The sequence below is a fragment of the Tauraco erythrolophus genome, chromosome 1 (assembly GCF_009769465.1).
Source record: "Tauraco erythrolophus isolate bTauEry1 chromosome 1, bTauEry1.pri, whole genome shotgun sequence".
Taxonomy (NCBI): domain Eukaryota; kingdom Metazoa; phylum Chordata; class Aves; order Musophagiformes; family Musophagidae; genus Tauraco; species Tauraco erythrolophus.
In genome coordinates this window covers 11,115,027-11,403,384 of record NC_141465.1, presented here as the reverse complement: position 1 = coordinate 11,403,384, position 288,358 = coordinate 11,115,027, and the positions used below count along the sequence as shown (strand labels likewise).

Below are 288,358 nucleotides of genomic sequence, written 5' to 3'. Positions count from 1 at the left end.
TGCCCAGTGTTTTAAGTGCAATGGTAGGAAGACTACCTAAAAATAGGCCCTACACAAGCCACGTGCAGGGAGACCACAAAGGAGTCCTGTCGAACGACATGGGAAATCCCATCCATAGAACGCACACACACAAAACACATTATCAATCGAGCTGTGAGTCAGTTCAATTCAATTCAAGTGCTTCTGAGCAGAGGAATCCTTCAAGCCCACAAGTATAAAGCTTTGAAGCAAAAACTACAAATGAAAGATAGAGCAACAAAACAGCTAATAGCTCTGTGGTCCCACCAATAAGCATGAACTCATACAACTTTTTTATTAAAAAAACAAACACCAACACAAAGAACAGTGTAGTTCTGAGTCTTTGCTATGAGCAAAAAGCAATTTTCCACCATTTGGCTAAAGCAGGAGAAAAGTCAAAATGGATAAATTTGACTTTCTACACCACTGGGCTCCAATAAATTCTTACCTCCCCCATCAACAGTTTTTATAGGTGTTTGAAGGAAGAGGGGGAATGAAGGCCATGAAACCAATAGGAGGGAGGAAAAGGTTACCAGAACTTGCAGACTGTAAGGAGAACTTGCTTAGTAGTTTATTTTCAGGTTGATAAGATTAGCTTCCAGTTACTAAAACAGAAAAATAAAGAAGGAACCCTCCCCTCACCCAAAAAAAAAAAAGGCTACTCTTGTTGAGGGAAAGAGGGGTGGGGTTTTGCTGCCTGAGCTCTTTGCAAGTGAATTAGACCAAGCAGGCATTGAACCCATCAGAAGGTCAGAAGGATACCCAGCCCTGGCCTTTGAGTGAAGCACTAACAGCCCACAGCGACTCCAGCTTTCTCCTGAAGGCAACACTGCCTGACCCTAGATTTTAGCAGAAGGCAGTTCTGTGGTTAACATTTTCAAGTGAATCTGATTTTGATTGTTGGGCTTTGTTGTTGTTGTTGTGTTGGGGTTTTTTTCATGGTGTTTTTTTCGTTTAAGAGTCCTTTGTCAAAAATCATTACGCTTTCTTTTCTGACTGGCTACATGCCTCAGCATCTACCTGTCTCTAATTCCCTCTCTCCACCTCCCCTTACAAAGGAAGGAGTTTTTTTCTCTGTATTACTATGGCAACGCCTTGGTACTGGAATTAGAATCCCTTGCTTTAAGTGCTGGGCAAACAAGTGTTTCCCCAGAGTCTCTCAGCAGAGCCAGTCCACAGAAAGTTGTTATAGTGGGAAAGTTACGCCAGCAGCCGGACTTCAGACTGTAATTATGTCTGACTTATTGCTTTATCAGGCCCCTCTCCAACTAAGGAACAGGATTTAAGTGTCCTATTTGAAAAGTTCTCTCCTCCAAACACCTGGAAACATGGATTGCAGTCAGGCAGAATAAAGCGTAGCAGAGCAATGGAAGAGAAGAGCGAAATGTCTGGAGAAGTGGAAAGTTCTCAGCCACACCAAATTCACTCTGACATCTGGGCATGTGGAGAAGACATAAGGAGCCAGTTAGTTTGCTTGCTCTTCCTGCAATTTTGTGAATTTAAAGGGTGGGGATAATATAGATCATTAGAGTAAGAGTCCTTATGGGGTACAATGCCTCTGAGAAGCTGCCTAAAGGGAATGTTTTTCCGCCTGAAGAGACAGGTAGGAAAGCTTAAAAGTGAGCTAAAACTAATGTTGGCTGATGTGGCAGCTGCCTTCACCCCTCCCTCAGCTGCACACCAACAGGAATTTTCCATCTGTAAGAGGACCAATTCTCTGCCCCAAGCCTTTCTGTCCAAGTGTCAGCAGATGCATCTGTAAAAGGAGGAAAAGAGAAAGAAAAGGAAGCGGGGGAGGAAGGGAGGAGAAAAGGGAGTCTGAGACAGCAGCAGCCACTATTATTCTTCCTGTGGTTCCGCACTGGCGGAGCAGCTGACGTGTCTGCACCCTACCACGGCTGAACCAGTCATGCCTACGGCTGCTTCAATGCTGACGGACTGTTGCCCGTTGGCACTGGTTAGATCAGTGCCTCCCTTGTGCCAATTAAGATCACCACAATACTAATTTATGCAAAGATGAGCCCATCTTTCCTGTACTTGTAGCTCTGTACTAACACCTGTTGGGTCTTGCAGTCTGTATGAACGGGGGCTCTGCAGGGCAAAGATTAACTTAACAGCATCTAGCACAGTGCATTATGTGGCCATTAGCACCACCAAATACCAGAGAAGTAGATCATACTTGGTTTTCTGCACAGACTTACTGTCTTTTGCTTGAGGCAAAAGAGAGGCTGATCCCCCTGCTCAACCACATCAGGAGACCCCAGCGATTTTTATTTTAACAGCCTGCAGCCTAAATAAAGCTCTTGCAGGCAGCCTTGATCCCACTGAACTCGGAGAGGGCTTTCAGAGGACTATCATCGTATTCAAGGACAGAGCGAAGTCAGCTGTACGTTACAATATTCAGGAGGCAGAGGGTATATTCTTTCCCTCCTCCTCAAGCAAACCTACTGCTTGTCCTCAGAGCAGTCAGCCTCTGGAAATGGCTAAATTTTCTCAAAACTGACATAGTCCTGGGCTGATTCAAGAGTAGATGTTTTCTCCAGGAAAAATACAATATAATCACAGAATCACAGAATGTTAGGGATTGGAAGGGACCTCAAAGGATCATCTAGTCCAATCCCCCTGCCAGAGCAGGACCACCTAGATCAGATCACACAAGAACGCGTCCAGGCGGGTTTGGAACATCTCCAGAGAAGGAGACTTTACAACCTCTCTGGGCAGCCTGGTCCAGTGTTCTGTTACCCTTACTGGGAAGAAGTTCTTCCTCATGTTTAAGCGGAACCTCCTATGTTCCAGCTTATATCCATTTCCCCTTGTCCTGTCATTGGATGCCACTGAGAAGAGCCTGGCTCCATCCTCATGACAGTCACCCTTTACATATTTATAAACACTAATGAGGTCCCCCCTCAGCCTCCTCTTCTCCAAGCTAAAGAGACCCAGCTCCCTCAGCCTTTCCTCATAAGGGAGATGCTCCATAATACATGGCAACAGCTTTTCTATGCAAACTAACAGCTCTTTCCACTCCCTGAGATTTCTCTCAAGGATCCTCCAGTCAATCGAGATTAAAATCAGCTTGACTGTTCACAATGCAAGAAGTCAAACAGGACACACCACCCATCTGTCCAGCTGCATGCCAGCCCACTGTTCATTTCACCAGACCCCTTCCAAACATGGCACAGCCCATCCTTTGTAGCACACAGAACATACGGGTGCTCTTTAACACAATCCTCCACAATAAGTCCTCTTACAGAAAGCAGAAGGAGGAATTCCCTGTATTTAGATGCAATCTGCTTCAGTCATCTTGCTGTAAAGCTGTTCCAATATTGCCAAAACCCAAACACTCAAGTCAGCCTGCTGGAGTTGTTAAGTCATGACTTTGGCATTCTTACTTTCCTTTTAGCTTTTGAATGCCGGGGGATGGCAGAAACTTTTTTCTCTGGTTTCCCTTTGGACTGGAATATCAGTTTCTGAAAGAAGATGAAAGATTCCCAGATTATAACAACAGTTTGGAGACCTGAGGCTTCATGCAAACCACTACAAAAAAAAATCTTAAGACCTGACACAATATTGCTGCTTCATACGGTTAAATGGTGCTTAACAATGCCTATGTTAGCCTTCAGCAGAGACACTGGTAACTTCCACAAGGACACATTCATGAAGAGTGCAAAGGCCTTACTCTTCTAGGCACGTAGACTTCTTTTTTCAGAGGTGTTTGGTTGGTTTTAAGTTTTTTCAGAAGCAGGAGAGAAAAATAAATGGAAAACTGTAGACGTCAAGTTTTGCTGCTGTAAGAACTGAAGTCAGTGCATTCTTTCTAGATACTTCTTCTCAATTACATGATCATTACTAAGTTGCCTTAGTTCTTAGAACAATTCCGAGCACCTTCTTTATTTGTTCTAGGGAGATGAAAAAGCCCAACTCGAATCTGCTGAGAATGAGCCTGCCTTGCATTTATCACCACCATGATGCAAGCAGGAGTTTACAGTGAATATCTTCCACTCCAGCTCAGAGGCAAGCTGTGTCTGCTCTGCTGACAAGGCAAAACAAGACTGTACATTCAACTTAATGTTTTTCTATCCAACGCATGGTAGCAGGTAAACTATACATTCAGTGAATTGTGTCATTTCATCAGGAGTAATGTTTTATGCATCTGTGGTTTGGACTATTCTCATTTTAGTGACATAACCCAGAGAGAAAATAGAAATGGACAGGGGATTAACTGTGAGTAAGAAGGGAAGGGAGAGTATGTATCAGTTTCCTAACATGAGGAAAAAGGAAATTGGCACTACAACGTGGAAGTGTGAAGATATTGAACAGAATTTTGGTCAGAATTGGGAAGAGAAAACAAGGAGTGTGGCTTCTGGGGTTCACAGATCCACTGGTATAAAGGAATTCTAGGGAAACATGCTATGGCAAAAGCAGGGACACAGAGGCCCTCACATGTTGAAAATGATGGGGACAACAGTCTCCCAAATAGAGATAAACAAGGGGTACTAGCAAGAGTTTGACAGACATGTATCCTGGACAAGGGTTAAAATACTGTCCCCCTTCTGTGCTACCACCATGACAGCTTGAGGTATCAAGTAATTGTTAGAATTGATTGTCCCTAAAACTGTTGAGGGTGGTACATAGAGATATTGTAGGTGAAAACAAACAGCAAAGACAAACCCCTAGCACATAAGGGACACTTGGTTTGGAAAGCAGCAACAGGGGGCATAGCTACTTTTAATGTTATTTAGGACCTATAATTAATGCCTGTTGATCCTGTGCTGAAAGAAGCCAGCTCCTGGAAGAAAGAGGAATTCCACACTCTAAGTAATTTAATTGTTGTTAGGCATCAAATTCTGTGGTATCGATCACATCCTTAACTGCAAATTAAAGTAATGACTACTGAGCAGCTCTGTCAGAGTCTCAGGTGGCAGATAAAAGGAAAGAGTAAAGGTCCGTTTCTGTTAGCCTTGATGTAGCATGTGTGTGACATTCCACTGATGCACGTGGCGTGTGGTGATAAAACAATGTGCAATAATGGAAAATGAGTCTATGAAACAGCTCAGAAAAGCAGTGTCCCAAGATAACCCAAGATGAAGACAAGGGTCTGAGGAAGCCACACTTTGTGGTACATTCACGTGATCCAACTGCCCTTCTCTGAAATTCTAAATAGTCAAGAGCAGAAGCTTACGTTTAAAGGAAAGTTGTAGGGTATGTGAGTGACAGATCATTTCACCATCTGATTGAGGAGAGAGCAGAGCTTGGTGTTTCTCCAAATTCCCTCTCTCCTCTCTGACAGCTTCCATTTCATTTATTAAAGTCTGTTTTTTCATATATATCTTCTCGGCGTATCAATGACGTACACGTGAGTCTCAGCTGGGCTTGGGGAGCATGGGCCAGCAGAAGTTGCTGCATACATTCATACAACTGGAAGGGCTTCCATTCGAACCCAATTTCTGCAAGAGCAGTCTGTTGGCTGTTCTAGCGCACACACATGGCTCATGCTGCTTTTTCAGCCATGATTTGCCTACAGCCTGTTGTATGACATTGGATAGCCTCTCTTTTCAGGAGTGATCTCCAGAGATTTACTAGGTTTAAGACCACATTGCATAACCAATATAGGATGGAGAAGACAGCACAAAGATGTGAATCCGGGTTTGACTACATAAACTATAGGACTTGCAGCAAAACTTGATGCTATTGATCACTTAACTTTTTTGATGGGATCATAAAATTCTGAATACATAGATACTTATTATAATATATATCAGAGACATATAAATGATTGGGACTGTTTGAAAATAGGTCATCTGGGTCTCTAATTCCAATACTAATGTAGAAATTAAAAAGAGGAAAGCCAGTTCACCTTGAAGAAACTCTAGAGACTTTCTGTAGCTGTTTTGTCCTCAGTTTCAAATCACAGTTCACCCTATCACTTCTAGAGAGTTCTTAAGTGCCTTGTAAATCCTACTGCAAATACAAGAGTACTGCAGTTCAATTTCTATAAAAACTCACCAAATTTCCAAATCTTAAACCAAGTTACATCCATTACCTGGCTCTCTTCCCATCATTCTGTTCATCTTCAAATTCTTCATGGCAAGAATTCCTCCTCACCCAAGTCATTTATAGAAAGGCAACCACTAGGGAAGCAGCTGTATATTCCATTGTCAAAGCCACAGATGAGTTGAATAGTTTCACCAGAGACAGTGTGGTGCAGTATAAGGCAAGGACCAGACAGGAAATCAGGACACTTCAGCTCAGTTCTCAGCTCTGCTATTGATTCGCTAAGATCCTGGGGCATGCAATTCCTTATCTGTGTGTTCCTGCTTTCCCCCATCTCTAAGGCTTCTCTATTTATTCATATTCACCTTTGTACAGTGCTTTCAGAGCTGTAGAGGTACAAAATACTATTAATCTAGAAAGCACAGGGGAAAAAACAGAAACAGGCCCCTCTGTCATTTTAGTGAAAGTCAAAGTCAAAGCTCTTTTGAATCCCAAGAGAAAATACTGTATCTTTCTGATTTAAATTTACTTCTGCAGTCTTCATGACAATAAAGCTAAGTATTCACTGTGTGCCTCGGCTTTTTGGCAGGCCAGGGCCTTTGTTTATAAAGACTGGCCAGTAAAAATGTATAATAAATGTATATATAAAATTAGACTACTCTTTTTCTGTGCTAGAAGCATATCTTGACCTGGAGAGGGGTTTTCTTTTGCCCTAAACAGTTACTTCACTTATTTCCCCAAATTATGAAGAATTCCCCTGTGGAAAACAGCTTCCCTTCCCCTATTTCCCTTACAAAGACAGGCTGAGAGAGTTGGGGTTGTTCAGCCTAGAGAAGAGAAGGCTCCGAGGTGATCTTATTGCAGCCTTCCAGTACCTGAAGGAGGTCTACAGGAAAGCTGGAGAGGGACTTTTTACAAGGGCGTGTAGTGATAGGACAAGGGGAAATGGCTTTAAACTGAAAGAGGGGAGATTTAGATTAGATATAAGGAAGAAATTCTTCCCTCTGAGGGTGGAGAGACACTAGAACAGGTTGCCCAGAGGAGTTGTGGATGCCCCATCCCCGGAAGTCTTCAAGGCCAGGCTGGATGAGGCTTGGAGCAACCTGCTCTAGTGGAAGGTGTCCCTGTCCATAGCAGGGGGTTGTAACTAGATGATCTTTGAGGTCCCTTCCAATCAAACCATTCTATGATTCTATGAAATTAAAGCATAGCCTGTTTCTCTTTCTGCTGAAGTTCTTGTTTGTTACAAAAGTGCATGCAGCATGTAAGAAAGTCTCAGCTCACAATCTAGACAACTGAAGTAGGATGGGAAGAAAGCCGGAGGGAAGCAGTAACTTGCCTTTAGTAATGATTAACTCTTCCCCATCAGTCCTCTCCGTAGGCATGATCAGAGAGAAAATTCCTGCTTCAGTCAAGATATTAAAAATACAGAATCTGCAATTACTTGACTGAATTCAATATGGATATAAGATGACTTTGTTTCCCCCAGGAAAAGCATTTTTTGATTTTATTTACTGTAAACAGGAAAAACCTTAAAAGAGGACATCATGATTAAACACATAGACAGTTTACAAATCCTTTGAGTTGTTGTGCTCTGTGTTCACTAAGTAAATCTTGGGATTCAGTCCAGTTATTTTGCAGCTCTCTGCAATACTTTGCAATTGCTTCTCAGTCACAGCCTTACTGCTAGACTGTGGAGAATATCAAGCAAGACTGGAAGGCACACAGCAGCATCAGCATGCTTTCTCCTCAAGGGGAGCATGTGGCATATTGCACAGTCATACTCATTCAGACCTGCAGCACACAGGGAACAGTTGGCAAAGATGATCTCTGTACATTACTGACAGTTCTGATACATGCCTACGGTCCCACTTATATCACAGCTGATGTAGGTCCAAAACCAGGAAAGTCAGCAAGGATTTCACAAAGTTGAATTAGTCTTAGATTACGACAGTATCTTTTGGAAGACTGGGGGGGGGGGGGGGGGGGGGGGGGGGGGGGGAAATAACACTTGAACAAAGAAAAAGGCTCTTGGTTGAGTTATTGCTTTAGTCCTAACTTTCCTAGTGATAGCAGCTTTCAATTGTAAGATCAGCCCAAGGATTGACAGAACAGGCTGTAGCCCAGGTTCATAAACTTGTGGACTGAGACGCAGTCATGCTTCCATGGCTTTTACTTACATAAAACACCAAACTTGTGGCTGCTGTCCCACCAAGAACAGTCTGCGTGTGTGGCAATAGAAACTGCTGGGGGAAAGAGCTTTTCTCTCTCCAGCACCGCTTAATAGCTTGACCATACCACCCTCAAGGCAAAAGCAACAAGCCTTCCTCCCTGTTCCAGCTCTTCTATTTCTTGCTTGCTATTCCTTTCTATTGCAAGAGAAGCTCTGTCTTTATGGCAGTAAAAATAAATGTTGCTTATACGTCTGAAAGCTTTAAACCATCTGTTAATACCTTTGTGAATTATAGAGAATGATGGCATTCTGCCTTGAATGTTGTCGAAAGAAGAACATACCACAGAGGTGGAACAAGGTCACTCACAAACTTCATAAGCCAGGGAAAAATTCTAACCCTTTGGAGACCGAAATATGTAACACTATAAAAGGAATCAAGTAAATGGAGAATATGCTGATAGGTTCTCTCTTTCACATCAAAAAAAGTACAAGCCTCCGAATGCTTTGTTGCTGCAGTACAATACGGATGACATTGCTGTCTCACTTCTACAGTGAAAAGGCAATGAGAAAGCTAAAGATTTGACTGTCTGAAACTAGTCAAAGAGTTTATGGGGAATAAGGTGAAGACCATTCAATCCATCTAGAGTTTGTTGAAAAACAGAAAAAAAAACTGTCTTCCTTAAAGTAGGGAGCTAAAACTTGCTACTTTCTGAGCCAAGAGACAGAGTGGTAATCCTGATTCAATCACAGATTCATCAATGCAAAGTCTAAAGCCTGCAAAAGCTTATGATGTATTTCAGCAACTGAGGTGGTCAGTTAATAGGTGAGCTGGTCAGTTAATAGGCATCAAGATACCAGCAATATGCAGAAACGTCAGACACATCACAGGCTGAATTATCCTTCACTCTGTGCAATCACATCACTAAGATGATCTAGTACTTATATAAATGAAAGCCCAATGTGTCAGAGAAGGACTTAAAATAAAACATGGTGTGCTCTTATTTTGTACTACCTTTGATCCGATACTTTACTTTTCTTCTGGCCATCTGGACACAATGAAGAAAACTGAGAAGAAATCGGAGCATTAATGACAGAAGAAAAGTTGGTGATGCCAGATGAAATTTAGCAGATTCGTCCCAGTCAATTAAAAAGGTTCTCTTGCTCTTTACAAGCTATTAAAATGCTGTATTTTGCCACCAGGAGTGAGTGAGAGCAGTAAACTACTTCATCAGTACTTAGCACATGCATCATTCATTAAAAACATAACAGCAAAAAGTGCCACTATTTCATAGAAAAGAATAGAGCATTAAGAAACCTTCTTACAAGCAAAAAAGAACTCCACCAGTATCCACCAACCATCACATCTTAGGCAATTCAGTACATACATACACTTATCCAGGATCAAGTCTCAAAAGCATGAGTCATCCTCTTTCCCAAAAAGCACACATGGACATCTATGATGGAAATAAACCAGTGCACCAGACAGCCTTCTCCTGGCACCCTTCAAAACAAACTATTGTGACTCTACTGAAAATAAATATTCATATGGAATAGTAGCCTCTCTCGAAAGGCAACCTTCACCCTTCGCGTATTTCTAATAGCAAGGACTACAGAACAACTCTTCCACACTGAAGTTACGGTTTTCCTGTAGCTGCCATCTTCATGCTGCATAGTGCCTGTAGTCCTTTTCTCCAACTACTGAATGCTTTAAACCACATGTTTAAATGACTTGCTGAAACAAGGCCAGGGAGAATAAGTAATTACGATTCTCTTCTTCCCTCCCATTTTGCCACTGTACTATTAACATGTAATTAGGAGTCTAATTTTTAGTTAGGTGTTTAAAAAAAACCCTGAAGCAAAGAGTTTTAAATTATTAATGAGCCATTTTTTAAAAGGCAAACCGAAATAAGTGTACCCTCTTCTTCACATATTTAATGATCATAATGGTTTAACACATCATTCTTCAATTACTAAGGGCAGGTTTGCAGAGAAAGGCAGTATTTTCTCTAATTAGAGTTACTAAATTTCCCTCATAGCCATGATGGTCTACAGTCATGAAAACTAACTTCAACAAGTGTCAGGCTTGAACTGCACAGAGGAGGATATTTCCCAAGTGCAGGAAGGTATCACTATGCCTGTACAGGTGGTTTTTTCACTGTTGGTGCCAGAGATGCTTCTTGTTAGAAAGATCATGTTATCAAATACTTAATTGTTAAGGCACTTATTAATCACAAATGTGATAGAGAAACAGGTCTACCACAAAATACATTCACACAACCATAAGAGGCCATTGCTTGTTTGACATCCTGTAATCAGTCTGGCAGCTAACTCCTCTTTAGATTCCAGTAACAACAGGGAATTTCATCAAGAGAGTCTCTACAAAGTCAGCTGAAGTCTGCTCAGCAGGACTGGGCTCACTAAGGACAATGATCCATGAAGCACAAAATATTTCAGCCTGTGAGCACAAGACAGGGTTGTGGGCTGCAGTACTTCATATGCTCAGAAGGTTCGCTATTTGCTTAAAGTACATGACCCTTCTTTCTCCCAATCCATCTAAACCTGTGCAAGTCTTCTTGCAAAGACCCGCCAGATTGGGTGAGGTTAATGTCCTCACTTCTTCATGAGGACACCACTGGCAGATACACAGCAGATACCAGTTTTCGTTAACAGGAGTTACAGGCCGTTTAACAAAATGTCTAATAGCACCCTTGTAATGTATTTTCTGTAAGTTTTCAGGCTGAGACTGGTACACAGCTGAATCCACACCTAGAGCTTGTTCTGCACCATGACACCATACTCAAAAATACCTAGAAGATAAAACAGAAAGTCTCTGTTTTTCCACCATGTCTTCAGATTTGTATTTAGAGAGCATCTAGGGTACCAAACTTCTAATTTTACTGAAACATCAGCTTTCACATAAAAAGTGAGATCTTAGCAACAAGAAAAGGAAAACTTCAAAGCCTGCCTTTGGCTGAACTGATGCAACAGTGTCAGCATGTATGGGGTACAGGCAGGTGTATGCTGCTGCTGACAGACAAACCAGAGCTGTGATAACCCTGGAAATGGAAGCATGAATAAAACACAGTGTACACATCCAAACTGGTTAGACAGATCCACCTCTGGTCCAGATATTGGCAGTCACATGACACTAAGCCCATCTTAACAGATGAAACTTGCAATGCTGCTTTCGGACCATAACGGGTAACTATATACAGCACAGTATTGCATGGACTTATTAGATTGGATGTCCTCTATCTTGAATAATACGCTATGCCTCCTTTTACAGCAGCTGCATGACTTCTGGCAGTCTTCATACAATATCTTGGCCCCTTGCATGAGTTCTGCAAGGTGATTATTTCCATATCCACTTCTCCGAGGTCCCTGACAATACATTCCTGTGAGCTTCTCTGAGCACAGCAGTAAGAAAATGGAAAATAGTATCTGTTCCTACCCAGAAAAACTATTGGAACTTACTGAAAAATAGATATTAACATAAAGAACCTTACTAAGACAACAGGAAGATCCCTCTGTAAACAGCTATTCCAAGCTCAGAGAAGATCTTTGCCATCGAAGCAGGGTCATGAACATTTTTATCAGGAGCAGCCTATGGGACCAGATGAGCATAAATCAGCCTGATCTTGTCACCATCTGGGATGCAGTATGTATAATTGCAGCTGTTAGGGTATTTTCTGATTTTATTGTAACTCTTACAGACAGCAACATGCTTCTTCAAGCGTTCCCTTCACTTAATGTTGCCCTATAGACCAAAAAGGCTTTGCTAACAATCTCACAGCTGTTTGTGTTCTTAGAAGAAACAAACCAAACTTCTTCACTCAAGAAAATTCAAGAATTAATTGTTAAGGTAGCATGTTATGCCACAAAATTTATGAGGAAACCACACATTAGAGTTCCCAAAGCAATATAAAAAGTAATTTCAAAAAGGTTTATTAGCCAATATGTACACTTCATTATGGGAACTGATTCTGAAACCATCTTTGGAGTACACACCACAAGGTTCCACAGGGGCGTATCCTAAAGTACAGGACTATTCAATGCTTTCCTTAATAAACTGGCTGATGAAAAAGGCACTAAGGTTATTAATTTTGCAGGTACATCAAGATGGAAGTGATTGCAAGCATGCTGGAGGATACAAATAGAATTCAAAGTGATCCTGGAAAAAAGCGAGAGAGAGGTCTGAGAAAAGGAGAATGCAATTCAACAAGTAAAACGCAGGTTGGCATGCTGAGGCAGAGAAAATCAACTAGACAAACGCCAAGTAGGAATACATGGGTAAAAAGGGCACTGATGTAAGTTTCTGAGCTCCAGATGGCTCAGAACTCCTAACACCCCCTTCCATGATGCCATAAACTGGCAGAAACAAACCAAACCTCAAAATAAGCCAGGCAGGGTAGATCCCTACCTGTTCAATTACACTTTAAAGCATAGGTTGTCAACATGATCAGGCATGTGAAATCCCTTAAATCACAGCCTTTAGTTGGGAAACATTCAGAGATTAAAATAGGATTGTTCTTGGTTTCTTCAGAAATACAGCACAAAGCCTGCCTCTTTCAGAAGCCTTCGCCTACTGATCAAGGCTTCAAAGAGCAATTAATCTCTAATCCCCACAGATATGCCATAAGGAAAGAGAAAATTCTAAGCTATGTAGCAGGAATAAGCAAACGATGGCCAGCACAGACAAATTCTCTTCTGGATCTGGACCTACTAAGATAGCTAAGCATGTGATAAAAAGATGAGGTGCTACTTATGGACAGTGTTTTTTCACTTTTTTCTTCCAACTGTGTTTAAAATAAATTAAAAATACTACAGTTTTGCTTCTTCACTTTCTGTATTAAAGAAATGTACCAAAAGTAAAGCAACCTGACTTGCATACTGATTTATTCTGTATGGTGACACAATTCCAGCAAAGAACTGGGATTTCTAGTAAACAGGAATTAAGGATGGAGCGATGATCTATTCATCTCATTGTGTGGGTGTTTGAGATCAGCACCAGATGTCATCTCTTTCCCCTGCTCCCCTACCTCAGCACCACATAACATACTAAAGACTAACTTAAGCCCTCCCTCTCTCCCTGCTTGCTCCTGGAAAAACAGCTCATTCCACAAGCACGTCCTAAATCTTGTTCTTGGAAAGATGAGCTGGTAAAATATTAAGCATTAATCAGTAGACATTTTAATTCTCTCTCTTGCTCTCCTCTTATTTACAGCTACCATGGATTTACAAGGGGACTCTAAGGCACACTGCCCCGGCACTGCAGCAGCGCCCAATCTGGCTCATGCAGTGAAGAATGGCTGGGATGGTGTGTGCCCCCAGCTCAGGTCCAGACCCACCCTCCTCCTCCTCCATTATTATTATAGTAGCAGCCTGTTGTCTTTACTTTCAATTCACTTTACTGTAAAACATCTTCAGCAACCCTATTTCTTTTTCTTTTCCCCTTATGTAAATACTAGGAAGTAAAGTCACTAATTTTTCAGAAGTCTGGATTTCAAAATCACACTTATCACCTCCTCACAAAGAATTATTTTTCCTGTAATCAGTGCCAAGCAATTGCTAGGCACATTAGTACAGAAGCTTATTGGGATTCATATGTGAAAGTAATGCAATGTTTAATAATTTAGAGAACACTGTCATCTCTGTAAATGTTTCCTGAAATCCCTGATTATTAACATTTATGTTGTTGCAATTAACAATGAGCATTCTTGAGGGTTTTGCTGACATAAATATGACCTGTTTAAGAAAATTACTCCCCAACAGCACATATTTCAGTGGTGGTTTTTTGTCCTACAGATGTTTTATCTTGGCACCGGTCAACCACTCACCATTTTCTGCCAGCTTCAGTGATCCAGAGCATCTGCTCTCAGTTTTTGGCACAGGCACAAACATATAACACTAAATTCACTGGGAATCACAAAACTGTGTTTCCAGCTTTGAAAGGTTAGTCTAGTCAAATAGTAAAAGGTATGATGCAAGCTAGCTATTTGACTTTTACCAATTTTAATACTACAAAGTAGGGAGGGAAAAGCTGATTTTTCCAGAACGCTGATGCTTAATGACATCATAGACATCACTAGAAATTCTTTAAGAGTCTCAGCTCTTCTTTCCTTTCAAGTCCCTAGCACAATTTTAACAGAGGAACATTCAGGCACAATATTCAGACACATAGGAGCATCTAAAATATTATTGATACATCGAGAGAAACAGCAAGAAACGGCTATGGATGACAAATAAATCTGTTGGAAAATGGACATTATCTGTATTCCACTGACTAGCACATGCAAAGAAACATGAACATCAGCTGGACCTTCAACTCTCAAGAAATAATAAAATTTACCTCTAATCAGATAAATTCTGGCAGCTTACACTAGGCAAGAAACTGGTACCTAAAGTAAATTCATAGCAACGCAACTCTTAGTCACCCAAACATGGAACTGAGATCATTAAAAGGCCTACACGCTTTCTAAATGTTATGCTAACAAGTCAACAGTTTGTTTTTTTTTAATTTTATAAGAAACAAACAAAAAATGCAGCTTTGTTTGTAGAAACAGCAAAAGTGTAGCTACAAATACGAACTAGAACACTTAAGAAGAGAAACCATCTTTTTCAAGCTCTTCCCTGGTCTGTCAGTTCACAGAGTTAACATCCAACCTGCTGTCAATTATTAAGGCCAGACTGCGTTCTGAAGAAAGCCAGGAACTTGTTAAACAAATGAAACTAAGGATGGATTTAACAGATGAACTCTAGCACATCATGCTGTTGCAGTTTATAACCTTATCGCAGTCAGCAGCCCACCCATCCTTGGAGGGCCAACAGGGAGGAACAGATGCATGCATCTCAATGGTTTCATTTCGTGCTTCGGCATCTTGGGCTGAACTCCCCGTCGGTGTTTTTAAGTTGTGAGTCGTGCACAAGGACATTATGCTAAACATACTGTGGGGGTGATAGCCTCTAGCAAAGGGGTGGTGTAAGCACCTGAAGGTAAAGCTGACCTCTTCCAGAGCCCAACATTAAAGCTCTAACACAACTTCAGCTTCTGTAACAGTTCACGATTTTGCAGTCTACCCAGCAGTCCACTCCAGTTTTTCCAGAAATCCATACAAAAAAATCTCACTGGATTCAAGTGAAACAGGAGCAAGCCACCAGCCTCTGACATAATCATCACAGGAGAGGTTTACAGCCACAGAAAGTAAATGAGATTTTGCCTCACTGCTGATCTATCCTCTCCTTGCTTGTCCTGCTGCCACCCTGCATGCTTAGCATGAATAAGTCATTACGGGAAACTTCCACACAAATTTAACTAATTAAATAAGAAACCTGTCACTTCAAACTTCAGCTGTGTCTCAGGTATTGCTACATTCTCCAATAAATATGATTGGGTATTATTGATCAGAGAATAACGAATTAGTACCATTAATGCACATCATATGTAAGTATTGCTTTAAGATTTTTATCTCTCACAGCTAAAACCAGCAGTTTAACTGCTACAGTCACTGAATTTCCCAAGAAAGCTCTTAAAGATAATGCTTTCCTGAATATTTAAATACGTGCCTTCCACTGCAGCTCAACGCATTGGGCTATAAGAATTTAGTATTTCAACACTGTTTGAGACTCAGCTTTGTCAGAAACCAATTTGGAATTGCATACACCACAGTAACACTGTACTCCAGGAACCACGTCGTTCTAATTCCATCAGTCATTACGCTCATTCAGCAACGTGCACTTCCTAGGTGGCCGCTGCAGAGCTTGGTGCTGGGATCCAAGTAACTGTGATACAGTTTAATAATGCAATGTATCCTGCTGCTTATGCACCCAGCTTGATGTTCAAAATACAAGCAAGTGTGTAGAGGAGAAATGGGCAAAGCAGCTCGGGTAAAACACAGAAATAACTCTGGGTTGTGCGTTTGGCCTTACAGAGCAACCAAACCTTAGAGGTTCAAGTACATTTTGTTGACAATTTCTGCCCCAGCATTCATGGCTTACTTTCATGCATCTCTATACCTGCTAAGTCAAGTGGCAGAAGGAAATGAAATCTCCAAATGAGAGGATCTGCACATATGAGATTACATTCTGGTTGCCACTCAGCCTGCTTTGTTTTTTCCAGTGGTTCTGCACTTTTTACCCAAGCTGGTACATTTGTTACGTCAGAAGCTGCAATATCTACCTTAAAATTCCAAGAGACCACGACTAAGGCTTTTACTGCAGCACTTTATTTTAAAAAGAGAGCCTAAACACAGGAGCCTAGCTGCACAAAGATTTAGTCTTCAGAAGAAGAGTTAACAATACAGTCATCATGTTTCTGTTACAGAGGAAGCAAGTTCACATAAAATGAGTGTGTGTATCTTGACGCACTATACAAACAATGTTACACTCGCTTGTTAGTCACATTTGTAAGATTTCTTGTGTTAGTAGAGGAAATCATGAAATCATGGCTTGCCAAAACCAGATATTTCCAAAAGGTCTCTCCTCCCAAGTCCTAGACGCATATGGACACACACACTCAGAATTGAGCAATTCATCCAGTGATGTTTCTCATTAATTTGATCTTTAAAATGGCTCATGAGAAAAAAGTACTGGCACAGAATGCAAGGGTCACAGCTGTGAGGAATATCCTGAAACTCATGATAAATTCATAGGCTATATTCATAACCTGATGATGGGAAGTAAAACAACCCTTTTAAGGAATGGGATAGAAGACAAGAGTCACATGTACTCTGTGTGCGTATATATATTTCTAGAAATGTTTTAAAATAAAAAGTGAGAAACTAACAAAAACGCTAAGGCAATTACATTACACCATTGTAATGTTTGTGTATGTAAAGGGTTATTGAAAAGCAGACAACAGTGAAACTAATGAAGAATTGATGTAATTGGTGGGAGGCTCCAGTCAGCAATGGTTTACACCAGCTGAGAATCCAATCTGTTGTCCTTTCAATTTTGGAATCAAAGAAACCTACTAGAGTATTGATTAAGACCCTCAAGATTTACCACACAGGCACTAGTGCTGTAATTGAATGCATGAATCCAAAGTCTTGTGCCTACTCAAACTACAGTGATACAGCTAGAGGTGCAATTAATTGTAAATTATTGCTTTTGTCCTATGAGAAATCCCAAGATTATTTTTTTTTTTAAATGAAATGGAATGTAAACGTGAAATACTGGTAAAAGAAAAAGCAAAAATTCAGAATATTTCTGAAAATGCATAAATAAAAATATTCTAATATTTCAATATTGACTAAAACAATCTCCTCAAATCAAACAGAAAAAGTTTGTTTCGAACTAACTTAACACAACATTTTCTCCACTAGACCCACTCCAGTAAGTCTGGAAATTGTAGTTTGACGTTACTTGCCCATTCCTTCTGTCTGACTCCATGCCACTAGACAACACTATATGGGGCTTCGGTGTATACATGAAAGGACAAATGGGGTCAGGACAAAGGTAGGACACAATGCCTCATGGATATTGTAGTTCAGAGAGAAAGCCCAAACCAGGAGGTCAGCAAGACTTTCAAGGTAAGAAAATTCTATGTGCTAAAGACAGCTCTAACACTCTCTTAATCTGGAGACCAGTTTGGTACCACACTCTGCTTTTCTGCGATTCATGAAGCCAAATGTTCAGGCTTTAGCTAGACCAAGATAGTTCTTTTCAGTTTTCATAGCACAAAATTAGAGAAAGTGATTGCTAAATATTTCTCCAGCTGCAAATTTTCATTATACAAAAGCTGTCAGAAATTTTCCAGCCAGCTATAAATTGAAGTTAGAGTATTTAATCCAACAATAACTTAAAAATACCGTAGTGTAAATGAAGAAGAATCCATAAAAATCTAACGTTCTGTCGTTTCAAATTGTCCTTTTATTCTAAAGGCAACAGTTGTAAGCATATAAAAGTTTAAATTGTAATTAATGTTGCAAGAAATACAGTCAATTTCGTAGCTCATCTAAACTTTATCAGATCTTTTACAGTGAGTTAATGGGCTGTTAGTGAATCTCTTCAACATGAACTTGATCATAAAAGCGATGCTCTTCACGAGATCTGAAGCTACTCAAGCTTATTCTAACTAACATAAGATCTGGCTGAAGTTTCTGCCATGCAAAACCCTTTACAGTTCACTGTGGTTCATGTTGTTTTAAATGGAGTGACTGAAGACTAGGAAAGGGAGAACACAAACCAAGTTTTATTTATAAATCTGCACGAGTCCACTCATCACAGGACTGGGATATTTGGGGTTCATTCTCACTGTCTCTGGCCTTGGGCCAATCACTTCATTTCTTTGGACTTCCAGAATTCCTCTCCATCCCCATTGATGTATCTCATCCACTTTAAGCTCTACAGATCAGGGATATGACCAGTAGTCAGGATGCGATTGTATGACATTTAAAAGCTCCTGCAACGTTTTATATTCCTGACTCTTTGCATTTGGCTTTCCTCCACAGCAATCTCATCTGATCACGCTCCACCTTCACTCAATACCAATTGATACCAATTTTCAGTAAACTGGTATACTAACTGGGATGTCTACTGAAACAATCAAGAATTTAACTGTTGTCTAAAGGGATCATAGCTCCCATTTTCTCTCTCATTGCACATTGCAACTCCCAATGTACCATTTATATAATATATATAAAATGGGATAATAATGGTATAATAATAATAATATATGTAAAATAGATGTATAATAATAGTATAATGGGATGTGTCCCCAACTTAAATGTGAAAGCCATCTGGGTTATTCATATCCACGAACTGTTTTTTCTTCTCCTTAACAGTTGCCTTGCAAAAAGAGGGACACTGAACTTAATCAGGGTGTCAAAATACTGTTGTAATGTTACATATAACCAGTGCTGCAAATTCTCACTCCCATTTTCCTGACCCATCCACAGTATTCCTCCAGAAATTAGTAAGCTTGAGTTGTTGTTCCTGCATGTGTTTGTAGTGATGGCAATCACGATTCATTTAGCAGCAGTTTCTTGAGCTGTATGAAGATTAAACCATTATTCAGAAAACAAAAACGGATGACCAATAACAAGCATTTCAATAATGATCTCAATTCCCACTATGAATAGCTCAATCAAAGTGTTTGCGTAAAGTGTTGGTTGTACACTTCCAAATTACTAATATTTTTGAAGCTATACCAAAACACGGAGTCAAATCTGCTGTATCATTTGCAGTTAAAAGCTTGATTTAAATTTTACTTTTTGTAAATAAAAAGCTCAATATTTCAGCTCTTGAATAAAGAGTTCCACTGTGGAAAAGAGTATGTTAAGAGGTACAGATTTCAGAGAAAATTGAGTATAGGTCTTCAACAGAGAAACAGTATGGAGAAAAAACAATACAAGATTAAATAGGGCAATATAAGTTTTCTATATGATCTGATGCTGATTGAAAAGAGCAGAAAAAATCCACCTTACAGGGCACATTTTTTTCTTTTTGATCTCAGATGGAACAAATCTATTTGATTTAATTATGTGACTGAAAGGTTGCTATCTTGAAGTATTTGGTTTATAGCCCAAATTCCCAAGCCTCTAACAGATTTGTGAAGTATTATCAACCTTGGCTACAGTTTCTATCCATTCATTAGTTTGTTTGCCATGGTAATTTGTATGCAGCTACTAAGAAAAAGCACTAGATACTCTTGAAGTGGCATCCAGACAAAAACAGAGGTCAGAAATTATTGGTAAATATGAAGGCTGTGCATAAAGCACCACTATCAGAGAAGGTATGAAGTGATAGAAAAACACCCATATACAACATTCATCAAGGCAGCACCCTTAAAAGGACAAAGAAAGTAATTCATCTTGGTAAGAACATGAAGTGAGAAGAATGGAAAATAAATATCCATAAACTAAACTGTGATTACAAAATCTGGACCTTGGAAAATATCTTGTTTGAGAAATAAAGTACATCGAAGCATGACTTCTGCTAAAATCTAGAATCAAAATTTACAAATCAGTCATATAAATCAGACCATTTTTATTAATAAAACAGATATTTACATCCAAAGTATAAAGTATTGAGTTTCAAACCATCTGTATGACAGTAATGCTATTTATAAATCAGGTACATGAACTATCCATTATGTCCTACACTTATAAATCAGTCACATTCACAAAGCAGTCGCCTGACTGGAAAATAATTTTCTTGATTAATAAATCAGGTGCCACCAGACACATAAATTACTGATATGAATCGTAAATCTTTTGACCACTAGGCACATTTCATAAATCAGAAACTCAGTACATACCAAGTGTTCGCAAATGCTCAATTATGAGCAATTTAGCAAACCAATACCAACACAGAATCCCCTAACACACACACAAAAAACTGTAAAAGCAGAGACAAGATTTGCTTGTTTGTTTGTTGGGGTTTTTTTTTAAAGCTAAAGCTTCACTGTATCCCCAGTTCCATTCACCACCGTGTAATATGTTAGGAGCTTGTTTACTCAAAACTAGAAAACAATTTAATGCTTTGAGGGTTGGTGAATGAAAGGAGGCAGAGAAGGAAGGGAAATACTAAGAAAAGTTCTTGTTCCTGCTTTTTTTATACTTCACACAAAAATGGAAAGTCAAAATCTCTACTATCTCATTCTAAAACCTCTTGTGGATATATTTTGCCTTTGCCCCCCTTCCTCTGAACTGCTGTATTAAATACATTTTCAACTTTTTTTAATTGCCATTATGAACATGTTATATCACTACAATTGGTCATTTAGCAACTGCGTTTATTTCAGTAAGTATTTAAAATAAGGTGAATAAATTTCTCTAAGGTAAGGGGAGGATGTGGTATGGTAAATTGTACTTTTATGAGGTTTTCTCAGCATAAAGGTGAAAAATAGTTCTTAAATTGAGAAGGGGCTCTGTTACACCACATCCATTTAGCAGAATGCAGCCTCTGTTGGGTCCAAGTGATTTCTAAATAGTTAATAAATATGGCTGTGTTGGTGAGTGTATAAACATTTGCAACAAGACAGAATAATAAAACCAAGTGAATACTATATTTGACATATGACAGAAATAAGTAAAATTGTCATTTGAAGTTGTCAGTTTGAAGTTTACCATAGCAATTCACACAATTTAGAAGAGAATTCCAACAGAAAAGAGATTTCTGTAAGTCTAAATGCTGTGTTCTAAAAACTGAAATAAAATTTCTAATGAAAAAGAATCAGGAAGAAATAGATATTACATTATTTAGAAAAAAAATAGTTTCAGGGAAATATTATACTTTGGTTGACTTGAAACTACTTTCTTGCAACCCAGTTTGGCCATTAGACTGGATAACCTATTCATACAGGCTCATTATCATACTGATATCCTTCAGGTGAAAGGCATGCATGTTGGTATAGTACTCAACTAAGTAAACCAGAGTTACTATGGGCTAGAGGTATAGCCAACGATCAGATTTTACATCTTTAGCATTTACTGCTGCAAGAATGAATTCATGTCTTGGGGACAATTAAATGGAGATGTTCCTACAGGTGTCACCTCTGCAAAAGAGTATGAAGCAACTTCTGTTGCCTATAGCATGCCATCTGTAGGTAGCAGAATGCAGGCATAGAATAACCTGGCACTAAATTCAGACAGCGAGAGAACAGGTAGGTAACAGAATAGATGGGAAACAGATATCTGAGAATAAAGGTTCACAGAAAAGCTGCCCATTAAGAACAACCAGTGCGTTTACCTGTACACGGAATTTCTCAGATTCAAGGAAACATCTGTATATCATGGAACAGAAGAGCTATTTCACAGCAGGCTGCACCAAAGTCAACTGCAGACATAACCAGGTACCAGCTGGCAGTAATAATAGTTAGTAATTAACTAATGCATTTCTCTGAAGCGCACAAGAGTAACAGTTGAGGTTATGCATAGAGTTTTAGCTGTTATTATAATGGCCTGGGAAGAAGTCTTTTCCATGCTAATAGTCAAGATTAGGACTAGTGGAAGCTTTTGTTCACATTATAGACAAAATTGCATTTTACTTGTCAAAGATAAGAAAAGCCACGACCCTACTCTGCACTCAGCTCTGCCAGCCAGGAGGGAGGCAGGAGATCATAACCAGCAGGTAGAAACCGGCCAATGCTTTCCCTCAGATTTCTTTCCTGACCAGCAACACTGAAACATCAAATAGTTTCAGCAGGGTAGAGTGCAGAAGCACAGTGAGGACAGAGGCACAGAAAGTATACAGTATCTATACCTATGCTGGTGTCAAAAAATAGAAAAAAAAATTCAGTTTTAATCTGTTGCCCTGCATCTCTGAAGGAGTGAGTTTGTTTGAGCTCAGTGTCATTAGCCATACAGCGAAAGGGCACCTGCCTTGAGGAACAATTTTGCTGTGACTGTAAAATTGAATCATCTCACCCTCAGGGGTAAGGACAAACCTTGCTAACACCCTCATTCTTGAGGACAAAAGAAAAAAATTAAGAAGTTATTCTTATGGTACTCTTGCTTAAGGCTATGATTTTACTGGAGCCATAAGTTGGCTGTCATAAGTACCTATCTACTTTGTCTATGTCTAAAAGCCCAGAATCACTTGAATCGAGCTCTTTATGTGTTTGTTTTTTGGTGGTTGTTTTGTTTATCTCCCCCCACTCCGGCCCCAGACTCTACTATAACCATGGCACAATCAGAACAGAAACAAATTAAATTATTGTTGTCTGCTTAAAGAAAAATCTTTTTTGCAGCCTATTGACTCCCCTCCTTTCTCTCTTAAAATCTTCAGTTTTATGGAATCTCTTTTCCCTGAGGAAACTAGGGAGTTAGCAAGTGAACATTTTTCAAAATCAAAAATGTTAAATTAACTGTTTTGATAACATTCACATATACAAATTATAATAGCTATTAGAGAAAGTCCAACAAAACAAAGACACAGCAGTGCAAGAGGCAACTGGCACAAATTGAAATACAAAATAAATTACATGTGAACGAAAGAAGAAACCTTTTTTTACTGTGAGGGTGATCAAACACTGGCACAGGTTGCCCAGAGAGGCCGTGCAGCCTCCAGCCATTCAAAACCCAGATATTCAAAACCCAGCTGGACAACCTGGTCTGACTGACCCTGCTTGAGCAGGGGGAAGGAAGAATTTTTATTTATTTATTTTTTAAAAAAAATCTGACAATATGAGGCAAACCCTCATTAGCACGTGAATGGGTTTAAGGCTGATTCAACATTAATTTGAGTACTTTCCTATGCTACCTATTTGCTCATAGTCCAACATCAGTAACATTCTCTCAACAATTTTGCATTAGTTTGTCCAGGTATCTGTACAGAAGAGTATATATTAATTGATTAATATTTTTGGAAGAATACATGACAAGTCAAAAATTTGGCTTCTGTGGGTTCAGGTTCAGCTAGAATATTTGATTACGATGAACTTGGCATTGTGTAATAAACTTTTGTCTAATAGAGGCACACGCTCAGGAAAGATTAAGAGGGTCCAACGCTTGCCACTGGCTCTAGACAGATGTTTAAGACTACATGACAGTTTTGGAGGACAATACACCTTAGTCCTAAACCAAACACCTTTGCGATTTATAACACGTTCAACTTGTTCTAGACAGGATGTAAGTTTATGCCAAATATATAATTGCAGCTACATTTGCTTACATAGGTGTTGCAGTTCTGATTCATTATTGCAAAGTATTCTGCAGTACCTTGAGTACAAATTCTAAGGAACTAAGAAAGCTAAGAAATATAAATACTAAGAAACAATTCTCTCCTGGTTAAGCAGATCACAGAAACACTACCTCTGAGCAACCGACATTCCCTGCCTCAACAGGCATATTGCCATTGCCTCTTCTAAGCTGGTCTAGTCTTATCCAGGCACAAAAGCCATTTCTTTCTTCAACACTTTGAAGCTTTTGTTCATACTCTGCTAATAAGAGAGGAATGGATTCTGAGACCTGAGGAAGAATGATCTTTAAAGATTTTCTGTATAGACAGTTGACTCTTAACAGGGACAAAAGTACTGGGAGATGGTCTATGACCCTCCCAACTTCCCCCTGGGAAGTGGGTTGAACTTACCGAATCTTCAGCATTGCAGATCAAACATAAAGCATCTCCCACTGCTGCTCTCCAACAGGCAAGAAACAGCATCCCATTACAGGCCACCTGAGAAGCTGCCCACAAATTCAACAGTTACAGCCAAGCCAGAAACCTTGACCTAAAGGCCACAGCTCAAAAGATCTCAGCTGTGAGAAATGTGCCAGTCTGTTGCCATGGTGTTTCTTGTTAAGTGCCATTCAAAACTGGTCCACAGTAAGTCCATAGGCCAAACTTTACCCTGCCATGTTGAGAGTCTCAGCACCTACCACAGATTAGAGCTCCATTTTGAGCTCTAAGTATAGAAAGCTCAAGAGGAACATCCACTTAAAGAATTATTCTTTCCCCCTAAGAGTCAGCACACAGCTACTGCATTTCTTAAACTCCATGCCCCTCCACTTCAAATAAAAGTTATTGAAACTTAATGGTTCACCAGGAAACTGCGTGGTTTGCCTGCACAGAAATTATTTTCACCATTGTGAAAAAGTCTACAATATTGACAGATGAAAAGTATTGAAATAAGTGTTATTTTACCATTATTCTGAAATTTGATGCCAGCAATTGTTTCAAGAACCACCTTAAAAGACAGTCTCTGACAAAATATGGGAAAACACACATTAAAAAATATGAAAGTTTTGAAAGCTTGGAAGTTTACTTGAGGAACTATGAAGCAAAACTAAGACAGACAGAAGACTACCTATTCTCCAAACCCAACAATGTCCTAACAGAAAACACTACAGGTAGCTGTCCCTGAAAAGGCACAAGCAATCAACTCTAGGAACATTAACGACATTAGCCTATCAGTCATCAGCCCATCACTGTGAAAGACTGACCTTCTGACCAAGAGAACATAGGATTGGACACGGTTTGAGGGCATTTCAGCATTCACCTGGGAGAAGCAAGCTCTGTACAACTGTTGTGACGTGCAAATGTCCATCACCACAGCCTCTGACCAGGAAGAAGCACTGCTGTATCCTGAGATCCCAGAAGCAGTGTGCTTATACTACACATTTCTCCCAAGTCTTCTATTATTTCAAAGCAATTACTTTCTAATCACTCTCAGATGCTTTCAGAGTGGAATGTCTATTCAAGTCAAAACTCACTTTTGTATCTTCCCACTAGCAGCCCAGTAAGGTGGAGCATACAACAGTGACTTGAAGAAATCAGGAGACAACGGAAAAATACTACTGATTGGATTTAGAGATAATTGAGCAACAGCATCATTACTCCCAAACAGGATATCAGGTCAGAAATCCAAATCAGACAGTGAGCCACGAAGAACTGCTGCTAGAACAAGCAGCAGAGCTGGCTTCGAAGATTACAGAACCAAGCAGCAGGGTCCCCATGGCTCCTGGTCACAATGTCTTTAATTAGACAGACTGTAATATATGCAGTGGACAGCATCTGTATGTGGGGTCATACGAATGTACTGGCCAGATTTTTACTACTATTATACCACTTATTCCTAGGAGAAAGATGTCCTAAGGCTTACAAATTATAATCTTAAAAACACTGTTATACTTCTCCAAGTTCAGTTCTGTCAATGGATGAAGAGGGCAAAGATTCCAACTTAGAACAGTTGTCTTGATTATCAAACTAATTGACAATTCTTCTACTACTAAACATGTTGGTATCTGTTCATTAATCCCCAGAAATAGCACGCTTTTTAACTAAAGAAAGTTAACAGCCTAATAAAAACGTTGAAGTATTGACTAAATTTAGTAAACGACCACACTACAGTAAGTTTTGCATGTATACAAGTTGATAATAGGACAATCTTGTACAAACAGATGTGCGTTCTGGACTCCCACTAAAAGATCAAAGCAGACAGAGAACTAAAAGCTGAAAGTTGCACTTCTAAGAAAACCGATTTCACTACTCCACATTCTAGAAGCAGCTACCACATCTATTCCAAACACCTCTGGCAGTGACCACTGTCAGCTTTCCCTATCAGTGCTGTTAAAGAGGGGCAATTATTCTCTATGTTCTTCAAATATAGCCTATACTTACCTATTAATTGTTCCTATACCCTTTGAAACAACTGCTCCTTGACCTCTTTGTGGGATACCTCGAACAGTTAAAGCTTGATTTTGCTCCAACAAAGCCATCAGAAGGTTTGCTATTGAATTTAAGAGGAGAAGAAACAAGGCTTTAGGAGATTTCCAAAGGCACAAATGGCAGCAAGATATCCACACCACCTGTAGCCTTTGGGAGCATCATACATACTTGCTTCTTTTGATCATCTTCTCTTCCAACTGGACTGTGCCTAAATCCACTTTATCTTCCTTAATCCCATATCCTTTGTTTCCTAAAGCTATTCTACAATTCTGATGTCTTTCACCATTTTTACTTTGATCCTTAAATTTTCCACACTGGACATACACCAGTTATAGCAAATTAAGGCCATTAAGCTAAAGGAGGTTCAAACCAACGAGGTGCTGTTAAAGCTCAGGCTGATGCTTTTGAATTTTAAAATCAATGCAGAACAATCATGCATATTGAATACTTCACACAAATCTATAGCAGCTGTATAAAATTTTTAAAACCCTGAATTAATGGCCTGATAAAACTCGTTTGTTCATTTAAGTAACATTGGAGTTGCAGGATGATTTACTGAACATGCAGGTTTTTAAAGGACATAAAACATTGTGCAGAATGATTCAGCAATTTCAGTAAGAATCATTCATGGTCAGTGTTGGAAACCCTGCCAAGCAATTTGTGCTTCCTTTTTATGATTTAGAAGTGGTGGATGTTTCTTGGAACTAATAATGGGATATATATTTTCACCTCTTCTTCGCTAGTTCAAACCCCTCTTAGGTCATTAATAAGGCAGGGGGGAATAATAGTCTGAGCTATCTTTTGATGAGCTGTAAGGCTTTAAAATTATTAGTCAATTAATTCTCACAATAAACCTAAAGAGATTTGGTAACCATTATCATCCTTTACCTAATGAAAACAGAGAAAGTAGAAGGACTTATCAAAGGTCACACATTAACTGAGCAAGAGTACAAGATCTAACCACATCTTTGACAGACCAAAGATCCAACAGTCATTTCCAGGTATTAATCCATTCCCTCCTGAATTCAACAGGAACCTTGACATTACATCCAAACCAAAGTGCTAATTGTCAACCACAGGGCTAGAAAAGGACTCGGTTCATCTATTCTAATTACTCAAAGTCAAGAAACACTTGAGGCCCCATATCATCAGTGACATGAACTGTGTCACACTCACGTAAGCTTGCAGTGAAGTTACAGTCTGAATCTGAGCTTTTTGAATCCATGTGTTCTATTAAAAAAAGCTAAAGCTTTAGACAAGACAAAAGGAACGGTATTAGGCTCCATTAAAAATTGCATTGAGTACATGGTGGAAGTAGGAGAGTATGTTCAGTAGGCAAAACATACCTAATGTTAATAGAATTTTGGACTGAATAGCCTGGTAAACAAATACACTCCCACTGTTACCGCAAAAATACTGTGGGAACTTTGGTAAGCACAACTGGAAGGATTCTGGTTCACACTTCATACAAAGACAATTTGTCATCAGCCAGAATTTCTTTAGCAGACAAAAAAAAAATCCAGTGAACTGATACAACTTTCAGAAAGGCAGGATCTTCTCATTAAGTGAGACAATGGTGATGTTCCATAGAAAAATGGTACTTCCGATGTGTTCACAATAATTTAAGTGTTTGTTCAGATTCATTCTAGGCTGCAGATGAAGTTCCAGGGTTTTTTTTGTTTGTTTAAAGTATTCAAATTTCAAATACTCACAGAATTTGGTATCTCTGCTTTAGATAAAAATCAATTCTAAAACAAACAAACAAAAAATAGCCACAAGCTTTTGAAGTTTTTTTGTCCTTAGGAACAAATTTTTGTAAACCTACTCAAATTCAAAATGACTAGAATCAGCAAAACTCTCAAGAGAATCTTCCTGAACCTCTCTCACAAGCTGAGCACCTCAAAATACAACAAAAAGGTTTGAAGATTAGGTTTTATTAGAACAATATATTCAAAACGTTTTATGGAAATAGTTGTAAAAACTCAGTAAGAAATATTGTAACCAAATATGCCTGTCTGCTGGCAGGAAGGATCCTTTTTTCAGGTGTGCTCCCTTTCCAACAATCAGTTAATCGCTTCTCTATGCTGCAGCAAACTGTACAGAGTCCACTTGGGTAGTCTGTGAAAAATATCTTTTTTTTTTTAAACCTCTGAGGCCTGATTTTTACTCCCCTTGCTGTTACTCCACCAGCCTGCCTGCTCCTGATGCCAACTCCAAGCTGGGCATACACGTGTGAGACAGGCACACCACACCTCGCTGCTTTCTTTGTCTTTCCCTCTCCTACCCTAAAGGTACATTTCTTCCCCTAAAGAGGCTTGCTGGACCCTAGGGAAGGAGACATCTCCCTTCCTTACAGAGTATCCCACCTGATCCCAGCCGAATAGCTACAGCAAAGCAAATAAGGGGCCTCACACATAACCTCCCTACTGTGTTGCCCAGCAGTGTTGGTTTTTTTTTTTAAAGGAAACATGGCTTAGCAGCACATGACCCCTGGCAAAAAAAGCCTACACTACCTGCCACAGTGGGAAACAAAGGCTTCAATCCTATAAGTCGTTTCTACTGGACATCCCTTTACTTTGCCATAGACTTGGGTCAGGCTTCACACAGTGGTCACGGTGTGTATCTTATGCAAACCACAGCCAGGTTAGCGCAAGGTAGTTAAAGATAAAACATAACTGGTTTTTAAACAGAAATTTTTCTACAGAATCCAACACCTCTGACTACAGGCTTGAGAGCATTTTCTGCCTACCAGAGAAACACAGAGGAATCCCTCCAGCAACAGGCACCCAAGGAAGTATCGGAGAGCTGAAGCAGTTGTAAAGCTGCACCCAAGGGTGGTGAGCAGGCAAGAAGCTACTGAGAGCAAACTCTGCCTCCTTTCCGTGGATTATTGAACCAAAATTAGGTTGCCATACCTCCCAGCAGAAGGAGACTAAGCCTGCAAAGTAAAGAGCTTGAATCACCCAAAAGCTGTATCTCCCTCAGGTATGAGAGGGGCCTCAGGAAATTTTTGTTATAACCGCCTGTTTTAGAGCAGGAGATACCAATGGGAGGTGTGGCTGGAGTCACATTTAGGCCACCAGCTGGGAAGGAACAATTTCTGCAGTGGAAGGAAAGCAGAGGTGGTTTCACTATTCCAGAATATAGGTAGTGGACAAAGGTGTGAGCTGAGCAGCATGCTACCAATTTCTTGAAAATTAGCTTGTAGTAATATACAAAAAAAAAGGGTCAGATTCAAATGGCTTTATTCACATCTGATAAGAGATTCTATATCCCGAATATTTGCAGGATAGTGAGGGAAAGCACCACAGAAAGTACTATGGAGGCATTCACACTGTTCCTTACAGTCCTTTGTAACTGAGTAAGCAGGAAACATTTTTGTGTGTGTGCTCTTAAAAAACACATTCTCTTCTCCCACCACTGTAACTTGAAGAAAAACAGTCCTAGCATTTATGCAGCCATGTCTTATCCACAGGTTTTTGAGTACGTTATGGAAAAGTAGATACGTATCATTACCAGACTATTGCCACATTATGAATCAAGTTTAAATATAATAGCAGCCTGGTTGCCAAACCACATTTGGTTTATCCAGTGTATTTGGATAATGCTGAGTTCAAATGATCAGCAGTCAAGAGAAGAGGGAATTATAGAGACTGTTTATAAATGGAGGTTTGGATAACTGGGAGTTTACTGTATGTAACCATATATTTGCCACACAGTGTTACTAAATATACAAGTCCACTCTATTACATAGTAGCTCCATAAAACCAGATGTGGAGAGGATAGGTGTCCCTCAGACTTGAAGACGTGTCTTGCCCTTCCAGCCGATCACATTTACCAAAACAGCAATTGGCAAGAATCTACCACAAATCAATAGCCAGATGAGTCAATAACAAGGAAAACCAACTTTGCATTAACAAACTTGCTGTTAAGGATGCCATTGCTTAGAGCCAAAGTATTGGTGACAGTGTTAGAGGCACAAAGGAAAAGCACAGAAGTTTTCCCATGACAGGAGGCGTACACTGTTCAGTTTCCTCTTTTTGCCTTAGACCTATAGGAGGTTTCAAATAGGAAAATGTACAGGAAGGGAATGTAAGAATAGATCATATTTGTGAGAGGTGGAAGATGCGAAGCTGAAATCCTGTGGCAGAAGAGGGAACCAAATACGAGTGTCCTAAATTTATTAGTACGTACTCTCGCTTATCCAAAGCCTATTCCAAAACATGGATATTAGCATTACTATTTCCAGATGTTTTTTAAAAAAAACAAACCAGTGAGCCCTGCTCGAACACAGGAAGAGTCCCACAGTCAAAGGGATGCAGCAGACGAGGAGAGTTATATTTTGATACTTGTCTTTGCAGACAATGTTTTCACGGGCTCATACAGAAGAGGTTTGGCTCCCTTACCACTTCCTCCCCACCCCGCCACCCCCCACCCTCCATAGATGCAGAAATGTCTCCGTCTACATGTGGCCAAGCACATAAAACCCAGCAGTATGGGCTAGCTGCCCAAGTAACCATTTCCTACCTCCTATAAGGAAAACGATACACACCAGAAAGTCTCAGGGACTAGACCCGAGCCAAGCATCACCAGTTTGAGCTTGCTGACCAAAACATTAGCATGAGTTAATACCAACATGTCAAGTGCATGCCATCGACAGTTCTTAGTCCATGACATGCACATAATATACTTGTATTTAAAAAAACAACTGATAAAGTACTTAACATTTGCAAAATTATTTTATTGCCCACTGTGTTATACATTGTCTTAACTTTTAAAGTCTTCTCTCACTATCTTCAAAGAGCCTATAATGAGAAGTTCTATCTTGTAGCTACCAGCTAAATTAAAAATATCTGTGATACAGGTAGGATGTTTCTGACAGGGTGCGGATTTTTAATCTCTTTTCTTCAAAGTGGTTGCAATGCTGTCAAATGTGCAAACTCTATTCACAGTCCATCTACAGGCAGACATCAGGACTCAGCTATCAACAGAAAGATTAGGACATTTCTTGATCCTTGAAAGTATGGAAAATCCATCAATTAGTTGTACTTATAATTTTACATTCAAATGCTATAATTCAGTATCAGTTTTACAAGACAGCAGGGCATAAGCAATCCAGGAGGTGGAAACCCAGAACTAGACACAGCACTCCAGCTGTGGTCTCACCAGGGCTAGGCAGAGGGAAAGGATCACCTCCTTCAACCTGCTGGTGACACTCTTTCTAATCATCAGGCCATGATGCTGTTGGCCATTGCCACCAAGGCACACTGCTGGCTCACTTTCACCTTGGTGTCCACCAGGATCCTCAGGTCTTTTTCTGCAAAGCTTCTGTCCAGTCAGTTGACGCCCCAGCATGTACTGGTACATGGGTTATTTCTCCCAAGGTCTGAAACTTTGCATATCCTTTTGTTGAACTTCACGAGGTTCCTCTCTGCCCTCTTCCCAGCCTGTCAAGGTCTCTCTGAACAGAAGCACAATTATCTGTCAACCACTACTCCCAGTTTTGTATCATCTGCAGACTTTGAGGGTACACTGCCCCATTATCCACATGATTAACGAAGATATTAAACAGTACTGGCTCCGGTATTTACCTCTGGGGTACACCACTATTGACTAGTCTCCATATTTATGTCCCGATCACAACCCTTTGAGCCTAACAATTCAACCAGTTTTCAATCTACCTCACTATTCACTTATCCAGTCAGTTTGTTTATGAGGATGTTTTGTGAAACAGTGTTGAAAGTCTTACTAAAGTTGAGAAAAAACATCCACTGACCATCTACTTGCATCCACTAGGTCAGTCATTTTGTACAGAAGGCTATCATACAATTCATGCGTAACTTCTCTTTCACAAATCCATTCTGACTACTCCAGTCTCCTTATTCTCATTATGTTTGGAAGTGGTTTCCAGATTTATTTGCTCCATCACCTTCCCAGGGATCAAGGTAAAGTTGACTGATCTGTAGTTTCCCAGATCTTCCTTCCTGCCCTTCTTGAAGACCGAAGCAACATTTGCCCTCTTCCAGTCCTCAGGAACCTTGCCCTATCAGCACAACCTTCCAAAGATCAAAAGTGGCCACACAATGACTTCAGTCATCTTCCTCAGCATGACTGAGTGCATCTCATCAAGCCCCATGTATTTGTGCATGACCAGTTTGTTTAAAAATCCCCTAATCTGATCCTCATCCACCAAGGTAAGCCTTCCTTTCCTCTAGTTTTTCCCTCTGATCTCAGGGGCCTGGGATTTGTGAAGACAAGTCTCACCAGTAAAGATCAAAGCAAAGAAGACGTTGAGCATATCAGTCTTTCCCATGCCATTTGTCATCAGGTCCTCTTCCCCATTCAGCACTGGGCTCACATTTTTCTTGGTCTTCCCTGTGCTGCTGATATACCTGTAGGAAGCCCTCCTTGTTACTCTTAAGGTCCCTTCCCAGATTCAATTCCAGGTGGGCTTTGAGATTCCTAACCCTGTTCCTGCACATTTGGTCTCTATACTCCTCCTGGGTCACCTGATCTCCTTGTACCTTGTGTACACTTCTGGTTTATGTCTAATTTCATCAGAATATCATTGTTCATCCCTGCAGGCCTCCTACCACCTCTGCTTCAATTCCTGCATGTTGGGATGGATTATCATAGAATCCTAGAATGGTTAGGGTTGGAAGGGACCAACCTAGTTCCAACCCCCCTGCCATGGGCAGGGAAACCCTCCACTACACCAGGTTGCTCAAAGCCTCATCTAGCCTGGCCTTGAACACTTCCAGGGACGGGGCATCTGCCACTTCTCCAGGCAACCTGTTTCAGTGCCTCACCACTCTCAGTGTAAAAAACTTCTTCCTTAGATCTAATCTAAATCTCCCCTCTTTCAGTGTAAAGTCATTGCCCCTTGTCCTATAACAGTATACCCTTGTAAAAAGTCCAGCTTTCTTGTAGACCTCCTTCAGGTACTGGAAGACTGCTATAAGATCACCCCAGAGCCTTCTCTACTCCAGGCTGAACAAGTCCACCTCTCTCAGCCTGTCTTCATAGGAGAGGTGCTCCAGCCCTCGGATTATCTTCGTGGCCCTCCTCTGGACTTGCTCCAACAGCTCCATGTCCTTCTTATGTTGGGGACTCCAGAGCTGAATGCAGTACTCCAAGTGGGGGGATTATTCTTGAGCTTGGAGGAAGAGATCCTTAAAAACACAACAAAACCCAAGCAGCTCGTTTGGACTGTATCTCACAGAATTCTTCCAAGGAGACTCCTAAACAGGCTAAAATCTGCTCTTCTGAAGTCCAGAGCTTGTAATCCTGCTATTTGCCTTGTTTCTTTTTCCTAGGATCTTGAATTCTGGTATCCCATGGTCAGTGCAGCCAAGGTTGCACCTACCTTCGTATTCCTGGAAATTCTTCCCTATTAGTAAGTATTAAGCCCAGCAGAGTGCCTGCCTTTGTCAGGTCCTTCACCACCTGTGTCAGGAAGTTATCATCAATGCACTCCAGAAGCCTTCTGAATTACTTCTGCCCTTCTGCATGAATCTTTCAGCAGATAACAGACTGGTTAAAGTTACCATAAAGACTAAGGCCTGAAAACATGGAGCTTGTTTCAGTTGTCTGAAGGCGGCCTCCTCTATTATTTCTTCCAACCTCCAGACTGTTTTTGCCCAGATGAAAAATGCAGACATTTCCATTGCCAGGCAAACAGGGCAGTATTCAGTATTGAAAAGACTATTTGCTTTACATCTGCAGCACCTTTTATCCGTGGTTCACAGAACACCCTCCACGCCTTACATAAAACAGACATTTCCAAGGATTACTATTCACGCTCTAGGCAGAGCACAGAGTGGAACTTGTTACCTCCTGGTATATTGGGTACAAACTGTGAGGGGTTTTTTTTGTGGATTCCTGGTGGGAGGCAGCTATTAAACTAGCCTAGCTGATGAATCACCTTTGAATGAATATAGCACTCGAAACATGAAAATGATTTTCAGACACGAAAAATTAACTATGCATCAGGTATGTAAAATGTCTCTCCCATCTCACCTGTCACTCTCACTTTCGTTTTTAAGCAGCAGAAGTTGTCCCACTGTGGGTGGGGAAAAACAACTGAATAAAGACTATATCAGATTTCTCATAATGAATCTTTGCTTAAGTTATGGGTACAGACATACTCATAGATTTTTGGAAAATTTATAGTAGTCAGCCTTTATGAGCACCCCAAGACACCTGTTGCTTTGGAGCAGCTGAGACACTGACTGTCACAGTCTTCTGACAGCTGAATAGATGTAGGGCTGTGTCACTGTCACTCTTTCTTCCTCTGGCTTTAGTTGTATTTCACTTCTGAAGCAGTTAGTCATTTGGGCTAAAAAGAAGCAACAAGACAAGGAAGTCGGGAGGCCATGAAGAATAAGGATTGATGCATTGCCCACAGAAACCAGTAAGCCCACCTTCCTCCACTCACCATCTTGTTAGTTCCCCCTAGCCTTCTAAGGCATTCATCTTTGATACAAAAGTTTTGGAAGGCTTTGATGCAACCTCTGCTATAGGTACTTGTTTCTATCTCTTCTCATCCTTTCTCTCTCTCCTTCCTCCTGCTCTAAGGTACAATGCATTCACTTTCTGTTTCTATCTTGGTCCTGTTTTGACAGGAGAGCCTGTAGGACAACCACCACCTCTGAATACCTTGAAGCCTTCTTGTTCAGACAGTTTCCTGTGAGCAGGACCCTTAGTTCAAGACCTCTTCAGAATCAAAGATGGTTAGATTTGATACCAAGCCATGCACAGCCTAGAAGACTGAATGTCATCTGCAAATCATTACTTTAATAAAGAGATTCAAATTAGGTTTTTTTTCACTTGGGTATCTCAGAGGAAATACTTTTCACAGTTCTGCTGCCTGCTTTTTTCACTTGATCAGAATGTAAAACTGGTTCTCTAATTCACATATCATCTAGTCAGGTTCTACTCTTTGTTGCACTTTTTCAGCTCACAAGGTCTCCCTTGTGTCCCACCACTAGACACTGACAATTCCAGAAGTATTATCTAATTGCATAGGCGCTGCCATGAAAAACTTCAGTGGTGCATGAAGCCAGTAAGCAACGATTACTTTTGCCTAGCAGTGCCAATATCAAAAGTATTACAGCAAAGAGAATAAAGTTTTTCATTTTCCAAAGTTATAACTCTGAAAGAGCAAAGGCAGCAGAATGCTTCCCCCAACTGCTCCCCCTCCTTACAGATCTGTTGCAGCAAAACTGAATATTAAGCCCCTTGGCTGTTACATAGTTTAGATATTCTCTCTTCTTACTGCTGAGAGCAGAGAGATACTCTGAAAGAAAAGTCTGGTTTCTTGGCAAAAGTTATGATTGCTCATAAGATTCCAGGCAACTTGCCATTCTAGAACTTTTCAGAATTCTTTATCTTGTACTAGCTGTTCAGTTGCATCCTGTGTCACGTATGTACACACTAACAGCTATAAATAACAGCATGAATTTTAATGTCCCGACATCTAAAGTTTGCCTGTTACATGCATTTAAGGCACCTAATGACTTGGCGACTAACTACAGGAATTGCATTTTTTTAAAGTCTCAGCTTGTGACAGTCAGGATTTTGACAGAAGTGTCTATGGATAATACACCAAGAGAATTGGCCAGAGGCCAACAACAGGCATCAACTGTGAGTTTCTGTAATCTTGATTTCTAGCATAATCGCAAGTCCATACTCTTCCATGGAAGAGGGGAAAAAAAAAATAATTAAAGCTTTACCAAGTTGCAGAAAAATCCAGAGCTGTTTTCTGCCACAGTGCTGTAGGCCTGGATTTAGACCCATAGATACATTGACTTAATGTACTGCTTCATTTATGCCAAGAGGAGCGTTGCCATATCTTCTGTGTCGTGCATTAGGTCCAAATTAAGATAGAACAACTTACAGAGCAGATGTGGGCCGATTTCAAAATTTATGAGTATTTGACAGTGGTAACTAGTTGCATTATTTTCTTGTGCTTTGCTTAGTTAGGAGAAGATCGTAGCAACAGAGACCTCCAAAGGAGATGCAAGTGTGGCAGGGCAGACGTGTTATATGTACAGTGACACGACATAGGCTTGCAGTTTCAAAATAGGTCTCGGTTTTGAGTAACTGAGCAAAGCATGTGCTGAGCACAACCTCCCTCAGAGGGCAATTTGTCTCCAAATTCCCCAAATGGCATATTTATCTTCCTTCTTTCCCCCAGGCTTTCTCTATCTACCTCTTCTTCTCTGCTGTTGCATCAATTTCATTTTCTTTCCTTCCTCACCCTGTCATAAGCCTTGGTAAGAGCTCTGCCAGAGCTCTTATAACAGTATGCAAATGAGACAGCAGGGTCAGGAACAGTAGTAGCTCCTCATAAAGCTTTGGACATATCCAGTATTTCTCTCTTCAACATATAGAGTGAGAAAATTACAATGGTCTGGTACTGAAACTCTTTGTCGATTATGTCAGTGCAATCATCCCACTAGCCCAGTGCTGCATGAGGGGAATGACAGCACTCCCCACCTCCGATTACTTTTTCCATTCCAGTTATCGTTGTCAAAACTGCTAATGTCCAACTTTAAGCAGCACAAAAGTGATATCCTTACATCCAGTATCGCCACTGTTCTGCCCAGAGCCAATTTGGGGCCCCTTCCCTTTCTCCTACTTTCTTGAATACAAGGCTGATGGAAGAAGAAAATAAAATTTGACTCTTGATTATTTCAACAAAAATAGAAAAACCCAAACAAAATCTCTATATGAGATTCCCAAGCGTAGTGAGTCCATTTCTCTTACATCAAGTTTTCCTATACACTAACTCCAATGAGAGTCCAAACAACAACAAAAAAATTACTCTCATCACCTTCTCTTAGGGGAGCACTGTTAATATGGAGAATAGCAATTCCAGGCACAAGACAGTTACCATGTGATAAAGAACCATCCCTGTTTCTGTTTATGACCAATTTCATGGCTACCATAGCCTCCTCCTTCTGGCCTAAGACTTCCAAGTGAGTTTTGTTTGTTTGTTTTGTTGAGTTTGTTGTGGGTTTTTTGTTTGAGTTGGGTTTTTGTTTGTTTGGGTTTTGTATTGGGGTTTTTTTGTTGTTGTTTTGGGGTTTTTTGTTTGGTTGGTTTTTGTTGTGTTTTTTACAAGAAGCAATTCAAAAGGTACAGATCCTGAAGCTAATGATGGAAGAGCTTGTTTCCATTCTGGCTCCTCTGCACAACCCAGGGCATTACACATACTTCCCAACTACTTTAAAAGAGAAGGACCTAGTCTGGCAGCTCTGATGCGCTACTTCCCGCACTATTACGCTTCTATTGAGCGGCACGCAATCAGAAAAAGAGCAGTTCCAAGCAGACACGTGGCATCAAAAGCCACACAGCTTAGCTGGAAATTACATGTGGCTTTGGGGATGGGGGGTGGGGAGAGGATTAAAAAAAATAATAAATCACTCAATGAGTACATTGATGTAGACAAGGGTTATCACAGTTTTTTCTTTCTGCTGCATATATATCTTCTTACTGCCTAACCTGCTTCAGCTTGTTTCTTCCTTGAGGCTTTCATGTCACCATCTCTCAAGACTTCTGTTGCTTAAAGCTGAATTACCACAGGGACTACTCAACAGGAACCAAACCTCAAAGCCCTGTAATGAGCTAGTTGCAGCTGTTACTAAATCCACCATCTTTGTTGCTCCTCCTCCTCCACTCCTCACTTTGCCATAGTAAAAAAAAGAAAAAAAATCAGATTCTGTATGGTATGAAGTGCTTTACTGCAGCATGTTCAGTTAAGAGAATCAAAGAGAGCAACAGCCAGTGGCGCTACAAAGAAATAAAACTGTCAAGTCAAGGAAGGAAATATAGACTTATCAAAAAGATTTCTGAATCTTTTTGAAGAGATTCTTTTTCCATCTTCTACTCATGCTGCCTCAGGCACCTCACTGGAGTGTAAAGATGGAACCAAAAGCTCAACCCACTCTGACTGTCAAAAGCAAACACAACATCATCCTTACCACCTAAAGTTCTTCCCTTTATAAAGGAAGACAGAAAAGGCATAAAGAACAAACATGTTTGGAGTTTTGTGGGGTCTTTTTTGCTTAAATAGCTGCATTATGGTCAGACGGAAATCATGAATAATTTACTCTTTATTCCAAATCTTAGCATTAAAACCACTAATAAACAGATGACCATTTAATTTTATCCAGTTAAGACCACTTGTTTCTTATTTGACACTAAGAGGGCCAAATTTTGCTCTCTGATACACCAGTGAGAACGCATGATACGTTACTCCATTGACAGGTACACTTAATTTGCAACTGCACAAAGTATGAAGTTTGACCATATATCTTTAAGAATCTCTTCAACATTAGGAAACCAAAAGAAAAATATTTAAAATACGGCTGGCTTCCTGAAAAAGATTACAGAGTCTATAGTGTTGCTTCTAAAAGGACATTAACAAAAGACACATTTAATGCTATGCTTTCGGTTTTGAGCAGTTAGAACACAATTATTACACAATGTATGGTGCCTTTGTTCCACTCCTACCTGTATAAACTATTCATTAAAAGGCCTCAGGCAAGATGCTCATCATCTGATCCAATTTGTTCTAAAAGCAGTACAGACTCTTCCCATTGGCTTTAGTAGAGACAGCTTGGGCTTTTTTCCTCTTCTGCCTTCAGCTTATAGATCAATAAAATAGGAAAATGCATGTGCAAACTGCAAAATAAAGGGCTAGGTAAAATCACCAGTGATCATTATAGCTACATGTAGTATTTGTACATTGCTTTGAAAATGATAAAGGAGAGAGGCATTTGCACAGCAGTGTTACTAACTCACTAATTTCAGGTGTTTATAATTTGTGATTGCACACGTGTTCATAAAAGCAGAACAGATCCCTGCTGATCCTGCAGATTTACTACAGGTAATGGAAGCCCATAGCCTCCTCTTACTTTTTCATTTCAGGTAGGCAGAAGACAGGGTGGAAGATCTGTATTGCTTTTATGTCCTAACAGTGATATTACTTTAAAGAGCATAATCTGTTTTGATACTTTATTGTTTAAACAGGTGGAAGATGGACAGGAGAAAAGGAATCAAAACCCAGAGTCAATCCTTCCAAGTGTTAAGAGTTGGATAATGCTAAAATTCAACTACTAGTGTCTCTGTTTTGTAGGAACTCCAGGAAAGGACTTGAAATTGGATCTTCTAGCTGTTTTGGTTTTACCAAGGCAGTCCAAAACAGGCAGATCAGGAAAGGGCTATAGGCGATTAGAGATTAACAAATACCTGAAAAGTACACGAGCATTCATTCAAACAAAAATCATTACTTGTGTCACCTGCAATCGTTCAGGGGCATTTCTCAGGAGCTTATCAGCCAGTAGTATCTGTTTCAAAGTTTGGATCAGCATTAGATACATCCAAGAAATGGACGGCTAAGGGTGGCAGTGTCACCCATTGCTTCGTTGTGAGATCTATGCCACAGCAGGAGGTGCCAATACCTCCTCGAGTAGTAAATCTATGTCTGATTTGCTGACCTTGTATGCTGCCTATACTACTCCACACTATAAATTTGAATGATTTTTTTCTTTACTTTTTTTTTTTTGACTAGCTATGTGCAAGTCTTGAGCTCTGTCCCAAACCTTTGTGGCCTTCCACCTAAAGATGACTTCCCTAAGAAAGAGCAAGAGCCCTCATAGCCCACACAAGCCCAGCCCCGGTATTCTCCTTGGAAGTGAGCCTTGCTGATTTGAAACCGCAGGCTGAGAAGTGAATTGACAGTTGGAGAAGTGGAAGACAGGTTTCACCAAAAATAAGCAAACACTACATAAATTCTTAGCTCTTGGTGGCAAGTGGGAGAGAGAGAGAGAGAAGGAGGACAAGGAACTGCTTGAGAGAGCCCAGCGAAGGGCCACAAAGATGACAAAGGGAGTGGAGCATCTCCCTTATGAGGAAAGGCTGAGGGAGCTGGGTCTCTTTAGCTTGGAGAAGAGACTGAGGGGGGACCTCATTAATGTTTATAAACATGTAAAGGGTGACTGTCATGAGGATGGAGCCAGGCTCTTCTCAGTGGCATCCAATGATAGGACAAGGGGAAATGGATATAAGCTGGAACATAGGAGGTTCCACTTAAACATGAGGAAGAACTTCTTCCCAGTAAGGGTAACAGAACACTGGAACAGGCTGCCCAGAGAGGTTGTGGAGTCTCCTTCCCTGGAGATGTTCCAAACCCGCCTGGACGCGTTCTTGTGTGATCTGATCTAGGTGGTCCTGCTCTGGCAGGGAGATTGGACTAGAAGATCCTTTGAGGTCCCTTCCAATCCCTGACATTCTGTGATGAAAACAATGACTAAACCCCCCCAGGATAAATCTACACTAGAATTGGCAGGCAGTTTTAAGAGGGTGTTCTCTTACAGTACAAAGTCCTAACACAGTACAGACTTGATTTCCAATAGAAACTATAGGTGTTATCATAACATGACTCATAAGAGCAAGCAGGGCAAAAGTTTGAAAGATACTGAATGAATTTGTGATGGAAGGAATAAGTATCAGGTTACACTGGATTTTCTACTCTTTATTAGAAGTAACAATATTCAGCAAATCTTTACCAAATCACACAGCTAAACTGAATATTTTACTATATTTACAAATAAAGCAGAAGGAATTCTGGGCTCTCTGGAGGAAAGCTTGAAATCATGAATGTAACAGGAAAAAAAAGGCAGCCAAGAGCCACCGGTTTTTGCGTAGTTAATATCTTAATCTAGGTTTTGTGAATTTATGAAGTTATAATTACTGCAGAGTTTAAAGCAGTGATCTATCCTATATACTTAATACAGAACACAGTGGGGCTTTTGTGTTATTTTCATTAAAATAAGTGAAATTGTGTGAGAATGTAGTGTTTGTAACTTCTGTTTTCACAGTATGTAGATCAAAAGATTACTAGAAGTTATAGTTTCAAGATGATGACTTTAAAGACATTAATTTCAGTTTTTAATACATCAGCTGGTCAACCGCTTTTAGAAACAGTTTTAATTTGGACAGCATGCACCGATTAAGAAAACCAGTTTGATATCATTTCCAAGACTGTGGATGGACACGTATTTGCTTATACAAGCCATTTCAAACCTGAACAATTGAGGTTAAATTTTGGCATAGCCATGTCTTCCTTGAAGTCCAAGAGTTTTACCACTGACTTTCCCAGTGGCAAGCTTAGAGGAATACCAAATGATTTTTGCAAATCCTCTCCTGCATTCAGAAAACTACACTATTGGTATTCAGATGTGAATCTGTCCAAAGCTCAAGGTGATTTGATTCCCATGGTTATTCATCGCTATCTTTCATGAGGCTGACCACAGGAGAAGGAAACCGTGGAAGAGCTCTGTCAAGGAAATAAAGCAGAGACTACACCTTGGGAATGATATTGTCATTTCATGAACACTTGTGTCACAAGATGTTCCTTCAGAATATATTTCCGTGCAGCAGACATGAGACCGAAGAGAAAAAACAGGCACCTTAAGCGTTCGTTAGTAGAACCAGCTGCTATTTCGTGAAAGCCAGCCGAAACAATAGTAGTATGAGTAACAACCTCCCAGCCCTCTGCAATATGAACACAGACACGCAAAAATAATGTCTCCTTGAGTTCTATACCAAGCCCACCCATTTGTATCAAGCGCTAGGTAACCGTTCAATTTTAAAGCGGATGAGGGAATTTCCTATGCAAGAATAATCTCCAGTCAGACACTCACAAACTCCCCACAAATCAGTTACTAGCTCTAAATGACAGCTGATGTTCCAGGCTGAAAATTAATGGGGGAATGAGAAACCAAAAGAAAATCATTACAAATGCCACCTAATTAGTCTAGAAATTATGGTTTCACCTGGTATTTCTGGTGAAACCACCATCAGGCCTGCACACTTTGAGCCCGTTGGTCCAAATATAGTTTATGACTGAGACTAGAAGCATGTCTCAACACCAAAGACAAAATACAGTAAACAGTTTTACATTCCTGGGAGGGGAAAAGTCTCATCAGGAAAAAATATGCAACCATATTTCCGACATCCTTTTTTTTTTATAATTGGAAAGCTGTTTTGCTGAGCTGTGTATTCAGTTGTGGGTTTTTTGTTTTGCCTTTCCCCCATCCCTCCTTTCCTTTTCTTTAAAGAACAGCAAAAAAGCTTATTAGAGACAATCTTGTTGCCTGGTATTTAAAGCCACAAAACGTGCTTTTAGATTACAACATAACACTACAGACCACCACCACTACCAGTTTCAAAGGCAAAGATTGCCAAATCTGAATTTTAACAAGTTGGGAACAAGATCATATGGAAAGCACCATCTACATCTCCGGAATAGTAGTTTTTGACAGAACAGCAATGGTGGGAAGTAGAAGCTGCCGGGGGTATTTTTAAAGGATAGTTGATGTACCTATCACAGTCTTAAGCAGTTGCTTCTATTCAGCTGCCTCAGGCACAACCCTTGTAAGTGCCCAGGAACAGGTTCCAAATTCTGTTCCTGCCACTAGCTGTAATTATATGAACATATCACCTCACTACGGCTACTTACTGTTTCGAAATACGTGACATCCTAGGACTAACGCACCTATGTACTGGAATTCCAGAACAGCATACTACAGAGTGTACGACTGGTCTGCAACTCCGCTTGAATTTACTATTGCCAGTTTTTCCAGGCTAAAGAAAAAGTGTTCTAAAGGATGCATGTGCTAATTTATTCCCTCTGCTTAGGACCTCAGATGTACTTCTGCTGCAATCAATCACACCAAAGACAACAAATGAAAATAGGTTGTAGCTGGTGCTCAACATAACAAGCAGCTACTTATTTTAACACACACATTGTTAGGGAGGATGATTATTCCCATATTGCAGACATGGAAACTAAACTCCATGCTCAACACATTGTGTAGATGATAACAACAGAAGCAAATGCACACTCCCAGAATCTACACAAGTATGTAGTTATCCCTTGAGCTTGGATTGCCCTAGCAGCATTAGCCTTGGGCAACCAGGAAAAGCTTCTGACTACAGTTTCATTCGTGCATACATTGCTACCAAGTCATTTATGAAATATTAATTTGCACTGATACTACAAGCTCTTTTTGTTTTTCTTTGCAAAGAAGCAAAAGGCATCCCCTTAAATGGCATCTTTCTACCAAGACTCTTTCCTCTCCTTCTGTCTCATCCAAGCCAGGACTCTTAGGACAAGGCTTATCAAGAACAGTAAATCTTAGCTAAGGCCACACACATACAGACTCACAGGAAGTTGTTACTGAAGTAAATCCCAAACAAAATAAAATTAAACAAAATACAAGAACAAATTCTTTTCTGCTTGCAAGGATTTGCATATACACAATAATTCCTAAGCATTACTTTAGAAATTAACCACAAATTCTTTATGCATGAGCACTCCTTGAGGCTGAATACTCTACGAAGTAAAGGAAATTAAAAAGGAAACCCTTCAATGACTTGAATATACATTGACACAATAGTTCGAGATGAACATGGAAGACTCCAATTATTACCCTTAAAATTACGTTAATCAAGCAATATTAACGTTAACCAATATGCATTTTCACAGTCTGATATAATAAAACCACTATGTTTTTCCCCCGAAGTCTATACTCACTCATACAGAGACAAATCCTTTCCTTTTTTTGAACCCCTTGGAAATGAGTAATTTTTAGGTCACTACGGTTACTATCTTTAGATTTTTGGGCTTTTTTAATGGCAACATTTTTTTAAAATGTTACACAAATGCAAAGCAACATAAACATAGCCTGGATCTTCCATCAACACTAAAGTTAAGCAGCTAGCTACAAATTATCTAGGGTTCCAGAAGCATCAACTCTCACAGCTCAAACTGCAGTTGGTGAGATTCTTGCTTGCATTTAAAATATTTAAGCATGTTGAATCTCCCCTACTCCTAAATCTTTGAAAACAGCTTATAAAGACAATGAAACCAGTTTGATGACTAATTAAATAATGATTGTGATCTGAGAAGTTCACAGTGATAAATATCTGATACATACTAAGAAGGAAACACTCTAGCATGCTCTCTTCTACATTCTACTAAAAAAATTTAAAAATACCAAAAACATCAACAATAGTGACTTTTTTCCTTCCAGCACTAATTATTTTTTGTCAAAATTCTGAAATAAATTTTTGAAAATAAACTCAACATTTGTCTCTTAAAATTGACATATTCCGGAATTAGCAAGTGACATGAAATCTGATAAAGCAGCATTTAAATCCTAGATACTTTAAGAATGAAGATGTTCTAAGATAAAAACCTTAAAAATGGCACATCTCTCATCACAATCCAAGGTATCACTTCAAATGGCCACTTTTTTTTTGTCCACACGTTCTAAACATTCTTTATCATTCCAAATAAGAATATTTTATAATCATCAAAACCAAAAAGGAAAAGGGAAAATTCTATTTATTATTGCTGCAAAAAAATCAGTACTTTGTAAGTCTGAACCAGTGGATACAAACAAAGAGCAAGATAGAGAAAGCAAAAATACATCAAATATTTTTTCTTCAACAGGGCAACTAGTTCAAAGACATTTTAAAATCACTTAACCACTGAGTTCAGAAAACTCAAAGAACATGAGAAAAATTCAGCACTTTGTATATTGTTGAATTTGCTCTATATTTTTCCCCACTAACTTTAGCTTCCTTCCCCCAATCCAGCTGTTATTTGCCTTCCCAATCCCCACAATAATTTAGCTGCACAAGTTGATAGGTATGTCTTACATAAATAAGAAGGTATTACTTTAAAAATGCATTCAAGCTCAAGGACAGGTCCAAATATTTGGTTGATGCACAAGGAAAAATTTGAACTCACTTTAAGGTATGCTTTTCACACAAACTGTTGTTAAATCTTCACAAACACTTAACAGTGTTCTTCTGGATTGAGCCTACCCACATGTGCTTGAGTTTGCTTCAGAGGTTAAAAAAAAAAAAAAAGGAGTGCAGAATAAATCTAAATAATTTCATTGAAAATAGGTAAGGTGAATGAAGCCTGTACTTCTCAACAACTGTAGAATACAGGACTACTTACTTATCAGCTTCCAAACTTTGGTCACTTTCAACAAGCTCTCAGTTTATACAGTGAAGTGGCACCACCAGGGTCTTGCTGCATTTGAAAGACACCAACATTTCATGCATAACCTAGCTATCTCATGTAGTCTCTAAAAGTATTTCACAAGTTACAGAAAGAATGAGGAAAGGGTAAACCCCTAGAGAGTACCAAGTCCATTTCACTATAGCAGGAAAGAAACCCACAACATAAGTAACTTGAGCCTCAAATGCCACCGGTGTTAACAATCCCCATGTTCTCATGTTTCTTATATAGCTTCCTACATGGCAAAGGTCAGATGACCCAGTCCCAGCTGATTTCATTTCACAAGGGTGGAGCCAAGAGACCTTGTGGAATAGGCTCATCTACTTGGCTTCAACGTATTCAAGGTTGATGGACTGCTTTTTGTCAGCAATAGAAAAAAACTGAGAAGGGGCATAGTCGTTAGAGTTGACCTAACTAATTAGCTCCAAAAGGTACACAGGAGTCATGCTTCCGTTAGTCGTTCTATGAGGAAAACTTGCATTGAGCCTGAACTTTGTCTATGGTGAATAATCCACCTTAAATGCAAAATTGTCATCATGGATTCTTCTCTGTCTAGTAAGAAGGGATAAAGAAGATAGCAACCAGAAATACTTTTCTTGACACTAGTGCTATTTGGATTTGCTTTTCTGCGATCTCAGCTCTGAGACTTGGAATATTTTTGGCATTCATATACTGTAGAACTAGAGATTTAAAGAAAAATTAACAGGAACAATTGTGAAGTTATTAGGAAAAGCATTTCACTTAAGTTAGTAATAAGAAAAATTTCTAAAAGATCAAATAGCTACTCTGTGGAAATGGGATACCAGTCTATTTACATAAATTACTAAGCTTGATCACAGGGTAAATTTAACTGAGGAAAACTCTTCTTCTGATGCGTGGAGTATATTACAGAATCATAGAATGGTTTGGGTTAGAAGGGACCTTAAAGATCATCTAGTTACAACTCCCCTGCCATGGGCAGGGACACCTTCAAGTAGATCAAGTTGCTCAAAGCTCCATCCAACCTGACCTTGAACACTTTCAGGGATGGGGCATCTACTTCTCTGGGTAATCTGTTCCAGTGCTTCACCACCCTCAGAGCGAAGAATTTCTTCCTTACATCTAATCGAAATCTGCCCTCGTTCAGTGTAAAGCCATTTCCCCTTGTTCTATCACTACATGCCCTTGTAAAAAGTCCCTCTCCAGCTTTCCTGTAGGCCCCCTTTAGGTACTGGAAGGTTGCTACAAGATCTCCCCGGAGCTGTCTCTTCTCCAGGCTGAACAACCCCAACTCTCTCAGCTTCTCTTCACAGGAGAGGTGCTCCAGCCCTCAGATCATCTTTGTGGCTCTCCTCTGGACCTGCTCCAATAGCTCCATATCCTTCTTATGTTGGGGGCCCCAGAGCTGAATGCAGTATTCCAGGTGGGGTCCCATGAGAGCAGAGTAGAAGGGCAGAATCACCTCCCTCGACCTGCTGGCCACGCTTCTTTGCTTCTTTTGATGCAGCCCAGGACACGGTTGGCTTTCTGGGCTGCCAGCACACATTGCCGGCTCATGTTGAGCTTCTCACCAAGTAATACCCCTAAGACCTTTTCCTCAGGGCTGCTCTCAATCCATTCTTCATCCAGCTTGTACTTGTGCTTGGGATTGCCCCGACCCACGTGCAGGACCTTGCACTTGGCCTTGTTGAACTTCATGAGGTTCGCACAGACCCACCTCTCAAACCGGTCAAGGTCCCCCAGATGGCATCCCTTCCCTCCAGAGTGTCAACCACACCACACAGCTTGGTGTCATCAGCAAACTTGCTGAGGGTGCGCTCGATCCCACTGTCCATGTCGCCGACAAGGATGTTAAACAGCACTGGCCCCAGCACTGACCCCTGAGGAACACTACTCCTCATCAAACATATTAAACTCCACTTAGCTGCTGAAGTAACCAAAAAGACAGAGAGTAGTTTGATTATGACTTCACCAGAATTACATCAACAATAGATGAACCATGGGGTGATCTATACCTCCAAACTGTAAAATTTGGTTATATGGTCTGCACTAATGAGCCTTAGTTTGGATTTTCTCCCAAGAGAATTATTAATATTTGCATGAGTTTGACAAGCACAGTTTATTTCCATCTCTCATATTGCTTCTGGACTATTTCAATTATAAGAGACGACGGGAATGCATGGCTAGGAGGAGAGACTTTAAGAAATTCTCTAGTTTGCTCCCTCTGAAAGCCTTCCTCTCTGCCTTCTGGCCAGAACATTTAGGACACCTTTGCTGTTATTCTGTCACATTACTTAGAACAGTTTGCATAGTAATTACTTTGCCTTTGTACCTTGCCTAGCACGTACCTTCCAGAACAGCAACCCAGACCAAAAGGGGCAGTAAGACTGCATCTGACTAGTTCTCTGTTTCCTGCAGCAGCCCCAGATGAAAGTCATTATTTAGGCCATAGCAGTGGCCTCTGTTGTTGCATGACCTCTCCCAATGCTAGAAGAGCAAAGCTGCGCTGCTTGTAACAAGCTGGTGGAGTAAGTACACAAATGTGCTGTATGAAAAGAGATGGTTTCTGTGATAGAAAAATGCTATGAAAAAGTAAAATTTTTTGTAATTTTTCTTTTTCTGGGAAGACTGTCAACGGATTTAGAAATGGCATAAGGGTCTAGAGCTGACTTGAATTTGTAAAGCTTTTGTATAACGATGAACAAAAGGCATCTGCAGTTTCATTCTCCTTAGTGATTTAACGACTACTTGGCGAATGAACATAATACTTTTTTTTAAGCTTCTTGGCTTTTGTCTTTAATGTAGTTAGCCAAAAAGTGAACAGCTCTGCAAAGAAAAAGCAGGTAGCTTTGATTTTGTCAAGAGAGAACCAACTTTTTGAGTAAGCCTTACATAAACCACAGATATACTAGCTTATTCTTTTCCTAAGAGGCCCAGTGTTGCCAATGGTGTCTGCTTCTTAAAGTTGTGCCACTTGCAGAAAACTTAGTAGCATTCTGCTCCAGAGCAAAACAACTACTTTACCTAAGTTTCCTCCATATAGTCATTAGTAAAAGGATTTTAGTGAGCAAGCATTACTGTTTGTGACAAAACTAACATTAATCCTGCCTAACAGAGAAATATTTCTTCTTCCTTTCCAGTAATCTCAATCTTAGCCACATGTTGAAAAGTTAAAAAAATCCATTCCTCTGTGTTTTTGCTGAACTCCTCTACCTCGTGTGTATTTAGAAAGGATATACCAAATCCTTTTAGTTTTAATGACACAGATTCAAAAACAAATTTTCCCTGTAATGCTGTGATGATCTTGCTATAGAGATATTCTACTAACACAGCTTTCCATACTGAATAATGAAGTTTGGTAGATTAAAGTACAAAATGCTTTATACTGCTTTTAACATACTGTATGCTAATTGATTTCTAGAAAGTTTCGTATTTTTCTACCACCCAATCAAACTGCATGGTGAACTACACAATTTGAGGTTTGAATATCTCTTCTTTGACTACTCTTCTTGCTGCATAAACACACTGAGTTTATGTTCCATAATCATCACCTGTCTCAGCACTTCTATTAATTTTTTATTGGCAGGAAAAATAAATTTAACCTGGAGATTAACAGGGAGGTGCGCAGGAGACAATGAATCCTAAAAGCTAAATTTAGATTTGAATTTGAATATCTAAAAATAGATATGAATGTCAAATTTTGATCTTCTAGTGTTCCCCTTGAAAAGTTAATATAGCAGTTTCTATTCCATATCCGCAGTAACAGAACTTAAACTTGTTTGGTACATTTAGTAGCTTCCATTATGAACTGTTCTGATTTAAATTTCTAAATGTATGAATTTAAATATTTTCTCATTCCTTTCTGAAATCTGCTTAACATTTTTTATTACTATTTTGTGTTAATGACTGTCAATGCTACTTTTCCTGATCTGCAACTGCTTACCTTACATCAGCATTCCCAACCAAATTCCCCTACTGTGTGCTACCATAAACCTTAGCTCTTTGGTGTTTAAAGGCAAAGGTGAGCATCTATGTCCAGATTCTCAGTGGTATCTGTGCATCGACTTCCAAGGGAGTTAGGTGAATGAACATAGCTGGCAAATTGTATCAGGGACCTTGCAAAATCTGACCCTACGACCTCTGACTACAGGATTTATTTATGTTGCATATAAACTATATGCATATAAACTCCTGGGTCCTGATCTACTCATCATTCAGGTCCAAGAGCTTGGCTAAAGGTTATGGTTTTTATTTAGACACGTGCATCTATTTCTGTTTTGTCGGCTCATGAGAAGATTGGCTGGTTTCGGGGAGCTTGTATGCACCTGGCTCTTAGACTGCAATCGAAATGTTTATTGTTCATCTAGATCTGGAAGTTGAGGTGGTCGGATTCTCCAAGTTCAGATAGTCTCAAATTACGCTGGCCCAATTGATTTTTGTGCTCCTCACATTAGCTGTTCTTTCACCTTCTCTTCTGATGCAAGGACATGCATTTCTTTCACATTTCTTCATTGGCAAATAAGACAGAAAAAATTAAAGACCCTTTCTTCAAGTCAGTAAGCCTCCTGCCTTCAGTTTCAGTGAAAAATTCAGACCCCAACAAGTGGAGGTAAGCAGCATTCCTTCTGTATAATATAATCTCATTTCTCTTTTGAAGCTTTACAAGGAAGTAATAACAAAAGCAAAGGCATAAAACATAGAACCTGAGGCATAGGCTACTTTTGAGCCTGCAGCATACAATAGGTATGAAATTATCATTTCAAACAAGTATAATACACATAATTTGAAATGTTCCAGTATGCTCTCCATATCCAATTGCCCAAAATACCTTGCAATTTGCCAAAGGCCAAAAACGTGTGACCTTCATTTTAAGACTGTATGGCAAAAAAGGAGGAGAAAAAAAAAAAAAAACACCCAACAGTAAGAGAAGGAACTTTTCTATTACTGAAGTTTCACAAATCTGCAGTTCCTTCTGGTGTCCATAGGTATTGTAACAAAAGAAGATGCTGCCGTAGGTAGACCGGAACTGGTCTTCTAGTCCAGGCTGGAAGACATTCCACTCACTGAAGTACAGCAGAGCGCACAAAGTCCTGTAGGAAACAGCCAGGAAAATACATATTCACAAGTTAATTTGACATGTTAGCATTATTTATCTGTCTGGTCTTGTGTTCAGTAATCTGTTTTAGGAGGAACACATAATGCAATAAACGGTTGGTTGGATGACTGGCAACACAATTTGAAAAGTTTGAGCAGTTTGTATAGAATCAAGATCTAGAACAGTACATTCTCCCCAGAGAAGACATAGAAACTACCTGTTGCTTCTCGGGTTTACAGATATTATTTTTTTTCACCTTAAAAAGTTAATATCAGCTGGTTTAGTATATTTTATATGCATATATCAACATTTTCCTCTCCAGTTCCCAAGTGGGAGTGCACCATGTTTCATTAGAGCCTTAGATCAGAGCACTGATTCTAACAATTGGTTCTTACTGCAAATTTCCAGAGCAAACAGAAGCAAACCAGGCCCGTCTGCTTGGGATGAGATGCTGGTAACACACACATGTAAATGAAAAAAAATAAACCAGTAGGAACGTTTCTAGATAACTCTCATTGTCCAAAAGCTCCAAATTGGTTGAATCCTTAAAAGCAACTGAGTTAATGTAAACTCAGGTTGCATCACTGGAATTGAAGTAGTGACACAGACTTGCATAATTCCAGAGCCTCAGTCATGGTTTATATTGGCACTGACTCTAACTTTGCAAGCGTGAAAGAGAGAAGCATATCTTTCTACTTGTTTTTGGCTCAGAGCAATGAATGTCACTGAAAGGAATTTTTCCTCTTGGCTGTTACTCCTGTATGGCAGTACGCCAGCACAAAGCAAAAGCCTTGGAAATCATTGTGTACGCCTTTGTGGGTGTGCATGAGTTATGCTAACACAGGCTACACACAAGGCAGCTGTAGGTAGATGTTTCCTTGCTGTGTTCACAGCGAGGAGTAGGAAGAGAGATTTTATAACACAAGAATTTATCTTACATTATTCCTTAATATACATTTTTTCTTTTTTGATCTTCCAAATGATCAAATCTTTCTTGGCTGCTAGGCCTTCACAGGTACAGAAGCACAAACTCGAATCCAGCCTAGCTGTATAGGGCAGTTCTGTCCGTCTCAAAAAGAGCTTTCTGAAAACCTGGCAGACATTGGAAAGGAAGGGATATTGTATTATTAAGAAGTTACATCTAGCTTGATTTTGCTATTTTTCTGTTTGTTTCAGTGAAAGCCGTAATGCCTTTTTTTATCCTAATTTCAAGAACAGCTCCTGTATATGCAGCCTTTCTGTGTAACACAGGGCTCAGGAAAAAACACTGGTCATAATGGTTTGCATCCCTCGCTCCAGTTAGCAGTAAAATATACAGCCAGATAGGGCTTTCACAGTCCAGCCATACTGAGGACAACTGTGAACTCCTTCACTAGCTCTAATTTGGATAATTCAGTTGCCAACTACACCAGAACTTCAAATGTTGAAACCTGAAGGTAGTATGGATGCACCTTAACATCAGCAGATTTCATTACTGTAGGAAAAAAAAAAAAAAAGTAAAAAAAGAGAAAAAAAAAGAAAGAAAAGAAAAAAAAAGAAAGAAAAAAAGAAAAAAAAAAGGTTAGTTCTTCCTGCACCAAAATTTGGGGATGATTAGTACCTTGGTCCACGCACCTACCTGGCTGTCTAAGAATATCATTTCACCCTCTCTCTAGGATTGCAAAATTTCCATTGCTTCTCATAAAAATAGCCCTGAAATCACTGAGGGGAAAAGCCATAGCTTACACTTTTTCCTGTAAATTCCCACTTCAGCTCCTTTTATTCTTTATGAGTCATCATCACTTATTACTTCAGTTGCCCTACAGCTCCTGGAACTCACACAAAAAACTTCCCAAAGTTACGCTTAGGTCATTTGCTGATATCATAGACACTTTAACAACCACTTCAAGCAGCAATTTGCTGGACTCAATGTGTGTATCAAATAAAAACATTTACTGCTGAACTTAGGAAAAAAAATATGTTGTTTAAATTAAAAGCGATGTTTTCTATTAGGTCATTTCACCAAATGCGTAATATTTAGTAGCAACCAGACTACAAATGAAAGGCAAGACAAAATGGCTCATGGCACTAGTGTGGCCTTCATTTTACTTATATCATCAAGAGGATAATTGACTGGAGCATCCACAGTCTGCAACAGTTTAAGTGCTTGGCACCATTCACCCCTGTGATGACAAATAGGATCCCGGTATCATTTTAGGGGAGTGCAGTCACTCTCAAAACATGACAGCCTGTGGCACAATACTGAATAATGAAAGTCTTCAGACCAGGTAGCACTGAACTCAGCTGATAAGGGAGGAGAGCAAGTCTCATTAGATAATTGCGTAACATGTCTGGCCACAAGGATCCCCCAGGCTCCTTCAAGAAAGGAAATTCAAGTTTAAGCCTGAAGCATCTGTTTTTAGAGACAGGCTGGGAACTAGTTCTTTTTAACCCAGAGTCCACTTTAACAACTTTAAAGCTAGAGAAACGGTTGACTGCTCTGTTGAATCACATGCCAGGAGGAAAAACACTTGTTCATGTTAAAATAAAAATTATGTAAAAAAGTAAGTAAAAACCAACAAACTTTATAATGTCTCCTCTTAACAGAGAGAGGGAAGGACAGCAGGAGACTGCAGATATATAAAAGGGCAAGCCAGCTTCCAAACATACATTGCATTGCTACAAAGCTACTTTCTTTAGGGCATTCTCGTCAATGCCCCCTGTTCTGCAAACCACCATAAACGAGACACAGAGCTATAAAACACATAAGTCGTTGTTCAGCGTGTTTCTGCAGGCTTTGAACTTCATGAGCCAGCCATGCTGAGATTGGAGTTTGAGACCCAAACTGTGGTTTAGGATATGTTGTGCACCACAGAATTTCTGCCCCATGAGATACCTTGTTTAGGAAATACGGGCTCTGTGGCCACCTGACTTTTAAAGTCTCTTAAGTTCCCATCTCAACATCTCTGTTGGATTCAATGTCTTGGTTTCAGAACGGGCAGTCCTAGGCAGCCTCAAACACTCAACTATCACAGAGTTTTGGTCAAGGGAGGCTGCCATTTTAAATAATCAGTTGCAAGAATGAATGTGTTTCTGTTGTTGGAGTGTTTAGAAGACATACTTCCGAGGTGTTTCTTTGCTGTTGTGACAGTTAAGGAGCTTCTTTTAAAAGTTAATTCAGGAGCTCCTGAGGTAATAGCCTGAATCACCACAGCTGGACCTTTGAGCACAGGTAAATACATCAGGCATTACAGTACATAGGATAAAATTAAGTGAGCTGACAATGCTGTTCCTTGTGTAGCAGGCAGGAATCTACTTTTTTTCCCAAAAATCACACAGGATTCTCTACCCTGAGAAAGTGTGTTATAATAAGAGTTCTACTAGGCAAGGAAGAATGCTTCATAGGTTGCTATTTCCTTCTTCTTTCTACACAAACTAATAGCCAGGGTTTCTGACAATTCATTAGTATTCCTTGCAACGGACAGTATGACAGGGTCTTGGTCAGACTTCTAAATGGGGAAAACCAGAACTATGGAGTCACTGTCCAGCAAAGGATGATTCAGGGGGATTTTTATATATATAGTGTATATATATATTTATTTTTTTTAAAACCCTTTGAGTTTAGGGCAAAGAAGAAATATTACAAGGGTGGAGAGAGAGAAGAAAGGCCTTCAGAACGTCCCTAAAATGAAATATGGTTGCTGGGTTGTTGGCTAAAGAGCTGCTGTATTATAGGTTGGAATGGCATTTGTGTAATCAAAACCTTTAATCTATTTTTTTTTTATTACACTGATGGAATTAATTCAGATGGAAAACTGTAATTATCAAGACATTTTTATTAGTGATACTGGTTGAGGTATATTCTTAAAACAAAGTAAGTAAAATTGAAAAATTGAGCACTGAATTAGAACTGAAGAGGCAGTCTAACATAAAATGTATCTACACAGTTTTACTATAGTAAATAACTATTCATAATCAAGTGATGATGTAAGTCACTAAGTTCTTTCTCTAATTAAAACCTAATACAGCTCAGAAACCAACCTTTGAAGCTCCATCCCAGCTTGACTGTTTTGTTTTACAGAGGTGGTGATAAAATACTCCTGCTGTTTGACTTGTTTTCTGTTCTGTTACAGATGTGGTTTGCTCTGTAAATTTTCAGATCAGGAGCGGTCTAACTTCCCTCTGTACACAGAAGTGCCGTGGAAAAAGAATAAACTTGAATGTTCCGGGAGACAGAAAGAACAGTCCCCACTAGCAAAAACTTGTTGCTCAACAAGAAAGAACTCATGCCCTTATATGGTGCTGCAAGTAACTACTTTTTCAAGAAGGTAAAGCTTTTAAAATTGCCAAGATACACACTCATTCTCATGGCTAGAAGCTCTGTCTGGAAAAAAACAAAAATCCAGGCCCAGAGTACTAATAGCATTGTTGCTTCCTGTTCCCGTAAACGTTAAGGAGGAACTAAAACATAATCATTCACAAAAAAAGGAATAGAAGTATGCACCACATGGGAATTAGCCACGTTGCAGGACAATTCCAAACCCTTAAAAGTTTCAGAAGTTACGCAGCTGTCTACATAAATGGAAATTTTATTTTATATGTTCAGAATGAATCACTAAGAGCTGGAATAGACACAGGGTTACTTATAATACACTAGTATGGATTATAATGAAAGGGCTCAAGAGGGAACAGGATTACTGTAAACCCGTAATTTCTCTTGTCTTCACCGGTTATTCTTCAGGAGCTCTTAAAAGCATAAACACTGGTCAAATGTGTTCAATTACATTCTTTTATTAAATAAATTAAATGTTCACATAGTATCATAAGCATATATATCACTTCATTACCTATTTAGGACCAGATTCTGACTAAAATCTTGCACTTAAGTAACAGTGGAATAATATGGCCTAAAGTGAATAAAAATATGCCAATATCTATACAAATGTTTAAACGTCTCCCAGCCTTAGAGAGCTTACAGCCAAAGTGACTGCACATTTACTGACTGCAAAGGAGTTAAAGTGCTGATAGGCAGGTACTCAGTGACTTTATGTTGTCTCTTCACTCACAAGTACTACAGACTGGTATGGTGCACATTTTTTAGATGGATTAATCTACTTTGAACTTCTTTGTTACAATTCGGAAAACTAAATTTATAAGCCTAACTCTCCCCCCCCATTTGAGAGAAATAGGCACCTAACCTAACTGTCAAAATTAAGTATCAAATTACCTCCCTACACAGCCACCACCAATTATATTCCAATAAAATTAGCTTTTAGCTAAGCACATCAATATTGGCATACAAAGCATTTCTACCCACAGGTCACGAGCTCCAATCTGTGTAAGTCTGAAAGAAAAAGCTGCTGTATGTAAAAGTGGTGGACAGTGTTCAGTTTCGAGTGAGTGGTGGTTGCTATGACAATGCTGCCACAACATTTTGTATAACCTTAGAAAGGAGTTCAAGGATTGAATAAATACCAAGACCAAGTTCTCCACTTTCCCAAGTAAGTGGTCCCCAAAGGTCGAGGAGAAGTTTTACTTGTGGAACAGTGTCAAGAAAACACAACTGCAGCTGTCTGTTATATCTGCTCTGTGAATAATCAGAGGTTGAATTTCAGCATCTAAGTCTGTCAGCAGCATTAAAAATTATACTGCAGTAAAACAAAAAGCAGCCCTTTGTAAGCAGCTTCACGAAGAGCGCCAGAGAGTGGACACAGACCTTAAAATGCCTTGATGTTTGTCTTGTTAGCTTAAGAAGGACATGCATTGATGCTTCAAGTTCCCATTTTCTTTGTGTGAGCACATAAGAAACACAAGTTCCCTCCTGCTGTCATTTTGATACCAACTACAGAATTCAAAAAACAAAGAGGGGGAGGGAGGAAAGGAAGGTTTGCAGCTAATTCTATCCTTGGATACAAACACGTACTTCTCTTCCTGCTTAAATTTGGAAGGAAGTCCTTTTATACACAGCATGCTTCCTTACAGCACTCCTGAAGAAGAGACAAAGAGACATTTTTATTGGAAAAGGATCAGTTATGTTTTCCAGGTCATATGATGCTTAAGGTGACACTGTAGCAGTAAGTAGTCCTTGAAAGAAGCAAGGAGTTTAGCAATAGAAATGACTGCTGCAATGTTGTAGTTGGATTGGGTTTGGTGGTACAGGCTGCAAAGCTCCTTCCCTCACCTCTCAGCCATACAGAGACAAACGTCCTTTGTTTTACTGGACGACCAGGAGAAGCTGGCAACACTGACTCCACTGTAAATCACACTGACATATAAATCTTTTAACAGGAACTATCTAGCAAAGAGCTAAAACTATGCTCACCACATGTTCCCAATTTTCTTGTTTCCTCTAGATGTCAATCCTGCAAACACATCGATGATTACCTGCATGTAAATGACCAAAGCTGGGCTCATGCACATAGAGTGTATCGTATAAAATTGTTTTATAAGGTTAGCTTGTAACACCCACTCATGACTTACCATAAGTAACCTCACAGAAAGGACTTGATAGGGGCTCCTAACTCCTACTTGTAAAGGGAACTTGCGGCCTCAAAAGTTTAAGTCACTCTTGAAAACCAACCACAGCCATCTTTCAAAATATGAGTCAAGATCTTCATGAAGCCATGCTGCCAGAGGCTGATGAAATTCTTTAGCACATGAAAGCACAATGACTGCAATGTTTATTAGGGGTACAGAGCACATATCTGGTTAAAGAAACCATAAGATTTCCACAGTTGTCAGAGATTTTAAGGTTTTCGGAGTCTGCAAAACACCACGTATATGTAATTTCTATATATTTTTAAAAATCAGCTACATTTACTTTCAGTGTATTACTGTTGCCACTTTCTGTCATTCAAGATCAGGAGTCATTCACCTTCAGCAAGTCTCAGATTTCCAAATGCAATAAAATTAAGAGCTTTTAAGTACTTGCCTGCTAAGTTGTACATACCGATCCTGAAAATGATGCATTCATGTTGGAATACTTTCTGGCAGGCAGGAGTTTGACCCAAATACTTGGTGGCCCAATTCATAGAGAAAACAAGGAACAAGTTAATTCCAAAAGCATATAAGTAAGTAATAGAAATCAAAATGCAAGCAAAAAAAAAAAACATTCTTGGGCTTTGAAAGTATGCTTTGAACCACTGGTAGAATAAAAACATGTTCTTGTTCAGCTGCAACCATTTCCTGCTTCTGAAAGGAATTCCTCCATCCATTAATGGTCTATGTAATGTAAGCATCCCAGATCTGGAGCCCATTCGAAAGCAGACTGGCCAGTTTTTGATGGCAGTCAAACACTTTTATCTGAGGTGCTTACCAAAAGTGTAAGTTACGGTGGCAAACGTCCCAAAAAGAGGAAGAGAGAGAATGGACTATCCATTCCACTCCTGCTGCTGGTTGATGCGGACTCTTAACCAATTTAAGAGAGGGTATGAGCTTAGGTGTAGAGACAGTCTGTTAATAATACACATGGCAATAACACAGAAAATAAACTATTACAAATCACTTGCCAAAGCAAAATAATCTGTTAAATTAATATATTTATGAATACTCAAGTAAAATGTATTCTTTAATACAACGTACCTCCTTAGAACCATGTTCATGGTTTATGCTGCGCTTGCCACAATTCTTCTTGCAAACTAGTTACTCGTCTGACAGAAAAAGTTTTTTGGAAGAGTTTATAGATTACAATTATTTGTTACTAGTGAAACCTCATGTCAGTTGCTTTCAGTATTTCCACCTACACTTGGAGATTCAGTATGTTAGACTTCAAATTAACGGCAACATAGTGGAAATGAGAAGGAAAAAACCCCCACAAGATAAAAAGAATGTAATGACTACTCTGTTCCTTCCCCTGAGTTTAGTTCTGTTTCACACTTTTTGGGTAGCTGTCCTAGGATATTTTTAAGGTTTATGGCAAAGAAACCCCAACCCAAACACTTTCAACTACTTGCAAGACTAGGTGCTTAAGAAAAGATTTTCTGCAAATGCTAGCAGCTTCTTGGGTGTAAATGTCCACTTTCATCACAGAAGATAACTGGAGGATGGCCAGCATTATTTAAAGCAAATTCCAAAAAAAATGCATGCACACACATAAAAAAAACCCCAAACTTAGGTCCCACATCCTAAAAGAGGTGAATACACAAAAATCTGGTAGAGAACTTAAACGAAATAAAGATCAAAATTCTGTCCCAAGATGGAAAGACAGCAAAACATATGTATATCTATAACAGACTCCTGACCGATGCGTTTTTCTTGCTGCAGTGCAAAGATAATTCACTGAAAGCCTGTTACCATTAGCAAAAGTGCTGATCTTCTGTTAGTAATCAGATTAAGAGGCTGCTCCTTTGAAAGCTTTCATGAAATGTAATGTAGACGTGACACACATCCACTGACAGAGTGGGTACTTGTAGACATGGCATTGCATTATAGAAGCTACTTTTGCCCTGGGATTCATAATGGCTAACTCTTTTGGTCTTTTTACCTTAAGAACTTGGTAGCTTTGGCCTATTTCTCTTGAGCCTCTTCAGCGTGGGTTATTCATGTGTGGATTGTGTTTACTTACTGCGAGATTTCCCGCACGCTGATGATGCCAATTAAGTAAAGGAACTAGCAACTGCTCAGGAAGGCAAGCCTTTGAAAGAGAGAAGTCCTGAATGAATACTGAATCCAGGCAGACCATCTGTCATCCTAGCAGAACATCCCAAAGGACTGTTTGCTGAACAATGCCAAACTTTTCGACAAACTTCTAAGAGGTAAGTGTTTACAAAGAAAAACGGTTGCAGCTTTTATTACTAAATGCTTGCAGAGATACTCCAACTGCTGATAAAGGAAAAGAGCCGTTCCATATACTGAATTCACAAACTTAAACAGGACGTTTTTGTATGCAAAAAGTTAATGCGCAGTGAAACGGCCATACAGTGTGAAAACACTGGGTTGTGGGGTGAAGGGGAAATAATGACTGCTTACCAAATAACGAATAAGCTGTTTAAAACGAAAAATTTGCCATGGATGTACTCTCTTAATCTGCATTTTGAACAACAGCCAAATCCAGACTCGATACTGAAACAGGATCAGAGTTGTTTCAGATCAGCCAGGGCCAAGTTCTTAGACTGTCATTACTCGATTTTAGGTTAGATGATAAGATTAATGATTTTTTTTTTTTAAGCTTTCTGCTCTCTTAATTTGACTCAAAATCAGACCCATAAGATACGCCTCTTTTAGCTCTGGTTTCATCTCAAATTTATATTTCTGTGTATAGCTTAGAATCCAAACCATGCTGAACTTTAAGGAACTGAAACTTGTATAGGGTTCTCTGATTCTGTCTCTCTATTCTCCTAAAGCAAAAGGCACTTAGCATTTTAACACCCTTACTTCTTGTTCCAGTATTCCCCAGCTTGAAGCGGGTTGTGCTTAATAAAAGGAACGCAAGGACAACTTCTGCACAAGGTTTGTTAGTTATGTTACATATGTCACAATTTATTGTGAAGTATTTTTTAATGCAAATTTAAATCTCTAAGAAGTTTCAGCAGCTGTACTTTTGAACATTTAGTCTGACTGTCATTGTTCAAATAAAACCATCTTTGTCATATTTCCTTCTTGTAAGAAGAACAATTGCAGGACTGGAATAAAAACCGGCAAAGAAAAACTATTAACGGTGGATGTTCCTGCTACTGTTGCTTAGGGGCTGTCCCCGTCACATTTGAATAAGCCTTCTAAAAGTTGATGATTGCTTTTTTGTAGCAAAGGAAGTGATCGAATTAACCACAGACCATTTGTTTCTCCTGTTGTTAACTCATTTCATTTCTTACTGATGTCTAAATATATTGTAGGATGGGGTTTTTTTTGACTTGTTAGAGGTTATTGCCTGCATGTCTAAGTAGGTATTGTACCACTGCAATTATCTATGCAAAGACATAATTTTTCTTCCTAATTTATCTTTTATTTCAGACACTCAACTTCAAACGTCTTGGCAAAACAGGTAATTCAGCACTTTCATCAGATCCTTCAGAGGAACCAAGGCAGACAACCAAAAGCGAAGCAGCAAAATAAATGAATTATGTTTGAAAAAAATAAGCTGAAAGAGTAGGTACTTTTAAGAGGAGGTTAAAAATCAATAGCAAATTACGTTTTGGAAACTAAAAGTGTAACACAACGGCAGAGGTTCAGTTGACAGCACAACTGCCTGTGAAACAAGAGGAAACAAAGCTACTTTAAATAAATCACATAGCTATCCTTCAGAGAAGCAGCTTGTATAAGAGCCTCTACGGCGTTTAAGAAACATCATGACCTTTGATTTTCTTCAGTCCAGTTCCTGTTGATGCAGATTATGTCTCGGTTACTTATCATTTCAGAGAAAAAGAAAAGTCCCTTTATGATTCTTTAGTGTCTACCCAAATTTTGTGCTCAAGCACAGAGGAGCAGAGTACTTTTCTGACTGTTTGCACTCTTTTCAGAATAGATGGGCTGGAAGAGGACAGTAAGAGACAGCTTAATTTCACTTCTGCTGCCTGTTCAGATTAAGTGAGACAATGCAGAGGTTGAGAACAGCAATAAAGGTTACAGTTGAAATAAGAGGCAAATTACTACTACCAGGCAACCGGAAGGAAACGAGGAATTCTGACTCACAGGTGTGTCTGAGTCAGTGTTTCTCGTGACGACAGCTGGGAGAGGTGGTAAAATTATGCATTTCCCTTTGCTTGGGCTATGATTTCAAAACACAGCCAGTCATGAACAGACATCAGCATTACAATGTCTCTCCCCCAACTGCAGCAGGAAGACTTGGAAGCACCAGGATTGCATTCCAAATACTTTAAAAATGTGTAGGATAATAGAACAAACAACCTTTCTTCCTCCAAGCCCTACATTTACTATTTAAAAATCAGTGGAAAGAAAATTTGATGTTAATATGAACAACAACCCCTGGTTATAGTTTCCAGTCATAAACAGTCCCATCCCATTTTCACTGCTTTTGCATCTCTAATGACTTCCCAATTACTGCCTCACACCAACTTTGCTCTTAAATTCTAAATTTCAATCACAAGAGCAAGTATGCTTCTTCCACAGAGATAATTACTACCTGCATGCAGTGGCAGTCCTCTCTGAAGGAAACCACCTATACATTTGGAAAGCTTGTTGAACTGAGTCATTTCCACTTCTGGTATGCGCTACTGATAGTACGGCCTTATTTTCTGGCTATAGATTAAAAAAAAAAAGTGGATTTTTAAATATTACTGTGAGGATTCTTGTAGTCTTTTGTAGAGGACAGGATTGCAAGAAACTACACCTTCCTCTCAGAAGCTGAAGACTAACAAAAAGGTTCTTGTTGAACCATAAAAGCCAGGTGATTACAATCCTTATACCCCATTTCCTCACACACAGAGTTAAATTGTTTCCATTAAGAGAGATGCTCTGCATTTTAATAGTCAGATCCTTCTGAAAAATTAAGAAACTGTTTCTTGTTACTAATGACCTCCACTTAGTTCAAATGTGATCCAGAACTATTATAAATATTCAAAAGCTTTTACAGCTTCTAGAGCCTGGCATGAGGGAAAAAAAAGTTTTGGGCCATTCATTATAAAGGATTTCTGCCATCAAAGGGGCATAAGTCCATCTTGAGTATCAGATTCTTTCAGGTCATTTGGGATCTACCTTTGATTGACAAGTAGCCAAGGACACTCGCAATATTTAGTGACTATCAAGCAGAGTAACTTTGACCTTCTCTTTTTCCTCCATACGACAATGTACGAGACAACTTAAGTATTGTCATGCATTCTCAAGGTAGAGAACTGCCTCTTAAAAGTTACTGGAGCTGCTTCCTAAAGGGAAAACCACCTTTTTTTTTTTTTTTTTAAATAATGAATTGTTTGCTGCTTGCTCATTCTTTTTTTTTTTTTTTGAAGGCGAATCATATGAACGCACAGGAAATGCATCTGGAGCAAACAAAGAGAAAAGATCTGCTCCTGGAACTGGGCCCGATGCCAAAACAAAGACTCAGAACTTGAACCAAGGATCTGAGAACAAAGCAGGAGCAGAGATGTCCAGTAACTCTAGTATTATGTGCTCACACTATAAGGAAAAGCACTTCATTCTTAGAAGTAATGCTACTTTCATTCTGAAGAATAATAGTTAAGCAGAATTCTCAAAATCACTTTTGACCTGCTATATGTCATATAGTCTGATCGAAAAAAGATTTAAGAGACACATGAACCATCTGACTGCATACAGCAAGACATTAAATAAGGATACCACAAAAGTCATGCCGAAACTACTGTGGAAAAGAACTCTATGGACAAGAAAGCAGCAAATGGTGATGAGCTGAGCTTTACCAGTAACTATTAGTGATTTATTACAAAGCAGCTGCATTGGGTCATTTAAACTACTTTTTTTTTCTTTTTTTTTTTCCCCTTCATTGCTAGCAGTCTGTTACTACTTGGAAAGAGACTCTCAGTTCTACTTGCCTGCTTGGCATTTAGCACCATTCTCCACCCACACAGCCTACTCAAAATGGCACCCACACTAGAAATTTTACACTTTTCAACTTCTATTTTCCATTTGTATCAAATTCCACAACATTCCAGCTGCAATTCCAGAAGTCAGCTAAGCTTGTTGTCTTCATGTCTGCTCAGCTGTTCACACTAATTCTTCTTTCTCTTCTCTCGCACTCCTGTTGAGCAAGGTGGGCAGTTTAAACTCTAGCATACCCCACGTAGGTTAGAAGTTAAACAGATTGCATCCAACACAAAATATCTGAAGGAGCAAATAGAGCAAAAAGAAACGAAAACATGAATGTTGGCTAGTTCCTGCATTCGGCTTTTACTGAAGTTGAGATCTCATGAGGTAAGTGTCCCAAAGCATTTCAAAATGTTCACAGCTCTGGAAAAAACACTGCAGAATTCCTCTAATTTGGCAATGAACTTTATCCTCATCTATAGGTGTTCTAAAATAAAAGATAACTGAAATCAAAGATAGCAGGTGAGTTGGTGCACACACTGCAAGAAAAAGCTGTTCTATTCCTGCCTCGACTGGCAGAGACAATGCTGCTGAACCACAGAACTGAGCATCTCTCTCATTCCTCACACACTGTCTGCCTGTATTTGGCGCTGGCTCCCATTGGGAATAACGTCTCCCACCAGTATCTCCCACGAGCATCCAGTTGAAAACACATCCATTCAGTAACCAATCCAGGGGCTGCTTCTCACTGCACAGAAGTCAGCGGCCCACACACCTGCCTTTGTTACAGAGCAGCAGTGTGGTGCACAGTAACTTAGGAAAGAAACCTCCTGGAAGCCCAGAGGGAAGGCAGAAAAGGCTCTCTTGGAAGTGGACTTTGTCACAGCTCCGTGAATAGAAGGCACTAATGTTTTTCAAAAGCGTAGGAAGACTAGCAGTAGGATGGTAAGTACCCGGGCTTACTACATTTTCATTACCAGCTATGGTTTGTTCAAAGATCCATCACCTGTAAAATAAATGGGTGAATTTTGAAACAAGCAAAGAAGCTTTGTTCCCGGAAATACTGAACTCATGCTGGCTGGTGAAGGACTGCGAAAAGTTTTAGAGGAACAGTTCCCCGGAGCATTTCTCAGTGGACAAGGCTGCGTTGGCCTTGAAGCGGTACACAATGCAGAACTACAGACACAGATGTGACAGCCCTTTTCTGTTGCTGGTTTGCAAAAAGTCATAAGGTTACAACCAAACCGTCCAGTGAAAGCAGCAAGTAAGAATACACAAGACAAGCACCTCGGCTCAGGCAACCAATTTACAAGCTCTTTCAAAGTCATGCAGCCCGGAAAAGGAGACAGACCTATCTGAAGAGAGCTTAGAAACAGCAGGACTGCACTATCCGTTTCTACTAACAACCACGTGTTAACATGGCTACATTATATGATTTTCAATAGGCCTTGCCTTCAACGGGAAGGTAACCAGTTTCTAACTTTGTTTTCTGGACTCCAACAGATATTTCGCTGTGACAGTTTGCATTCAGATTTACAGCATTTCTTTCCAATGCCTATGTGCCTACAAAACAGGCTCGTCGCCCAGAAAGCGGTACATCCAGCCTCACGCAATAACAAGGAACCATCTCATCACAATCCACAGTGCCCATGCTCTGTTATCCATTCCAGCAGACTTTTATGATTCTAGATATTTCTGTATGATAAACCACCTCAGCTCTGCACACTCAATTGTATGAAAATATCTTCCACAAAGGTGAAAGAGGCCTTTCAGTGCCTCTGAAACTGAAGCACTTGCACTAGGAAATAATACAAGTATATGCCCGCTTAAAAGACCCATGTATTTTAGAAACTCTGACTAAGCACAAAAGGGAAGAAGTTCAGTGTTGGGCATTAAGAATGTTCCCAGGATGTTACAGTAAACATCTTTTGTTTAGAGAGAGCTAAACCCAGAGAGCTCAGCGCTTCTGGCTGTGGCTGACTGGGGAGATCAGGGAGGCTAGGCAGGAAGACGACAGAGAGAGCAGAAGTAAAATCTTATCCAGAACATTTCTCCAGGAAACATCAGTAGGAACCTGGCAGGGAGTATTTTGACTCTCTAATCTGTTTTTTGTCAGATTGTTTTTTGACTCTCTAATTTCTTTTTGTCACCTTTGAAAAACAAGGAATAATAGGAGCTCAATATGGTACATAACTTTCTTTTCTTAGATGTCCTTCCAAGCTTCCTAGTTGCCATTACACAAGGTTAAGGGAAGAGAGTTCATGAATCTGTGTGGGCAGCAGGAGCTAAGATTACAACCAAACTACTGTATTTGTTTTTTTGTGATACACACAATGTCACTACCACACTGCAAGCAAAGGCCTCTGGGGAGCTGAGAAGAAAAGGCCATAGAGGAAAAAAGAACAAACAGTGACAGAAACAAAGGGCAGACCTTTCTTCTACGCCTTTTCCAATACTTCGAAATGGATTTAGAATTTTATTGAAGATCTCTTCTAATAGTTTAATTCTTTATTGGTGAGTCTAACAGATTTTTTTTTTCCCTCAAAACAAACAGTAAGAAGATCCATTATTTAAAAAAAAAAAAAGTTCTTTTTGATATGCAATTATTTTCTCCTTGTCCCTTGGATAGCTGCATAAAACAGGTTTTACTAAAATAATGTGCAAGACAAACTAAGAAAGCTGGTGGAAACACGACAGAGACTCAAGATCATTGTTAATTGTGCAGTTTAAAGGCATATGTGAAAATCAGATGCCACTTTGACTGAACAATGTATTTTCTGATCTGTGTAAACATTAGGCATGATCCTGTAAACAGTGAAGTTATTATGGAGAAGACTGGGCAAATATAGGAATACAGCACCCTCAGGATACAGGTAAACCTCCTCACCTTAAAAACAAAATGTAAAACTCTGTGTAGTGATGATTTCCATTCTTTCATGACTTGTATATTTGTAAAACAGGTTTACTCATCCCTCAGTATTTCAAAAGGTTTCAACGATTTGATGTTAAGTCTGATAAGTAAGGGGTTTTTCAAATTTAATTTTAATGGTGAATTCATAGACTCAAATTCTCCCAGTCATAGTGCCAGTACAATGCAGAGCAAGGCAAGAATGTAGGGCACTGCCACTATGAGTTTTTATAAATACACAGCTTTCATGTCATGGTTTAAGTTATTTTCTCTCTACTGTAAATTATCACACTACTAGTCATGGTTGGCCTAGACTTTTCGCCCACTAATTTATTTCATTTTTCTCCCCCATTCACCCTTTCCCAATAACTATGTCAGCCATGGCTATTTAAAAAGACTGTTTCTTTCCATCATAACAGCTGTTCATGGAGAAGATGAAGCTGACTCATTTGGCTGTATGGGCAAGTTTTAACTCAAAAAGAGAAAAAAACTCAAAGAAATTGAACCAGTTTTATTTTTGGGCAGCCCCCCAGTGTCCACTTTAAAAAAAGTCTTTTGAGAGTTACAACCAAGCAGTCAAGATTTAAAATTGCATTTAAGCAAGCTCATTTGTGAAAAAACTCTGAAACCAAACACATCCACTCCTCAGGATAAAGTTCCGTCTGTAGGAATAAGACTTTAGACGTTGCCCAAGTTTGTTTTCCTAGTCCTCACATGCATATATACATGCACACATATATGTTTATAGACAGAGATCCCAAACAATGGAGAATTTCCTGTAGAAGTCACACATATTTTGCAAACGCACGTTTTTACATTTATGCTGCTAACCACTCCTGAAAAGCCACAGTGAAAATTCAGCCTCATTTTAGCAAAGCGCTTGGACATACTTGAAAAATGAGAGAATGAATGCAGCACTAAACAGAGAATGTGATTAAGCACAACTGAAGACATAAATCCGCAAAAGCAAATAAACTCTACAGTTCAGAAGATGAACTGGAGAGCTACATTTTACATTTTGGGTTTAACCATGACAGTCCCACTGATGTCAATTTACTCTAATTTTACATGTCTCCTGAAAAAGGTTCAATATATTTTAAAAATACTGTATTACCATTACATTGTAAGACCACTATTCAAAAAACTAAAAAAAGCTTTGAGAACACGTAAAATTGAATATCTCAGAGTACACAGTGCTTAAACGCTTCATGAAACAGTTAAATATTAGTCACACTTGGTGCCAATGCTTTTCCAGCTGATCCTACAAGCTTGTCATTCTGAAAATACCATCAGCTGAGTAAAAACCAAATCTCCACCTGATGTTACTCATACAGGTTCATCCTATGAACCTATAGTAATTTCACTAAAACAAATAGTCCTGCATTTTTCTGCTGTTTGCTTGGGCTAATCTGACATCATTATTTCCAAGATCATATTAAAATTCCAGTAAAATACAATAAAATTGTGCAAGTAAGATACAAATGAGGCTTCACCCAGCTGCATTTGTGGGTACACCACTTCAAAGAAGAGCTGCAACTGCAGCAAATCTGTAACATTCTAAATTATTGCCAAAGTTCTGACTAATTCTTATCCTACTCCTTATTCACAAGCAGCTTATAAAGAGTATTTTAACATTTGAAATTTTGGCTGGCAGGTCCAATCTGGAAAAAAAAACAATCTTAAGGCATTTTTTTTTGTTCTACTCGGTGGGTGAAGGAGTACGTTCAAATTTTCACAAAGAATATCAATTTTTTTTAGCTCAAAACTCACTTCCCAGGCATTACCTTCAGTATTCAGTCAAGTTTCGCTATTTCAGCAAACAAGCATTCTTTCAAAGTAAACTGTGACTTCTCTAATGCCAGACAGATAAGCCTGTCAAAGTGAAAATGCAGAAAGCTTGAGTGAGCACCAGTGCACAGTATTTTGTAAAAGAAGCTGAACTATGAACTCACTGACAGGTAAGACATGCAAGTAATGGGGAATAGATCAAGCACTAGTCATGTAAACAGTGAAGAAGATCCCACATTTCTTTCTGTTAGAAATAAATATCTTAGTAAATTATCCCCTTAGTAAATACAGTTTTAGCTGTGGTACCTACCAGGAAGAGTTCAGAAACTCGGGAAAACGTGGTAAAAAACTGCATTTGATTTAAACATATGGAGCCTTCCACAACATTTGGCTTCCACACCATTGCTGCTATCAGCACAATGCTGAGCTGTAATGAACTATTCACCTACACCATTACAAGGAACAGGCACTCGATACAAACACTGTTCCCGTTTGTTTGAAGACAACTCTACTCATTTAGGCTGGCTGAGGAAGGGGCCCCGCAACTCATCCAAAACGGTGAACGCTTGGAAGCACTTTTGTTGGAATTACATCCAAAGGCGATGTTTGTATGATAATGCCAGTGCAACCAAGCCATTTAACTGGAGCCACAGGCCTGTATTTTTAAATAGATTTCAACCTCAACTTACTGCTTACAGCATCTCTGCTCTGACTGCTCTCTATGACTGTTTTGCCTCTTCATCAATTCCTTTCTTCCTCCTTCAGAGACCATTGGTACAACTGCATGTAAAGATACTACAGCCTTCTGCTAGTTCTGCCTTTACACAGTAGCACAACAGGACCTGGAATTAAACACATTTTCCATGTTTATGTAATCACTGCATTCCTTGAAGATTTTTAAAATGTTTTATTTGCGGTCCAAACTGTCTCATTCCAAGTATCCTTCCAGAACTTTAGTCGTTTAGCATTCATCCATAATATATTCTGCAAATTTTCCCCATTTATCCTAAGGAGACTTCCAAGTAGTTTATGTGCTCTATTTCTGCTTTTTGGCTCAACTTACTACACTCTTCATAGGCTTCACTGCCCAGTAATCATGTTTAATAGATTAAAATCCAACTGGCATAATTTAGTCAAGTGGAAGGAAAAAATAAAGAAAGCCAATGAGTCAAGGGAAACAAGTTCACAAGTCAGTATTTTCAGACTTGGCCAAAGGAAAAAAAAGTGATGCATGTTATAATTTTTTTCCTTTTACAAAGTGTTTCACATTTTTTAAATATTTCAACTGGCATGCACTCTGTCACACGCACCCCAGTAGCTACCATGTTCTGCTTTCTAGAAGTGCAGATCTGCCTGGTTTCCATGAAAGTAACAAGAACCTATAATCTCAGTGCCAGTAAGTTAAAACAGATATTCTACATGGGCAGGAGATATGGCAGATGTACAGGAACAGAGACTCAGCTGAACTAAGCCAAGGTAACTCTGTGGACTTTATTATGTCATGAGGCTGTGCAAGGTTACAAAATTGGGTTGAAAAGCTTTGTAGTAAAGTCTCACTGAATTTAAGAGAATTGAATTTAAGAGAACAGAATGTGCCTTTACTCAGGGTATACAAAGTGAATTACTCCTGCCATTACACTGATTTAGCTGAACACAGGGTTATGAAGAAGAAAGGTAGTAAGAATTCTCATTTGTCTCTAGAAGTTGTGTTGAGACAAAAAAGGGACAAAATTACTACACTGAGCTTCTGTATGTCACCAAATAGAGAAAGCTCTCTATTTATTTTTCTATTTTAAAGTGTTCATGTCCTTCAGAAGATCATAGAATCATAGAATTTTTAAAGATGTCTTTAAAAGTTCTCTTTTGGAAGTTCTGAGCCAAGCTTCAATCAATCCTTCCAGTATATGGACTTCGTCCCCTGGAAGCTACACAGTTTCTTCAACTGTATTAGACAGCAAAGTCAGACACCTAAGGAGCAAGTGCATCGTATCCACATGAACAGAACGGGAAGAGTCTTGCTGAGGCTGAGTATTGACCCAGTCCCATTAGCACTGTCTCACACAAACAGAGCAACTGAGCCCTCCCCAGCCATGTTGCCATTTATCAGTTATAGCCTTGGGGTAGAAAGAACAATCCAAAAGCACATTGGCAGAAGTCCAACCCCAATTTACATAGCACAGAAGAACTGAGGAGTTAATGAGCCCATTTCACTCCCTGACAAAATTTAAGTATGCTGCATGTGGAAAATAAATGGCCTGAGTCATGTCTTTATGGCAAAAGTGGAGTGTTTCCTCCTGCAGAACAACTTCGGACAAACAGGCAGATGAAAACATCCAAAGTTTTTAGAATTAGCAAGTAACTCTGCACCTCAATGCACCTTTGAAAAGAAAAACCTTCATATTCAGTAAGTTTTCAGAAATCACCAAACATCTGCTTTTATAAGATCATCCTGCTTTTGCAAGGATTCACGAATAGGCATCTAAACAGATCAGTATTTACTTTCAAAATTCTGGATAAACTGCCTGTATGTAAAAGAAAAATACACGAAAAAAGTTTCCAAGACATAGGACCTTCCTACTTCCTCCAACCTTTCTTTGTAGGCTTGGACAAAGACATCAAACATTAAAAACTGAGTTGCTGATATACCCTTCTACCAAGACTGAGTTACGCACAACACGCTCTCCAAGTTGCTAACACATAAGAAAATTAAAAATATTACTTATGAAAATCTGTAGCATTTAGCCTATCCTCCTTTCATAAAGAAAGAAGTGCAAAAATAATTCAAACTTCAAAACTAGGGACAATCTCGGAAATATGATGAAGACTGCTTTTTATTCATATCTACATAGAAAAACTGAAGAGGAATTTTCACTTATATGTGACAGATTTTTTGCTGAGTTCCAACCATGTATTGTACCTAGTGCCAAAATTATACAGCTCTTCAGAGACACAAGGCTTTAATCATGAATACTTTATTCCTTAAAAAGTGAGCACTGGGACACAGTCTGGCTAATTTGTGTCAGAGCAGGACAAAGCCTATGAGAAGCTGTCACCGAGCATGGATGACTGCTGGCTAGGCAGAGAAATTGTCCTAGATTATTTGTTCATCTTCATCTCTGATGAAGTAAGAGTTTTAGAAGAAGTAAACTACATCAGAAGAAAATTTTGGTTATGCCCTGTAGTGCTACGCTGTTTAATATAAAAGTTGTAAAATACCAGATACTTGAAAAAACCCAAGAATAACAGAGAGAGGAAAATATCAGCACAACAGATTTATAAGCTAGTATAATGGGTTTTGCATTTACCAGCAAGGGACTGGTAACTGAACAAAGTAAACCACTGGGAAATAGACCAGCGAGGGGGAAAGGAAGGAATAAAAATCACATTCTCAGTAACTAAAGCCACTTTTGTGTTGTTTGATACAAGGGTGACAATGTTCTACTGGACACTTTCTGACTGCTTAGACAATGGGGGCATCCATGTAGAACTGGATACATTGAAAACTAGACAGGAAAATGACAGAAATTCAGCAAAAAAGGTTAATTCAAGCTTCACTTCATTATTAGTTATACTTTGACCTCTTTATATTTCATTTGACACAACATGCCTTAATCTGAAACTTAAGGGAAACAAGCATTATACTCTCCCATACAACAGAATTAACAGAATAATGAAAAAGCACATTTCGATGCAGTGTTCACTGTTGATCAAAATATGACTACTTAATGCATTAAAACGAACGTTCCAGGCAAAAATCACTTATTCCTCTCCCCAGAAGTCTGATTCGCTATTTTCATTTTCCTTTTTTTAAAAAAAGAGTATTCTTGTAATGAAGTAGAAAAATACAACCAATTGCATTATGTAAAATGACTGACTGATGCAAAAATCTTGTAAACTCAGTCTGAGAATACCTGAATGCTCTGAAGCAATCACCAAATAATTACAAATACCAAATGCATTCAGTTTGTGTTTGCAAATGACCCATGCAAAACGTCAAATATTACTCGCTCCTATTAAAACAGGGACCTGCCTTACAAAACATATGGTCTACTTTCAGTTTGGAAAAAATAACTTGTTTTAAATGAAGGTAAGTAAGGGAAAAAAAAAATCCAACATGTTTACTACACCAGTCAAAGACAAAAGGTTCCTGTCTTTGCTCACAAACAAAATACTGGTAGAGCTTGAAGCGTACAGGAAACACAAGATACACCACAAATTCACAGGCAAGGAGTCAAGCAGATCATAGCACAAAAAGTTATCTTCTTTTACAACGATGGCCAGAACATTAGAAGCTACAATAGTGGCACAGAAGAAGAAATTTAAGCAAATAAATCATAATGCTTAAGTTATGCTTTCCTAGCACTGCATGATTCCCCTGCTTCACTGTAAGACACTATTTTACTAAACTGAAAACATTGCTGCTTGCTGCAGAAAAGTCTATACAACAGTGTCTCATTCAAATGTTTCAATTAAAGCTGCTAGTAATACAGTTCAAATCTCCACTAACTCAGGTTATTTCCATTTGCAGAAGCACAGAGGAAGTCTTTCCTACGCTAAAACGTGTTCAATTGGCTTATTTCCTGTCCAAGTACAACTCCTCTGGAGAAACATGGAATGGAAAGTTGCTAGGCACATATTTTACAACCACTTACCACAATTTGAAAATCTTAGAAATTCTGGTGAAAGCAGAGATATTTGAATGGAAAAGAAGAAAAGCTCCTAATTCTGAAGTCAAACAAGAAATCCCAGTTGTATTTGGGCAGGATATTAAATAGGATGTTGGAGTTAAATCTTGGTGCTGTTGTATTATCAGACCGAGATTGCGAAGAACTAAGATCACTAAGGCACCCAGCAGGAATGGTGGGGTGGTGAGGAGAAGACACTGGTATTGATTATTTTTACGCTATCGCACAGATGGAGTAAATTCAAGAGGTAGTGCTAAACTGATCGGACTTAGTTAAAGCCTTTGCACCTGCTCTGGCAGATGGATGCAATTAATAACAGAAAAGAAGCAGAAGAACCCAAGTAAAATTGCTCCCTAAGGGTTAGGTTGTTTTAAAATTAAGCTGACACGCTTTTTAATACAATATATTAAGGCAGGGACGTGTTTTGAAGTGGACTGTCTCATTTACAGCAAACGAACTCATTAGCAAGGTGTGCAGACAAACACAGGCCTGGCCCCACAACTAGTTTTCACACTCATTCTGCAAACAGATAACATTTTCTAATCGCTCATAGTCAAACAAATTGTTCTGCTGCATTTTACACGGGAAGCGCTATCAGACTCCAGTTGATTTCCTCCTAGTGCCAATGAAAGATGCGAAAACGCAAGCCTGAGAGCCTTAGTAAAACTCTTGCCAACGTACTTCCAATGTGCCCTTTAAGGAGTTCACTGCTTAAGAAGCCAGTTGCAAGCAAATTTGATGATCTGAAGCCCAACCAAAATTAACACCGATGGAAGGCCCCATTTTACAGTGTGTGTGCGCGCACGGTGAGGGTATTTCTACACACAAACATGCTCCAGCTATATGTGTGTACATTACTACAGCCACCACGACCTGGGCGCGTGACCATCTGTGGTGTTAAACTACCAGGATACTCCCGAGTCCTTTTGGCCCGTGTCAGCTGGTGTTTTCCCAAACAAATCGCAGGGAGGTTCAGGCTTAGCACAGGTCAGGGATCACTCCCTGGATGTAGGCACTTTGGGTGTGAGGGTATGAGGAGTGTGGTGGTGGTGGTGGTGCAATTCCAGTAAGACCAGTGGCAACTAGCCCTGTTATGCCGTGCTGCGTGGCCGCAGGGCCTGAGAAGAGCGCCTGGCCCGTTTTATTTACGGGTACAGACAGAGCCAAATTGAGCTTGTCTTTCCAAATCAGGGATAGAAAAAGGATTTAAATCCTCAGCAGAGAGAACTAATGCAGCAACACTGTATTATCATCGTACTGCAGCAATGATGGATCTCTACAGTGCACAGAAACTTTGAAAAGCAGGGGAGGAAGTGCGTGTGTTGTGTTTTGGGTTTTTTTTTTTTGTTTGGTTTTTACAGTACTTTAACAAGAAAGAGGGTTAAACTGTTACGTTATTCATATTTCATATGTGAAAATCTTTTTTTCATTTCTAGAAAACAGAAATAAAATTAAACGAAAAAAAGGTAGGCTTGAGAACTCAATGGCCATGAAAGACATAATCTAAGTCGACGGAGGGAAAATAATTACAGGTAGCTGAATTAACTGGATAATCATCTAACAACAAACTGCCATTGCTATCACCAATTTTCCCTAAGTAATTACCCACTAAAGCAGGAAGGGCATCTATTATACCAACTTAAATTATCATAGGAGAATTTTGAGAGCCACAGGTTTTGCTTTCTGTCTCCGAGTTTGCTATAATAAAACAGGTAAATATGTTGCAACCTACTTTAAAATTTACCCACAACGGTGGCTTGCAGTTTAACAATCCCCAAAATCATAAATAAATGGCTTTTTTTTTTTTTTTTGGTAGATACAAAGAGCCTGGCATCCTTGAGAGCACTGCAAAATAAAAACATAAAAGGATATTCCATATGCTCCACTTTAATATTCTTAATAGCTATTATAGGTGACTATATAAGATTTGGATACTGGGAGCCAGGGTATGCATAAGACATCATACATTTCTAGAGTGGGCTAACAAAAATGTACTTTTAAGAAAATAGTCCTGGAACTTCAAGGCATCTGTTGTTACAATAGTTATCGTTCATCTTTTTTCGTTAGTTTGTTTGGGTTGTGGTGTGGGGTTTTTTGTTTTGTTTTTTGGTTGGTTGGTTTTGGTTTGTCTGGTGTTTTTACAGAACAGGCAGACGCAGGGGACCAAAACAACAGTGGGTTCTAGTGGCCCTTAGAGCCTCAGCTTCCTTGCAAAGAGAGACCAGCTGCTTTCTGCTGGGGAACCACACACTGCAAAGAGCATGAGCTAGTCAGAGCTCAGCTATTAAACTGCTGCCTGACAGTGCACTGCAGAATGCTGCACCCCTATGAAGAGCTGCATTTTCATAATATTGTACATATTTGGTCAAAACACCAAGAGATTACCTTGAAAGTTTAAGGATGCCGGTATAGCCAGGGCATTGTGTAGCAATTAGCAAGAAGTCACTTCATATTCAACTTCTGAAATAGCTGACTTAAGCTTTTACAAGCATTGCTGCCATATCACGTAACTCAGCATACTGTGTACTGTATTAACCTTTAAAAAATTATACCATACATGAGGGCAATACCTTACCTTATTTACACAGCTGTAAATAAAACCTACATCTGACCTTTTCATTGTTCCTATGTTTCAGAGCAAAAACTCACTTGTACCACAGCAAAAAACCCACACAATTTAAAAAAGCTTCCAAACCACATACATTGACTGACTGCAGAAAATCAATAATAGTTAGTGAACAAAGAAAACCAAAACAAAACATCTCTCTTGCTTCCAGCTGCTGTCAATGGCTCTTTGATGGAATTCATTCAAGAGCAGCAACATAAAGTTTCATTCACAAGGGCTGTCTAACAACTCCAGAGGCATAAGAGCCACCAGCAAGGCAAAAAAACCCAACAACAACCAAACAAAAAAACCCACCCAACAAACCCCAAACCAGTTAACAGATAGGAAAATACTGCAATGGATAAATGTAACTGTTAGTTTAATTTTAACCTCTTGTATCTCTGTTCTTCCCCTGTCTACCAAGCAGCTGGGCTTTTCAAAAAGTCACATGATTTTGCCTTTCAGTAAAACGCTTCAATCTAAAATCCTTACCTTACAAAGGGATTTGAGAGCTGAAAACAAGGCTTCTTTCATACTGTCTTGATTCCTTTATCATATCCTGACTCACAGCCACCTTCACTCCATCCTTTTCATTACAGGATTTCACCAAATCCTCACAGCCATCATCCAGATATCATTACATGACTGGTTAGTACCTTAACTAGGTTGAGGATCAGTCTCACATAACGTGGAATTTTCAAAATTTGTCCCCTTATTTCTATTCTGTAGTGTCTTCATACAGTGGTTAAACCACAAGCAGCAGATCCAAATTGTCACGTTCTTTAGTGTAACAACAAATAAAATAAATACTTAGTCAGAGAGCTCATGGGTAAGAGAGATCTATGGAGGCATTTTAATTCTAGGCACATAACTTGGGGGCCTTAGTTAGACAGCAAACTCACATATGCACCTCACATATAGCCCAAACAGAAAGGTGCTCTTTCCCACAGAGAATCAAAGTATCTGATTTAGATTCATAGATTCATAGATTTCTAGGTTGGAAAAGACCTTAGAGATCATCCAGTCCAACCATCCCTAATCTCCCATTAAACCATATCCTCAAGTAGATCATCGACCCTATTCTTAAACACATCCAGGGATGGGGACTCAACCACCTCCCTGGGCAGCCTATTCCAGTGGCTGACAACCCTTTCAGAGAAGAAGTACTTCCTAACATCCAACCTGAATCTGCCCTGACTAAGCTTATACCCATTTCCTCTTGTTCTATCACCCAACACCAATATAAAGAGCCCTTCCCCCACCTCCCCACCATCTTTTCTCAAGTATTTGTAGGCTGTAATCAGGTCTCCCCTCAGCCTCCTCTTCTCCAGGCTAAACAGCCCCAACTTCCTCAGCCGCTCCTCATAAGTTTTATTTTCCAGCCCCTTGACCAGTTTAGTCGCCCTTCTTTGGACTCGCTCCAGGAGCTCAATATCTCTCTTAAAGCGAGGGGCCCAAAACTGGACACAATATTCCAGGTGCGGCCTCACCAGTGCCGAGTACAGTGGCAGGATCACTTCCCTGCTCCTGCTGGTCACACTATTCTTGATACACGCCAGTATCCCATTGGCCTTTTTGGCCACCTGGGCACACTGCTGGCTCATATCAAGCCGGTAGTCAACCAACACCCCCAGGTCCTTCTCCGCCAGGCAGCTCTCCAGCCACTCTTCCCCGAGCCTGTAGCGATGCTTGGGGTTTTTATACCCCAAGTGAAGGACTCTGCACTTGGCCTTATTAAAGCTCATGCCATTGGCCTCAGCCCAACGATCCAGTCTGTTCAAATCCCTCTGAAGGGCCTCCCTACCCTCAAGCAGATCGACACATTAGGTATCTGCTCTGAACCACCTTGTGGTCTCTCAATGGACCTAAACACGGCAGACTAGCTTCTTAATTCAGGCTGTTAGCTGGAAGTTGGGCAGTGGGAATACCCTCTCACATTTCCCTCTGGAAGGCTATGTTAACACACTGACTGGCGCTGGTGGCCATCAGAACATGCCAGGTGGCCAGCACCTTCAGCCACCAGCCTTTCAAGGGCCTTTTATCCTTACACACCTCATAGATTCATTGGGCAAGATAAGTCCTTATGTTCTCCACTGCTAACAAGCACTTGCCTCCAACTTCAAACACATGGCAGCTGCTTGCTGCTCCTCCTCCTCTCTCAGCCTTACCTTTCAGCTGTCTTCTATCAAACAGTCCTTTCGCTGTGCGTGCTTGAAACCACAAAGGCCATGCTGTCTCTTCTGGGCCTTTCATAGGATAGCATGCAAGAGCTTGACCCATCTTTAACACCCTTGATAATGAAGCCATAGGTATCTTTCACCTGCTTCTCCCAGCTAGGTTGCTTCCAGTGTATGTTCACATGACCTTCTGAGGACTGTGATTCCCAGAATACCTGCACATACTGTACAACACAGGCAATGAATAAAGGCTGCTTGAAAACCACTCACTTTCCTCACAGAGCTGGCTAGTCTCTCAATAACACAACGTACGTACAGAGGGGTGCAAGGAACCAAGCTGCTCGCTCCTGCTGGCTCTGCACTCAGGTGAACTGCACCACACCATGACTCAGCCCCAGACAGCTAAGTACAACTCACAGATCATAGCTCTTGGCAGTGCGTGGAATATGAAGAGAGTGACATAACAACAATGAAAATAAAACAATTGGGAAAAAGAACCAAAGATTTAAGAAATTCAGAAAAAAAAAGTCAGATCCTCTGCTTTATCCACAACTGAACAACAGAGAGCAAAAGAGCAAGCAGTCACCTAATTTTATGCAAGCTGAGCTCCAAACGAAAAAAAAAAAGGATAGGGAAATACGCTAGAGAAGAGTTTTAAACTAACATTTAAAACAACACAGGAAAGACAATAATTTACAGCGCCTACAGAGAGATGAGAAGCTTCCAACTCACTTAAGGCAAGTACCTGCCAATTTGTATTTTAAAGCTATAGAGGAAAAACGACCTTTGAAGAAGACATTATTGATATGATTTTATTGTTGTATGTGTGCCCAGAGGAGTAACTTGATACATTTTAAATCAACAAGAAGATACCTGCACTAAAAATACCTATTAATGACAATATAAATAAGAGAGACACTGAAACACTCTACAACTTTTCCTATTGTTTTTCCTGACTCCTATTAAAAGTGAAAAATCAGAAAAATTAGGAAAAAAATCAAGAAAAATGGCAAATGATTTAAAAAAAACCTTTACAAAGGGAACTACTACAGAAAACACACTTGCTGATATTCAAAAACCAAAAACTTAGAAACACTTCTCTAATACAATTGTTTTCAGAAAACAGCCTAATACTTTTAAAGTATTGTACTTTGTTTCCTTGTACGATAATTAATTATAAGATTAACATTTGCAAAGCATTAACCACTCCCTGGAATGTCTTCAAAAGAATCTAAGTCGAACACCTTGTATCCTATGCAGGTAAGCCTCTTTCCTCTCCAGCATTCATGGGTAATAGACAAATTTGAGACGGAAACCTTCCCTAAAATAAAAGTTTAACATAAGTTGAATTTTAGTTACCATATCACCACAGAAAGTGCTCATATCAAAATAAACATATGTAAAGGAGCATTTTTAACTGGAAAATGTTTATATATTCCCTCACCACCTTTCAGAGCAGCAGCGTGAGCCTCAAAGGCCACATCACCTTGTGCAGCTCTCCCGCCCACTTCCAACATGGAAAATCTCAGCACTCGCTGAACAAAAACCTCCCCCGTTTCAAAAAACAAGAAATCAGACATACAGAAGGAAAGCAAGTTCCTGGTTTTTGCGGCCACAAAAAACCCAACAAGCTCTCAAAAGCACGAAGGGGAAGCATGAAGACCCAACACACAACAAGAGGTCAACAAGGACTCCTGATTTTTAACGCGCACCAAGCGCTCCTGCAGGCAGGGGCACCGCCGCTCCGCCAAAGGAGGAGGGAGGGAGGGAGGGAGGGAGGGAGGGAGGGAGGGAACGCTGCCACCGCCCCTCGCCGTAACTTCAGCCCCTGGACACCCTACAGCCAGCGACGACCCCAGGGCAGCCTCAACACCGGTCACCGCCCTCAGCCCCCAAGAGGCCCCAAACTTCCCCCTCAGACCCCCAGCAGGCGGGGAAGCGTGAGGAGGCGGGACCGGAAGCTCCACCCCCCCCCTCCGCCCTCCACCACTGGTCAGTTCTCCAATCACTCTCAGCCCTGCCGGCCCCCCTCCTTCCCGCCCCCTCCCCATGGCTGAAGCCCGCTCCCAGCCGCCACTCCGCCCCGCCCCCAGCTCCACGCTGATTTGCTGGCGGAGGCGTCAAGTAAACACAGCTTCCTCTTCTGATTGGCTGCTCCGAGGCGGTGGGTCCCGCCTGCGAGACGGGGGCTCGGTTCCCCGGCGCTGCCGCCCGCCTCTCGGGGCGCATGCGCGGGGCTGTGTTGTGCCGGGGAGGGGTGGGCATGTTGCGAGGAGAGGAGCGGCCGTCAGAGCGCCGTGGGGAGGGGGCGGGAGAAGGAGCGGGGCCGCTGCCGCCGGGGAGCCGGGCTGACTTTCTGGGAGTGAGGGGAGACCACAGCCTGCCGGGGGCTGCGAGCGGTGCCGCATACAGACCTGTGCGTGTGAAAATCTCTCTCTTTTTCTCGCATGTGCCTGTAGGACTCTCTGTCCACACACGCGCGCACATACCCACCCACCGAGCGGGCTGGGCGGTGGTGCGGGCAGGGTGATGCGGGCGGCGGGGCAGCAGCTCCGTACACTTCCCTGCGGGGCAGCGGCCGGCCGGCCGCCCGCCACCCGCCGCGGGAGCGGCAGCGCCGCAGGGCAGAGCGCTGCAGGGCGGCCGGCGAGTGCGCGGAGTCGGCGCCGCGCTCGGCCGGGACGGGGCGCGGGGCGGCGCGGGATGCGCTCCGCCTGCCTCCCGCGGCAGCGAGACCCGCCGCCTCTGGAGGGAGGGAGGGAGGACAGCCTCATCCGACCAGACCCTTCGCCTGCGCTCCGTTCCGCCGCCGCCCGGGGCTGAGGACGGGGGAAGCGGCCGCCGCGGGGGGCTGAGGAGCCTGCCCTCCCCCCTCCACGCTCTCCCGCCTGCTCCTGGCTTTACTCGGCGGCTCCTCTCGCTCTCGGCACAAAGCCGTGCGCTCCTAATCTGTACGTATGCGTGCGCCGGGGGCGAGGTCCGTGCCCGCCCGCCTGCCCCCGCTGCCTTGCGGGTTTCTGCCTGCCCGCCGCCTTCGTTGCTCTTTCTGCTCCTTCTCCTCCTTCCCCCCACCGGCGCGGCCGCTGCGCGTCTTCCGCTTTTGTTGCCTGATGACGGGCATGTGCCCGCTGCCCGCCGGTGCGGCGGGGTCCGGGGCCGGCGTGGGCAGGGGAGCGGCGCGGGGCGCGCCGGGCCCTCGGGCATCCGCGGCCGGGCCCGGCCCGGCCGGGGTGGGTTTCCCCTCCCCGCCTGTTGGTGTTGATAATTGACAATATATGTCCGGGATCGCTTCTGCCAGTGTAAACTCGGGCCAGGTGGGTTTACGCCGTTTGTCATGAAAAGTTAAACTTGTTCCTAAACATGCCCTGGTCTTGCCCTTTCCTGCCCGTGAAGAAGGAAGTGTTCCCTCACTGGCTGCGGCGAGTTTTATGACAAGATGTTTTCGGAGCACCTTGTGAGTCTGTGTTTCTCTGTCGTTGCGGCCAGCTCGGCTCCCAGATGGCCAATTCCCTGAACGGCCGGAACCCGCGCAAGGGACGGATCCTGGGCTTCATTGATGCTATTCAGGATGCTGTGGGCCCCCCCAAGCAGGCAGCTGCCGACCGGAGGACTGTGGAGAAGACCTGGAAGCTTATGGACAAAGTGGTGAGTGTCTGAGGGCGTTCGTGTATACACACAGTGAAGAATGGGACTATTTAAATAGGTACTCATGGGGAAACGGCGTCTTCCTGCAGCTCTGGCTGCTGTCCGGCATGTGCTTTGGGAAGTAAGGGGAATTATGTTTTAGATTATTTAAGCGCCATTGGTCCTTTTTTTTTTCCCCCCACCCTCTTTCTAAGGCCTCTGGCTATGTTTTTTTTAATCTCGGTTTGTGGAGGGAAAACAAATTTGCGCGTTTGCCTTAGGCTATTGTTATTTTCAGCTCCTTTAAAATGACTCAAACTTGAAGAGCTGTCCTAAGGAAAAGCTGCTTAACTTAGACTTGTAATCACATATTCAGTGTGTTTCGCGTTGGATCACGTTGTTAGTCTGCAAGCAAGACCTCTAAGTATGAAACTTCAGTTAAGCTGATCGTCCTGTGAGACTTGCTCATGATGGCAACGTAGATACGTTTGTGCTTTTAGGAATGTGCGTGGGGAACAGGGGATGTCACTCTCGTCAGTTTAGTAAACAGATTAGTGTGGCACGCCTAACTTGCAAGAGTGTGTTCTGCATTTTAATGATTTTTAAGTACTTCTGCTCTTCATTTTGAAACTTGAAATACACTGTACTGAAACTCATTTTTCAGGAAGTGTGGGGGGTAGACCATAGTTTTTTAGATCTTAAGAGTTCTGTGCACCACCCTGATACATTTATTTTAGTCTGCAAAATGACAGCTTGTGTGATGATGGATTAGCTAGGAGAGTTCCTTACCAATGGTAGGAGCAGTTTGGTTGTACACACAACTGTTCAGGAGACACAGACACTCTGTTTTGTATATGAGGTGATGCTTGAGAGCTTCCTCTTGAAACTGCTCGGGGGTGAGGATGGCCACCTGTTAGCCTTGGGTCTCTCTGGCAAGTGTTACAAGTTTTTAACTCAGTGTTTCTTCATGAATTAGTGTAACTGTTTGCTTTCCCTGTGGCTCTTTCAAAATGCAGATGTTTAAGATTTCTTAAAGTTCATAAGTAAACTGACACGGTGGAGATTATTTCATGTTATGTGCCTTGACAAGTGGTGATTTCAAAGTATTTGATTGAGTCCTTGAATGCTCTGCTTTTCGATGCTCTGAGAATAGCATCTATTTTTCCACTACAACTTCTGATGATGATTATACACTTAAAAACCAGCCTTGATAGGAATGGTTATTATCACGAAGACGTTGTTGACGTTTCTCTCTTAATGATCAGGATGCTGTAAACAGTGAGCATCTTGTAATAAGAACTGCTAGTATAAATACTTGGAAGCAGGAACTCTTCTTCAGTAGAAGGAAGCTTTTGGTTTGGAGACCAGGAATCTGGTTTGTCATTGTTGAAACCACGTGGGGAATGTAGGGATTAATTTCCCTGTGTCAGGCTGTTTACAAACCTATGTGGTAACGTTGTTCCCTGATTGGTTTTTATATTCACGGTTACCAGAAAATCTTAACCCCGCTGCTTGGACTTGTGGATTGCTTTTATTCAGCTTGTGGATTACTTTTATACAGGATAACTGTGTTTGTCACTATTACAGCAGAGCATCAGAACAGCCAGTAAGGCCTGTTCTGTAGAAGTCACTGGAAAGACTGGACGTTGCACTGTGCTTTCTTTTTCATTCTGCTGGATAAGTGTCCTCAATTTGGATCTTTAATGTATCCTCTTGAAGCTGCTCTCAGTTAATCAAATTTTATTTCCAAATTATATTAAAGTATACCAGACAGGGTGATGTCATAGCATGAGAATGCTGTAGCTTGCTGCTTGAGTTTTTTAGCGTTTGGTACTTACAGTGAAAGGATGTGTTTGAGCAAATTTAATATGTTGGCAAACAAATTTAAGTCTCTTAGCTTTATGTGGCAGTAGGCACAGGAAGGTCATTTTCTCCTCCTAGATCAAAACCAGGGATTAAAATCAGAAATAGAAACCTGCTCGATTGACTGTTGTTTCAAATCTCATTTCTGGAGTGCGTCCTACAACTCATTTCTGTGGTAGGTCACTGATTAAATTAATATCTAGGGAAGGCAGTAGGCTCTGCAAAGTCGGTGGGGTGCCACCCATGGTAAGATTGTGGCTTTGAGGCCTATTTTGCTTGTTGAAAAAACAGTCATTATCCTTGCTTATTCTTTAACTATAATAGCTGTGATAACCATCTTTTTGCTGCAGTGAGGTAGTTGAAGTTTTCTCCCATTCTAAAGATGTTAGGAAAAGGGAGAATGGAAACAAAGCAAAACTATTATGGTGACCAAAGGATGAAAAAAGAGCAGTCTTAAAAACTAGGGACAGAGCTCGATAATTTCTGGTTTACATTTCTTTCTTAAAATTGCCATTCTTTACCTTTCTTTCTTTCTGTAATTGCCTTCTTTGGCAGATGAGATATTCTCTAGGAATTATTTGTTTTCAACAATAAGGGATTAACTAGTACTACAAACATTGCTACTGTATAAGAACTATACTGTGAAAGAGGTTTTATGGTGTACGTAAGAGTTCTGGCTACTTAGATGCCATGCAAACTTCTCTGCCTAGAATTGATTGTGTGTAGTGCTTTGGAATTGTTCAGATTGCATGGTAATGTTTGTTTTTCATGGGCTGATGCTTCAGCTGTTAGAATAGGCAGAAGGTTGCAGTTCTGCTGAAGTGTCTTCTCTTTAATCTTCTCTTTAAAATTCTGTTACCAGTTTGAAAAAAAAAAAAGAGTTTTGAAAGAATTCTTTAGCAGGACAGAATGTTGGGATACTGCTCCTGGTTAGATACCTGTTTGTAAAAGTTACTGTAAACAACATACTTGCAGGAAATAAAAAATATCTTGTTGTAAGTAATCAGTCAATGTAAGTTACTGTCTCTCTCTTACCTTATATCTGCATCTTCCTTTTTATACTTCATCCACTGAGATCTATACTTTTTGAAGTTTACTAATACGTTTTTATATGAATTTACAATACTAACTGCATTATTAAAGGGGCATCAACTGTTAGCGTCAATGCCTAGTTTCTCTGCAGCTTTTCTCATGGATAAGCAGTAGCTTTACCATTAAGAACCAAAGATATTTTGTTTAATTCCTTTGCAATGCAAAGAATAATATTTCTTTTACAGTTTGGAAGGCTACTCCTGCTTTCCAGTGCTAGCATTGTATAAGCAAGTTGACTATATATCTCTGAACTTATAGCAAGTAAATTACTGTTTTTAAAATGTGACATGTGTTTTAAAAAGTTCATATCCTGTAAAGAAATAAATAATAGTTAACAAATACCTCTATTCCTTTAAACTATGCATAAATGATAAATGACATGGATTTCCGCGCCCCACACCCCCCCCCCCCCCCCGAGGTTCTAAACCTAATGATTTTAAACCCTAGAAATAAGCTGTGTGTTATTATTAGAGGATAGTAGTTATCTTGAACAACTTTGGGAGAGAATGCCTATTATGTAAACATGGGAGTAGTTAAGTTAATTTACTGCTTGGGCTGTTTAGAGTTGGCAGTACTACTGTGCACGCTTTTGTGGGTTTCAAGCTGATAAAATTGTGAAACTTTCTGAACAAGATTTTTTAAACCAGGAATGTTTCAGCAACTTTCAATTGCTTTTCAGTACTCTTATGTATTGAGCCTGAAAATAATTATAATTTCAACTGCGAAGATTAACAATACTGTCTAAACTCTTTGGCTACTCTGTGATGGCCCACCCAGTTGATTGACTCTGACTATATAAGCAGAGATGGACATTTGATTTACTATGTAATAGTTACCTAGAAGCAAATTAGAACGTGTCTCCAAAGTTCACGCTGTTGACTTAGTGAGTAAAAGCTATATTACCATTGTGACTTAGTAATGTGGTTTTCTTTAAATTAACATTTGTCAGCATCCAAGTTTTCAACAGCATCTAAGTGAGTACAATAGTTGAAACTTTGTGTGTGTTGATTATTCTTTGCAACACTTTATGTAATTGTTACGTTAATGTGGAGCCTTCCAAGTCGGTTAAATGTCCTTGCTCCACAAAAGATCTGGAAAAGACAATCGTCAATCATAGCTTCTCTTTTTCTAATCAGAGGAAAGTATAAATGAGCCTCCAAAGTCAGCTGCCTTTGTGCATATGTAGCATCAGCATTGTTGTTACTTGTTCCTCCAGTGTGGAACCATATGGCACAGTTGCAATGTGGTAGCTGTTGAACAAGCATTTACCACATTCTTAGCTGAAAAGATCAGTGATCAATTCCCTCTACTTGCATTTTGATGAGAAGTCTTCCTTCAGAAAGAAAACTCATCTTTCCGTCTTTCTGTGGAAAATAAAATGCACTGCAGTTAAGGTCATTTCTGGCAGGAAGAAATATATGATGAAGCAGCATAATGTTCAGATGTCATGATGAGTCCCTCTGATTAAATTTTTCAGAATTTGCAGTTGGTAGCATTGTGTGTTGTGGTTTTCTGGAGTATCGTTACGGTGCCTTGCTGCAGAGGTACTTTTATGCTGTCTGTGGTTTGTCAAGGTGTTTTTTTATAATTTGACTTTTTTATACTGTGTGGCAGAAGATACTTGTTCAGGAGACCATTTAGAAGTGTAATTTTGGAAGTGTACCAGGGCTTGTTGTCTGATTGTTCTAGACCATCACTGCAGCTGAGAACAGTGTTTAGCGGATGTCCTACTCATTAAATACTTACTCTGTGTTGCTTTCCTTGTATTGTCTTTGACTAGCATTAGGTGTTTAAGCAGATTGTGTTAGAGCTGCTGTACTTTGCTTGAACAAAAGTCCTTTTGTCAAACGAGTCTAGGGCTTTCAACTTTGTTTGCTTTAAAAAGTGAATAGAAGATACAGTTTTCTGTAAGAAATTGTCTAAATACAGTAGACATACTCTCATTTCTGAAGAGGCTGTGAAATAATGCCTTATAATTTAAGTCAAATATCTTCAACAACATTGAGTAGTGGTATTTATTCTGTTTGCAGGGCCCAGGAGAGGAGAGGAGGGAGCAGGGAGTAGATATTTTTATCTGTAGGCACTGGAGTAAGCTTGTCTGGAAGTTCCTGAGTTAACTGTTTCAAAATCTGTTTCTGGTAGATTAGGGTAATGCTTTAGTTCTTCACAGTCAGAATTGCACTGTATTGCTTGTGTAATTCTGGAGTAAATACTTGGATTTACCCTGAATGAGGTAGTGAAAGGCGTGTAGCTTTGTCTCAGTTTACCTCAATGAGAGACACATTTGTAACTAACTTGCTGACTGACTGGTTTTCATTTTTTAGACTGAATACTTGCTAAATATATACATCCTTACTTCCAGTCATAACAAGACACAAAACATACAGTGATATGATTCATGTCTGCTCCTAAAGCGTTGGTGAGAGTTGCTATGTAAAGTGCAATATGGAGGTCTTTATTTTTTGGTGGTTTTTTTTTGTTGTTGTTGTTGTTTTGTTTCGAGTTCTGTTTTCTTTTGAAGAAAGCTGTGTTCCACTTCTGGGGCATTGGTAAGCCTTTTGCGTCAGCAGATGTCATTTCTTGCTGCTTACTTTTAATTGTGAACCTGTGGTATGTGTCAGGACATCCTGACTCTGGAAACCATATGCTTTACCAGCCATCTCTTTACAAACTTACTTCCTTTGGACCAAACCCTTGTGTACTCTATAAAGTGAAGACAGCCGTGTCCCACTTTACTGGATTACTGACCTGAACTAGATGTTAGCATTTGTTTCAATGAGAATGCGTAAGACTAATTGAGTTGTACTGTAGAAGAATTTTTGTAGGACTTTCTTAAAGGCTTGTTCTGGAGTTGAAAGTTCTAGTAATGTGCCGTAATTTGTCTCTATAAATTCAGCCGAAGGTGAAGCCTTATAAACCTAGATAACCACAGGACCCTGTTTTGATGTGTATATGACTGTATGTTATGCTACTGGGCTAAAGAAGACTTTCTAGAACATCTGAAAGAGAAACTAATTATAACTTTATAACTGGATGTTTTTTTTGTATGATTGAATTGACTGTTGAAAATAAACCAATCAGCATGAGCAATTTGCTTTTTCCTGTTGTTTTTATATTTTTAATGTCATTTTGTATGTATATGAAACCACTTATGTTCTGCTTGTTAGCACATCTGATCAAAAAGACCAGAAAGAGAATTAATTCTTTGTTCATGAGATTTAAGTTAGGATAAATAAGTGATTCAAAGTGATTGCAGCCTTCTCTGCTTGCGGTCTGCTCTCATTGCTGACTTCTTTTCCTGAATAAATATTTTCCTCTTTTCAGCTGTTTTTTTTTCCTTGTGCTTGTTTCTGCAGAAAGTTGTAACACCTGATCAGTCATACTGATTTGTGTCATCTGTAGTTGGCTTTGGGAAGAATGTCAATCTTGTTTCAAGTTTTCACTAAATCAGAAATCACAGAAAACAAAGTTCAGATAAAAAATGTCTATGCTTTTGATAAAGGTTTTCACTTCTGTCTTTGGGATTCCAGTTCTAACTCTTCTACAAAAAGAAATTCACGTATGTCTCTGCACTGGTGATTTTCAGATCTGTCTACACATGTAAAATTCTTTGCTCTTGGTTCTGAAATCTCCTTAAAAAATCCTGTCAGCTTGACTTCAGCGTAACCAGAAGAAAATGTCTAACCTGTTTCTTAAGTCCCTCTTGTTAGTCCTTGTCTTGATCTTCTGAGGTGACACCATCATCCTGCCTTCATTCAGGCCTCTCCTTGAACTACTCTTTTAAAAGTTGTGTCTGAATCTTTCAGATCAATCCATTCACCTAAATCTCTCAGCCAGGCGTTGCTATTTTGTATATCAGAAAGTTCAGCTTTGCTTATCTAACCTTGAAAGAATACCATCATACCCAACCTTTATTCTTTGAGAATGCTGCTGTAGGCATCTCCTAACCCATGACTTGGACTGTGTTGTCGTGTTCTTTATCCTGATAACCTTATCTTTATCACATGAAATATAAACAAGTTATTTTCAGTTTCAAAGTCTCTTGAAGTTATGGATAGCAGTTCCAGACTCCATCACCTGATGAAGAAATGACCAAACACCTTTATGCTTTACTTTAGTAGTTTCCTTCCAGCTTCTTCCTCAACTTAGGAAGAATACCTTCATGAGCCACTAAATTGTTTTAGAGCTTGCCTTGGAGCTTTGCTGTTTGTATCTAGAAATACTTAGCTGCTAGTGCCCTGAACCACTCTTTGCTGTGTTTAGTAGTGTTATGCTCGTGTATTTGCCTGCATCCATCTGACATCTTTTTGTTTCCTACTGAGTTTGTAAATTACTCTGTGGAAAGAACTGTGTTCTACAATACATGAGAAGGGTTCCTGATCTGTTACTTTATCGAGTAGGTGAAAGAATAATAGAAATTACTAAAGTAACAATGAATCAGTGAAATGAGGGCAGCTATTGCAAATGTCATGTTTTAAATAGTTTTGAATGGTGCTAACATTTTTATAGTGGTTGTGAGTTTGCAGTGTTCTAATGGTGCTAGACTTCTTGGAAACTTGTTAGTGCTTGTCTTTTGTCCACTCTTCTATCTCCACTGTTCTGTTACCCTAGTTGCCTAAATCTGATTGCCTGGTGTGTTCTTGTGTGTGTGTTTGAGGGGAAAAATCAGCTACGTGTTTGCTTTGCTGTTTGTGGTGTATGAAGGTCTGTTAGTGGCAACAGTCTTAAGGAAGTGAGTTTCTTACTGGTGTAGATTTAGAAACTGAAGGAGAGATCAGCAATGGCGATGTAGCTATGAGTTGAGAGGTGAATGTTATAGGATACAAGTTTGTTGTCCATCCGTCTGTGTCCTGTCTCTCACCACCCCCCCCAGGAAATGCTGAAGACTGTTTTTTTGAAGTTGATATATTAGTAGGAATAGGAATCTGCTTTCAGCAGTACTAAGATGTTTTTACAGCCTCGTTAATTACCTCAAAAGAATGTCAAAGTCACTAATATATAATGTGGTGATCTCCAACTGATACCTATAAACCTTTTATACCACATGGACTTAATTTTTTCCATAAGTATTTGCATATGTACAGCTGCACACGTCTTGAATGTGTCCTTCTGCAGTATTGTAGCTGAGCATGGATAGCTCAGTGCAGTAGCACTCAAAAACTACCCGTTACTTTCAATCTCTTTTGCTTTCTAGAACAGAATATTTACAGAACAAACTACCAGAGAATTTAAGTAGCCAGGAGATAATTACTCTAACGTTGTATATGTTCAGGAAACAAAAGAAGAAGTGGCTTCCTTTTTCAGAACACTTCCAGTGGAGAATAGATTCAAGTAAAGGTGTTCAGTACATCTGAAGCTTATTCTTTTAAGTAATATATATTATTCAATTAATTTTTGTGCCGTTTAGGAACACAATGATTCCAGGTCCATTAAGCTGTTATCTTCTATTACAGCCATGAACTGGAAAACATTGAGTGGATAATATTTTGTTTTCTGGTTTACAATATCTATTTGTGAGTGACTTAATTTCTGTTTGTCATAGCGAGTAGCTTTTGAACCCAATGGCATCCTTCAGACCATTTTCATATGTGTAGACCTCTCAAACTTCAAATTCCTGTGGGTTAGAACCTGCAGCAAACAGATCTGTACGAAATTGCAGCTCTTGACAGTAGTTGCATACTGTGTTTTGATAACATACTCCTTAGCATACAGTAGACAGGCAAAGACATCCTTACTTTACATGCAAAACCTCAAACTATGCAAGTAACCTTGTTTGCTTTTTATAGATGTGACGGGATTCGGTTAATTTTTACATTAGAGACTGTGTTGGGATTTCATGGAATATAAATGAAGTAGGGTTTAATTCTTTGTGCCTGGAGGTTAGAGAAGTATGCTTGCACATAATAATTTTAAGTTGTCATATCAGTTTTTGCCCCAACATATTTCATGACTCTTACATTCTCTTCTTTTCGCTTGTAGGTTAGATTGTGCCAAAACCCAAAGCTTCAACTCAAAAACAGCCCACCTTACATACTTGACATTTTACCTGACACTTATCAACATTTGCGGCTTATACTGAGCAAATATGATGACAACCAGAAACTTGCACAGCTCAGTGAGAACGAATATTTTAAAATCTACATTGACAGTCTCATGAAAAAATCGAAACGGGCTATAAGACTCTTCAAAGAAGGAAAAGAAAGAATGTATGAGGAGCAGTCACAGGACAGGTAAGTGAAATATTTAAATACGAAGTAGATTGTCTGGCCTGTCTGCATTCTTAACACTGTTTGTCTGCAGCCATTGTGTTCTGACATTTTTAATTATTTAAAGAGCAGAAATATTTATTGTCTGGATTCATTGACCCTGCAGGTCAATCAGTAATTTGCTGGATTTGTTCCACTGTGTGCTCTTATCTGTCACTTTGTGACCTTTAAAACCAAGTGCATTTCCTTCATAAAACATTTATTTCATCGTAATTACTTATTCACAGGGCCTTACAATATGTAGTTTTCCTTCTGGCAGAGAGTGAGTGACTGTTACTTGGTTTGAGCTTGCCCTCCCTACCCTGATTCTTAGAACTGTGGGAGCCATGATGGTTATTGACTTAGAACTTTCACAGGTGATGAAATGGGGCAAAATGATACTCACATTTTTGAGAGACTGTGTGATGTTAGCATAAGGTGATGATAATGTTAGCTTGGTGCTGAGAAGCCTCTTCAGAAACCTAATGGATTCCTGCTCTGCAGTGGTTCAGTTTTAATAACAGGGATTAATGTCCGCTTCGTGTACTCTGGGTGGCGAGTGAAGAGGTTTTCAGTATTTTATTTTATTACCTAATATTTTAAAAATAGTATTTCAAGAACTTCTGTGCAAAATCTGCAGTTTTGTTCTGTGAACGGGTGCAGCAGTGTTGTGGCAATTAGACTCTGCCATGTGTGGTATATCTTTAAATCTTTTCAAATAAAAGGTACGATGCGGTTTCCAGAATCTCCCCTCTTTGAAGGAGATAGTGGGGAATGGGAGATAGAGAGGAAGTGAATGAAGGATTGAATCCCTGACATTCTGTCTGCGCCTGAGCTCAGAGGCAGGGTTGCAGTATTAGTTTTAAAGCTGGTGAAAGTGTTGGTAGAAGCAGTAAAATGTACACATTCTTGTAAATGTCACTGCTGTTACGTTTGATTTATACATATGTTCCTTTCAGATCTTTAGCAATGGTTATAGATATTGAGTATACTGTGGTAGTCTCCTGTGCTTGACAGGGAGGTCTGAAGCTTGCCTAACATCCAAGGACTTTTTTTTTTTTTTAAACTGTCCAATCGTGAATATACTTGGAGCAATTTCCCTAAGAGAAACAAAGTACACTGTTTGAACTATTATAGTGATGAATAAACATCTTGATGAATGTTTTCTGTGTTTGAATTCGTAAGTATGTAAGGGAACGTTTTCACTGTAGATGCATTCTTACCAGAAACTCTGGAAGGAAGAATTGTTCAGCACTGAGCCTGTGGGTTCTTTTTTTTTTTTTTTAGTGTCCCATTTGTTGTATGTACAGAAGTCATTGTGTTGCAAAGGAAATAAGAACTTTTTATCGTAAGGGAAATTTGACATAAATGGTTGCATTATGTAAACAGGTTTTATTTTAGTTGCTAGGGTTGCTTTCTGCTTTCCAGTTACCCCCTTCATTTCATGCATAGGGGTAACAGTGGTGATATAAAGATGTCTTTTGTGAAGCAAACAGTTTTTGAAGGAGATACAGTTCTGTTTACTGTCATTTATTTGGGCCATTCTTGTGAAATGATAGGAGAGGAGCGATTTTAAAACAAAACATAGTAATGAAGCGCGCTGAATCACAGTAACTACTTCAGGCTTTCTAAATTTGTATTTCAGAAGGCGACAACTATATTATTTTGCCTGACTGATGGAGTATGGAGCTTGTGCTAAAATTGTCACTTGTTTCATATACAAACTGCATTCTGACTGTATGTCAGCGCAAAAGAAAAAGTGTAAGCATTGTTTCAGCAGTTCATGCCTCATGCCATTATAAATTAAAGTCTACATCTTTGGCTTCAGTGCAGTCTTTCGTCTACTGGTAATGTTTTATCTGTATGCACGTCCCAGTTTAAATTTGAATTAAGGTATGCTTGTTTGCTAAGCCCTGTGAATAGGTACGGGTATGTTTCAGCATACTTTAATCATGTTAATTCTTGGTGAGATAGTGAAATAAGCTGTTAATGTCTTTAGCTTCTTTGCTTCCAGATATGCCTGCATTAACCTAACTATGTAATTTGTTAACGTTATAATGCAAACGTAGGAGTGATCATTTAAATAAGTGTTTTTGAAGATGTTTCTAAAATGACTGTCAAATTGGAGTGTAGTCAATTTAAAAAAAAAAAAAAAAAAAAAGGCAAGCCAAAAGCCTGTCATGTTGACACCTGGCCAGTTTCTGTGGTTTTCAGTCTTACATTTCTGTTTTGTTTCCTGTTATTGTCTCTGTGGTTTCTGGATAAAGGTCATCATGAAAAAGAGAAACTGTCTGCATTTGGAAGCATTCTGTATATATACTTAATTGGTATACTTTTAGGGTTATTGAATAATCTTTTAACTTCTGTAGTGATGATATTTTTAGGGACCAATGCCAATATACATGTGATTTTATTTGCCTGATGGACCAAAATTACTCAATTGTGAAGAATTTGTCATGAATTTTAGTTCTCAAAGATCCTGTGGATGAAACAAGTTAGTGTGCCAGTCAGATTATGTACAAATGGGTAAAACAAAAGCCATGTTTTGTGATGCTGCCTTGCTGTGCTGTGTTCCGTGTCAAACACACGATAGCCATTCAAGAGTAGTTAATGCTGCCATTCTGTACTCTATGGGGTGAGTCTTGCTAAGCAGAGAAAGTATGGCCTACAAGTTTGTTTATTGTATATGAATGACATCTACCTTCTGAGTGTGGTGTCTAGTATAAAATTACATTCTCTCAGTCCTCTTGCTTACTGAAGTAAGAGATGATGTTCAATAAATTCCGTAAACTGTACCAGATATGGGCTGCACAGAAGTTTGTCTGTGTATGAAGTAATTTAAAGATATTTTTATCACAGATACAGCTTTTTAAAGGTTATTAACACAGACTTATTAAAATTACTTGTTCAGGTACATCTACTCTTCTTGAAAGGCTTTCTGTGTCTTTGAGGGTTTTTGTTTTGTGTGTTTTTTTTCCTACCCCCCCCCCCCCCCCCCCCCCCCCCCCGCCATTGTTTCTTGAGAAGTAGATTAAAGCTGGAAGGTATCATTTCTGTGAAGTGTAAACTTTCTTTTGTCGTGCTGCGTTCCAGAATTATGCATCCAGAAAAAATAAAAACTTTGTAGGCTGGCAGTTTTTTCAGGCAAATATGTTAGCCAGGTGTAGAAATCAAGCACATAAGTTACAATAATAATACTGGAGGAGGAATAAAGTGGCAATGAGGAGATTTAATTTGGATTTATTCAAGATGCTGGACATGGTCTTCAGGGCTAATGCAACCATTTCTTAGTAACGGAGACAAGTGTGAGCTTTCTTGTGCTTACCTGTAAATCGGGTCCTTGGAAGAATATGTCTTGAGATGGAACTAGTTCGTTATCTGTTTCAGTATTGCATGCCTTCTGCTATATGCCCTTTATATGAGGAGAAAAAGAAAAGTGCAAAACCAGGGTGTGTACTTATTTTTAATAATCTCTTAAATTCTGTTTTGTTCAGCCAAAATTAATTGGCTGCTTTTTTTTAGGTGGCCTTGCAGAAGTGGAAGGTAAGATGAATGATGGATATTCCTTAAGTAGTGGGCAGTACAGATGAAGCTGGCAAGAGGAGATGACCTGAGGTGGTTTTGGGGTCAATGTAGAAAGAGGTATTCATGTAAGGAAAGTCAGAGTCAAGGAAGTCCTTCAAGGTGATCACAAAACCCCTCCTGTTCCAGTACAGAAAGTCTCGCTAAATTATTTTGCCGTCTGGCTCTTTGGTGTCTCAATTCAAATTGCATGCTTCTAGATTTTACAGCTCAAGTGTTTTGTTAGTGCAGAATTCTTATATTCTCTAAGTTGTCTAGGCAGGTCTTACATCTATGGTTCACGTGGTAGATCAGGTTCTCCTTTGTTACTGTTCATGTTGGTTAGTGGGTTTCTGAAGTATTCCATTTCTCTTCCTTAAGTCTGTGTTGACAACTGAGGTCAGTTCAGGTTCTTGAATCAAGTCTCCAAACTGGCCACCAAAGTACGTAGCATTCTTGGTAGAGACCTTTCTATTGCTGAAATTTCTAGCGCATTCCCTCCTTATTCTGAAAGTACAGAAGTTGGAAGGGTAAGCATTGGGACGGACTTCGGTTGTGTCAGCTGCAATACAGTAACAGCCATTTGTATACTTCTGTCCTGTGGTGAGAGGTAGCTTACCCTACTTCTCTGAATTACCTTATCTTGTTCCACAAGCTTGCTGTGTTATTTACAGGAAGTCATGAAATTTGTAACTTAAATGGCCTTATAATTTGTTTGTGCCTGCAGACAGAGGAGATTTTGTTGATTGAGAGAAGGATCAGGAAGAGTGTATTTTTAATTCAGGATGATTTTTGTTTGGACAAGTTAAGATTGTTTTGGCTGATGGTTTTCCTGTTTGACAAATAGAATGTACAGATTCAGAAAAGGATGTTAATGGCTCTTTTCATAGAGCCAGTTTTGGCTATCAGTTAACAGCACATAGATAACTCGATAATTGTTGGATAATAAGGATGGCAACCTTCACCAAAGTGGATTGGATCTGAAGTTGTGATCTTGTGATGAAAGTTATTGGCTCCTTAGAATCCTGTGATTTGTCCTATTTTTCAAGCATATTATGTAGTTTCTGGTCTTCAATGAATTCTGAGCTAAACAGTTAGGCTATACATGCCATCAGTCTGTTGTCTGATATGATCTGTAAACCCCTCTACTTAACTTATGTCAACATGTTTTAGAGATCAAATATATTGACTGCTTTATTCCAATCTTGATGAAGTTAAGGCAAAGGAATCCAGTATTCTTCCTTTCATCTCTTGTATTTATTTACCTGTGTTTTAGATGATTCCTTCACTAGTTTTTTAGGAAAAGAAGCTGCCTTATTCTGCTTGAAAGGCTTCTGGAGTGTTGACTCATTGCTTGAACTCCTGTGCTGTCCCTAAGACAAGAGGACACTTTCTCTTTCAACTCTATAATACAGTAATATAGGAATGAAACTTGGCTACAATAAATAATTTCTAATAAAGAGGCTGCTTCTGAGGAAAAGAGAGTGCGTGACTGATTGGATGGGGCTTCATGGGAGAAGGAAATGCAATGACATTCTTCTCTCTAAATTAGAGAGTCATGGGTTTGATGGATGGACCACTCGGTGGATAAGGAATTGGCTCAATGGCCGCACTCAGAGAGTAGTGGTCAACGGCTCGATGTCCAAGTGGAGACCGGTCACGAGTGGCGTCCCTCAGGGGTCCGTGTTGGGCCCGGCCCTCTTCAACATCTTTGTCGGTGACGTGGACAGTGGCATGGAGTGCACCCTCAGCAAGTTCGCCGATGACACCAAGCTGTGTGGTGCCGTCGACACGCTGGAAGGGAGGGATGCCATCCAGAGGGACCTTGACAGGCTGGAGAGGTGGGCCCGTACCAACCTCATGAAGTTTAACCAGGCCAAATGCAAGGTCCTACATCTGGGTCGTGGCAATCCCAGGCATAAATACAGACTGGGTGGTGATTGGATCGAGAGCAGCCCTGAGGAGAAGGACTTGGGAGTACTGGTGGACGAGAAGCTCAATATGAGCCGGCAATGTGCTCTTGCGGCCCAGAAGGCCAACCGCGTCCTGGGCTGCATCAAGAGGAGCGTGGCCAGCAGGTCGAGGGAGGTGATTCTCCCCCTCTACTCTGCCCTCGTGAGACCTCACTTGGAGTACTGCGTCCAGTTCTGGAGTCCCCAACATAAGAAGGACATGGACCAGTTGGAGAGGGTCCAGAGGAGGGCCACGAAGATGATAAGAGGGCTGGAGCACCTTTCCTATGAGGACAGACTGAATGAGTTGGGGCTGTTCAGCCTGGAGAAGAGGAGGCTCCGGGGTGACCTTATAGCGGTCTTCCAATACCTCAAGGGGGCCTACAGGAAAGATGGGGAGAGGCTGTTCAGGAGGGCCAGTTATGATAGGACAAGGGGTAATGGTTTTAAAATAGAGGGAGGTAGGTTCAGGTTGGATATTAGGAAAAAATTTTTACTATGAGAGTGGTAGAACACTGGAACAGGTTGCCCAGAGAGGTGGTGGATGCTCCATCCCTGGAGACGTTCAAGGCCAGGTTGGACAAGGCCCTGAGCAACCTGATCTAGTTGGAGATATCCCTGTTCCTTGCAGGGGGTTGGACTAGATGACCTTTGAAGGTCCCTTCCAGCCCTAACCATTCTATGATTCTATGATTTTTTTTTTTATTATTATTTTTTTAAGCTTTTATGTTATGGTGAGAATTTCCACCCTCTTCTCCTGGTCCTGTTCCTTAGATGTGATGTAAAACCAGATGTGAACCAAAACAGCTTTAAGAAACCCTTTGATGTACCTGAACCACATGAGTAATTGAGCTCTTCGATGCAAATTTGGTGAAGCACAAGCCGTTTGCTATTTTTGGTTCTAGTCTAAATTAAACAAGCAATGTTACACAAACATACCTTTCAGACAAAGAGACTCTTGTTGCACAGGGCAGGTGAGAACACGTGGAGGTTACAAATGGTAGGGCAGTGTTATGACAGCTTGTTCTCAACATAAATGCAAACAGGCTGCGTGACTGCAGTTGTTGATCAAAAACATCTAAAAATTTAAATATTGCCTTACATCTTCACTACTTTGAGGAGTGTATTACTAAATGAGAACAAAGGAAGTATTAGCACCAAAATAACTTAGACAACTATTTATTCAGATTGCAGAGGAAGACAAGGATTTCAAATCCAGAAAAGATCCTAAATGAAAAAATAATGGCTTGTAAATTCTTATAATTGATTTGGATCCTTGATTCATATCTAGTTGGGTAGAAGAGGGGTAATATGTGCACTTCATTTGTCTTTTTACTATTTATTCTGTATAAAATGAGGCAGCGTTTTCTATGTTAGTGCAAGGTCTCTTTCAAACCTTTTCTTACAAGTGATGTGGTGTTGACAGTCACATCTGAGCAGAGTTCTTGTGGTTGGCTGTGAGGGGATATGCACAGTCTGGTCTCCTCCTTGTTGCACTTTGTGTATACAGTGATTTATACCTGTGAAAAGTGTGTATGTTGCCAAATTAAGGTCATAGAATGGTTTGGGTTGGAAGGCACCTTGAAGATCATCTAGTTGAATCCCAAGAAGATGCCATAACATTTATAGCCATTTTGTGCAGGTGTGAAAACTTTCAAAAAGCACGAAATTAGGAGAATCAGTCGTGCAGACTTTCCATGTGTTATATATTAATTTCGTTTGTGATAAACCTAATGACAGTTCTACTGCTAGGATTATACAATGTGTCTGATGCGATGTTCGTACTGACATAGTTTTCTACGTTGTTCTTTTTCAGCTTTAGAAGGCAATATAGGATGACAAAACGAGCTGGGAAGAATAGGTAGTTTGCTGAAAATACAGTACTCTTGGTCAGAGAGGTCTGGAAATACTTCATCTGATTTGACAGTGAGGATACTAGTACCCATTTCTGCTCTGTAACAGCTCAGTTTCTCACTTTCCTTTACCGTAGTTGTCTGTATGGTCTCCACAGGGAGCAGCTGTGCTTGTGGAGGTGGGCCATGGTTGCTAACTATAAGTAGAGCTATGTTCTTAGATATGATAAAGCCCAGCTGACCATATCAAGATAGCAACTTTAGGGTTTTCAGGAAGAAAAAACAGCACTGACTCCTGAATTCACTGTGTAGAAAGGAAGGCTCCTGTAGGGGACCTGAAGGGATCTTTCATCATTCGCTTCTGAATGTGTGGTTGATTTTTACAAAATTTGGTCTTTACTTCTCCATCTCAGAACTATTCTATATTTGAGTGATTAGATATTTGTTTTAGAATGCCTTCAACACTGGCCCTCATGATGGCAGCTACTTATGCAAGAAGAAAGACAGAGAAAGCTTTTAGAAGGAAGTGTCTGTTTTTATGAAATGTATGTCTAAAAATATAAGCACATCTAATTTTAATTTCCAGTTATAAAAATAAGTGGTTTCTTTTCCTTAATGTTCTGTGGCATTGTTTTCCATTAATAAATAGAAACATGAAAGAAGAAAAATCTGCTTTTATTCTGTAAAGAAATGAAAAGGAAGTTGGGAATACCCACTTTCAAGTGGTACATTTGCTGTTTAGTTAATAGAAGCTCTTTTGCCTGTCTTTGAAAGTAAAGTAACACCAGTTTTTGAAAACAGAAGTGCTGTAGTGGTAGTCCTTTCATCCCAAGGATGCTTGATGAAAAATTGGACTAGAAGACACACTTGCTATGTATCTAAACCTATAGTAAAAAAGGTTTCATTAACCTGTACAGAGTAGGAAATAACCTTAATCTGAAAAAGGGCCAAATTATATGTTTTGATTAACGTAGTTGAAGTTTGACTAAATTCAGAACAAGAGAGACAGAATGAGATATTGATGGAGATGGTGATGGATGGAACTATCCAGTTCCATTCATTGAAATGTAAAGTAGAAGAAAAAGAGTATTTTGATAATTTCATGAAATTGTGAAAATATTTTGTAACTATTTGACATCAGTAAGTTTTTCTTCTTTGTATTCTGTTCTTTGTTTCAGTATTAATAAAGTGAATTTACTCATCTTAAAAACAGCACAAAAGATTTAATATAATTTAGTAAGTTACATACAGGGTGCCTTCTATGTTTGGACTTTTTTTATCAGTGGCTGCACATTTTCAAGCTAACTTTGTCTGTAGAGATTCTACGCTAATACTATGCATGGTCTAGAGCAAGGCAAAGCTTTAATATTGTTAATTGATATTGGAGGAACAAGGATTTTTAGTTAAAAACGTAATTTTGCTGTTGTGCGCACAAAATAGTTTTGCTTCTGGTAGGATTAATATGTTGGCATGTTTGTTTCTTTTATTTTATATTGAAAAATTCCAAATGATTTAACAGCATATTGTCTGACAGCCAGTTTGGGCATATTGTTTGCTCGGTTTGACAGAAAATGTGATATTTACATAAAAGACTGCACAGTGAATGCAACTATTAAAAAAAATTCAAACAGGAGAAATAGCACACAGAAAAGACCAACAGTAGTAAATTGTGTCTGAAAAGAAGCATGTTCTTACACATAACACAAATGAAAAAGAAATCAGTAAGTGATCTTGTGTGAGGAATAAAACTTTGTATGCAAGCAGCCAGGTGACTGGCATCAGTATTCGTTTGTAATGTAGATGACTAATACATTTTGAATTTTTCAGTTTTAAGTGCAACTGAGGTAGAACTAAAGGATATATTACTGCAATATATTTTGTATTTGTCTCTAGCATATGATAAAACATTGTGTGTTTCCACCATAGTTTGCTCTGATTTCACATGTCAGAATTGCAGAGCTACCCTGTTTTGTAATGGAGAGTCTTAGCCATAATCTGGTTATTACCTGATTTTTTACATTGTGTCAAGTGAAATGCATGTTGAACAATGTATTGAAAGATCTTGACAGATCAAAACGTTGGTGAACGAATAATTAATTATATGTGTTAATTTCAGTAATATTTGGTCATAATAATTATGACTTCACAGTTTTTCTGGTGTGTCTGATGTAAATGTAGATTTAACTGCTTCTTCCTAATGTGATTTATCATAATAAACTAAAGGGGAAACATAAAAGTAGCAGATATGTAAGAAAAACATTTTTGGGATATATGATGAAAGATTATAATCAATGGTAACATGCTGATTGATCTAAGTTTAATTTCTGTGTGGATGAGGTTGTTTTGCTCTCTCTATGAGAGAATTTCTTATGAGGAGACCTTCATTTTTTATTCTTGAATGGTCAGACTGCACAGATGTAACTTCAGCATAGTATCTGCTGCATCATCCTCCACTGGGAACATGCACAACCCGCCTGATGAATTAGTCTTTTACTGTTATTAACTGGTCTGTGACAAGCTCTGTGAATGTACAGTGGGAGAAAAATGTCAGGAAAAGTAAATAAATGTAGTTATTTTTTGTCTGTTTGGTACCATTCTGGGAGAGTGTTCACAAAACATTGTCTTGCTTTCCCCCGAGATAAAATAGTGGAACTGTATGGCTTTGAGATTTGAAGCAACAATAAACAGGAAAACGGTTCCTGTCTTCTGTGGCAAAAATGCATTTGAAGATTATCTATTCCACAATTCTTACATGAAGCTGCCACTAGTAATAGTTAGAGCCTTAATTTGTTGTCTCTGTGATACTAAACACATGTCTATGTAGAAATGAAATCCGTTTTAAGTATTAGGCCCAGTTTTGAGTCTACCTTGCATAATGTAGATACACCTGATGGGGGGGGAAAACTCAGTAATAAGCTATGGCAATCTTATCAGCTTGTTATTAATTGCTTGTTATTAATTGTCGCTCCTTCTCTTGAGCTCAAACCTGAAGTATTGCACAGTATGTGTTTTTATTGATGTGGTGAAGAGTGGAGAATATCTAGATTCTCTCAGAAAGTACTTGGCATATTGCAGGTTTGGATTAAGCCCTGGTGCTGGTGGCAGAAAGAAAAGGATCCCCATGGGCTTGGTTTATAAGTCAGCAAAGTAAGTGTCTCTTGCAGAGCCTGTTGAGTTGTATCTGTGGCCCAGTGTTCACTGTTTTCTAGTACTTGTTGACTAACTTGTTCAAAGAACTGAGACCTGCATGCTTAATAGAAAATGTGTGATTATTCCCTAGCTTGCAGAGAGGATTATTCTGTAGCAAATTCTAGTTTTGCTTACAGTAAAAGTGAAGAAACGTTTTAATAAGTTTAATTTGTTTCATTTTTTATGCAGCACCAGGCCTTAGTGACACCCTAAAGGCTTTTGCTAACCTCTTTATTTGTCCTGAAAAAAAAATCCAAACACCTTCAGTAGCTCTATATGAGAAATACTATTGCCTTTTTAAGAGGAGATAAGTTCATTTGTTAGGTCTCACTCTTAAAATAGGACATTTGGGGCAATACTGTGTTGTTCAAAAAATGACTGCATGAGAAAAAATTTGTCTCTTCTTACAAGTTAAAGGGCATTAATGCAAGACAGACAAACTTATTAGCATCTGTTTTCAAACTGTTGCAATGGAAAATGGTCCTGAGCCAACAGAATATTCTGTGAACTCATCTCAGAGTTGATTCTGAGTCATGAATGTCTGTCATGGGAAGTATGAAATGCAGGGTCAGTAATAAAACATCTCGTACCTAAGAACATTTGTAAGAACAATGTTTAGTTTTTTTTAAAGCAGTTGTTAATTGTTAAGACATTACAGGTGTCTATCCAAGAGTAGACCATTAATTCTAACTACTCTCTAGGGGGAGAGTGTGTAAAGATGAGCAGAAACATCTTCAGATTTTTTCATGTCAACATTTTGAACAGTTTATGGGGCTACAGTGGATTAATCATTACACAACTTTTAATAATGAAATGATTGTATTACTAGATTACTTTAGTTAGAGTTTAATATCAAACCCCCTGTGCACCATTCTTATTTTTAGCAGTTTTGACAGAAGAAAAATCAACCATTTATTTAGTCTCAAAGCTGTAAATTTCAGCAAATATGGTCTGTAAACATTCCATCAGTACACTTAGAATAGAGCTGTGTAAGTTGTATTTAATACTCTATACGTCATGCATGTTTGAGGAAGATATAATGCAACAAATAGAGCTTGAAAACATTTCTGTTTGTTGATGTTCAAATCTACAGCCTGTTGTGAAAATTCTGAAGTGGAGGTTGATGTCACAAACCTTAAGCCTGTGTTCCAGCAATTGTTGGTCATTAAAATCTCTGTTAAGAATGTCTGCTCACAGAATATACTAGCAATAAAGATGTCTGTGTTATAACTTAGCTTGTTTTTATCTTTTATTTCCAAGTATTTGTTGTTAAAATATTAGGAAAAACCTAGTGTTTTTTAATGAAATATTGTCCTAACATTCAGCTCTGAAACACTAAAACATGAAAAGTACATACTCAGTTGCTAGGTCATCTCGATGATGCATATTGGGTCATAATTAATAGCGTTGTGTTGGTGGTTTTGTTAGAACATTGAGTTGGGACACGTGCTTTATTTCTAGTTAGGTTACTTTTTAGGTTACCTCAGTCATTTTAAGTCACTTACGTCTGTGAAGTATTATGCCGTTTAATTCACAGTGCAGCACTTTGAGGTTCTCCTAGAATAAAGAGTAGTATTTAGTGTTCCATGCTTTTTGACTATAGTAGCAGAGTAATGGTGGATGACAGGAGCACTGATAAAGGCTTGTGTCTCTTTGAACTTCGTATGAATTTTTAATCCCCTTCATAACTGCATCTTACTGACAGCTCATTCCCAGTGGCCAATGCTTCAGTGTTTTTACAACTTAGTGATACATGTTCTGTGCTGCCATTGGGAAAATAGAGAAAATGTGGCATATATAGCCATTTTTTTTTTATCTAGCTGAGGAAGTCATATGTCAGCAGGCTGAAATCCTCTCTCCCTATACTCTTTTTCAATAGGCTTCTTTAGGATAACGGACTGGAAGACTGTATTGTATTGTTTTATTCAGAACTCTGCGTATCCTTTTTACTCCGTAACTTATGGCTGTAGCAAATACACAAAGATTCAAAGCAAGAAAAGAAGTATGCAACATCCTGTTCATGTGTTTCCTTTTACTGTTAATCCCCATAATTAATGCCCTATGAGGTATGGGGCTCTAATGACTTACAGAGCACAGTAATGTAAAAAGGCAGTGCTCATCTGGGAGGTGTTTAGTAGTATAGATCACTGGTGACCCAGTTGGTACGCAGCTGTCCTCCAGTCTGTACGTATATGGTTTCATTAACTACACGCAAAGCTGTCTGACAGGCCAGTAGTGATTGCCTAAAAGGAACCCTGCCTTATGAAATTGTCTAAGTGCCGCTGAGAAAGAGTAGTTTTGTTTTCTCTTGTTTTTCCGCTTTCATTGGGAGGGAGTGAAGAATGAGGGAGGGAAGCTGTTCCGCGAGGGCGAGGATCACAGGTCCCGGCAGTCACTTTGAAATGATCTTTAATGAAGCCCGGTGCCAGGAACAGATGTGTTTGAACACCACATAGTAGTTTTTTAGTGGCTTAAAGGAAGCGTCCTTGCAAAATGCTCTTCTGAAAAGGCTAAGAGTTTTTAAGAATTTTCATTTGTTTGTGCTGTATGAATTTACTGTTGCTAATGCTAAACTGTAATAGGCAACATAAGAGAAACATAGTTAGAATATTAACATACATTTTTTTAAATGGACTTAGAGGACAGACTATTGAATATTTGTTTTAAAAATTAGTCCTTTGTTAAATCTGTGGTCTGGGAATGCAGGCTGATGTTGGAGTGCATGATCGAAAGGAGTTTTGACATAAATGTATTCTTGAAACCTCTAAGCCTATCCACCCTACTACGGGAAAGGCGATAGCTAGGAAAGAAATGAATGGCTAAAATATTAGACAAACAAATTAGCTTACGTTTACTCAACATAAACAAAGCAACAACAGGGCAGCACCCACCTCCTAGTATCTGTCATAACATGGTGAAAGTATCTAGTGGCTAAACCTTTCCAATATAATGGAACAGAAGGATCATATCTGTTCTAGCGGTTTGAGGCCAAATTTATGAACAGCTGTCAGGAAAAGAAGTGTAAATGTTTATTTGCACTTCTTTTTCAAATAATCCTCTACTGTGCAGCAAGTCTTTCCAAGACAATCTTTTCCTTGGGCAATTACTTGTTCACACTTGTTCTGAGCATATTTGGGAGTTATAACTGCCTTATGCTGGGGGGGGGGGGGAACAATGACAAGTCAGCTTTACGGTGAAATCAACTGATAGCTGTGAAGACATTGTTTAAGTTGTGGATATCCATGGAGCTGCTATTTAAGATACCTGTCATATCCTTCTGTACCCTTGTGCAACATCACTTCCATAAATGCCAGCCATTTGCTCTGTAAACAGGAGGTAGAATAATTTGTCACTGGAACCTTGTGTGTGGGTTAGAGTTGCCAAGAGAAGAAAAATGAAATTTCTCAAAGGACATGTCGTGTTGTACTTTACCCTGTACATTTATGCCTGGAAGCTCCTACAGCCTTTCTGTGTGGCAGCTTTTTTGTTTGTTTTTGTTTTTAAAAGCTTAGCTAATATAAGAATTGAGTGTGAAAGAAAATGGAAAGGTAATGCTGATTTTAGTACAACACACATACACTCTCTTCATGGATTTTTTGTTTGCTTTGTGCCGCAGCAGATGGTCTGTCTATTGTTTCATTATTCTTCTGGGAGTCTGACCCTCTATAGTGGGTGTGTGCTTTAGCAAAAAAAAAGAAAAAAGACAGCTAGAGTGAGTCTTTTTTTGTATTGGAGGCAACTCAATTTCTTAAACTGTGTTGATGACCACAAAAACTCTACCTCTTGAGATTTGCTTTTATTTAAATGCTTAATGTTGTGTCTAAGTTCTGTCAACAAGATGTGTTGTTTTTTTGTGGCAGTATCAAGGGTAGTTTTGATTTAAAAGAATTGTTAACTGTCATAAGTGCTGTTTTGTGAAACGGCATAATTTTACCATATGCCTTGAGTTTCGTTTGAGATACTATGAATAAGCAGGATGAGTGCTTTCAAAGAGACATTCCTGCTGTCCCACATCAACCATGTGGGCTTTCAGTTAAGCTTCCCAGGAAGACAGCAACATATGTGTACACAATGTGTGTATTATATTGGCGCCCACTCACAGTGTTAAAGATGTGTCAGCATTTCCAGAATAATTCCCTATTTTAAGAGCCTTTTTTTAGCCTGCGTATGGAAGTGGGCTCTATGTTGGAGCTTTACAGCCTCAGCCATCGTGGTTTTCAAGTGTGAGTTTTCGCCGGGTGAACATAAACTGGATTAAATGAATGTATTCAGATTGAGTGGAAGATCTCTAGAGGCATGGTGTCATGATAGGCTCTTCTTACTTTTTAAACTCTGAATCAGTACCTTATTAAGTGAACCGAAGCTATAGATGATGCTACTATTTTTTAAGAATTGCAAGAGATTTTTAGTAAAATAAGGTGATCTTGCACTTGGTCTTGTGACTGTTGCCTAGTCTAAAAGCAGTGATGTTTTTCTAATAATTATGTTCGAGTATGAGGAACTTCCACTTTCACTGAATTTTTTTTGACTGATTGAGGTTCTTTCTATCGTCGTAATAGTCTAGAATTAATTGATGTCTCTCTTACATGTCAAATTAATCTTTTTTTTTTATCTGCTGAGACATGGGGTAAGTCTGTGGCAGGTTTCCTTGTATTTAAACTGCATTCCCCCAAGCTGTAACATTTTCTTGATGGAAGCCTTTCTCTAATCCGGAAGCCACCTTCTTTAATACACGCAGCAGGGCAAACTGTGGGGCAGGACATGCCGATTCTGTAGTATGTGGGTGGCTGCGTAGGAGCAGAGTTCAGGTTGTATTTTGAAATCACCAGACTTCTAACATTTAGTTTATGTGTTAAACAATAACTTGCTACTAGAGTTTCAAAAACTACATGCCATAACCAAAATGTTGTTGACTTACAAGCCTGCATCTTACTTTGTGTGATTATAATTGGGGAACACCAGTTTTATTTTGAATTACTATGGTTTCAGCTCTGTTTGGTTGAATGCTGTCTGAAAACCTCCATCTAAATGGGAAATGGTTTTGTAAGTAGGCCCGTGTTTGAGCAACAGCAGGCCAACTAGACAACAAGCCTGCAGTTTGAAGATAAGCAAATCAAGGTTCTTCCATGTTTTGAAATCCGAGTTGAGAACTGACACCCCTGGAAAGAGCTCCTCTGCACATCACTGATAGGAAAGGTCAGTGAGTGGGACATTCTTGTAAAATCAGTTCTGTCGTGCAGCTCTACTCGTCGTGTTAGGACATCCAGATAGGTGGTCCCACGTTTCTGCAGTGGTAGATTATCTGTCTAATTGTTGTTTTGTGTGGAATGAATCCTATTCATGGCTTGCTTGAACCCCTTGAGAGGAACTAAATGTACAATATATCAGTTAATTTGCTTAGTGACAGCAAATACATGAACTGATGACTTTTACTTAGTTCTTGTGCCTCTTTTAGGAAACACCAATAAATATTGATGCTCATTGTAAAGGATTATCAAATTGAGAGCAACATGAGACTTCCTGTTTCTGTTCTGAACCCCCTGTTAACACATTCCCACTAACCAACCAAATAAACTCCCCAAACTTCAGAGGCTCTTCTAGAACCTGAAACCTTGACTTCAAAGAACAATGAGCCCAGACATTGCAAGAGCTTAGCCTCCTCTGTGAACTGAAGAGGTTAAATCCTGAAGCAAACGATAGTGTAACCTTTTGATCCTTTTTTTGGGGTGGGTGGATGTTGCAAGGAGAAGAATGATCTCGGTGATGACTTGGACCTGGATGTGATCTGGTAGCTAGCAGAGCTCATGGCTCATTAATGTGTTGGGTACATAATGCAACTGCCCTTCTGATTAGATGAATCATTGCATTCTGAGTTCCTTTTAATGTTAGTCCAAGAAAATTGTGGCTGTTATGTAGGCTGCAGGTCACTAAGGCATTAAGTCTTGTGAAAAGCTCTAAATTAGGGTGCTATAAATATGCATAGATGGTCAACAAATACTGTGTTCTGCAGTAAATACCTTTGCAGGATGATGGTCACGAATGTTGTTGGAAGACTCAGGTAGTCTGTGTCCTAGTCTGCAAAACGTGATTACTTAATTTATTCATGTTTGTAGGTGATTCTATGATTCTGTTCTATGTTTTTACACATTGTGCAGCACTGATGTCTGACTAAATTCCTATGTCTGATGCCCATGCTCATATTTACATATTTCCTCTGAATGCTCCACAGGACAGAGGAAGCAACTTGCAGTAACCTCAGACAAAATCAAAATTTCTTCTAGGCCTTTATTCTTTAAGATACCATCTAATAATATTGGAATAGTGATGGATGCATATCCGAGTCTGTGAGTTTGAAAAGATTCTGGGAGTTTGAGAGTTCCTTAAATTCGATATGGACTTGACTTGACTTAACAAACTGTACTTGATGTTTTGTGTATTCTTCTGGCATTTTTCATGAAGACCATACATTTTCTGGATTTAGTATTACAAAAACACTTTTTATTTGTAACACCGTGCTCCATTCAAGTGTGACTATCTGGATGGTAAATTACATACCCATCATGACAACAAAATAAGAGTTGTTCAAGTAGCCTTGGATTAGTCATATTTCTTATTCTACTGCTACTTTCATTTCTATATGAGTCCTACATGCCCTGGAGCTCCCATTGTAATAGTTCTGCCTCATTTTTGTGATTAGCCTTCCCTCCCCACCACAGCGTTGCTAAAATGTCCCCGGGGTTTCTTCTTCCACAAGGCTTGATTCCCCTGTGAATTTAGGATGAATGTATGACCCCCCAGGGAGGAAAAATAATATAGTCAGCAAATACAGCTGTCTGTGACTGCAGTGTTATAATGTAGTTTTTATACTGGCAGTTGGGATTTTACATACTCTTTAGCCTATAATGGAGAGAAATAGGTAGTACTAATGCTGTCTCATCAAGGACTATTCAAACAATCACATGCGTTTAAATAGATACTCTTTCATCTTTGGATAATTAGAATACATTTCTATTTTGCTAGTCCAGCAAGTGTTCACCAGACCTTCACAGAAAGCTTACTTTATTCTTTTTGATGTCATTAATATTTGAGTGGCAGTTTTATTTGTATAGTACTTTACCTCTTCAAAGTAATGTTACAAAGGGTAGTTAGATTTTTATGCTCAGAGAGATTTATTTTTAAACAACTGCACTTTAGCTTTTTAATGTAGATACTTGATTGTGCTGGGAGTTTTGCTTCGCTTCTCAATTCAATATGTGCCCTGTCTAGTATAATTTGGAGAAATCTGCAAATGAACCACTAGAGGATAACTACTCGATGCAGCCTAAATTTGTGCTTTCCAAATTAAATAGCAGAAATCTTTTCTCACTGTTCTGGTCCTAACAAAATTTATTAATAAGATATTAGAGCTGCAAATGGATTTGAAATTCTATTTGTAATGTGTGGGACAATGCAATATCATGGAGATGAGTGCTAAAAAAGACTAGTTTACTTCTGCCACTCTGTAAGTAAGTCGACTGAATTTGATGCAGTCAGAGTTGGGATACATTACACTTGACTTTGTGCTGCTCTTGTGAGTAACAATTTTCAGAGGTGTTAGGTATGGCCAGAAAGGGTCAAAGCATAAAACCTTGCAGGGGAAGAGTGAAGAAGGGGGAAAATACATGAAGTCCTGACTGACCCACACTTGAATCTGATAACTTTGTGGCTTGTGACTTTTTGGCAAAAAAAGTAAACATTAAGTGAACAGCATTCTGTTTTCTGTTATAAGGTTATACATTTAGTAGCCCATTATCATTTATTTAGTTTGCATAAAAGCAAGTAACTTTTAAGATGCCCTTCCCTCTGAATCTCATTTTATGGATAGAGGCTCAATCATTTAAAATAGTTTATCAAATTTATTAACAGAGTTCAAAAGGAGAATGGACAAAACACTATCTGTGTGACTGGACGTTTCTTAATTTCCCCTTGTTATATGTGACCTCAGTGTTTTGTTACTGAAAAATCATTCACAGTCAATAGTTCTCTCCAAGGAGTGTTTCAACATGTTTCATTTAATTTGATTCTGTTTGGCTTATGGTATCTATTTAATCTGGATTTTATGGGTAAATCGAGGAATGAACTGAGTTTATCCACCTCTGTCAAGTTAAAGCCACTTGAAGGGTTTGAGTGTTCTTCACAGTGAAGAACTAGATGAGATTTATTAGACAACTGAATGTCTATTCAGATCTAATTTACCAACCAGTAAAGTTCTAATTTTTCACGTGTTCTTTTTAAACTTAAATGAAGTGGCATAATTGAAGTGCTTTGGTTTCTTTTTCTCTGTCCCACACCACAAGTTTTAAGAAGAATGCTGGACAATGGTTGTCCAGAAATCTTCTGAACAGTGAGATCCTGCCTGTCCGAACTGCTGCCTCTGCCGTTCCTGCCACCATTCTGTCCTAAGAGTATGTGTTGTAAGGGCATGCTTTTGGAATCGTAGAATCATAGAATGGTTTGGGTTGGAAGGGACCTCAAAGATCATCTAGTTCCAACCTGTCTGCCATGAGCAGGGACACCCTCCACTACACCAGGTTGCCCAAAGCCTCATCCAGCCTGGCCTTGAACACTTGTATCAGACAAGTGTGTCTCCTGGCTTGCAGGATAAAATATGCTCATTTTCAGGGCAAAGACGACCTTGGTAACATATCTGAAAAATATATGCATGGCAATTTGGTAACACACACTTTTGGTCCTTTGAAAGATGATATTATCCCAATGGATTTGAATTAGCAAAGTTCTGCTCTAGCTGTAGTATTGACCGAGAGGTCATACTAAGGATGTAGGAAGTTGAGCTTTTGCTTCTTTCCTCACTGAACTATTTTGAATTGGAGGGTATGGGGAAATCACCCCAGCTAACGCAATTATTCATAACAGGGAGCTGCATTCTGTGGTTTATATTATTTTCCTCACTGTTGGAGGTGCAGTTGCTCTAAATTTTAAAACTTGATTTGGCAAAATAGTTTCCTAAGATTGAAGGTCTTTGCATAATTATTTTAATAATAAGTTTATGCGAGGAATTAGTTCATGCATATCAAAGTTACGTACATGTTGTCATGTCTGTCTAAAACTTGGCGAAAGGTAAATGCACATGCAGCCTTGTTTTTTAAATAGTGTTTTTAAATAATTTTTGCATTGAATTTCTGAAAGTCGATACATGGTCATATCTAATAATGTCCAACGTGTAGACAAGGATTCTGAAGCGTTTGATTCCCACCCTCAGCCGCCAATAGTTGGTAAATATTGCACGAAGGCCCACCTGTTAGTAGTATGTGTGAAATAAGTAGAAGCGGGATTTTTGTTGTATTCTTAGCTTTTATACAGTAATTAATTCTTAATCCTAAAAGCATTTTTCTGTTTTCTTCAACTAGAAATTGTGGAAATTGAGATAGAGATATGAAGGTAATTTTCCTAGGATTACGTAGCTTGTTTGTTTCATTGCCAGGAACGGTGTCTCCAGATCTTCAGGCTCTTGCTTCAGTTTCTGTGTCACTGTATTGCACTGAAGATTTTGCTGCTTCCATGTTTTGATTTGAAAGGGGAGGTTACATAAGAGGATATTTGACTTTATTGAACTCCTTTCTGATCTACGGATTTGCTGTAAGACCAGGACAATCTTTCCTGGAGGAACTAGCACATTAGATGTAGAGTTAATAGGATGGATTTGTTTTTCATGTGGATGGTTGCCAAGCTGGATTAAAAACTTTTTAGACATTGCCTGGCATCATGCATATACATAGTGGATGTAATGAATAATAGTAGAACCACAGATTGTAACTACATTTCCATGAATAGCCACATTTTTTTCTGGTTTTGTTTCTTGAACAGAGCAAGACGAAGTGGACCTGATCACTTGTAAGCGTTTGGTTTTTAACTGCTTGAAAACAGGAGAATAAACTTAGTATCAGCTACAGTAACTGGAAATAGAGCATTTTGGAGTTAATTATGTGTAGTAGAGGTAAGATACAATGTTTTCTGACAGCAGGTGAAAAAGGTGCCAAGTTGAGCAATAGGCATTATGACTCATTCGTGATTAAACCTGTATTTGTACTGCTGCTCTTATATCTGAGTATTCAAATGTCTATGAAGAGGGAGCGAAGGTCTTAAAATTAAATTGAACAGGCCTTGATTTGATTTTTTTGAAGGTGTAATTTTTGATTCCGAGGGTCACACTGAATTTTGTCTTCAGTAGTACTGAATGAAGAAATGCTGTTCTCAAAAACGATATGGCCCTAAGAACCGAAATGGTTCTCCCTTCATTGGCTGTTGTTGCTGTGCCTGCCTGAGCGTAGTGAGTGCCACAGCATCTCGTGTTGAGTGTCTGCATTTTCAGTGGAGAAATGCTTCCAACTGGACTGCGGTTCCTGAACAGATAATACTTTGGGACAAAGTTGGGGACACACAGAAATTGGTTACACAGTTCGTCAATTGAATCTTATGGGAATCTAATTCATCTTTTACTCTTTTTTGAGTTGATATTCCTTTGCTTATCTTTCTAGAATAGAAATTCAGGCTCTTTCAAAAAAAAGTAATTGTTGATAGTATTGGAGAGTTGATTCTTTGATTTTATGTTGTCAGGCTTGCATTTCCAGTGGACATGCTGATCATAGGACTTACATAACTGAGAATCACAGAATGGTTGAAGTTGGAAGGGACCTCCAGAGATCATCTGGTTCAAACTCTCTGCTCAAGCAGGGCCACCTGCAGCCAGGTGCCCAGAGACTCAGGGAGGGGAGGCGCGGGTTGGAGAGAGAGAGAGAGAGATAAACCAAATTCATTCTTTTTCTCTGAAGTTTAGGGAAAGGTCTATCTCCTGCCTTTTATTTTGGTTCTTACAGGGAGGAGTCAGAACTATGTATAAATAGCTGTCCTCAAATATTATCTGTTATAATGTTGTAGCAGCTGGTGTTAAATAGAAGATTATTATTATTTTTTATAGGGTCTGGTTTCAGTTTAACGATTACTGACTATGTATCACATAGACTCATGTGAGTGAAGTTAATAGGATGTTGTCTATTGATAACAGAGATTTCCTGTCCCTTTTCCCCCTGCCTTCCCCCTCCCTCCTCTTTTTTTTTTTTTCTGTGGGGAGGTTGGGGGTGGGAGAAGATCTGATGCTGCTTTCACTGAATGATGGTCCACTGTGTATGTTTAATAGACACCAGCTGGATGATAGTAGCCCTGAAAACACAGACTGGGTAAAGCTCACCTAACCACGCAGAAATTTAGGTCTTAGTTATGCTTGGAAGAGCAGAATATAAATTCACTGGGTAAATTTAATACAATATAATATAATACAGTGAGAGACTGACATTTTAAAGCTCAGGATGTATTCTAATATGTAAGACACTTATTTTCTTGAAAAGCCTTGGAAAGTCTCGAGTTTATGTGTACTTTCACTGGTTTGAAATAACTCAAAAGATGTTCTTGACCAGTCCTGTGTTGCCATCTTTGCTCCCAGGAGTCTGGTTTCTCACATTGTGTTCTGGGGGGAAGTATATAAACCCTCAGCGAGGAAAGGTGGTCAGTGAGGACTAGTTACCTGAGCTGCTCTGTTTGTGCCTACTGACTTAAGAAGTGGTTGCAGTCCACTAGATTATGAATAGTGAAATTGTAGCCTCGGTGATGCAGTTTACATTTGCAAGTTTGTTAGCAAGATGTATATTTGTCAGTAAAAGATTGAAAAGCTGGCTTTAAATTTAGGCAAGCACATCTGGATTTATCTGAGATGCTTTTCTTCTGCTACGTGTCTTATTTTGTAATCCTTTTTAATATGGCACGTAATGTAACTCCTTGGGTTTTCAGTCCTCTGCTGACTTTGTCTCTGTATTTGCTACAAGATGTTCTTAATTTCTGGCCAACATTTAGAGATATTGCTATGATACACGTGTATGCTTTTGCTGTTTGTGTCTGGCAGTTGCCAGATGTGTGTCTAGTTAAGGTCTCTACATGCATACATGTAGAGACACACAATACAATACCCTTTATTAACCTGGCTGCTCATGGTGGTGCTTGTGTGTTTACACGTGTATAGTTGTCTGTCAAATTTATTTTACCAGATTTAGAATTCTAAAGCAAATGGATAAACTTCTTTTTGGACAAGTAATGTGTGTGTGTGGAGAGAACTAAATGTTTGCCAAAGGAGAAGGTATAATTTTAAATCAGGTTGTTCTTTGGGAATTTGGGTTTGGGTGTTGTAAAAATGAATATAGTGCTTCCAGACCGCCTTAAAAGTTCCTTGGAGTCAACATGTGTGAAGCCTTTCTAAGTCTATATAGGAATAAAGCATCCTAATTTAAGTCTTCTATTGAAAAAGAAGGAAAAAAAAAAATCCACAGAACATTAGCATTTGAAGATAGTTGAAATCTCAAACATAAATGTTCTGTTTATTTTGTTTCATTTCCGTAAAATATAAATTTTGAATCGCATTGTGTAACTTTGACAATGAAAAGCTCTGTTATTTTGAGTAATCACGACTCCTAATCTGTAGCTGCTGTTGAACTAATCTTTACATTATAATGTTTAAAAATACATGCGTCTATGAATACTATAGACGTAACACGTGGAGTAAAAACCAGAAAATACAATACTATGACAAGAAGGAACAAAGTAAGCTGTTCTGTAGGGTGAAATAATTTTTAAGGCCCTACGATGAAACATAACTCCTCTAGCAATAGCGTGTAGTTCTAGTTTCACGCTTTTTTTAACTTGGAGACTTCAGTATATTAACACATCTGAATTACTTTGAAACTTTAGTCGTTCCTTTAATAGATATCTCTTTTTTGAAAACTTCTTGTGGTTCAGTAAGTAGAGGGTTTTATCGCCACTACACCTCTCAGGATGCTGTGCTTTTTTTACATCAGTAGCTGCATCACTGAATTTGCTTGCTGTCTAAGCTACGTGAGTAATCGTTACGATCGTTTGTAGAGCAGCCTTCGGAAAGGGCTTTCCACAGAGGCTACAGTAAGCAGACCAGTCTTGTGAGAAGGCTGTGAGGGAATCCATGCCTTAAAACATGAGGCAAATTGAAACAGCGAGGAGTGATCCACGTCTGTCAGTGCCATCCCCACTCTTTCCGGAGCAGGAGACTGAAGGGCTGGTTCAGCGCCCGTGGCTGCCATAAGGCTGTACGTGTGCCTCCCCGAGGTGCTGCTGCCTGTCATCCTAACATCCTCCGCAGCATCTTCTCCCTAAGTGTTTACCTTAAATTCATGTTTGTTGCATTTTCACTCTTTATTACGCTTTGGCAAACGGTTTGCCGTTAGCGTTCTGGGCGATGAAAGGCCTATAGTTGGTTTATAGAATCCGTAACAGTTACACCCTTCAGCCTGGAGAGAAGGCTAGCTTTCATGCAGCTGGAAAGTCTGCTTTGTAGGCTCCAAAGTTATGCCAAACACCAGCACAGAGCAAGTCAGTTCAACAACTTCTGCCGTCAGAGAGGTCATACAGCTCAAAGAATGACTGTCCTCCTGCTTCTGCTGAAAATAGTAGGCGAGTTTGTACTGTGCTGTAACAGCTGTTCGTCTCTATGTATAGTGCCAGCAAAAAGAAATATTTGTCATGGTCTGCTTCCTCCCTGTGCGATGTTTGGATGAATTCTGCCAGCACAGCAGTCTGAACTACATTTCAAATACTGTTGATTAAATCTTGCCTTGACAGGGGCAGCCGCTTATTGAGCTGTTACCGAGTCTGTGCTGAGCAGGAGCCTCTCTGCAGTTCTAAACTTCCTCTCCCCCAGCAGACCTGCAAGACAAGAGTCAATGGACTGCAGTGTATGGCAAGATATCCAGGGTGCTATTGCGTTACAGAAGTCTTGCACAGGGAGGAACTCTGTAGGTTTCTAACTGTTTTTAAAGAGATGTTTAAGCTTAAATTAGTAAAACACCTCTGTAAGACCCTTAAGTGAATTTTTACCCTTGCCAACTGTAGTATAAGACTTTATAAGCTCTGAAGGCTTAACCTCTCACTCCTCCTTTCACTTCTAGAGCAGCTATGTGTGTCTATAAAGCTGATTTGGTTTTGTCTGTGTCTGTAAGGAGATGTTACTGGAACTCTATGACTGTGTTCTGAGTGTGATCCAGTCAGGATCTTTGCGTCCTTGCTGGACTAGCATATTGTTCTAGGCATCAGAGAAATAACCAGTTGAGTTTTTTTATGTATAGTCAGTCACTTCCAAAAAGGATGCTTCTGTTTTGCTTTTAAACTTAAGGGTGTGCTTTGCTAAATCTAGTGTTTAAAGCAAGTAAGAATTTTTGGAAATTGAGATACCCATCATATGACACATACTGATAAAGGCTGAGCTATTAATTTAACTGAGAGTACTCAGGGATGGGGTTAAGTTTGTAATAGTAAATGACAAAGTGAACTGAGGAGTTCTGGTATAATTAAGTTTCCATACATAAATATTGGCTTAAAGTTGCTACAAGCTTTTGCTTTGCTCTTGTGTTTTTCTATAATCTTCCTCTGCTCTCAATTTTTTAATATAAACGATTATGTATCTTTTAAGGCTTCCACCAATTGTTTCTCACAGTAACTAGGGATCTTTACATGATCATCTAAAGTATCCATAGATACTTGTGCCTTGTAAAATTAACGAGAAACTTCTTGCTACTGCATCAGTTTTGTTCTTAGATTATTGCCAGAGTGCAATACTACTAATCATGCAATTATTCCTAGAATTAATGAGTCATATGGTTACTTACATAATTAATATTTATGTTTAATCAAGTCTGTAAAATAGAAAACCATCACAGAATTATAGAATTACAGAATGGTTGAGGTTGGAAGGGACCTCTGGAGGTCATCTGGTCCAACCACCTTGTTCAAGCAGGGCCACCCTGAGCCAGTTGCCCAGGTCCATGTCAAGATGACTTTCGAGTATCTCCAGGGATGGAGACTCTACCATCTCTCTGGGCAACCTGTACCAGTGCGCAGTTACCCTCACAGGAAAAAAGTGTTTCCTGATATTCAGAGGTAACCTACTGTTTTTCAGTTTGTGCCCATTGCTTCTGGTCCTGTCAGTGGGCACCACTGAAAAGAGCCTAGCTTTGTCCTCTTTGCACCCTTGTTTTTTACTTTTTTACACATTGATGAGATCCTCCCTGAACCTTCTCTTCTCCAGGCTAAATAATCCTAGCTGTCTCACATGTGAAACGCTTCAGTCCCTCAATCATCTTCACAGCCCTTTGGACTTTCTCCAGTCCAAAGTCTCTCCGTGCTGGGGAGCCCAAGACTGGGCCAGTACTCCAGGTGTGGCCTCACAAATGCTGAGTAGAGAGGAAGAATCACCTCCCTCGACCTGATGATAACACTTCTCCTAATGCAGCACAGCATACCGCGAGCCCTCTTTGCTGCAAAGGCACGTTCCTGCCCGGTGTTCAACTTTGGTGTCCACCAGGACCCCCACGTCCTCTTCTGCAAAGCTGCCTTCCAGCTGGGTGGCCCCCAGCACATACTGCTGCATGGAGTCATTTCTCCTCTGGTGCAGCACCTTGCACTTTTTGTTGAACTACCTGAGGTCCCTGTCAGCCCATTTCTCCAGGCTATTGAGGTCCCTCTGGGTAGTACCACAACACTCTGGTGTATCAGCCACTCCTCCCAGTTTTGTGTCATCTGCAGACTTGCTGACGTGCATCTTTGTTGGGAAGTCCTTAGGGCTTCCTGTGGTAGTTTGTACAGTCTAACAAACAAAGACCTTGGTTTTCCTTGGGGCCTCTTTGTGCTAAATTAAAAGAAATCATAGCTTCTGCAGAAAACAAAACCAAGGGTAAGTAAAAAAATTCACCATGAAATCTACTGCTAGTGACTAGAACAGCCAACCTAAGAAATCCTTTTTGCTAAAACAGGTTAATAAAGTAAAACTTGTGGTGATACAGGTACAGGACTGGACTTACAAGACAGTCTCAGATATTTCCCAAAATATTTCCAATTTGGTCAGGGAAACTTTTTTTGATGTTGGCCACTAAACAGAGTATCTTTTTGTGCTGGGGTTCTTTCTGAGCACTCCTTTGCACACTGTCCATTGCTGAGTTATTTTATGGTGGTTGAATTTTTAAAAAGCATTTGATTTTGATTTGGCTTTCTAGACTAGAATGCTGTCTAACAAATATTTCAAGGAAGATTTGCATTTATAGTAGAAAACTGCAACGACTTGCAATTTCTTTATATATATTATTTTTAATGAGTCAAGCAAAACAATCATTCAAATAAAATAAGGATTATTTTTAACCCAAGTTTGGACTGTCATTTGAGGAATATGAGTTGCATCCATGGTTTGAAGCAAAAGCACTAAATGGAAGAGCCAAACTTGGAAGTTGGAACTCTTAAGTACAGTGGACTGGCTTGTTAGGCCTTCTTTAAGATTATACTAACATATCAAAATACTAAAGGCAGTAATATTGGAACAGGAGGAAAACAAACTTTTTCTTGGTAATTGCCTGTCTCTGTAGAAGGGACACAATTTCAGGATCAACATTTATACAACCTCATGACTGAATTTTAAATAAAGAAGTGATCTTAAGCTCAAAACATTCGGTTGAGATTCAAGACAATGGCAGTAAATTCTTTTTTTAGTGTGGTGGTCTGTCTTTTTGTTGATTATAGTCTAACTTGTAATGTAGTTGAAATACTTTTCTATTTTGGTTCATTTCCACAAATAAGTCTTGCAAAGTCTCCTATTACTCCTTCCTTCATAGGCTGCGTGCCAGTATAATGTGCATTTAAAAAGTGTTAGAACCTCTGAAGTTATGGTACCGAATATATGAAAGTTAAGAAAAACAAGGATTGCTTCTTTAGTTGGCCTTACGAGTTTGGTACAAAAGATTGGAAATGTGTCCCACTGCTTTCAGGAAAGGAGACAGTTAATTTTATTCTGGGGACCTGCATGATATGGAGGTAGATTCAGGTTGGATATTAGGAAAAAATTTTTTACCATGAGAGTTGTAGAACACTGGAACAGGTTGCCCAGAGAGGTGGTGGATGCTCCATCCCTGGAGACGTTCAAGGCCCGGTTGGATGAGGCCCTGAGCAACCTGATCTAGTTGGAGATATCCCTGTTCCTTGCAGGGGGGTTGGACTAGATGACCTTTGAAGGTCCCTTCCAGCCCTAACGATTCTATGATTCTATGATATGATACTTCAGGACCCCTTTTGTATACATCTATTTGGTTACAGTTTTCATTTACATCATATACAGCGTTATATATTAACGTTGCACAGTATTTACATAACCCCAATATTTCTTAATAAATTCTGAATCCTTGATATTTTTTATTTTATTTATGCGTTGTGTAATCTGAAACTTTTTTCTGCCTATTGGCCTTATTCCATTACTGAATATTAAACTATTAATTTCTACTATGGCATCTATAAAGCAGATCACAGTAGTGTCTCTGGGTGCTTCACAATAATAATTTTTATTCAGAGCACTCACATGAGGGTAGCTGGTAGGAGGGAAATTGAAAGAGTAACAGTAAAGGTAAGTGGCCGTTAATTTTGTTTGTCTGATTGAGACATGTCTCAAGGTTTCCACATCAGCATCAACTCAGTCAGGAGTGTGATAGTCACAAAGAGGTTCATGAATGCCAGATTGCTTTCAGAGGCAGTCCTTTCTGTGTCCGGAATGAGCAGGAATCTCTGTTCAGTCTGATCTGCTATAGGCTCACAGTTGAAACAGCTTTCATTAGTCTTAATTTTAGGTTAATGACTTCAAAAGCAGTTGAGAAACAGTATGAGCCCTTCTTTAATGTAGAGTGAGATTTTTGTTTTCTGATGTAGGCATATTAGAATGGAGAAAAAACTGTTAACTTACACAAAGTCTCTTTCAAAGTCTCGTTAAACTTAATGAGTACTGTGGTAGCCTAAAAAAGATCTGGGCAGGTGCTTCTGGGAGCATATTTAATGTTCATCTTGCAATTTGAAGCAGTGGAATTTGTTATAGAGCTCTGAGGTACGGTCCAAAGAATAGCTTTGTCCTGTGAATTGCTTAGCCAAATGGCAGAAAGCCTGAATATTGGCATCTGTCTCATTTTTTTGGAGATCCCTCAGGAGTACCAGATAAGGAAGCCTGAGAAACAGAAGGTGCTCCAGCTGCTATAAGATGCATTAAGATGCATTTCTTTACTACAGTCATCTAAAGCATAAGAAATTGTACAATATCTTCTGAAATTCAATTGTTGTGTTGCCTGAGCACAGGACTGGATCTTTACCTATGCCAGTTGACTGCAGGAGGATGTAAGGTTGATTCCTACAATAATAACAACAATTTTTGCTGTAGTCTGTACACTAACAGCGTTTTCAGTATTGCCATTGACAGATGCCTTCGCTGCTGTTAGTGCTGCTGACTGCTGAGGAGCGTCCTCCGTTGCTTCTCTCCTGTTTCAGGCAGTGCTTTGAAATTCTGTTTTCCAACTGACTTTTCTCCAATGCTGATTTTTGCTTACAGAAGGGAAACTTCAAGCTGCCTAAACAGTTAAATTTTTATGGTTGATTGATAGTACTCTCCATGTTTATACAGTCATGGACAGCCGTTACAGATTATTTCTTCTGGTATTAGTAGATGTTTTATCATAAAGAATTCCATCTTTTTAAGGTCAAAGAGGAGGATCAATCTGGGAAATCAATATAAAAATTATGCCTAAATATGGAGAAGGAAGACTTTTTTTTTCCAATACTGCTAACAAATAGGATACATGCAGAGAGAGAATGCTTTCACTGCTTCAGACAAGTGAAGCTTCTCACATGTGTCATGACTGTTCTGTAATAGCTTACTGGCTATCTTCTAAGAAATGTATTTAAAGTATGTTTGTGTAGGAGGTTCTATTTTTGTATGATCTGGCTTCTAATTTGCTAGGCAGAGAAACCTTCAGTGTTTCTCTTCTATATCTGCTTACTGGTCACAAATGAGTTTATGCTTTTAGAGAAGAAAGTAAAAAAATAATTCTTGACAATAGTTCTAAAGAGGGAAAAAAGACTTCTCATTTGGATTAATAGAAAAATTAATCTAGTTAATACTATAAATGGGAGAGAATAGCTTAAAAAAACCCAAAGAATAGAGTATCTTGAATGAAAAACCCAAATAACCTGCCTTTCACCTTTCTACCAGCTTAATTTGTTGTAGCAATTATCATCATCATAATAAAAAGAAAGATTAGGCCTATTTGTTAGACAGCCTTTGCTTTCTCCATTCTCCGTCTTGCAAAAATTCTCAACTAGTGTATTATAAGGATGAAGTTTTGAATTACTGATAAGTTGTTTTTTTAAATCATAATTAAAATCCTTTGATATTTTATCATTTCTTAAAAAAATAATCGTAGCCAAAAGTGAGATGAAGCTGACATCTTTCTGTGTGTAAAGATGTAATTTGGAGTGAAAACTAAGCCCCACCCTAAGGTATAAAAATGTCAAACATCCTATCAGAAGTAGGCAAAAAAGAATTCTAGACCTGGGAATTGTTCCTGGGAGAAAATGTTTAGTACTGCTGCCATAAATAATGGACTGGATAATTTTAGGGAAAGAAAGTAATTGGAAAGAAAACATTTACGTTTCCTTGCATGCAGCAAGTAAATGAATGGATGAACAAATTGGCAAGTGATGTTTCTGAGGGGCTCCCAGGAACAGACGGCTTGACCAGCGCTGTGAGCTTTGACATGTGTAACCGGGGAGGGGATTAAAAGAAAAAAGGCAAGTTATTTGTGGGAAAGAAAATTACATCTATTAAAGTAGCCATGTGGAGTACCCAAGAGATGTCATAATGATCTTAACATATTGTGAAATAACCTAACTGTTACAAAAATAGTTCTGGATTTGTCAGGCTTTCCGCGTCATGGCAAAAGCTGCCGCTTTAACATTTCTGTGACCAACTCGCAGTACTGATTACCCTGTAAGAGATTCAGCTCAAATCCAACAAACATACATGTTATGTTTCACGTAGTGGAAAGTTCCTTCACTCTCATAGCTATCTCCAGACTAAATATATGATCTGATTTTATAGCAAGCGCAGCAGGTTTTTGGTGACGTTCCTTACACTGCAAAAGTATATGAATAGTACCAAAATATTCTGATGAAATGTATTTAAGGGATGGTAATATATACTATGTCATATGTTTCCTGTGTAATGAAGGAAGGCTGTTAGCAAAGGTATTTGTGATTCTAATTCCTGCTCGTTTTAGTGGTAAATTGAACATCTGACCCAGTGTTCATCAGCAGGTTGCATTTGAGGTGTACAGTTGCAAAGAAAACGAATGATTACTGATAGAAATTACTCTCAGAAAAGGCTGGGCTAGCTGAAAATCCTTGTTTTAATTATGTTTCCTTATGACTTTTATAAATGCTTGTCAGGGTTTTCTTGAATGTTTATGTATTAATGAAATTTAATCAATCTGTAGTCGTTTTCAATGTAAACCAATACATGATTATTTTATACTTTGGGTGCTGATTGTTTTCACTGACTTATTGCTAAGTATTGAAGCAACAGGGTTGCCTTGTTTTTCTGTTGATAGGTTATTATGCCTAAGAACCATCACCAGTATGCTGATATTTTTACTATCTTGACCTTTTTTAAAAAGGAGTAGAAACACTCAGCAGCGCTATGGTGTGAAAAATCTTATTGAAACAAAGTATTACGGTTAATGCATAATAAAATATTTTAAGTGATGATAGTATTGTGATAATTTTTTCTTCATCTTTAATACCTCAAAACTGGCAAATACATAGTTTTTAAAAAATCTGTGTCAAACAACAGATGGTGAATTTTTGGACACTCAGAATATTACTTCAGGATGCCATATACATGGTTGTACAGTTGAAAATTTGATTTTTATATTCAATCTGTCTTCCTTCAGTCTTATGCTTGTATTTATCATTTGGAAGGAGAAAACCTATTATTTCAAGCACAAACTTTGCAAAATATTCTCAGGAATCCCCTTATCCTGAAAAGCTTATTTCTTAGTTGAAGTTACAAGTAATTCATTTCTCAGTCAAATTTATGCTACATACTTAGAAAAATCTCAGAATAAGAACTTATACATATAGGAAGCTTTCTAATGCTAATAAAAAGTTTAGTGCTCTAGGTAAAAATTAATTCTCTGCTCATGGTATGATTTTGGAGTATTTGGGGTGTGGTTGGTTTATGAAACAGTTTATTTGCAGGAACCAAAATACACCAAAACAGATACAGACAAGCGACAAGCTCAGCCATGTCAAGATATCATTGCTATAAATTAGTGATATTAGAAATAAATTAGGGATTTTCAGTAGCAAGCATGAACCAGTCATGACTCTGACTTTTTAGAGTTTTCTCTTCTGCCTCTCCTCTCCTCACCACTCCAACCTCCTACTGTAGTCATAAATGTACGAGAGCCATGAGCTGAGGTTACCCTGCAAAAAGAGTAAAGTTCCAGTCTTTGATACTATTTGGCAGGATACTGCTGCAGCAACTTTAATCTTTAAGCAGTAGCAATAGTCCTTTGGTAGCTTTACTTGAGTCACAAAGTGATTTAATTAACCTAACTTAGATTAATTATTTCACAGATTTAATGAGATGAGTAGACTCTGGAATGATATACTCTGTACAGTCTTTCATATTTAATTTTTCATCTAGTTTGGCTAAAATGGGAGCAAAGATCTTCAACTTGATGTATAGAAAAAAAAATGTAGAAATTTTAAAGTAGTTTTAACCATTTAATCTTGCCTTGGAAGAACAACTGTATTTGCAGAGACAGTACCTTGCTAGGATTTCTTAGGATCTTAATATTTCTTAAGACCTGAAATATTGTGTCCAGTTTTGGGTCCCTCACTTTAAGAGAGATATTGAGCTCCTGGAGTGAGTCCAAAGAAGGGCGACTAAACTGGTCAAGGGGCTGGAAAATAAAACTTACGGGGAGCGGCTGAGGGAGTTGGGGCTGTTTAGCCTGGAGAAGAGGAGGCTGAGGGGAGACCTGATTACAGCCTACAAATACTTGAGAAAAGTTGGTGGGGAGGTAGGGGAAGGGCTCTTCACATTAGTGATGGGTGATAGGACAAGAGGGAATGGGTATAAGCTTAGTCAGGGGAGATTCAGGTTGGATGTTAGGAAGTATTTCTTCTCTGAAAGGGTTGTCAGCCACTGGAACAGGCTGCCCAGGGAGGTGGTTGAGTCCCCATCCCTGGATGTGTTTAAGAATAGGGTAGATGAACTACTTAGGGATATGGTTTAATGGGAGATTAGGGACGGTTGGACTGGATGATCCCTAAGGTCTTTTCCAACCTAGAAATCTATGAAATCTATGAATAATTCTAAACATTCATTAGGGCAAATAATACCAGTATTTGTAAATATGTATTTTTACTTAATAGTAAACAAAGAAAAACATGTTTAAAAATTGTTTAAGAACAAATCACAAGCTCAAATGTTCTGGGTGAAAACTATGAGCTCTAGATGTGAAGCAACTGTGGTCTAATTCAGAAGGTCACTTTTGGTACTATATTTACTGTAATATTTAAGCAAAACAAAGGCAATAGTGTATATTAAATGTAAGGTTTTAATTGTATTTAATGTAGTGCAAATTCTGTGGAAGTTCGTTGCTATAAAACTTTTCATAGGCACTCTTAAAATTGGGATATGGATGAACGTTCTCATTGTTTTTTCAAGTGAACTATCATCCTCAAGGCTCTGAAGGGCTGTTTTTAAAAATTGGTATGCTTTGTACATGATTATATTTGCTTTGTACACGATATATTTGCTTATTTCTTATATCAGAAGCAGTGCACTGTTTCAGATTATGTACTGTCTACTGTTTCATGGTGTAACTAATTAGTCAATATTTTGAAAGCAAAATGAAGCGGTGTTCATTCATATATTGTGAGAGGTTTTACTTCTGTGTGTGATTAAAGTTGTGGGCATTTCTGACAGTCTAGTCTGACTTCTTGGTCATTGCACTGGAATGAAGAAATGAATTTGGGGCAACGATTTGAGCTGCTAGAAAAGATAATAACCAGTTAACACAAAAGAGACACAGAAGGAAAGAAAAGATTCAGGGAAATTTTTCTCTCCAGACAGTAAGGAGTCTGGAAACTAATAAATAATAATAAAATAATTGAAAATGTTATTTAAAAAAAAATTCAGAATATTGGCACAGAGATAGAGAATGTCTCCTTACGAAAGTGTTTGAGCAGAAAGGATTTAATTAAACCGATCAACTGTTTTATCTTCTGTATGTGTAACTTTTCTCAGTGCCCTTCCTGGTGTGTATTATCTCCTCATCTGTTTGCCCAGCCCGGTGTAATCTTTCCTCGTGCCAGTGAGTGAGCCTTCATTCCCAAGGGGCCTATAAACTAGTTCCATCATGAACTGCCTCTTGGTTGCAAAATACAGACCTTAATCTGTCACTCAAAAATACTTTCCCTGCTTTTCTCTTTCCCCTTACTTAGTGACTGTCAAGCTACACAGCAGGTTAGCAAAAAATAACCATGTAACTTATGTGGCTTTTTAATTAACTGGTTTGCACTTCAGCAAAGTGGAAGGATAACACTCTCTCTGAAGGGAAACTCTAATAATGTTTTGATTGAACTCTTGATTTTTTTATATACTGTCTACGGTCATTATCATTGAATGAGAAATATTCTGGCAGTGCGTTTGCAAATGTAATCAGTACCTCCCTTGCTCAGGAGAGACGCTACACTGATATAGCAGACCTGTTTTAGTGGTTATTTTTCACCGACACCACTGTTGAAGACAGAAAAGAGCATCTTGGGTGCCTTGCGGTCTGTCATCCCCATCATTCCATTTCATGGTGCTCCGTGTTGAGGAGGACAGCATGGGATCTAGGCCTTATTTTTGCAGCATCTATAGAGAAAGTGAGTGTGTAGAGCAGAAAAGCCTCAGAGCAGTTTTGATAGTGCTCCTGACTTGGATAGGGAGGTTTCCTTGCCTTCAGACTTCATTACCACTTTCTGTGTAAACTCAAGCCAAGCCACAAAACCATGCTTGGGCCCTCTGCCCATTTCAAGGTTTAGCTTAATATCGTTAAATTTAAAGAAAACTTTGTAGATGCCAAACAGATTGTGCTTTGTAAGTGGAATGGGAAAGTGAAAATATGAAACACGTTTTAAAGGCATGAAATCAGAAGTTAAAATTTTATCTAAAATGACAGGTAAAGCTATCAAGAACAGACTCAGATGTTATTAAAGAACATGAAGCTGTTTAAGCAAATAGGTGGGGAAGGATCTAAGTTATGTGAGCGAAATGCTGTGTTAGTGTCAAAGCAAGAATAGTTACTTTATTCACTGAAGAGTCTTTGGCAAATGTGTGAGCACTTACTTCTCCACAGCAAAAATAGTTTGCATGAGGTCATGTATTGGGAGGTGGGGGAAATACTTAGGTATCAGAACTTCACCATTTCTTAAATTGATATGCAAATACTAGTGGTGTGGTCTGGCTCAAACAGCAGGGCAGATGTCTTCTTTCCTAGCTGGTGCTTTCCAATGGGTAGAGAAAGGGCCTGGAACTCAGGTTTTCAGCCTCCATCTAATCTCATATCAGTCTCTTAGACCACTTTGGGTAAACTCACGTTGTTTTCCTGTTGCTCAGCTTCCTGTTTATAAAATAAAGATCCTGGCAGGGCCACGTTTGTGAATTCTGCAGAGGATACTGACCAAAAGAACTAGCTGTTCATAGTGTGACTTTTCATTCATTGAGTGTGAATACGGTATAGACAACCACGGAACATAGCGTGCATCATGCTAATTGATTTTATCTAGAGAATGTGATTTCTATTCAAATAGCAATAAGTTTGTCATTTTTTTAATGCAGCTAAATTAGATGCATCTTTTTAGGTTTGGATGGAACTTAAAAGGGCTTCATGGGCTTTCCTGTACTGATCACATACAGTAGTACTTTACTACATCGTTTTTATTATAGGAATGAGAACTCACAAAATATATATTTAAGTATTCCATCTCCTATGGCAAACCAACAATGCATTTGGAATTTTTTATCAGCTCTGGAGGTGAAATGTCTGCTTATTAGAGTAAACCTAAGTAAAACTGCCTTCTGTAATATGTGGTATAGGATAACCTCTTACCACTTTGGCAAAATGATTCTGCTCCTGGTGATGATGATTTTATTCCTGTTCTGGGATGAAGAAATCAGAAAGAGACTTGTAAACTTTTGCTCATGGTAAGCAAAGGGTGTGAGGCGAGATAGTGTGTTGAACCTTTTGGTTTTGCTGGTTTGATTTTGTTTCCAGACAGGAAGAGAGGACAGTGGGAAATGACATTCGGGTGGGGATTTCAGTATCTCTGTTTCAGTGGTGAGATAAAGCTTCCAAACAGTTTTCCATTTGCTGTGTGTGGCTTTTTTTTTTTTTTAAATCATTAAAATTTATACCTAGTTGAAGAATTGCATCTAATACAAAATTTTTTAACTATCAGATTTTCACATTGTCTCCACTCTCTGCTCTTTAAGAAATGTAAAAACAATAATTAAATAATTAAGCGTTCTCAACATATTCACTGCTTAGTGAAGGTAAACTCTGGAACTTCCCTGTTTGCTGCATAACTACTCAGTCATTTCTGTAAGACAAGCGCTAACTCCTTCCTTACTCAGAGCGTAAATGACCTGCCTTAAGATGCACAGTAGTGTTGAAGGAACTCCAGTCTTAATTTATGAAAGTTGAAAAGACAGCTAGGTATTCTTTGCTTCAATTTTAATGATCCAGAGAGAGAAAAAAAAAATCTTCCACTATACTTGATCATTACAAAGTGAACTATAGGCAAATATTATAGTGTTAATCCAAGAGTCAGTGGGAAGACAGGAATATAACCAAGATCTTTTTTTCATCAGAATTGTAAGGAGAAAGAGAGATGCTGTGACTGACTAACTCTCCAAAAACATTTAAAGCACAATACTGCCTTTGGCACCGAAGTAGTATCTATACAGATCTTGCATCATATGGCTTTAGACGGGCCAGTTAACCCTTGCAAGCCTTTCCTTCTCCATTACTTTGAGTAGCTATTTACATATGTCCGAAAGTGGTTTCTGCTTGCTATTTTCACTTGCTACTTTGACTTGGTAGTGTTTCACATGCACTGGATGCAAAGCAATTAAGTGCTAGATATCTGACTTTTCTTAGCTGTAAGAAAATGCATTCAATTTTTTTCTTCAAAAAAGAAAAAAACAACTGTCTGCATTTCAACAACCTCTGTAAGGCAAGAGCACATCAGTGATTTTAAATAGAGAGGAAAAAGCTGTCCCAAGTAGAGAATTCCACAGAAAAATCTCTCATGTATGAAAAAATAAAAGGCCTTTAAATGGAAAGAACTTGCATAAACCATCACTGACTAGAGTGGCTCTAACTAAGCATGTGTCAAAATTTCCATTAAATACCTGTTTTGGGAGGTTTTGCAACTTGGTAGTAAAATTGCAGGGGAAAACAAGTTGTTTGTGTTTTAGCTGAAAAACAGTGTAAAAGGGAAGACAATTTGTTGTTCTTATATTGAAACCCTTCTCAACACCAAAAACCCAAACCAACACACACTCCACCCTTCTCCCCCCAAAAAAACCCAACCAACCCACCAAAAACCCCAGAATTGTTGGAATATTTGGAATGTCAGTCACCCCAAAACTCAAGTATTTATTCCTGGCAAGATCTGTTGTTGGACTATTACCTCATTCCCCTAACCTTTCCTGAAATTATTCTTTTGGAAGTTTAGGGCAGGAGGAGGAGGAGAAAAGTCCTGATTTAGCTAGAGAAGTAATCCTTGCTCTGCTCTGCTCCCCCCGTTCCCCTCCCACCTTGGCATTCCTCCCCATTCGCCTTGTTGGGCTGTGTGATGGCACAGCTATGGGAGGGACAGCGCTGGTCACGGGGACTCTCAGCATGTGCAAGGGTAGGGAGTGGGGCATGTGAGGACGAACATTGGGAAGCGACCCATTTGACATCAGCTCGGACTTCAGAGGAGCTGAGTTATGAAACTGTGCCTCAAAGTATAATTGCATTAAACGAGTTCCAGTATGGCATATGCGAAAAGAAAGCTACAGGTGGATTTTAACATCCTGTTTTGAAACTTTAATAATGCCACCTGATAAATCATGCCTGGAAGGATGATAATGTAGAGTTTTGATGCATTTTTCTGGTGGATTTGTGAAGTTTTTCCATGCAGAAAACTATCTGGCAATGTGTGCTTACTTTTCATGAAGGGTGTGTCGTTTCCTACCCGCTCGCATTCTGACCCTACTGAGCTGGATAGAAATTGCTAGGCGTTCGCTGGGGCGAGTGATTTTCAGTATGGAAACTGCTGTTGGTTTTAAAATAGGAAAATTGGAACAGGATGTTCCCAAGTAAGGAAATTCAACACGACTCTCACTTTTGGTAAGTTCTTTGATTTTGCTGCTTTCAGAGGACAGATTTTCCCTGGTAGTTTCATTTGAGCAAAAATCTGAAGATAATGATGTGAGAGTTCAGTTAATCAAAGTAGGTTAAAAAAAATCCATAATTTAAAAAAGGAGGAGAATCATGGAATGGTTAGGGTTGGAAGGGATTATCTAGTTCCAACTCCCCTGCCATGGGCAGGGACACCCTCTGCTACACCAGGTTGCTCTCCTGTTTTTTTTCTACCAAGTGGTCTCAAAAAAACTTTGGATAACAGGAAAGTAAACAACTAACAATTCTTCATAAGGTTGCTTTCATCCTACAGGTGACCTTAGAGAAGGTAGCATTGTCCCTTAATGTTTGTGTTATGTTCTTTTTTTTAAAAAAAAAAAAAATACTAGGTTCAACCGTAAACAAAATATACAATTTTAGAAGTATGGGCAAAGGAGAAATTCTTTCTTGCAATCTCTCAGGGTTTTATATTTGACTACGTATTACCACCTTTCCTGTAAAAACAGTGGGAGTGCTGGAAATTCAGGTGGACTTCATGAAGTCTGACGTTTCTCCCTTTTTAGGCTAGGAACTGGTCTGTCTCGATTTAGAGCAAAATTTAATGCCATATAAATCCTAGAATGTCTCAACCTTTATCAAAACCTGATGTTTTCCTTCTGGTTTTGATATTCTCATGCGTAACATCTGATTACTTTAGATAAAAACTACAGATGTAATTGTATTTATAGTTCTGCGTATCTGTCTCATAGTTACATTCTGAGATAATGCAGTGTTTTCAACATGCTGAAATGGCTTTTTGCTTTTGAGAGTGAATATTCTGGTTTTTACACTGTAAAATTTCTGGTACGTTTTTATTAGAAAAGGTGCATGCCAAACCGTTTCTTGCCCTCTATTTAGAAACACAAACTGTTCTTCCCTTATGTTTTTTTTCTTGCTTTCAGTTGCTGGCATTCACAACTGAAATATTTTCTTCAACAGAAATGATCATTACAGAAGTTTGGATTGAATCATTGCTAAGTTTTTTTGTAGGCTAGCTTAGATATCTTTAGACTTCCTTTTTAATTGATCACACGTCTAGACATTCACTGAGGTCCACTGTTGTCCAGGAGCCTTAAGTGTGTTCCTAGATGTAATTTCCGTTCTATACCTCATGGCTGTTTTTGTGCCCATGAAAAAAAACAAGCCAATGTTCATGGAATGATCCTCAGGGGAAATGGTGTGATATGACGTGTGTCTAGAAGAACATGTCTTTCTCTCAAAACAGGGAGACCTGATCCATACAGCCTGCTGGGGACAGTCCTTCACCGGAGCTGTCACCCATATGGTACCACGGTGTTGTGTGGCAGAACACTCGTTGGCCTGGGCCAGCGTCCATGCCCAGGCATCTGCGAGCAGGGAAGTGGTAGGACCTGCAGGTAGGAGTGCTTGTGCCCTGGCCCTGTTTTGTTTCCTAATACCTATAGCCAGTGTGGCCAGGGCTGCTGAACACTTGTTAAAAACGTATCTCTGCCACCTTCCCTTTTTCCTAAAATCAAGGAAGCAAACATTAACCATGTATCCGCTCGAGGATATGGCAAAAGCTCTGTTAAAAAGGTTCATTTTAACACCCTGTTTAACATGAATTCAGTCACCCTGTTGTGACATGTTGCAGGGCAGAGGCTCATTAACTCCGTAGTTATTTACATAATAATATTCTCTGAAAGAAGGAGCAAAGGCTCTTTGTGCCAATTTTAGGGCTTAGGTGGAGCTGCTTGTTCTCCCGGTGGGCTCTGACCCTGTCTGTAGGCTGTGGTGGTGATGGAACCCGTGCCTGGTCCTGCCTTTTCTTTGAGATGCTTTGGTAGCACCGACCACGAGAATAACCTGTGGTTTGTGCAAGGGAAGGTTTTTTTGTTCTTGAGGGGGGCAAAATGTGTAATTTGATGCAAAGTATGTAAATGTGTTACTGGTGTCTGATTGTATCATGTCATGCAGCTAAAAAGTCTTAATTGCATCTGAGAACATGAAAGGGAAGTGTGGGGCTGGGGCAGCGCTCAAAGAAAACATTTGAGCCCTACAGTCTGAAGAAACGCATGTTCAGTTCAGGCTTTTTTACAGTGTTGGAGAGGAAGTGGCCTACTGTCATCTTACTCAGCCTCTTCAGCTAAACGCCAATTCTATATATATATGTAGAGGTTGTGTGTGTGTATACATATGTATGTTTATGTATGTATATACACACACCCGTCCTGATATATATGTGTGTGTGTGTATCACAATACTCTCTCACACGAAAAGGCATTCAGGAGAGAACTAGTTTCTTGGGTATCTAGGCAGCTGATGCTTACCAAACTCTGACTCATAGCTGGAAAATACATTTCAAGTCAACTGAAAATATATTAAAATGAATGCAAGTAATCTAAAGAAAATACCGAAGGGCAGAGGTGAATGTGGTAGGCTAGGAAGATCATATAAAATTAGAAACAGAAGAAAATGTTATTTTTATATAATGTGCTAATGTGACATTTACCACACAGTTAACCACATAGAAACAGCATAGTGTGTTCATGACATGGGTTGCGGGTAAATCCCACCATATATTGCATATATTCTTAGTATTATGATTTGTATGAAATTGGTAATAAAAGGATCCCCTCCTCCTGTGTAATGAAGGATAACAGACATCACAGTCTTTTGTTCTCTGTTGAAGAGATTTTTTGCAAAGTTGCACAGTCTCTGGAGGGCGAATGATGGTGCACAAGGGGCAGTAATTGCCCCTGGAGGTATCCCAGAACACAAACACTGGTTCTGATGAAGTTTTAGGAAGCCCTCCCCTCACCACTTGCTGAACTTTTTCAGACATGGAGAGAACTAATCCCGGGAAACCTGTATGAGCAGTGAAGGATTAGATAAGGAATTCTTAAATTGAGGAAACGAAATATTTTGTGGTCAGAAGAGATAACACAGAGACTGAGTAGATCCCCAGACCATTCTCTAGCTGCCTTTTCTGGAGGACCTTGCAAAATCCACTGAATCTCTGATATTGGCCTTTGTTGTCTGTTTAGCAGACCTACACCTGAGCAAGCCATCTGTATGGAGACATCCACCCAGAATCAAAATCATCTTACACGTTTTTGACTTTCCTGTCACTGTCTTCAGAGGGACCTTTTTACTCTTTCAGTTGATTGTAATGGAAGCTAATAATCAGAAAAGTCAGTAGTTAAAGATTAGTAATTAGGATAAGGATTTATTACTTGTTGTCAGAAGACGTAATGAACTGTGGAGTGAGACTTCTGCCACCCCTTTTTTTATTTTTAATCCATGCTGTGTAAGAGGTGCATTCGGACAGGATTTCAGTAGGTAGTGCTGGGTGCTGCAGACTGTAACCATTCATGAAAAGGGGATTTCTGGTTTTCGTTTGAATCTAGAGATATGGCTTCACTGCTGAGAAAGATGGTGAGGGATGCTACTGAAAGTGATGGAAAATCAATGTGAGATAGTTGCTTCACGTAAAGCTCTGGTAGAGGCAGGGTACCTGCAAGTAAGTTCTTAGACAAAACCAGCATTTTAACTCTTGCCTGAGGTTTATTCATAATTCATCTCAGTAAGATTAGAGATCGCTGTTCAGATTAGGAATTCATAATAGAATAACTAATGCAAATTAACTCATGGGTACAAGGCATGCTCTTTTAGCGTTGAAGATGAAGCCTTTGTCCCTTAACACTTAACCTGTCAGACTCATGGCTCTGATAAATGTTGACTAATTGCATTTTGGCTAATGCTTCAATGACATATATTGATGTTTAGAAGCTGTTATTACAGCAAGTTGTACAGTGATTTATCTTCAGTGCCTTTCCTTTGCTTCAGGATTTTCCTGAATTTGTAGCTTGAAAGAGTCTTTTTGGTTAATGTAGAGAGAGCTGGAGTATATGGTATCAACTGTAAGTCCATAATTTTTTATAATGGTCCCCTTCCAATGATTTCCTTACAAATATTTGACCTGAAACTTTTACCTTTTATTTTTCGAGCAAAAAGCATTGAGTTGTTTTTTGTTTTGGTTTTTTTTTTTTTTTAACAGAGAGTTGCAGAGGAAAATTTCTTTTTTATCCTAAGTGGAAATATTGTGGTTTTGTAGGATTGTGAGAGAGTATTCATCAGAAGCAGAAATGTCTAACAAGTATTATAAAAAAAGTGCTCTGATAATAATTCTTGAAACAAAGCATGAACGTCTATGATTTTCTTGATTTTTTTTTTTTTAACGCAAAGTCTTTTTCAATGGCATTCCTAATACCTAGGGAAAACCATAATTTTAGATTAGAGGGATTTAAAAGGGATTATGTGCTGCTTTTAAACCTTTTTTTTTGGTTTTGGTTTTGTTTTTTTTTTTTTTTTAGTTGTAGGTTCTTCAGTGGGCCTTGGTTCATGAGTTTTTGAAAATAAGCATATAGCAAGCTAGGAGGAATTTAGGCCATCTGAATATAGCACCAGGTTTACAGTGGGATGAACTTTGTTTTCAGCCAGAACTTGTTTTCAGCAGAATCCATTGAGCTCTATGAATTGACTGTGAAATTACTTCAGTACAGCTTGAAAGCGGGCTTAAGTTTCCCGTGTACCAATGGGATGGAAGTTTTTATTGAATGCTTCCAGCATCTCCCCCTCCAGCTCCCCTCACACAGCCTTGATGATAAAAATAACCATTGTAAGTATTTAAGTACCCATTGTAGAGGGTTGGCTGTGGACTGGGTGAGGAAGAAATGATGGTATGTGGTCATGGCATTAAACATGTTGACCCTGAGTCGCAGGGAAGCTGCACCTGTGCACTTACTTGCAGCTGTACGAAGTTGGAAGTGGTGATGTTTCACACTTGTCAGTGCTTAATTTGCACGGGTGCACGTGTGGAAAGCTGGAACCTCAGATGACGTACTCGAGTCCTCAGCCTGCGGCAAGATGTCTGTGACCTCCCAGCACCTGCTCTGAGGGTCATGCCTGTTTCAGAGAGATCCTCTGCAGTGTTAATTTCTCTGTTTTGACAGATTAAACTTATTAGCTGAGGACTCGGCTTGCTTCTGCGGGGAAAAGTGATCCCTCGTTTGAACACATTCCTGTTGCTTCGTCTCCACTCAAAATTACCATGAAGTGAGCTGAGACTTTAGATTAGCTGTGATTTCTTTAGCATAGCTCTTTCTTCCAAAAGGAGCTATGTTGTCTCAGTGGTATTTTACTTAAACATACTACTAAAACATTTAAGTGAAGCCAGAGTAGACTGTTCAGAATTAAATACTTTGTAAACTCTTTCGTATTTCCACAGTTGCGATTCTTCGAGTAAATATTGCAAATTGAAACTGCCGCTTAGCACAGTCTGAATTCAGAATTATTTACGTTGTTCTTAACGTATACTAAGGGCTTGCTTTTGGAAATAAATAGCTTTTGTATTCTCCAAGAGAGTTATGTACAGCTAGTGTAAGATATTGATGAACTGCTCAGTGTTAGTGCATTGTTGCTGTTATTACTAGACCCCTTGCAGCTAGACTGTAGAAAGACCAAGAAATGGAAAAATCAACTTGAGAGTCATTCTTTACATGCTTGTATGTTTTTGACTGAAATAATTTTTTCAAATATACTGAGGTCTTAGCTATTGAAATCAAAACTTATTCTGCCTTGTTAGTCATGTATCTTCTCTTACTTGCAAGTGAACCTGTTGTGAATCATATGTGCAATTAAGGTGACTAAACTTGGAGGAAAATGTGAACTATAGATTTCTTTAAGGAAGAGTCAGAAGTGTGTATTTTCCACTTTTCAATTCTACTTTTTTATCCTTTTCTAATTTTTCAGCTTTCAAAGGGTTCTATAGCATCCTCCTTTACTCCCCACCTTTTTAACAGAATATTTTTAATGTCCTTCTCAATTCCTTTTTCTGCCATTTTTCTCACAATACCTTCTCTAGATCTCTTTACCTTTTGACTAACATCACTCATGGCAAAATAAGTTTCTTCTGGCTGGCTAATCTTTTAATATTGTGCACTTAAGCCAGAGTCACTATGACATACCAGCCAGGCCTTTTAATCTTCAAGTTCTTTGGTGAAGTACTTTGGAATTTTATATGTTCAGGATATTAACATGAAATACTGTTCTTTCCTTTCCCAAATGTTTATTGTGATCTGGTGGGATTTAGACCAGTACGAGAGCATGTGAGTGCAGTGCACTGGGTGTTTCATGTTTTGCTTCAGTCTTTTCCGTGGATGAGCATTTTGTAAGAGGAGGCTCAATGTCAGATACTATTTTGTCTTCCATATTAGAGAGGGGGCTCTCCCTTGTGGAGCTGTGGAATGTGGCTTGGTGGGTGGGAAGCAAGAAGCCCCAGGAAAACTACTTGGCCATGGCCTCCTCTGTTCCCCCTTTCCTGTCTGTTTATCACCTCCTTTCCCCTCTCTTCTGAGGAGCGGGGTGAAAAATCTACTTTCAGCCATTAGGGAATAGGAGGACTGAAGAAGTACTATGGGTCTTCTGGTGGAAACTGGTGTACAGGGCCTTGCTTTTTTTCTGGGAAGCTGGCCAGGGACAGGGTAGATGTGCGAGGACTTGGGGCACAAAAACTTCTTTCCAGAACGCTGTCTGTTTGCTGATACAGATTGAGATGTCTTTAAAGTTGGCTGCACAAGCTTCTGTAGTGTATATATACCTGTTGTAGACAACTGTAATATTTCCTATTTTGGTAATGATTTTTTTCAGTTTCTTTAGCAGATGGAGGCTTTGTCATTTGTTTATCTATAAGATTAAATGATAGCTATTGATCACAAGTGATATGACTTAAAACAGCAATAGTATTTATGTCAGCCAGTTCATGTCAGGTGCTGCTTCTGTAGGATGAAAACTGCCAGTATGAGTGAAAGTGGTTTCCAAAACCAAATATGCTACACCAAGTGGAGCTCTTTATCATGTGTGTTTCGAACCCTGCCAAACCTCAGCAGGCCATCTGCCATGGTAGCTGGGTGCTCTGAGCTTCTCAGAGATGGAAGGAATGCACATGTATTTTTCAAATTCTGTTTCCCTTCACTTCAGATCTAAACAGTCGTCTTATTATTCGTAGTATAAAAGGGCAATTAAATACATGGTACACTTCAGGAATTAATGCTTCTTTTCTATCCTAAGATGACCATCTGAAAACCAGAAGTGGGAATATGTTTTTGACTGTGAAATATTTTAGCCCAGTGGTTCTTTAGAATATATGCTTTTTTTATTTAGCTACAGCATTCAAGTAATTAGAGAAATTGAAATGTTGGGTCAACAAACTAAACCAAACCAAAGATAGTATATACAATTTCATATAATCTCAATGTAAGTATCTTCAGGTGGTGAGAATTTGCCAGAATATGTAGCTCAGTGATTTTAAGATGATTCATGAAAAAAGAGTAGTTAGAAACTTACAGCTGGATTTCATGGTATCTGGAGGTTTTTGTTTGGTTGGTTTTTTTTTTTGAACTTAAGATATGAATTCTGTGTCTGCTGTTTTCTCTGTTCTTACTTGCTTTGGTAGTAAGAGCTGCAGTGCTTCGAGTTTGATGGAAGAATACAATTGTCCTCAGTTTTATGTTTCTATTTCAAAACAATTTGTTTTCAGAGGCTGGTTGATCACTCCAGGAATCCGTAATCACAGAAAGTGTTTACTTTTGCAAGTAGCAAAGTAAATGACATTGCTAGGCAAAACTGCACAAGTGTTTAGTCTCAGGGGAATAAAAATCGAGTGTGGCTCTTAAAACCGTTGTGCCTTAAAAAAAATATTTTTACTGGAAGGAATTTTAGTCTACCTTATTTCCAGTCTTGATGGTATTCATGTGTATTGTTTTCATAGCTTGCATGTTGTAAGATTCAGCAGTTAGTAAAACGTACAGATTTTCATGTTGCCACTCAGAATTTTAATGTTTCTACTCTGGCTATGATATAGTAACCTTTTCTGATCCTCTTTGGACTCTTGTCCCCTATGAGCCTCTTGAGCTAATTTTGGGAATGCTATCTTAACTTGGCTCTCACTATTAGAGTTGATTGTCTTGGAAGACATCTGTGATTCGACTTCACCATCAGCTCCCTTAACATCGCTCGCTTCTCCAATGTTGGCAGGTACCCTTCTAGGTTCTTGTTGCATCTGTCATTTTAAAGCACAGTGTAGTGCTCTGCTCTTCAGTGACACTGGTACTTCCCTGGATCTCTGCCTAATGCGGTGTTGCACCATTGCCTGCTCTTTCCTACTGCCAGATTTTGCCAGGCCACCCTCCTAGTGTGAGATGCAGCCACACTCCTGACACAGTCTGCGTTTTGGGCAACTTCAACTTTTGAATCTCAGTTGTGGAGGTGAAAAAGAATGGTTGTCAAGTTGTAGGACACTTCCATTCACCAAGGCATCTAAAATTAATTTATAAGTTACAAGCTATTAAAAGTTTTGTCCAATCAAATTGTGTGAGGAATCAAGTAAGTGAGTACCATGTTTTAAGTTCTTAAGACAGACCCTTAATCTGAATCAATATGGTCATTCTTGGTTTCCCTGGTGAGTGTAAGCAGATACCTAAGGAAGAATACGTGGGGCAAATATGCATAATGTAGTACATTCCTGTGGTAGTCTCACAGCCTTTGGCCATTTTTAGCTCAGGGATTTCCTGAGGCTGTTGTGCTTTGTTACTCTAGTAACCTTCAGTGAAGCTGCTTTTCCTGGTGTTTTTCCAGTCTCCTCTCAAGCCTGTTTAAACTTGCCTCCACAGTATCCTTAGGCAACAACTTCTGTAGGTCAGGGTTTTTTTGAGCTTGCTTCCTGTCAGCTTTATTTAGTGTTCTAGTTACTGTCAGTCCCCATCCGTCTTCCTTGTGCCACTTGCAATTTGTAGACCTCTGTCAGATTTCCTCTGTGGTTACTTATCCAAGGTGAAGAATCCCAGCATAGAATCATAGAATGGTTAGGGCTGGAAGGGACCTTCAAAGGTCATCTAGTCCAACCCCCCTGCAAGGAACAGGGATATCTCCAACTAGATCAGGTTGCTCAGGGCCTCGTCCAACCTGGCATCCTCAGTTCCTCCTCAGTTTGAAGCCATTTCTTGCCTTTGATAATCCCTGTTGTCTTTTAATGTACCTGTTATATATCTGGTTCTTATCTATCTGTTCTTATATATCTGATTTGATAAGAGGTGACTGTGATTCTAGATGGTGGCATAATTATGTTTTTGGTTTTGTTCTTGGTTCCTTTGCTAACAATTCATAATACTTGATTTTTATTGCTGATGGCCACTGAGCCGATATGGTAATGAAATTACCTATCGTAGTTCAAAATCTTACTTCTGAGTGGCAACAGTCAGCTCGGAGCCTGCCTTTTCATACATCAGGTCAAGATTATTTTTTGGAGTACATCATTTTGCCTTCATGTATGCTGTATATATATCTGCCGTTTTTCCTGTTCAGTCACTCTGCAGCCATTTGCAGTTATCTGTCAGCTGTGTAGCCTTTGAATAGCTTTATGTAATCATCCAACTTTGTCACTTTGCTGCTCGCTGCTTTCCCATGAATGTGCTGAACGGAGCAGATCCCTGTGTAACTCGGCTGGTACTTCTCACCATTTTGAGCACAAACCTTTAATGCCTGCCCTCTACTTCCAGTTTTTTTGGCCCAATTATTTATTCCTGCCAGACCTTCCCTCTTAGGCCATGGCTATGTAGCTTTCTTTAACACCTTTGATTGTTTCCTGTATTGAAGTGTCCACATATGAAAATATCACCACTGCTTGAAAGCAGTGAGGGATGACCCATGTTTATAGGTGTAGTCATTGAATAATGACAATAAGCTATTAACATTGAAAGGGGGAAAAAAATATAGTAAGCAGGTCAGGGTATAAATTTCTTCATTGGTAACTGTACTTTAGAACAAAAGGGAAACAGTTTTTCACAAAGAACTCTTCAGTTTTGTTCATTTCGTCCTTTTCTCTTGCTTCTTATGGGAGATGAAGAGCAAAGAAGCAAACAGCTTAATTTTGATTTGTACAGACAGCTTCTGTTCTGAAACTTGACATCTGTACTTTCTGAAGGTAAAGATTCTGCCTCAGTTTTCATGAAGAACACAGCTGTCTGTCTAGCTATATCCTTGCATTTTTTAGTGCCTGCTTTTACTTAATCCAAATTACTGATCATAATATTTTAGCCAGTTCTATTTTCTCTAGTTAGTGTGAAATCTCACACTTTCTTATAAAGAGGAGATCTATTAGACTTTTCCCAAGGTCTGTGCTGTATTCCCAGTTGGTTCCAGCTTGCTCTTAATTGTCATGTTGGATGTCCCCTGCCCTGGTCCTCATAGGCTGTAAGTAGGTATAGTATCATGAGACTATTTCAAGTAACAATTTGGAACCAAGTATTTGATTTTTCTTTCCTTGTATAGATAAAGTTCCTAGCACAACCTGGCAGGAGTGTATCTGGTTTTAAATGGTTTAGAAATGCTTCTGATACACGAGAGGACAGGAGGCTGATTGTTTCAGGGCATAAATGAAAGTGAATCGGGTAGATTTGTATTGTTTACTGCTTTGACCAGAGATGGTAGCTTTCTTCTTTGGGTGAAAGTCACTTTACATTCTCTCAATAAATACGCACAGTGATTATTCTAAGACCCACATACAGTTTCAGTACTTCATGTGTCTTACTTTGTATATTTCTGTGCCATGTGCATTTTTGTGACACTGCTTACATATGTGACAGATTTTTAACGGAATGTTGCAGACAAGCTGCAAATCAGCACTATGTAATGTTTGAATTCATTTCAGTGAATGATTTCAGGTGGATTTGGTTAAAGTGCATCTGAGGAAATGGGGATTTTTATTATATGTCTGATAGAAATTCAATAAATTTTAGTTCTAGGAATTACTCGAGACATGGTTTGAAGGCTGATTATTATATTTCAGTAGGTTATTTAGCTCTCACTTGGACTTTCATTCTGGTAAATATAATATATTTTAGTCCACGCGAAAAACAACCTACAGACAATTAGAGTGCTCTAAGGACAGTGGCTGTCTACATGGAATTTTGTTTCAGGGGTTAGGGTAAAAATTCTTATTTTGATGTATTTGAAGGTCTGTGAAAAAATATGTTTGAGAAGAAGCAGAATTGGAGAGTTCTTCCACTCTTTCAATGATGGCAGGTACTTTTAACAGGAAAATACATGGGACGAAGAGGCTTAGTCTTTGTAAAACAGTGAACTTGTCTTTTGATGAGAGGCTCCTACCATTGCCACAGAACAAATACGTAGGAGTAATGATGTACAAGAGGCTCAAAAAGTAAAATCCAAGGACTCTAGAAAAAGTCGAATTCTAGGGCAAAATGTGCAGCTCAGTATCGTCTCTTGACCAAATCTCAAAAGCAGCTCAGCCCGGTAAATTCCCTTTTGGCTAGTCTCTTAGGAGTGTTGGAACTGCCTCTTGACTTGCTATCTTGTCAGCTTGCACTCAGAGGAAATCATGTGTGACACAGCAGGTAGTAAGCACCTCTGCAGGTTACAGCATATTATTTTAAAATAAGCTAAAAAAAAAAAAATGCAGCAGTTCTGATACTTCTGTACATTCCTAATGCATGAAAGTGAATGCCAAGTTATTTTAAAACTTCTGTTGAGATCCCTTATCTGTATCAGAAGATCTGACTGGTAAAGATACTGTTTCACGTCTTATGACTCACAAAAAAGAATTCAAATTATGATATTTTAGAATTTGAAAAGGTAAGAACTCAAAAGAATTGCCATAAATAAGATTTGATGTGTGACCATGGTTGGTCCCGTTTCTATTTCTGTGTTGTGATAGTCTCTAAACACGTATGAAATTTTCTTATTCTGTGGGACTGTTTCCTGGGGAGGCCTGAATGCACAGGATAGATGTTCACTTAGCAAGCAACCATAAAAAATATATGTTCCTAATGTTTAATGCATCTCCTTATGGGTTATTTTTTTTCATACTGTTCAAATTCTCTAAAAGCAACGGCATTTTCTCATGGGCTTTCCTAAGCTGCTCTGCATTATCATACCTTTTAATTCAAGTTTCACTGAGTTTGATGTTTCCGTATCATAGGATCATAGAATGGTTTGAGTTGGAAGGGACCTCAAAGATCATCTAGTTCCAACCCCCCTGCCATGGGCAGGGAAACCCTCCACTACACCAGTCGGAAAAATTTCTTCCTTAGACCCAATCTAAATCTCCCCTCTTTCAGTTTAAAGCCATTGCCCCTTGTCCTGTCATTTCTTTCCATCTCCCTTCTCTAGCTTCTATCTTCTTTGCCCCTGAATAAATCAGTTTGTCTTCCTTTCTGAGTCTTTTGTGGGCTTTGCTGAGAGAAATGGAGAAGAATTTTCTTATCCTATCCTCTTTGGTGTTGAAAGTCCACTATTTAAGAATTAGAGTTGTTGCCCACAGCTGCAAGGTAGCACATGCTGAGTTGTCTGTGAATGTTTCATATGTAGTTAAGTCAACCATAGTAGCTAAGAATTTTGAGTTTTATTTTGGGCTATTTTGGATAAGATTTCCCTCAGGTTCATCATTTGGCCAAATTTGTGTAAATTTTCACAAAAGTACTTAAAGGCACGAATGTTCCAAAGACCGTTTCCTGTTAAATATCAAAATTGGATTTAGGTACTTGAGAACAATATATTTGAAAAAAAACACATATATACATGTTAATTTGCCAAAACTTCTTAATGTTAGCAAAAAGTATTAGCGGTCCTGCGTTTGGAAATGGCTAGATTGTGTTGCTGATTTTTTTCCACAGTCATTGAGTGTGGTGAGAGCAGTAAGCCTCAAAAAATTTTCATTGTGTTTAACAATTAAAAAGATTTGCCTACACAAGAAACTATACTGTTACAAAATTCAATATATTCTGATTTTAAAATTAAGTAGTTTGTATTGCCCATCACTGAGGACGCTAATTGCTATAGTGTGGTTTTTTTAGTTTTTTCACTTAGAAAATGTAATAACAGCTTTTTTTTTTTTTTAAGGTGAGGTAATAGAGTCTGAAAAGAAAATTCTGAAAGAACAAGCCTGCGGTACATGTTCTGGACTATTTTTGTCTAAGAAAATAGCACAACGCAACCAAAAAAGTGAAGCATGATCAGTTTTTAGCTGCTGAGATACCAGGCAGACCTTGATACTGAGGGATTTACTCAGGGTGCTGTATGGCACACCTGCTTTGTTGGTATTAGCACCTCCCAGCCGCTGGATTTCCTGGTGCTGCGTGCCGGCAAACTCGATCAAGCACAGCACAGAACTGAACCGCTTTTCCTTTGCACATGCGAGAGTGTGTCAAGCAGATAAACCTGTTAGTTGCATCAGTACTTCCTTGTTCCGTCCTTGGCCTTTGGGCTGCTGCTGTTTGCTTCTGCAGGATTTGTGCCAAACTTGGCCCTTCCAGAGTCACTTGAATTGCTCTGCATGCAGAAGTGTCCCTGTTTGCATGCAGCTTTTGCTCGGCCTGGCATGGATGTGCTTTAGCCTTGGCGTGATAAGCTCCAAACCAAGTATTCTCTTGAATATTCCTTCTACTTGAAGAAAGCTTTGGAAGATGGTGGAAGCATGCTAATTGTTTCTTCCCTGTTTCATATTAATTCGCTCATATTTTTGAAAAAGTCTCACATGTTTATGTATCCAGTGACTTAACTTTTCATTTCACAGAACAGTGCTAATGAACATGTTGATACTGATGAGTGTAACCATAGTGCAAAAGCAACTGACTGTTAAAAAGTAGTAAATAAAACTAAACAAACCAGTGTCCAGCTCTATTTTTTCCTCTCTGTACATATCGGATTAAGTATTTTAAATCATGTGTTTTGTAAGGATGAAATAGTAGCTCAGTTAAAAATTTCAGTGGTCAAATCAATAGATCTGTTAGCTCTTAGTTTATGTTGCTACTTACAATGTCATAAGATTGACTATCCTTTACAGAGTATTTATACTTGTAAATACTCAGATCAGTTTTATTCAATCTTTTTTCTATTAGTAACATTCTCTAGAGGTTTTTTTTTGGTAATTTCTGTTGTCCTTTCGCATGAGTAAATACAGATAATAACTATTTACGAGGAAAATTATTAGATCTTTAGCTTGTCAACCCACCTCTTCATTTTTGACAGCTCTCATTCTGCTTTATACAGACTGTATTTCCTTTATTACTTTAATTCCTGCTAACACTCTGTATTTTCATTTCATGGATGTATTTGTTGCTTCATGTACCTGAGCGTTAGTGAGAAAATAGATTAAATTGCTTTAGGAGTACCTTGAGACATTCATCTGTGCTGGACAATTGTCCTTTGGACAGAGCTGGAAGTAGTGAAATTTTCGAAACGTGGGCTGTGAAGCCCAGCTGATGAGAGCTATTCATGATTCTGCTGTATGGAGTGTTTACTTAGCAAAACCCAAATATAATCTTTGGATAGCACTTTGCTTATGAGGTGCTGGTAGGCTCAGTGCCATGTCAATTCATAAATGAAAGACGAGAGAGTGGTGAGTAGACAGACTCGTGAGTTTGTAGGGAGTCTTAGATTTGGAGAAACCCTGACCATCTTCCTTTGCTTTGTATTTGTATTCCATTTTCTTTACTAAGCTATTGTAGGTTATGCTCGTTCTTTATTTTTGCATAACTGGAGCAGCAAGTACCTACTGTAAAAGCAATGACAGCTGATAAGCAGTTTTGAAGGATGGAATGAAATTTTGAATTCTTCCAGCATTGCCTTCTTCCATTTTGATACTCTTCTGATGTTTAAAATACAAGAAGGAAAGGACCCAGACTGATGGTGGAAGTCAGTGTATCATGTAAAGTGATTTTTAAGCAAAGGAAAAAACGGAGGAAAATTCAAGATGACATTGTGAACAACTTTCTTTTTTTTTCCCAAACATCCTTGCCCAAATCATACCCAAAGTCTGCCAGTTTTTCCTTTTGGTATCCATCATGAATAACACAGCTGCAATAGACTTGCACAGTATTCCTTGTAGGTGTTGGAAAGGGGCTGATGGAGAGACATTCAAGGAAGGGTACTGCTTTCCTACTCATGATCCAGGATTCAAGGAAAAGTAGCAGCTGCCTCCAGCTAGTTTCTTAGAATTTTATACTTGTTTTTCATATTTAGCGTATGACAGATGTAATTATCAGATGAACCTCACCATGTTTAAGGCAGTAGGTTTTTTTCTGGGCTTACAGATGAGGAACTAAAGCAGAGCAAAATTAAGTTATTTGTCTGTGTTCCTTCTGTGAGTCAGTGGCACAAGTGGGAAATGGAGCTCACGTTTATTCTCAGCCCCAAGAATACTTGGTCCCAATAAAAGGCCCATGTACTTTGGTCGCTGAACAATACCCTGTCCTTGTGTAGCTTTTAGAAGTAATTATTGCACAGATCCCAAGTTGAAATAATTGCCAGATACGATGGTAGAGAGTTGTGCTTTTTTTTTTTCTTCACAGTCGTGTCGACAGGAACTTTTGGTTTCCTTCACTTCCTCTGAAGTTCTGAAGTGTTAAGCAGAGCTCTGTTGTTAAGACTGACTGTATTCTACACCTGTCACTTCCTAAAACAGTAGTGTTGGGGTGTGGGTTTTTTTTGTTGGTGATTTTTTTGTTTGTTTGTTGTTTTTTTTTCTTCCTATGTTTGCTGTCTGTGAAAAGGGAAGTTCTGGAAGAGGAAGGGGATCAATGAGTCAGAGTTGTATTGGATTACCAGCTGCTAGCAGCATATATAATTTTTAGTCACCTTCCTGTGCCTTCTGGAGAGTTTCGGAAATTCACGTGTTTCTTCAGAATAATTTTTCTTTTTTTATGATTTGTCTTGAACTTTGTGTGTTTGTCTGCGTTGCTTGTCAGTAGTTAATGGCAGAAGTATAATCTATCAAGGTGCTTTACGGGCAGCTAGGATTTTCCTCACGGTGGCAAAATACAGATAGGAAACAATTTGGAGAAAGGGCTTTTTTTGACAGAACAGAAGCCTGGGGCACAAAATGTAAATGCTGAACTCTTGGAGAGCAGAGTGGAAGAGCTCAGAACATGGGTCTCCACTTCCTCCTTTTGAACCTGAATCACAAGACTCTACTCTGTCCCTTCAGATTAGTAACATGTATTTTGTAGGATCCCTGTGTTTTACTGCAACTCAAGCATGTGGATCAGAAATCTGTTTTGAATAGAACTGATTACGTGAAATGAGCTCTATACATATGGTTTGGATTTTGAAGCTTTAATATTTGGGGAGGTGGATTTTTAAAAGTTAAAATCAACAATTCACCTTACAAAGGTGTTTCAAACTTTCTTTTATCTTGGTTCATAAGCAGTTACAATTTGCAGTTTTGCCGACTAACAGAACTGTCTTTGTACAATTATTCTAAATAAGAATTGCACAGGAATTATCTGTTACTTAGTAATAGTTTTGTGTCAGGTCTATCTGGAAAATATTCTTAGCTGATGAAAAGATTTTATTCTAGCTCTAAAACAGACTGTTTTTCTGTGCCAGAGGATGGAGTTATATGTTACGAGCTTGGAAAGTTGATGTATTGTTTATTATAGCGGGTTGTTGTTTAAAAAAGAATATTTGTGTGGATGCAGAAAGATTAAACACTTACTAGATGCAATAAAGAAGGAAACCCAGCAGTAACCTAATTTTTGTAATGACATAACTGCAAAGATATACACTCTGACTTCTCTACGGTATGTTTTTTTTCTAGAAATATATGAAGTTGTAAATAAAAATAATTGTTTTTCATGGGAGATAGTAATCATAGAATCATAGAATGGTTAGGGCTGGAAGGGACCTTCAAAGGTCATCTAGTCCAACCTCCCTGCAAGGAACAGGGATATCTCCAACTAGATCAGGTTGCTCAGGGCCTCGTCCAACCTGGCCTTGAATGTCTCCAGGGATGGAGCATCCACCACCTCTCTGGGCAACCTGAGATGTTGTACAACATCCTTAATGTACAACATTAAGGATGTAATGTACAACATTAAGGATGTTGTACAACAACCTTAATGTACAAGCATGAAAGCAGAAGTGATATACATATACGGGATTGTCCTGGTTTTAGCTGGGACAGAGTTAGCTCTTCTTTTTAGCACCTACAAGAGCTCTGTGTTTCGGTTTTACTCAGAGGCTCGCTCTGAGAAGAATGCTGATAGCAAGCTGATGTTTGTGGTTGGACGTGAGACTCCAAGGACTTTTCAGTGTGCCAGAGTGCAGAAGCACGTCGGGATAAGGGGGGAGCATAGCTGGGACAAAGGGGACACAATTCCCCTTGTGATTTGTGGTGGAACTTAAGATTGAGGCCAAACTGGCCAATTAGTATTCCATATCATGCAGTGTCATGCCCAGTAGAAAAGTGAGGGTCAGACGGACAGAAGGGCTTTTGCGCTTTGGCTCTTTCGCCGCTTCTGCTCTTTTGCGCTTGCTGCGCTTTTGCTCTATTGCTTTCCCCCCCCCCCCCTCTCCCAGCACTCCCACTCTCGGAGTACTCGTGCTCTCTCTCTCTCTCTGCCCCTCTCTATTTCTGGGCCTCGCGTTCGTCCGGGATTGCAGCTTCAGGACGAGACGGGCTTCGCACATGAGGGGGTGGTGAGCATCTACCCTGTGTATTAAATCATCTGTATTAAATTGTTCTTATCTCAACCCACAGGTATCCCATTTATCCTTTAATTCTCTCCCTCATCCCTGGGGCTGGGGAGGGTGAGTCAACGACTGCGGGGGGGCAGTTTGGTTGCCAGAGCGGCCTAACCCACAACAGGGATGTAAGCGAGTTTATGCATTTTCACGTTGTTGCATGAGATATTGCTAAAATGGCTTTGTCTCGGTTATCGTCTGTGAAATGCAGCAGTTATGAAGGATCAGGGCACAGATGTGTGCTTCGCTTTGTGTATTTATGTATGTGGTGATCCTGCCAAGCGTATTTGCTTGGAGCTCTCAGTGTATTTCACTCTGTTCATCTGCAGGCGGTAAGTGCAGGACACAGGTGTTCCCCCCACCTCATCAATCAGGCAGTGGCAGAAAGGAAGTGGCACTGCCTAATTCCCTATCTGGTTCTGTTTGCTAGACCATATTGCTTCCAAAAAGTAAAATCAGCTTTCATGCAGTGATTACAGAGTTGACACAGCCAAAACTTAGATCTGTGTTATTGCATGCTGGTCATGCTTCGTGTTCCTGTTTAATAGATCCAGAAGGGTAGGACTGCTTCCGACCTTCTACTACTAGCTGCCCCGGCTCTCGTGGCTGGGATGTTGTAATATTTCCATTATTAAGCCCCGTTTTCAAATCACGTATGATTGGGTATTTGAAAACTCCTTCAGTTATGAAATCTTTGCAGTATTCTCTAGCCTGACCCTCCTCCCTGGAACTGAAGAGAAAATTGATTCAGAACATAGTTATTTATTAAAAAGTGAACAAACTCACAACTCTTGTTTTCAGACTTTACTGTCTGTATTTGAGAAAACTTGCTGATGAGGTATATAACTCCAAGAGATGGATCAATTCTGAAATCAAGAAGATTCATCTTTAACCAAAAGATGTTTACTGACTCAATAGACCTTCACAAGTTTATACTAAATGAAAATTCATTTTTAATTTTTGTATCTTAGGTGTTCTGGGGTTGATCCAAACCTTGTTACTTCTTCAGTAGATCTGTCACGTGCAAGCGTGTCTTGCAACAGATGGTACAGTATGACTGAAAAACTGGTACTTCAGAAATCAAGATCTACAAGGGATTTGAACTGTATGGCATCAGTTTGAGTTGGGAAAAGAAAGTTAAAACTAAGCATGAATTATAGGAAAAACATCAAGTAATAGATGTTGAGTATGTTGCATATATGGAAGAGATGTACACTGTGCATAACATAAAATGCAGTTGATGTAGCATCATTCAGTGTTAAAATATTCTTAAATTTTAGCACAGTAGCTATTACATTGTAGAGAATGATAATCTCAATTCAATTTGGTATAAAGAGTGTTGTTAGATTTTAATTTCTGAAATACAAGGTTTTTCTCATCAGCACAAAACCCATTCTCTCTACAGAAATAAAGGAGATGTTTGTACTCTGTACCAGGCATAACGCAGCTGAGGAAAGAAATCCCACCTCTAACCTGCTCCCAGTTGCCAGTGAAAGTATTTTATAATTTTAAACCCTGAAGGCTGGCTGCTGAGGCATTAAAAACCATTGTTTCTCTAAAATTTGATCTGCACTTTTTTGAGGTGTAGCTCCAATACGATCCCTTAAAAGATCTCTCTCCTGCTTGAATATCACGAGTCAAAAGGATCTCCCCAGAGCATGTACCTGCTCAGCTCTTCTCTGCCACTACAGCAGTCTTCACTGTGACCAGAAGAGCCTGTTGTGTTATCATCAGAGTTGCAGCCTGAGTTGATAAAGATGAGTTTATTTGCAGTCTCATGTTGGAAATGAGACCTAAAATAGGTGACTCAAATTGGTGAGTTCTGTGGCTTTCATTAGGATTATTCACCAAGATGCTAAAGCTGATAGTTTTAGTTGTTTTTCAAATAAATAGGACTTGAATACCTTGTCTTACACTTATTAATGAGAAACAAGATGGAAAATTTTGACAGTGCTCCATCTTTATTTGGGGGGAGAAAAAGGAGTCATTGTAACTTAGAAAATCCTAGAATCATAGAATGGTTGGGGTTGGAAGGGACCTTAAAAGATCATCTAGTTCCAACCCCCATGCTGGAGGCAGGGACACCTTCCCTTAGATTGGGTTGCTCAAAGCCTCGTCCAGCCTGGCCTTGAATACCTCCAGGGATGAGGCATCCACAACTTCTCTGGGCAGTGGAGCCACACAGACTGCCAAGTGGGTAAAGAGGAGAATGTGCTTCTTGAGATGCCCTGGGAAGGCCCTTTGCAAGACAGTGGAAGTACATGTACTAAAATGGATAGACATTGTTAGAAGAGTGAAATGCACAGGTAGTGAGAATCACTGGCCCACCCTGGTGACATCATCTCTGCACCTCATACAATTGTTGAAAACATGTCAGAAATATTGAGCTTTGTGTCTCTATCTCAATAAGTTCCTGAGATCTGGTATCACGTAAGTGTATCCGAGCAAAAATGGTGCAATATGTGCTTCATAATTCTAAAGAAAAAATATATAAGTGAAAAGTTAAGACATGATTTATCATTATTATTTAATGCCAAAGAATGACTTGAGATAATCATCTGGTAAAACAAGAATCAAAATTGAGGATACACTGCTACCATGTACATAAATGATCACTGCTACCATGTACATAAATGATCAAGAATTTGCTATTTTCTGCTACAAATACATGCTATGATATATGTTCAGGCACAGATGAGGTTCTGGTTGGTTTCAAGTTTCAACTTTGCAGTCAGATAAAAAGAAGGTATCTTAGTTTGATATTAAAACATTTTTTCTTGTTTATACAAATAGAAACAAAAAACAATTTTACTTTTACCTTTATTTTAACCAACTTGTATGATGAAACAAAAGTGTTGATGCACTTAGTGACGGGTGAATAGGCTTTGTGATTTAGATACAACTTTTTGGATGCCCGTCTACACTGCACATTTGCTGTCCAGTTTCTACCAGTTGTTGGCTCTGGTTGTGTACTGTGCAGCTACACCTAACAGGCAACACATGTGCATGGACATGTGCCTACAGACACATGCACGCTCCCCTCTGGGCGAGGAAGTGCCCCAGATAGCACCTGTACATGACTTCATCCCTTAGTTCACTATGGGGCTCAAGCTTCATGAATCCAACAAGCTCACTAGGGAAGTTTGGACCCGAAAAGAACCCCTGCAACATGGTTCTTTGCTAATGTAGACAGATATATGGTATACCAGGCAAGGGAGAGCTCTGCTCAAACTTGCACCGAATCACATTCCCATCTGCCCTGAGTATAGAAAGCTTCTTGCTTAATCTTGGGTCTAGGCCAGGCTGAGGAAGCCACATTAAAATAGCTGTTGCTTGCTCTCTGCATTGGGCTTGAGTTCTGAGGAGTAAAATAATAAAGAACACGTGTGTGTAATTAAAGTACAAAGGAAATAGGAAGGGGGATAGCAAGGAACACATCCAGAAAATAAGGAACAGTTGGGCATCATAATTATAGGCATTTGATTATACTGGAGGAGTTAAAGGACTCTGAAATAATTAGCCCTACAACCATTCTGAATCTTGAGGGGAGGGAGAGTGTATTCATCAGAGGTTGTTTGTTTGTTTTAAATGACTTATGTTTTCAAAATAACTATCTTTATCATAGTTTTCCCAGTAGCAAAACCCGTCGTAAAATCTGCAACATAGCTTCCACAGGAATCTGTTACAAGTTGTTCACAAATTTAGTTGAAATAATTATTGCTTCAGTATGAAGTTGAGTGTTCTTTTAGGAAGATCCCAGGAAATCTGTTCAACTGGGTTTTTTTGGAGATTTTTAAGCATTCTAAAAGCTATTTGGTATGCATACGTAAAAATCTATCTTAATCTTTTCATGTGGCTAGAGACTTATGAATAAGTTTCAATTTATTTAAAATACTGTCTATAAGCGGTTATATATTACAGGATTGATAAGCATTTTATTATGTTTTTCATTAAATTGTTTGAGACACTATTAAATAGTGCCTGAGATTGTGAAAGGTGAATGGGCTTGACATAGGATGCTTCTAACTCATTAAAATACATATGAATACAAATTCTTCAGCAGAAACTGCTCAATCTCCTGTGCGGTCTCTGTTTCATATATCAGGTGGGAAAATACCCCTTCTTTATTGCAAGGATCATCTAAGGAATCTCCAGAAGGAAATTCTTAAAAAAGATTGCTTCACCCTTGTCTCTTCTCTTCCCACCATCTCCCACAGATTTTTCCATACAAAAGGATTATTTGTATTTAATGATGCTGTCTGTGTTCTTTGCACTAAACTAAATGGGATTTCTGTGCCAAAAACTAAACAATTTTTGATTAACTGATAGAAGTCTGGAAAGCTTATGGAAGTGAGCAGATCGCAAAGAAGCTTGATTTTTGTTTGTAACATGCCACTGAAAACTGAAAGCAAGTTTTAACTACAGAGAAGGCATTTTAAAAGATAATAGGAAGTAGCTGTAGTAAGAGAAAGCTGGAAAGAATAAAAAGACTAAAATTGTCATAGGAAAAAAGACTAAACCTAGTCCTGTGCAGTGTTTGTATTTCTAGAAACCTGGGCTGAAACAGATTTGATCACATATAAAACTATATTTAGAGTTTTTTGGTGTTTCTGTTTTATACATGTATTGGCTGTCTCATTTTTACAAATTCCTGCTTCTGCAATGATTAAATGAAATAGAAACACACAAGCTTAATCTTTATGGGGATCAGAAATGTATTTGGAATGTGCAGTTGAGAACTCAAATCTGTTCTGTTACTGAACAAATGGTTTTATTTTCATGGAGACTTACAAAAAATACATCCTCAAAAGTGCATGGAAACAAACTACTGATTTGGATTTCTTTGTGTTTTCAGTTGAGAGCTCAGTGTTTTTCAGGTGTCACATGATTATTATGATTATTAGACAAATATGCAGGATATATGAAATGCTGAAAGATCAATCCAATTTATTCAATTTTAAGGATTTGATGTGATTTTTACTTTTTTTCTTCTCCCTTTTATATCCGCAGGAGAAACCTAACAAAGCTGTCCCTCATCTTCAGCCACATGCTAGCAGAAATCAAGGCTATTTTTCCAAACGGCCAATTTCAGGGTGATAACTTTCGTATCACCAAAGCCGATGCTGCGGATTTCTGGAGAAAATTCTTTGGAGATAAGTAAGTACTAACATTTTGCAAAATCCTTAATTCTTCCTAATCAGAAGCATGAAAAAGAGTGATATTTTCAAAAATCTAAATAATGGTTCTGTCGATGGGCATTTTAAAGGTAATTCTTGTCCAAGTTTTTAAATTGACTGAAATCGCTAATTTCATTATTAACAATCAATTCATTTCTTTTTCAATGTTGTAATTTGCTCAAAGGGTGAATAAAAATATGGAGCCAGTTCTGTCAAGGGCACTTGCACTCAATTATAAATTAGACTATATTGCATGAAGTTTATTGGCTCCATTCTAGGGTGAAGTTAGTGTGTTGTTTTCACAATGTGCATGACAAATAGTGGACTTTCATAGTATATATATTCTACAAATGATAACTCTAAAGTCTGAATTAGGAACTTGATATTGGTCTCATGGACAGTATGTTCCTTTATCCCATCTTTAACTTTCTAGCTACTACAATATGTAGTAGTTTTTAAGTAGTTGAAATAATGTTTTAATTCCTTATTATTGAAACTTTTTTCCTACAACTGTACTACCTACAACGTAATCACAGCAGTTCAAGTTCTGTTATAGAAAGACAGAATAACTGGAGATATGTTGGAAGGCTTAATCAAAAGCACGTTTTGGAGACACTTACTGTTCAACAATAGGTCATAAATTTAATGCTAAGCATGACTTATAGATACATGATTAAATCCTTACAGCAAATGCAATATTGAAAATGTAAAGGTAGGCACATGTGAAAGGTTTTTGTTTCTGGGAAACAATTTTGTTGGATACAGATATAGGCTAATAGAAGATGCCTAGTTTCATCACTTTCTCATGTAGAATGTTTGTTAGCCTAATAGTGACATGAGAGGGAGGAGGCAAGAGGTTTGTATATTTTACATTATAATGGAGCAGGCATTCTGGATGTCAAGTCTGTTGTCTTGCACAATATAGGCTGTAGCAAGCACAGAACAATTCCTGCAACAATCTGTTACGTTTCCTGAGCAAGTGCAGCTCTTTAAAATAAGTTGTAGGTTGGCACCTTTGCAAGTTAATTTTGTTCAGTGTGAATTTACAACAGTTTCACTTCCTTTTTTTTTTTTTTTGGCTAGTCAAAACACACCTACTGCAAGCTTCCAGCTTTCTGATTTCATTATAGTGTTATCTGGTCACTTCAGTCTTCTAATAAATTTCTTTTCCATGTAGATAACATTAGAGTGTGATCAAGTTGCTGTATCAATCTTTTTGTTAGAGGAAACAGTTTTATTTGGTGTTACCATTTTAATGTGAAGCTGATGTGCAAAATACCTACAAAAGTTCAGATAAAGTTATCTGAAGGATTAATTTACATTACATGTAGGGATCTCTATCAGATGAAGCTTTTAAAAAACATGGTCAGCAAAAAAAGAAAAACAGAACCTTTGAAAAAATGACTAATGATCATCTTTGTGATGATCATCAGTGTTTGTTTTCTCTTCCTCTCTTTCTCTCCTTTGCTTAGCAGCTCTCAGAATTTAAATCTCCTCATGGTCCTTCTCTTTTCCTGTTGGGCTCTGTCCTTGAATGACCTTTAGCAGCTGCCTTGATCACAAATTACATATCTGTCATTGAGATTTACAGATCTTGTATTCTGCAAGCTGCTCTTTCTTTCTGTCACTTCATCGTAACCAGTTTCATCAGCTTCCCTATTCACTGTCATGTTCCTCTCTGTATTTCTCTACTAACTTGCACTTTCTGTGTGAGATTCAAGTGCTTCCCTTCAAGCTCCCTTCCAATGGTCCTGCCAATTTCCTCCCTCTTCCTTTGGCAGATGGCATAATGCTTGAGGTGCCAGACAGTAGGATACTTAAACATATCAATAAGTTTTTTTCAGAGCAAGATGGGTTAAGAAGAATTTTTCAACTGCGTTGGTTCATCTGAACAACTTACCTCTACTCTTGTCTTTCTCTTCTTCACGTTTGACTCTTCTCTTTCCTGACTCATTCCCTGGAGCGCTTCTTTCTAATCCTTTTCAGGGCCCCGGAGCTCTTACCGTGCCTTTTTTATCCTTTTTTTTTTTTTTTCCTGCTTAGGTAATCATCTTGATAAAATGCAACTTTAAGTATGAATGCTCAGTACTAACCCTCTGACCTCCTCCTCTCCCACCCCATATGTACTTTAATAGTTTTTTGTTTGTATAGTTTGATTTTTTTCTTAAAGCATCCATGCACCAAAAGTGCCTAGGAATCAAGGCAGTTTTGGGACGTCCAGTGGATTACATATTTAACTTTGATCATCTAGTATAACCTGGAAGTTTTTTGAGTTCTGTTTTGTCAGGTGCTTTGCTTTCAGACTAGGTGAGTAACCAGTGTCATTAGTGTTCCCAGCTCTTTTCTAATAAACTGAAGCTGGTTTAGTTACCTGTCATCTAAGCAGTGAACTGTCTTCTTCTGTGCTTGGCAGCCTTGCCGTTACCTTGCTTTTAGTTACTTGTGCTTAAGTAACTAAAAAACATGTAACAGCATGTATGTCAAATAAACATTAGTTATTTTCCAATCCACTTAAAAATATATGGCAGGTATGCCTGTGAGCCACATCTTTCACAATGGGCCTGTTATGACAAATTAGTTTGCAAATACGCTAGTATCACTTCCTTAGAAGCAGAACCTACATAAAGATTTTGAGTGTTGCAAACAACTGATAAAATCTGTTTCTAATCTGACCATCTCAGGACAGGCCCCCAGGATTATCGGAAACCTCCAGCTCTGGTTAGGTGTGCAGTGCAATGAAGGAGCACAGGGAGGAACTTCATTGCATGTTCCCTGGCTGCATCTCTATTTTACAGGGCAAGCCTCGACTTCTCACTGGTTTGCAAAAAGCAGCCCTTACTTTGAGGTCACTAAGTAATGCTGCTCAAGATTAGAGCATAAATAAAAAGTAAGTTGTGCTGGATCTTGGCTCTGATGGGCAAACTGTAGTACAAGAAGTAATTCTGATGCGTTGTGTGATTTGATTGGAAGGAGGGAATTGGAATTATTAGATTAATTTATGGTTTTTTTTCCAGCATATTATTATAATAAAAATAGCCTTCCTGTTTCTAAACACAATGAATTGGAAGCTTTTATATAATCCATTTTCTGCCTTGATTTCTTTCTGAAATGTTGTCATTTTTTTTCCTTTTTAATTTGAAATATTCTAAGTAGCAAGAAGGATGTCAATAGCCATTGACGTTTTTTAATCGACTCTTTGGCTTTCAATTTTTGAAAATGTGACCTACACTTCCGTTTACAGAAAGCAATATATTATAATTTGCTAAGGAATAAAATCCAAAATATACAATTTTCAAGAGTCTAGTTTGTACTTCAAAAAAAAAAAATTCTATACCTGATTTCTTTCACTGCTATTCCCCAATGAATGGGGAACTTCTAATTTTGTTGGCTACATTTGTCTGTCTGAACACTTGCTGCAAAGTTGTGCAGCTGTAACTAAGTTTATTCATCCTGTTATTAATAAGGATCATAGGATTCAGTCATTCTTTTTGTGTTTAAAGCTAGTCAGGTGTACTTTTGCATGACTTCAAACTCATTAGCCATTTATTTTGCCAGGCTAACTATTTCAAGTCTCTGATGATCACACATCTGGCTACTCTTTGAATTTCTGCAGAAAACACAGAAGTGGAACTCAGCAAGTGATTTGAATGGCTCCATCAGAGCAATGTGCTGAGATAACTTCACACATTCTTTGCCTTCACATACTGCCTCAACTTTTGCGTTTCTGGTACATCTCTACACAACTTCCAAATACTGTCAGTAGCTAGAGAAGCTTGGATGGGAGAGAATGCCATGGTGCTTGTGAGAGCAGTGGATATGTCGATAATGAAAATTGTCAGCCCTCACATCGGTAGAGAACGCAAAAGGAGTAAATAATCAGAGCCTTTACAATTGTGGGGTTTTCCAATATTGCATGTTTCAGAGGAGGGGGAAACCTTGGAAGTGATATGATGTTTGGAAAGGATCTGGAGACTCTAATGTGAGGTTTAGGAATGTACAGGGAGGATTGTTAAATCAAAGTGGATGATAATGAGATTTTTATTATCTGGATGAAAGGAGAATGTGGACAAAAGCAGTATGACGAAGGAAGAAAAGGAGGAATTGATTTCTTTGCAAGGGCGAAGTAGAGTATGTATCTGAATTAGGGGGCAGGTAAGAAGGTCAGCAGTGTCAAAGAGAAGGCTCAGGATGGTTTTGGTGTATTGACTTTGTCAAGGAAGCTGGCAGAGAAAAGCTGTCAGGGAGATGAGGATTAGAGAGAATTTTGGATCCACTTTGTGAGAGCAAAAATCAGGAACAAGAACTTTCCGAAAGCTGAATGACTGAAGTAAGCTGAGAGTGGAGCTCCTTGGCATATTCACAGGCTGTGAGGAGGAAGAGAGCCTCTTAAACAAAATAAAGGAGCTGGCTGAAAAAGAACTAGGGAATAAATTGACACAAGCTTTACACCATAGTCAAGGTCAAGATTTTAGGTTAAAATCTATACCAAGAAAGAGCTGGATAGTGTCAAAAGCAGGAAAGCAGTGAAATTGAGAAGGTGGGACTATTAAATTTGTACTGGTTAATGGAATACAGTTCTTGGAGCAAGTGGCTTTAGTGGAGTGAATCTTCCCTCATGGTTTACCATTATAGTTGCACTGAAGCAAATGATGGTTAAATGTACCACGAAACAGTAATGTTAAATGGAACTGTGAAATTGTCAGGCATGTAATCAGCAGTTACATTTGTTTACAGATCCTTTAGTAACCCCCAGTGGGTTGTAAATATGCATATAAAATGCAATCTGATAGCTTCTTCATTATCTGCATTTTATCACTATGTAGTGCTTGATGTTAATTTCCCCTGGTTCCTCACTCATTTTAATAGCACCTTACATCTTTTACTAGTTTTCTATTCTGAGCAAAAATGTGCAAAATACCGCTGGGAGCGATCCTGAACTGAGAAGGAGAGTGGGCGAGATGACCTAACAGATCTTTCCAGCTGCTGAATTTGAAAGCTACAGTGAAGTCATGCAGGGCTTTGTGACTATTGAAATTTGTGATTTGTGGCTGTCTTCGTCTTGCAGAATGAATCAGCAGTGAAATGTCAATGTTCTTAGATTTTCAGTTCTCCATAGTTCTGCCATTTATTTTAACTTTTGATTTTTTACTCTTCATTGTGAAACCTTAAAAAAATGAAAGCATTTCTGTTATTGTTGTCAGATAAATAGATTTCCCTCACCTTTTGGTTTCTGAGGAATTAGAAATTCTTTCACTTCTAGGGTCAAACACATTACTGTTTTAATGCTCTGATACTTTTTTTTTTCAGCTGAGAACTGAAATGTCTTTATTTTTTATTGGAATTCAGGAAAGAATGTAGCTATTGATTCCTCAGTAGCAGTTAAACAGTATTTCAGATTGATATTCTAAATTTTGAGTAGTCGTAGTTCTGCTATGGTCAGTGCTTTTTGGCTCGAGATGGAACAGACATAGCCTCTGTGGCTTGAGTTCAGAGAAAAAGTGGTAAAACAGGCAGACCATAATGCACGACTTGACTTGAAAACATTTAGCTGTCAGAAAGTGAAACCTCAAATAAGCGAGGTTTTAACACCTTGTTGATCCCCTTCATTTATTACTCGATTTCCTGTTCTTGCTGCTGATAGTGCCCAAGAGCCCTAAGAGGCAGTCCTGGCCCAGAGAGCTTCAAATCTGAGTATGAACTGAAGTGTAAGAGGAAGCCAAAGATAAAGAGAGACGAAAGAGGAAGAGGCAGTGATCTGAGTGCCATAGCCTTCATCACCATCAAGACTGATGATGCTTTAGCAACAGGAACTTTTTAAAGAGAAGGAAGTAAACAGGGAATGAGGCTTTTAGAGGATGGTTTCTCCCTTGGCTGATCAGCAGCATAGGAAATAGACTTCTTGTTACTCTTGTTTAAAAACTTGAGCTAGAGGCGGAAGGTACCATTCCCTGGGTGCTAGTGAGACATAAATCTTGCTAGATCTTTTTCATACAAATGTGAGATAAACAAATTTGAAAAAGATAGAGATAACACTATAGAGAAGAGCTAGTCAATGGAAAGTTGGAAGATACAATTAAAAACCAGAAAAGGACAATGGTCTTCATAGCTGTTCTAAGTCGCTAAGAATAAGGTGTAAAACTGCATGTACAAAGGGTAAAGAAAAGAAAGTTGTAATAGCTGGCACACAAGATTGTGAGACAGGAGAACAGATTCTCAATGGATAGACAGAAGAGGCAGTGTTTTAAGTATAAAAGGATGTGCAAAAGCATGGGCGTGCTTTGGATTTGTGGTTAGAGATCAGAATTGGAAATACATAGATAGGTGTATCCCTTCAGGGACACTTCAGGAAATGCAGACTTCCAGTGTCCCCTAAGGAAGTACTAACTTACTGTTTCTCCAGCAATGTCCAGTTATGAGGCTCTGGAAGTAAATATTTTTGGTCATATATTTTCCTCATTTCATAAGGCTCATCTTCTCTCTTTTGCCTTCTCTTTTCTCATGTTAGGTTCATCTATATTTGTTTTGCATGATTTCACTATTTAACAGTTGTACTGGCATGATATGGCAGGATTCCTTTTTTCCCTTAGGGCTGAACTTCTGAAGCCTTCTGTGTGTCAATTATTGCTCTGCAGTTCAGAAGCAATGCAAACATGTGGCCTCTCACTTAAAACTGAAGCAGCACTCGTAAGAAAATGCTCTGTGTGGTGATGATAGGCTAAAATCCATATTGCTCACTGCAGACTTGCAGAGTTGTTTCTATCTAGATCACTATTTGCTTGAATATTTTTGAGTTTGCTCTGGATACAGCAATACCTTTTTCATGTTATATTTTCTGGCAACATTTGAGAGTGTCTTTTGCAGACAAAGATGTTCACTGTGAGAAAAACTACACAGGTACATGTTTACCTTCCTAGACATCCTTGTGGTCTGCTCTGGTTCATATGGGAGCAGTGTCACTTGGCGTTCCAGAATAGCTGCATCCCTGCAGTTCTACTGAAGTGCTGTACTCTGCATGCTCAGAAAATATTTGCTTCCTCTCCAGGTTTATTTTAATGTCTTTTGCCTTTTAATAATGCAGCAATGTTCAGGGAGTTTAAGAAAATCCTATGTACACATGATCAGGGCAGGAAGGAAGGGAAGACCTAAATTCCTCTGTTAAATTGCTTAAAAATTACATACTGGATAGTAATCCTTCTCTTTTAGGCATATGGAAGTTGTGTGGGTGGTGTTTAAAACACTGTATTCGAGACTATGGAGTGACACTTGCCTTTGTGTCAATACTAGTGAATAGATACCATCCTATATAAAAGTATTTTTTAAATGCTTATACTTCAATCAGGACATTTTTGAATTTATCGCAGTTCTTCAAATACGCTTACTAATTTTACTATTGCAGAAGAAATGTGGAGAAGTAGAGTCATTTTGAGAGGCTTGGAGGAGAAATGGCTTATTTTAGGATTTTTGACAGGACTCTCAGATAAGACAACCCCGAGGTAAATGCCAAGATACTAGATAGTTTTGTTGATTTCAGAGAGAAATAAGATGAGCACCGAAAGCCTCTTTGGGAAAAATTACTCAGGATCACTTTTTTTTTAATTTTGTGTGTTCTTTCCTTAAATTGATATGAGCTTGCTTCTACTCTAATGATGAGGAAAGGCAGTACAAAGTCACTAAAAGTCTGGCAGATAGAGGTTAGGATTTCTTTGTAAAAAGTCCTCCATAACCTGTTTCTGCTGTATAAGGTGTGCGTTTCAGCTTCCTTCATATTTTTGTTTCCTTCTAAAATTGTTTTTCTGTAGGTTTTGGATTACTTGGAGGTTGTAATAAAGTAACGCATGTAGCACAATAACAGTATGTACATATAATGCAGTCAGATATTTTTGTATTACTTCAGTGTCTGCTTTTTTTCCCCAAATTATATTATAAAAAGAGAAACTCTTACCAAAGCCATGTGTGATCTGTTCATAAGGTGTGCATGTGTCATAGAGCTCTTAACTTTGGGCATCAGAGATTTGAGGGAAGTACAGTCGCTATGAAATACCATCCTCTCACCTGAGATACTCCCCAGAACATTGTTTCAGCTGGAGTCATGTGCGCTCTACTGCCAGGGATCACTTACGTAACCGGGATTTAAATGCCTGAAGTACTGAGACACTGCACTTCCTCAACCTGATTCCATAGAGAACTAATGTTACTGAGACGTCAGATCACATCTTTCTGATGAGCTGTTGCAGGGCTGACTAACTCATCTCCTCCTAAAGAAGCGTCCACAGGGTCAGCCTAATAGCGTGAGACGTGGAGAATACCTACCAGCCTCTAGTGCAGAGTATCATTAGGGCATCGTGCAACAAATACTACAAGGACAAAGGATCACGGAAATTATTTATGGGAGATACCTTCTGTGGTTTGGGAGCTGAGCGCTGCAGGCAGTATTTCATTACAAACAGGATCCTGTTTTTTCTTTCTATAAAGGCAATATTTTTTTCTGTTTTAAAAAGAAGTAATATATTTATTTAAACAACAATCTAAGAGTGCTATTAACTAGGACAGTCTCAATTTCAACCTTGGTTTGATTGGTCCTGTTGCCTTCCCCCTCCCACTGCCCCTGCCTTCTCCCCAGACTATTAAAATAACTCTTTAGATTTGAATAACGAAAAGGTGCCTTCAAAGGCTGTCTATCCCCTAAAACACAGGAAAGCAACAGTGAAATGTTGATTCAAACACAGACTCAACTTTCCAGCTGTCTACGAAAACCTCTTTCACCCCCTCATTGCTGTGGGAAGCGTTCTGTGTGACCCCCTCCTGCATCTCTGCCAGAGGGAGGATGTTTCTCAGGATGTGCCTGAAAGGTCACCAGATTTCAGTGCTGTAGGAGCAGGAGGAGAGGACGTTGCAGAATCCTTCACCTTGTGAAGACTCGGCAACACCCTTGTTTCGAGTGGGCGTGTGCTGTCTGCATGGTCTCAAAAGAGCGTGGCAACTTGTATGTATAAACTGGAGAGACATGTTGGGGAGAGAAGATCTCTGACTGATGCTGTTTCCAAGTATTTAGGAATGATAGATGTATAGAAGTACCTGCTGAGAAATAGGACTTAACGTGTTTCAACAACCAGTTCTCACTTTTATTTAAGAAAGCAGAAGATAAAAGACCAATTCCATAAATCTGCAGAAAAAAAATCTGCTGAGTTTAGTGAGTTTTAAATTGGCGCCACCACTTTTTTTGGACACTTGTTCTTGGAGGAGTCTCACAAAATAAATTTAGATGTTATTTCATTAGATAATCAGTCATTTCCCACCATCTGGTTTCTGTCTTAGCCAAAGTACTAGCCAACAGAGCTCTGAAAACATATTCTCCTTAAGACTTTTGTTTGTTTTCTCTGTTGATAGTGGGGGTTTGGGAGTGCAGCGTGTTAGTGAGTAGATAGCGAAAGATCCTACTTATTAATCGCATCTAATGAACATGTTTTTCGTGAAACTTGTCTCAGGCAAGGCATGAAAAAGCAGTTGTTAAGGTGTAGTATTGCTATAATCATTCCTGATAGATTCCCTTTTGGTTTTTATATAAGGGTTATTGTCTTAACTCTTTAAAAACAAAACCCAAAACCACAACAAAACAAAACACACACCCCCCAAGAAAAAAAAGAAAACACAAAAACAAATAAAAAAACCAAACAAACAAACAACAAAACAACAAAACAAGCCCAAACCAAAAGCATTTTTCTAACCCCATTTCAACATGATCCCAGTGCTGTAACCGTTTAGAGTGGTTTACAAAAAAGAGTCAGAAAATGTTTCGGAGCCATGGTTACAGCAACTAGAGGAACTAAATAAGCAGTAGGCACTTGAGCTAAGACAAGTTGAACACCACAAAAGCACTGACATATTCCGACTTTGTTGTCTGAACTTAGTGCAATGTTTCATTCTCTCTTTACCATAATCAAAATTTGATGTGCATTCTTTCTTAAATGGCATCTGATGTGGTATCTCTCTTCAGCTCTTTGTGGTTTCCTGTTTTTCATACACAGATGAAAGTATCTGCTGAGATCTATTAAACTTCACATTTTATCATTTATGACTGTCTCAATATAAGCCTCCAAGTAATGAGTAGATTTCTTTGCACTTAACAAATGTAGCGAATGCCTGATGCAGAAATACAGGAGTGTGTCTTGAGTGTTGTACTTCAAATTACTCCTTGTTTTAATTTAGGTTAACTGCGTAATATTTATTATGCAGGGCCAACTTAACGCACTTGGTCTTCACCCCTCCCTCCCCCCATACTGTACTACCAAGTAGTGTACATTTCCACATAAGAAAATAGTTAGAAAAACTGGAATGAAATGTTTTGGCTCTTACAAAAATAAGGCGATGTGAACTAATAAAAATTGCGAGAAATACTGATGAGTTTGTGAAGCCTGTGCCTTTTGTCATTTTAGCAGTTATTAACAAAATATTATTATGAATGTGTGAGATCTTGTTAAGTCCTGAAAATAATTATGTTGGTTATATTTTGGTTAATTAAAACATTTTTGAAATATCATCTGTTCTCAATGTGAGGCAGAACTCTTTGAAGAGAAGGTGGGTTATGGCTTTTGCAAAATTTGGCTTTGACCCTAATGACATGAGAAGAAGAATTGCTATTATTGAACAATTTCTCATAGTCTTGAGAGTGACTTTCAAGTAATCAGCCTCATGTCAGATTTCAAATACAAGCACTGGGTAGGCAAAATAACTAATCAGCATTATCTCCAACTGTGAAAACAGAAACTGAATTTGACAGAATATGGCTTTGTATAAAGAGAATAATTTAAATTTTCTTGTATTCTGATTTCGCACTTTTTCTGCCATTCACTGCTCTCTGAAAATACTCCCTGTCCTGCAAGAATGTGTGAAGGTGAAGATGTGAGATGTGTCTTCTAACATTCATGTAGCCGTGATGGGCTATGACAGGCCTTGGACCAGTAGCGGTGGTTGATTGCTATCATGTTATTTGACCAGTGTTTATGAGCTTTAGCTATAAAAAATGTCATCATACTAAGTTGATGCTTATCATTCTGAGAAGAGAGGCTGTGAAAAAAGTTCCTTACCAAGCACAGAGCTGGTCCTTTATCGTTGAGAGGGTGTGAGGTTGATTGCTACACCTGCTTGGTAGGATATTTCCGTTTCTGTGGTGGTATTTTTCTTACCCTCCTAAGGAAACTTGAATATTTATTGTTGTAAAATCAATTACACTTTGTTTGACTGTGTTTAAAGGAAGGCAAACCGTTCTTTTATTTGCTTAGGCTGCTTTCAGAAAACTTGATATTTTTTTTTTTTTTTTTATCTGTAGAGAAACCACATTAATATTCCGCTTCTTTTAAAGCCCAGTTCTTATGTCTAAATAAGGTATCAAATCTTAAATCTGTGGTTTTATTAAATTCATTATTTCCACCCCTCTCACAGAACTATAGTGCCATGGAAAGTGTTCAGGCAGTGCCTTCATGAAGTTCATCAGATAAGCTCTGGTTTGGAAGCAATGGCTCTTAAATCTACTATTGACTTGACCTGCAATGACTACATTTCAATTTTTGAATTTGATATCTTCACTAGATTATTTCAGGTAAGATCTGAAAATTTTAGATACTTATATGAATTTGAGAAGCTTAGTGCCCTGAGGCAAATACCTATGGATCAAGGAAGCAGATTTTTTGGAAAAACTGAAATAACTGAAACACTAGAATTTAGAAATAAATTGTGCCTTTTTTTTTTTTTAGTCATTCAGAAATGTTTGGAGCATCAACACTTATATCTGAAAAACCAAAAACATCCAGCAACACGTGCTTCATTTTTGCACATATTTACTACAATTACAATATCTTTGTGTTTGCTGCTTACTTATTTTTCACTATTCTTAAATGCATTCCTAGAAACGTAGACCTTCAGATACTTATCTAAGTTTTACTTGTGTTTTCATTACACTTTTGTATCTACATATAGTTATATGAAATGTTTCTACAAACACGTAAGGAAAGTTGCATGTGATTTGTTTTTTTTTAAGGCTAAATGTAGGCTTAACTCCTTTCTTTTTGAACATATTTTTGCCATTAATGCTGAACTGTTTATTACAGTAAGGGACTATCTTTTGGAATAGGATTAACTGTATTATTGTTAATAGGTAATATTTATCTGAAATAACCTTATATGTATGTTACACACCTCTGTTAACCTTGTGTCTCTTCTAAAGAACATACTTGAAGTATTTTAGACAATATAGAAGGCTGTGCTGGTTTGCATCCTTAGTAGATTTACTGATTCTGAATGTATCGCTTCAGATATTTTTTTTGTATGTAGGAATCCTTAAGGTATACGACCATTTATTTGATCATTTACTTTCTTTACCCCATACAGTGATAAACTGGGGCACAGATTCAGGTGGTGCTAGAGGAGGTTTAGATTGGATATTGGGAAAAATTTCATCACTGTGAAAGGGTTATCAAGCACTTAGGGATGTGGTTTGGTGGTGGACTGAGCAATACTACGTTAACGGTTGGCCTCGATGATCTTAAAGGTCTTTTCCAACCTAAATTATTCTATAATTATTCTTTAGCCTGTTGGAGATACATACAAAATACTAATTTTACATCAAAGTCTGGGCAATATGTTTGTTCCATCTTACATGCTATTCTGTGATAATCTCTGTTTAGCTTTTTTGCTTTTACATTTATGGGAAAGGGAGCCATTATGAAATTGATATTAAGATTTGGCAGGAGATGATTAATGGTTTAGTTTACAGAGTTTTGATTTTGATCATCTCTTCTTCATTCTGAGTCAACACTGTATTGATGTTGAAAATGTTACGGTGTAAGTAATCTTTAATTTAACCACAAACTTGGTCACTTATTAAAACCCACATAGGTTAGGGAGATTTGAACAGAACTTTAGGAGTTCTCTTTCATGAAATAATGAACTAGAGAATGTAGATCATTGTACTTTATGGTGCTTTAACAAAATCCCCCTAAGCTTTGCCCTGTATGTGGAGCTTGATATTGATATGATCAAGCATTCCTGTCTGAACAATGCTGCATTGGGATCAGTTTCTATTCTGTCAAACTCCCTCTTTTATTCAGTATTTGGCAAACTAATAATGGTGTTCAGGTTAGTAATCAAGCCTAAATCTTGATCTCAGACATGACTGCAAAATGTCTGAGGCTCATTGGCTGCCACATACATCCGTATGAAATGCATTATTTAAGGTTCCTTTTGGTAGTTTTTTTTTTTTTCCCTTAAGCGTTCTGCTTATGAATAATAACAGGGTTAGAAGGTTTCTTGTTTTGCTCTAATCTGTACATCAAATATAAAATTACATGAGAAATCAATGATCTGAGAAGTAACAGTTTGTTCTGATGCTGTGTGGGGTCCTATAGATTGCATTAAACTTCAGGACAGAAGCCTCAAATGAGATTTATTTTACGTTGTTCTATAAACCGATGATTGTCAACGCATTAGTTTCTTTGTGAGGCCATTGCTGGTTTGATTCATGACTGTGCCTTGTGCTGGGAAAGGGGGGATCAGCAGTGCTGATATGTGTAAGGAGAGAAGACTGCTTAGGATTAACTTTTAATTTTAACAAAGCAGCAGAGAGAGAATTTTTGCCAAACAAATTACTAATTGGTGCAATACCTGCATAACTATTGAAGTGAATTTGCACTGAACTCGATTTGAGAACCTCTGCCCGAGGTTACATGTTACTTCTCTAGGTTTTTAAACAGCTTCTGTAACTGTGTGTGCGTACACCCACGGAGAGAAAATCCCGGTTGTTTAAGTAATTGAAATACTGTTTTGCCAACTGTGGGTTGTGTTACAGAAAAGCTACGTTTATGATGATGCTTATTGACAGAAGAAAGCAAGACTACGTTTTCTGGAGATCCTGTCGAAGTGAAGTTGCTCCCCCTGCCTCCCCACTGTATATGTACGCAGCTTTACGTGCTGTATTTTCTGACCAGAGATAAAGTTAGCATGGCAAAACACGTAGATGCTTTGAAGGGAAGGAACTTCATTCTGTCACTGTTAACAAGCTCAAATAAGTTGTTCTTTTGTGCAGAAATGTTTCTATGGAAGAGAAAGTGTATGAATCTTTTCCCATTTTACGTTTCTGCTTTTGTGATGCTCTGGTTGTGCGGATGAGGCAAGCTGTGAGTTCTTGCCCTTCAATTTATCAGTCGTACTGTCACATCGTTTTCTAGATACAGCAGTAGTGTGGTACACTGTAGAGAGTCCAAGCATTTGAGAAGATGCTGTCTATTGTCAACTTAAAAGCTTGATGGTTTGATTAACCAAGGAGTTTGCACACTACTTGGATTTATTTTATCATGTTTTGTAGCAAGCCTTTTTTTTACCACGGTCCAACAAAACATCAAAGTACCGAGAGTTTGATCATGCTTTTTGATTTACGTGCGTGCACTTGGGTAACACCACAGGAGAAAGAACGTTGTGTGTTTGGGAAGGAAGCGTCAGTGTTGGTATGGTGAAAGAGGAAAAGTCAACTCCTTTTTTTTATCTAAGGCAACTATAGTTTTTCATGTGATGAAGCCTCCGGGCATCCATCTTTGGTAAGAATGCAGAGAGGACCTGGCAAGGTGTGGTGTTGCATCTAGAATCATGATTTTTTTTTTTTTTCTCCTCTTTTATCTTGTACAAATTCGAACACTTGAGGTTTTTTATGGCCTCTATGCTGAAACCTTACTGTTCTATTTCATGTGTCTGATTTGAAGAGGTATTAATTTTTTAATAAAACAGGTGTTCATCCATGTTTAAGTAGTGATTAAAGTCTGCCTGAGAAATATATCAATCTCAAGCAGAACTGTTAGGATACTCTGCTCAAATGTGTCACAAGGGCATTTCATCTGTGATTTACTAGCCCTTCAAAGTCCTTTTAAAGGGAATTTGCAGGGCACACGAGAACACAAGCCTCTTCACTTGTGTCGCTGAACCTCACCTGCCTTGATCTTTTGACCAACACATAAAAAAATAAAAACTCCAAACCACTGAGAGACAAGTGAATCTCTCCAAATGCTGGTAATGAACACTTAATGTACGTGTATTAATCCACTACTTAAAAATCATCCTTCATTTACAGTAAGGGACTGTTCCGTATTCTTCGAGGTGATAGCATATCAGGCACGTTTCACCAAGTTTTCTGAAGTGTTTGCTCTTCAGGTCAGCAAAGACTGTGATGAAGTACTATCAATAATTGTTTTGTTTTCTGGCTGTAATACCATTATGGTAACTGAAGAAATCAAGAAGTAGAGAGTAAGAAAAGGAATGATAGCTCAAATTAGTTGCTTTATTAGGCTTTATTTGTTAGTGTTACTTATCGCTAACTATGAAAGTGCCTCAAGACCTCTCAAGAATAGGCTTAATTTTGTTTTTATTAAACCATCATGGAGCCATACTCTCGAAGTTCTAACTAAACATGATGTTTAATATTTTATGTAGCTACAAATAGAAGATCCCTTAAATTCACGGTCTTCAAAAATCTTTATCCAAAAATTTACATCTGATGTTCTTGGAGTAATTCTTTTAAAGAAACCCTTGTAGCAAAGCTGGGTATATAGGACAGTTTTTTGTACTGTTTAGATCTTAACCAAAAGTGCACATTTTTCAGCTGAAGCTGAAACACTGTAGGGTCTCTCTGACAAATTGACTTGGGTTTTCTTAGAAATATGTAACTACTTGGCTGCAGCTTGTCTTGTCTTTTCATAGTTTGTCTTGTCTTTTTAGCCATGGGGTTCAATCTTAAGGAATTGGAACTTCTTAGCTGTGACGCATCCTGGATATATGGCATTCCTGACATACGATGAAGTGAAAGCGAGGTTGCAAAAATACAGCACTAAGCCTGGGAGGTGAGAGGTTTTGCTGATTATTGCTTTCCAAATAAACTTGCTGTCTCAGAAGCTAAATAATTATTCTAGGTTCATACCTCTATATTGTGTGATGCTTCCACTCACTGCAATATTGAAAGAGTGAATTTTTGGCACTTTCGGGTTTTTTTTTTTTGTTTTTCTTTCTACCACAGAGAAGTGGTAGATATTTTTTTATACTTGTGATAGTATTAATATCAAAATGTATTTTTTTTAAAAATGGCTTACTACTAAAGCTCAGAACTCCAAATTCAAAAAATGCTAACCTTTTAGATTTTAAGACATAGGAATTTTGTAACCATGATCTGTTTTTAATGTCATCATTCTTCGACAGTGCTGTGAAGCAAAAAAATACTGTATTAGCAGACAAACAGACAAAAATCTAAAGTACAAATGAACAGAAAAAAAAATCACATTACTTTTCCTTTCTTCTTCTGAATTAGGTACAACAAGCAATGCATTCTCGAAAAGCATATTTGAAAATATAATTTGCTTTTCAAAATTTGCATCGAGTTCTTGCTTCATAGTAAAGTAAAAATCATCTTAACATCTTTCATGGTAGCACACTTAAGTTATGAATTTGATCAGTGCTTATGTGTTTGTTTTATGTTCATACATATTTTTTTTTGCTAGTAATGATTCTATATCATAAACTCCGCATCTAGAAAAGGAATCTGTCAGATTAAATATCATGATGTGTGGAGTTTTTAAATAATTTCAATGTGGTGCTATACATACTAATTATTCAAACTGAACTTTTACCATTTGTGGCACTTCTGTTGTCCTGATTTTTTCTTCACTCATATTGGAGAAATAAAAATTTGTTAATGGATTTAATCCTGTATTAGTTACCTTTTATTTTTCTAATTTTACCTTTCAATTATGAAGCTTTTTTCACTAATGTCTAGTTGTCTAACTTGGCTGCAGGGTCACATCTAAACATAGTTAAAAGCACATTGTTTTGAGACATGTTACAGGAGTCTAGCAACAGTTATATTCATATTCTGTACTTGGTTTCTTTTGATTTTTAGCAGACAGTATACTGTATCTTGTGAAGTTACCTGACTGGTCAAGTGCATATATACAAGAATCTTGTGATTCCTGTAGAATACCATTGATTTTTAGCTTGGTGCTCATGAACAGTACTACAGAAGTCAGATAACTAGGTTCATTTTGAGAGTGGTTGCTATACTTAGTATTTTCTCTGTTATTGATTCCGATTCTGTTAGTATAAAAGAGAATAGAGAAACTATCCAAAGTTATCTTTATGTTCCTTGTAAATAGAGAGTTAGTTTTAAGATAACTTTCTGTTGCATATCAGAAAATTACTTTCTGAATTGCTTAGGGGAAATTCTGGAGTGTGAAAGAGGAGATATGAAGTAAAATTGCTTCTTTAATCTGTGTAAAACATCCTGGAAATTACAAGATTCTGTTCAAATGAATAGTTACTGCTTCAGTGTAACGTTAGCCCTGTTGAAGGTTGTAAGAGCTATGCCAAACTTCAGGGAGGCTAAGATTTCTTATCTTAAGCAGTTTAGAAGGAGATAAAATATTGATGTATAATCAAAAAAAAAGCTGCTCTATAATACAAAATTGATTTTGTGGTATTTCATTGTGAGATGCCTTTCTGAATGAGGTTTTTCCATATGAGATGGTATATGACATGAAAGAGACTAGATTTTTTAGTAGGAAGAACTAATCATGCATGATACTATTGCCTATAACCTGCCTTTTCCTCCTCCTGTGCTCTCTGTCTACGTTATGTATACTCCCAGCTATCACCTGTAACACACACGTATTTAAATTTAAGTCCAGTCAGGCTGGTATTATCTGGTATTTTCTGAAGTAGAAGTGATATTTCTTCTGTCCTGTTCACCTCCTCTGGTACACACAAAATTCACATTGCTAGTAGAGCAGTTTTTATTATTAATCATTCACATTTTTGTTGCATCTAAAGATGTTTTATATTTCCTTTTCTATTTGTTCAGGTTATTGGCCTCTGTTTGCACAAGAGGTACATGCTGTAGCTGTGGAGACTTGATAATATAATACACTGTTCTTGCAGAGGTTTATGGGCATGTCTAAATGTCTGTAATAAGACTATTCACAGTGAATGTGCAGCTTTCACTTTGAGAATTAAAAAGCAAGCAAATGAAAAGTTGAGGATAGGGTGCTCCTGTTACCTTATTTCTGCCCATGAGGAACTGACAGCGTACAAGATGCAGGTTTATTTAAGGTTATGCAAAGAGCACGTGGCAGAATGGGGAATCTGAACCAAATCTTTACAGATCTAATTCAGTGTCTTAACCAGAGGCCATCCTCACTCTCTTCGCTTGTTTTGTTGAACTCTGATTAATACTGACATTTTATTCATCCTGTTTTTATCAAGCTATATTTTCAGACTGAGTTGCACTCGCCTGGGGCAGTGGGCCATTGGGTATGTGACTGGCGATGGGAACATATTGCAGACCATACCTCACAATAAGCCTCTGTTTCAAGCTTTGATCGATGGCAGCCGGGAAGGATTGTAAGTACAAATTCCTATAGTCACCACAGGCATGAAATCCTGATTTCCTTGTTCTTCTAATGCTTACATGGATAGTTATTAAAGATCTTTAAAACTGAGAATCTGGATGTGGTAGTTAGCATTCCTTTGGAGTTCAAGGACCATCCCTTTTATTCATTTGAAAAACACTTGTTTCCAGGTAATTCCATTAACGAAAGCCATATCTCATAGCAGATAAATTCCAGGAGAAAATAAAACTGGGCAGCTATGACATTGATTCCTTCCACCCCACCCCAGAAGAGTCCCAAATGCACTTAAGCTTATTGAACAGTTACTACTGCCAGTTACTCATGTGTCTGACTCTGGACAATGATTTGAAAGCTTTGTAATTGCTTTTTTATATATTGTACAGCCAGAACGTTTTCCAGGTTCTAATAGTTTACTAAAAAGATTTATACTTATAAGAGAATCTAAGTTTATAGGGAGAAATAGTACACTTTTACTAGGTTGACTGAAGTAACAGACATATTTTTGGTGTCAGAATCTTTTCACTGCGATATGTGTTTTGATATATCCACATGATCATAATGAAAAAAAACAACCCCAAAACAGGAAAATTGATCAATCCTCAAAAAAAGATCGAGGAACCCTTTACAATCTTGCTATTTTTCTCAGTCCTGCACAGTCCAGTATTTTTTTTCCAGCTACGATGATTTCATACCTGTATGAAACCCACACTTGTAACGGTAGTGTTTCTACTTGACAAAAACTGAGTGAACAAAAACTAAAGCTGAGAATATTTAATGCAGAGTGAAGTCGTTTTTACCCTATGTAAATACAACTTTCTCTGTGTGACTTTAACAACATGACTTTCAAGAAGCTGTTTCCAAGTTAGAGGTACCATATATCTGAATATAGAACAACTTAGGGTCTCTGTAATATCATTTAATTAATTTCCCACAGGACTGAAATGCCCGTATCGGTTCTTGCGTAAAATCCAGTCTGCATCTTGGATTCTCAGTGGAGATTCTTGTCATAATATACACAGATATACAGATATATAATATTATGACATATGTATATAACGTTATATCTATCATAATACACACAGATACACACAAATGTGTGTTACCTTATTCTGCTTCATTACTTGAAGTAGTCTGTAGAGTCAACGAGTGTGATGCTCCCAGTGGAGAGATCACTAGGAACATACGCAAGTATAAGCTCACCATGAAATGAAGATCTAAAATAATACTCTGTTGAGCTACCCCCAGAAGGTTGTCTTCTAATCAAAGCTCTGATGGATTCTGGTGGTAGCTATGCACGTGATGTGAAAATTTTTCCTGTGCTTATATAAATAGACTTGAGCATGTGTCAAAACACGTATGTAGCAATTCAGTTGCACCCAGAAGATAAGAAAGGTGGCTGAGGGAAGACAATGCATTTTAGTTCATGTCTACTGTAACTTACTTTGCCACTTTGAAATTTCATAGGTATTAGCTAATAAGGCTAAAAAAATGTGCGTATTTGTAACAATCTTCTTGTGATGCAGCTATCTGTTCCCAGATGGACGAAGTTATAATCCTGATTTGACAGGATTATGTGAACCCACACCACATGATCACATAAAAGTCACACAGGTATGTTGCAGAGTTTGTCAGTTATTTTGTAATCTTCACTTTCCTTAGTGTCTCATCTAGCAGTGATAATAAGCTTTTATTAAAATGTGAGAAATAAAATCATGAGAGTGAAAATATGTTGCTGATAGAAGGGCTTAGATGAAGAACAGGATAATAATCCTTTAAACTCTAGAGCTGATGGTGATGCAGACAGCGTGCCTTGGAAAGTTTTGTTTAGTCTAAACCTCTTCCAAGTGAGAAACGTGTTAACGGATATTAAAGATTTTTCTGATATTTATATTACAGGTTTATGTAGCCTTGGTGTTTCCTTGCTGCTAGCAGATGGGAATACAGGAGTAAGATCAAGATCAAATGATAGTTTTGAAGCCTGAATAGGAATGGTACAGTTTGTTGACAGGTCCAGGAGGAAAAGTATAGTTCACGTATCACAAAGATGTTGATTTCAGGGTCTCTCTTCTTTCTTCTTTGTCTATTGTGCAAATTAAAAGAGAGATCAGGTAAAAGCAACAGAAATAATCAAGTGCCTACAGGGAGCCACTTTGCAGAGAAAATTAGAATATCTAGGTTGTTTGTAGTCTTGTTAAGTGAGGCTGTGATAAACTAATGTGCAGGTGTTTGATACTCAAGTAATAGGAAGTAGCCACCACAAGACAAATGCTTGATTAAAAATGATGCTGAAATTAACACCAGAAGGTTAAGGTATACTGTGTAGAACATTTTTCTTGACAAAAGCAACTGGAAGACCTGAGGATATGTTCAAGGAAAGACATCAAACTAGGTGCAAGCCATACTGTTTCAGATTGTCTTCCGTTTCTTCAGAGCAAACTGGATGACCTGCTGAATCTTCTGTGATTCTGAGTGCTCTATGTGCATTTCACCTCCAGAAATATTTTAGAAAAGAAGTATTCGTTACCATCTATGGTATTATCAGGAATGCCATTACGAAAATACCTGTTTCCTAAGTAAGAGAATTCCTAAAAACAATTACCTGAAGAAAGTCTGAATACTTCCACTTATCTGACTTTTCCCTCCGGTCTTAAAATGTTAATGATAGAGTAATGCAGAGCTATCAGATATTTGTGTTGCACAGAACGATTTTCTAGTCCCATATCCTTACTTTTCCTCAAGGAAAGGAAAAGCAGCTTAGACATTCTCAGTGATTACCTTGTTCTTCACAAGCCAGCCATGTTGTATTTTGAATTCACTGAATGAATCCAGATGCTTCTGAACTTGTACTTACGAGACACCATTAGTTAATTCTGATGGTAGTTCAACAGAGTCTGACCTATATGAATGCTGCCTTAAATAGTATATAACTGCAGAAGTTTAAAGTTGTCACTGCAGCTGCTTAAGCTATGAAAAGATGGTATAAAAGTGAATTCGGGGATAGATTGCTGCAGTGGGATTCTTTGCGAGAGCTTCACCAGAAGCATCCTTAGTACATACTGGCTACAGCTGCAGATATGTTATCTCTTACTTTCTCTTTTTCTTAGCCTCCTCTCCCCTTTCTTTACTCAGCAGTAGCTGCTTATTTTCTTGTGACCTGGATTCTACTTACTTTAAGCTTTCAAAATTTGTTTTTTTCAAGACTGAAAAAAGCTTTATTTCTACTCAAATGCATTTGATTGCCAGTTCCCCAACAATATGTAATTCTAGAAAACTGTTCTGGTCTCAACTTTTATCTGTTATCTATTCCTTCTGAAGGCACTCTTACACCTTCCTGTCAGTCCTGTAAAGATACAAAGTCCTGAATGATCTGTGTATGACTCTTGCCATGTTATCCTGGTGGGTATTCTTGCCATACTTCCTTCACAAGGGTTGTTTACTTAAGTTAATTGTACCACCATACTACATCCTTGCTGTAGGTAGAAAGCCCTCTTGCTTGTCAGTTTTCAATCCAATAACTTTTATTAGTCCAAAACTCATACCTAGAAAAGGAAATCCCAATTTTGTTCCTATTTGTTGCTTAATTTCTCACTTATAACCGTATGTTCATTATCTCTCAACTACAACCAAGGAAAAATAGGATGTATGCCTTACATAGTAGTTACATGAGAATCTGTGGAAAACTTAATAGGCACAGATATTTTAAACTTTTTTTGTAGCATGCATTGTAGTATATCATAGGTTTGAAGAAGCAAAAAAGTAATCTGTTTCAGTAACCTTTGTGTGGCTTTTAAATAGATCGGTAGCAATAGCTTCCTTGACTAAAAAGTGAAGTGGGTTGGAAAACAGGGAACTCAGAAATGTTTGTCACTACTAAAGTGTATTCTTTATCAACAAATCATGGTAAAGAAATAATCACTTGACTTTCTTTTGTTACAGGAGCAGTATGAATTGTACTGTGAAATGGGTTCCACTTTTCAGCTGTGTAAAATCTGTGCAGAGAATGACAAGGATGTGAAGATAGAGCCTTGTGGACACCTTATGTGCACTTCTTGTCTTACAGCGTGGCAGGTACTGTCAGAGTTCAGTTAGTGGAGAAAGAGGTTGGATTTCTCTGTTACATCTCTGCTTAAAGTGTGGGTATATGTTTACTTTTCCAGGTATTCAGTAAGAGGGTTCAAGGACATATATATTTTAAATGATCATTTTTTTTTCATTTTGTGAACTAAAATCTGTGAAAAATAAAGTTCCAGGAGTCATTAAAATCTGGACTTGTAGACTTGCCAAGGCCATTTGCAGACTACTGCCAAGTGGAAACTATTTCCCGAACGCAGTATCTACTCAGGCAGTGAAAGCTGGGCATTTGGTGCCAATTCAGCCACCCAGGTCACTTCATGATGTAATCAAAAGGCATGAAGAGGACCGGTAGCAGCTGGGAATGGATAACTGACTGGACAGCGTTTTAAAAGGAGACAGGATGTCTTTGGTGAGAGGAGGATTCAATCAGTAGTATAAGTCATGAAATGGCCTGTAGAAAAATAAGCTTAAGATTCTTGTGTTTCATGTTAATTTTACGTAAAACACTAAACCACCTAGCTTTAGGCAGTTGCTGGGGTAAGAGATTGAATAGAGGGGAAACTCTCATCTCTCAATGTCATTTATAGAATATCCTAAAATACACAGAGACTTCCCGGTGACACAGGTTGGTGTGTTTTGCCCATCTTGTTCATGGACATACCAGTCTGTGAGAAAAGGAAGGACTGGTACCTTTAGTTCAGCACTGTTAACAAGCACTTGACTTAAAATCAAAAGCAGAGGTTGTTCCTCTTTACAACTTCAGACTTTCTCCTAATAGGTACTTGTCAAACTGCATCAATTCTGCCTCTTTCTCCCTGCACCTTTCTTCTTTCGTATCTATATTTTGTGGGGAGAAGTAAGGGTCATCCCATTCTCAGACAGGACTCTGTTCCACAGATAAGCTTCAGTCTCTGTTCACAAATATAGAGGGAAGAGTAAAAAGAATCCTTGACTGTATTTTTGACCTGGTTTTAAATGAGTTAATCTCAGTTAATGAGTTTTCATTCTCATGTTTGAGATATGACTTTAAGTATTGTAGTTTTTCTTTTCAAACTCCTAATTAAGAAATCATCATTAGCAAGCCAACATGATGTACCAGAAGTATCATTTGAGCTTTTCCTTCCTTTAGCAATAAAGCTTACTGAAAAAGGAGTATTCCCAGTTTCCAATTTTGTGTTCTTTCTGAAATTTATTGACACACCAAACATAAATCCTTCAAATTGATCACAGGTCAGAAATTCTGAGAAAATTCTGGTTTAGAATTTTATTAGTGGTTTCACTACTAAGCAGCTGCTGAGCTGGAACAATGTTTCTCACTTCAGGAGTACCCTTTCTCTGTTCTTACCAGTTTTGTTCCAAATGACAAACAGAGAGATCTGACTATGTTAATCTTTGACTTAAAAAAAAAAAAAAATCTGAAATCCTGAGGCCTGTAGCTGGGATTTGGTTTGATTTGTTGGTTTGGGTTTTTTTTTGGCTTAGCTGAACGGACTAAGCAAAAGAACTGAAATCTTTGTACTTTTGATTGCTGAGTGTCTTGTAGCATGGTAGCAGAATGTTCCAGTGATGTGCTCTGATTCTAGAGACTTGAGAAGCCAAGGTTCTCAGTACTTTGGCCGATGGCTAGGGATTCAGGAAGAGGATAACAAAGCATTTTAAGCTCAGAGAACTGACATGTTCGAAAATATCAAACTTCATCAGCAAATGGCATCCAGCTGTAATCAGCCAGGTATTTTTCAGACTTCATTACAAATTTAGCTTTTCTATAATTAGTGAGGCAATGAAGAAGTATTACACTGTAACAGCATCAGCTGTTGTGAGCTTTTGGTGGGCTAGTGTTTAATTGGCAGCATAATGGCTCATTAGACATGCCTCAAGACGTCCAATACAGATGTTTTCACTAAGCAGAAGAAAATTGAGTAAGCAACATCAGATCTGCATAGAATACTAAGGATGATTCAGAATTGTTCATCATTATGGAGATTAGTCTCTCAAATAAGACTTGGTTCAACTGTTTCCTTTTTGTATTATGCAACAGCAGTAAAATGTTGGCTTTTTCCACAAAAATGTATTCTTGTCTAAAAACTACATGACTGGACTAGATTCCAAAAGCATATGGGCATATATGCTGTATTGTAAAGTTCACAATAGCCACTGTCTCAATGTCCTAAATAACTTTTCTGTTGGTATGGACAAGGGTGTGTATTCATATAGGCATCTCAAATCTCCGTTTTACTTTCTCAGTTGTATTCATACCATTGATTACAAGCATCTGCTGCTGTGATTGGTTATCCAATATGTTTTGGTAAACTTGGTGCTTTTGAAAAGAAAGGAAAGAAACTGCTAGTACAGAACTATTTGACAGCACAGATACAAGAAAGCCTTAAAAATGAGAAGCTCTGTGCCTCATCCATAAGGCTGTTTTTAGAAAATGAAACTGTAAGGAATTCTGTGTGTAAGGGAGGACTTCTGTTCACTTGACAGTGATTATGTCAATAGGTCCATATAATTTTGGAGGCACTCTTTGAGGTATTAAGTGATGTTGATTAGTCCTTTGTAAGTAGGATGCAAGGCTTCTAAAAGTAAATTACATATATCTATCAGTACAAAATGAAAATCCAGTACTAACCATGCAAATAAACATAGCTGTTGTCAGGAGACATCATTTATAGCTGTCTGTCCTTGGGATACAGTTCTTCCACAAACTATAAAATCATCTCTCAGTTTAGCTAGACTGGCAAGTGTCAAGATAAAAATAATATTAGAAAAAAATGAAAGCTGTCCTTACATCTGAGAAAGCAAAAAGCTGTGCTTGCTTGATGATATTTCAGGATAGGTAGATTGATAAGAATTTGTTTTGGTTTTTGTATCTTTTTAGCTGTCTACCTGACTGCAAATATGACACAACATGATTTCTGAATTCAGATTGAATTATCTTGATCTCTCAAAGCTTCAGGGTTCTTTTGGGTGTGTTTTGTTTTGTTTTTAAATTCAAATCTATATTGTGCCTCTTGATGGAAAAATTTCTTTAAGTGCTTGAAAGAATTCTCTCTGATATTTTTGTTCATTAGTAGTCTGAAATCTACTTTAAAGGCTTTTTCATTACTTCTGACAAGCAAAAAAAATATTTCTGAATTAAGGAAAAGGAATAGAAATATGGCTGCTTGAAAATCATTTAACGCATTATACCACTTAGAAATTAAAATTCAAGTAATTCTTGTTTCTAATAACATGTGAAAATAGTTCCTTGATTTACATAACTTATTGAAAATGTAGTAAAGTCCTGGCTTGTTACTTAAACATGTCAAAAAAAATGTTTGTATCCTTAGCTGTTCTGTGTGCATATCACTGAATGATGGTGGTGTTGCAGCCATGACGGACTGTAAATATGTTCTTCAGATAATAAGAGCTGCATGCCCTAAAATTCATCTGCATTTTCTAACTCAAAATGAAAAAAAAATACTTTCTATTCAATATAAAAGATACATAATGAAATGCATAATCTCTGTCCACACACCTCACCTTCTTCCCTATGAAGAAATAGGAAAATTGTAATTCTAAAAGGCAACGTGTTGCTTCCTGACCTGTAATACTAAAACAATCACTATTTTGGTGCTTTGTAGAGATAATAGTTGCATTTTGATTAGTTATTTTTAAGTGAAGCTTAATCTTCTGAAGAGAGACAGCTTTAAAAGTGCAGTCATTTTTCCATTTGCTATAGTTAAATATCAGAGAATGGTTTAGATTGGAAGGGACCTCAAAGATCAGCTATTTCCAACTCCCCACCATAGGCAAAGACACCTTCCTCTAGATGAGGTTTTTCAAAGCCTCATCCAACCTGGCCTTGAACACTTCCAGGCATGGGGCATCCACAACTTCTCTGGGCAACCCGTTCCACTGCCTCACCACCATCAAGGTGAAGATTTTCTTCCTTATATCTGATCTAAATCTCCCCTCTTTCAGTTTAAAGCCATTGGCCCTTGTCCTATCACTACACACCCTTGTAGAAAGTCCCTTTCCAGGTTTCTTGTAGGTCCCCTTTAGGAGAAGACCTCCCTGGAGCCTTCTCTTCTCCAGGCTGAACAGCCCCAACTCTCTCAGCCTGTCTTCATAGGAGAGGTGCTCCAGCCCTTGGATCATCTTCGTGGCCCACTCCAACAGCTCCATGTCCTTCTTATGTTGGGGGCCGGAGAACTGAACGCAGTACTCCAGGTGGGGTCTCGCAAGTTGCTGTGAATCTGTTTTCTGGTTTCTATTTTTAAAAATGTATGTACTTTTTTGTCTTGCTGTAGGAATCTGATGGCCAAGGCTGTCCTTTCTGCCGCTGTGAAATCAAAGGAACTGAACCAATCATTGTGGATCCCTTTGATCCAAGGGATGAAAACTCCAGGTGCTGCAGTATTATTGATAGCTTTAGTATGCCCATGCTGGACTTGGATGACGACGATGATAGAGAAGAGTCTTTAATGATGAATCGTTTGGCTTCAGTCCGAAAGGTAAATTTTCAAATACTGTACAACAGATAAAGCTGTACGTTTGTAAATGAAGCTGCCTGTAACTTCAAATAATGAGAGGCTGCACTTCATGCTTTAGGCTTCAGCAACTCACTGAACAGTTCTTGGGTCAAAAAACCAAAAAGCATCAATATTGCAGCAATAATACTGAAGTTGAATAGGAAAAAAAAATTCAGATTCTCAGCTGATGTGAGCTGTGTCAACTCTGTTTGTAAGGAGGAAGCATGAGTTTGCGCCAGCTGAGACTCTTATCCAAAATACACTGTATGGACAATTCCCTGAACTTTTGTTTGTAAGGAACAAAAAATTTCATATGTGCAGAAAACTAATAATATATTCTGTATATGTGTGTATACACATGCACAGAATGTTTTAGGGTTAAACTTGAGTTTCTAAATGAGTTGTAAGTATTACTGCTTTGTAAAGGTGACTTTGGACCCCAGTTCATATTGCACACAAGTAGCCTTTAGTCATGTTTCATGTGAGGTGTCTATGATTTCTTTTTTTCCCTGTATTTTTAGTATTAGGTACTTTTAGCAGGAAAAGTGTATCTGAGATTGTTCATGCTGACTGTGTTTTGGGATGTTTCTTGTCCTGAAAGTGCTCTGTGTTAAATTCTGGAATCTTTCTTTGGTCACAGGAGATTTTATCGCTGATAAATGATCACTATCGTTAACAAAAGTTTATGTTAGTAGTTTTCACTACTATATTTTAGCCTGGAATAGATACTGACATAGACCATGCAACACTGAATTTTACAGTGCATTTTCTATATTTTACCTCTTACTGAAGTAATCTAGACTGAATAGTTGCCTTGGAATTAATTCTGTAACGTTTTACTCTCCCATTTCCATATGGTTGTATTTTTTTTTAAAAAAAAAAAAAACACACCAACTGTTTCACCCTCATATCTGAGAGTGTCTGTCAGTTAGTATACATACTTCTGATACCCTTCCTAACCTCTTAAGTCATATGAATCATTCTTGTGTATGTGATACAACATGTCCTACTCTTGGGAGCAGTTTATCCTTCCTGCCTGGACTTAAATTGCGATCTGCAGCCTGACCTCTGTGAGATAGCCTTGAATTGATGGGCTTTTATAATACTATCACTTCCATGATAAGGCAAATGCATTATGCTTTTATCAAAAGAAGGAACAATAGGCTTTACTATAAGAAGTCTTGTTTGCAGTATCCACCAAGTGCTTGAGAGCTTTGATGCTTGCTATTTTTATGTCACTAGTTTCATTGTTCAGTGAAAGAAACCTACTAATTATCCCTCAAGTTTAGGAACAACATTTTCCACTCTTTGTTAGCCTCTTGATGCCCTTGAAAATGTTGAATTATCAGGTCATTTGGTGATTTTCAACTGCTGTTTTCTTCTTAAAACTGTTACCAGTGGTTGTACATTGATGCTCTGAACCAGACCACCTGTGTGGTATGGTGGCATTATTTATATGCACTGTTTGTTAGTAATGCCTTTGTCAGCCTTGCCTATTTCTTTTAATCATTATTTGTTTTCCTGCTAAACAGTGTTTCTTCAGTGTCTGCTGGAAAAAATTCTTTTTTTCCTCTATGGCTATATGTAGGATTGTGCTCTTTTTGACTTTTGTTTCTTGTTAATGCTGTTGATATGAACATGGTGCTGCATAATGACTGTCTTGTAGTAATTTGTTTTATTGAAACAATGGAAGTTAGATGACAAAGACAATAATTTAGTTGTTGCTTTGTAATCCCAATGAACAGATTTTTCAATTTTTGTTTTATTGCAAGGATTGTCATATGCGTTCTCGACAAAAAGCCGTTAATCCTTGAAAATCAAATGATTTTGTCTCAAATCATCTGGCTAGACCGTGTGGTATTACTGAGAAAATCTTCTTGTGGCATATCTGGCTACTATGGGATGTTAAACTTGCTAGAAGAGGAAAATTCCAGGGGCATGAAGTCCTGATAAAAGTGACTATAGGGCTTCATTATGTGTTGCAGAAATGTTCAAATCAATACTTCTTGTCCTGAAAGACATGTGGGAGGGGCACTGTTGAAATGTTTCTAAGCTGCTACTACCAGTTTTCACTATCTCTGAGACTTTTGCTTGGAAATATATTCATAATGCAATGAATAGTTGCAGTAAGCTTGTTTCAGAAGCGCATGCAGTGCGGTTCATCACTGATTAAGGGGCCTGTGGTGGGTTTTTAAGTGAGCTGCTCTTCACAAAATGAAAAGCTGAAAAACACTTCTTGGAATTGTCATTAAAGTGTAAAGATGATACATTTTTTTATCACCTACTGTACCTGTATGAATTATGAATATAAATTGGATGTCAAAAAAATACCAATGCAGCTCTGAAGTGTGCTCATAAACTGTAAGAGGTATCTGAATTAAGTCCCTGAGGGACCTCAGATTTGAAATTTCTTTAAGGAAAAGGATAATCACCAAGCCACTTACTCATTCTTTAATGGAGCGAGTAAATGGATACACTTTAAGAAAAATGCATCATTCTTGCTAGGTGTTGTATATGAGTCAGCAGCAGTAGATCAGCTGTAACAGAGGCTTTAGACAAATCCACTGCAATTAGTTTATCTGCCTCATCAAACAACTTACTTTTTTTTATTTCCAAATTGTCTTCAGATATTTTTTTATGAAAGAACGATGAAAGGTGGTGGCAAAACCTCTGTTAATTTGTCTCATCGCAGAGGAATTTCCAGCCCCATGGTATCAGATTAGCTAATGAAGTTATTACCTGTTCCTTTTCTCAGTTCCATACTGTTTGTGCTAGCCAAGCACAATGTTATGAAAAGGACATTAAAAAAATGTGCAGATTACAGGCTCAGGTAAATATTAAAAATTACTTTTTTAATTTTTAAAGAGGGGATTTGAGTCTCTAGTAGACAATGCTTATTATTCCATAATGTTTAATATTCCATTGTCCCAATTAATTAAGAGTTACCTGTCACTTTGCCTTGTACCAGACTTAATTAGATACACTTCTAAAGAGAAAGAAAGAAAATATGGAAAAGTCATAGTGCGAGAGTTCGTGTTAAGAGCAAATAATTTTGAATTCAGAAGTGCTAAGATTGTTGTTTGATCCAAATAATATTTCATAAAAACATAGAGGAAGGCCCTAGCACTATAGGAAATGAAGTTTTCAATAGCTTGAAGTGAATTAACATCCTACAAAAACACTTTCTTCTGAAACTAGATGAAGTTACTTTGTCTTGGGAATATTTACTCTTTTATCTGGAGTTAGTTTCCTAGCTGTCTGAATGCACCAAAACCTGACTTTGATTCACACTGTTACTCTGAAACAGAGGAAATTTGTGAAGCTGAAAATGACTGTTTGTCATGATTAGGCTTCATCCAGCAGATGAGTTAGGTCAAACTTAACAGATCATGACAAAAGACCTTGGTTTGTGAAATTTAGGAGACTGAGTTTTTGGCTCCTCCCACTCATTTCCATATGATTAAATTTACTTTTTTCTGATAATGGAAAAAGCCATGTATTACATAGTAATAACATTTTAAATTTAATTATATAAAATACAGGAATATGTAAAAAAAAGCTCACTTCACATACATATCCAGATATTCCCTTCAGCTGTACATTCTTGACTCATACATACATGTCAGTTCATTCTTGAGGGTACATCTGGTTTGTGGGAATTTATTGAAATCGTGCCGCACAACAAGAGAGTCCTTAACTGCTTAGTTATTAGTATTTGAAAGAGGCATAAATACTGGGAGGCAGTGTGCCTCCTTTAGTTAAAATGTGTTTTACTGGTTCCCTGGGGCAGTGTGGTGCTGGCTCTCACAGCCTTAACTCCCTCTCTCTCCTTCACATGCAATTTCCTTGGGTCAGCAAAGGAAAGATGAAATAAAGAACAAACCCCTCTATGTAAAAAATGTTTACAACCGTCAGTGTTAAGGCATATAACTTTTATGTCCTCATACAAATTTTTAAGTCCAGATTATACTAATCTGTCTAGGTCACAATTTATCATAACAAGAATCAAGAAATACGTGAGTTACCCTTATCTGATTATAAATAAAGAAACTTCAGGGAACTACGTGGAAATTAAAAGTCCACTCCTGATGTAGGTCTGCTTTGACCTTCTTAAATGTCTTGTTATGAAATCTATAAATTGCTGAACTGGCTCCAGCAGGACATTAACAGTCAGGAATATATTCATCAGTCAGTCGCTTATCAGGATTTGTGTTGGCCATACTTTTCATATATGTCTATCTGGCAGAAAGGCATTCGAAGCTAAAACTCTTAATTCTGTAGGCTGACTGCTAATGTTTCCATCAGAAGAACCTTCACTAGAAATTGCAGTCCATGTCAGAAGCAGCATTATTCTTGAATTCACAACCACTAGGAGCAAGCTCACACCAGTATATCCCAGTAATAAATGCATCTGATTAAATAACAAGTGTGGTTTGCTCTGCAGTACCGTTGCGAAGTCAGTCGTAGCTGCTTTTCCCTTGGCAGCAGTCATGCCAACCGGATGAAGCCCGTGTTGTTACAAAGGAGCCTGTGTTCTTTTCCTTAATTACCTCTTTATTGCACAGGTCTGTGCGTGTTGCAGCAGAGCCCCTTTGTACGCTGCAGGTCTGTCTTCTGTCACTGCCAGTTCATTTGTATTAGTCTGTGTCTTGATTGCTCGCTTGCCTTATCTTTTTGTCACGGTGCTGCTCTCGTTGCTGCTTGATTTCCAGTGGATAGAAAATAACAGAAATCTCCAGTAGGTGACAAACGGAAAAATTTCAATTCTCTTTGTCCTGAGGGAGTCTGCCAAAAAGAATAGTTATTATGTACATCTGTTAATGCCCTGGTATCCACGTGAATTGCAGCCATCATGTTGATCTAGCTGTCAACAAACGTCAAGTGATGCAGCTGGACAGGTTGGATAAGAGTGGACAGGAAAATAGGGTTTTTTTTATAATGGGAATGTGATGGAAATCTGATACTGAATGCTGAAGAAAACCTGTTTGTTTCTGTGGAATGTTTTGGTTTGTTTTATTTTTAGTTTCAGTAGATCTAAACAAAAAATCATAATTTTAGTTTCTCCCAGCAAAGCATTGTCTGTCTTCAACACCAAGCGGTGACATGGATTAAGCTTCCTTGTAGGGGAGAGAAACTGTTTTTGCTATCAGCTTTTTTTTTTTTTCTTCTTTTCCTCATGCCTCGTAAGTTATTCTTGTTGGCCATCTGTTGGCCATCATCAGTTCTCTTTCTGAAATCTTTGGGACCACAGCACACTCTGATAGCATTATGACTGTAGACAATAGTAGTTCAGGGGACTGAAAGATTGTTTTGCTATTCTGAAGCAAGACATTGATGTAAGATTAAATTGAAGCTCTTTCACACAATTAAGACTTTGAAAAATTTCCATTTTGGACGTTGTGATTTACCATTCATGGAATATGGTGGGTCAAGATAGCTAAATACCAAATACATATGGAACCAGAAGTTTATCACATAAATTCATCTCCTGCTTCAACAGGGTTAAAACCATGTTAGGTTCTAAGAATTTTGAATTTTTGAATAAATTTTCATGTTGTTCTCGTTTTCTGTTGTTGCCTACTGCGTATTAGATGTGTCTTTCAGCCACTTGTTTCCATAAATCTGATGATTGCATCAGACCCCAGTGGGTTTTAAATGTGACTATTTCCATGATTTCTGTCACTGCAGGAGCTGGACTGTTGTGGCAGTAACCAGTGGGCTCACTAAAGGAAGAGCATATCTTTTTGCCTAGTGATTCTGTAGGGCAGAACTGTGTAAGAGAAGGTCGTCATAGTGAAACAGTGATGGATATTCTTAAAATGCTGTCATGACAATGTTCATTTAGCTGTGGATTCCCATAACTAGACACAGTGTGTCATGCTCTCAGGAAGTTGGGTTAATTAACGTGATAGTATGATCATAACTTAAATTCCACACAAATGTTTTCTTTCTAGCACTGTGTTTTCAGTATTTCCTTTTTTTTCTTATTCTTTGTTTCCAACTCCTATTTTATATATAGGATTGTTTCTTAGATCTTGCGAAGCAATTCCCTGCTGGCTGAGACACAGTATGTTGTGCAACACCTAAAATGTAGAGACTTACTACAACACTTTCATTTATTTTATGTCTTCTATCTTTAATTGTATCTTTTTGGAGGTGAGAAACCTCCTTATTTGGTTCTATTTCAAATAATTTGGGAAATAAATTCATTTTCTGTTTGATGCCGAAGCCAGAACATTTAATTTATTATATTACATGGCTCTTGGTTTTTAGGAATGCTTGATGGAGGTAGAACTACACTTCGAAAACTAATGTTATTAAATGATACAGTGTTTATTATGCTATTAACTGATAGATGCCTTCCATTAAGGAAAACAAATTGACATTCAGTTTATAGTAATTTTATAATTATGATTGCTCAGGCATGCTTGTGAGATACATATCTAGCTTAGTTATTCAGCTTTCCATAATGCTCAGAGAGACTAAGCACCTCACAGTCATTCATGTGTTTATCCTCATGGACTTCCAGTCAAGGTCAGGGACATTCACCAATTAAAGGAAACAAAATTTAAGGGCTATATTCGAGCCATTTAACCCCAACGTTGTGACTGCTTCTTTATAAAAAGGAGAATGAGAAGCTTCTGGAAGCCATGGAGAGCATCAGTCTTGAGTTGCTCGATCTCTTGAAACTGAATATGTAGTTGTGACACTGAGCTTACACATGTAGACCAAGTGGTAAGACCCTGTGTATCACAAAAGAATCATTCTGGCAAAGGAATTGAACCTCAGCCTCCTAGCTCCTCATCACCACCTCACTCCTCTGCCTCATTTTTTCTTGCAGTGTTATCCAGTGATACTGTGGTGGCTCATATTTTTGAAGGAAATCTGGTAGCAATCCTAATCGTATAGAACAGAATATTGAACTAAACTGTAGTGCATAGCGTAAGGACTCAGTATACTAGACTATTTTTCTTGATCTCCTTTTAAATTTGTGAAGTTTTCAGATTCTTTAACATAGTCACTGTATGTAAAGAAAGGCAATGTTGTTTACTTGTTTACCGTGTTAAAGAACTTCCTGGTTCCATCCCTGTCATCACTTTGGCGTGTATAGCATTAGTGAGAAAAAGCTTATGAAAAGAGGAGAAATGTTTTCATCAGTGATTTAGCTTAGAGATGGGTGCATTTTTGTGAGCAATTTAGCAGGCTTGCCTGAAGAAGAAGGCAGATTGTTAGTCCCTATAGGCAAGTTGTGCAGCGAGAGTACTAGGATGCCTCAGTGCACAAGTGGCCTCAGGTTGATGCCTGGTGTGAATGTCTTCCAGCTACTCGTGTCTACTGCCAGGGAAAGCACAGAGCAGTATAAGCATCCAGGTTTGCTTGCCATACAGTGATACAAATACAGTGGATTCACAGAAGTAACTTGAACCAATTTCTGCAAACAACTAAACTGTGTTTGGTAAAACTCAGCCAGATGAAGTTCGGGAACTAGTGGCAAAAGTGAGTGGAGCCTGTATTCAATATTGAAGTCTTTGGTTCTGATGAATTCAAAAGGACAACTCCAGGAAAAAAAATATTATAACTTGTCACTGGTGTTAATTGTGTGTGCGTCATTTGTTTAATATTTGCTAAAATGATAAACTGAATTGTCCTAAAATGATTTTTGTAAATCAGCAAATAAATGAGGAAGAAATAACTGCTTTGCCTACTGGCTTGCTGATGATTTTGATTTTTCAGAAGACGCGTAGTTTCCATTTTCTATGGAAGTCTGATTTGAAAAGGGGCTGTAGTTAACAGGCAATACCGTAGGTGTCCAACTTTTAAAAGTCATGTATAGGATTTTAGATGGAGTACTCTCTATGAATAAAAAGGTCGTTAAGAGTAGCAGTACTACAGCAGAATATCTACGTTTGTGATTGTGTACTTTTGCCTGACAACAATTACTTGTTTTTTTAAACAAATTACTTGCATTCTTTTATTGTCATCACAAGTTAACATGGCTCTTAGTTTTGGGGTAGAATGACTTCTTGACTTCTTTGTCAGTAACTGTAAGCTGAGCACCTATACTTTCTATTCATTGAGAGTAGCAGGGTGTCCATTATGATAAATTACTATTAGTAAGTACCTGATAAGTATCAAATGTTTTAGTCATGGAATGGAAGTTCTATACTTGGTCATCAGGTAGATACTAGTAATATTTTTTTTCTGTCTTGAAGTGCAATGAGAGGCAGAATTCACCAGTGACTTCCCCTGGATCTTCCCCTCTTGCACAAAGAAGAAAACCACTTCCAGACCCACTGCAAATCGCACATCTTAGTCTTCCACCTGTACCTCCTCGTCTGGATCTTATTCAGAAGGGAGTAGCACGGTCACCATGTGCCAGCCCAACTGGATCACCAAAAGTAAGTTGTATTGAACCATTATTTCTTTATATACTAATATTGAGAAATTGTATTTGGTTATTTTCAAGGTAAGCTTGCTTTTTAACTTTGGAAGATAGACTATTATGAAAATTTCCATGTGTATTTTCTTTTCAGGAGTTTGCTCTGCCCAAAAGAACTTTAATTCTCTGTAGCTTAGAAAACCTTTAGATCCACTTTGATTACATCTCTTATCTCCCTTAGTTGACTTTGGCGAGTACCTGTCCCTTTGCCTGGTATCTTACATAGTCAGATGTTTACAGCTACATGTGCTGGTCAGATGTGACGTCTGTTTGTCTGATGACTATATTGCACTTGGTTGTGGTCAGAATTTTAAAGATGTTGCTGTAATGGATCAATTCTGTAATAAACTCCGATTGATGAATATAAATAGAAATGAAAGTTTCCTGAAAATAGATTTTAAGGTCATTATCTCATCTAAATTATATGTTGTGCTCTGATGATGATTTATGGTCAATTTCCACGGTATCCTTACAAGAAAAATATGTGCAGATACTCTGCATTCAAAACGTTAACTATCATATATTAGGACTCAAGTTTCAAGGGAAATAATAATGAATCTATAGCTAATAAATTATATGCTGCATTTTGTGAAATTCATAATTCTAAAGAGTTAATGATTTTTCAAGTGGATAAGCATGAAAAAGAACAAATAATATGTTTGTTGCTCTCTATTATGAGTTGATTTAAATTCTGGTTTTTAGATGAGTTCAAATTTAAGTTGAAGTTCAAAACATGACTTCAAACCTGTGTGCTCATAATAAGCCAGTATGAAGTACCCTATTTATTTTGTCAATTTTTTCCTTCAAGCTTGAAAATCAACCTCTTTTTAAGATTCTAGTGGTTTATGATTTAGAGGAAAAAATTGAAGTTTGAATAGTGTCTTTAATCTTCTTTCATCACTTTTTGTATTATACAAGGGAATTTATAACACATTGTGGATATATGCTAAACATTTGGCACATCCATTAAAAATTATTTTTACCATAGCATGTTTTTACAAAGTTCATGTCTTACAAAAAAAAACAGAAAATAAAAAATACAATTAATATTGCTTTAAATGTTTTGGTGATGTTGTTTTTAAAATGTTGTTTTTTTTCCTTGAAGCTTTTCCTGAGGAAAAAAATAAACCGGGGAGGGAGATGAAAGGGAAATAAAATGGGGGCAACAACGAATCATTTCATACTTTAAAAAATATCATATTAAAAATGAAGATGACAATTTAGTCCTGCCAAGACTCCTACTTCAGTCAAAAAACTCTTATCTCTTTCTGCAATGGAAAACTATAGCTATAACCTATAACAAAAAATTTGGACCTAGTCATTATGCTTCTGCCTTGACAGTGGGAATAACTATTTTTCTTAATGAGCAGCTGAATTGAACACTTCTTTGTTTAAGATACTGTTTTATTTATATGAATAGAGCTGCAGGTAGAATTACTTTATTTTCAATCTAAGTAACATGTAACATGAAGAATAATGTGGGCTAACCTGTGAGGTGAGAGCAAGTACTATTCTTGCTTTAAAACCTTTGTGGCCTTCATCTCTTCAAGTGTTAATAATACGCAGGCTTACCAGAGTCCATGAAAATTACACCTTAGAAGGGAAATAATCTTCCCTGTATTTCTTATGGTAGCTGGTGGTAAGAGAAAAATATTTCTTAAAGAGCTGGCCCAAGTGTTATTTTGCAAAATAGTGTTAGTAATTCACTGCTAATGAAAAGATTTTGGTTTTATCAGATTTGTGCTCTTAAAAGCTATACAGCTACCTGTATAGGTTGGGGTATTGATTTGGCTTTTTGTTTGTTTTTTTTTTTTTTTCCCTCTTCTGGTAACTTGGTTTTCATCTTTTTCCAAACATTCCTCGAAATTCATTTTGGCAGCTAAATAAATGATTCAAAGGATTAAAGCAAAGGATTCTGGAAAAAAAATACGGGTCAGATAAATGTGCCTCAATTTGATTTTCTCCCATCTACCTCCTTCCTTGGGTTACTCGTGCAATGGCAAAAAAGGGGGCATGCTTTCTGAAAAAAGGCCAGGTTATTTGCAGAATGCAAAGACGAGACTGACATTTAACGTACTGGCAAATACTCTTGTGATGTCTTGACAGTATCTCAGTTAGAAATGGTAAAGCTGTACTTGATCATGAGAGAAATAGGCATGCCTATATGTAACTGTTTTTTTTTAAACTTGCTGTGTTCTTTAGTCTTCTCCTTGTATGGTGAGGAAACAAGACAAACCTTTGCCGGCACCGCCACCTCCCTTGCGTGATCCTCCACCACCCCCACCGGAGAGACCCCCTCCAATTCCACCAGACAACAGGATAAGCAGACACTTGCATCATGCGGAAAGCGTGCCTTCCAGAGACCAGCCGATGCCCCTTGAAGGCTGGTGTCCCAGAGATGTGTTTGGGACAAGTCAGCTAGTAGGATGTCGAATAGGGAGTGATGCTTCTCCCAAACCAGGACTTACTGCATTTTCAAACATAAATGGAAGGCATAACCGCGTAAGTTCTGATCCAGGATTTATGAGGAAACACAGACGTCATGAGTTGCCTGCAGAAGGTGCCAAGGTATGAAATGAGCTGAATGTGTTGAATCCTAATTTAATACCCTGCTGCAGCATTGTCTTGCATTGGCTGAAGTACTGTTTATATTGATCAGTGTTGGTCTGCTGTTTCTGAATATTTCCTGTTGATACTTAATAATAAGCTGGTTATAAATAAATGGTTTGTGAAATACTTCAATTTGTAAAGCAACAGTACATGAGGGTTTAAGTTACAGTTTAACACAAAACCCTCACAGAATGGCCTGGAGAGAAAATTCTAGATCTGTTGTATTCTTTTAGCAAATTATCTATACAGTCAGTGCATGGTGATAATAGTACATTACTGTATGCTGTAGTGTAATTACATAGCATCTGATCCACTTTGGAAGTGTCTTATGCCGAAATTGTATATAGATTTGCTGATGGAATACCAGATGTTCCAGTTACCTATGTCATAGGTGAGGTGAGAACTTGGTAACCTTTTCAATCTGTAATGTATGCAATATGTACAGATGATGTATACATATATACTTAAATTGTCAGATATATTGTGTGCATTAACATAAAAAGCTAAATATTCTAAAGGTCAGTTGTGTTGTTCATCAGTAAAACGCTATTTTCAAAAGAACATTAAATTATTTATGTTCAGTATACTCTGGAAAACATCTGACCTGCCTTGACCCATAGAAAGAGGAAACGAATACATTCAAAGCCAAGCTAAATGTATAACCATTTCTTGATTATTATCTTTACCACTGGCTGTATGGGCAGCAGCCTTAAAAATGCTCAGTGGCACAACTCCAGTATTATGTTGTTTGATTTGGTAATATCATCAGTACTCTAAACCTTATTCAAGATAATTAGCATTGCAACTCCCTTTTTCTTTGTCAGTTCTTTACAGTAATACCATATCTTTAGCTGAATTTGTTTCTATATGTTAACTGAAGATATCTGGGGAGGAGAGCGTAGTGGGAGTAGTTCCAGCGTGAGGCAGCTTCAGGCTACTTGCAAGACTGTGTACAGTTGGGGAGACTTGGATTTGAAAAGAAATCAAGTGATGATGGCATAAGAAAATATTCCTAGTTCCGCTCTAATCAGTTTTATCAAAGTAGCTCAGTAATTTATTCATAGAGCAGGTTATTAACTCAAAGCTGCTGCTCTTTTTTTTTTTTTCTTGAAGACTACATAGCTTGTGCTAAGGAGGATGGATTTGTGGTTAAGTCACAGTAGTTAGAAATCATCAGTTTTTCTATTTGCTTTTCCCAAGGTCACAAGCTGTTTAACCTTTCTGTCTCCGTTTTAAAATTTTTCATATGGATGTTTTGGTTATTTTAAAAGTACTCTACTGAAATTCAATTAGTATTGGTAAAGAACATTGACATATATGATGAAAGGTGCCTAAGAAGTCTGCGATGTTATATAAAATTAGAATGTCCTTTTATCAGCATTGAGACAAAACACCAAAATTTTACTTACAGCTAGACCGTTGTTTAAAATGCTACAGCTTTTCATCTGATTTAAAGGATGCTGTGCTTATATCTTCATATAGCACTCTAGTCGTGGTCTGGTGCAGTATTGAAGCTGATGAAATAAATAATTCTCAAATCAGAATAACCACTCAGTGTCAAAGTGCCATTGTAGTCTGGAGAAGTTACAGATGTATATCCTGAACCAAATGCCGTTTAAACTGTCATCTTCAGGTTGTAGATCCAAGCCATTTTGTTAAATGGAGCAACTGACAACTCTGAATAATCGTTTCAGGCTGTATGCACGTTCACAAGGGAAACATTTAATTTTCATCCCTGATTCATATATCAATTGTAATATAATCTCTTTGCTATTGGTAAAAACCAAGAATGAGGAAGTCAGTCACGCAGGTAGGGGGTGGATTCTGGCAGGCACTGAATCACAGAGTTTTAAAAAACATTAAATGTTTAGCTTGCTGTACCAATTGTTTTCCCACTGTACTGCATCTCTCTCACTTTGATCAGATCGCAATCTTGAAATCTTAATTTTGCCGTAATCACTTCAGCTGTAACTGAGTTGTCCATCTAGTAACTGTGATGTGGAACTTCGTCTTCTGGTGAAGTTTTAAGCTAATGCGTCCTGCAGCTTCCAAATGGGGTGAGCTGAAGCAGGTATGGAAGGAAGAGTCACTCCAGATAACAGCTCTGTAGTGTGAACTCCTAGGAAAGCCTTTACCCATAATCTTCTCATAGTCCATTTTGTAATACCTAGTTGATGAATATCGATGATGATAAATGGGAGGAGAGACCCATTGTAACACCTGTGCGATTTTTAGGTCTTTTCAAATGGTCATCTGATAAATGAAGAGTATGATGTCCCTCCACGGCTTTCACCCCCTCTTCCAGCTGCCTCCATCATCCCTAGTATAAAGTAAGTTATCTTTATTTGTAAAAGAAACGTGCTAAGTGCTGTTAGATAATAAAACTGATTCTCTGGCGCTAAAAGAAAAGCAGGAAAAAGAAATAAATAAAATGAACTAATATAACTTGGTGATACGTTTTCCGTGAATGTTAATGCAGCTTTACAAAGGAAGCGTAAATTGTATTGATTAAGTGGAGCAGTTCTAATGTTAATTGAACATACTACATTTTTATAGGAAGAGAAAATAAATTGTGGCAGATCGTGCTCACGGGCATTTGGCAGTGAGAGTAAACACTGTCTGGTTTTGCTTCTACAGCTACAGAAGTGTGGTCAGACCTATTTATCGCAGGAGAGGAAAGATTCTAGGGAAAGTACGAAGGGTAGAGAGCATAATTTATGCGTGTTCTGCCCCTAATCTAGTCGTGCTTTCTGGGCTTTCTGTACATAGAGCTCGATCCAGGATTCACACCAGTATCTTTTTTTTGTTGTGCCTAAAAACCAAACAAATAAAAACGTTTTATATCCATTTTAAATGGAGTCAACCTCCCTGAGTTCCAGAATATGGTTTGGGACATCTTGTCGTTTCAAGGTGCAGACTACCCTTAGTCTTCCAGTAGCATGGCTATTTATTTGGTACCAAGATGTTGCTGTGCATAGCAAGTATCTTTGGACTCTTTATCACACAGGATTTTCTACAGAACAAGAAATATTTAAAACAGAATTTGGAAGTGCTATAAAGTAGTTTGTCAAATTTTTGTGGTTTTGGAAGGAAATCGGAGCATATCGCAATGTTTGATGTTGTCCTACAGCTTCTTTTCAATGTACTCCTTGTGATTCTTGCTGTTAAATATAATAATTGGACAGTCAGTACTGAGAATTTTCTCATTAGTGTGTAATTTTGCCGTGTCTTCAGCACTCATTCCATTGCTGTTCAGTTAGCGGTAACATAAAAGACAAATATATTTCAGCATTTCATTAATACGCTGGGTTTTCTCTTCCGAAGCACTAGAATAAAAGTTCAGTGGAGCATTGACTTTTTCATTCAGAAGCATGGGTTCAGATGCAATAATTGCTGGGTTGAAGCTCTCCATGTTTGCATTCAGTTCAGAAGCGAATTTTAGAACACTACCCGGACAGTTTTGTAACTGAGTGTTGTGATGTAACCTGGTTGAGGTAGGGTATTAGGAGTGCCATTTGGATACCTCATGTAATCAGACCTCTCTGTAGACTGATCTCCTTGGATTGGCTACTCCTTCCATGATAGGATGCAACCCCTGGGATGTTCCACACCCTGTCAGTCAGAAAGAGAAAGCAGTAACTCTAATAGACAAACTAAATACTTCCATATTCTAAAGCAAATTGAATTCTGAAGAGGGGAAGATTCTTACTTTTATTTTTCATAGTGTTGAAATAAGAGAACATTCTACTTCATGAAAATTCCATTTTTTACTCAGATTTTTGCAAATGTTGCCTAGAATCAAAGTACAATATATACATACACCATACAGTGTTCATTGGAAATTCCACAAGATATCATAGTGATGTGGACGAGCTATGTCAAGGCAATCCAAAACTGGAATGTGTGAATTTAGCTTGGTCAAAAGAAATACTTTCATTAACTGAAGTCTGCTGGATAGAAAAGTGACGTATTCCAACCAAAAGAAAATTGTCATTTGCTAAAGCCAAACTCCATAAGCTTTTTGGAAGAAATTAACTTTTATTTCTGATTTGGTTGTGTAGTTAAACCTTTTAAAAATCTACAGCACATTTTACATTTTGATTTCTAAAATGTAAAAATATCAATTTATAACCTAGGTGTAAGAAATTTGAATTACCTATTTAACAACTACTAAAATGTCACATGGAATTATTGTTAAAATTAAAAATTGATCATTATATGTTACTTCTTGAAAGACTAGTATGTCTATTTTAAATTGATTTCAAATTAAGTTTCTGTTGCCACTAGAAAATACCCCAATAATCTGTCATGTAGGTGGAAAAACTAAGGAGGAGAATCATCAAAAATCTTCAAAAATAGCAAGTTTAATATTTTCACCAACCAAAGCAATTGCTTTCAAAAAAATAACCTAAATAATATTTAGCATGATTTAATTTGAAATGTTGGTGAGAGTATTTTTGCAGCGTATTTTTTCCTCCTGTTAAATTGACTACACTAAGCCCTCATAAATATGCTGAACTGTACTTGATCTAAAATTCTTTTGTTTTCCACAGCTGTGCTGCTGCAATTGATCTGGCGCAAGTTTCTCATACTTGTCTACTTTCCGATCTCTGCAGAGTTGTGGCTTGAGAGCTAGCTTGTTTCATACAGCTGCAAGGCATTTTATTTTTTCTAGTTATGATCATAAGTCTGTAATTTCTAAGGTTTGACTGAAGGATGCATTGACCATGAATGAAATGTCAGTCTAAATAATGAGGAGGCAAAATGACCCTTAGTTGAAACTTCACAATTCTACAATATCCCTGCTTAACTTGTTTGATCAGTTTTTACTGAATAAGACATTACAAATATGACTTTTTTTTTTCTTTGTGAAATTACATTAATAAAAAAAGCACTAGTGTCTTTTTTCTGGAAACTGGTTTATTTTCATTTTACTAAAGTTGTTATTTTTAACCATACTTCAATAATGAATTGTTGGACTCATGTTAACCAAGCATCTGATTTTTATTTTCCACTCAGCCACTATGTTGCTGACCCTACATGTTAAAACACTTATTCTTTTATTGTACTGCTGTAATTATGTCAGATTATTTTTAGCAGCTTTGATCAAATCGCTGTTTTATTATTGAAAAAATAAATGAAACTTTTATGTCGAATGTACAGAACCGTTCTTCCCCCAAGCTTAGAAATTTTCAAGTTAAATAGTGTTTATTTTATTCCTGTGAGTAGGTCTCATTTTGCTACATCAATAGAAAATTGGCTTCTTTGTCTCGAAAGTGCTTTATACCACTGTGGTGTTGTCTGTGAGAGAGTGTCTACTTTTGAGTATGCAACGAGACAGCCAATCTCCGGTATCTTTTGTATTCTAAAACTGTGTCGGGAATATCTAGTCGTTTTGAAGTAATTGAGGAAAAACTAGCACCGAAAGGTATTTCTCCTCTTGCTATGCCTTCTGTCTTTCTAAGAAACCGAAGGTGAAATCATAGTTCCATTAAAGGCAGTTGTGGCTTAGAGATCCTGGTTCCCTTGAAATCAGCCTTTGGCATGGCGCTCCTCCAGCAGCGTTAGAAGCGGCACTGCTGACGTGCAGGTTCTAGACATGTGAGAGTTGAATGTCTGGAGGACACAATGTGCCCTTAGCTCATGGCTCGACAGGCCAGTGAGTTTGGATGCTTCAGCTGTTCTGTGGTACCAGGCTCACCCTGTGACCAACAGAAAATTGTGTCCTCCTTTATGGCAGAAGGTGAACTGCTTTGTATATGCTTTGGTTTTAAGCAGAGCTTACTCAAGGGCAGTTGACAAGTGTTGACTTGAAATGTGGTCCGTATAGCTTAACACTTATTTTGCTGAGACAGAATTTGCTTGAGGCCTTACAAGTTTAAAGCTTTTGTCTGTGCTAGCAAGTAGTACTCTGCATAGGATGGAAGAGTTTATAGTAGGGACCTGATGTCTGTGCTGTACGTGTTATGGGGCAGCAGTTCAACTAGCCGTAGTCTTGTCCCAAGGATGTGTATAGTCTTTAGCAATTGGAACATAGTAGGGGCACACTTGGATTGTATCATGTATTTTAGTTTAATCTGAAAAGTATTCAAGTTGCGCACTCCTCCAGTGCAGATCAAAGCATGGTAAATGGGGAGATTAAAGGGATTCATTTCAAAAGCACAGTCCTAATCCAGACTGAAATACATGGACTGCAAGTTCGTCGTGTCTAAGTTCTGTGTATCTGTTTACCAGTAAATGATGGAAGGGGCGAACCTTTCCTTGAAGTGCTTCTAAATAAGTGTGAGATGTTGGTTTTGCTGGAGTTCTATTTGCAACTAAGCTGGACATTAAGTGACTCAACAAAAATGAATTCTCACATCTTTTCCTTCTGCCTTTGGCCCTTGGCGCTCAGTAGGATAAGAGATTGACATCTAGTCTTCTGTTCAACAAACCAGAAAGTATAAAGTCATCATTTACCATAATGTAATTCTGACTTTAAAATTTAAAATATTTCCACTTAAGGAGTAGGAAGGGGAATACATAAATACAGTGTGCTGGTCAGTTTTGTATTCCTTTGTGAACAAATCTTCTAAAGATGTAAAAGTAATGAAGTTCTGTAAAGTGTAATTATAGAAAATTTCACCAGCTTGATAAACAGATACCTAAGTGTTTCATGTCTTCGCTTATAATGACAAAGTTCTTCTGTTCAGTTACAAAAAACTGTAACATATTTGTTTGTTTATCTTACTAGCTGGTTTTGTGTAGAACAGTAGAGTTAGTCTTAGAACAATAGAGATTTAATAAAACAATTTGAGCTTGAAGAAATGTCAATAGTCATGGAGAAAATGAGGTAGACATCTAACAGAACAATGCAAAAAGTGTTTGGAGTCAAATACCATTACAACTGGAGTAAATTGGAAGAGTGGTACAATTTTTTAAAAAATAAAAAATCTGAAATATTAATAAAATATAATGTAAGTATAGGACAATTTTAGGACCCTAATGGAGAGTATGTTAGCTATATGTTAGTACTCTAACTCTTCTGCTTTACAGATCAAAAGCTCCTTTCAAATATTAATCACATAATAATATTTGCAACTGACAAATATTTTCCTTACTTTAAAGGTAGAGAAAGAGAGACTTTACTAGTGTGAATGACTTGTCTAAAGCTACACAGTATTCAGAAGCAGGAGACTTAGAACTTAGGTCTTTAATAATAGCTTTAAACCAGTAACAAGTTCTCAGCAGTGCCATGATGTCAGGAAATTGATTTTTGGCATATGTGTACACACTGGTGTCCTGTGAATAAAGGTGTAGCTTTGTTTATAACATAAGTTAGGTTCTTGTGTCTACTGAATAAGTAAGAAAAAAAAGCAGGGGCATGAACTAGATGATGGGAAAAAGCTTTTTTTTGTATTCCTTGAGTATACCAAATTTATTTAGTTTGTGAATTGTCAGTAAGTAAATCCTCCAGCTTTCCTGTCTGAGGACTGTTTTTGCCAGGAAGTTGGTAAGACTAGCTGTTGTAATGCTGCACTTAGTTCAGGTGATGATTAGGCTCTTGGTTTTACTCCGTAGATTTCCTTTAAAAAAAAAAAAACTTAATTCACAGTGTTCCAGGAATCAAAATCTCTCCTATAACCACCTTCAGACAAAGCCTTCAGAGAAGAGGATTTTTAGTTGTTTTTTCTCAGTAATAGCCTTTGAAGAGGGCTTCATACAATGCTACCAACCTGGTTTGATCTGTATTGGACATTCTGTATTAGTCAGTATTGGACGTTTCTGGTCTAGATATGAATATTTCCAATGTTGCTGTCTGCAGAAATCAGCAATTCAGTTTGTGATTATTCTCGAAAACCACAGGCTTATATATACTTATATATAAATAAATATCTCCAGAACATGCTGAATTGCCATGTAAGAATGATTGCACATCCACAGAAACATGAAAATTTATTCTTTGTGAGCCTAGCAACCATCTGCCTGAGAATGCCACAGAGTTCTCATTGTCCTGGTACATTTTTACCTTCTATTCTTGAAATGGTCATACAACAGCGACACAAACTTCTTGGCCATCTAAGAAAAGCAATTCCAGACTGCATTGCTGTGTGAAATTTTACTTACTCTACAGAAGATGGTTGAAAACTGCAGTATAGAGTTTACAGTTCAGTGCCATAAATCTTCTTTCCCCCTGTCTTTGCCTAGTATGCCTTTGCAGAAGAAGTTGGATTCCTATCTTTCATGAGCTGTTTTCTGAAGCCAAAAGTATATTACTGAATGAAGGAAAGAGGGTATGAAGAGTTAAAAGTATCGAGGGAGCTCTAGACTTTGAATATATTCAAACCAAAGCAGCACATCTGCCCCCTTCTTTCTCTGTTCTTTTTCTTTCTCCATTTATGTTTTCCTTTAGTGACTGGCTAGTACTCATGGTAGTTTGTTAGTTGCTTTTATTCACGAGTACCTGGATGTTCTTAAGTCATACGACATCATCTACAGTAAATAGTGAAAGACACTTTTTTTTTTTTCCTTTATGAAGAAGTGCACTGTGTGAGTCAGGTGCTGCTTGTGTTGAAAAAAATGAGGAGATAGGCCTGGCCTGTCATTTTGGCTCTTGCCCTTACGATAAAATCAAACTAATTAGACCACAGGAAGAGAAGTCCTCTTCTCATGTTTCCTTTTAGTCCTTATGAACTTCCCGAAATGATGTATGAAGTAGCATCTTGTAAATGTAGCATGTAGTTCAGCTCAGGGGCCATTAGCCATCCTTCCAAGCCACAAATCAAAATGTCTGTGGATGCATTGCACATCTTTATTCAAGGTCCTCCAGGTGTTGGCTTTTTTGTGGCAAAGAATAAAGGTGCTATTCACACCATAATGTAATATCCAGATGATTTTTGAAATTATACACTTATTTCTCTTCTTGTTCAGCTGGTTTAAGAATCAGACTTCTGTTTGTGGTTTTCATGTATGATCAAGCTGAAGTTAAATTAAGTCCTTAATGTAAGCTTTTGTATTTCAGCTGTTTTGTGAGTTTCTTATTTATCTTAATGTATTAAAGTAATTACTATAAACAGAGGGGTTCTATGTATAAAAAATAGACGATTGCTAGACTTATACCTAGCTAGTTAGTTATATTTTATGAAGGCTAAAAGATATGTTGAGCTTGTTAATATCTAACAAAATTACTTTCCCCAGACTGCTCACTCAAGTGAAAATTTTGCCCATCGTTTTGTTTACACTTGTATAACAGAAAACCAGATGGTGGGAGTATGTTTTTTATTTTAAAAGAAATCTCGTATCCAGCAGTATTCTCCACAATGGAACTTGTTACGTGTAAACGAAGATTGTAAAGTCTACGTCTTTGCTGGGCTTCCACTGCTTTCAAGAAGTGATATAAATCACAGTCTGGGAGGACAGTTAGACAATTATCGTTTGAAGTAAAAATAATTTGAAATACAGGCAAATTCTGGGAGTTCAGTAATGTTATGGCTAGAACAAGACTTCCCTGAAAAGGTGCATGGTCCACTGCGGTGCCTCACTGAGCCCTGCTCAATACTGTATCCACTGAATTAACTTTTGTTTAGCTCTTCCAACAAGCACAAACAGGTTAAGCCTTTTAAGTGTCTATTTATTATTCTGATTCTTTGCAATTCTCTGTTATGCTGTGCTTGCTTAACGTAGCTGTTTAATTCTGAGGTCAGCTGCCATTTACTTTATGCATTCTTGGTGACAAAAAAGCCAGTAACCTTACAAGTTTTAGTTTGACATGGTGTTTTTGTTACCTTATATGCAGCAGACATGTATTAAGCATGATTAGGCTGAGGAAGAGTATTTTCTGTATTATACTGAGGTCAATTATCTAACAGTTAAAGCAAAACTGGTCTTTTTCTCATCTCCTTAGGTGCCCTGTTCCTTCAGCAAATCCTCTGTCTGATAAATCAAGAGATCACACAGATGATGATGATGAATACAAAGTTCCTTCTTCACATGCTGTAATACTGAGCTCACAATCACCTCATAGTCATAATATAAAACCTCTTGCTCGGTAAGGTCCTTTAGCAACCTTGAAGGCAACTTATTTACAAAAACTCTACTACTCCCAATATTTAACTGGATTTAACATTTATAATGATGATTAAGCTTGCCTACCTTCTAAAATGTCCTGTCTTTTCAAGCTTGGATTACTTATGCCTCTCTTTCATTTTACCACCACCACAGTCATAAACCTGTGAAGTTCACTTTATTGTCTCTCTGTTGCGTCAGAATTGGGGTTTTTTTGCTTTTGAATACCATTTCTGCAGTTGATCCTTTTTTCCCTTGGATTGAGATTTTCAGAACTGACCAGGAGATTCAACCCCTATAACTCTTGCAAATTTACTTTTTAGGAGAATTGTGAGACTGAAATTCCCAAAGTCAGCTTAGAAAAACCTTATTTTCACATTTCATATAATTCGTTTTAAGAAGCAGCACACTACTGAAAAATACTTGAATTGGCAGCTGTATGTACATACTTTTATTCTCTTTTTGTCTCATGTGTACTGTCTTTTTGGCTTTTTGGGGCTGTTTCACAATATATTTTCTTTGTGCTTCTCAGGAAGAGAACCTTTTTAAAATTCAGATGGAATATATCGCTTTTACTTCAAACATGTTCTAAAATAATATCTCCAAACTGTCACAGTTCTGAATTATTAATTGATTATGGAAAGGAGATTTGGAGCCAAGGGACATGGCAACTGAAGGCTGTGTCATTCCTGGTGAACTTCTTGGTCTTTGACTCATAAAAAGAAATCTGAATGTCTGGAATTAAGAGAATAAGTCTTGAGAATTTGCCCTTCTTTTTCCCTACTGGTCTTGTAGGTCAGAAGTATGATACTAAAATCGAGCATTGATCTAAAAAGTTCAAACTCTTCTGCTATTAAAAAAATGCAGTGACATATTGCCATTTTTTCCTCTTTCTGTCAGAATGTGATGTCAGGGACCCACCATCAATAAAGCTTGACGTGTATCTCGTCCCAAAATGAGCCAATTATAGTTTTTAGACCTCTTTAATCAGACATTTAGAACAGGTGGAAAAAAGGTCATAGTCTGATCACTCCCTGATGCAGGTTAAAAATTCTGTCTTTATTAGAAATGCTGATCCAACCTTCACTGCGTAGATGTGAATATTACACAGTTGTATGAGCTTTATGGTCTTGAGTACTTCAATTCCTATCTACCCTATGAGAAAAAAAAAAAAAAAATCAATGATGAATAAAACTCTTAATATTGGCCAAGCAAAAAAAAAGGGAAGAAAAAAAAAAATTCCAAGGTCCTTATGCTTTTTACCTATGCCATTTATCTGAGTATCTTGTGCTTCTGCATAGGAATGTCTTTCTGTACCATGCAAAGTCGTCTAATAGAGGCTGAGTTGCTTGCATGACTAGAGTTACTCAGGATGTAACTTAGACAAGAAGTCATCTGCAACAGAAGAGAGCAGCATGTGGACAGATTATCTTGGTTTAGCAGCTTCTGAGGCCATGTCTAGGTTAGTAAGTAGTGCAGTACAATAGGAGTGGGTCTGTAGAGGGGACCGATTGACTCCAAGGACCCCACATCCACACTGTAGGTTTTGGGAACTTTTGGATTCAGACTAGGCCTACCATGGTCCTGTGGTGGGAAGTACCCTTTAGTAATTGCAGCATATTGGATGACCTTCTGCAGGACGTCTTCTGAGTTAACATCATCAAGAAGCAATTGAGTTTGCATGCTCTGAGACCTCTTTGGAATGCAAACTAAAGTGCTGTAAGTGGGGGGATGACTTGTGGAGATTTGTTTCAATTTATACTCCTGACCTGTACTAACATGCTAATGTCTAGATGCACCCTGAAAGATTCTTGAGAAAATAACCAGCTGGAAAACTGGAAACTTCTTATTTTTCGGTATCTTTCTTTTGCAGAAAAAAAAGTTGAGTGCCTTCAATTGGATGGTATAGGATTTCACCAGGCCATTAGAATTATTAATAAAGACTGTAGATAGCTGATTTCAAAGTTTTTTCTAGTTTTTAGTTTATATTTTAGCTAGCATACTTGGTCTTGTGCTTGTGGTGAATGTTTTGGAATTAATTTGCTACAGAGAAAATAACTCAGTTTGCTATTCAGATCGCTCTATGATTAAAACTACTGACACTTCTTATTATATATTCTGATAAGAATTTGAATTCTAAACAAGCCATTCTTCTAAGCATTAAAAAAAAAATAAAATCCTGTTGAGTATTTGTGCGTGAATATATATGATGTTCCATATACTTAAAATGTCTTCTTTTAGCTAATGTCACTGCTCAGATGTGAAAGCTGAGATAAAGCTTTCAAAAAAATCTTGATTCTGGTTGATGCTGTATTCTTTTCATGCACTTCTTTTAATCTCATAGGGAGGGGGGTGTCAATAAAAGCTTAATTTTTCAGTATTGTTTAACAATTTTTTTTTTTTTAGTTGTCATAAATCGTTAGCAACTTTCAGTTCTGTCCCCTTGTATCACCTTCTCTTATTGCTTCCCTATGTGTTGCTTCCTCAGTTCTTGGATAGTACTTAGAATTTTCAGTAAACTAAAGACCCTACAAAATTTCTTCTGGATGTTTTGTAATTTATGAACTATGTCATTCTTCTATCTTACCACCAAATTTGTATTGCCTCTAAGACTTTTTGCTCTTTTACCAGTAGATATGGCAATGCTGAAAATATTGCAAGAACAGTACAAAAATATAAATTCACTGTCTTATTTTCTGGCAGATTAGTTAATTGTCCGGTTTGTTACAGCTGATCATCTTTTCCCAGATATGAGGCAAGATCAGCAATAAGAAATAGAGGGAAAGAATTTCAGCGTTTACTAATTGAGCTACTATTAGAGGAATGATACATTATTACATTCACTATCTTTTCCTAATAAAGCTTTTTCCAAAAGAATAAGGACAGAAGGCTTGCTTGTTGGTACTCATTTGCTGCCCTTTTTTGCTGGTGTTTACTGTTGATGTAAACAGGTATTTCAGCACTATTTGCAAACTGAACACTTTACTGGCTTCATTATGACCTGAAGACTTCTGAAATTGTGCCACGTTAAGTTATGTTAGTGCCTGTGGCTGGTTAGATTATTGAAAATGCAGAATATATTCAAATTAAAGTAGAAAACATTCTTGGTTATTTAGTGTACATGCTGAGAAGTCAAAGGGAAGTGTTGCATCCACTGCATTTGAGATTGAACCAATCTAATTTCAGAGACAGAAGCAACACTTCCTCTCTCACTTCCCTGGGGAAATTAACTCATAACAAAATAGCTCTTACTTTTTTTGTTGTTGTTTGTTTTGGTTTTTAAGTCTTGTAATTATTCTTAGATTGATTTCCTCCCTCCGAGTTACAACTCTTGGGACCACAAACAGAATTTCGCTTCCTCTTTCCTGTTAATATATTTTAAATGATTCCAGACCTTTATTCATCCCCCCTTTCCATATGGCCAAAGCTGATAGGTTTATTAATGTCCATACTATTGGTAGAAACCCAAGATCTGAAATTTTAGCTCTATATAGCTCTAGCATATTTGCCAGTATTTTGCAATAATGGTGCATAGTAAGTTGGGGTTTTTATTTTTAAGCTAGAATTGTTTAGTACAGTGGCTTTTTTCCAAAGAAACTCTCCAGTTCTTTCCGAATATGCAGGGTCTATAGTTTCAATGACCGGAGTAATTTCCCAGTTTTTCCACATTTATTTAAACAGTGTTTAGTATTATGAAAAGGCTTTTGTTCTATGTTATTCCCTGCAGTATTCGAACAGAGTCATCTTACAAAAGTAATCTCCGTTATTTTTCTGAAAAGATTATAGGCAACTTTGTACTGTTTGGTTTAGATGATGTTCATATTTAATTTGATTCTGGTTTAGAGGTGTGATATGTTTTCATTTTAAAAAATTAGTAAACTGTGGTAGAAATATCAGTGAGACTCAGCTTTTTGATGCAGAAAGGAAAAGGCACCTGCAAAACTGCTTTGGCTAGTTCAGTTTTTGTTTGTTATTTTTAGTGTTTGGCTAAGAGTTTAGTTGAGATTTGTTATTGCTAGTGGTGTGTTGTGGTGGTGTTTAGTTTTTTTGTTGTTGTTTTGTTTTATTTTAATGGCTTTTCTGTATACTTCAGCATAGATTATTACCCAAATCCACATTTTCCTTTATCATATTTCTGCTAGGGAAAATTCAACAGCTGGGAAGGTGAAACAGGATTGAGTCTGTGACTTAACTGTGTCAATAAACTAATGACCTGAGCTCTGAAGTGAGGACTATGTTTAGTGTTAGTTCTCTGTCTTGTATTGCGACCTTGAGTAAGTTATTTAAGTCATGTAAGTATCTCACCAAGAAAGAAGTATAATCCTTCAAAGGAATTTTATTGATGGTTAGCCAGTATCTGCTCTCAATATAAAAAAAAATAAAGTTTAAAATTGGTGCAGCTTATCTTCTCTCATTTGTTTCCATATAACGGACTACCTGCTCAGGTACTTGGTCATTCTGGGAATTAATATTTGGAGAACTGGCTGATTGCTTCCTGTTTTTAATGTCTGTCTTCAGGGTGTGTGAGAATGGTCAATGTGTTGGAGTAACGAATGGAACACACAGTACTACATCTGAGATGAAGAAATCGAAACATCCAGAATTAGGTATGTTTTTATTTTTCCCTATTTAGCAAGAAAATTTACTCTCTGCTGTTCTAGGGGTGCAGCAAGAAAACATTCACTTCTTGTGATTGTGTCATTCAGGAGATGCCTGTGACGCACCTACTGTTCCGGTACCTTTGCCACCTGCACGACCTCCTACCAGAGACAACCCAAAACACAGCTCTTTGCTCAACAGGACACCCTCCGATTATGATCTTCTGGTGCCCCCTTTAGGTTGCAGACTTTTTGCTGGTTACATTTAATGGTTAACATTGCCTAGTTGAACCAAATGCCATGTTTATTAAAAAGCAACCGATGTTGAGTGTGTTAAGAGTACCAAACAAGCTATGGGCTAAATATTACAGCTGTAAGTCAATATTTGTGTCAATCATCGATACTTGGCATCTGTCTGAAAGCCCTCATGCAAGACAGATGAAAAGGCATAATAAATCTGTATTCAAGCTATAAAGAAAAGCAAAACCATTTTCACTGAAATAAATTATATTTTTTTGTCCCTTAATATGAACTTTGAATATTGCAATTTAATGCAAGAGTGGAGGGTTTTTCCTATTGGAGCTTAAATAATTCCATTTCTTTTATCAAATACAAAGAAGAATGCCAAAGGGATGGTATTTAAGTCAAAGAAAAGTAAATTAAATTACTACGTTTATTTCTGGTGGTTTTCCACTATCAAGGGACAGTTCAAAACTAATCACTGCCTACAGTCACCAAGAGCTGTCTCTTCCAACCCTGATTTTGTTACGTTTTTCTACACAAAAGTCAGTGAGCTCCACGTATACACTGAGGTTGTGCTTGACCACCACCCACACCTTCATTGACAGTCGCATGATTATTAAACTGTAGTGTGGGTGTTGTTGTCCCATTTTCTGGTTCTATAAAACCTTTTGGGCGTTTTCTGTGTTCCTGCACTATGCTGTCTCTGGTCACTGAAGTGTTCCTAAGTTGTGAGAATACATAGAATCGAAGGCAGAAGAACACATAAAAATCACACTGCTTGGTAACTGTAGTCCTGTCTGCGCCACCTTTGTGTAAGGGGTACATTCTTTTGCCAAGCCCTGGAAAATTCAGTTTATATCTGAGGTCAGAGCTTTAGAAACAGCAGGGTAGAGATAATACATGGTATGAACTTAGCAGATGCAATGTAGTCAGCATTGCTGTTTGAATATAAATATTTTTGCTTAGCCACTGAAACATAGTTGTTATTCTGCAATTATATTCACTCTTTGCATTGAGCTGCTAAAAGAAATCTCTCCCCTCATCCCAGAAAGAAATGGAGCACTGTGAAAGGTCAGTTTTGGAAGAGGATTGTGCATAGTAAGAGTCAGGTTTACAATTTCATTACTGAAGTCGCTGAACTGCTCAATGAACCTGAGAAGTAATGGCCTCAGCAGCCAGAGAAAAATAAATTTGAAGCGTCACTCTTTATTCTACAGTTCTTAATAAAGTCTTACTCATCTAATTCTTTTCTAAAATGCAGGTGAAGAGGCGTTTGATAGCTCACCCCCTTCGCTACCACCACCACCACCACCTGCTCGGCACAGCATGATTGAGCACACCAAGCCTACTGGCTCAGGAAGCCGACCTCCTTCAGGACATGAACTGTTCCTTCATTCTGGTAGGAATACAAAGGAAAGAACAAATTTTATTTAATTTTACTTTACTTTAGAAGCTTATCTGTTCTCATCAGGCTTCAGAAGTCTGTTTTGTCTATACTTCATTATACAAAATATTTAAAAATAGGGTTTTTTTAATGGTGGAGATGAAACAACTCAGAATATAAAAAGACTTAACTTTTAATTATAACAAAGTAATGAAATAAGATTGATATTTCCATACCAGACTAGATGTTTTGGTAAATTGTACTTTTCTAGTAGGAGTTGTTACTTGTGAAGTGCCAAATTTTGTGTTGTAATCTGTAGTACTAGTTTGTATCCTTTTGTCAACTCCGTTGTTTTCTATAGTAAAACATAATTTATGAGGTTTACTTTCAAGTTGGAACTTGGGGAAAAAGCTAGAAAATAAGGGAAAAGAACATCCTGCTTTATTAGAACTGTTGTAAAATTTTGCCGCAAAACTGTCTTAATTGTGAACACAGTTGCAGGTGCCTGTGGTTCATAACCTTTTTGATAAGTCAATTTTTCACCCCTCTCTCCCCATGAACCACTGTGACACTCTTTCCATCCGATAATTTGGTTGTAAAAAGTATAAAAGCTACGTTCACAGTTCACGAATTTTGCCTTTGAGTGGTCAATTGTCGGGTTAATTAAGTTGAATACATTTGCTGCTGATGGTACAGGTTACAACAGGATTTTGCGGGTGATAGTGCATACCTGTGAAGTGACTTTTTTCCCTCTGTGAAACCTTACAAAGGATGTTGGTGTCTTAAGTTTACCTGTCCCAGGAATATTTTTAGTGATTATCTACCTGGTGGTGCAGTTAGATGTCTTCCTCCTCCGATCTGTTTTTCTTGGAAGGTGTATGGAGAGGGATGAATGAAACGTTTTGACGATAGTTTCACATGAACACCAGAACGAGGATGACAAGCAGTCATGTGCAACTCCATAATAGCCTGACAGGTTGTTGGGCCTTTGGCTGACCTCTCCGGATGAGGTCCTCACAGGCTGAAAGAGTTGGGGCTGTTCAACCTGGAGAAGACGAGGCTCCGGGGTGACCTTATAGCGGTCTTCCAGTACCTCAAGGGGGCCTACAAGAAAGATGGGGAGAGGCTGTTCAGGAGGGCCTGTTGTGATAGGACAAGGGGTAATGGTTTTAAAATAGAGGGAAGTAGATTCAGATTGGATATTAGGAAAAAATTTTTTACCATGAGAGTTGTAGAACACTGGAACAGGTTGCCCAGAGAGGTGGTGGATGCTCCATCCCTGGAGACGTTCAAGGCCAGGTTGGACGAGGCCCTGAGCAACCTGATCTAGTTGGAGATATCCCTGTTCCTTGCAGGGGGGTTGGACTAGATGACCTTTGAAGGTCCCTTCCAGCCCTAATGATTCTATGATTCTATGATTCTATGATACTAGTTGTGGGATGAAAGCCAGCTAGTTTAGGTTGAACTGGAATGACCTTTTATTATTCAGTCTGGTCTGAATGGGTGCCTCAGTTGTATCATCTGATGCAGAAACGCACGCTGCACCATTCAGTTCTAATGGGAATAGAAAGGAAAAATAGAATCCCTCACACACAGGTGCACACAAGCTCCGTCCATCTGTGTGCAGGTCCCAGAAACGTGCAGAGTTTTAAGTTATTGTTGTTTCCAAATAATCTAAGAAACATCGCTGATAGCGTTAAAAAAACTTTAATAGCTTTTACTTACAAGTCTGGAAAATGTATCTACAGCCATGTATTGTCCTTCATATTTGCATAGTGAATACAATCTTATAGCAGCGGTTTTCATTAATCTTAAAAGGGTATATATCTACTTAGGCATGCATGGTTGTATAAATTGGTCTTTTTTTATTCATATGGTATTTCTAAAGCCATATTACTCACTTTGCATCTTGTCAAATAAACTGCTGTAGATGATTTATGATGAGTTTTTGATGATTGGTTTCTGTACAAGTCTTGGGGGTGATTTCTCAGATATCTATCAGAGCCTGTCGGATTAGAAAAATAATCTCATCATCAACAACAGCAAAAAGCTGCACTCAAATGCAAACACTTCTATGAGTCCAGAGCAGAAGCCAGGTCCAGGACGATGTTAACACTTGCTTAGTGGCATCCCCAATAGCCTGGAAAAAAAAAAAAAAAAAAAAGGAGGACACAGTATGCCAGGACTATATATTTTTCTTATTTTTTACATTCTGTTCCTGTAATATGCAGAGAGAACTGAAAAGCATAGTCACAGCCTTTACCAGCCCCTGTAGTGTTTACTCGTAGCTGGGACTGTGTGAAATCTGCCCTGCGGTCGTTGTGAACTGCAAAGTGTAGAAATGTTACCAAGCTCTAACCAAACTGAATAGCTGGGATATTTCTAATTGTGCTGCTTCGGGCTTTGCAACCTCTTCCATGTTTTGCCAGCCACAATCCTAGCAGTGTCAGGATTGGGTAATTGAAAGGTACCTCATGGATGTAAACAGAAGAGCCACGGTCAGTGCAGGACAGACCACCTTGGAGCTGTGCTCTTGTTTTTGTCACTTCAAGACATGGTTACGGGTCTGCTATGCAAGTGTGGTATTTGGATGTATTGAGGCGTATGCAAGTGCTATGGGGGAACACCTCTGTTTGGATTCATGGCTCCTCAGTCTGAAGGGAGGCTGTTTTAAGCTTAGGTTCTATGCATCAGCCCTCCTCCCCCAAATAATTATTCTGATTATTCTAAGACACCTTTTTTGTTCTGTTATTACAGATCCCCATTTTGATCCCATAACTGGTCATGTTCCTTTGCCACCTGCTCGTAGAGTAACTGGAGAAAACGTCAAAACAAACAGGACATCTCAAGACTATGATCAACTTCCTCCCTCTACAGGTAAGGTAGAAAACTGTTTTTATAGAAAATGACAACTTTAAAATGGTTTTCATCTGTAAATTCCAATAAGGTTTTTGTCATTCCGGGCAGCAAATGGCAATGGTAATACTGCTTTACAAAAATACAAAATCGTCGGAGGATAATAGAGATTGAAGTTCAGCAATAAAGGTAGAAGTGGCTACCTGTTGTCTGTAGGTGTAGATATTACAGCATCAGTTTCACCAGCTGCCAAACTGAATGTTTATGTGAATTTTAGTGTTCCTTACTTTTTGAGAAGGGCAGAGATTTTTCTGCCACCTTTAAAGCTGACAAGAGATCAGAAGTTCTTCAGGGACGACACACATATCACTTCCATCTTTGTTTCATTGCTCCTGAAAAAAAAAAAAACACATAGCTTCACTCTCTAAAATATTATTTTCCGATTTTTTTTTTTTTTTAATGTTTGCCTGAAGTTCTAAGAAAATTTAAAAATATTTTTTAGTAAGAAAACAAGAACCAAACCAAATTAAAATTCGGTGTTCTATTTGCAACAGCACAGGTCCAGTAGAAGCAATTCCTTTGCTATAGAAATTTGCTTATGATTTTCAGGCAATATGAATAGTATTTAAAGTAAAGCTACTCAGATTAATTAAAATAAATATAAAATATAAAGTATTACCTGTATTTCAAAGTATTTTCACCAATTCGTAGACAATTTTTTTTTCTTTAGATGTGCATGGTGTATGAGGAAGGAGGAGGATTGTCTCACCTGTATCTATTTTGCTGTGTGGGGAGACCACACAAAGAAATAGCCAAGTGATGATTTGAAGCATTATGCATTCTCCAGATAAGAGTGAATTGTGTATGAAAACTCTTTTCCAATGCATAAAGAAATGAAGGGACTTACTTCTCTAGTCTTTCAATTGTAATGATCATCAGCGCTTCATTGCAACAATCACAAGTGGAAAAATGATACCTTTTTAAAATTTTAATTATATCTCTCCTTCTTAGGGATACATAGTCCATCTCTACTGTGGTATAAGAATGAAAGAATATATTTTTCCGACTTAAAGTACAGGGAAAATTAAGTAATCCTGAAGAGTGCTACAGAATTTTTCATGAATAGCACGTTTGAGAATGAGTGTGATGCCTTTGGTAAATAGTAGCACTTTTGGGGGGATACCTCTACTAATATAACAGTGTTTCTGCCTTTTTTTTCCCCCCCATTGTTAGGAAAGGCCATTGTTTTATAATGCATGTTTTATCTGTGACACTGTGGGATCTATTTGACTTACAATATTAACTTGATTTAATTAGGTCATTTAGAATTCTTTTATAATACAAATTATGACAATGAAATAACTACCTTTTAAAGCTACAGAGTTTTTGTGCAATTCTGTGTTAGAACAATTTTTAGTTTTCCTAAATTACTGCAAGATGTTTGCTACATAACATCTTAGAGCTTTCTGATGTCAGTAAATACTCTTCTATCTGTATGTTTCCCTGAGCCATCTTTTAAAGCACCCACATGTGTGGACCATTGCTATAAATATCATTCTAAATCAGCATGATAATCAATTTAATTTCAATTAAATGAAAACTATGTGAGAGCTCATGTCATACTGTTACTTGGAAAGTTGTTTTTACAGTGGCAGCTATTCCATAGAACAGAACTGATGAGCTTCAGGATGAACTGATTCACCTTCATCTATGATTTAAAAAGACAATGTAGAGATGTAGTTCTGTTCAGAACTCTTTTTTTTTTTTTTGCATTTATTCTGAACTAATCAGTTCACTTAGGAAATTCTTCATTTCAGCCCTTTTGTATGGTGGTTCTTTGAACTAGCTGGAAAGGAAAGGTAGTTCACTCTAAAATCTAATTACAATTTAGCCACTGGCTCCCTAGAGTAGCATGGGGAGTCCTTTAACTTTCTGTGCTTTGGTCTGACTGTTTTTAAGATTGCTGTCATGATATTTAACTGAATCTTTAACATGTAATGATAAATTTATTCTAATTCATCCATGTATTCAGTATTGAACACTTAAGGAATAGTTCTCAACTATGCATCTAACTATCCCAAAGGCATAGTTTGCCGAACTTCTTACATACAACTGTTTAAAATTATTACAATAAAAGCAAGAGAAGGCAATATTGCTAATAGTTAACGTATTTTGCCAATGATACCTGAGAAAGGTAGAAGAAAATTAGGCCTCTAATATAGGTGCCTGGTATATTTTACTGAATTTAGCTATTCTGTAAGAAATTAATTCAAATGGCTGGTTAAGTATATTTTTCTGCTATCTATTCGCTCACCTGGCCTTATTAAAGCTCTTGCATGCAAATTTAAATTCCTTTACAGGAAAATGCTGGGGAGAGGGTGCCACATACTATTTTAGGGTGGATTTCAATTAACCCTGAGGGGACTAATCTGCTGCAGTAGTGCAAGATACAAAGATCATATCTAAGATCTTGATGGACCAATCCGTGCAGCTACTCCTTTCTCACTTTCTTCGTGCTCTGTCAGTTCCTTCATAAAGATGTCTCCTGGGTACGCTTTGTTCCCGTACCCGGGTTAGATTAGATGTGGCTTCTTGCCTCTGCTCCACGGAGGGCCTTGCACAACAGGTCTTCGTCACCTGGTTCTCCGATGCTCCTCAGTCTGTCAGTGGAAGACCATGGAATATACAGAAGCAGCGAGGAAAGAAAAGAGAAGAGCCGTTTCACAGCAGAGAGGAATGGACAGTTGGCATCGTTACAAATATCCTCCTCCCACTGTGCTACAGAGCTCTTGCCTTAGAACTTTTTCATGCTTTTGAAACAATAAATGAGCCCGTCTCTGCCTGTATACTAACCCGTTGCCGAAGGGTTAAATCTAGTGCTGAATTACAGAAACGTGAGGGATGGAGGAAGCTCCTTGCTGTAGCAGCTATTAATTGAATTACACAATTTGAAAGTCTATTTGAAGTTTCAGTTAGGCATCCATGGTGGCTGAAACATCAGAGAGGCTGGGAGGTTGGGAAGGAAAGTCCTGCTTAAATACCTCTATCTCGGTGTCCAGATGGACGTGCAGCTTAGGCTTAGCATCTTTAAGCTCAGGATCCAATGTGATACCCAGCTTGAGCTAAAATTTCATGTGGATGTGAAGATATTGAAAGAGATGTCAGTGCTTAAAAAAATAATAATGGGAATTGAGTTAGAGAGAGAGGGATGACGATCTTAAAGTATCTGTGCTATAGAGAGATGTCACTGTGAATGAAATGCCTATGCTGCAAATCTGCTGACAGAATTAAAAATGACCTTTCTAAATGATGTGATTGCTTAAGAAAGTTTGTTTGGAAGCTTCAGCAAAGTGAAGGTTTTATACAAGGAATAACTTCAGTTTTTTAGCCTGTATTTGACTGAGTAGAGAAAAAAATATCTCAGGTAACACGCACACAGAAGGATCAGATCTGTGCCTAAGGAATTTCTTCTGTATTTCAAGCCCAGAGGAAAATGTAAAGTTTACAAATTAGTTTTGTTTCATCCTGTATTGAAATTAAGTCCATAACTAAATATGCACTTTGGAATGTTTATGAAAGAAAACTGATCGTTTTTAACACGTTATACCATTATTTTAAATATAAAGCATATTCTTCTGTTACAATCTTGAGTTCTTTAAAATAAGTTAAATAAGAAATTTGGACTTGTTTCTGATTTTTTTTTTTAGCTATGAACCACATTTCCTGAGCTATAGTTAATTTCTAGAAGTGTGTTTCATGGCTCTTCCACACGTTAATAGCAGATTTACATCTGCTTCAGGTGTGTTTGCTAGAATGTTGTAGCATTTATATAGTTCTTTTCATCTTCAGAGAGGAAAAAAAAATCATAACAAATATGAAATAGCCCTTACAATCTGTACATTGTGTCATAACTATTTGCAAGGAAAATAGGCAATGAAATTAGAACAAAATTAATCTTAGCCCCTTACTGTAAATTTTTAATCAAATTCCTCTTACCCACTTGTTATACGAATATCACCGTCTTGCTAAAAGTATAATTTGCTTATTTTATTTGAATTAAGAAATGGAATTAAAATTTATAGCAACACTCTCATCTGAATGCATGGAAACTAAGTTGAGAGAAAAACATAACGTTGAATGTATATTGAAAAGTGAACATCGGACTTTCACTTATGTGAACTATTTTCATTCATCTGAAGTGTTCAATGCACTCAGCTGAGTTACAGTTCTCTCTACCCAGTGTTACGATCAGGTAGCATGTGGTAACAGTACTACTAGAAATACAACATTATTTCATCACTAAAAAACTGCCTCTGAAGTGCTTAACGCTGCAAAATGCTGTTGCTATTGGTGTAAGCAAACAGGAGGTATCACAGACAGAAGTTCCTCTAATTTATCTATCAAAGTCACTGTTGATAGAACTTTTTAGAACCCTTTCTGAAGGATTAAAGACTTTAAAAAAAAAAAAAAAAAAAAAGACTTTGCTCTTGGAAATGTTTCCTGCTCTCTGCCTGCTTGCATTTAAGCTTCTTATTGTGGAATCAGTGAGAATAAAAAGGGTTCAGTAAAGTACCAAGTTTACTTGAGCACGAAACTCTTGACTCTGAGAAGATTAGCAAGTTTGAATATTAGCTTTTTTCATCAGCACATCATGATTCTTAGCACCAGCGTTAACTGTGAAGTAACCTTTCCATAGAAGAGAAGCAAAGGGGAGATATTTCCGAAGGGGGACTGGAGAGGAAGGATCGTGTTCTGTTCTCACCACTGAAAATAATTAGACTAGAGGGTTTTTCTGAGAAACCGGTTATTTCTGTATTTATGCATAGCTGCTGTGCATGAAATGAATTGCCGTTGACTGAACAGAATCTGCAAGATGTACCAATAAGTGAAGAATTTTTCTCCCTCAGGCATGTTTGGCTGGATTCCTCTTCTGCACAACGTATGGTCCTGAATAAAACTGTGATAATTTTTTTTTTTTTAAACCAAATAAAAAGTTCTCAAACTGTGGGTTGATACTGGAGAGCCTTTTAAATTTTGACTGGCTATTTTCACCATCTTTGCTTTTTCATCATACTTTCTTTTTATTCCTACTTTGGATAATTCAGATTGTAACTGGCATGTTCCTATCATATTATTAAAATAGTATTTCACTGCATTTTTTCCATTTGGATGTTCTAGAGGAATTCAGCTTCTGTCTGAATTTTAAAATGAGATATATCAGTGAATTAAAATACCTCTTCATGTTTCTTTAGAATTTTACTTTTTGAACTGCTTCATGAGACTTGACCAATTTACAATCATTTCTGTCTCCTTTATTTCAAACAGATGGTTCACAAGCACCAGCCAGGCCCCCTAAACCACTTCCTCGGAGGACTGCACCAGAAATACACCACAGGAAAGCGTACAGCTCTGACAGTTCTACAGAAAACGTGGATGCAAAAATTGCAAAACTTATGGGAGAGGGCTATTCCTTTGAAGAAGTCAAGAGGGCACTTGAAATTGCCCAGAATAATGTTGATGTGGCCCGTAGTATTCTAAGAGAGTTTGTCTGTTTTCCTCCACCAGTCTCCCCACGTCTCAATCTATAGCAGCGTCAAGATATTCTTGGAGCATGTGAATTCTACGTATACACATGTGGATTGGGGAATGAGAGAAAGAAGAGAATGGAATATTTTTCTTTCATCCTTAGTAGAAGGGTGTTTGTTTCCAGCCGTTTATCAAAGGCTCATGGCTGCTCTGATCAAGACTTATAAATATGCTGAGGCTTATGTATTTTTGCTAGCCATACTTTTTTAAATCAGGGTTGAACTGACAAAATAATTTAAAGAAGTTTACTTCCCTAGAACTTTTAATCTGTGAAATGCTTTTTCTGGTTTACAAGTTGACAAGTTACAGTTTTCTAGTTGATGCCTGTACTATGTTCCTGTTCATATTCCCTTGTACTTGGGGTCAGTTCTGCTGTAGCATTCCCAACAGGTTCTATGCTGACCACCCCATCAACTAAATCATCACTTTCCAGAAGTTCTGTGTTTGGTTTGGTTTTTTTTTTTCCTCTTACAAGATGCTTTAATTGTTTTTTGCATTTCAGCTCATCAAATGCAAAAAAGTATGTGGCCTTCACTACTGATTTTTTTTTTCTTCTAAGATTCCTTTGCTTTTGAGAGGAAATATCTGAATGTAAAATGCATTATTTTGTCTATGAACTGCCTTTTTGAAGGTATTTTGACAGTAATGTTGGGCAGCTTTCTGTTTAACATGAATTCCATTACCTGTAGTGCTCAAGGTCTTTTGCACACAGTTTCCACAAAAAAATCCCAACCAACAAATAAAACACTTCATCCAGCAGTGATACTGAGTTCTGACATGTAAAAGCTCTTTCAAATTTGAGTATTTGATTGCGAATGTTCAAAAAAGCCAAATGCACATGATAATACTGTGTTTTGGTTACACACTAATGGCACCAATTCTCGATGACCTGTGTAAACTGAGGCATGCCAGACTAGAAGGAATCTTTTTGAATCGTATTAATTGTATTCAGGTAAATTCCAGTTCTACCTTCTGTAAAGTAGCATGCAGTTAATTTTTTGTTTCAGTGATTATCCTGTGGTTCATTGTGGCTTGGATCAGTTTGTATTAACATGGAAACTTTAAATTTTTGATGCACTGTTGATTCCTAATGCTACTGTAGCAATATTTTTTGCAAAGTTCTTAAGTAACTTCCTTCTCTGTACACTTTATTATTCTCAAATACGTGTTTAATACCCAAATTCATTCACTCATTTTCCAGCTACTTCATTGGAAATACGTTTTTGCTTTATGTGGCTAGTGATACGCCATGCTTTGACGTTTTATTTTTGAGCCCAAATTGATGCACGACAAATTAAAAATCTTCCCAATTTTAGAAAAGAGAGAGAGAAGACAGCTCTGTTCTTAGTATACTCAAAGTTAAGAGTCCAAATATTTCCAGAATAATTCTCAAGATTGCTGCTTTCTTGTTTTTTTTAGGAAACTTTGAAATCTTCTTTTCTTTTATTACTATTGAAAAGATAAAACTATGTGGTAGTTAGAATATTTTTCACATTTTGAGATGTGACCAGTATATGAGAATTTTCACAGTGTGATGAGCTGGGTGTGAGGTATATATTTATTGTTTCCTTTCAGCTGTCAGTGTTTGCCTTCACTCAGAGCAAGTGGTAAGAGTTACATCACTTAGAGGATCAGATTTCAGCAGCCAATGCATTTGTTTTGAAGATTTTTTTTTTTTTTATTAAATACAGCAAATGGCTGAATTGCAGGATGCAAAATAACTGGAAACACCTGGTGGAAATTACTGTGATATCTCAAAGTCCATCGTTTCATCAAAGAACTTATTCTTAAAACTAATTGAAAAAATTATTTTGTAGCATCAGAAAGCATAGGATGGATATCATTAATCTGCTTCAGTAATAAAAGATGATCAGGAGAATTCAGGGTATAAAGAAGAGCTTCTGTTCCACATTGATTTAAGCAAATTATTCTGAGTTTGTCCTAGAAAAGAGCATTTTCAGCTTCCTTTGAATGTTCATTCCTTGAATACAGCTTATGAAAAGTTTTGGTTGAAGTTATATTCTGTGCTTTTAGTTCAGTTGAATCTCTCCTCTGTTTTAGGGGGAAGTTTTGTGTAGTCTTGAAGCCTCTTGTTCATTGGGTTTGTTTACAACATCACTCCAGCATTTAAGCGAACTATAAATTCAAAATGATTCATACTATTAAATTAAACACTGTGTTTATACTGGAATTAAATGAGGTTCTAGCATAACTGCGAGCATAGCAATGACAGTGAAAAAAGAATACTTTGCAAGGATGACCAGACAACCTACAGACTGAGTTTTGAAATTTTGAGTTGTAATGGAGAATTCATTTTCTCATTTTTGTGCAGCAGCTTAGTATGAATGTCAGCCTTATGTTTCAATTAAAGGCTTGAACTCCAATGTGATTGATGAAGAGTTTTAAATTTTTCCCTTTCCTTTCTGGTTGTGACCACCAGTGACGTTTTTTTTTTTTTTGTTGTTAGTATGTTTTAAAAAAAGCTTGATGAGCAATATTCTGAGTGGTAACTTGAAAAGAGTTCCATTAATCTTTAAATGAGTGTGCTAATAACACTTTAAATAGTGGAACGTGAAGACACTGTCAAACCAGTTTTGGTTAATAGCTTAAAAGTCAAACAGAGCGAAATTGCTTTGCTAGAGGTTGATGTTTACTATGCAGGAATTAATAGGCTTAAAAGAAATTAATCTGGCTACAGTCTAGTTCGCTAAACACATAGTTCTCTAAACATATTTTAACCTTTGAAAGACTGAAGAGTTTGAGCCTGGCAGTGTGTTTTGCGCATATATAACTTTAAGGAAGTCTGACTTCAGTGAGAATACTTGAATGAACAAAGTTGTTTAAACTCAGAAATGTGTGCTGTCATATTTCTTCCAATTAAATGTGATTGTAGGCTTTAGAGCATCAATCTGGTATTTGTTGGCCTCACCTTTTATCTCCTTTTGGCTAAATTACTGCATTTTAAGCTAATTGGCTGAATCAAAAGTTGAGCAAAGAAAGGGGACATCAGCAGCATGGATCTCTTCCAAAGACAATGAGTAGAAAAAAAATAGAAATTGTGAATTTAATATGATTAGGTGTGTTAATGGCTTGGCTAGAACCCTAAAATGGCAACTGGTAAAATTTGTTATTGTTCAGTATCTCAAGAGTGCGGCTGGCACAGTTTTTTCATAATGTGAATTTAGAAAGTTTTGTACCAGAATCATTTCTTCTGTTATATTTCTCTCATTTTCAGCTTGAAGCTTTACTTTGCACTGATGACTCTGACCTGAAAGCATTTAAAGTTGTGTCTTAAAGCTTGACAAATTTTGAAGCGAATGAACACCGTATTCTAAGCAAATTCAGGTACTACCTGTTGACCTGGAATTCAGCGCTTTTAGGAATGACTTCTTGAAAAAAGGACTTCAGTAGTTTCCATTTTGAAAATTTTCTTTCAAATAACTATTTTATCTGAAAATGCCTTTTATAAACTTGTCTAACATGTGGCAAACTTAGTGATGTGTTCAATTAATTTATATTTTATTCAACATTCTTTTTAAATTTTGGTTATGATGTAAGCTCAAGTTCTTTATCTGTTCTTGTAAGGTATTTTATAAAATTAATGTTAACAGAATGTTGGGTTGGTCCGTGATTTTTCAAGACTCTATTTCTTATTGAATATTATCATGTTTCCTGTGCTGCTTTAGAAACATTGCCTATCCTATGCAGGGGTCTATTAGAAGCCATTGTTTTGTGCACCACAGAAATGAGGCCTTGCTCTAAAATAAGGTGAATTACTGCGTTGAGTCATTCACTTTATTTCCCCATACATTTCTTCATTTCTAAATTTCAGTAGTAAAAATTTATGAATTGGCAGTAACTTCAAAATGTGCATGTAATAGTTGTATGGCAGAAAGATGATAATCATTAAATATGTAGAATCCAAAGTAGTGAACATATAGTCTGACTGTACCTTAATTTACAGGATTTTTTCCCTTAAAAAAATTACAATAAGCTCACACTGGTGTTTCTTTAACATCCTGTGCATTTCAGGAGTGTAAAACATTTTTTCTGTTACTATATTCCAGCATTCTGAAAAAGTTTAGAAAATCTAACCCCTCTACTATGGACAACAATACAACTATGACTATTTAAAGCCCAACACCGTTCCCTGCAGGTCAGATTAGACCTTCAGTGATGAGATTTTTATGACACTTTCTTCAGTTTGTGTCAAATCCTTGCCCATTATATAGGTCACTATTCCTATTGCTAAGTAGGGAAGTTAACTGTTTGGAAGTAGTGCTATAGCTGCCTATTGCTTTCATTTTTGCTCTTCCAATGTGAAAGTCAGCTGTTTGTGTTAAAACCAAATGTTAGCAGCTGGGTGCTCTAGGAATGTTCCAGGAATTCTTGTTTGATAGACCTAGTCATTAATTCTGTACAAGACACCTGCCCTCCATTTATCTGTTGCAATTAATGTACATGAGAAAAATGATAAATTTAGATTTTAAACCACTGTGTGTTACTTTGGCATCTAAACATTCCATTTGTCCTTAGATGATTATATGTATAGCAGGGAAAATTCTTATTAAAAGTAAATCCTAAATCTCCAATCTCTTAATCTCAAATCACAAAACAAATCTTAAATTTGTGAAACTTAATCCCATAACCTTCCTGAACATCATAAGAAATTTAAAGGTTTCAGAATAACGTGAAGCATGACAAGATTTTTGCTTCCTAGACCTGCCAGAAACAAACGTACAAGCCCATTGAATGCTGATCTTCTGACTGTGAAGCTTCTTGCATCTGTCTTGATCTGTGAGGGAATCAGCCAGTCTAACTACAGCAATACTTGTTTGAAAAAACGCAGCTGTTTTTTATTGCAATAACAGCCACTACTGTAGCCAGCAAGATGGGAGAGGAACAGAGAACTACGCAGAAGAAGGCAGTTCTGTCCTAACAATCCAAGCCCCTCTCTCCTCTTGGCGTACAAGATATAGCTGTTTTGAACTGCCTGGATGTCTAGTATCAATGGAGTATTTGGTAAGATTCCTCCACTCTTCACTTACTGTGTCCCTCTCCAAGAAATTCTTTAAAAGACACAGTGTTTTGGAGCAGGGTGCCAGGGTTTTAGCAGCAGAGGGAAGTGTGAAGTAGCACTCTGCTCAGAATGGTTTTTTGATGCTAGCACAACAACCAAAAGCTTTGTAAGATTTAAGTGGTAACCTCTCTGTTTTAAAGCTCATCATGTGGGTTTTTGAAAGGTGTGTATGTGTATATGTACATGCATATGTACATGCTACGCTGGTGAAGCGTGGAGGAAAGAGTATTCCAACTGATGACAGCCTGCGGAGTTCAGAACTCACCTCTGCGGAATCTGCTCCTTTTGGATAGCTAAACTGAACCTGCAGAATAATCAAGTTACTATAGTCATCCATGGTTTAAAAGGCAATTTTTTCTCCCTAGATAGCTGGGGAGGTGCATATATTTACTCAAATATAGATAGCTTTCTTCTGTGCTTCTGTGTAATGATTAGGACACTGAAAATAATAAATGGTCCCTGGTTTTCTTTAGACCACAGTGCAGTAAGTTCCCTAAGGAGAACTCGTCTTTTGTTAATTTGCTGATTGAATATCACTGAATTTCAAAAACTGTACAGTAAGTCTACATCATCAGCCATTCAGAAATACCTCAAGGTAGTGGCTGGCTTCATTTTCTGAACCTCTTGTCTTGCTTGAACATGTGACTTTCAGGTGTTTCCTCTTGAAGTTTACATCTTCGTTACCAGTTCAGTATGGTCCATATAAAATTCTTGGACTGTTACTTCAAAATTTTTATTCTCTGTACTTTTCACTGTGGCTGTTACCAGTAGTACCTTTATTATCTAGGCTGATACACTTTAATTCAAATTCTCCTGCACTCTCACATCCCAGCTTGGGCCAAGTTCAGCCCTGCTTTTGTCCCACAACAGATGCATCACTTTTGTTTGCATCCTCATCTGCTTCCTTAAAGACTTCTCCATCTCTTCCTCCCACCCCCAAATCTCCTCCCAGTGACATCAACCACCAGTGCATCCTTCATCTCAGTGACGACAGACACTTGACAGTTTCCCATCTCAGCTTGTGACCGCATCTATATTTTATTCTGTAATCCCTTATAAGCGTTCTGCTAGTCTTGTCTGTCTCTGTTATTATATGGATTTTTCGTGTCATACCCAAATGGCACCTGTGAACACAGTCATCCAAAATGGATTCGGAATTCTGTGAGAAAGCCTATTTTCTTTGTTAATATCGCTGACATTTTTTCCTGCTCCCTTCTCAGCCTGGAAATACGCTCTTGTGTTTCATGATTTGTTTGTCAGGGACAGAGATGAAATCCACTGCTTATTTCAGCAAATCCCTATTCTGTTTCTAAGATGTGAAAAGAAACCAATAAAGACATCCTCTCCTATTAACAGTCCTTGTGTTTGAAATAACTCGTGTCTCAGTATGAGAGTTAAAAAGTTTATCCAATAAATGTGGTTTGTAGCTTGGAAAGTCACAATTATATTTGATTACTTCTAGTGAGGTGTAGGTTGAAGGCATAAATTTTGTAGGACATGTCAATGACATTGGGAAGTCACTTGCAGGTAAAGGTAACTGATTACCATGAGTGGCCGGGATAAAAGGTTCACTGTGTACCTTTTGATGTCAAAGAGATAAGTATCGTGCAGCTTGAAAATTCTGGCACAGAAAAGGTAAAAACACATCATCTGAATGATTCTGCCAACGGACACCAAAATACCTTTATTCTTCGTTTGCCCAAGATCAGTTGTGATGATGGTAATTTTGTAGCTTTTTAGGTAAACCAGTATTTGTGAGCATGACTGTAGTCAGAGGGTTCCTGGTTTTTGCATGCTGCTGCGAGGGAGGTTTGCATTACAGTTTTCCCCAAATCTAACAGAAATGGCTGGTTTACATTAGGTCTCGTGCAAAGGTAGACTGTCCACCTGAAAGAGATCCTCCAGAGATAAGGCAGCTGGATGGTGAGGGAAGGGTTGAGAATGTAGGAGCTGAGTGAGCAATGAGATGGTGAAGGCAGTGTGTTAGAACCATGATTTATTTTGGGGGATAGTGTCATGCAAAGAGAAGAGAAGGAATGGAGGTGAGGAGAAACGCTGAGAGGAAAGTGTGGAATGAATCAGGTGAGAGGAGACAGGTAGAAGTTTGAGACAAACTGGAAAAAAAAAAGTGACATCTTAGAAAAATGTTTTAAGTGTTTCAGAGCGTAGGTATAGGAGGGAATTTCTGAGAGGTAGTGTGTGAGGGTGTACTAAGTGGGGGGAATCTGACCACGTTTGGGGCACAGCAGCGTAGTCATGTGGAAAGCCTGCATGTAATGGTGACCCGTACTGTTGTTAGTCCCCGTATTTTAGAGTTTACCCTCACACTACTACTCTTCACCCCCATCCAGGTGTGATCCCCGGGCACAGCTCTGAAATTCTGTGTGGCAAACAGCAGTTCAGTTCTAGCAACGTTTTTGGCCAGTGTGTGGCTGTTTCCAGGCCCTTCAAGGCTTTTCTATCTGTTTTGAGGTTTAGTTCTACCAAGAAAACTATTAGCAAGAAACAAAGCTGGCTTGGAGTTAAGCAGATTTGTCTTCAGGCATTGGCATCCTTTCCTTTGATGTGTTGGTGTTGCTGAGTAAACAGTCTCCAAGATTATTAGGAGAGGCAGAGTCTTAATTGTATCTGTGCTTTGTTTTTATGATGTTAGATACCGGCTGACCAGAGCACTGCTGCAGACTGTGAATCCGCCATCACACTGGCTCTTCCCGTAACAATTCCTAAGGGGATGAGACCAAACTAAAATTGTCTGTAGCTTCGTTCAAAGATGTGGGTATGCTTTTCACTTTTTGTGGTTGTGTAACTTGCTGCATTCCTGCGTGGTGCCATGGGCATAATGCTGTAAAATTCAACCTATCCTGAAACCCATGTCATTGCCATGCGTATTTAGTGGTTGATACCGTTTGCCTTGTGAAGCACACAAGGTCCTATGATGGGATGCCCAGAACAAAGGTTAATTTCTTGCTAGTGATGAGTACAGCAGGGTGGACTAACACCCAATACACAGAGGCTCCTGTTGATGTACAAACTATCTTAGCAGTGTGGATTGATTTTCTTGGTTGGTTGAGCCGAAATTTATTCTCTAGTGATCTGCCCATATGACACCTTGTATTATTTCTGCTGTATCATCATTGCATTTGAGCTCTCCATTACAGTAATATCCATGCCCCTTGGTCTTCTCCCTTTCAAGACTGTAGCAAAGTCTGTCAAGATGGCTGTATGAGAGGTGTAGACGGGGACTGCTTGGCTGATTTGTTAGTAGCATGTGGTTGCGGGATAAAAGGGTTTTCAGGAGAAGCATTGATTTTTTTTTTTTTTTTTTAGGACAATGTGTTTTATGGTGGAAAAGCTTTTATCAATCAATTTTCAGTTTTTGGAAGCTACTACACATGCCTTTAAAGAAAGGAAGATGCTGGTATTCTTTTTCTTTGTTTTTCAAGGTATATATTGAACAGTGGCTTTGAGGAAGTCACATGTTCTCTCTTTTTTTTTTTTTTTCCCTCCTTGGTTAATCAACAACTCAGAAAACTCTGCTCTTTTCCACTTTCCGAAATGATGCCAAGAGTTACACTGTTACCTGTGTCTTGGTGTCAAGTCAGTGACAACAGGGTAAAAAGGTTTATCAGAGGAAATACGGGAAGGAGGGATGTCACAGAGGTACCTGCAAAGGAAGAAAGTGAAAACAGATAAAGGAAACCTCTTAAGGAAGAAAAAAAAAAAGGAAAAAAGAAAATGGTTCATTTGATGAACGTTCTTTCACCAGAAGTAAATGAGAAACAACGTCATTAGCTAAAACACAAATTGTGGTAGATAATATGACCTAATCCTATTTAATGCTGCGTTAAATTAATAGCAAGTCTCTGACAGAAAGAATGAGCCCTTTATTTGTTCTTGGTATTATAATAAAAATATGTTTAGTTAACATCTTCTAAGATATAAAATTATTCATCAAATTAAGTGATTTTGAAATGGATAGTGAGAAAGTTCACTAAATCTAATGAATCTGTAAACGAATGACTGAGCAAAGAAAACATCATTTGTCATTCAGCAGTTTTGCATCAGAGCCCAGTTTCAAGAATCTGTTCAATCTAGAAAACGTTGAGAACTTACTACAGCAGAGGACCTCGGAAGGCTCATAGTACATGTAAGTAACAGGGTGTATTTAATTTGGGGTTAGAATTTTATGTTACAGGAATGTCAATTTAAGCCTTATCCAGCCATATAATTCCCATGATGTGGAGGGTTTTACTTTATCCTGGATCAAGTGCGATCAGCCTGCAGTCCAGTTACATGCTCGTTCTTCCTCCATGCAGAACTCGCAACAGGTTATTCTTTGAAATGGAAGGTTTCACGTTTCGGTGCAGTGATGGGAATAATTTTCCAACTAGAGAGCATTCATGCTGTGGTTATGCTGTATGCTCATCACTGGCATTAACTCATACAGCCATCAGGCATGATGAAAATTGTTATTGCACAAATACCATGAAATTATTTTGAGGGCAATTGGGATACCTCAGTTTCAGCTGGTCCAGTTTCAGAAGTGACTTCCCGGTCATCCAGCATATTTTAAGATTTCTCAGTTGGTGCGCTTAAAATTATCTGAGCACCTAAAATAAGTGGCTGCTTTTGGTATCACAATTTAAACATATTCATCCAGAGAAGCTGTAATGTGGTCTTTGTAGGGTTCCAGTCTGTAGAAGGCAGAAGTGGGGGGGAGAGAGGGGGGAGGGAGATGCCCTCATTTCTGTTCTGTGTCTGTCTATAATATTTAATCTCTCTAAACTGTATAAATTTAGAGAGATGTCTCTAAACTGTAGAGATTTTATTTTCTGTGGTGCTATTAAAAACTTGTGTGTTTTGTCAGTCAAGAAATACAATTTATGCGTATTTCAGGCAGTTTCAATACAGAAACACGTCTAGAGACTGCAGAAATTTGTGAGCCAGGCCGGTAGGCTGCTTTAGGAACGTACAAAGGCGAGCGCTCCTTCTGCATTTGTATAAGAAACTCAGGAACAAATTGGACAATGCTTCATTTGCATGTCCACTGAATAACATGGAGAGAGAGGGAGACTCCTGGAAAAAACAGCCTATAATAAGCTTAGAAGTACTTGCCTGATCTCTGGGCTGCATGTCAGCTAATTTGAAACTGCAATGATGGTGGCCTTTCTTGGATTAGAGAATAAGAAAGAAGGGGAAAGTCCTTAAGACTTCGGCACTTTTTTGCATTCTACGTTTGCATCCATGAATTAGGCCTTATTAAAACCAAGGGATCAGTTTTACAAAGCCATATCCTGACAGGAGGAAATCTTGCTACGGCTTGCCTTTGAGTTTGGAGGGAAATTGTACTTTGAGACTGAAACTAAAAATACCAGGTAAAGATAAGGACAGGATATTTGGTTGTGCAGGTTCGGGTGGAGATTTGACAGTTATTTTCAATCCTTTACCTTGAAATTCTTCATCTTTAAACTCTGTTGAGTAAAATCTGTGTCCTGGGGTGTTTGACCGTTCCCTTACGCATTGGGAGGAAGGGGCTTGGTTTGTTTTTGAAAGCTCTCAGATTATTTTGGCAGAGGGCAGGTTCCACAAGATCCAGTGCATGTGGTTTTCAAATGCTTTGAAAGCTGTTTCAGGAGCGGTGATAACAGAACTCCCATATATAGAGGGAGGCATCCTTTGGGTGTAAAGCAGGGTCCCTGTGGCAAGCAGTAAGAAGTGCATGAAGATGATTTATGTCTGTAACAAACAATCTGAGTTGTTTTGCTGATCTTTTGTTTATGCTATGAGAGAATATTATTTATTGAGAAGCACGGTTGTAGCTTAATTGTACGATAATTGGAATTTAAATACACATCATGAGTGTAGCTCATTTATTTGCGCTTCTGAAAGTAGAGGTTGACATTGTACACAATGCTGGAGAAGGCAATCGGGAAGCTACAAAACACCTATTCCTTATTCTGTCTAGAGAATAAGAAATTTGCCCCTCTCTACAGTTGTACTGTGATCAATGGAGGAGATAGGCCAGATTATAAATGAAGGAACAAAGCATTACAGGATCAGTTTTATTGTTTGGTTAAGATCTCTCATTGGTGATTTTGGGTCAGTTTTGCAAGTTTGATCAGCTTAAAGGAAGAGTCAAACCATCGTGGGTTCAGCAGATGTCATGAAAAGTTCAAAGGGTGGGTGAGAATAATGGCATTTGCCTCCCTATGCTGGGAAAACAAACTTCACATGAGCCAAGGGACAGGGCTTCTCATCGTGTGGGTGTCCACAGTTTGTTTCCTTTCTCCCTTAACTGTTCTCTCTTTTTCTTTAATATGTTCTCTTTCTATTTCTCCAGATTTTCTGTATGTGTTTCAAGTAGCAGTGTTGTCTATATTCCCACTGTTCTGAAATATAGAATCTCAGAAAAAGATCCTCGTGAAGCATTTGCTGTCGTGTAAGGAGGAACAGGACGCAAGAGCTAAGTGGCACATGGATGGCCTTCTGCATATTAATGATGGGGAAATAAAAGGAGAAAGAGAAACTGCTTAGAGGGAAAGGAGGTAAAAAACTTACTGCTTCATAAATTATTAAACTGAAGCTGCAAGAGAAGAGGAAAAAATTGTCATTATGTGTCTAGGGCAGGAACATGGATGTACCAGGGATAGTTGTTCCTTCCTAGACACTGCTGGAATAGTGCATGTTAAAAAGAAGAAAAACATGTTTCAGTATCTGCCCTTCTGTTCAGTTGTTACCTGAACATCTTTGTCTTAGCACTTATACATACCAATATACGCTTTTTATTGCACACCAAAGTCAGTTCTCCTCTAATTGTAGTATTCATCCCCATGGCTGGATACGGTGATTGTCATTTTATCACTGTACAGATTGTGCAAATTTGATTGTACATATGTTTTTATAAAAATTGGTGCCAGTTTGTTTATTCACTTTCAAGTACCAGGACCATGAGACTGCACAATGCATAAAGACTGTAAAAGGGAGAAAAGTTTCATGTAAAAGCAGATCCAAACAAGTCTGCGTTGTGGTTAAGGGATCTCAGTTTTTCTAGACATACCTTGCTCAAGCGCTTCGGGCTCCAGCACTTGCTGTAAGTTTCTGTTTCTTAGGTTTCTATCAGAATACTTAAGTCAGAAAAAGCTGACTTCTAAGTGCCTCGCTTCATTTGATCTAAAAATCAAATAGATAGGAATAAGGTACGTATACCGAAGACCTCATAATTTGAAAGGAAAGACAATTAAAATCTGATAATCTAGACTAAAGCCATTAGAAGGGACTTGTGCTCAAATTAATCTGCATGTCTTGTTTCTATTAAGATTTTCCCTGATATGACGGGACAAACTTTTACTTCTTATTCCACTCTGACCATTCCTAAATCAAACCTCTGCTGCCTCAAAATCAGGAGTCTAACTGCAGAGATTCCCCGGCCCCTAGAAGACGTGCTCCATGAGGAAGAAACTGTGAGGATGCGGACACGCAAATGCAGTGTTTTTAGCTTGCTCTTTTTCTCATGTTTGAGAGTTTAGAGAAAACACAGAAGTGAAGATATGTTGCTGCTGTTCTTACTGTTTGTCTGATCCAGGACAAAGGCTCTTGTTACAGTGGTGAGATAAGACTCCATTGAACTAGATGCTGAAGAAACGGAAAATACAAAATAAAAAGTCAAGTCCTCTACCCGTAATTTTGTCTCTCATGTAAGACAGAAACGTATATTAATATCCTATTGTAGTATAAAATAGGAACAAGACAAGGGAAAACTGAAGAAAATAGACATGTAGGGGAGTACAAGCAAATTAATATCTTGATAGGCACCGTTTCTTGCATATCAACAACTGTGAAAGATAGCATAGGACTTTCAACCAAGAAAAATTTTGTATGATGTTGAGATTCCATTCCAGATATTTGTGAAATGCAGTAAGATTTAATTTGCAGATGTGAAATATGGCAGCGGGGGAACTCTTCTTATGTTTAGAAGACTTTAGGGTCTTTCTCAGTATATTCATTCTCTCTTCTAGTCCCATATACAATAAAAGCAGATGCATTTTTCAATTACAATCTTAGAGCCCTCTTCTCATGGTGTTCTGCTAGCTGTCTCCCCTCAACTTTAGTCTCACACTTCACGCTTGTCTCTTTGTTCATCTTACATATTCTTATGTATTCTCTAAACTTCCCTCATCCCTTTTCTTTGCTCATTGGGAAATTATTCCTCTGTTACTAAGACTTTCCTCAGGAAATTTTGAAATCTTGTGTTCCCACCCTTGCTGGCTATTGCAGCCTGAGTACCACAGCTGGTGAGAGCTCATGCCCCTCCTCTCGTCAAGATCCTGACACGTCACCCGAAGATCTTCCTCCTGCTTTACAATTTTCATGGCCTAGGAACGTTCAGCGACAGTAATGCTTTGCTTTCTGGCCCCTTCTTTCTTCCACAGCGAGTAACTGTCATCACGTTAGGAGCTGTTCATTATCTATCTGTTCCTCAGCTGTTTGTGCCATCCTGAAGTACCTGGCTTCCTTTAGCGGCCTGGACAGCTCTGTAATGTTGCTTTAAGTGTAGCAATTTCTTGTCTGGACAGTCAAAAATCAATGCAATGTTGAGAACCTTAAGGTTTTAAATGTGTCAGTGGATTGTCTTTTTTTTTTAGTGTTTGGCCATGGGAAGAGTCAGCCTTGTCTTTGTGGGTCTACAGTGCTGTCATCGTTTTGGTATTCTCTGTGATGGTGATGGTAGCTCCTAATCTATAGATGAAATGTCTTGATTGCAAGAGTCTCAGGCTGTGAACATCTGGGATGTCTCAAATTAAGTTAAATAGACTCTCAGAGGTGTCTCAGGAAGAAGGCATGCTGTGGTTTGTGGCAAGGTACGAGCAGAGGTAGGGCTGCTGAAGGTGTGGGCTGTACAACTGCAGTGGATCGAGCAACCGCTGCTCTCTGTTGACTCCAGATGAAGGCTGCTGTTTGAAACACCACCAATGTGGCTGCTTTTATCAGCCTGAGACATCCTATTTCCTCTTATTCGAACGAAGGTTACAAAGTTGAGGGAAGTGCAATTGCTGGCTGGGCAAGAATTCCTACATTATTCCTTGTGCCAGACCCCGTGCTTACCTTACTCTTTCCCAGTATGAACCAAAGTTCCAGGAAAACGAGTACAAGGGCACTGTGGTGTGTCATCTCTGGGATCAGGTTTAAACTGGTGATCTTGTCCCCTTGTTATTAAAGGAGAGGGTTTCATTATTGTTTTTCTAATGAAAATGCAGATATTAGCATGTCCTGTGGGTTGTAGTGAAGTGTGACAGCCAGGAAGGCTACGGTGCTGGCTGCTTTCTGCAGGTGAGTCTAAAGGTACAAATGATAGAAAGTTTTCTACTTGGCTTGGTGTTTTTTTCTGTTAGTAACACGTAGTTTCACTTTAAACAGGACCCACTGAACTAGATGCATGAAAAACAGCTTAAATGTGTAAGAGCTTGCAGGTTGCAATAGTGAGAGAAATAATGTTAAAGAGAAGGGACTAATTTTATAGACTGGGAAAGTAAGACAGTTTTTCTAGTTTGGGGTTTTTTTCTACATTTCTTTTTCATCCAGTTTTTAGCAAATCCTACATTTTATAACAAAATGTGGTGTGTTTATGTTCTTTGAAATGATTCAGTTTCTACTTTGTGACCACTTGGCTGTTACTCAACAGGGGAGGATTCCAGCTGGTCATTGCTGTTCAAAAGATTGTTTAATGGTACGCCATCTCTTTCGTGGGATATCTGCACTATTTTAATTTACTTCTTAAAAATGTTCGTGTGCATTGTTTGGCTTCAGGGGTTGGTATCTTGACTCTGTCCTGGAAATGAATAATTTGCTTCAAATGTGCTTTGATGGAAGATTCTTTTATGGAAGACTCTGCAGCTGCTGTGGTTTCTGTCTGTCTACTGCAGAATGTGCCGTATGAACCCTGAGTGCTGTCATTCCTGACTACACAATGTCCATGTTATCTGCACCCTCAGTAACTGGGATCTTTTTTCGAGAGTGTGTGGGTCAAGCAAGATCTTGGATACTTTCCTCCTCCTTTTGTCTAATTACCTGTGCCAATCACATGCTTAAGGAAGGCTGGAAGTCACATCACTACCCAAATCTATGGTCATGAGATCGAAAACAAATAGGAGACAATGATCAAATAAAGCAAAGTTGAAGATGGAAAGGAGGTAGAATTGCAGCAGCAGTGAAGATAAAGGGTAAAATTATGGCAAATACATAAAGCTGGCTGGAGAGATTTATAGCCATTGAGATGCTTTGAAGAGAATTTAATGACAGGCAAAAAAAGGCTTTTGCTGGAAGACTGATTCTTTTTGCTTCACTTTCTATCAAGAGAAAAACTAGCTGGAGGGAGGCTTTCGAGGAAGGAGATCAGACAAAAGATAAACAGGTAGGAGGCAGAGGAAGGGGGAAAGTAAATGAGTTATCCTACTTCTGGTTATTTTCTTAATAAAAGAAGAAACAACAAGCAAAAAAGAGTCCAGGAATTGGTGGATGCGCAGCTCTTCTGAAGACGGTTTAGCACCAAAGTATGGACTGTCTAGTGCACTTAACCTTATCCAAAGGCATGCTCTTCCCAAACCTTGACTGACCATCTTAGTTACTGACTCAGTACTGATGCAATATCTATGATGCTCACCTGCACCCATGTAGACTCTCACTTCAGCACTGGTTTCATTCTGTTCTTTCAGCTTTCTCTCTGTAGAAGACTTTCCCATCAGAGTTCAAGAGTTGGTTGAATATGTGGATAGTGATTCCTCCCCTTGACTTCAGAAATGTTTGACCGAAGTCTTACTAAATGCCTGTGCCCTATAAAACAAGGAGTCTAACAATGTGATCCATTGAAGGAGCTTCCTAATAAGCTGTTGAACATACCTGCACAGGCCAGACTCTGTGTGTCTTCACAGCCCTGCCCAGAGCTTTTCTGAAAAATCCAGTCCCTTGCCCATTCAGTCCACCATTCTGTGTGAAGATGAAAGACGCATCCTCCTGAGCGCAGAGGATTTACTGCATGTGTATAGTAAACCCTGAAATAAAACTCTTCCTGAAATACATGCCAACCACTTCTGTCTCCTCTTTTCTTGGGCCTGAGTTGCAGTGTTGCATGCTCGTTTATAACAGGGTCTCGAATTATAGAAGAAAGTTTGATTTCTCATTAATGGCAGCCCCACATTTCAGCAGATACTTTCTGACTCCAGTGAGCCTAAATCAAGGCAGTGTGGATTGAACTGGCCCTCTTAATTTTCCAGCTCACTATTGGAGAGTGTTTGTCAATCTAAAACTCTTTACAGCCTGCAAAATATTGTCTTCTATTACAATTCCTTTGAAATCTTTATGCATTATCTTGACATTTTGCAGAAGGTATGATTATGTCCCAAAGTATGGTTGAACAAGCTCCATTAAATGAATGACAACTTCCAATTCTCTTCTGTAAGTAATGGTTCAATTTCTCTGAAGGCTGGTGGTGGGTTTTTTTCCCCCTTTCCATTTGGTATCTCAGGCCAGAGAGGAGTATACATCCCTACCAATTTGAATTTAAATGAAGCAGACAGCTAACTTTGATTTGTTTCTTTCCTTCCCATCCTCACGAACTGGCTTGCATTAATCATATTAATAAAAATGGCATTAAAATTACCAAGCTTTAAAAAGGCACATGACAGTGATATTACCCACCAAGTTACAAGTCACTCTGCATGCATATTAATTACAAGTTGTCTAAGATCTCAGTAAAAGCTCAAAGGAATTATATTTGTCCCTATATGTTGTTTTTAATTTGGAAAGCTCCCTTGTAATGCAGGATGTATCCTGTCCTAATGCGGTTCTCTAATCACAGCATGCTTTAATTTTGATAGATGACCCCCAAATTCTTTAAATCCACTAAGATTTGCGGTAATTAGGATTATTTTTTTAATACTTTGTTTCCTGAGCTATCCATAGTGACATCCATCTATCATCAGATGGATTTGTTTACCCATTCCCCTTCCAAAAAAAATGAAAAATCAAGTAATTTGTATTGAGAGCTTATCTTTGTTGCTATGTGGTGGAGGGAGCATGTTATAATTTATCTCACTAGTCACTGCTCCCTTTTTTTGAGGGATTGTGCTCCAAAGAAGTGCACATTTTTCAGAAACGTTCACAGACCTTCCCCTCCCTCCCCCAATCTCCAAGCAGTAGCACTGCCCCAATATGAGTGCAAAATTCACCTCATCCATTCCGAGCGCCTGCCGATGGAAATTTGAAGCACAAGGTAGAATTCCCTAGGCAATTTTTTTTTTTTTTTCTCTGTTCCATGTTTCCCTCTCCATTTGCTTTTTATTGTAACACTTCCTTGCACATATGAAACTAGTGTATATTTTCAGGGAAGAATATTTATTAACTGCGGTTGTACAAAACACGAAGAAGTGTTGAACGCATTAGTCTCCTGTCATCTCCCCAAAACCCGTCCTTTTCTGTCTTGGTGTCGTTCCTTGTCTGTCCTACGCAGAGGAGCGTATCCTTTCTCCGTGGAGCGTCACTGTCTTGCCAGTGGTTCCTGTTGTTTACTGTGTCGCTTTCCCCATCCTTTGTTCTCTTCCACCAGCCTTCCCTTTCTAGCCTCAATTTTTGTGTTTACCCCACACTTTCAGACCTCTGCTCTCCCCTCCCCTTTCCTGCTTCTCAGCTTTTCTAGATCTCTCCCTTATTTTCTGGAACGCATTTCCCTCTCCTTTCCTTTTTGTCACCAGCACCCCTTGCTCCCCAATGTGTCCGATGTTGTTGCTTGGCACAGTTTCCACCCGTCTCCCCTTCCAAGGCTTCTCTTTGCAAGGTTCCCCCCTTGTCCCTGATCCCCAGCCACCCTATCTCAGCTGGATGAGTACCATACAGTAGGATGCTCTAATGGTGGTGTGCAAAGCAACTTGGGTTTTGGGCTGCTTGCCCTCAAACGCACCCCAGCTCTATCAGCGCTTATGGCAGGGAGTGGCAGGAAAGCAGAGGAGCACAGCTGGCAGCCAGGGAACATCTGCCAGCCACAGGGGAGGCAGCAATATCCTGGGCCCTTCCCGGGAGGGTGGCTGGAGGAGCAGGCTGTACCCCAACACACGCCTCTGCCTGGCAGATGCCCATGAGGGAGACCTGGAGCCCCATCAGATAGTGGGACTGACAGGGGAGATGCAAAGCGTATCCCAGAGCGATGTCTACAGAAGTACCCGTGCCCTTCCATGAGGATGGGGTTTGCTGGGCTTTTGCTCAGTCGTGGTTGGTTTTACTCATTGTTTTGAGCAATTGAAGTTAAATTTAAAAAAAAGTCAATTAAATAAAAGTAAAATGAGTTTAAATTACTCATTTACTCAAGAGGCAACAAAACTCCAGCCCAGAAAAATAAGACGGCAGGTCTGTACCGCCACTTGCCAGTGTCTGGATTTAGGCAGTGAGGCCAGGAGGGTCTTGACTTGAATAACTGGGGGGGAGGGGGAAATATGTTTCCTTCCTGGGCAGGTTAATAATCAGATCATATTAACAAGTAGGATTTGATTAGGCTTCTGATGAGGAAAGAGTACGCCAGGAGTTTGAAGCTTGTTGTGTCAACAGAATGGATTAGCTTCAGGCTGACGTTCTGCTTTCAATAAGAAACTGGTAATAAAATTATGGCATCCGACTTCCTCGTGAGGTTCTGAACATGATACAGGGCTTTGAGGCGATTGCTGAATATCGTGGGATGTGCGCTGGGACTTAGTCAACAAGCAGACAGAAGGCTAGCAAATCATTTAATTGCAATAAAAAGTAGTAATGAGGGGGAAGGGAAACCTTTGCCTTTAATGAATGAGGTAAAACTTGTATGTTTGGAAAAATCTGGTAGGTTGCTGTCGTTTGCCTGAGGTGGCAACTCAAGAGGGCAGATGTCCTAGCTGAAGGGTCCTGAGCTCGCTGTCATACAAGGCCTCATTTTGCAGAATATAGGAACATAAAGATGGTTAAGCCATCACAGATCGCAGCCCAGTTCAATGCTGAAAAAATTCTGAACAATTCTGGCAGTTCAACCTTTTTGTTGGAAAGCATTAAAGCAAGCAATGCCACCAGCACCTTGTGAACAGGCTAATTACATGTGAGAAGCAACTGCCGACGGAATGGTACTGGAGTTTGGATTTTTACTGAGAACAGATTTTAGAAGAAAAGGAGAAAGAGATTTTTATGATTTTTTTGTCGAGCCTGGATACTTTCCGCCAGGGCTTAGAAATGACTAGCAGATCTCTGCATGCTACACTGTTGTCATTTTGCCATTCAAACCAGCATCACAGCAGTTCAGTGTATCAACTGTTAAAAGCACCTTGTAAGTGCCCAACATATTTAGAAATATAAATAGTGCTCAGCTTACTTTTCTCATCAGAATGGGATCCGGTGACAGTGTGATTAATCATAGGCTGTTTGGCATCAGTAGGGGGAAAAGAACCCTGTTAATGCTGCCATGCTCTCCAGGAGCTCAGGCTGTGCTGGGAGGAAATGATCTCTGACGTGAGGGAATACGGACTGCTAATTCAAAAAAACAAAATTCCACCTGCTGTCAAGAATGATTGGGGATCAGAAGGGTACGGTTGTGATGATTGCTTGATCTTTGTGGCTAATAAAGTTAGCTGTCTGCAGGTAAACCCCCGTTAACTGTGATGTTTTACTTTGTACCTAAAGCTTTACCCTTCCCCAGGTATGTTCAGGTGGGACCATTTCTCCCTCCAAGCATCCTCACTCACTAGCTTGGGCACCTGAAGCATGAGTGGGTGGACGTAGCTCTATGTTTAAAGCAGTCAGCTCTGCTTTTGCTGGTGCTTCAGGCACTGGTGCGACTGGCTTTGGATGTTCCCTCTACACGGTGCTTTACTTTGCTGGAAAAAAATACCCACCTTAGTTAGCAGTGCTCTGTCAACTATATTTGGGGGGAGCAAACCAACATTTCTGCTGCCTCTTTGAAAATCAGAGTTGTGGATTTAAATCAACTCATGTTCTGTGCTACGTTACAGGTAGGCTACCTCCGCTTGATTCACAAATGGTTCATAGAATCATAGAATGGTTAGGGTTGGAAGGGACCTCAAAGATCATTTAGTTCCAACCCCCCTGCCATGGGCAGGGAAACCCTCCACTACACCAGGTTGCCCAAAGCCTCATCCAACCTGGGCTTGAACACTTCCAGGGATGAGGCAGCCACAACTTCTCTGGGCAACCTGTTCCAGTGCCTCACCACCCTCAATGCAAAAAATTTCTTCCTTAGATCTAATCTAAATCTACACTCTTTCAGTTTAAAGCCATTGCCCCTTGTCCTATCACTACACACCCTTGGAAAAAGTCCCTCTCCAGCTTTTCTGTAGGCCCCCTTTAGGTACTGGAAAGCTGCTATAAGATCACCCTGGAGCCTTCTCTTCTCCAGGCTGAACAGCTCCAACTCTCTCAGCCTGTCTCCATAGCAGAGGTGCTCCAGCCCTCGAATCATCTTTGTGGCCCTCCTCTGGACTTGTTCCAGTAGCTCCATGTCCTTCTTATGCTGGGGACTCCAGAGCTGAACACAGTATTCCAGGTGGGGTCTCACGAGAGCAGAGTAGAGGGGCAGAATCACTTCCCTTGACCTGCTGGCCACACTTCTTTTGATACAGCCTAGGATACGATTTGCTTTCTGGGCTGCCAGCGCACATTGCCGGCTCATGATGAGCTTCTCATCCACCAGCACTGCCAAGTCCTTTTCCTCAGGGCTGCTCTCAATCCATTCTCCGCCCAGCCTGTACTTGTGCTTGGGATTGCCCTGACCCATGTGCAGGACCTTGCACTTGGCCTTGTTGAACTTCATGAGGTTCTCACAGGCTCATCTCTCCAGCCTGTCAAGGTCCCTCTGGATGGCATCCCTTCCCTCCAGCATGTCCACAACAATGTGGCTGTGACGTCTACAGATTTGTCCTCTCCCAGATCAGTTTGAGTTAAACTGTGGGAGGGAGCAAGACGTCCCGCTGGAATACCAGGTCTTGTATTCCAAGGTCTCTGCGGGAAACCTCCAGATTGTCCAAAGCGCATGCTGAGGGCAACGCTTTGTAATCCATCAGCTAAGAGAGGGCAGAATGGTGTATGTGAATGAAAATACCTCGGAAAAACAAGTTGCTGTCATGTTCAAACTCTTCATGCAGAAGATAGGAAAGTGCTTGTACTTACCTGGAACCAGGTAGAGGTGTCAAGGCTCAAGCAGAGTGATTTTCCTTAGAGGGCAAGTGAGCGGAAGGTAACCACTGTGAACCAGGCAGCTGTAGGGGCATTCGGCTTGCGAGGCCACCCTCAGTTGGGTAACTGTGTTAGTGATACCAGATAAAGCTGAGACTGCTTCTGTGCTGATGTTGACACCACTGAGTTTGGGTACAGATGTGTCAGAATTGGAACCAATGGAGAAGAAATTAGAAGCAGGTTGTTCATCTGGGAGTGGATTGGCTGGAGAAAAGGAGGTACAAAGGGAGCAAAAAGGTGGGTTCAGAAATGGAAAAAATGAAAGGAAGATAAAGATCAGGTAAAGAACAAAGGAGGGCAGGATTTCCATCAGTAAGAATATGAAATTCTACAGGTGGTAGTGTAGCTGTCCTACCGACTCAAGGCCACCAGGATGCCAGAGGGAACCCTTGGGACAATTTACTGGATTACCCGTCAGTCTGCTTTGGAAAAGCCTGGTGTAGAAGGGCAGAGTGAAGAGGGATTATTTGCACCTCAATGTTAAACAGTGTGGGGAGAGAAGGGTGACAGAGTTGTATTTCAGTAGTAGCTGTGTATACGTAATAGGATATGTGATAAATAGTGATCAACAGCGGCTTTGTAGTTGTGTGTAATAGCAATCCAAATAGTGTAAACTGATAACAGTCTGTTTATTAGTTAATTAGGTTATGTGATTTATTAATTATTAGTAATGTGTTGATTACTCAATAAGCATTACAGTCCCTGTCAGTTATATCTCAAGCCTGTAATGTAAAGGAGGAAAGTCAGACCCTGAGGCAACAACATAGCAGGTAATTCTTCTGAAATGGGACCTTGCACACCTGTGTCTCTGTAGAACCCAAGACAGTAAGAAACAGCTGTAAACATACCTTAAATATCAGTCGGATTCCTCTTCTGCTTGGGCTGTCTTCTATAGTAGTCTGCAACCTTTTGAGTTCCTCCTTAAGGATGATGTATTTAATTTAAAAGGTATTTTATTCCCAACTACAGCTCATTAGTTCCTACATGGTAAAAATTGTCTTGGTATCTCATGTTTTGGTTCCAGCTAGTTTCAGCTTATGGTACCTGTTTTGGGCTGGAGTGTGTGTGCGCAAATTTTTACTTGGTGCTTTATAATCAGCTTTCCAAATCTGTTTGGATACTTTATAGTTGTCGTTGCAGGCTGTTATGGTTTGAAGTGGGGGGGAGGTCCGGGTGGCAGAAGCTGCCCATCAGACCGGACTCCCATCCTCCTCGGGGCTTGAGCCAATCGGCGCCTCTGCGAATTGCCCTATTTACGTCGGACAAAGGAACCGGAAAGGTGTGCCTTTGCCCAGGAGCGAGGAGAAGGGAGAGGGGGGCACGGCCCCCGCTCCCGGCCGGGCTGGGCCTGTGCCCGCTCCGTGCTGGTGCCCGCCCTGTCGAGGATGGCGGCGGCGGAGCCGCTTGGGGAACTCGGGGAGAGCTCCGCTCCCCGGGCGCCCACCGGGCCGAGTTCACCCAGAAAGGACTGAAATCTAAGAGAAACGGCCACACAGATAAGAGGTCAGTGAAGATGGAACGGAACAACATGTGCCGCGGCTGAGTCCCCCTTGCCAGCAGTCCCTTTGCAAACAAGTCCTTGGTGGAGCAAGCAGAGACCCACTCGCAGCCCGTGGAGGACCCACGTCGAGAAGAGACGCCAGAGCCTGAGTACGGTACGCATCTAGAGTCCGTGGGATGACCCCCGCCAATGGGGAGGTGTTTCGTTAAAGGAGATGCCTGAGCCTGAGACTGTTGTGAATCATGGGCACAGGGCGAGGCGCATTTACGCATTTTGCATTTACGCATCTAAGTCTGTACGGAGGCGCATTTAAGGTCGACATGACGACCCATGCCGGAGCACATTTAAAGTTTGTTGATGACCCACGCCAGAGCGAGTGGCTGCAGCTCCTTAAAAGCCCAGGACAGGTAAAGCCCGCACTTGGGGCAATCCGATGGGGTAAGGATTTGCCCCCCAGCGGGTAGGATTCACGCCTTCGCCATGAGTAGGGGATCCACTGGAGCAAGGGACAATGGTGTAAGGACTCCTTTTCTTTTAAGAGAAGCGGCAGTAACAACTTGGAATGAACTGACCTGCACTCCCCCATTCCCTGCCCCCTGCGCCGCTGGGGGGAGGAGGTAGAGCCGAGAAGAAGAGGCAAAGGGGGAAGTGGTGTTGTTTTTAAGACCTGGCCTTGTTTTCTTGTTATTCTCTTAAGTAACCGTTTTTGTTTGCTTTTCTTTTTCTAGGTAGTTGTCAATAAATAGTTTTGCATTAAGAAAAAGCCTCTTTTGCCCGGGACCGTGGTTGGTGGGTGCTCCTCTGTTCCTGTCTCGATCCTCAGCTCTTTTATTACATTTCTCTCTCCTCTCCATTTTACTAGACTAGGAGAGCTGCGTGGGTTTAGTTGTCGGATCGGCCTAACCCATGACACAGGCAGGGATTTCTTTTCTGGGTAGCCTGTTCTTTTGTCTTCCTGTGAAATCTACAGATGTTGTTTTGATTTCTTTTAGAGAAAATTCTCAATCTTGATTTAATTTCCTTTGGATCTTTTCTAACGAGTCTTGGTCAGCTTAAATGTCTTATGAGTCATATAACGATTTGTTCTATCTCGGTTCCTCGGTTTCTGACACTCGCTCTCTTACCACCTCTTGTCCTGCTGTGTCAGTTTTTGAATTAGCCAAATGTATCGGTTTTCCCACGGGAATGAGCACCAGTAATACAAACTGGATGTGCTATTTGTGACATCTTCACACCAAAATTCTCTTTAGGATGGTAGAAACAGAGAGGGTGTTTTCCCACTTAGATATTCTCTTGCCCTTGCTGTTTAATATAACCATGTTCACTGTTTTCTTTGGTTGTGTCTCTTCCATATGCCCAGCCAGCAACAAATGGCCATGCCTCATATTTCAAGTGGATTTATTAGAGGCGATGAATAATGCATTTTTATACCAGATTACTTATTATACTCATGTCTTGTGTCAAGATCTAGTTGGATGAAAGAACCGAGTGCATTAAAATATCATTTGAGAACGGTTTATTAGTTAATAATACCTTGAAATGCATTTGAATAATTTTCCTCATGTAAATTTATGTAAATGTTTTTTGCATTGAAAGCTGAATTATAATGAAGGCAATATTATGTATAGTGAGGAAACTGAGCTGTTTGGGTTTGGTCACCATATCTCTTAGAGTTGAAAAGGCTCGTCCTGAGCAGCCTGATTATTTTCACAAATCACAAGAAAGTTGTGGGTTTTTGCTCAGTTCACCTCTGAACTCTGAGCTGAATTGTACCGATTGGAGAAATGCAAGTGATTAAAAAGTTCTCTTGGTACCTACTGCTATGTCGACGCTGGATTAGTGCTTCAAGTTCTGCCCCAGGTGCTTCTGCTGATTCAGTCGTTAGACCTTCCTCAAAACTTTAGAAGCAAATATGTCCTGCTTAATGCCAACTCTCTGCACACTTTCTGTAATGGTTAAAGTTACTTTTCAGTGTTTAAATCTCTGTCCTGCTGCAACTGAGACTAGATGGATTTGTTGAATGTACCTCTGTCTGATGCTATAAATTGCTCCTTCTCTGGAGCTATGTAAAGAGATGGTGATGGCTTCCTCCGTTAGAGCTGAAGATGGCCACTGAGGCTAGCAGCTTTATAAAGGACAGCTCTGACTGCCTTGGAATCCACATCCATTCCTGATGATAGCTATTAGCACCTTTTAGCTAGTATAAATGTAGAACAGCACATACATCATGAGGAGAAAGCAAATGTTTGAATAAGCACTCCAGAGAGAACAGTAGGGATAGCATTAGGATGGAGCACTGCACCTGTCAAAGGACGACATCCTTGGAGGGCAGTGACCACAGCAACGTTCCCATCTCAGCTTCTTTTTTTTTCCTCCCTTTTTAAAAAAAAAAAAAAAAGATTTGAAATTGAAAAAGATTTAGCTGTCACTAAAGATAACGTTTAGTGAGTTACGCTCCTATTTATTGGCAATTTTGCTCTTCCCTTCTCTCCCTCACCCCTTTTTTGAAGGCCCAAATGATTAATTTTTTCAGGCAGAGGCAGCGTGAAAGGAGGTGATTCCCAAATAAAGTTACTTTCCCAAGAGCTTCTAACCACTGCTGGCTTTTGTTGCCAGACTTGTACCTCCTACCCTTGCCTATAATATGTGTAAAAATTTCAGTGAAAAAACTCTGCTTTTCCACTGTTGTTCCCGATGTATTTTGGATGAGGAAAATCTGGGACCAGCGCTGTGCAGAAGACACGCGGCAAACCCAGACTGCACTGCAAAATGGATTACTTCAAGGTACAGCAAGTGGGGGTTAGAAAGACGTTGCACACAGAATTGAAACTACCTTATTGCACACACTGGTAATCTTGCTGACTCTAATCTTATCAGAAAGTCTGTCTGATCTCATTTTCAGATGCTGTTTCTTTCTGTTTAGTAAGCGCAGTCACTTTGGCCAGTTGTGTTTGTGTGTGCTTACTTTCCTAAATTCATGGAAATGAGCGTGATCTTTCTTTATTTGGAGTAATAAAAACAGAGAGAGCTTTTATATCAACATCACCGAAATTGAATTTGTGGAAATATTTCGTCTCTATGAGGTTTTATTTGATTCTTTAATTCATTTCATTTCCTGAATTTAGATTCAATTATGTTCTTCCTTTTAAATGTATTCTGGTGTCCATGCTAGACTAGCTCTTCTTGTGACGGATGCAAATATTAATGAAATCTTGGATCTGGTGTGCAGACATTATTGAACACTTACAACGCAATCTGAATTTGTATTTGCTTTCTAGTTCTGGAGAAAACAAATTGTCATCAGTGGTGCACCTGTGTACCTATGCGAGTGATTACTTGGCTGCTCCGGTGAGAATCTCAGGGGGAAAAAAGGATTAGGATGATGTGAGTTTGAGCTGAGGGATAAGCTTTATTATATAGAGAGTTTTTCTGAGCAAGGCTGAATTTAGGTTTGTATTGAAAGAGGGACTGCTTTTTACTAGAAAAAGTAAATGAGTGGAAATTACTGTATTTAAATAGAATTTAATCTGTTACTTCTTAGAGCAATAGGCTGTTACTTTCTTCCCTCTGCGCTCTCAATTCCAGGGCTGGATCGTATGCAATATATCCATGCACCACAACTACATGGACTGAAATACATGAAAAAAGATCACATCCTTAAACACAATACTTGTGCTGATGTTCCTGTACATTCCTAAAATTATTTAACATTATTTCTAGTTGTGTGGGTGATGGGTAAAGGGTTAGCCGAAAAAAAGAGTCAGAAGGCTTCATCACTTTGGTACAGGTGTATGTTATGGTATTACAGTTGAGTCTTTGTAGCATGGATTAGATTTTGTGCAATTTTCCCAAAATGGGGAAACTCCAGGGGACTCTGGAACAATGGATACAAACACGTAAAAGCCAAGCATGGCAAGTTAGGTATGTTTCTGGTGGTGGTTTTTTTTTTTTTCTGTTTCACAGTCCATTTTATATTTATAGTTGTGTTAAACTGCTGGTTTTTATCTCAAGGTGCTTTGCCATTTCTAAACTAAATGTCCTACAAATAAACAAATTAAGGGTGAGTGCAGCAGAGAATCAATCTATACAGAACAGAGGATGTGAAAACAGGAACCTGGACAGGGAGCAGAGGACTATGGAAGCCTTGGCTCTATCATCAGGTGGGACATGAGAACGGGAAAAACATCTGGGGAGGTGGAGTGGGTGACCAGAGAGGTACATTAGTGTTTTCTTTGTATGGAACAAAAGTTCCTAATAATTTGTCAGGCTCTACCTTTTCAAGCTGAAATTCATTACTGCATCAATGTGAACGTCTTGTTGCTAACAATAAATGTCTCTACTTAAGCATGGCCAGCAGGTCAAAGAAGGTGATTCTGCCCTTCTACTCTGCTCTCATGAGACCCCACCTGGAGTACTGCATTCAGCTCTGGAGTCTCCAACACAAGAAGGACGTGGAGCTGTTGGAGCGAGTCCAGAGGAGGGCCACGAAGACGATCTGAGGGCTGGAGCACCTCTGCTATGAAGACAGGCTGAGAAAGTTGGGGCTATTCAGCCTGGAGAAGAGAAGGCTCTGGGGAGATCTTATAGCAGCTTTCCAGTACCTAAAGGGGGCCTGCAGGAAAGCTGGAGAGAGACTTTTTACAAGGGCACGTAGTGATAGGACAAGGGTCAATGGCTTTAAACTGAAAGAGTGTAGATTTAGATTGGATATAAGGAAGAAATTTTTTGCATTGAGGGTGGTGAGGCACTGGAACAGGATGCCCAGAGAAGTTGTAGATGCCCCATCCCTGGAAGTGTTCAAGGCCAGGCTGGATGAGGCTTTGGGCAACCTGGTGTAGTTGAGGGTGTCCCTGCCCATGGCAGGGAGGTTGGAACTAGATGATCTTTGAGGTCCCTTTCAACCCAAACCATTCATGATTCTATGATTTAGAATGTAAGTCAGAAAAATGTATGAATTACAGGACGTTTAAAGAATTGTTGAGTGGCTGAGTGGATGGAGATAGTCCTATTTTAAAAAACGACTTTGACAAAATTTGATAATAAGTAATAAGCTTAGTTTTGGGTTCTCTGATAACTTGAAACGTAGCCAATCATTATTAAAAGTGTGTGCTGCATTACACATGAAGCATACACGTTTCAGGTGTGTGCGGTGGTGGTGGGCTGGTTTGTCTGTCTGTGACCTGTCTACCTGCCCGCCCACCCTCCTGCTGCAATACGGGGGGGCACTCACTCCCTGACGGACCACCATGGGGGAGGCCGAAGTCGCCCTTGCTCAGCACTGAATTGTGTCAGCCTGAGGATGCTGCCCTTTGCCAGAAGAGTGTGGCAGCCCTTCAGGGATAAGAGAAGCGTGTAACTAGAAAAGTTATGGCATCTTGTGTTTCCTCCATTGTCTTCTGCCTGGTGGAGAAATCTCTTTGGAAAACCTGTACTGGCCAGTCCTTGGAAGCAGACACCTGGATGGCAATGCGTGCTTGTCAAAAGAAAAACCCAGGAAACATTTGCACAGATGCGGTTGACACAGGAGGTCATGATCTCATTTCATTTGTCACTGCTTAATCTTAGCTGAGATCATTACATACATATGGCTGCCTAAACATGAAGGCAACAGGAAGGTATCCAGCTACATGTGGTAGTACAAGGAAATCAGATTTCACCGCAACAGCCAGCAGCTGAGGATATTGGATTAATATCGGAGGTTCCCTAAAGAAATTTATCTTTAAAAAAATAAAAACAAATTTACATTTATTCACTTTTTGTCTGTTGCTATGGTCTGGTACCAATATGGACACAACTCATGTTAGCAGTGTATAACATTCAAGTAATAATCGATACAGAATTTAGAATTACTTATTTATATATATGTATTTCAAAACGTGAGAGAACGAAAACTTTCTGTCCAGGAAAAGGGGTAACATATTGCCTAAACCATCTGTAGTGCTGGGCTGATGCTGGCAAGCCATGGCTGCTATGGTGTGGGTGGCTGTTCTACGTCCAAGCACTCTGGTCGGCATCTAACCCTAGTTAAGGCTCTGACCAGCTGCCGGCCGCGCAGTGGCTGTAGTAAGGCCCTAGAAGGGAGGCTGCCCTGTAGCACTCAGAAACAGCACAAACCATCCCTGATGCTTTGCCTTTTGTTGTGTTGACTTTAACTACTTTTTTTTTTTTCTCCAGAATGCCTCCTGGCCACACCATTATCCTGTTTCTGCGCCAGAACTGTTTTTAACAGCAGCTCATAGCCAGCGCGCTACAGCTATAGGTTTGGTATTCCTGCTTCCGGGCACACGCTTCCTTCTTGGGAAGCCCATGGGGGATTTCTGCACGATGGTGCCTTTGCAGAGCGCAGACAAACCTGTTGGTTTGTTCCAAGCTCAGTGTCAGGTTACTGGACAGCTGTGAACGGACACCACCAACTCAATTTCCCAATCTTAAAAACAAGAGGATCAGCTCTCTTTCTGCCTGTTGTCATGTTTATAAACCATTTGCGAGCAGAGATGGTGTGGGTTTTTTTTTTTCCTCCTTCCAGTGTGTAGTAAGCTGAACTCCGGGGTGGTGTACAAAATCAGTTTTGAACGGGCCTCCTTAGATTTATTACTAAACTGTGTTTTTAACCAGGTCACAAGCAGAGATGGACCTTTCGGATGGTTTTCTCTTGATGCTCTCCAGGTCCTGACCCTCTGGTCCATGAGAAAGCCCACGCACCCACACCCAGCCCCTCTGGGCTTCGCCAGACTTTTTGTCCCAGCCACACTCTACGAAGGCTCCTTTGCAGGACTGGAGTCAGCAACGGTGGGAGCAATGTGTAAGTGCCCTCTCTTGTGCTCACACGTGTTCCGGCAAACTGAGATTCCAGACAAGCGAGTGAAGACATACTTCAGTTTTATTGTTGTTTAGGCATGGATAGAAACATTAAATCCTTTTGCGCTCTTGGTTCTTGAAACGTGCCTACAGTGAACTCGGAGCAGCGAAAACCCCAGCTCCTAGGACCGACGATTTAAAGTGCATAGGAGATCTAGCAGAATCCCAAAAGGTGAGGAGTTGCTGTCAGTCCTTTTTCGTAGCCGTGGAAGTTGAAGGACTTTTTTATTTTTTTTACTTCTTCTCCTCCCTCCTGTATTCCCGAGACAGTGGTAAGAAAATTTTCAGCCCTTCCCTATGCTTTCCCTTATAATCTTTGGAGGTTCCTTCTCGTTACTTAAGAACTATTTGTAGTGTTATCAACAAAGGCAGGTGATGTTCGCACAGTCCTTCACAGGACTCTGTTAGGACTTCTCCTGTTTAGAGTCACGCCCACTGCGTTGGTTTTTTAAAAACGTGTATCACTTGGCAGTGTTCTCGCACCAAAAGAAAAAGATATATTTGTATATAAAGTAACTTTTTTTGTGTGTTCATGTTTTATTTTGGAAAAACAGGTGTTTAAAAATTTTAGAATTTTTTTAACAAAATTCTAAAAAGAAAAAAATCACAATATTTACAGAGATAACAGAATGGCTTAGCCATGCAAAACAAATTACTTTGGTTTTTTTCCCCCATTTTACTTTGGTTTAAATATTGACCAAGATTATATTTTTTTTTTCTTTTTGCCAAATAAAACAGTAACAAATCAAAGTTTAGAGGCATATAACAGGATCTCCCTCTAATATTTTATACAGCATAGAGTTTATAGGACATCTTATGTATTTAATCCATGCCAATGCACTACAGGAAGCTTTTATTAAGACATCAGTCACTACTGCCCAGACATGTAACATTTTACAAATTTACAAGTAACAGTGTTTTCTTCCCCCTAAATAATCAAAAAGTGGCAAAATACATTTCCTAACGTCCATCTTTTTCTTATTTATTTATTTATTTGTTTGTTTATTTTTGCCTACCAGTCTATAAAAACTCGCTTTTTCCCTGGATATTTGTAAATGGAAACCTGATGTTCTGCTTACCCTACCGTTCCTCTCCATCAAAGCTGCCTGTTACTTTCTTCCAGAAACTAACCTTCTGCATAAGGTGAAACTTCTCTCCCTTAAGTACAAGTTTCTATTGGCCATTTACCCTAAAACGTTTTCTTATCAGTACCATTCTAAAAATTCCCTCAAGCATAAAACATGTTTATAAAGTTACAAACTTGAATGTAGCTAAAGATACATAGACATTTCATTGTTACAATTATATGTACTGTTTGATAAATTAGGTACCAGTTAAAAACACTAAAATTATCTCAAGGTGCATTCAATATCTGTAGCATAGTTAACAAAAACACACAAAAAATATATATATATATTCTATTTTTGTGGGGGGGGGGGGGAAAAAGCAGCTTTGATATGACCACTTTTTTAAAAAAGTTTCCAATTCTGACTGGTATCTTTCTGAAATGAAGAAAAAGTACAGTACTTTAAGGCAGCGGATAACATAAAGGAATCAAAATTAATCCAGAATTCCAGTTCCTTATCCTAAATCTAACATGAAAGACAACTGATAACATATCAATTAAATGTGTGTCTTGCTGTAGAAAAAAAGGATTATTAGCCACCATCTGTATGTAGGCTAGGAATTTTTCATTGTGTTCCTTGCTTAATACCCAGACTTCTCCGTGGAAACTCTTTATTCCCTTTCTGGCTCTTTAGCTTTGCATGGTTTTTCAAATGTTCACTTTTATTAACAATTTAGTTTATTCTTGTCACATCTGTCACTCTTCCTCTTTACTGTGATTTCAAAGAATGAAAAAGGAGTTTGACATTTTCCTTTAAGACAATCTTACACTCTAGGTACTTGCTACAAAGCAGAGCCTTCACTGATAACAATCAGAATTAGACATGTACCTGCTCAAAGGGTGTCATAAAAACAACTGAAATAATAAAACCATTACACTATACATCAGATTAACAGCAACTCCCAGAACAAAGCCTTACAGTGTATAAAAATAGCTACGTAAAAAATTTACATAAAGGCAAACAAAAAGAAATCTTCAGTGCAGACATTTACAAAAAAATATTTCAAACAGAACACAACATGGTGACCTATTATCGTGGCTGTTGCCAAAATTAGTTTGTGGGTTTTTTTTAGCTTGAGATAATTGTGTCTAAAATCCTTTGAAAACTTGGTAGTATGATCTGTTTAATACTTGAACCATGAATAGCTGTCACTTCTTTGTATATGTTTAAATACAATCCACGTTCATGCTTCAATTGGTCTACATGTATTCTCTGAAAATATGAAAGATAAAGCCAGTTAAACATTTTAAAATACATTAACCAACATAACTACTCAGAATGGAACCTTCAAATAAACAGCTACACGAATAGTACTTTCTTCTGCTCAGTGATGAGAATACTTTCTTTCGTGATAAGGATAGCTGTTGCAATATTATTCCCGGTAAATCCAGTAAGTTTATCTGGTAAGTAATGGATTTATGGATAAGCTTTCCTTTATGTTGATCTACTGACCTGAAGAAAAAAAATAATTAAAGATTGCGCTGAAGGCACACCATGTTATTTGAACTCCCAAGTTCAATAAATATCCTCAATATTGCCGTGTTGCAGAAGGCACCGGGTCCAGAAAAAAAAAACACAAACCAAGCCCTGACCAAAAAGATTACAGAATTTTCCCATAGAATTGCAGTAGAAATGCTGGGTCTTTACACTGCAACTTTCTGAAGATCCAAATTTATCTTCCACTTTTAAATCATTCACAGGGCACAATTTTGGGCATAATTTTGGTATTCTCAATTCCCTTTCAAACTAGTACAGTTGACAAACAGTGATATGGCTAGCAAAGTGCATACAGCAATGCTCCATCTCTTCACATACTACATAATCATTCTACCCAGTGAATTCTGAATGTTTAGTGCAAAAATAGTGCCTCGTACTTTAAAATTTCAGACAATGCTAACATATTGAAAGTATTAATAGGAGAGATGTCTTTATTTAAATACAAAACTTTTTTTATCTAAATACGAAATGTGCTAATTCTACTCTCAACGTACCACTGCTGAAAACTTACTATTCCAATTTTAAGAACAGCTGATGATTAACTCAAGAAACCTCAATATGGTTTAGCTGGTTTCCACACTGCTGCTCTACCACAGTGTTAACTTAAAACGGCCACAGCTGGTCAGGAAAACAGTCTAAACCCCTACTTTGGGTACTACGGGGAGAGATGCAGCAGTGGCACATACACATGCAGCAGTGGTGTATATGTATGTGAACACCGGGTGGTGCTGTTGGTGCTTTGTAATGCTCCTGTAATTCCTGACAGAACTTCCCCATCTACCTGATTATTTGTGCAGAGTTTATTTTATAGGGATCTCGGCTGGGGAAACTTTCACAGCTGTTGCAGTGTCACTAATTTCAGATAGAGTGATAATAGCACGACTATGTGAAATCTTGAGTAAAAGGATGATTTTGTTCTAGGGAAAGTTTCATGCCTCTTGCAGTGATGATAAATGAAGCTGACCAAAGACTTAGAAACTATTGCTTTTAGTAAGGGAAGAAAGTTCCTGTGAATGTTTAAAGTCGTAACCGAAAACCTTCTAAACTATACCTAAACACGTACACACATACTACAGTGATATTTTACACAGATTTGTATTTTCATTTCCCCAAGCCTGTGGATTAAAATAAAGCCAAGCACTAAATTGTGTCTACATGTCAGACTTCTTTAACACGTGCGTATGCAGGTGTGAGTTCTTAACCAGCCAGGGGTTGAGTCTGCCTGTCCTAAAACTACACCTCTCAAAATCACTCCCCTGCCTAACCTCTGAAAGGTGAGTGACAGACTCCAAGCTACCACCGTGATCACCAGACACAGATCGCTAGGGAGAAATGTTGGACAAGAGAGATGCCAAACGCTGCAATATGAACCGCTTACCTGGAACGATGACTGACACATTTTGTCTCTTAAGTTTCAGATTTATGATTGTTTTCTTCTAGCTTTTTGTTTTCTTCTATATTTCCAAGATCTTTGTCTACATGTTTTGATGCTGTCCTATAATGAAGAAAGCAAGGTCACTTTTGCATGTCTGCAGCATTCTGTTCCACCCTCACGTTAACGACACTGTCCCCTCCCCTCTCAGTAATACATAAAATCCTCGCGGTTCTGTTCCGAGTGGAGCAATAGGTTTGCATATGTCTGTAAGAGACCAACAGCACCACTTTCCCCTCCGGTGTCAGTTCTGTGGGAAGTATTGCAGTAGGGCTGTGTACGTGTGTTTTACTTCTCGAGGAACTCAGAATTATCCTGAGCTAGCAGATATTTAGTAAGGTTAAACCAGTTGTGCGGATCCATGTTTCTCGACAAATTAATTGTGTAGCTTGTTTCAATAAACAAGAGTTTGCTTTAAGGCGTACTAAAATGTTACAAGTGTGGCTAAGATATCTCGATCCTTTGTGTACTTGTAGTAATTGACTTCCAGAGCCCGTGCCAAACGGAAGCTCTTTAACTGTGAAGAAATTAATGAAAATTCTGGCAACATCGAAAAAAAACCCAAACCCCATTCTGGCTTCCAGATCTGAGCTAGCTATGACTGACAAGCTTTGGGTAAAAAAGAGATTGTGCAAATGTTTGAGGTGGGAAAAAAAGAGGTATTCCCCATTTAAAATAGCAGGTCTTCCTTAATGCAAGTAGTGGAGATAAATTAATGAGTTAAGTGCTTAGTTTAGCTTAGCACAATAAAACCACTAAGCCATTCATTTAATGTGTGAGAAGCCTCGCTGTCTGCCAAGGTGAAAGATTCCTGCAGTGCTGCGATAACATTTTGAAGGCCACAATTTTTAAAATGTAAATGGGCAAATGTGTTTGAGTGGGACAAAGTAAATCCTTTGTGTCAAAGCAGATTATCGTATAGGCGTTTTCCCTCTGGATAATTTGTTTCCCCTACAGAAAAGTAACGTCTGTTGTGACAGATTCATGCATATGCTCACCCTTGCTTCAGGGTAAAGACCGGCAGCGACACTGACTTGCAGAATACAATGAAGACACAGGTTGGCAAGATAGTGTGACATGTCACGCTGACACCATGCAGGTATGTACCTCCCAAAACCGCGGATCCGAATTTTTGCTGGCAGAGTGTTTCTGTGCACATCCTCCATCTGAGCAAAGGCCGCCAGCAGTGGGTGAGCACCACGTGTGCCCTGAGCTGAAGGACCCTTCAGCAGTACTGGGCAGAGAGTACAGCTCGGTTCTTGTCTCAGAAGAGCTTCTGACGGGGTGCAAACCTCACCCTCACCACCTCCGAGAGCTTTTGAACTGCTGCTCTCTGGGCTGGGGAGCAGCCTTTGAGGTGGACTGCCAGGGGATAACGGGATTCTGGGCTCAATATCCCACCAGTTATACTGAACGAGACCATTCCAAAACCTTCCTGGTTTTAGAGCAGGCTATTTCCTGAGTGTCTGTAAGTTTTAATGCTTCAAATCTGCATTTACCTTTTCCTGTTGGTTTTAGAGTGCCTCTGTTATGTTTATGTGGCTGACAGCAAGCTGTCTGTGCTGAGAACCCACTTCCTGCAAAGATCCAAACCTCTGCTTATCACGGGTGACTCTGATTTTCCAAATGCTGAGATTATTTCACAAAGTAACTTGTTCTACAGGGGCAACTTTCTGTTGTGCAGTAACTTTCTACTTACTTCTGGTATTCAAAACCTGAAATAAGTGATGTGCACAGAAGGAAAGGATGCAAGACGCAATGAAGAAGATTCAATGCTTTGGTAGAGACTGACCTTCCGTGATCTTAATAACCTTTCACAAATCTCTTTAACCCTAGCAAAAAAGAAACAGACCCCCAAACAAACAAATACCTTAAAAACTAAAAAACTTTGCTTATTTTTTTTAAATTGAAAAAATGTTTGTTGTAGTTAGAGCACAGGATTTGGCTTGTCATGTGGCTAGTGAGTCTTTTCCATAAATAAGTCTTAAAAAAATTGGAGACAGCAGGAAAAGAGATGAAAGCTGAAAGAATCTGGACCTGAGCTGAAATGAGTGGGAGACGAGCAAGCGGCATCATGCATGTCTGCCCTCGTGTAACTGCTTATATCTGCTCTTGGAGACAAGAGCATGGACTGGATAGACTATTGGCATGGCTCAGTGTGATCCTTTTTTTTTTTCTTGGCCTCTTCTCAAGTGTTTCAGAGGGAACTGTAACCAGCATTACCGGTCCTTGATTAGGGTAAAATTGCTCAATGACTAAACTCGGGAGATTCTGCAATGCGATCAAGTTTTGATTTTTCAAGTGTTCTATTTTAGTTCTGCGTTCATTGAAACTGTTGCCCTCACGAAATGTCACCTCTATTTTCCTAAAGCCAAAATGGGTGAACATGGGAGATTTAAAAGGCAGCGTTCTGCCTCTCAAAGAGGCCGGCAACCCAGAACTCCTTTGGAGGACGGCGTATACCGCTTGCTCAAAATGAGAGCAGCAGCAGCTTTTCATGTCCGACAAGCAGATGGATTTAGATTCTCTGTGCCCGAGACTGAAATACAGCAGTTTAATTCTGGTGATTCAGTGATCTTGCTGACTTTTTTTGTCGTTGTTGTTCCCCAGATATCAGTATCTAGGCAGATTCCCCACCTCAGCACAAGCAATACTGCTGCCTTTTTTACTGGTATCTAAATAGTGTTATGAAGAGACAGAAGAGTAGTTTTGCACTGAGTTGCAGCAGTGTGATCCATTGGCAGTGCTCTGCCAACCGCAGAGGCACAGGCGATCCTGGCACGGCACCAATCCTCCAGGCTCGATGGACGTGGCCTGGGTTTGTAACAGAGAAACGGCTCAAAACACAGTTTCCATCACTTCCTGAGGTGACTTGAGGCACAGGACAAATGGTCCTTTGCCAGTTTAACATTCAACAACAGTTGTTCCTTACTTTTTTTGTGCATTAACTCCTGTCAGCTTGCTCTGTTTGCAACTCAAGAGTGACTCCCTGATGATACTTGAGCAGCTGGGCAACACGGTCCAGAGGCATGGAAATATCCCCCCAGGACTTGCCAAAACGGGCAAGATAGCCCACGCCATCTCACACACTTTAACATTATGTACAGCTCCACAAACAAAGCCCACACCTCAGCGTGCCCTGGCCATAGCGTTCTGAAGAGTGAGACGTTGGTTGTATGAACATGAGTTTGCTTGTGTCTCTCAACTGTTTTTTTAAAATTCATTTGTAAAACATGGATCATTCCGAGCTCTTGCTAAAATTATGACTCATATTTTAAATTTATCTATGCCTGCTCTTCAGGAAAATAATTATCCTCAGGGAATCCTAATCAAAATCTCTCTGTAAGTAGTATTAAAGTGAGGTTTTTCGTTTTCTTTGGAGTGTGTATGCTGAAGGGCCCTTATTTCCATGGATTTTTTAGATACCATTAATAGTATTGGTTTTAATATAAAGACCACTTTCCATCTCAATTGTTTTGCCTGCTGTAGAGTAAATATAAACTACATAGAGATGACTCGAAAATTGTTGTTGGGTTTTAATTCCTCATTTCTTTCAAGGAAGGAAATCTGCGGTGCTCTTTGTCCTTGTTACCCAAGCTTGTGATAATGACAGGTAAGAGAACACATATCAGTGTAGTTCTGGGTGCTGAAGCAAGAGCCACGAATCTCATTAAAGCTTGTATTATTTTTGGAAGGCATGTTAGACATTCAACTGCACTGTTGCAAAAGATTTTCTAGGAGCTAACGGTCTTATACACTCAAATGTATAAGAAACCTGGATTATCTGCAACCCCTTTCTGTTCACCCCAATCTGGCCTTCCACTTCCTCCAATTACTTTCAAATGTCGATCATTTGAAAACAGGAAAAAAAGGCAGAAATACTGAAAAATATTCCCGTTATCAAGAAATGAGTGACTGTTTTTTAATTTATGCCACTTTCATAGAAGTTTTCTGACATGAATCGACACTTTCAGAGATGTCTTTTCTCTGGAAGGGAATTGCACAAAAAACAAAACAAATGCTGAGTCTTGTTCAAAACATACAGCAAGTTTCCTTCGTGTTTGGCCTGCCACATTTGGGTTCACATGCTAGCTTCCTCTAGGGTATCAGAAAAGCAGAACTGTTATGCTTCAAGTTTCCAGTTTCAGAGACACCAGTAACATTCTTGATTACTCTGACTGGAGAAGCATTTCTAGAGTGGATTGTGCTCTGAGTACGAACAATCTAAAGACTGCTGCTGTGCTTCAGTTTGCCCAGCTGATTTTTTTTCCCTTGCTGTATTTTAAACCACTTTAACCTTGATCTAGCCTCACATGTCTTGAGATTTGTGCACCTCCAAACCCAAGGAGCAAAAACGGGACAAAAGGCCAATCCACACGCCAAACTTCCACGTGCAGAGGACAGGGATACAGGGCGCTGGGTGCATTGTTTTCTTTCTAAACCTTCAATTTGTGCTGTACTCCCAGCTGTTTCTGGCAAGGCAAAAATTTCACATATGAAGGATTTGTTGAAGATGGGTGCCCTAGAATCACTTGACTGAGGCCTGACACAAAGATTTTAGAAAGATTCTGAAGTTCTATTCTGTTTGGTGCAAATTAGTTTAAAATATCCTTCCCGGAAAAAGGAGAAATGTGTAGAAAACAAGTCTTTGGCCTTCTGCTCAGATGAAGGAGAAACATAGCATGCTGGGCCAGGTTGCCTCAACTCTATTCAAGAGGGGGCTGGTTGCAGGATGTGGAATACAGATGAGTTCCTGATTTATGGGATAATATTCATAGTGAAAAGAATATGTGGCAATAATCAGCTTTTGCACCAAGTGGAGCTGAGGCAGTGAATGACTATATAAGTGATTTATTGTGAATATATTCCAAGGCTACAAGTATAATTCCTACTTAGCGTGGATGACAAGACAATAGGAGATTATACAAACCACAACACCAATAATGAAAAAAAAAGTAATGTTTTTCTTGCCTCGGCAGACTTGGAAAGTTCTGTGCTGCTGCCTTCTCAGACTTTCCTTTGGCGTCACTTTGGGGATAGAGATTAGGTGAGTTACTGTTCAAGGGTGGGTTCAAAAAATAACTACTAACACTGTATGGAGGGGTTGTGATTAGATACACGTCGTGTCTAAAGGTGTAAGGTGCTTTTCGCAAGGTCTGCTTTCATTTCTAGGCTGTAATTTGTGCTGAAAACTTTGCCAGAATAGGTACTGACACTCTGCTTGCTCTTGCAAGTATGGCATGCAGAAAGCAGGGAGGATAACAACAGATCAACTGACATATATGCTGAGAACAGGACATTGTCAGTGATGACGCATCAATTAAGGGTTTCAGAGGCCAGCAACCATGTATCAAATATGAAGACTACTATTTAACTATAAATATATTTTATTTTGTATTTTTGTATTTTTATTTCGTTCCCAGTGAACCTCCCCAATCAATTCTAGCTCTAATTTTTACTCTAAGAGTGTAGAAGAGAAGCTGAGCATAAGGAAAAGAAGTATTGTCCATTTAGAATACTCTGCATCCTATTTTTGAAGCTGAAAAACTTATCTGGAGTCATAAACTCATCTCAGCAAAAGACATGCTAAATTCCAAGATTCTTGTTAGCTCTCCTCACACTACATAATGGTACATCACCTTCTCTGCCCTCCTTATACTCAAACTACCTCTTCCAAAAAAAACCAAACCAGTGAATCAGTTACATGATTCCACACTCTCATATTCAAAAGGAAAGACAAAAGAAAAATCATTCTAGACATTATTACACTGGTAGCAAAGTGTGGGAAGAGGAGCTCAACTCTATTAGTACTTTTTAATTTCTATCAAAAGAAGCATAAGCTTTGCAAAAAAAATTTTTTTTTTTCCCCTGTACAATATCTGAACATGGTTCTGTGCTTAGATAATTTATAGCAATTCTTTATTTGAAAAACTTCCAAAACCTGCTCAGTTATGGCTGGAGTAAAATCTTTATGTATTATCCAAAAAAGAGTATTTGCAAGCAGATGGAGAATTCCTTGTTGTACTTTCACATCAATGAAAATACATTTATTCATAGTAAAATCCCACTGATATATTTTAGATCTCATTTGATCTAATTTTAATGAAAGGTCATAGAAAGAACAACTGAACTTTAAGATTACCTGTACTGATTTTTGCATGTTATGCATAGCTACCTTATCTTCCCTGTTAAGAAGCAGCTGTAAGGAACCCTTCAGAGAGCAAGCCTGCCCTCAGTTCACCCTGGAGACAAACGTATGGGATAAGGCCAAATGGCATACAGTCATGGCCATCTTTAAAAGGATGGAGAAACACGGTTACTTTTTGAGATCATCCAGTTTATTTTCTAAAGTGAGCCTGTGTGATAATTAAGAAACTTGAAAGCAACTCACTGGCGAATCCTGTTCTATACCTAGGATGGCTAAAGCTTATGGATTTGGATGATAGCTTCTAGTTTTTCAGTAATACAAGGTCTATCTTTACCAATTTTACTTCAGAGACCTCAAAGTATATATGAACAAATGAATTAAGCATCTCTCTTCTCCCTGAGATGGTTTAGACTTATTCTGCAGTTTATTTTATTTTTAAAGCAAATGAGCTACCCAGCTTCTAAATGAAGACTGTTTCTAGTATCAGTAACATCCCACAGAGGTAACATCCCATGACTAAGTAGCAGGTACTATATTTAAATGCAAGATTCAGCACAGAGTTGGCTGACAGGAAACAGAACCTCATTACAGGTGATGACCTATGAAAAGTCTTGGAGTCCCACGTCCAGGAGATGTGTCCTGTTAAGCATTAGCACAAGCTGATAAGAGTTATCAGGTTTCCTTTCTCTAGTAAATGCACCTACTGTAACAACTTTACCCCCACTCAGACTACTGGAATGATGCAGGAAGGAAAACACGTAAATATACATTTCTGATTATGATTATTTTTTAACAATTTAATATCAAGTTTTCCATAAATTCTTACTTTGATTTCTTCACATAGAGCCAGTAGACAACACCTGCAACCAGAGCAGCCAGCAGAAGACCGACTACAATCCCCACTATTAGCTTTGCCTGGTCATTAACCTTTTCGCTGTTGTCATCTGAAGCAAAGAAGAAAAGTTAATGAGGTGACCTATGATAAAGTAAAGCATTACACCATTTCTAAAGAATTTCCATCAGAAACAAGAAAAGAGGTCAGAAAGTAAAAATTAAAAACCAGTAGGCTTAAGTGTTCTTAAGACACGGTTAAAGCTTCAAGAAAGTCACATTCTTAGTCAATCATGGCACTAGCTACTTCAAATCGAGTTCCAACTGTGCAAATTGTTCAGTGTCACTACATAGGTCTTGAACTGAGACAATCGACAGAAAGGGTTATGGAGACAGAATACATACCATTTCTTTCCTCTGGCTCATCGTATTCTGGAATACTTACTGAAATGAAAAATGTTAAAATTAAATTAAGACAAAACGTGTTATACCCGAACATCACCTTTAATTGCCTATTTACAGCAATGACAAAAACACGGAAACTTAATGCATCTTTGCCAAACAAGGTAATTTATCTTTAAGCAGAAGACTTTCCTTTGTAACTATAGTATATCCAATTGAAGAATCTTATTCAAACCCTGTAAGTCCAACCTCAGAAATATTTCTGACTGAGTATTTCTGTCCCTTCCACCCTTCCACAAACTGCAGCTTCTCACCACCTTTCATCATTGAAACGTGACATTTGATTAAATCCTAGTATGGATGATTTCTGTTCTGCATCAAGTCACACCAGTAATAAGAAAATGGAATTTGGAGACTAAAAGATGATGTTAATTTAGTAATAAATAAAGACTTTCATCTTCGTGAACAATGTATTATTTTGCAACTACTATGTTGTAATATTATTTTGTAATATTATTTACAAAAGCATACATGAGGGAGCTAGCCAAGAAAGTCATGGAGACTAAGTGACTTCATCCAGAAAGCTATCAATAAATTTTATGTGCTACTGATCCAGACCGGATTTACAATTGCTTGACTAAAGATAAAAAAGGTTAAATATCTTAGTATCAACATTACTATGCAGACCTGCTCTTCATATGCCTGTGAAGTGTGGGTACTTTATGTGAAACTACAACTTTAAGGAAACATTCTTTAGAAGACACTCACTAGCAGAGACATTCAGGGAGGTCACAGTTCTTTCTAGCTGATTTTCTGCAATACAAGTTAAGGTCACATTTTCCTCAGGAGCAATTACAATTTTACTGGAAAATCTTCCATTAACATACTTGGTCTCCTCTGTCTGAAAAGGTAAAAAAAACGACGATTAATATCCTCGAAAAATGCAAAGAATACAATCATTACACCTGTCTTACACATTGAAAATGTTCAGAGGGAAATAACTTTCAACTAATATTTCAGTTTTCCAAACAATAACAATAGAAATAATGCATTATGTCATTAAATGGCAATGTGAATATTTGCAAGAAAACACTTTGGCCAAGGTAGCCAGTTACAGCTACGTTTTGTGCAGCGTGCACTGTAAGACCACTGATAAAGAGGCATTTTTGAGAAAGTTAACTGCATTCTGTATTTGCTTTTGTTTCTTTCAACTGTTTAAAAAATATTCCAAGTGACAAAGTTCCTAAAGAAAACCCGAAACCAAACTTCTAAGTTCTCATTTCTTTCCATCTTGCTGTTTGTCATTTACATCTTTGTAAGGAAAATAATCACTGTAAATTTTCCACTTTCTGGCATTCCAAGTTGTTTCTGCACTAAGAATTATTTTGCCAAGCTACATGCATTTAGTAGTACCTGCAGTATCTGTATGGTAATAGAGAGTGAAGTCGCTCCTTAAATTTGCCGTACATCATTCTTAGATGAATACAATGCTCAGAGAAAATTAATTTCAATCATTTATATAGCTTCAAGACAATTCCTGCCCTATAACTTCAAGCAAATGGACAAATTCTGACAACTGTACATCATTTCTGTCGGATTAAAGCAAAACCTAATGGAGTAATGAAATCTACAGGAGCTCTGTGCACTGTACTTTCAGTCTCTGACTGCTTGTATAAATGTCTCATTCATTTTTCCTGCTAAGGCAAAATGTGGCAATGCTTTGCATGTGATTTGGTAATCAGTATGAAAATACTTCAGTTTGCTTATTTTCCAGGTATTCTTCCTGCTGCATATGGGTCCTCCTTATTTCTCTCCCAGGATGACTGCATTATTGTTCAGTTTCCAGTGAGAAACAACATGCATAACCATGCAAAAAACAACTATCAAAATTAGGATAAAAAATGCAAAGCCCATAAGGAACTATATTGATGGTATTTTCTGACTTGTACTTGCCACATTTCATCACATTTCACCCAGTTAATGCCTTTATCAAGTACCCATTTGCTTTGTAATGCGAGTTCTATAGTTCCATTATTATTTGTAAATTCTTTATGCAATGGCAAAACCACCACATTACCCAGATAAAATGACTAAGTGCTCTCACTTAAAAACACATATTTCATTTTTCACCTTTTCTTTTTCCTTCCAGCTTCGGCTTGTAGCCAATGGATCTTCTGTGCCTTCACCTGCTCTATTCAAAAGACTTTTATCATCAGAAATCATCCATGTAAGTAGCTACAGCTACCACTTAACCTTCTCTTAGATAAATGAAAGAGACAGTTTCTTCAATCTCTCTGGCTGGAAAACGTTCTTTGATTTTAAATCGCATCTCCTATGCACTGTCTTTTGGTGAAAAAGTAATAAGAAAGATACTTGCTTTATTTATGATGCTTCCACTACCAGTAACTGTCCATTGCACTGCTGGTTTGGGGAAACCTTCCACATGGCAGACAATTGTTTTAGACATTTTATTTGTGTTGGTTTTCTTCGTCATTTTGATTTGAGGTTTTCCTACAAGAACAATATTACAGTTAACCATTTTGTTTGAAAAGGACAATTAATAATCATAGCTATCTGCTCCCTTACCTTCCACAATAAGTTTAAGTGTCTTTCTTTTCTGTAACCCTTCAACCTCCTGTAGAGTCGTCGCGCAGATGTAGTTCCCAGCATCTTGATACTGAAGACTTGAAAATGAGGGACTCGTTTGCATTCTGGTGTTGTCCTGATAAAGTAAGAAGTTAATCTCCGAATTCTAACTCAGAATACATTAACCTCTAAATTACAAATGTGACTACTATCAACAGAATTTTTTGCATGCTTTGGTAGATTGGAGCCTCACTCTTAGAGTGTTCCCACATTAATAACTACATTTGAATAGCTGACAGCAACATTAACAGCATGAAAAATGGAAACTACTGGAGGTTTATAAAAGCCACCTCCCTTCTTCCTGAACAACTTTGCTTTCAGATCAAAGGCATAGAGGTGATCAATTGTTAGTTCTGAGCTTTTCTAGTGGGCTAGGCAAAACCACGAATGGTACAAGGTGTTTGAGACACTCTCCTCTAGGAACCAGGCTTATGAGATCAGCGTATGCTACCAAACAACCCTCAGGTATCATTATCTTTAGTTTCCAGCAGTATAGGTTTAATGTAAACCCACCACCTACGACAGCTACCTTTTTCACCAGCCACTGAACACCAGTTGCTAACATCCGATCTGTCAACCTGCCTGGCCCTTTTATTATGTTTTTTGGAACCAAGACCAAGCTTGCCTTTGAGAAAATGATTAATGAATCCAAATTCCTCCAAATGGGCTTCTCTTCTTAAAGGGATCTCATTCTCAAAAGGCCTTGTATAGACTACTTCAAAAAAGCTATCTTACAGTAGGCATTACTTCTCTCCATTTGAAAATTAGGCTGATAATTACAGTAACGGATTTTCAGTCATCACCTTAAGTCAGTAGCTCTCATTTTAGTGATATGTGGAAGATTCCTTTTAACAATATTCTTTAAAAAGTCCAATGCACGACTGACTTCCTTCTTTCCAAAATAACTGAAGTAGCGGCAGTAATACGAAGAGGTGAACACTCAGATGAAGTGTGAAGTAGATGAATTACTGACCTTTATCCAAAACACAGTCGCATTTCTACTAGAAGAAATCGTGCACGACACAGGCAGGGCCTCTCCAATCTGCTTTGTAACTTCTCCACTAGGAGTAAGCTGCAAATCCAAATCTGGGAGAGAAAGAACATTTGTCAAAAGTTAATCTTGGAAAGCCTGGCCCATTTCAAAGGCTTACCAAGGAAAGAAAATATAATTAATTGCACTCATTCAAGATTTCATTTCTTCAGTAAAATCTAAGTCAATTTTACAAGGAAGGGAGAAGAGGAAATTATTCTAAAACAGGCATTGCAAAACATTCATGTTTTTGCTGTAATTATAGGTGAAAAGGAAAAGCAAAACCTCACTAATCACTAGACAAACGGATACATTTTTTTCACCTTGTACTGCTGAAAGAATGATAGAGGAGGTACAAGAAGCTAAAGGAGTACTTCACACAGCAGTATGTGCTTCTTGAAAGGGGAAGCACAGACTGCTGTAAGGGTAGCTTGCTATGGGGCAGGTAGAAGTGTATCTTCAGGAGAGGACTTGTGCAGGTGGGAACACATGAACCTGAACAGTAAGTGTGCAGAAGAGGATAAGAGGACAAGGGGTAACTTTTTTGAATCTCAAAAAACAAGTTGACTTTTATCCTCAGCATCTAGAGAGGATGAGGATGGTCAATACAGGGTGCATGAGGCATGATACTGACTGAAGGGGTGAAGAGTCTGAATTATAGGGTTGGGAGGCCCTTTGATTTATTTGTTTCCATTTGTAATTTAAAAAAGCCATTTTTGTAGAACTCAAGAGTCTAAGCTATGCCTGACCTGCTTTGACTCCAGGGAAATTGCAGTCAATGATATCTGTGTTTGACACAAGGCAAGGTGAGAACAAGTAATGGAAAGATCAAGAAACACTGCTCTAGATTTCTCTTAGTGTATGATTTGGTGAGCTAGTGCCTTCTTTTTTTTTTAAAGACAAAACCCAAAAAACCAAAACCAACAAAAAATACCACCAAAAAACCTACAGTGAAAGAAAAGCAGAGTTTGCCAAGGTAAACCTCTATTTTGCTTCCCCTCTCACAGTCCTTGCTTGTAAGCCAAGTTGTCTGGTTGAATGACTGTCACAGATGCGTTCACACACACACACACTCACTCTCAAATAGCAAGCACACATGATTTCATCACGAATATAGTACTTGCTGGAAAAAGACTGCAAAACATCCTTTTGGCTTTTAGGCAGAGTTTAAAAAAAGCTAGAGGCAAAAATCACAGCTGGTAGAGGAAAGGGAAAACAGTAAGTTTTCTTTAACAAAACAGCGAACTTTGCTACTGGCTTCGTTCAGTAGTTGCCCTGGGAACACCATTATAACTAAAGGCAGAACTTCAAGGAAAAACTAGGGTCCATCCTGTACTACTAGTCTGCATTATTATCTGTGTTACAAGTCTAATGCCTAGTCCGAGAGGTCACAAGAACTCTACTTTCATCTGTGCACGAGTAAAGCAAAGATCTTACCGAAGAGATAAAATGCTATTTTATTTCTGTATTCCTAAGGGGATTTCTTCCCTCTGCCTACCCAAATCAGTAAATGCAACCAAACTGACAAGATTCTCCAGATCTTACCATCGCTTACACATACACACAAAAAGAAATAATAATAATAATAAAGAAATAATTAAAAAAAAAAGATGAGACTCAGACAGTGAGCATTTGTATATTCAGAGAGTGTATGGGATGTTTCTTTTTGCTCTTACTTTTGAGCACATACTACCAAGGAAGTGGAGTGGATGAAGAAATAGCTAAGATTATTTTTTTTCTTCCTTAAGGTGACTTTCCTTCAACATCTACTTAAACCTTTTGTTCTTTGAAGCAAGATAGCACCTCAAACCTAAGAGATTACCGAAAACCATACAGGAGGGATTCCTCTCACATACGCCACAGGAAGCAGAAACTCATTAAATTTTTGGCCTTCATCTCAGGCAAGAGTGACACTGAGCCCAGAGCAATCCTTCAACCCAGTCCTTCTCCAGGGTAGCATGCCTGTGCCTCCCCCCTGCCTTCCTGGGGTATAACTGAGACTACAATCCCTCTCACGCAGTGGTCTCGGTTGCTATAGAAGTTCAGGAAAATTTACAGTGTGTGAGATGAACTGCGTAGCTCAGAGCAGTATTTGTAGGGTGATTTATGAGGCAAGTGCAGAATTAAGCTACTGTTTAACATAGAATCCCCTCTAGGAATTCTACATAGAGAAATTTGATTTGGATTAATATTCTGCCAGTTTATCTGTCGGGTCCACAAAGAAATGTGATGCAGATACTTTTACCTCTCCATTTATACATTCCATTAGTAAATAATCTCTTCTTGGTACAGAAGTCTGAGGAGAAAATATTTCTTGCATACAGAAGACGGTCAAAACTAATTTTCCTCACCATTGAAAGAAAAACTTTGTTGCAAGAATTTTCCATACACTTCCCGTTTGGCTTTGAAATGTTCTTCATGAACAAACTTCTCATCAGGCACCGATTTCAATATATGCTAGCTCTTAATGTGGTCTCACTTGAAGTCTTGCATTGATTTCAGTGCTGTCTTTGCATACCAACTAGCACGGGCAAGAGGCAAAGAGTGCCTTCTGCACATATTACCACATGGTATGTGAGAGGTATGGAATTAATGTGAGGATGACTGGAGAAAACGTTTCCATTTCGAAACTCCATTGCACATACAGGACAGGCTCCCAGCGTTTAAAGGAGGCCTCCAATGGAATACTGTGCTACAACTGGGAAAACTATGCACACCACTTGCCTATAGTCTGAACTCCCTAAATATACTAGCAGACAACCAGAAACTTCTAGTACACTGAAAATAGATTTTTTTTTTTTTCCAAACAACATTCAAAAGGTGATTTCCCCTGTATTTTCAATATGTCTGTGGCACAAGAGAAGACTGGAAAAAATACCTACAGAGAAATACAAATGCTAAATTTCTAAAACCTTTAATTTACTGGAAGGTTTTCAAACCTATTTCCTGAGAAAACATGTATTGACCAGAAGGTAAAGCATCACTGAGAGGCAGTCCCACAGCCCTACTCCATACTGGCCTGCACGTGCAGAAACAACTACAGCAAGACATAAAGAAAAGGGACTGTGGGTTGAAACAGCCACCTGTTTCTTCACAGCTGAGGGAAGGAGCACCTGTCCTCTACTGCCAGGTGCTTTCCTTGCCTGGCACAGGAGTGCTCCTATAGCAGTTCAGGTGGTTGTAAACAGGTTCTGCCACAGCCCCTTCCCTTTCCCTTCCTGGCCTCTGCCAGTTTTGCTCATCTGATCCTGTGAAAACTCATTCAAGGCACAGAGACAGCAGAAAATTAACAACCTAGTGTAAAAAAAAACAAACGCACAACATAAATCCCTTTCTGACCTGCCAACCACAAGCACGCAGTTCTGCCGGACTTTAAACTGGAGCCTTGCTGCACAGATCCTGCACCTGCTCCGAGGGGCAAGAGCCCAGCTTGTCCAGTTTGTCCCTTACGTTCTGTAGGTAAGAAAAAAGACTCTTTTCTCTCCCTCTCAAAACTTGCTATGTAAAGGTAATGTTTCCCTCAACATTATGGATTACTCAGATACTTTAATGTCAATTTTCAGCTTTCTACAAATCTCATCATTTACATTCATCTTGGAAAAAAAGAGCTTGGTATTGAGCCAGAATATTTTGCTACAAAAATATTTAAGGGCTATAATATGCTAATATATTTTCATACCAGCAAAATGCTTTCCCTACCTAGGCACTGAAAGGAACCAGTGTAATTATAATGCTCAATAAGTTTGTTTAGGAAAAAGCACTATGGTTGAAATGTAATAAATTACTATAAATAGATTCATAGATTTAAACTAAAATTATTATACTGCCTGCTCTTCATTGGGTTTTTTTTTTCCAAGTGAAAAAAAACCCAAACCTAAAGTGCCAAGATTGGATGTGAGGAAATGAAAAGCCCTGACTCAGAATGAAGGCTTTTTCAGTGTAATAGCATAAACAGGAATATTCACTCATATATGAAAAGGTAAACAATGAAGAAAAGAGAGAGAAAAAGTAGGATTTGACAGATGTTAATAAGCAGTATTTGAAGGACAAAAACACATCGTGGAGGCATAAAAAACTCTGAAGATCTAACACCAAAAATATGTAAGTACGTTAGAAGGAGAAAGAACTAAAAATTAGTGAGTTACGTTGGAAAATTAATATAAAGTAAGCGATTGAAAGATGAAGGAAGATATAATAAAGCATCTACAAGTTTTATGACTTTTTCAGAGGAGTTTTCTCCACAAGAAAACATGCTGCAGAAATGCTTTGAACCAACATAACACAAGACACTGAAGCAGCTTAAAGATAGGGCACGGTCTGGGCATTCAGGAATTATAGAACTACTCCAGGCCACTGAGCCTCACTTAACCAAAGGCTTTATTGCAGATAGAGGTGTTTAAGAAAAATGAAACAAAACAAAACGAACCCTAAGTGAAGCGAGGTAGCAGAGTACTAGATTGCACCTATGAGTTCTGAGTAGCTGCACTAGCTGCCAACACTGGAAAGACTTCTGTCAAGAAAATACATGCCTCTCGAGTAGTAAACCTCTTTCGACATGCAGACAAAAGAGCAGAGGAAGGAAAACTGGCTTGTTATAAATAACTTGGAGCTGAGGAAGTCATTCTTTGGAGTAACTATTTATGAAAGCACAAGTAGACATGCAATTCACTTGGAGTAAAAGAAAAGGGTCAGTTATACCACAGCAAACAACCAGCAAGCTACATTTGATATCGGGCAGCTTGTGGCAGTAGTACAGAGCTCTCTTCACATCTTACATACCCTGACTCTTGGCAAAGAGAAGGAGTGGGCAGGAAAACAGCAGATGACTGTATTAAATGCAAAATACTCATTAAATGGAATAGTGTTAATTATTCATCTACAGATATATTCTGCATGCATTGTACCACTTCCAAGAAATAAAAAAAAAAATCAAACCAAGTACAGAAACATGAATTTTCTTTTTATGTAAAGTATCCCTACTCTGGAAGCCTTTAAACTTCATTATCCATCAGTCTCTGGGAACCCATAAAGTATTAAAGGTATTTATGCTACTGGGAAGACTACAGCCCATCAATGTTACTAGGGGAAACCCAGTACATTGGACTTATTGCACAGCTTGTGACAGTATAGCAAAGTTTGAAAGAGTTCTTGCTCTTGTTTTCTCATATAAAGAGATTGAAAGCTACTATTGAAAAGCAACCATTGCTTCAATGGTTCAAGTAGTTCAATGGATTCTTTTAGAGCAGTGCTGATAAAGTGAGAGCAAATATTCTAGTATCCAGCTAAAGAAACTTTACTGAATTCTGTAGCTCTCATGATTCTGGGAAAAGTGAAAAAAGCAATTTGTCCTATCTGAACATAATGAATTCCTAAGTCTCTTCTCTAGACTCCTTCCATGTTAACCTCCTTGAGATAAGATAAAAGAATATTTGACTAATGAAAATTTGTCTATGAAGAACGACCTTTACTGAGACCACTGTGGACCAACTTGTGTGTTTGAGTATATTCTAAGCCATAGCTGGAGCAGAATAATTGCTATATATATGTTCACATGAGTGAAACAAAGTATTAGAAATTTCACTGTACGTGACAGTGCAAGAATATCATATACTATACAAAGCATACATAAAGTGAATCCGTATCCAAGCCAACAAATTGAGAAAGTTAATGTTTTCAAGCGCGGCCAGCAGGTTGAGGGAGGTGATTCTGCCCCTCTACTCTGCTCTCGTGAGACCCCACCTGGAATACTGCGTTCAGCTCTGGAGTCCCCAACACAAGAAGGACATGGAGCTGTTGGAGTGAGTCCAGAGGAGGGCCACAAAGATGATCCGAGGGCTGGAGCACCTCTGCTATGAAGACAGGCTGAGAGAGTTGGGGCTGTTCAGCCTGAAGAAGAGAAGGCTCTGGGGTGATCTTATAGCAGCCTTCCAGTAATTAAAGGGGGCCTACAGGAAAGCTGGAGAGGGACTTTTTACAAGGGCGAGTAGTGATAGGACAGGGTGCAATGGCTTTAAACTGAAAGAGGGGAGATTTAGATTGGATATAAGAAAGACATTTTTCACTGTGAGGGTGGTGAGGCACTGGAACAGGTTGCCCAGAGAAGTTGTGGATGCCTCATCCCTGGAAGTGTTCAAGGCCAGGCTGGATGAGGCTTTGGGCAACCTGGTGTAGTGGAGGGTTTCCCTGCCCATGGCAGGGGGGTTGGAACTAGATGATCTTTGAGGTCCCTTCCAACCCTAACCATTCTATGATTCTACGATTCTATGATTCAAACAGAAATACATTAGAAAAAGGAAAAAATAAATAAATCTGACACTACTTTAAACCGACCACATCATTCAGTCCTCCTGTAAATTAACTGCTCTAATTTACCTCAGTAAAGCAGAGAGACCATTCCGGAAGGTGTAAGACAGGTTTGTATCCTAACTAGAAGTGCAAAATGCAACGACTTACAGTGTACAGTGATCGTGGTTGAGTCCATCATGCTTTTGTCAGTCAGAGAGCACTTGTATTCTCCTGTTGCATTTCGTCTCACATCTGTCATTATGTAAGTATCTGAGCTTCTTACACCTTCTGCTTCTCCCTGTGGATGGAAAACAAAATATTTATTGTATATTGGCCTGCTAAAAAAATTTAGTTTTGTTGTGTTTTTTTTTTTAATCATAATAAGGATCCTAAAGCACTTCAAAATATGTACAGACACAGCATCATTGAAGCTTAGTTGCCCATTAACAATGTTAAGGCTTATTTCCTGCATGACAGCATAGTTTTCTAAAACACCTACAATTAAAAGCTTACTCTTTAACTGAGTAACTAACTTATTTTAAGAGGACATTAAAATACAAAATCTGAAAGTTTAGCAGAAAGAAAATGGGAAGAAAACAAAAGACTGAAACAGTCTACAGATAAGAGTGTTAGAGAAATGACAACAGCAAAACAAACAGTGTTTCTAAATCTGTACCTGAAATGATATATTCAGTTTAGGAAAAATCATGAAATGAAGTGTGCTGCGTGACACGTTTTTAAACAGCATAAGCAAATCCTGCTCTATCCGTATCATAGTATGGAGCCTGTAAGGGTACATGCTGACTTACCTGCAGTTACCTACAGAAACTGGTGTTTTGATTTAACCAGAAGGCAATGCTGAAAGTTGTCCAGTTCCCCAGTTGCCACCCGACTACAGCTGACTGACTTAGATCAGCTTTGAAACAAGTATAGAATGAAACCCTAATTTGTATCTCTGAATCCAGAAAGAGATTTATCAGGTTTGTCAAGATACTTGTAGGTTTTGCAAAGAAACCACCACTTCCAGCTCACCTTCAGAGAAAGGACTAGTATCAGGTAGCAGGGAAACCGAAGATAAGACCAACTGGGGTGTTTAGCTCGCTCACTGTGATCATGGAGCAAGGAGAGATACCAGCACTTTTTCCCTGGCATACAGTGAGTTCTGAGGATGACTCAACTGAATCTAAATGGCTGTTCTGCGATAAGAGGACTTCAGCTCCGAGTTTCCCTTGCTGCTCTTCAGCAATTCAAACATGTCAGGAGTCTAAAGTAGATGAGGATTATGTTCAAAGGGCAACATGCGGTTTTTGAAACACCTGAAAGCATGCCACTGCTTTTGGCCTTTCTCAGGATCAGCTCTGCTCACTACTGCAGTAGGAACAAAAACAAGGGATATAAAATAGGAGAGAGAGAAGCAGGACATGGGAAGCAGGACTAGGAATCTTAGAATATAAAGCCACATCTGTCCGTGGATTTCACCAATACTAAGATTATTAATGGAACTAAAGCCTTTATTTTTCTCAATTTGCATCTTAGGCATTTGACAGATTTGTCCTACACTTTCTCCAGTGCTGTTGCACTGGTTCTTTTTTGTGTTGTTATGCCACCAAACAATTAATTAATTAAATAAAAGACACTGCACAAAGATTCGTTTGTGGAAGTCCTAAGAAAGCTGAATTAATTTCCTGTACTTTCACTGCTGGATCTTTGGCGGTTACAACAACAGATAAGGTGATTTTATTCGAGGTGCTAAACCCCTTTTGTCAAAACTGCTTCTTATCAAAATATCTGATACAATTTTTACTAGGTCCAAACCCCAAAAATCTTCGGAGTGGGGGAAAGGAGAGGTTCTTTTAAAATATTTTGCCAACTCGGGCGAGGCATTCTCAGAGAGTCTGATGTAACGGTCGATTTCTATCTTCAGTTTTAGTTGCATCGAATTCCTTCCTTCATTTGTTATAAAATCACGTATACACTGACACATAGCAATGTCTGTAGGAAGGGATGATACGGAATATTTCACTATGCAGTGACAGTGAGGCAGGACTTACTGGAATGTAAAACAGGAACTCCTGTGGAGGAGGGTTGCCATTTCCCGAGCACTTCAGAGTGATGTTATCGCCTTCTTTAATGGTACTACTTTGTGACAGCACTTGAATAGTCACCTTCTCTGTTGGATCTGCGAAAATAATGTACACATTTAACAGCTTCTGCAAAAAAAACGGAGTAACACTATGCATATGATATTCATGGCCGAAGAGTATGCGGTTTTATCATCAAGCAGATGAAGGCATTCGTACGTGTGGATCTTCTTATAAAAGAAATGAAGTTAATCACACTTTCTGTATTTTGCAAATGAAGTAAGTGCGAGGAAGTCACATGATACAAAATTCATTTTTCTTCTCCAAAATACCTGCAACTGAAACAGCAATGATTACAACCATGTCGTGTGCTTAAAAGAAAAAAACCCTGATCAGTATGACTAGTTTCATGGTGTGATTTCATTATGAGGGATTAACTTGTCCTCTGTGAAGCTCGCTGTTTGGAGAACTGCAGCAATCAGAAAAACAACTGAAGCTCTCAACGTCTTCCGTTAGTACTAGATAATAGCCTTCTTGCATTAAAAAGAAAGAAATATGAACTAAGCGACTATGTTCAGCCTATTCTATATGCTGATCACTACAGGCTTTCAGAAAGATGAATTTGGTGAACATAATAGGACCCTTAACATAGTCAACATAACTGTAAATGTAACATACTTCTGTCATGTTCAGTGAAGTTGAACTATAACTTACATTTTACTTCGGTAATTTTTTAAGGCAAGGACAAAGTATGCTTTAATAGATGCCATTCTTTTTAAGTAGAAGCCTAAATATAATTTTTCAAAACCAAAGCAAAACGAACAAAATTAAAGGAAATAATATGGGCAGATAACTCTCACTGTTTTAATTTCAATGAATGAATAAAATTCCACCAAAGACGCCAGTTTTGCATTAAGACACAGTACGGTGCACCTTATTACACGTTAAAAAGAGTATATGGCAGAGAAACCCTTGCCCAACAGTTGATTTTGTGTGTTTAATGAAGCATGTGCTCTACAGCCCTTCTGATCCTTAAGGCATTCATCATGTCTGTGTTCTGCTATGGGATTTCTCAATAGCAGGAGCTGCGTTCTGCTGTGGCCTCCTGATGACTGAGAGCCCGAACAGCAGCATTTTACTCTTTATGATAGGAGGAGGAGTCCTGGGCTTCAATAAGCCACATCCTCCCTCCTTCAGATGCAGCAGCCTCAGCTCCCTTCCACGTCCCAATGCCTTCCATCTCAGTACCTTCAATGCTGAAGCACAGCTTTGCCTGCTTAGGAAAGGGAATTCCAGCATTGCTGGAATATAATAGATGTGAAGTATCTGGCCAGGAATCACATGCATGCCTCTTGGCAGCTGCTGGGCCAAAAAAAACCCCACAGTTTCAGGGACTGTCTGGTAAGCTAGCCGGCTGCAGAAACTTGTCTCTCCTGTCAAGTTCACGTGAAGGTGACAAAATTTGAGAAAATTATCATAAAGGATGTCTAGATATACCCTGGAATTGCTTAGGTTTTGTCTCAAGTCTGAAAAAGGATGAGTTACAGTGAGAAAGACTTTAGGACTTTAATTTGGAGCAGGTTTTCCCACAGAGATGAAGAGAACTGGAATAAAAACGGACACAGTTAAACAAGAACAACATTCTTGTGTATCACCAGTCTTTCCTATAGAAATACCTTACCCTTCTATCTACTGCAATCAACTAGAAGCAAATTCTTCACTTCATTCTCTAAGCTGGAAAAGAAAAATGAATCTACAGAAGTAAATAGCAAAAGACTAATTAAATTGTTCTCTAAGCTGACCGGGTCACCCTTCTGAGGAAGATACAACCCGATGACAGGAAGACACAGTGTTCAATGCAATGCTGAGCGCTGCTCAGCATGAGTAATAACATGCTCCCCTGCTTCCCTTAACAGGAGCAGCCTAGTGAAGGTATATCTTGCCTCTCAGTGGCACACGTGCCCTGCTTGGCCCATCTTACCTTGTGCTTTTGTAAACCTGAGACTTTGCATCTGCTTTCTGCAAGAGCAAAATTCTGGGAGCCGGCACCAAAGGGCAGTTATTTAGTAAATGAATGCTGCTATGCCAGACCTGCCACGGCCACAACTAACATCATTCTGCATAATTTCAAGAAGAATATCAATGTCTTTGAGTCTAATTTGTTATGTAAAGGAGTTTACCCATAAGAAGATAGAGACTTAACAACAGGGCATGACTGGAAAGTTTGCCTGACAAGTTATCTTTTTATACCGATTAATGCTGAGCAGAGCCCAACACAACTGGAGTCTAGATAATTTAGGCATCTGAGATAGCATCCAACTATCCAGCTCCAGGAGTTCTCTGGTATTACTCATGTTACTTTCTGTAGCTTGCTTGCTACAGCTGCAAACCAGAGCCCACAGTTAAGTACTGATAACTACTGATAGCTGATTTAAGTTATCCATTTTCAACTAGCAACCAGCTCAGTTGGAGCTAATTAACTCTTCTTATACTAGCTTACAGTGGCTGGCTGCTCTTAGGATGTCAACTAGCTGTTAAAACACTTGAGTACTAGAGACTTCACTAACCCAGAGCTACAAAAAACAGTAAAAAGTTTTCTAAATCATGACTGAACAGGTCTTTAAAAAAATCTTGTGCAGGCATAGTTCTAAGCATGCTCTCCCCGTTTCTTTATGCTAAATGGGAGTCTCACTAGATATCAGAATGAACCACAGGTCATCTTTATGATTTCTTTTTCTACTTGCCTCAGAGATACAAAACATGATAGTTTTGACAGTCAATCTGAAAAAAAAAAAAAGCTGAAAGAAAGGCTTCCATTTCTCAGAGTCAGTCTGCCATTTTTTTCATCTGCATTACATCTGAGCCATAAAAAAATCAAATTTATTGAGAAAGAAACTAATTAAGATCACTGAACCAAATTAAAAAACAAAACCAAATCAGACATGTCATTATCATCAACTAACAGCAGTCAAGAAATCCATCTCTTGCAGCTTTGAAGGTCTATTAATGAAGAGTTTCAAAAATTCATTTGGAGATGTATTTGAGCAGAGTAAGGAATTGAAGTTATAGCAAAGGAAAATAGAAAGGAAATTGGGTAACCCTGTACTCAAAAAGCCAAACAAGCTGATACTTGAGGTCTCTTCAGTGCTGAAGGGGTACTGAAGGCTCTGCCTGCCTCCCACTGTTGGTGAAGTCCCAGTACAATGATATTGCCCATCTCTGGGGAAAGAACCATCTTAATTAAGTTGTGTGTTACTAGACCAGGATTAAAATATCTAGTCTAGCAAACATTAAATGTTTAATACGGACTGCACATGATAATCTGGTGCAGTGACTATTCTGTAGTGCTGTGCAGCCTTCTTTTTCCCCTCATATTTCCTTCTTAATTGCAAGTGCACATAATACAGGCATCATAGAAATCTGCAAGAGCCTCATCCTCAACAGGTGAAGTAGCCCAACGCATGAAAGTGGTGGAGAAATGGAGACGGCATTGGTAGTAACAGCAAGTACTTCTTTCTGGTCATTGCATTTCTGTGACATTATGGTGAACATCTGCCATTCACAGTCATGGGGCTCCACAGATGAGAGAAAAAAAAAAACAGCGAAATTTGGTACCAAACTTTAAATCAAAACCAAAACCTAAAAAAAATCTCTAAAGTGATGTGATTGGTGTCTGCAGGCTTGAAATCTGTACGTTATTTCAAAGGATAAACAGTCAGTATCCCAGAAGTTTTCTTCTCCATTAGTTCTGCCAGTTGTCATTCTGGAGAAACAGCTGGTGAAAAGGTGTTTACTCTGGTTTCTCCCAGTGAAACCAAGGAGCAACTGCTCAAAACTGATCCCTATTCTGGGGGTCAACAAACTTTACATGTGAAGGAGAAGCAACCAATCCGTAGAACGTACCTTGCCACTTCATTTTCAGGGCAATGGAGCACACCTGCTAGCTGCAGAAATCCGGTCTGCGTTACTAATTCCTTTTATATTCAACTGGATTACAGAGCTGTTACACAATGTAAACTAGGCCCTATCAGATGTCTGGACCATATAATTAGACCCCACCACTCCCAAAACAGAGACTTTTCTTTTACAAGCTGAAGTATTACCTGAAGCGACAGAAAGATAACACCTGACTGGGCATCCTGCATATCTCCTGTTCCTCTTTATTCTGCTACGACCTGCTGCCTTCTACAGTCCTTCAGAAGTGTCATTTCACAAGACTTTCAAATGCCTCTTCCCCTTTCTCTAACTGCTACCACTCTCTCACCTTTCCTTGCCAACTGTCTGCTTTCTTCACTCAGAGCAGAAGCACAATTTCCATGTTGGTCAGTAACACAATAAAGGAGTTGCTTTAGGACTTGGGCCAGATGAAGTAATTATTTACACAAATTCTGTACTACCAATGTATCCAATATACAAATGCTACATTTTAAATGTAAAAATCAGCATCTTACAGCTGTAGAGAAGGTACTGCATTTTGTGAAAGGTAGTCTGCCAGCATTAGCTGTTTGACGCTGACTCTGCAAAACTGAAAAACATTTGAGTATACTAAAAACTATATTGTGTACTTATTGCACATTTCAAGGGGCACAGAGAGTCACTCTAATCGACCTCTCTAACTTCTGTTGAAGTTCTGAAAAGCCCATTTCACTGTAACTTTTTATGGTTACCACTTTCCTCTTGTCAATGCAATCTTGGTATTCAGTATTCTACTGTTAGAAAGAAAGAAAGAAATCTCAGGTAAATCTGAAAATAAGTAAAAAATACACAGACAACATACTCAGACCTTCTTGCTGCAAACCAGCTTTGAAGAAACCATCTCGACAGCCAAGCAGCAACGTCTCTGTAATTTTGTAAACTGTCTCTGAGTTTGCTTTTTCCCCCGAGGCAGACTTCATACAGCAATAGATGCTTTTTAATAACTTACAGTGAACATCGAAGACAACTGGTTCAGATTGTATTGTTTTCTGGCCAGATGGTCCATAATATGTCACAATGCAAGAAAACTTGGCATTTGCATCTTCCTTTGTTGGCATGTACTGAAGAGATGATGTCATGGTGAAGAGTCCAGTTGATTTGTCTACAGTCTTTTGCAAATTTATGACCACAGCTGAAAAGGAAATACTGTTTCAGTGTCACACAGACAAAATTTGCAACTTTTTTTCTACATTTTGTTGCCTGCACTGTATTTTTTATCAGGTTTCAAACATGCAAGCAACCTGCCAAATTACCCAAGAGATTTACAAAGAGTTTTTCTCTAGTATTGCCACTGACGTGTATCAGGAACATTTTCTCAACAACATAATCCTAACATACTGTACATTTGAAATCAAATCAAAACAAAAACCTAATTGCAAACTGGTGGGGTTTTTCAGTACAAATCTCAGCATGATTTGTAAGACAGAAAGATGATGTCAAAAATGCTGACAAACCCAATTTTTAGGATCACACTTATAACTTAATTTTGTAAGCATACTCTGTTTAATGGAAGGTGAAACACTGCGGTCTGATCAGCCTGTCAAAATCAAATTTGAAAGGGAGAGGAAAAGAAATGTTCTTCCTAAATATCCTGGAAAATAAATGCCTGTATAAGGAGATGGTAATCTACACGGTCCAAAACACAATATTGGACAGGTGTGAAATCGAGACAGTTAATACCTTATAAGAAGTTAGAAATTAGATACAGGTTTCTAGTAGCTACACAGGCTCAAGAATAGCTTTGCAATAGCTTTAACAAAGGCAATCTTCCTCCCCATGATGTGGTTTTAAAGCTGGAACTGAAAGAGAGAGATTATATGGCATAGCTTGGGCCTCTGAAAGGCCTAGAAGCTTCCTTCCAGTTTCATCTTTCCATATCATAGTCCTCCTCAAAGGAACAGTACATTAGACTAAAGCAGAGCCACTCTTACAAGCACAGCTAGCTTTTCAAGCATACACCTGTCTGTGGATGCAGGGACATTGGCCAGCACTGAAACATACCTTCTTCCACGGGCTGCAAAACTCTCCCATTTTTGTACCACGTAACATTGCCTTCGGGATAACTGTCTCTTGCAACACACTCCCCGAGCTGGAAAACAGACAGGAATCGGTCACGGGTTTTCTCCGCTATGTTTTAACATAGTTCTACTTTTGCTTATGCTGCTTTGGGTAAAGACTTCTATAAAGTTCAAGTGCTTAGCCCCAGCCACTTTTTTAAAAATAGGACAAATCCCACCAGTGAGGCTTAGGTACAATCTGGAAGAGGGTTTGGTGGTGGGTCCAAGATCAGGATGGCCTCTATTTGCAGAATCAGGTGGGGCTAATTCAGTAGCGGCGAGGGAAATGCTCTGCGCTCAGCTATAGACCATGATCTCTTCCAGGCAGGTGTGCACGCATGCACACGCACACTCTCTGAGCCTCAGCCCATCACCTCTCTCTGTCTTGACTGTAAAGGGACTTTGGGTAGCTGTCAGGCACATACTTTGAGGGAGAATGCTGCTCTTACCATTTGTAGCTTCTCTGTTTCTAAGAAGTCTGCTTGATGCAAGATTTCTGGTTGAGAGGGTTGTTCTAAAACATAAATAGGATAAAAGATCTAGTGAAGGGAGCACAAACAGCTGTTTGAAAAACAAAAAGTAACTAAAAGATACATGGACTTTGAGATTAAATAGAACAATCTGGCCTGGTATAGTCCTACCTACACTTTGCCATTAAAAGAAGAAAAAGTGAGATACTTCTACCTCAATATCAGCAAACACATTGAAAAGGAAAAACCATCACCTTAAAATATGTCATACGTTCCATAATGAATTCCATGCATTCTGACAATATATAGTTTAGCCAGGCAGACTAGTTTGGCACCCAGGAGGAGAGAACCTGATCTGATCTAATCTATCTGATTTATAGGATACACATGCTGGAGAAGGAACCAGAGGTATAGAAACTATAGCCACAGAAAAGCAGCGTTACCGTGGATATTACTGTAGCTGAGCTGTCACATTATAAAGGAACGAATTCAACCTAATCATTCTTCTAATGTTTATTTTTCCTAACTGGGATTGTTACATTTAAGAAATTCAGATGACAGAGATAAGTGTAATTACTCCAACTGATCCTGAGTTTGTTATAACTCTTTTAAAAAAAATAAACTACTTCTTCAGTGGCAGTATGTCTTCTTATTTACTTTTATTATGGTAGATGGACCTCTTAGCTTGCCAAAGTGGAGGATCTATCAGCGTTTCCATCATAAAAGACTACTCTCTAGAGACTATATAACTTGTCTGTTAAAATAGTTTGGCCTGAAGCCCAGAATGCAAATTTTTACTTCCAAAAAAGATAGTTTTCCCCACAATTTTGAAAGAAGAGAGGGAAAGTGAAGGGAAAAAAATAAATCAATGTTTATACAGTCAGAGAAAGCCTCTACACCCTAGCAATACTGCTTAAATAATCATACGTATTACATACTTTTAGACTGAAACATCCTTAACTAAGCCAGCTTACAGAACCTTTTTCCCAAATCAAACTTCCTATGAAATTATGTATGTATGTCAGTAATCCCAGCCCAAAGTGAACTTCATGCTGTCTTGTCAAAATCTCGACGCACTGGCGGAGTTACTGAAGTGCAGGTGTACTGCTCCTGCTGTCGCAAAGACAGCAAGCCAACACCTTTTCACAATATTCCAGTTGCTCTGTGTGCGTGTGCACATGTTTGCACGTGCGTTTACGTGCACAAAAACGCACAGATATTCTTTGCTTGGAAGGCTATGCCAGGATGGAACAAGAACAACAGCTCAAAAGGGAAATGGAAGGCAATAAAAGAAGCTATTAATCCGACATTTTCAAACAACTTTGCTTGTGGCAAAAAAAAACCAAAAAACAAACAAAACAGTCAAAACTATACACCAAAATCATCACAATTTCTTGAAAAGGCTAATAAAGGTATTGAAAAAAAAAGTGCATGTTTATTTCTCTTTTGTTAGTTATAAAGGAAAAAGGTTAACCTATTTTCTGTAAGAACCTGTCAAGGACAAAGCATTTCATGTCAATTCAAGCAAATCAGGTTTTACAAGACCATTAACAGGCCTTCTGGTTCAGATTTTCAGATCCCATAAACAAGCATAGTTGGCTGCCTGTCACAGTCACCAGCTGATCAAACCACAACGCCTTCTCCCCCCTCGGCTTTGCTTCCTTTTGTCTCTCATCTCCCCCAGGACTGGTTTGAGAAGACCTACTCTGTGCCTTGGACCCCTCTGCAATGCTCCTGCCGAGGGAAGGGGAGAACCTCCTGTTCCGTGTCTCTCCCTATTCTGGGTGCTCTGGTGGCCGAGCAGATGCTCCAGCTGAGAGGCCACCACCTGCTCTCTCGGAGCAGCTCCCGAATCGCCTGCTGCCCACTCCCTATGGCCGCAGCAGGTGCACCAAGGTAATTTGCTATAAAAGACTGATTTGGCATTTACCAGCTCAGCGTCTGAAGTGAGAAGAAATTTTAAACTTGGCAGCAGTGGAGCCCACTTTTGTGGGTTTGCAACTTCAGCACGCTGCTTGTCTCTCGGCTTAAGAGCTTGCCAGAGTACCCTGCAACTCTATAAAGGTCCTGTAATAGGGGAGAAGGAGCTCACTGCCTGCAAGAGCCAAGCATCGGTGTAGCAGGACAGCAGCTAACGTCCACCGGGCTGCTCTGCTTTGGAAACTTTGGCCATTTATTTCCGAAAAAAAGATGTTGACAGGATCCGTCTGGAAAGCTGGTAGAACTTGTTTGAGTAGTCCAGCGAGCGAGACTAGCAGGTGGTACCTGTGCAATGAGCCACTTCAGCTCGTTAGTTCTGAGTTAATCAGGCAGCACAGCTGAGGACGTGACAAGCTCCAGTGAAACCCAATGTCAGTCATCACTTCTGGGATACAGCTGAGTTTCAGGTGCGCAGTGTTTTAGTTTATGAGGGTTTGTGCTGCTGCAGCTTAGCTTTGTATCTGTGGTTCAAGAAGTTAGAAACTCCACTGCTAAATAAATGGAGCTTGCAAGCTACTCTTCTCTCTTTCATAATTAGATCAAGCAAGCAAGCACGCACAAAAAATGAAACCCCAAAAACCAGACTCAAGGAAGTTAAATGCAAAGAAATGTTAAGAGAACTCTGAATAAAGTTGTGAGCTCAAAATGAAAACCAGCAAAGATAATTTTTTCTTGCAATGCTAAGTCAGCCACGTTACATACGTGGCATGCTCTATTCTTATCTTCCTTAGCAAATAGAAGCTTTCTGTATTAGTATTAATGCATACAATAAAACATCCAAGCTGTGCTCCATGGCTGAGTTAGCATGGTGTTAATATTTAGTACGGTACTCAGTAATTCAAGCAGTTAGCATTTCGTTTCACCATATACCACTGTCTCATCTACATATTTACTGCTGCGTGATAAGTAAACACGATAATTCTTTATCATTTCCTTTGAAGCACTGTGTTTACTATGCGTGCTCTGAGCACACTCCTCCCTGTTGTCATTAATTCGATTGTTCTTGCAGTCAAATTGGAAGTGAAATGAGGGAAAGGAATTATTGTTGACTCCTAATCTAGATTCAAACTCATTTATGCCACTGACAAACTTCGGCCTGGACACCACCGATGACTCCCTGAGAGAAGCTTAAAGTTGCCCTTCAAAACATGAATTTGCTTTTCAAGCAGATGTATGATCTCTTTGAAACTGCCCAACCCTGCAAGCAATGTGTTCTCACAACACAGACTTAACTTTGACTGTGCAAATCTGCCTCTGAAGAGCAACAAAAGCCAAAGAAAACCCATAGAAAAACATGGATGCCCCATCCCTGGAAGTGTTCAAGTCCAGGTTGGATGAGGCGTTAAGCAACCTGGTGTGGTGGAGGGTGTCCCTGCCCATGGCAGTGGGGTTGGAGCTAGATGATCTTTGAGGTCCCTTCCAACCCAAACCATTCTATGATTCTGTGACGCTGAGGGAGATACCCACTGCAGCCACAGGGCTACACTCACCTACAAACACTAACCTTAGTCTCAGCAGACCTGAGCCCCTAAAAACGATTAACAGATGCCTGCCTGGGGCGAGTCAGGGTTTGAGGGACTGCATGTGCAAGCTCGGAGCTGGACTGCACCTCAGAGCACTGATGTTGGCACTGCGGATCAGCCTTGCCATCGGTTTGTAGCAATATCCAATGCTAATAAACTTTGCTGTGCTCTAAAAAGAACTGCAGACTGGTCTTCCTCCCAGTAGTTCAGCAGGGGACAAAACAAGCATTCCGGGCTTGCAACTCGTTTTCCTGCCCCTCGCTCGCTCGCAGTTCATATCCTTGCATACGAGCTGCTCGGAGCTGGTTTAAACCTCTCCACTGATCTAATCCTGCGGACCGCACACAGTTAATGCTTCCTTCCTGCAAAAAAATCCACTCAGAGAACAAATGGAAAATAATCAGTGCTAATTTTACATTTTTCATTTCCAAGGCCAAATGACATCACATAAGTGAGTCATTATCAAAGCCTAAAATTCTCTTTGAGCCAGCACTTATCATGAATAAACTGCAAGTGCAGGCAGTCCTGTTACGTAAATGCCACCAGTAGATTACATTTTTGAAAGCTGCAGAAATTCGCTAGTCTTAGTAATTTACTCAGCCAAACTTACTTTCTTGGCTTTAATCTTTCCCTTAAACAAAAGTTTCCGTAATTTACGATTCAGATGTTGATGAATGTTAACAGTAGTAACATCTAGATTTACTTACTGAAGACTCTGACTATCGTTGGCTCTTCGGAAACATCATCTTCTGTAACTAGCATACATACAAATCTCTTTTCATCACTGATTCTTGCATTCTTGATGGATAATGTATAGTTTTCTGAGAGACTCAACCTGTCTTTGTAGTCTGGCACATCATCATACTGTACATTTTTTTTTGTTGATGATCTGAAGGCAATAAATACTGGAGATCCGTTTGGCATTTCCTGTAATAAAAGGATAAACACCTCTATTTTGCATAAACATTCATTTAGAAGTTCCTGAAGATCTGCAATTGGTACAAACCCATAATTAAAAAAAATCTGAAAACTACATCAGATGGGTTTTTCCTGATTAATTTCTGCCGCACGAACAAGAAATTCGGTGTAATACGAGAGCTAGTTTAAGAGTGCTGCGGTACACACTGAGAATATCAGCAGTAGAAATAATTTCAATACTTTGGCTCAACCTCAGCATATCACAGGACGTTCTCTGATGAAGGCTGGTGGTGCTGGTACCACCTGCGTCTCTGTAGGAAAAAGTATATGAAATAGAAGCATTCCTGAGCTAGACTCAAGAGCTTCAGTTTCCTTTTTTAATGATTGTTTTAAATATTCATATTGTTTGTCTGGGATATTCAGACTTCATTCCAAATGCAGGATTTAATCAGGCATAACTGCCTATTTTATTCTAAATTAGCTTTTAGCTTTTTTTTTTTCTCTTTGCTTTTAGAGGACCCAAGAACTTGTGGCATGGGAATATACATACAATCAAATACTGTTCTTTAGGCACCTCAGGATAATCTGCAAAATATCATTTTCTAGACATCCTCCTTGTATTAATCAGTATGCAGCTGTCATCCTAAGAAGGAATACAAAGTTGACAGCCTTGCACAAACCTATCGTATGAAAAATTTATTTTTATGAGAGACAAAGTCACAGGCTGAGTTCTGCAGGATTTCATTCCCCCCTCTCCTACACACACACAGAGCAGCGACAGACACTGTCTGCCTTTAAATAAAGCAAAGTGAAAGGCTGACTCCATCTTTTTTGGTTTTGTCCCCTTTTATCCCTCACACCTTGCAGTACTGATGTGAGTAGCGTTCCCAGCACAATACCTCAGCTTGACTGCAGAACCCACAAAAGCATGACGATGTTGTGACAAGAGATGAGTGGTGTCAGAGCCAGGCAGGGAGCAGGAGGCAACAGCTAAAGTGAAGTTTAAATTCCCTTATAGTCTTTCTCCCTCTCCCACTTTAAACTCTTGGATTACTCTAGATGTCTGTCACAAGGGAAAGAAAGCTTTGCCTTGACTCGATGCACACAAAGTTGGCTGTCAAGTCCAAATGAGCTCTTAACTCCATAAGCCCACCCAGTGCAGGAGCACGCACAGGTAGATGCTGAAGGGAGCAACACCTGCTGCTGCCATGGTGCAAGTGTCCCAGCAGCTCCGGGCTCTCCCCAGCAACCCAGATTGCTACTCCCAAGGCAGCAGAGCAGAAAACGGAGTTCCTCCTTCTTCCAATGAAATAATCACCTGACCAAAAAAACCTACACCAAACCCTCCCCCTGCTAAAAACAAGTGTTGCCATGCCGGGAGCTGCCCTAGGAGAATAGGTATCACTTTCCTTTGGTTGTGTGGGCTGTGTCTACAATTTCATACAATAGCAATTGGATGGGCTTTTCTGCACATCAGGTTTTGTGTCCCTTTCCATTTAGGAGAAGCTGTAACATCGCCATTTGCTGCTTGGTACTTGTCCGAGATGAGCAATCCAAATGCATCGGAAAGAGATAATGCATTTCTTTTTCTCAAAATAGCTTTGCATCTCCATATAGGTGGACTTCTTCCCAAGAAAAGTCAGCAGACTCAAAAGCACATTGCAAAATGTAAGCCCTGTCTTCTGCATGCTTATATGAAACAGTTTCCTGCACAGACTTCTGACTTCATTTCCCAAAACATGCTTGTGGTGCAGGAACTCCTGAGTGGATGAGGGCTGCAAAAGCTGCAGATTTCCAGGCCCAAGGGAGGGAAGGAGCCAGGAGGGATTATGAAATACACCCAGTGGCAGACCAGTCTGCTGTAAAATAGGCAGGTGGATGTCATTTAAAAAGAGAGAGAGAACTATGTAATTTTAAATCCACTGTCAGAGTAAACATCACCTGTTATTGCTTGCAATGTTTTGGTTTGAGCACAAGAAGAGATTTAGATGAACTGTACAGTAGCAGAAAAACCAGTTGTCCCGATGTCAGTCTGAGAAGCAAAAAGGTTTTGGCATCCTGGTGGTTTCTTCCACGTATGCTCCCAGGTTTCATTTGACTTTGATATGCTTATTCTTCTTTTGGACCTGGATGCCGATTGCATACAGAAGTGCATCCTGCCACGTTCCTACTGCAGGCGGACCAAGACAACCAGGAGAGCACCGGTGGTTTTGCCTCTGTTCTCCGCACACAAGGAACAGCAGAGCAAAACCACCAGCAACCCTAAGGTCAGCTCTGCCCTCTTTTTCTGCTGTGCATTAAACACACTGAACAGTACTGAGTGACTGTCAGATCAACCAGACCCAGGGACAGCGCTTTCCCAGGGATGAAGCACGCCCTGCTTCAGGCAGCCGACTTCAAAAGTATTCAAATGTGCAGCGATGGCTCTGTCCAGGGAGTGAGACATCACTGGGTAACATGCCAGATCTCTAATACAGGTTGGCGGAGAACTCCTGAATAATTATTTCTCTTAAACAATGCGATTAATTCCTCAAACCTCTAATCTATGCTTGGCAGAAATTATGCAGATTGGAACCTTACAGTCTAACACACACAAGAATGAATGTCTCCGTATCCAAGGCAGAAATCCTATCGATTGGAGCCTTGTAATCTCGCACACAAGAAATACACATCTTCTTATACCAGCTCTAACAAATGTAAAGGTAAGATATACTTACATATTTCCATTTTCCAAACATGAGACCATCTGGTACTTCTAGACGACAAGGCATGGTAATAGTATCTCCATATACTGCATTTACTGTGTACAATCCCAGAGCTAGAGGAGAAACAGAAAGAGAGGAAACAGGTTTAAGCATTTTCTTGAAGTTCCATGGGCTAGCCAATGTTCAGTTCATAGTTATTACAAAAGCAGAATCACATCCTTTGTAAACAGGTATTTTCCAGCATGTAGGATTTATTCCCAAACCTCTGACAAAACAGGGTTCTCGTCACTAAATATGTTTACTTAAACATTATGACCTTTTCAGACTCATGTTTTCTGCTGCGATTAGTGGGAGCCAAGTAGATTTTCAAACAGGATTGCACCTGCTCAACTGGATGAACACGTACACTACAATCAGTATCCACGGCTGTCACCCCAAACTTAAAACTTGAAAAGGAAAATCCCTAAACCTTTATTTTCTTCATCTGAAAAGCGACTTCTTCCTGGAGAGGTTATGTTGCAACACAATATTGTGAGGAGGCCAGCAGAAAAGCAATATTCTGACTGCTGCACTACATAAAACTTCGAAAAAAAGAGTTAATATTAAAGCGTTGGGTTCCCTTAAACCTGGGAAACAAACTAGTCTGCACATTTAGGTTTTGGAAAAATGAAGTGAAATACTTCTATGAATTATTGAAGAACAGCTTTTCTGGAAACCTCAGCACAATGTTATCGTGCTAATGCATACAAATTTACAGAATAAAACTGACCCACTTATTTTCATTGTCCAAAACATGTGAATTGAACAAATACAACAGACCCTAAAGTGGTGAAATGTTAAAACACAAGTTAAGTTTAAAGGGGAAGATGTTACAACTTGGTGCACTTGCTATAACGCAACTTTGCTCTGCTCCTATTTTCCGTAGCTCCCCTGCTCGCAGTGATGCTCGCCGTTCCTTACGCAGGAAGGAGGTTTTGCCTCCGGAGCTTGCCTGGTGTCACTGAGCAAGTGCAGTGGCTGCCTGCTCTCACTCACACGTCTGCGGCTTTTGTCAGGGTCTTCTGCCCAGAGACTCAGGATCTCCCCTTCTGCTCTCCCTTCATTTGCAACTGGAGCTACAAAATTAAAGGCTAGCTTCCAAAGAAACCTTACTTAAGAGAGAGGAGTAGGACGCTGGTGGTGTAGCCAGGGCTGCAGAAACACCTAGGCTTCTAGAGACATTAACTTTTCGAGAGATTCCCCCCTTCTTGCTAGAGCTGGAAAAACCAAACCTGTTCCCAAGCACCTCCAAAAGACCGGAGCCACAGACCCTTTATCTTTCCCAAGGCACTCACTGGGATGACCTGACAATTCTATTGCTTTCTGCATGTGTGCACTCTATAGGGAGGTTTTCCCAAGGGATTTTTCTTTTTTCTTTAAACACAAAATCATGTATTTTCACAGAGCCAAACACCGAATTCCTTGCCTACAATTTAAATTGGAAAACCTCCAGAGGATTTTCCTCAGGTGAGGACTTCAGAGCTCACTGTTAGCACCAGCTCCTATTTGTATCACAGTGACAATCTGGCTGTGATTTGTGCTGTGTGCTATTGCACAAAGAAACAGTATTCCAAAATCATGCCTTAGAGAAGCTTACAACCTAGATGGCACCGCATGGTAAGGTAGAGAAGCAGGCAAGCAGGGTGGAGCTCAAGGGATAAGGGAATACAGGAGATAACAGGCTCCACCACCCACACGTATCTTAAATTTTCTTTCCTTCACACTGCTCCTTTTCAACTAAAAAACTGCTAATCTTCTGATTCTGTTATATAATTAGTCACCAACATACTTTAGGTACATCATTCACACTATAAGGACTGCGTGCTCCAATTTGCTGCATGGTTTAACAAAGTCCAGCTGTTTTCTAAATGACAACAGCAGTTGGTCCACTAGATGGGGCTGAGTAAGCACAATCTCCAAAAATGAAACAAAATTTTTTTTAAGAAATCAGCTAACCTCAATTTTATGGAAATAGGACCAATGTTTTATGAAATCAAATATAAATGGAAGTAAAATTCAAAGCTGGAACAAATTTTTCCCTTGGCCCTCTCTTAGACTCATCCTCATTCTGATCTCCAGGAGGACAACACAACTTCGTTTTTGCAAGTTGAATTCCAATTTTCATTTCTGCTAGAGCTAGAAAAACCAGTCCTTTTGGTTCCTCTCTGCCATGGGTGCAAAATTACAAGAGACTTGCAAATATATATTCAATTAGTAAGCTGGTTAGTACCTGTTCCAATTTCAGACAAGTGTCATTTAGTTATTTGAAATTCTGTAATAGTATCTTGCATCACATGGAAAAACAGAAACTGCTCTTCCTGCTAGGAGATATTCCCTGTCATTAGCAGATAACAAAAAGACCCTGTGGGATCTGTAATGTTGTTCTCTCCTAGATACCTGTTTAACCCCCTGCAAGTTGCTACGGTAATGAGTAAGTGCTATGAAAGACTTGACAGTCTCATGAGTGTGAATGAAACCGTTTCTGGAAAGGATTTACATGTATGGCATTCGGAGCAGGTAATTGATGAATGGCCTGAGAAAGAGAAAGGCTGGCCTCTGATTTTCAGAACCCTTTCACCTGAAAGGCATCTCTTAAGATGGACAACACACCCTCAAAATCATGTCTTGCCGTAAATTCTGCCTAAACTAAAATCATACCGTTTTCTAGGAATTTGTTAACGCAGAACCCAAAAGACACAGGTTTTACTTTAAATAAAGAGAAATGGTCCTTACAAGAATACAAGAGGTCCTGCTGTAAAATTTTCTCCTTCCACTTCAGTAGCAACAAATCTAGGACATTTAAGGAGCGCAAACTAGTTGAGTAACTGCAAACTTTTCACTGCAGAAACTGCAGTAATCTCCACAAAACAACTTTGAAAACCTATACATTAAGAAACAAAACTAAGAAAAAAAAAACATCTCAACAAATTTGGAAATTACCCTCTCTGTTGCTCTTGGATATATTTGCAAAATGGTGGGATGAAGAGGAAAATAGAAGAAAATGACTGCTTAACTATATGACAGCGCTTACCATCAATCACCATTTTCTGAGAGCCCTTTACATAGTTTCCAGCTCATCCTAAGGAAAAAAGAACTGAAAGCAGGATCTACGGCTAGATAACAAATTGCTCTGTGCCCTAACACAACACAGGGTCAGTGTCAAGGCCCTCATCTCTCGTTAACTGCAGGTGGGCACAGAGGCAGCTGTAGGGAATTACCCTGCAAGAAGCCACCGGACACCATGCCCTGCCTTGCTGAATCCCTGATGCACCTTTCTGTAGCTAATTAAGAGCTCAGCGAGCTCCCCCGCATGATTTTCAGGTGTCGCCTTCGAAAACTGTTGTCAATAATAACACTAATTCAGAGGTAGGAGCAGGTCCCATGTATGCCAGGAGCAGCTCTGCTTGAACTAGCTATGAATTAACGCTATGTACCAGGTTAATCCAGCTCACTGTCCTTCCCTGTCTTTACATACATGTTTGGGTGGGCTGAGGCAGCTCTTAACTCACTTCTTCCTCTTTCATCTAGTGCTGAAGAATCTCTTAAGCCAGATTAAGCATTTCCACATAGGTTAGGGCATGGGACGAAAGCAGCAGCATCAGGAAAAGCATGATGACTTGGTGAAAGATCCTCACAAGGCACTGCTGAATTGAAATGGCATTTTCTGTTGATGGTGTTAATTACAGCACTTGCCACATCCTCATGGCAGTGCTAACTGGAATCCTTCTTTGTCCCCCACTCTGCCTGTATATCAGGGGGAAGAACCTAACAGTACCTACATACCTGGGGGACAAAACAAAAAAATCTGACTACTTGATCAGAGGCTTAAAGGAAGAGGAGGGGCTGTTGTTATCTTAAGATCCTCACCAAGAGTATATCATTGTAGGTCACAATTTAGACTAATTATTATTTTTAAATCAATGGGGTCATATAAGCGGAAGGGACAGAAGGTGAATATTTAAAAATCAGGAAGCTGACGTCTCTCCAAAGAAACAACAAAAGCTGTAGGAATTGTGTGAAAAGTAGCTGTTTTCTACCTCTACCTTTCATTTGAAATACCAAATATTTTTCTTGCTGTAAACACCTTTTTTAAGTGTTTGAGAGTAACATTTCCATGACAAATGTAAAACATTAAAACACCCCTTAGATGCAAGATCCACTGGAGACTATGAACCTGCATCTGAAAACTATGACTAGCAGAGGTACTGCCCAAAATTCACCTTCACTGGCCTGCTCGGCTGCCTCATAGCACAGCCTACTTCCAGTTACTAAAGCCATGGAAAACTAGGCAGCTGAGCTTCCCTCAACACCCTGGAGCCCACTGATTTAAATGGAGTTTTACATCTACAGAGATGTCCTGTATTTCCTTCTGCACCTAATTTTTTACTGCTAATGCTTCTGCCCTGCCAGGTTCAGCAATGATGCTTTCTATGACGTTTTCCGGACCCAAGGAGCAAGGTCTCATTACTGGAGAACAGCAGGACGTGTTGGCCACTACGGTTCTTTACAGCAATCATCACCAGCAAGCAGGGGAGGTCAATTAGCAGCTTCTGACATGGAAGTGTTCAAATCCAAGAGCTATTATGTTTATTTAACACCTACTTTGGAAACTGTAGGTTAGGTTTGGCACTACAAATCTTTACTTGAGGCTTTGGCCCTCCCATTTTATCTTCAGGTAGTCAAGATTATCTTGTCAGTAATATGTTGTGGGAGGCTAAAAAGTTCTGCCTAATGAAATTAATATTTTATTAAGTTGCTTGTTATCAGCTCTGAAGTAGCAACAGGTGGATTTTTCTTTCTGCCCTCCTCACCACTTCCTAAAGGGATTTCACGTATACAGGCATACACACAGGTCCTCTTGAGCATCCATTTAGGTACCAGCCAGGAAACACCAACATTTCACAAAACCAGTAACTGTGTGTTCTTAAGATCAGGAAGTCACCTTTTATTAACAGTACGTTTTTGTTTTGTTCTATTTTGGTTTTTGTTTTTTTTTAAGGGCAAAGCAGTATATGAATGACAGCTGGTTGTCGACACAATGCAAAACATATTAGAAAAAACTGTCCAGCTTTGAATGAATGAGACAAGACTTGACAGCAGGTACTTACTGTCCCGACTGTTGATACTGATAATGCCTTAAAGTGGATTTTAATAGTGAAAAGTATTTTCCATTTAATTAAAAGCACTTTTTAGAGAAAAAAATCAAGAGACTTCACAAAATTACAGAATGGTTGAGGTTGGAAGGGACCTCTGGAGGTCATCTGGTCCCACATCACTGCTCAAGCAGGGCCACCTAGAGCCAGTTGCCCAGGACTAGGTCCAGACAGCCTTTGAGTATCTCGAAGGATGGAGACTCCACAACCCCTCTAGGCAACCTGGGCCAGAGCTCAGTCACCCTCACAGGAAAAAAGTGTTTCCTAATGTTGAGAGTCACGTCCTGTTCCTCAGTTTGTGCCCATCACATCTTGTCCTGTCACTGGGCATCAGTGACAAGTGTCCAGCTCTGTCCTCTTTGCATCCTCCCAGCTCTCTCAGCCTTTCCTTATGTAAGAGATGTTCTAGTCCCTTTTAACACCTTCACGGCCCCTCATTGGACTCTCTCCAGTATGTCCATCTCTCTCTTGTACTGAGGAGCCAAGAAATGGACACAGTGCTCCAGATATGTCCTCATCGGCCCTGAGTAGAGGGCAACAATCATCTCCCTTGACCTGCTGGCAATACTTTCCCTAATGAAGCCCAGGATACCATTAGCTGCCTCTGCTGTAAGGGCACATTGCTGGCTCATGTTCAACTTGGGACCAGAACCAGGATTCCCTGGACCTTCTCTGCAAATCTGCCTTCCAGTTGGCTGGCGCCCTTCCATGATAAACTTCCAAATTGGACTTTTCAGACAGGACTCAACTTTGAATTACTTTTTTCTCCCTCTCTTTTCCTTGCCTGGCAAAAAGCAACTTTTCAGTAAACTTTCAAGACACTCACACCACTGATCATGGGAGCAGAGAACACAAAATACAGCAAACACGTCATGGACCTTGAGTTTCCCTACTTGGGCCTGACAAAGTCAGCAGAAAAAAAGGTAAGTCCTGTATGGATATAATGGGACTTTAATCATCCTTTGTGCTGAGCCACACACCACTCAGTCTAGAGTCTGCAGATCTCTGCAGCAGACGCCCTGGTGCCATTTTTTCAACAAGCTTGTCCTTGTGATCCGGCTCACTTCACTGAACACAAGAGCTACAACGGGCACTCTTACGCACAGCTCACACAGACCTGCCCTCAGCTGTTCATCTTCTGACGTAGCACAGAAAACACAAGATACACTTCAGAATGTCAAAAGACTGGTTAAAGAAAGAAAGAAAAAACAAAAAGGCTTATGTTATCAAAATTCACACATATGACAGCCTCTATTTCAGTATGGTGGCTATGATCATTCCTTGTTTCATATGCTGGACATCAAAATGGGAAAGCAGGGCAAACACTTCCAAGAAAATTCAAACACTGATTATCTTCATCGTAAAAATATGATTAAAACCAAAAGAGTGTGTGTTTGTGGATACGTTATCTGATACAGCTTATATAAACAGCATATTGTTTTTTATCTCTACCTATTTAAATAGTGAAACAAATCCACACAAGGGTAACTAGGGCTTCAAAAGCACTATTAGTTACCAGAGAATCATCAATATTATCCAAGTGGGAAACTAACTGCAGATAAACATATCCAACAGTATGTAATGGAACATACACTTGTAAAACAACATAACAGAACTTGCTGAAGGGTTTCTTATACTTTATCACAGCATTCCTTCAATGAGTTTTAAACCCTGAATAATATTAGAGCACAGGCAATTTTAACACCAAAGGAAAAAAATCCTTTATCATCTTAGAAGCACTGATGCAACAGACAGCAATTACCCTTTGGAATCATCACTGCTAACTTGAGCTCTTTGAAGATGTGAGTAACTGAGTGTGAATGCACATTCGGAGGTTTGCTTTTTTTGGGGGGGAAGAACCAACTCAAAACATGGTTGTGACTCTGGAAGATGTCAGAGCTGGGAAAAAAAAACCACCTACTTATCTCCAAAGACACAAGTAGCCAAACCCACACAAACAGGAGCACTTAGGTGCTTAACACTGACTTTGGCAAGTACTCAGGCAGATTAGGGAGATGGGGCTTGGCACCCAGCAACATCAATGCATCAGGCAGTAGACATCAGGAAACAGGCAGGGTATTTAAACTAAAGAGATACTCAGGACACCAGAGTTGGAGAGCAGGCATTAAACGTCAGCAGAATTCAGCTATCGTTACTCTACACAAGGCATTATGCTTGTTTAAACCCCCCAGAGTTTCTCCTTACAAATGAGGGAAAAAATACTAACGGGCACACGTCAACACTTCAAAAATCCTCTCTCTTGCGAACACTAACAACTAATATGCTCCTACTCCTTTTAAATTCCATACAAATCAAATGGTTTTTTTATCGGTACAAAGAAACCAGCTATAATTAGAAACTAGCTGAGATAACCTGTCCCATCTGACCGAGGCTGCACGGGCTCTATCACCTTATCATCAAAGAAATCCTCAGCCTCCTCCTCCATCTCTGGTATGGAAGACAGAGGCCGATGCATGCTTCCCACCGGCGTTTTGCTCTGTAGTTCAGCCAGTCACGCGCTGCGCAGGATGAGCAGTTTTCCTACACAATCACATAGCTTGGCTTTCTACATGACCCAAAGTGCAAGCTCAAGGCTGAGGCCTCCATGAGTTTAGGTCCAAAATCCCACCAAGCACTTTAAGCACAGTTTTCAAAGTCCCCCAGTAAAATTCCGTGTGCCTGTTCACGAACCAGACTACTCAACTGCCGTTATTTCACTTAGGGCTATTTCTGCTCTAAGATTCCAGAACATCCAGCTGTTTCAGTATTTCCATGACTACTTTCCCCGCTTCCCACACCAGAATACAGTGTTGGCATCTGTACGCTTCTTTCCTGTGAGCTTTGCTTGTGGCTTGATTTGGAACAATTTTAGCACAAGCTTTTGAAATGATGAAGGGAAATTTCGATCTGCAAGGCAGAGGTCTTAGAAAGTGATGTCATTCCAAGAGCAGATGGGTTTGCAGTAGATGCCACAGTGCA

At 39.0% G+C, this 288,358-nt stretch overlaps 2 protein-coding genes across 9 annotated transcripts; one reads left to right on the top strand and one right to left on the bottom strand.

Moving 5' to 3' along the window:
• Positions 1-79,288: 79,288 nt before the first annotated feature.
• CBLB (Cbl proto-oncogene B) lies at positions 79,289-213,392 on the top strand. Of its 8 annotated transcripts, none has more exons than XM_086625560.1 (19): positions 79,289-79,477; positions 80,548-80,706; positions 89,620-89,870; positions 150,444-150,590; positions 162,050-162,206; positions 166,367-166,488; positions 168,896-169,033; positions 170,565-170,652; positions 172,978-173,109; positions 177,408-177,611; positions 185,843-186,028; positions 188,272-188,637; positions 190,915-191,009; positions 198,563-198,706; positions 203,242-203,330; positions 203,430-203,561; positions 204,826-204,963; positions 207,706-207,825; positions 213,130-213,392. In XM_086625560.1, exons 1-19 carry the CDS (start codon positions 79,289-79,291, stop codon positions 213,390-213,392), a joined length of 3,120 nt encoding a protein of 1,039 aa, XP_086481686.1. The 8 variants fall into 8 exon arrangements, with proteins under 8 accessions (XP_086481686.1, XP_086482183.1, XP_086481884.1 ...); XM_086626057.1 differs by lacking the exon at positions 79,289-79,477 and adding an exon at positions 80,352-80,375; XM_086625758.1 differs by lacking the exons at positions 79,289-79,477; positions 203,430-203,561 and adding an exon at positions 204,625-204,635 and having other exon boundaries at positions 80,560-80,706; positions 203,242-203,334.
• A 33,719-nt stretch (positions 213,393-247,111) lies between these two features.
• On the bottom strand, positions 247,112-287,855 carry ALCAM (activated leukocyte cell adhesion molecule). The gene is made up of 16 exons (XM_086622871.1): positions 287,753-287,855; positions 280,200-280,300; positions 277,272-277,491; positions 273,041-273,105; positions 272,536-272,623; positions 271,484-271,666; positions 266,530-266,657; positions 264,647-264,776; positions 258,137-258,249; positions 257,104-257,239; positions 256,891-257,028; positions 255,286-255,414; positions 254,521-254,559; positions 254,111-254,228; positions 252,108-252,164; positions 247,112-247,199 (listed from the first exon to the last, which is right to left on the bottom strand). Exons 1-16 carry the CDS (start codon positions 287,853-287,855, stop codon positions 247,112-247,114), a joined length of 1,836 nt encoding a protein of 611 aa, XP_086478997.1.
• Between the last annotated feature and the right edge of the window lie 503 nt (positions 287,856-288,358).

Excerpts from the sequence above, each read along its gene's own strand:
- CBLB (XM_086625560.1), top strand. The coding sequence starts at position 79,289 with ATGCGCGGGGCTGTGTTGTGCCGGGGAGGGGTGGGCATGTTGCGAGGA. Across the intron at positions 169,034-170,564 it reads GATGGCAGCCGGGAAGGATT|CTATCTGTTCCCAGATGGAC; the intron begins GTAAGTACAAAT and ends CTTGTGATGCAG. Across the intron at positions 203,331-203,429 it reads ATCGAAACATCCAGAATTAG|GAGATGCCTGTGACGCACCT; the intron begins GTATGTTTTTAT and ends TGTGTCATTCAG.
- ALCAM (XM_086622871.1), bottom strand. The coding sequence starts at position 287,855 with ATGCATCGGCCTCTGTCTTCCATACCAGAGATGGAGGAGGAGGCTGAG. Across the intron at positions 271,667-272,535 it reads TTTGCAGCCCGTGGAAGAAG|CTGTGGTCATAAATTTGCAA; the intron begins GTATGTTTCAGT and ends TTTCCTTTTCAG. Across the intron at positions 254,560-255,285 it reads CTCCCTGAATGTCTCTGCTA|TAAGTATTCCAGAATACGAT; the intron begins GTGAGTGTCTTC and ends TTTTCATTTCAG.